The sequence below is a fragment of the Phyllobates terribilis genome, unplaced genomic scaffold (assembly GCF_046119375.1).
Source record: "Phyllobates terribilis strain yellow unplaced genomic scaffold, ASM4611937v1 Scaffold_11__3_contigs__length_659146591, whole genome shotgun sequence".
Lineage (NCBI taxonomy): Eukaryota > Metazoa > Chordata > Amphibia > Anura > Dendrobatidae > Phyllobates > Phyllobates terribilis.
In genome coordinates this window covers 20,485,733-20,774,090 of record NW_027362771.1, presented here as the reverse complement: position 1 = coordinate 20,774,090, position 288,358 = coordinate 20,485,733, and positions in this window count along the sequence as shown.

Sequence of the window (288,358 nt, the reverse complement as noted above, 5' to 3'; positions counted from 1 at the left end):
TATTGAATTTGCAACCTGATGGAGGTCAGTATAGATGGACTAATAGAACAAGTCCCACACTGCTACAAGCTGAAATATTTTTTCAGAGCTAGATGCAGAAAAAAATTATATTGAATTTGCAACCTGATGGAGGTCAGTATAGATGGACTAATAGAACAAGTCCCACACACTGCTAGAAGCCAAAATATTTTTTCAGAGCTGGATGCAGAAAAAATTTATATTGAATTTGCAACCTGATGGACGTCAGTATAGATGGACTAATAAAACAAGTCCCACACACTGCTAGAAGCCGAAATATTTTATCAGAGCTAGATCCAGAAAAAAATTATATTGAATTTGCAACCTGATGGAGGTCAGTATAGATGGACTAAGAGAACAAGTCCCACACACTGCTAGAAGCCGAAATATTTTATCAGAGCTAGATGCAGAAAAAAAATTATATTGAATTTGCAACATGATGGAGGTCAATATAGATGGACTAAGAGAACAAGTCCCACACACTGCTACAAGCTGAAATATTTTTTCAGAGCTAGATGCAGAAAAAAAATATAATGAATTTGCAACCTGATGGAGGTCAGTATAGATGGACTAATAGAACAAGTCCCACACACTGCTAGAAGCCGAAATATTTTTTCAGAGCTAGATGCAGAAAAAAATTATATTGACTTTGCAACCTCATGGAGGTCAGTATAGGTGGACTAATAGAACCAGTCCCACACACTGCAACAAGCTGAAATATTTTTAAAGAGCTAGATACAGAAAAAAATTATAATGAATTTGCAACCTGATGGACGTCAGTATAGATGGACTAATAGAACAAGTCCCACACACTGTTTCAAGCTGAAATATTTTTAAAGAGCTAGATGCAGAAAAAAATTATATTGAATTTGGAACCTGATGGAGGTCAGTATTGATGGACTAACAGAACAAGTCCCACACACTGCTAGAAGCTGAAATATTTTATCAGAGCTAGATGCAGAAAAAAATTATATTGAATTTGCAACCTGATGGAGGTCAGTATAGATGGACTAATAGAACAAGTCCCACACACTGCTGCAAGCTGAAATATTTTTTCAAAGCTAGATGCAGAAAAAAATTATTTTGAATATGCAACCTGATGGAGGTCAGTATAGGTGGAATAATAGAACAAGTCCCACACACTGCAAGAAGCTGAAATATTTTCAAAGAGCTAGATGCAGAAAAAAATTATATTGAATTTGCAACCTGATGGACGTCAGTATAGATGGACTAATAGAACAAGTCCCACACACTGTTACAAGCTGAAATATTTTTTCAGAGCTAGATGCAGAAAAAAATTATATTGAATTTGCAACCTGATGGAGGTCAGTATAGAAGGACTAATAGAGCAACTCCTACGCACAGCTACAAGCTGAAATATTTTTTCAGAGCTAGATGCAGAAAAAAATTATATTGAATTTGCAACCTGATAGAGGTCAGTATAGATGGACTAATTGAACAAGTCTCACACACTGCTGGAAGCCGAAATATTTTTTCAGAGCTAGAGGCAGAAAAAAATTATATTGACTTTGCAACCTGATGGAGGTCAGTATAGATGGACTAATAGAACAAGTCCCACACACTGCTGGAAGCCGAAATATTTTTTCAGAGCTAGATGCAGATAAAAATTATATTGAATTTGCAACCTTATGGAGGTCAGTATAGATGGACTAATAGAACAAGTCCCACACAATGCTAGAAGCCGAAACATATTTTCAGACCTAGATGCATAAAAAAATTATATTGAATTTGCAACCTGATGGAGGTCAGTATAGATGGACTAATAGAACAAGTCCCACACAATTCTAGTAGCCGAAATATTTTTTCAGAGCTAGATGCAGAAAAAAAATATAATGAATTTGCAACCTGATGGAGGTCAGTATAGATGGACTAATAGAACAAGTCCCACACACTGTTGGAAGCCGAAATATTTTTTCAGTGCTAGATGCAGAAAAAAATTATATTGAATTTGCAACCTGATGGAGGTCAGTATAGATGGACTAATAGAACAAGTCCCACACACTGCTAGAAGCCGAAATATTTTTTCAGAGCTAGATGCAGAAAAAAACTATATTGAATTTTCAACCTGATGGAGGTCAGTATAGATGGACTAATAGAACAAGTCCCACGCACTGCTACAAGCTGAAATATTTTTTCAGAGCTAGATGCAGAAAAAAATTATATTGAATTTGCAACCTCATGGAGGTCAGTATAGGTGGACTAATAGAACAAGTCCCACACACTGCAACAAGCTGAAATATTTTTAAAGAGCTAGATGCAGAAAAAAATTATATAGAATTTGCAACCTGATGGAGGTCAGTATAGGTGGACTAATAGAACAAGTCCCACACATTGCAACAAGCTGAAATATTTTTAAAGAGCTAGATGCAGAAAAAAATTATATTGAATTTGCAACCTGATGGACGTCAGTATAGATGGACTAATAGAACAAGTCCGACACACTGCTACAAGCTGAAATATTTTTTCAGAGCTAGATGCAAAAAAAAATTATATTGAATTTGCAACCTGATGGAGGTCAGTATAGATGGACTAATAGATCAAGTCCCACACAATGCTACAAGATGAAATAATTTTTCAGAGTTAGATGCAGAAAAAAAATTATATTGAATTTGCAACATGATGGAGGTCAATATAGATGGACTAAGAGAACAAGTCCCACACACTGCTACAAGCTGAAATATTTTTTCAGAGCTAGATGCAGAAAAAAAATATAATGAATTTGCAACCTGATGGAGGTCAGTATAGATGGACTAATAGAACAAGTCCCACACACTGCTAGAAGCCGAAATATTTTTTCAGAGCTAGATGCAGAAAAAAATTATATTGAATTTGCAACCTGATGGAGGTCAGTATACATGGACTAATAGAACAAGTCCCACAAACTGCTAGAAGCCGAAATATTTTTTCAGAGCTAGATGCAGAAAAAAATACATTGAATTTGCAACCTGATGGAGGTCAGTATAGATGGACTAATAGAACAAGTCCCACACACTGTTGCAAGCTGAAATATTTTTTCAGAGCTAGATGCAGAAAAAAATTATTTTGAATTTGCAACCTGATGGAGGTCAGTATAGGTGGACTAATAGAACAAGTCCCACACACTGCAACAAGCTGAAATATTTTCAAAGAGCTAGATGCAGAAAAAAATTATATTGAATTTGCAACCTGATGGACGTCAGTATAGATGGACTAATAGAACAAGTCCCACACACTGTTACAAGCTGAAATATTTTTTCAGAGCTAGATGCAGAAAAAAATTATATTGAATTTGCAACCTGATGGAGGTCAGTTTTGATGGACTAACAGAACAAGTCCCACACACTGCTTCAAGCTGAAATATTTTTTCAGAGGTAAATGCAGAAAAAAATATATTGAATTTGCAACCTGATGGAGGTCAGTATAGAAGGACTAATAGAGCAACCCCTACGCACTGCTACAAGCTGAAATATTTTTTCAGAGCTAGATGCAGAAAAAAATTATATTGAATTTGCAACCTGATAGAGGTCAGTATAGATGGACTAATTGAACAAGTCTCACACACTGCTAGAAGCCAAAATATTTTTTCAGAGCTAGAGGCAGAAAAAAATTATATTGACTTTGCAACCTGATGGAGGTCAGTATAGATGGACTAATAGAACAAGTCCCACACACTGCTAGAAGCCGAAATATTTTTTCAGAGCTAGATGCAGATAAAAATTATATTGAATTTGCAACCTTATAGAGGTCAGTATAGACGGACTAATAGAACAAGTCCCACACAATGCTACAAGCTGAAATATTTTTTCAGACCTGGATGTATAAAAAAATTATATTGAATTTGCAAACTGATGGAGGTCAGTATAGATGGACTAATAGAACAAGTCCCACACACTGCTAGAAGCCGAAATATGTTTTCAGAGCTAGATGCAGAAAAAAACTTTATTGAATTTTCAACCTGATGGAGGTCAGTATAGATGGACTAATAGAACAAGTACCACACACTGCTAGAAGCCGAAATATTTTTTCAGAGCTAGATGCAGATAAAAATTATATTGAATTTGCAACCTTATGGAGGTCAGTATAGATGGACTAATAGAACAAGTCCCACACAATGCTAGAAGCCGAAATATTTTTTCAGACCTAGATGCATAAAAAAATTATATTGAATTTGCAACCTGATGGAGGTCAGTATAGATGGACTAATAGAACAAGTCCCATACAATTCTAGTAGCCAAAATATTTTTTCAGAGCTAGAGGCAGAAAAAAAATATAATGAATTTGCAACCTGATGGAGGTCAGTATAGATGGACTAATAGAACAAGTCCCACACACTGTTGGAAGCCGAAATATTTTTTCAGTGCTAGATGCAGAAAAAAATTATATTGAATTTGCAACCTGATGGAGGTCAGTATAGATGGACTAATAGAACAAGTCCCACACAATGCTACAAGCTGAAATATTTTTTCAGAGCTGGATGCAGAAAAAAATTATATTGAATTTGCAACCTGATGGAGGTCAGTATAGATGGACTAATAGAACAAGTCCCACACACTGCTAGAAGCCGAAATATGTTTTCAGAGCTAGATGCAGAAAAAAACTATATTGAATTTTCAACCTGATGGAGGTCAATATAGATGGACTAATAGAACAAGTCCCACGCACTGCTACAAGCTGAAATATTTTTTCAGAGCTAGATGCAGAAAAAAATTATATTGAATTTGCAACCTCATGGAGGTCAGTATAGGTGGACTAATAGAACAAGTCCCACACACTGCAACAAGGTGAAATATTTTTAAAGAGCTAGATGCAGAAAAAAATTATATTGAATTTGCAACCTGATGGAGGTCAGTGTAGGTGGACTAATAGAACAAGTACCACACACTGCAACAAGCTGAAATATTTTTAAAGAGCTAGATGCAGAAAAAAATTATATTGAATTTGCAACTTGATGAATGTCAGTATAGATGGACTAATAGAACAAGTCCCACACACTGCTACAAGCTGAAATATTTTTTCAGAGCTAGATGCAAAAAAAAAATTATATTGAATTTGCAACCTGATGGAGGTCAGTATAGATGGACTAATAGAACAAGTCCCACACACAGCTAGAAGCCGAAATATTTTTTCAGAGCTAGATGCAGAAAAAAATTATATTGAATTTGCAACCTGATGGAGGTCAGTATAGATGGACTAATAGAACAAGTCCCACACACTGCTACAAGCTGAAATATTTTTCCAGAGCTAGATGCAAAAAAAAATTATATTGAATTTGCAACCTGATGGAGGTCAGTATAGATGAACTAATAGAACAAGTCCCACACACTGCTACAAGCTGAAATAATTTTTCAGAGTTAGATGCAGAAAAAAATTATATTGAATTTGCAACCTGATGGAGGTCAGTATAGATGGACTAATAGAACAAGTCCCACGCACTGCTACAAGCTGAAATATTTTTTCAGAGCTAGATGCAGAAAAAAATTATATTGAATTTGCAACCTCATGGAGGTCAGTATAGGTGGACTAATAGAAAAAGTCCCACACACTGCAACAAGCTGAAATATTTTTAAAGAGCTAGATGCAGAAAAAAATTATATTGAATTTGCAACCTGATGGAGGTCAGTATAGATGGACTAATAGAACAAGTCCCACACACTGCAACAAGCTGAAATATTTTTAAAGAGCTAGATGCAGAAAAAAATTATATTGAATTTGCAACCTGATGGACGTCAGTATAGATGGACTAATAGAACAAGTCCCACACACTGTTTCAAGCTGAAATATTTTTTCAGAGCTAGATGCAGAAAGAAATTATATTGAATATGCAACCTGATGGAGGTCAGTATTGATGGACTAACAGAAAAAGTCCCACACACTGCTAGAAGCCGAAATATTTTATCAGAGATAGATGCAGAAAAAAATTATATTGAATTTGCAACTTGATGAATGTCAGTATAGATGGACTAATAGAACAAGTCCCAAACACTGCTACAAGCTGAAATATTTTTTCAGAGCTAGATGCAAAAAAAAAATTATATTGAATTTGCAACCTGATGGAGGTCAGTATAGATGGACTAATAGAACAAGTCCCACACACTGCTAGAAGCTGAAATATTTTTTCAGAGCTAGATGCAGAAAAAAATTATATTGAATTTGCAACCTGATGGAGGTCAGTATAGATGGACTAATAGAAAAAGTCCCACACACTGCTACAAGCTGAAATATTTTTCCAGAGCTAGATGCAGAAAAAAATTATATTGAATTTGCAACCTGATGGAGGTCAGTATAGATGGACTAATAGATCAAGTCCCACACACTGCTACAAGTTGAAATAATTTTTCAGAGTTAGATGCAGAAAAAAATTATATTGAATTTGCAACCTGATGGAGGTCAGTATAGATGGACTAATAGAACAAGTCCCACACACTGCTAGAAGCCGAAATATTTTTTCAGAGCTAGATGCAGAAAAAAATTATATTGAATTTGCAACCTGATGGAGGTCAGTATAGATGGACTAATAGAACAAGTCCCACACACTGCTACAAGCTGAAATATTTTTCCAGAGCTAGATGCAAAAAAAAATTATATTGAATTTGCAACCTGATGGAGGTCAGTATAGATGGACTAATAGAACAAGTCCCACACACTGCTAGAAGCCGAAATATTTTTTCAGAGTTAGATGCAGAAAAAAATTATATTGAATTTGCAACTTGATGGAGGTCAGTATAGATGGACTAATAGATCAAGTCCCACACACTGCTACAAGCTGAAATAATTTTTCAGAGTTAGATGCAGAAAAAAATTATATTGAATTTGCAACCTGATGGAGGTCAGTATAGATGGACTAATAGAACAAGTCTCACACACTGCTAGAAGCCGAAATATTTTTTCAGAGCTAGATGCAGAAAAAAATTATATTGAATTTACAACCTGATGGAGGTCAGTATAGAAGGACAAATAGAACAAGTCGCACACACTGCCAAAAGCTGAAATATTTTTTCAGAGCTAGATGCAGAAAAAAATTATATTGAATTTGCAACCTGATGGAGGTCAGTATAGATGGACTAATAGAACAAGTCCCACACAATGCTAGAAGCCGAAATATTTTTTCATAGCTAGATGCAGAAAAAAATTACATTGAATTTGCAATCTGATGGAGGTCAGAATAGATGGGCTAATAGAACAAGTCTCACATACTGCTAGAAGCCGAAATATTTTTTCAGAGCTAGATGCAGAAAAAAATTATATTGAATTTACAACCTGATGGAGGTCAGTATAGATGGACAAATAGAACAAGTCGCACACACTGCCACAAGCTGAAATATTTCTTCCGAGCTAGATGCAGAAAAAAATTATATTGAATTTGCAACCTGATGGAGGTCAGTATAGATAGACTAATAGAACAAGTCCCACACACTGCTAGAAGCCGAAATATGTTTTCAGAGCTAGATGCAGAAAAAAAATATATTGAACTTTCAAACTGATGGAGGTCAGTATAGATGGACTAATAGAACAAGTCCCACGCACTGCTACAAGCTGAAATATTTTTTCAGAGCTAGATGCAGAAAAAAATTATATTGAATTTGCAACCTCATGGAGGTCAGTATAGGTGGACTAATAGAACAAGTCCCACACACTGCAACAAGCTGAAATATTTTTAAAGAGCTAGATGCAGAAAAAAATTATATTGAATTTGCAACCTGATGGAGGTCAGTATAGGTGGACTAATAGAACAAGTCCCACACACTGCAACAAGCTGAAATATTTTTAAAGAGCTAGATGCAGAAAAAAAATATATTGAATTTGCAACCTGATGGACGTCAGTATAGATGGACTAATAGAACCAGTCCCACACACTGTTTCAAGGTGAAATATTTTTTCAGAGCTAGATGCAGAAAAAAATTATATTGAATTTGCAACCTGATGGAGGTCAGTATTGATGGACTAAGAGAACAAGTCCCACACACTGCTAGAAGCCGAAATATTTAATCAGAGCTAGATGCAGAAAAAAATTATATTGAATTTGCAACTTGATGAATGTCAGTATAGATGGACAAATAGAACAAGTCCCACACACAGCTACAAGCTGAAATATTTTTTCAGAGCTAGATACAAAAAAAAATTTATATTGAATTTGCAACCTGATGGAGGTCAGTATAGATGGACTAATAGAACAAGTCCCACACACTGCTAGAAGCCGAAATATTTTTTCAGGGCTAGATGCAGAAAAAAATTATATTGAATTTGCAACCTGATGGAGGTCAGTATAGATGGACTAATAGAACAAGTCCCACACACTGCTACAAGCTGAAATATTTTTTTAGAGCTAGATGCAGAAAAAAATTATATTGAATTTGCAACCTGATGGAGGTCAGTATAGATGGACTAATAGAACAAGTTTCACACACTGCTAGAAGCCGAAATATTTTTTCATAGCTAGATGTAGAAAAAAATTATATTGAATTTGCAACCTGATGGAGGTCAGTATAGATGGACTAATAGAACAAGTTTCACACACTGCTAGAAGCCGAAATATTTTTTCAGAGCTAGATGCAGAAAAAAATTATATTGAATTTACAACCTGATGGAGGTCAGTATAGATGGACAAATAGAACAAGTCGCACACACTGCGACAAGCTGAAATATTTCTTCAGAGCTAGATGCAGAAAAAAATTATATTGAATTTGCATCCTGATGGAGGTCAGTATAGATGGATTAATAGAACAAGTCCCACACACTGCTAGAAGCTGAAATATCTTTTCATAGCTAGATGCAGAAAAAAATTATATTGAATTTGCAACCTGATGGAGGTCAGTATAGATGGACAAATAGAACAAGTCGCACACACTGCCACAAGCTGAAATATTTCTTCAGAGCTAGATGCAGAAAAAAATTATATTGAATTTGCAACCTGATGGAGGTCAGTATAGATGGACTAATAGAACAAGTCCCACACACTGCTAGAAGCCGAAATATTTTTTCATAGCTAGATGTAGAAAAAAATTATATTGAATTTGCAACCTGATGGAGGTCAGTATAGATGGACTAATAGAACAAGTTTCACACACTGCTAGAAGCCGAAATATTTTTTCAGAGCTAGATGCAGAAAAAAATTATATTGAATTTACAACCTGATGGAGGTCAGTATAGATGGACAAATAGAACAAGTCGCACACACTGCGACAAGCTGAAATTTTTCTTCAGAGCTAGATGCAGAAAAAAATTATATTGAATTTGCAACCTGATGGAGGTCAGTATGGATGGACTAATAGAACAAGTCCCACACACTGCTAGAAGCCGAAATATGTTTTCAGAGCTAGATGCAGAAAAAAACTATATTGAATTTTCAAACTGATGGAGGTCAGTATAGATGGACTAATAGAACAAGTCCCACGCACTGCTACAAGCTGAAATATTTTTTCAGAGCTAGATGCAGAAAAAAATTATATTGAATTTGCAACCTCATGGAGGTCAGTATAGGTGGACTAATAGAACAAGTCCCACACACTGCAACAAGCTGAAATATTTTTAAAGAGCTAGATGCAGAAAAAAATTATATTGAATTTGCAACCTGATGGAGGTCAGTATAGGTGGACTAATAGAACAAGTCGCACACACTGCCAAAAGCTGAAATATTTTTTCAGAGCTTGATGCAGAAAAAAATTATATTGAATTTGCAACCTGATGGAGGTCAGTATAGATGGACTAATAGAACAAGTCCCACACACTGCTAGAAGCCGAAATATTTTTTCATAGCTAGATGTAGAAAAAAATTATATTGAATTTGCAACCTGATGGAGGTCAGTATAGATGGACTAATAGAACAAGTTTCACACACTGCTAGAAGCCGAAATATTTTTTCATAGCTAGATGTAGAAAAAAATTATATTGAATTTGCAACCTGATGGAGGTCAGTATAGATGGACTAATAGAACAAGTTTCACACACTGCTAGAAGCCGAAATATTTTTTCAGAGCTAGATGCAGAAAAAAATTATATTGAATTTACAACCTGATGGAGGTCAGTATAGATGGACAAATAGAACAAGTCGCACACACTGCGACAAGCTGAAATATTTCTTCAGAGCTAGATGCAGAAAAAAATTATATTGAATTTGCATCCTGATGGAGGTCAGTATAGATGGACTAATAGAACAAGTCCCACACACTGCTAGAAGCCGAAATATCTTTTCATAGCTAGATGCAGAAAAAAATTATATTGAATTTGCAACCTGATGGAGGTCAGTATAGATGGACTAATAGAACAAGTCTCACACACTGCTAGAAGCCGAAATATTTTTTCAGAGCTAGATGCAGAAAAAAATTATATTGAATTTACAACCTGATGGAGGTCAGTATAGATGGACAAATAGAACAAGTCGCACACACTGCCAAAAGCTGAAATATTTTTTCAGAGCTTGATGCAGAAAAAAATTATATTGAATTTGCAACCTGATGGAGGTCAGTATAGATGGACTAATAGAACAAGTCCCACACACTGCTAGAAGCCGAAATATTTTTTCATAGCTAGATGCAGAAAAAAATTACATTGAATTTGCAACCTGATGGAGGTCAGAATAGATGGGCTAATAGAACAAGTCTCACATACTGCTAGAAGCCGAAATATTTTTTCAGAGCTAGATGCAGAAAAAAATTATATTGAATTTACAACCTGATGGAGGTCAGTATAGATGGACAAATAGAGCAAGTCGCACACACTGCGACAAGCTGAAATATTTCTTCAGAGCTAGATGCAGAAAAAAATTATATTGAATTTGCAACCTGATGGAGGTCAGTATAGATGGACTAATAGAACAAGTTTCACACACTGCTAGAAGCCGAAATATTTTTTCATAGCTAGATGTAGAAAAAAATTAGATTGAATTTGCAACCTGATGGAGGTCAGTATAGATGGACTAATAGAACAAGTTTCACACACTGCTAGAAGCCGAAATATTTTTTCAGAGCTAGATGCAGAAAAAAATTATATTGAATTTACAACCTGATGGAGGTCAGTATAGATGGACAAATAGAACAAGTCGCACACACTGCGACAAGCTGAAATATTTCTTCAGAGCTAGATGCAGAAAAAAATTATATTGAATTTGCATCCTGATGGAGGTCAGTATAGATGGACTAATAGAACAAGTCCCACACACTGCTAGAAGCCGAAATATCTTTTCATAGCTAGATGCAGAAAAAAATTATATTGAATTTGCAACCTGATGGAGGTCAGTATAGATGGACTAATAGAACAAGTCTCACACACTGCTAGAAGCCGAAATATTTTTTCAGAGCTAGATGCAGAAAAAAATTATATTGAATTTACAACCTGATGGAGGTCAGTATAGATGGACAAATAGAACAAGTCGCACACATTGCCAAAAGCTGAAATATTTTTTCAGAGCTTGATGCAGAAAAAAATTATATTGAATTTGCAACCTGATGGAGGTCAGTATAGATGGACTAATAGAACAAGTCCCACACACTGCTAGAAGCCGAAATATTTTTCATAGCTAGATGCAGAAAAAAATTACATTGAATTTGCAACCTGATGGAGGTCAGAATAGATGGGCTAATAGAACAAGTCTCACATACTGCTAGAAGCCGAAATATTTTTTCAGAGCTAGATGCAGAAAAAAATTATATTGAATTTACAACCTGATGGAGGTCAGTATAGATGGAGAAATAGAACAAGTCGCACACACTGCCACAAGCTGAAATATTTCTTCAGAGCTAGATGCAAAAAAAATTATATTGAATTTGCAACCTGATGGAGGTCAGTATAGATGGACTAATAGAACAAGTCCCACACACTGCTAGAAGCCGAAATATTTTTTCAGAGCTAGATGCAGAAAAAAATTATATTGAATTTACAACCTGATGGAGGTCAGTATAGATGGACAAATAGAACAAGTCGCACACACTGCGACAAGCTGAAATATTTCTTCAGAGCTAGATGCAGAAAAAAATTATATTGAATTTGCAACCTGATGGAGGTCAGTATAGATGGACTAATAGAACAAGTCCCACACACTGCTAGAAGCCGAAATATGTTTTCAGAGCTAGATGCAGAAAAAAACTATATTGAATTTTCAAACTGATGGAGGTCAGTATAGATGGACTAATAGAACAAGTCCCACGCACTGCTACAAGCTGAAATATTTTTTCAGAGCTAGATGCAGAAAAAAATTATATTGAATTTGCAACCTGATTGAGGTCAGTATAGGTGGACTAATAGAACAAGTCCCACACACTGCAACAAGCTGAAATATTTTTAAAGAGCTAGATGCGGAAAAAAATTATATTGAATTTGCAACCTGATGGACGTCAGTATAGATGGACTAATAGAACAAGTCCCACACACTGTTTCAAGCTGAAATATTTTTTCAGAGCTAAATGCAGAAAAAAATTATATTGAATTTGCAACCTGATGGAGGTCAGTATTGATGGACTAACAGAACAAGTCCCACACACTGCTAGAAGCCGAAATATTTTATCAGAGCTAGATGCAGAAAAAAATTATATTGAATTTGCAACTTGATGAATGTCAGTATAGATGGACTAATAGAACAAGTCCCACACACTGCTACAAGCTAAAATATTTTTTCAGAGCTAGATGAAAAAAAAAAATTATATTGAATTTGCAACCTGATGGAGGTCAGTATAGGTGGACTAATAGAACAAGTCCCACACACTGCTAGAAGCCGACATATTTTTTCAGAGCTAGATGCAGAAAAAAATTATATTGAATTTGCAATCTGATGGAGGTCATTATAGATAGACTAATAGAACAAGTCCCACACACTGCTACAAGCTGAAATATTTTTTCAGAGCTAGATGTAGAAAAAAATTATATTGAATTTGCAACCTGATGGAGGTCAGTATAGATTGAATAATAGAACAAGTCCCACACACTGCTAGAAGCCGAAATATTTTTTCAGAGCTAGATGCAGAAAAAAATTATATTGAATTTGCAACCTGATGGAGGTCAGTATAGATGGACTAATAGAACAAGTCCCACACACTGCTAGAAGCCGAAATATCTTTTCATAGCTAGATGCAGAAAAAAATTATATTGAATTTGCAACCTGATGGAGGTCAGTATAGATGGACTAATAGAACAAGTCTCACACACTGCTAGAAGCCGAAATATTTTTTCAAAGCTAGATGCAGAAAAAAAATATATTGAATTTACAACCTGATGGAGGTCAGTATAGATGGACAAATAGAACAAGTCGCACACACTGCCAAAAGCTGAAATATTTTTTCAGAGCTTGATGCAGAAAAAAATTATATTGAATTTGCAACCTGATGGAGGTCAGTATAGATGGACTAATAGAACAAGTCCCACACACTGCTAGAAGCCGAAATATTTTTTCATAGCTAGATGTAGAAAAAAATTATATTGAATTTGCAACCTGATGGAGGTCAGTATAGATGGACTAATAGAAAAAGTTTCACACACTGCTAGAAACCGAAATATTTTTTCAGAGCTAGATGCAGAAAAAAATTATATTGAATTTACAACCTGATGGAGGTCAGTATAGATGGACAAATAGAACAAGTCGCACACACTGCCTCAAGCTGAAATATTTTTTCAGAGCTAGATGTAGAAAAAAATTATATTGAATTTGCAACCTGATGGAGGTCAGTATAGATGGACCAATAGAACAAGTCCCACACACTGCTTGAAGCCGAAATATTTTTTCAGAGCTAGATGCAGAAAAAAATTATATTGAATTTGGAACCTGATGGAGGTCAGTATAGATGGACTAATAGAACAAGTCCCACACACTGATAGAAGCCGAAATATTTTTTCAGAGCTAGATGCAGAAAAAAATTATATTGAATTTGCAACCTGATGGAGGTCAGTATAGATGAACTAATAGAACAAGTCCCACACACTGCTAGAAGCTGAAATATTTTTTCAGAGCTAGATGCAGAAAAAAATTATATTGAATTTGCAACCTGATGGAGGTCAGTATAGGTGGATTAATAGAACATGTCCCACACACTGCTAGTAGCCGAAATATTTTTTCAGCGCTAGATGCAGAAAAAAATTATATTGAATTTGCAACCTGATGGAGGTCAGTATAGATGGACTAAAAGAACAAGTCCCACACACTGCTACAAGCTGAAATAATTTTTCAGAGTTAGATGTAGAAAAAAATTATATTAAATTTGCAACCTGATGGAGGTCAGTATAGATGCACTAATAGAACAAGTCCCACACACTGCTCGAAGCCAGAATATTTTTTCAGAGCTAGATGCAGAAAAAAATTATATTGAATTTGCAACCTGATGGAGGTCAGTATAGATGAACTAATAGAACAAGTCCCACACACTGCTAGAAGTTGAAATATTTTTTCAGAGCTAGATGCAGAAAAAAATTATATTGAATTTGCAACCTGATGGAGGTCAGTATAGATGGACTAATAGAACAAGTCCCACACTGCTACAAGCTGAAATATTTTTTCAGAGCTAGATGCAGAAAAAAATTATATTGAATTTGCAAACTGATGGAGGTCAGTATAGATGGACTAATAGAACAAGTCCCACACACTGCTAGAAGCCAAAATATTTTTTCAGAGCTGGATGCAGAAAAAAATTATATTGAATTTGCAACCTGATGGAGGTCAGTATAGATGGGTTAAGAGAACAAGTCCCACACACTGCTAGAAGCCGAAATATTTTATCAGAGCTAGATGCAGAAAAAAATTATATTGAATTTGCAACCTGATGGAGGTCAGTATAGATGGACTAATAGAACAAGTCCCACACACTGCTACAAGCTGAAATATTTTTCCAGAGCTAGATGCAGAAACAAATTATATTGAATTTGCAACCTGATGGAGGTCAGTGTAGATGAACTAATAGAACAAGTCTCTCACACTGCTAGAAGCCGAAATATTTTTTCAGAGCTAGATGCAGAAAAAAATTATATTGAATTTGCAACCTGATGGAGGTCAGTAAAGATGGACTAATAGAACAAGTCCCACACACTGCCAGAAGCTGAAATATTTTTTCAGAGCTAGATGCAGAAAAAAATTATATTGAATTTGCAACCTGATGGAGGTCAGTATAGATGGACTAATAGAACAAGTCCCACACACTGCTAAAAGCCGAAATATTTTTTCAGAGTTAGATGCAGATTAAAATTATATTTTATTTGCAACCTGATGGAGGTCAGTATAGATGGACTAATAGAAGAAGTACCACACACTGCTAGAAGCCGAAATATTTTTTCAGAGCTAGATGCAGAAAAAAATTATATTGAATTTGCAACCTGGTGGTGGTCAGTACAGATGGTTTTATAGAACAAGTCCCACACACAGCTAGAAGCCGAAATATTTTTTCTGAGCTAGATGCAGAAAAAAATTATATTGAATTTGCAACCTGATGGAGGTCAGTATAGATGGACTAATAGAACAAGTCCCACACACTGCTACAAGCTGAAATAATTTTTCAGAGTTAGATGCAGAAAAAAATTATATTAAATTTGCAACCTGATGGAGGTCAGTATAGATGAACTAATAGAACAAGTCCCACACACTGATAAAAGCAGAAATATTTTTTCAGAGCTAGATGCAGAAAAAAATTATATTGAATTTGCAACCTGATGGAGGTCAATATAGATGAACTAATAGAACAAGTCTCACACACTGCTGGAAACAGAAATATTTTTTCAGAGCTAGATGCAGAAAAAAATTGTAATGAATTTGCAACCTGATGGAGGTCAGTATAGATGGACTAATAGAACAGGTCCCACACACTGCTAGAAGCCAAAATATTTTTTCATAGCTAGATGCAGAAAAAAATTATATTGAATATGCAACCTGATGGAGATCAGTATAGATGGACTAATAAAAGAAGTCCCACACACTGCTAGAAGCCGAAATATTTTATCAGAGCTAGATGCAGAAAAAAAATATATTGAATTTGCTACCTGATGGAGGTCAGTATAGATGGAATAATAGAACAAGTCCCACACACTGCTACAAGCTGAAATATATTTCCAGAGCCAGATGCTGAAAAAAATTATATTGAATTTGCAACCTGATGGAGGTCAGTATAGATGGACTAATAGAACAAGTCCCACAAACTTCTAGAAGCCGAATTATTTTTTCAGAGCTAGATGCAGAAAAAAATTATATTGAATTTGTAACCTGATGGAGGTCAGTATAGATGAACTAATAGAACAAGTCTCTCACACTGCTAGAAGCCGAAATATTTTTTCAGAGCTAGATGCAGAAAAAAATTATATTGAATTTGCAACCTGATGGAGGTCAGTATAGATGGAATAATAGAATGATGCTATGCCCAAAAGGTTTCACTTCACTAGGTGCAGTAAAAAAAATTGTATTCTATACACAGGAGGTGTAGCTTGCAACACAGATAGGCTACTCCACTGACTAACACACTCTGCAATAGGCCAAAAAAGATTTGCTTTGCTAGGTTTAGCCAAATGCTGTGAAAAAAAATTGCACAGCACAAGCACAGACCTGCCTGGCAAAAAGTGATAGGAAGTGATGTAATCTATCCCTGAAAAGGACTGCAATTACAATTAGTCTTTACTCCCAACCTATCAATTTAAGAGCACAGACCTGCCTGATAAAAGTCATAGGAAATGATGTAATCTAGTCCTTAAAAGGACTGCAATCACAACTCTTCCCTACTCCCAATCTATCTGTAGATTTGTGCGAAAATTGGCTTGAAATTAACAAAGTATAGCACACACAGCAACAGTGGTGCCGTCTAACATGCAGCTGCAGCAGTGAGAAAATGGTGGCGACGGGGAAAATGGCTGGGTCTTATAGGGCAAGGACACGTGACATACACTGCCAGTGACACATGCCCTTGTTTGTGTGAAAAAAAGCAGTTCGCTCTGTGTGTGCGCTGCTGATAGGCTGACAGACTGCAACGCCCCACTGTAAATGCGGGGAAGAGAAAAAAAATGGAGATCTTCGTTATTTCTGCAGAGATCCATCCCCTGCCCCATACCCCCTCCCTGCTGTACACTCAAACTGCGTATTAACATTAATTTTCAGCATTACTGAGAAAAAATCCAGTTATGATTTTGGTGCTCGAACAGTTATCGAACTTAACCTCAAACAGCCGAATTTTTTTCAAATCGTTCGTGTTCGCCTAACGGCTCGAACACTGCCCAAAACAGCTCAAATTTGAGATTGACGAACAGTCCAAGTAGAAAACCACTCATTTCTACACTTCATACACATTCTATATCTCACAATTGCACTTTCTCAAGCCCAAAATCCATACAAATTTCCATTGGCTCTATAAGTAACTTATTGGTAAGCAAATAAAACATACTCTACTTGGTGTTGAGCTCATGAACACCTGTTCTCAAGTCAGGTTCATTAACCCAGAAAGCCACTGGAATATCAAAGGTTCAATGATATGTCAAGAAGGGCAGTGAACATTGAATCGCTAATAGGTAAGTTAAAAAAGAGATCCATTTGCTTCACTTTGTTATTCTTTATTCCAATCTATACAGCGTATGATGACATTTTGCTCTTTATGAAGACTTAATACAGATTCTATATCTCACAATAGCACTATCTCATGCCCAAAATCAATGCACATTTCCATTGGCTCTATAGGAAGCTTATTAGTAAGTAAATGATAAAAACTCACCTTGGAGTCGAACTCATGAACTCCTATTAACAAGTCTGGTGCATTAATCCTTAAAGCCACTGGAACATCACACGTGCAAACTGATGTCAATTAGGGTGGTGAACATTAAATTGTTAATAGGTAAGTTCAGAAAGAAATCCATTGGTTTTACTATGTTATTCTTAATGCCAATCTATACAGCGTATGATGAATTATTGTTCTTTATGAACACTTAATACAGATTCTATGTCTCACAATTGCACTATATCAAGCCCAAAATCAATGACAATTTCCATTGGCTCTTTTGGAAGCTTATTAGTAAGTAAAAGAGAAAAAGCTCTCTGTGGAGTTGAACTCATAGAACACAGGTTCACAAGTCAGGCACATTAACCCAGTAAACCACTGGAACATCACAAAAGCAAAGTGATGTTAATTAGGGCAGTGAACATTGAATTGTTAATAGGTAAGTTCAAAAAGAAATCCAGTTGTTTTACTGTTATTCTTAATGCCAATCTGTACGGCGTATGATGGCATCTTATTCTTTATGAAGACTTAATACAGATTCTATATCTCACAATAGCACTATCTCATGCCCAAAATCAATGCAAATTTCCATTGGCTCTATAGGAAGCTTATTAGTAAGTAAATGAAAAAAACTCACCGTGGAGTCAAACTCATGAAATCCTGTTCACAAGCCACGCGCATTAACCAGTAAGCCACTGGAACATGACAGGAGCAAAGCACTGTAAATTAGGGCAGTGAACATTGAATCGTTTATAGGTAAACTCAAAAAGAAATCCATTTGTTTTACTATATTTTTCTTAATGCCAATCTATACAGCGTATGATGACATTTTGTTCTTTATGAAGACTTAATACAGATTCTATATCTCACAATAGCACTATCTCAAGCCCAAAATCAATGCAAATTTCCATTGGCTCTATAGGAAGCTTATTAGTAAGTAAATGTAAAAAGCTCTCCGTGTAGTAAAAGTTAAGAACACTAGTTCACAAGTCAGGCACATTAACCCAGTAAACCACTGGAATATCACAAGTGAAATGCTATGTCAATTAGGGCAGTGAACATTGAATAGTTAATAGGTAAGTTCAAAAAGAAATCCAATGGTTTAACTATGTTATTCTTAATGCCAATCTATTCGGCGTATGATGAAATCTTATTCTTTATGAACACTTCATACACATTCTATATCTCACAATTGCACTTTCTCAAGCCCCAAATCCATACAATTTTCCATTGGCTCTATAGGTAACTTATTAGTAGGTAAATAAAAAATTCTCTATTTGGAGTCAAACTCATGAACACCTGACCGTGAGACAAGTGCATTAACCCAGTAAACCACTAGACTATCACAGGTTCTATGTGATGTCAATTAGGGCAGTGAACATTGAATCGCTAATAGGTAAGTTAAAAAAGAAATCCATTGGACTCACCATGTTATTCTTAATGCCAATCTATACAGCTAATGATGACATCTGGTTCTTTATGAACACTTAATACATATTCTATATCTTACAATTGCACTATCTCAAGCCCAAAATCAAAGCAAATTTCCATTGGCTCTATAGGAAGCTTCTTAGTAATTAAATAAAAAATGCTCTCCGTGGAGTAGAATTCATAAACACATGTTCACAAGTCAGGTGCATTAACCCAGAAAGCCACTGGAACAACACACATGTAAAGTGATGTCAATTAGGGCAGTGAACATTGAATCGTTAATAGGTAAGTTCAAAAAGAAATCCAGTGGTTTTACTATGTTATTCTTAATGCCAATCTATACAGCGTATGATGACATCTTGTTATTTATGAACACTTAGTACACATTCTATATTTCACAATTGCACTTTTTTAAGCCCAAAATCCATACAAATTTCCATTGGCTCTATAGGTAACTTATTAGTAAGTAAATAAAAAATACTCTACTTGCAGTTGAATTTATGAACAAATGTTCACAAGTAAGGTGCATTAATGCAGAAAGCCACTGGACCATCACAGGTTCTATGAGATGTTAAGAAGGGCAGTGAACATTGAATCGCTAATAGGTAAGTTAAAATGAAATCCATTGGTTTCACTATGTTATTCTTTATGCGAATCTATACAGCGTATGATGACATTTTGTTCTTTATGAACGCTTAATGCAGATTTTATATCTCACAATAGTACTGTCTGATGCCCAAAATCAATGCAAATTTCCATTGGCTCTATGGGAAGCTTATTAGTAAGTAAATGAAAAAAACTCACTGTGGAGTGGAACTCAATAACTCCTGTTTACATGTCAGGTGCATTAACCCTGAAAGCCACTGGAACATCACAAGTGCAAACCGATGTCAATTAGGGCAGTGAACATTGAATCTTTAATAGGTAAGTTCAAAAAGAAATCCATTGGTTTTACTATGTTATTCTTAAAGCCAATCTATAGAGTGTATGATGACATCTTGTTCTTTATGAACACTTAATACAGATTCTATATCTCACAATTGAACTATCTCAAGCCCAAAATCAATGCAAATTTCCATTGGCTCTATAGGAAGCTTATTAGAAAGTAAATGAAAAAAAGCTCTCTGTGGAGTAAAATTCATAAACACCTGTTAACAAGTTCGGCGCATTAACCAAGTAAGCCAATGGAACATCACAGGAGAAATGCAATGTCAATTAGGGCAGTGAACATTGGATCGTTATCAGGTAAGTTCAAAAAGAAATCCAGTGGTTTTGTTTTGTTATTCTTAATGCTAATCTATACAGCGTATGATGACATCTTGTTCTTTATGAACACTTAATACACATTCTATATCTCACTATTGCAATTTCTCAAGCCCAAAATCCATACAAATTTCCATTGGCTCTATAGGTAACTTAATAGAAAGTAAATAAAAAATACTCCACTTGGAGTCAAACTCATGAACATATATTCACAAGTAAGGTGCATTAACCCAGTATGCCACTGGACCATCACAGGTTCTATGTGGTGTCAAGTAGGGCAGTGAATATTGAATCGCTAATAGGTAAGTTCAAAAAGAAATCCAGTGTTTTTACTATGTAATTCTTAATGTCAATCTATACAGCGTTTGATGACATCTTGTTCTTTATGAACACTTAATACAGATTCTATATCTCACAATTGCACTATCTCAAACCCAAAATCAATGCAAATTTCCATTGGCTCTATTGGAAACTTATTAGTAAGTAAATGAACAAAAGCTCTAAGTGTAGTAACACTCATGAACACCTGTTCACAAGTAAGGCGCATTAACCCAGTAAGCCACTGGAATATCAAAGGTGCAATTCTATGTCAATTAAGGTAGTGAACATTGAATCTTTAAGAGGTAAGTTCAAAAAGAAATCCAGTGGTTTTACTATGTTATTCTTAATGCCAATCTATACAGCGTATGATGACATTTTGTTCTTTATGAACACTTAATACACATTCTATATCTCACAATTGAACTATCTCAAGTCCAAAATCAATGCAAATTTCCATTGGCTCTATATGTAACTTATTAGAAAGTAAATAAAAAATACTCCATTTGGAGTCAAACTCATGAACATATGATCACCAGTAAGGCGCTCTAACAAAGTAAACCACCGGACCATCACAGGTTCTAGATTATGTCAAGAAGTGCAGTGAATATTGAGTCGCTAATAGTTAAGCTAAAAAACAAATCCATTGGTTTCACTATATTATTCTTATTGCCAATCTATACAGCGTATGATGACATTTTTTTCTTTATGAAGACTTAATACAGATACGAAGCTTATTAGTAAGTAAAAGAAAAAAAACTCTCTGGGGAGTAAAGTTCATGAACACCTGCTCACTAGTAAGGAGCTTTGACTCAGTAAGCCACTGGAACATCACAGGTGCATTGTGATGTCAAGAAGGGCAGTGAACATTGAATCGTTAATAGGTAGGTTAAAAAAGAAATCCATTAGACTCACTATGTTATTCTTAATGCCAATCTATACAGCGTATGATGACATCTTGTTCTTTATGAACAATTAATACATATTCCATATCTCACAATTGCACTATCTCAAGCCCAAAATCCATACAAATTTCCATTGGCTCTATAGGTTACTTATTAGTAGGCAACTAAAAAATACTCTCCTTGGAGTTGAACTCATAAACACTGGTTCACAAGTCAGGCGCATTAACCCAGTAAGCCACTGGAACACCAAAAATGCAAAGCGATGTCAATTAGGGCAGTGAACATTGAATCGTTAATAGGTAAGTTCAAAAAGAAATCCAGTGGTTTTACTATGTTATTCTTAATGTCAACTTTATAGCTAATGATGACATGTTGTTCTTTATGAAAACTTACGACAGATTCTATATCTCACAATTGCACTACTTCAAGCCGAAAATCAAGGCAAATTTCCATTGGCTCTATAGAAAGCTTATTAGTAAGTAAACAAAAAAAAGCTCTCTATGGAGTAGAATTCATGAACACCTGTTCACAAATTAGGCACATTAATCCAGTTAACCATTGGAAGATCACAGGTGCAATGCTATGTCAATTAGGGCAGTGAACATTGAATCTTTAATAGGTAAGTTCAAAAAGAAATCCAGTGGTTTTACTATGTTAATTTTAATACCAATCTATATGGCGTATGATGACATCTTGTTCTTTATGAACACTTAATTCAGATTCTATATCTAGCAATTGCACTTTCTCAAGCCCAAAATCCATACAAATTTCCATTGGCTCTATAGGTAACTTAGTAGTAAGTAAATAAAAAATACTCTACTTGGAGTTGAGCTCATGAACACCTGCTCATAAGTCAGGTGCATTATCCCAGTAAACCACTGGAACATCTCAGGTGCAAATTGATGTCAAATAAGGCAGTGAACATTGAGTCGTTAATAGTGTTGAGCCACCCCCGTAGTGTTCGAGTTCGGTTCGGTTCGTCGAACACCCGTGTGTTCGCCGAACTGTTCGTCGAACTGTTCGTCGAACACCTTCGAACACCGTTAAAACCAATGGCAGGCAAACAAAAACACATAGAAACACATAGAAAACACCTTCAAAGGTGTCCAAAAGCTGACAAACTGCTCAGAAGACACAACTAACACATGGAAAAGTGACAAGTACATATAGTCATGCGAAAAGAAAAGAGGTGGAGGAGTAAAAGGAGGGGGAGACACAGATATAGGCATGTCATGCCCTTCTAAAATCCAAAAAGTGAGAAGCCGAGACGGCCAGTCCGCTCCTGCCCGTGCCACCTCCGTGTCGCCGGGTTTGTGCCAGAGCCGCGGTGAACCCTGACGGCCAGCCCCCCTCTCCCAATACTGGTGCCTGTCCGCTGGTGGGTCGAGAGAGCCCCCTGTGGTGGAGGCAGCTCTAAGCTTTTTAATTTAAATTGTCCCTCTAATTTGAATGAATACACTTTAAATCCATTTACAAGGATCTATTGGAGGGCAAGTCTCATGCCAGCAGCCGCGTAATTCCAGCTCCAGTAGCGTCCACTAAAGCTGCTGCAGTTAAAAAGCTTTTATAAGGATCGAGCTCGGCTGTCCACCGCAAGGCATCCTAGTGCCAGTCCCAGCCCCTATGCCTTGGGGTGCCTCCTGATGCTCTTCACTAAGTATCCCGTGGTCCCGAAGCATTTCCTTTGAAAAAATTAAGCGTCCAAACTACAGGTGGTGTAGCTTGCTTAACAGCTGGGATAATCCGCTGACTAGCAGACACTGCTACTAGGCACAAAGTATTTCCTGGGCTAGATGCAGTTAAAAATTTGTAAGTAGATACTCTCGTTGGATGCTGAGAAAGCATTCCATAGAGTCTCCTGGCACGCCATATATGATTCTCTTAAAAAGCTTGGGGTAGGGGTCTAGGGGACCCTTTTATAGCCAAAATCACGGCCCTGTATCACAATACGTCACCTAGGCTGAAGATAAATGGAACTGTAGCATCGAGGGCTCGGTTGCTACAGACGTATTGCACCTCACCCAGAGGTGTGATATCTCACTCTCAGATAAGGATGGAGTGTGGATCAGGACCCGACACCTGCATGCATTACACCACATTGCCGTGGGGCAGGGCGACCAATATGCCCCTGAGATGGGCACGACAGTCCCTGTCCCTGGCTGGAGTGGGGGGAGGGAACACTGAGGAAGGGGAATCCTGCAATGCAGGAGCAGGGAGGAAGCAGTTCCTGGGTGCATTGAGAAGGGAGTATAAAAGGTGGGCACCATCTTAGTTCAGTGCAGAGAAGTCTGAGCAGAAGTGGCAGGGAGCAGGGGCTCTGCATGAGCTCTGCTCCGGAGGCGGGCCTAGTAACAGAGGCCCAGGCCTGCAAGAGGGAGAAGGAAGGAAGAGGAGCGGAGAAGGCTCCAGGAACGAGGAATGAAGGGATCCCAGGGGTGCGGACGGGCGAGTCGCCACCGCATGCCCGAATCCACCTGCGTAGAGGGGTCAGGCCAAAGGGGGAGACCGGTCCCCGAACTAGTGGAGGCAGGAAACGACCCTCAGCTAGAAACCGGAGGCTCTGACATTTTATGTGGCGCAGCCCCTTGCTCCACCCGCTAGGAAGGCACCACATAGGGTCAGGGAAACTGGCGCCAAGTTTACCAAGAGGAGGCCCGAGGCAGCCGGACAGAAGTGTTGGTAAGAAAGGCCAGACAAAGGACACACAAAGGGGGTCCTGTGAAGCGCTCCAAAGTTATCTGGGAGTTGTCTGAGCCCCTCACCTGGTGAGCACAGTACGACGTGGGCAGCCGTTACCTGCAGACGTGGTCTGGATAATAAGAACTGTGAGTAAAGGCCCTGAACTGCATCACTGACTCCGTGTCGTTACTGCTGCTGCCCTGCACCATCACCCCCGTCCTCCGCATACACTGCCCTGAGGCTATACTCCTCCCGTGGGGAGTTATGCTACGCTCTGCTGCACCCACAACATCAGCCTTAGCGGTCTGCCCTGTAGCGGCGGTTCACTCTGACCGCAATCCACGGGTGGCGTAGTCGGACATTTAAACATCAAAACCACATAAATAGTTCCGCCACTGGTTTTACCGCCCTGAGCCACGGAACCGGATCGCCGCCACGAAGACTACAACCACCAGCATCCACCAAAAAGGGTCCGGCTCCGGGTGTCCCAAGGCCCAGGGGGTGCGTCAGAACATTTTCATCACCTTTCACAATCACCAATGGGACAAGGCAGGGATGTCCTCTGTCCCCTCTCTTATACATCCTAGTGACGGAGCACCTGCTCTCATCAATTCGCCATAACCCCAATATTAGGTGGATTGAGGTGGGAGGCACCGAGTACAAGTGCTCTCTATTTGCTGATGATGTCCTAGTATATATCACTCAATCACATATATCCATCCCAGCTGTTATGGCTGAAATAGATCACTTTGTTACATGGTAAAATTTTAAAATCAATGCAGCAAAGTCTGAGGCCCTCGATGTCTCCCTCCCTAAATCCATATAGGATTCCATCCAGTCCAACTTTCCCTTTGCCTGGCCCTCACAGGGTATCAAATACTTAGGAATTCCTATTCATAGAGATCTCTCCCATCTATGTTATCTTAATTTTGGGCCCTTTATTGAACAATTCCATACAGACCACGGTTGGCAAGTTAGAACTGTAAGATTCACTACGTGAACCACTGGTGTTTTGTGGAAAAGCACATGTACACCGCGTTCCAAATTATTATGCAAAAAGTGTTTAGGAGTGATAAGGGAAGAATTTGTTTGTTTGTCAGTTAAACTCATTGATGGTGATGTGTGTCAGGGCTCTTTATATCACTGTAAGCAATTGCAGACACCTGTGCTAATTAGTTTGGCAGGTGTGTCCAATGAAAGGCAAGACTACTTAAGAAGGCTCTCTCACATTATTAAGCAGCCTACATTTTCTGCCAAAATGGGAAAGAAAAAGGATGTGTCGGCTGCTGAGAAGCAACAAATTGTGGAGTGTTTAGGTCAAGGCATGACTACAATCAACATTGTGCGATGATCAGGATGAAGTGTCTTGGCAATCAAGAAGTATGTAGCTGATTCACAGTACACACGTGTGCGTGCTGATAAGGGCAAATTGAGGACTCTTTCCTACAGGCAATTACGTCAGGTTGAAACAGCAGCGGCAAAAAAGCCTTGTCATAGCAGCAGACAAGTTTTTGAAGCTGCTTGTGCCTCCAACGTCCCCCGAACAACAAGATGCAGGGTCCTTCAGAGGTTTGCAGCTGTGCATATGCCATCCTGTCGACCTCCTCTATCCACTTCACACAAGCAGAAACGGCTCCAGTGGGCCAAACATTACATGAAGACTGATTTCAAAACTGTTTTGTTCACGGATGAGTGCCGTGCAGCGCTCGATGGTCCAGATGAATGGAGTGGAGGATGGCTGGTTGATGGACACCCCACGCAAACACGGCTACAGCGCCAACAAGGAGGAGGTGGAGTAATGTTTTGGGCTGGAATCATGGGGAGAGAGATTGTCGGCCCCTTTAGGATCCCTGAAGGCGCTAAAGATGAACTCCATAATGTATGTGGATTTTCTCAAACAGCACTTCCTGCCATGGTTCAAGAAGAAGAACCGTGTATTTCACAGCAAGATCATTTTTCTGCATGATAATGCACCATCTCATGCTGCACATAAAACATCTGCATCTCTGGCTGATATGGGCATAAAAGGGGACAAACTTATGGTGTGACCCCCATGCTCCCCTGACCTCTACCCCATTCAGAACCTTTGGAGCATCATTAAAAGGAGTGTCTATGATGGCGGGAGGCAGTTCACATCTAAGCAACAGCTCTGGGAGGGTATTCTGTCCTCATGCAAAACAATTGAAGCAGAAACCATCCAAAACCTGACAAATTCAATGGACGAGAGAGTTCAGAAGCTCCTTTCGAACAAGGGGTCCTATGTGAAAATGTAACATCACCTAGAATAAAGTTTTGAGTTGAAAACTGTTTGATTTCAGTTTCTAACAACCTGCTAATGCTTATAATTTCAAAAATGACCATTTTTTTGGTCTTTATTAAAATGAAAAGGTTGATCGAAAAGTTTGGGGGATCTAAGAGTGTGGCAACCCAGTAGTCATGATTACTTCGAATTCTGACAATATGAGGGTCATGCTGCAGGTAGTGCAGCAAGAAGGCACTTATGTGTCTTGCGCATCTCGGAGCCCCAAAATTATTTTCCGGGCTAGATGCAGCTAAAAATTATTTTTAATTTTAAATCTGGTGAAGCTTATTATAGATGGCCTAATAGGATCAGTGCTGCACACTGCTACAAAGCCCAAATTATTTTCCAGTCAAGATACAGATAAACATGATTAGTAATTTGAAAGCTTAAAACGGTTGGTAGGGTGATTTTAACCAATCATCAAGCTTTTACTCTCCCCAGGTTGACACAGGGGTAGAAAAGTCATTTCGGATCCATGATTTGTTCATCTTTATGAACGTGAGTCTGTCTACATTATCAGTGGAGAGCCGCGTGCGCTTATCTGTCAGCACACCACCAGCAGCGCTGAACACACGTTCAGACAGAACGCTGGCTGCGGGGCATGACAAGATCTCCAAGGCGTAAGTGGCTAGCTCCGGCCATTTATCCAGATTGGAAGCCCAAAAAGAGCAAGGGTCCAGTGACACAGTCGTGGCTTCAATGTTTACTTGGAGATACTCCTGTACCATCGTCTCTAGGCGTTGACTATGTGTCAGACTTCTTGTCTCCTGTGGCCTTGCAAAGGATGGGCTAAAAAAGTGGTGAAATGATTCCGCAAAATTGATGTTACCAGCAGATACTGTGGTTCTGTTACGGTTTGAGTGCTGAACACTTGACGGTCCCACGGTTGGCAAGTTGGAACTGTGAGATTCACTACGTGCACCACTGGTATTTTGTGGAAAAGCACATGTAAGATTCTGCAACAGTCTCTGCTGATACTCCTGCATGCGTGCATCCCTTTCTATGGCAGGAATAATTTCTGCAAATTTACTTTTGTACCGGGGATCTAACAGTGTGGCAACCCAGTTGTCAGGATTATTTCTAATTCTCACAATTCGAGGGTCATGTTGCAGGTAGTGCAGCAAGAAGGCACTCATGTGTGTTGTGCATCCAGGAGCACCAAGTCCCTGTTGTGTTGGTGGCGAGGTAGCAATCATGCTTCCTTCCTCTGTCCTCTCCCCCCAACCTCGCACAACAGAAATGTGATCAAGGTCTCCCTCATCTGATGAGTCCTCCATCAGTTCGTCCTCCACTTCTTCCTGGGCTCCTGCACCTTCCTCACTAGTTTGGCTGCTACCATGCGCCCTGGTAAAATCATCTTCCCCACCCTCACATGCCTGCCGCCTTGGTGCTGCCGACCGTCTGGACCTTGCAGATGTTAGCCCTTCCGCATACAACTCCTCCTCCTCTACTTCCTCCACCTCCTCTTGTGCCACCACCTGACTCCGAATTCTGTTTAACATGTGCTCCAGCATGTAAATCACCGGAATAGTCATGCTGATAACGGCATCGTCAGCACTAAACATCTTCGTTGCCATTTCAAAACTGTGCAGAAGGGTGCATAGGTCCCTGATCTGAGACCACTCCTCCAGCGTGATTTGCCCCACCTCTGAATCTCGTTGGCCCAGGCTATACGTCAGAACGTATTGCACCAGGGCTTGTCGGTGCTGCCACAGTCGCTGCAACATGTGCAGAGTTGAATTCCACCGGGTAGGCACATCGCATTTTAGCCGGTGAAGTGGCAGGCCCAACGACTTCTGTAGAGATGTAAGTCGCTGAGCTGCGGGATGCGAACGGCGGAAGTGAGCACACAGCGACCGTGCCCTCTGCAGAAGGCCATCTAGTCTGGGATAGTGGGCTAAAAATTGCTGGACAACCAGGTTCAACACGTGAGCCATACAAGGCACGTGTGTGACATTGCCCCGGCGAAGGGCCGCACCCAGGTTTGCAGCATTGTCGCACACGGCCTTCCCTGGTTTCAGGTCCAGTGGAGACAACCATTCATGAAATTGGTTCTCCAGAGCTGACCACAACTCCTCAGCTGTGTGACTCACATTTCCCAGACATTTCAATGTAAAAACCGCCTGATGACGTTGAGCCCTACTGCCAGCATAGTAAGGAGGTGTGCAGGATCCCTTCTGCGCAGTTAGAAAGCTTGTGGCATGACCAGACAGGCTTTGGGTGCAGGTGGAAGACCGAGAGGAGGTTGAGGAGGCAGAAGCAGTGGAGGAAAAATGACATAAAGAGGATTGACGCACAACTCGTGGGGACGGCAAGACTTGGACAGCAGCCCCTTGTCCTGCTGTCACCATAGTTACCCAGTGCCCAGTCAGCGACATGTAACGCCCCTGTCCATGCCTACTCGTCCAAGTGTCTGTGGTGAAATGCACCCTGTCACACACAGAGTTTCTCAAAGAAGCGGTGATGTTGTGTGCGACATGCTGGTGGAGCGCAGGCACACCTTTCTTTGAGAAGTAGTGCCGACTGGGCATCTGGTACTGGGGCACTGCGACGGACATAAGGTCTCGAAAATCCTCTGTGTCCACCAGGCGGAAAGGCAGCATTTCTGTAGCCAAGAGCTTGCAGATGGTGAAATTCAACCTCTTAGCTTTCTCATGGCTAGGAGGAAATGGTCTTTTACTTGTCCACATCTGAGGGACCGAGGGCTGGCTATTGTGCTTAGACGGGGTTGATAAGGGTGTCCCCGGCAAACTGCCGGTCTGTGAGGAAGATGCAGGCGGACATGTTAGGTTGCCTTGATCCAAAGGTGGTGCTATCGATGTCGGACAGCGCTCAAGACCAGCTGGTGTTACCACCTCCAAAGAAAATGATGACCTGCCAATCACGCTGGCTGTTGCGGGTAAAGAGGTGGCAGGTCTGCGCCCCAAAACAGGTGTGACTGCTGTCCCCCCAGTCACAGAGGATGAAGAGGCCGCGGATGCACAAGATATGGCAGATGGTGGTTGGCCCGGCCGGCTAGACCGCATTGTAGCACACTGAGCTTCCCACTGCAACTTATGCTTCATGTCCATGTGCCGGTTCATGCATGAAGTACTCAAACTATGTATTTTTTGGCCTCTACTTAGCTTTTGCTGACAAATGTTACAGATAACACGAGTTGGGTCATCTTTATCGATCTGAAAAAATGCCCAGGCTATGCAAGGCTTAGCACCCATGCGACCTGAAGAGCCACCACGACTTGTGGTGAGAGGCAGAGTTGTGTTTGAGGATGCAGTTGTTGACGTGCTTCCAGTACTACGTCTCTGTCCAGGAAGGCGCAACCTGACCTCGTCGTCACTAGCATCTTCCTCCACCTCCTCTGCTGACCTCATCTCTTGGCTGACTGTGGGTTGAGAGTAAGTGGGATCTCCAACCTCATCATCATCACCCTGTGCGTTATCACACCCGTCGTCCTCAGAGCCAACCTGTTCCTGCCCTGACAAAAAACTAAAGTTGTCGCTCCAATCAGGTATTTGAGTCTTATCATCGTCTTCCTCATTGTCTCCACCAACAGGAGTTACAGTTTGGGAATGAGGGTCTACATTATGGTCAGAACCTTCTGCGTCTGGTCCTGGATCCGACTCATAAAGATTCTGGGCATCAGTGCAGATCATTTCCTCGTCTGGATTCACAGAAGCGCTGGAGTCGACCTCTGATTCCCAGGCTATAGTATGAGTAAACAGCTCTGCAGACTCAACCATCTGTTCTACCTCATACTCAGACGGGCAGCTGGAGATTTGGGAGCTGTGAGGAAGCAAGTGCGATTTGGGTGACACCTTTTAGGACTGGAGTATTTGTGATGTTGAAGTTGATGTGGAGGAGAGCCCACTTAAAGGAGCACTTGATATCCATTGAAGCACCTGCTGTTTTTGTGCCTCATCTGGAATTTGTAGCGATTGGCGTGGCCGTAAGAAAGGGATCTTATCACATTGTCCGCTAAAAGAAGTAGACATCTTAGTTTGGCTGGAAGATGGTCTTTCTTCTGCACCTACCCCACGGACACAACCTTTTTTCCCCTTCCCAACACGCCTATTCCCCTTTCCACCAGCAGCAGGCCTTTTTCCACTCATTTTGGTGGTTAACTAATTCACAACTCTGGAGTTGTTTGCACAAAAAAACAATGGATGGTAACCGAGCAGAGCTGAGTGGCCAAACTGTGGTATTAGGCCAAAACTATTGGCTGGGTTAGATGCAGAAAAAAATTATTTTTAATTTGCAACCTGATGGAGGTCAGTATAGATGGACTAATAGACCAAGTCCCACACACCGCTAGAAGCCCAAATATTTTTTCAGAGCTAGATGCAGAAAATTTTTTTATTCAATTTGCAACCTGATGGAGGTCAGTATAGATGGACTAATAGACCAAGTCCCACACACTGCTAGAAGCCCAAATATTTTTTCAGAGCTAGATGCAGAAAAAAATTATTTTTAATTTGCAACCTGATGGAGGTCAGTATAGATGGACTAATAGACCAAGTCCCACTCACCGCTAGAAGCCCAAATATTTTTTCAGAGCTAGATGCAGAAAAAAATTATTTTTAATTTGCAACCTGATGGAGGTCAGTATAGATGGACTAATAGACCAAGTCCCACACACCGCTAGAAGCCCAAATATTTTTTCAGAGCTAGATGCAGAAAAAAATTATATTCAATTTGCAACCTGCTGGAGGTCAGTATAGAAGGACTAATAGAACAAGTCCCACACACTGCTAGAAGCCCAAATATTTTTTCAGAGCTAAATGAAGAAAAAAATTATTTTTAATTTGCAACCTGATGGAGGTCAGTATAGATGGACTAATAGACCAAGTCCCACACACTGCTAGAAGCCCAAATATTTTTTCAGAGCTAGATGCAGAAAAAAATTATTTTTAATTTGCAACCTGATGGAGGTCAGTATAGATGGACTAATAGACCAAGTCCCACACACTGCTAGAAGCACAAATATTTTTTCAGAGCTAGATGCAGAAAAAAATTATTTTTAATTTGCAACCTGATGGAGGTCAGTATAGATGGACTAATAGACCAAGTCCCACACACCGCTAGAAGCCCAAATATTTTTTCAGAGCTAGATGCAGAAAAAAATTATATTCAATTTGCAACCTGCTGGACGTCAGTATAGAAGGACTAATAGAACAAGTCCCACACACTGCTAGAAGCCCAAATATTTTTTCAGAGCTAGATGCAGAAAAAAATTATTTTTAATTTGCAACCTGATGGAGGTCAGTATAGATGGACTAATAGACCAAGTCCCACACACCGCTAGAAGCCCAAATATTTTTTCAGAGCTAGATGCAGAAAATTTTTTTATTCAATTTGCAACCTGATGGAGGTCAGTATAGACGGACTAATAGACCAAGTCCCACACACTGCTAGAAGCCCAAATATTTTTTCAGAGCTAGATGCAGAAAAAAATTATTTTTAATTTGCAACCTGATGGAGGTCAGTATAGATGGACTAATAGACCAAGTCCCACACACTGCTAGAAGCCCAAATATTTTTTCAGAGCTAGATGCAGAAAAAAATTATTTTTAATTTGCAACCTGATGGAGGTCAGTATAGATGGACTAATAGAACAAGTCCCACACGCTGCTAGAAGCCCAAATATTTTTTCAGAGATAAATGAAGAAAAAAATTATTTTTAATTTGCAACCTGATGGAGGTCAGTATAGATGGACTAATAGACCAAGTCCCACACACTGCTAGAAGCCCAAATATTTTTTCAGAGCTAGATGCAGAAAAAAATTATTTTTAATTTGCAACCTGATGGAGGTCAGTATAAATGGACTAATAGACCACGTCCCACACACCGCTAGAAGCCCAAATATTTTTTCAGAGCTAGATGCAGAAAAAAATTATATTCAATTTGCAACCTGCTGGAGGTCAGTATAGAAGGACTAATAGAACAAGTCCCACACACTGCTAGAAGCCCAAATATTTTTTCAGAGCTAAATGAAGAAAAAAATTATATTCAATTTGCAACCTGCTGGAGGTCAGTATAGAAGGACTAATAGACCAAGTCCCACACACTGCTAGAAGCCCAAATATTTTTTCAGAGCTAGATGCAGAAAAAAATTATATTCAGTTTGCAACCTGATGGAGGTCAGTATAGATGGACTAATAGAATGATGCTATGCCCAAAAGATTTTACTTCACTAGGTGCAGTAAAAAAATTGGTATTCTATACACAGGTGGTATATCTTGCAACACAGATAGGCTACTCCACTGACTAACACACTCTGCAATAGGCCAAAAAGGATTAGCTTTGCTAGATTCAGCCAAATGCTGTGAAAAAAACTTGCACAGCACTGGCACAGACCTGCCTGGCAAAAACTGATAGGAACTGATGTAACCTAGTTCTGAAAAGGACTCCAATTACAATTAGTCTTTACTCCCACAATCTATCTATTTAAGAGCACAGACCTGCCTGATAAAAGTCGTAGGAAATGCTGTAACCTAGTCCTTAAAAGGACTGCAATCACAACTATTCCCTACTCCCAAGCTATCTGTATATTTGTGCGAAAATTGGCTTGAAATTAACAAGGTATAGCGCACACAGCAACAGCGGTGCCGTCTAACACGCAGCTGCAGCAGTGAGAAAATGGTGGCGACGGGGAAAATGGCTTGGTCTTATAGGGCAAGGACATGTGACATACACTGCCAATCACACATGCCCTTGCTTGTGTGAAAAAAAGCACTTCGCTCCGTGTGTGCGCTGCTGATAGGCTGACAGATTGCACCTCCCCACTGCAAATGCGGGAAAGAGAAAAAAAAATGGAGATCTTCATTGTTCCTGCAGAGATCCATCCCCTGCCCCTCCCCCCGCCCCGCTGTACACTCAAACTGCGTATTAACATTAATTTTCATCATTACTGAGAAAAAATCCAGTTATGATTTTGGTGCACGAACAGTTATCGAACATAACCTCGAACAGCCGAATTTTTCTCAAATTGTTCGTGTTCGCCGACCGGCTCGAACACCGCCCAAAACAGCTCGAATTTGAGATTGGCGAACAGTTCGAGTAGAACAACGCTCATCTCTAGTCGTTAATAGGTAAACTCAAAAAGAAATCCATTGGTTTTACTATGTTATTCTTAATGCCAATCTATACAGCGTATGATGAATTCTTGTTCTTTATGAACACAATACAGATTATGTATCTCACAATTGCACCATGTTAAGCCCAAAATCAATGCAAATTTCTATTGGCAATTAGAGATGAGCGTTGTTCTACTCGGACTGTTCGCCAATCTCAAATTCGAGCTGTTTTGGGCGGTGTTCGAGCCGGTCGGCGAACACGAACAATTTGAGAAAAATTCGGCTGTTCGAGGTTATGTTCGATAACTGTTCGTGCACCAAAATCATAACTGGATTTTTTCTCAGTAATGATGAAAATTAATGTTAATACGCAGTTTGAGTGTACAGCGGGGCGGGGGGAGGGGCAGGGGATGGATCTCTGCAGGAACAATGAAGATCTCCATTTTTTTTTCTCTTTCCCGCATTTGCAGTGGGGAGGTGCAATCTGTCAGCCTATCAGCAGCGCACACACGGAGCGAAGTGCTTTTTTTCACACAAGCAAGGGCATGTGTGATTGGCAGTGTATGTCACATGTCCTTGCCCTATAAGACCAAGCCATTTTCCCCGTCGCCACCATTTTCTCACTGCTGCAGCTGCGTGTTAGACGGCACCGCTGTTGCTGTGTGCGCTATACCTTGTTAATTTCAAGCCAATTTTCGCACAAATATACAGATAGCTTGGGAGTAGGGAATAGTTGTGATTGCAGTCCTTTTAAGGACTAGGTTACAGCATTTCCTACGACTTTTATCAGGCAGGTCTGTGCTCTTAAATAGATAGATTGTGGGAGTAAAGACTAATTGTAATTGGAGTCCTTTTCAGGACTAGGTTACATCAGTTCCTATCAGTTTTTGCCAGGCAGGTCTGTGCCAGTGCTGTGCAAGTTTTTTTCACAGCATTTGGCTGAATCTAGCAAAGCTAATCCTTTTTGGCCTATTGCAGAGTGTGTTAGTCAGTGGAGTAGCCTATCTGTGTTGCAAGATATACCACCTGTGTATAGAATACCAATTTTTTTACTGCACCTAGTGAAGTAAAATCTTTTGGGCATAGCATCATTCTATTAGTCCATCTATACTGACCTCCATCAGGTTGCAAACTGAATATAATTTTTTTCTGCATCTAGCTCTGAAAAAATATTTGGGCTTCTAGCAGTGTGTGGGACTTGGTCTATTAGTCCATCTATACTGACCTCCATCAGGTTGCAAATTAAAAATAATTTTTTTCTTCATTTAGCTCTGAAAAAATATTTGGGCTTCTAGCAGTGTGTGGGACTTGTTCTATTAGTCCTTCTATACTGACCTCCAGCAGGTTGCAAATTGAATATAATTTTTTTCTGCATCTAGCTCTGAAAAAATATTTGGGCTTCTAGCGGTGTGTGGGACTTGGTCTATTAGTCCATCTATACTGACCTCCATCAGGTTGCAAATTAAAAATAATTTTTTTCTGCATCTAGCTCTGAAAAAATATTTGGGCTTCTAGCAGTGTGTGGGACTTGGTCTATTAGTCCATCTATACTGACCTCCATCAGGTTGCAAATTAAAAATAATTTTTTTCTGCATCTAGCTCTGGAAAAATATTTGGGCTTCTAGCAGTGTGTGGGACTTGGTCTATTAGTCCATCTATACTGACCTCCATCAGGTTGCAAATTGAATAAAAAAATTTTCTGCATCTAGCTCTGAAAAAATATTTGGGCTTCTAGCGGTGTGTGGGACTTGGTCTATTAGTCCATCTATACTGACCTCCATCAGGTTGCAAATTAAAAATAATTTTTTTCTGCATCTAACCCAGCCAATAGTTTTGGCCTAGTACCACAGTTTGGCCACTCAGCTCTGCTCGGTTACCATCCATTGTTTTTTTGTGCAAACAACTCCAGAGTTGTGAATTAGTTAACCACCAAAATGAGTGGAAAAAGGCCTGCTGCTGTTGGAAAGGGGAATAGGCGTGTTGGGAAGGGGAAAAAAGGTTGTGTCCGTGGGGTAGGTGCAGAAGAAAGACCATCTTCCAGCCAAACTAAAATGTCTACTTCTTTTAGCGGACAATGTGATAAGATCCCTTTCTTACGGCCACGCCAATCGCTACAAATTCCAGATGAGGCACAAAAACAGCAGGTGCTTCAACGGATATCAAGTGCTCCTTTAAGTGGGCTCTCCTCCACATCAACTTCAACATCACAAATACTCCAGTCCTCAAAGGTGTCACCCAAATCGCACTTGCTTCCTCACAGCTCCCAAATCTCCAGCTGCCCGTCTGAGTATGAGGTAGAACAGATGGTTGAGTCTGCAGAGCTGTTTACTCATACTATAGCCTGGGAATCAGAGGTCGACTCCAGCGCTTCTGTGAATCCAGACGAGGAAATGATCTGCACTGATGCCCAGAATCTTTATGAGTCGGATCCAGGACCAGACGCAGAAGGTTCTGACCATAATGTAGACCCTCATTCCCAAACTGTAACTCCTGTTGGTGGAGACAATGAGGAAGACGATGATAAGACTCAAATACCTGATTGGAGCGACAACTTTAGTTTTTTGTCAGGGCAGGAACAGGTTGGCTCTGAGGACGACGGGTGTGATAACGCACAGGGTGATGATGATGAGGTCGGAGATCCCACTTACTGTCAACCCACAGTCAGCCAAGAGATGAGGTCAGCAGAGGAGGTGGAGGAAGATGCTAGTGACGACGAGGTCAGGTTGCGCCTTCCTGGACAGAGACGTATACTGGAAGCACGTCAACAACTGCATCCTCAAACACAACTCTGCCTCTCACCACAAGTCGTGGTGGCTCTTCAGGTCGCATGGGTGCTAAGCCTTGCATAGCCTGGGCATTTTTTCAGATCGATAAAGATGACCCAACTCGTGTTATCTGTAACATTTGTCAGCAAAAGCTAAGTAGAGGCCAAAAAATACATAGTTTGAGTACTTCATGCATGAACCGGCACATGGACATGAAGCATAAGTTGCAGTGGGAAGCTCAGTGTGCTACAATGCGGTCTAGCCGGCCGGGCCAACCACCGTCTGCCATATCTTGTACATCCGCGGCCTCTTCATCCTCTGTGACTGGGGGGACAGCAGTCACACCTGTTTTGGGGCGCAGACCTGCCACCTCTTTACCCGCAACAGCCAGCGTGATTGGCAGGTCATCATTTTCTTTGGAGGTGGTAACACCAGCTGGTCTTGAGCGCTGTCCGACATCGATAGCACCACCTTTGGATCAAGGCAACCTAACATGTCCGCCTGCATCTTCCTCACAGACCGTCAGTTTGCCGGGGACACCCTTATCAACCCCGTCTAAGCACAATAGCCAGCCCTCGGTCCCTCAGATGTGGACAAGTAAAAGACCATTTCCTCCTAGCCATGAGAAAGCTAAGAGGTTGAATTTCACCATCTGCAAGCTCTTGGCTACAGAAATGCTGCCTTTCCGCCTGGTGGACACAGAGGATTTTCGAGACCTTATGTCCGTCGCAGTGCCCCAGTACCAGATGCCCAGTCGGCACTACTTCTCAAAGAAAGGTGTGCCTGCGCTCCACCAGCATGTCGCACACAACATCACCGCTTCTTTGAGAAACTCTGTGTGTGACAGGGTGCATTTCACCACAGACACTTGGACGAGTAGGCATGGACAGGGGCGTTACATGTCGCTGACTGGGCACTGGGTAACTATGGTGACAGCAGGACAAGGGGCTGCTGTCCAAGTCTTGCCGTCCCCACGAGTTGTGCGTCAATCCTCTTTATGTCATTTTTCCTCCACTGCTTCTGCCTCCTCAACCTCCTCTCGGTCTTCCACCTGCACCCAAAGCCTGTCTGGTCATGCCACAAGCTTTCTAACTGCGCAGAAGGGATCCTGCACACCTCCTTACTATGCTGGCAGTAGGGCTCAACGTCATCAGGCGGTTTTTACATTGAAATGTCTGGGAAATGTGAGTCACACAGCTAAGGAGTTGTGGTCAGCTCTGGAGAACCAATTTCATGAATGGTTGTCTCCACTGGACCTGAAACCAGGGAAGGCCGTGTGCGACAATGCTGCAAACCTGGGTGCGGCCCTACGCCGGGGCAATGTCACACACGTGCCTTGTATGGCTCACGTGTTGAACCTGGTTGTCCAGCAATTTTTAGCCCACTATCCCAGACTAGATGGCCTTCTGCAGAGGGCACGGTCGCTGTGTGCTCACTTCCGCCGTTCGCATCCCGCAGCTCAGCGACTTACATCTCTACAGAAGTCGTTGGGCCTGCCACTTCACCGGCTAAAATGCGATGTGCCTACCCGGTGGAATTCAACTCTGCACATGTTGCAGCGACTGTGGCAGCACCGACAAGCCCTGGTGCAATACGTTCTGACGTATAGCCTGGGCCAACGAGATTCAGAGGTGGGGCAAATCACGCTGGAGGAGTGGTCTCAGATCAGGGACCTATGCACCCTTCTGCACAGTTTTGAAATGGCGACGAAGATGTTTAGTGCTGACGATGCCATTATCAGCATGACTATTCCGGTGATTTACATGCTGGAGCACATGTTAAACAGAATTCGGAGTCAGGTGGTGGCACAAGAGGAGGTGGAGGAAGTAGAGGAGGAGGAGTTGTATGCGGAAGGGCTAACATCTGCAAGGTCCAGACGGTCGGCAGCACAAAGGCGGCAGGCATGTGAGGGTGGGGGAGATGATTTTACCAGGGCGCATGGTAGCAGCCAAACTAGTGAGGAAGGTGCAGGAGCCCAGGAAGAAGTGGAGGACGAACTGATGGAAGACTCATCAGATGAGGGAGACCTTGATCACATTTCTGTTGTGCGAGGTTGGGGGGAGAGGACAGAGGAAGGAAGCATGATTGCTACCTCGCCACCAACACAACAGGGACTTGGTGCTCCTGGATGCGCAACACACATGAGTGCCTTCTTGCTGCACTACCTGCAACATGACCCTCGAATTGTGAGAATTAGAAATAATCCTGACTACTGGGTTGCCACACTGTTAGATCCCCGGTACAAAAGTAAATTTGCAGAAATTATTCCTGCCATAGAAAGGGATGCACGCATGCAGGAGTATCAGCAGAGACTGTTGCAGAATCTTACATGTGCTTTTCCACAAAATACCAGTGGTGCACGTAGTGAATCTCACAGTTCCAACTTGCCAACCGTGGGACCGTCAAGTGTTCAGCACTCAAACCGTAACAGAACCACAGTATCTGCTGGTAACATCAATTTTGCGGAATCATTTCACCACTTTTTTAGCCCATCCTTTGCAAGGCCACAGGAGACAAGAAGTCTGACACATAGTCAACGCCTAGAGACGATGGTACAGGAGTATCTCCAAGTAAACATTGAAGCCACGACTGTGTCACTGGACCCTTGCTCTTTTTGGGCTTCCAATCTGGATAAATGGCCGGAGCTAGCCACTTACGCCTTGGAGATCTTGTCATGCCCCGCAGCCAGCGTTCTGTCTGAACGTGTGTTCAGCGCTGCTGGTGGTGTGCTGACAGATAAGCGCACGCGGCTCTCCACTGATAATGTAGACAGACTCACGTTCATAAAGATGAACAAATCATGGATCCGAAACGACTTTTCTACCCCTGTGTCATCCTGGGGAGAGTAAAAGCTTGATGATTGGTTAAAATCACCCTACCAACCGTTTTAAGCTTTCAAATTACTAATCATGTTTATCTGTATCTTGACTGGAAAATAATTTGGGCTTTGTAGCAGTGTGCAGCACTGATCCTATTAGGCCATCTATAATAAGCTTCACCAGATTTAAAATTAAAAATAATTTTTAGCTGCATCTAGCCCGGAAAATAATTTTGGGGCTCCGAGATGCGCAAGACACATAAGTGCCTTCTTGCTGCACTACCTGCAGCATGACCCTCATATTGTCAGAATTCGAAGTAATCATGACTACTGGGTTGCCACACTCTTAGATCCCCCAAACTTTTCGATCAACCTTTTCATTTTAATAAAGACCAAAAAAATGGTCATTTTTGAAATTATAAGCATTAGCAGGTTGTTAGAAACTGAAATCAAACAGTTTTCAACTCAAAACTTTATTCTAGGTGATGTTACATTTTCACATAGGACCCCTTGTTCGAAAGGAGCTTCTGAACTCTCTCGTCCATTGAATTTGTCAGGTTTTGGATGGTTTCTGCTTCAATTGTTTTGCATGAGGACAGAATACCCTCCCAGAGCTGTTGCTTAGATGTGAACTGCCTCCCGCCATCATAGACACTCCTTTTAATGATGCTCCAAAGGTTCTGAATGGGGTAGAGGTCAGGGGAGCATGGGGGTCACACCATAAGTTTGTCCCCTTTTATGCCCATATCAGCCAGAGATGCAGATGTTTTATGTGCAGCATGAGATGGTGCATTATCATGCAGAAAAATGATCTTGCTGTGAAATACACGGTTCTTCTTCTTGAACCATGGCAGGAAGTGCTGTTTGAGAAAATCCACATACATTATGGAGTTCATCTTTAGCGCCTTCAGGGATCCTAAAGGGGCCGACAATCTCTCTCCCCATGATTCCAGCCCAAAACATTACTCCACCTCCTCCTTGTTGGCGCTGTAGCCGTGTTTGCGTGGGGTGTCCATCAACCAGCCATCCTCCACTCCATTCATCTGGACCATCGAGCGCTGCACGGCACTCATCCGTGAACAAAACAGTTTTGAAATCAGTCTTCATGTAATGTTTGGCCCACTGGAGCCGTTTCTGCTTGTGTGAAGTGGATAGAGGAGGTCGACAGGATGGCATATGCACAGCTGCAAACCTCTGAAGGACCCTGCATCTTGTTGTTCGGGGGACGTTGGAGGCACAAGCAGCTTCAAAAACTTGTCTGCTGCTATGACAAGGCTTTTTTGCCGCTGCTGTTTCAACCTGACGTAATTGCCTGTAGGAAAGAGTCCTCAATTTGCCCTTATCAGCACGCACACGTGTGTACTGTGAATCAGCTACATACTTCTTGATTGCCAAGACACTTCATCCTGATCATCGCACAATGTTGATTGTAGTCATGCCTTGACCTAAACACTCCACAATTTGTTGCTTCTCAGCAGCCGACACATCCTTTTTCTTTCCGATTTTGGCAGAAAATGTAGGCTGCTTAATAATGTGAGAGAGCCTTCTTAAGTAGTCTTGCCTTTCATTGGACACACCTGCCAAACTAATTAGCACAGGTGTCTGCAATTGCTTACAGTGATATAAAGAGCCCTGACACACATCACCATCAATGAGTTTAACTGACAAACAAACAAATTCTTCCCTTATCACTCCTAAACACTTTTTGCATAATAATTTGGAACGCGGTGTACATGTGCTTTTCCACAAAACACCAGTGGTTCACGTAGTGAATCTTACAGTTCTAACTTGCCAACCGTGGTCTGTATGGAATTGTTCAATAAAGGGCCCAAAATTAAGATAACATAGATGGGAGAGGTCTCTATGAATAGGAATTCCTAAGTATTTGATACCCTGTGAGGGCCAGGCAAAGGGAAAGTTGGACTGGATGGAATCCTATATGGATTTAGGGAGGGAGACATCGAGGGCCTCAGACATCGCTGCATTGATTTTAAAATTTTACCATGTAACAAAGTGATCTATTTCAGCCATAACAGCAGGGATGGATATATGTGATTGAGTGATATATACTAGGACATCATCAGCAAATAGAGAGCACTTGTACTCGGTGCCTCCCACCTCAATCCACCAAATATTGGGGTTATGGCGAATTGATGAGAGCAGGTGCTCCGTCACTAGGATGTATAAGAGAGGGGACAGAGGACATCCCTGCCTTGTCCCATTGGTGATTGTGAAAGGTGATGAAAATGTTCTGACGCACCCCCTGGGCCTTGGGACACCCGGAGCCGGACCCTTTTTGGTGGATGCTGGTGGTTGTAGTCTTCGTGGCGGCAATCCGGTTCCGTGGCTCAGGGCGGTCAAACCAGTGGCGGAACTATTTATGTGGTTTTGATGTTTAAATGTCCGACTACGCCACCCGTGGATTGCGGTCAGAGTGAACCGCCGCTACAGGGCAGACCGCTAAGGCTGGTGTTGTGGGTGCAGCAGAGCGTAGCATAACTCCCCACGGGAGGAGTATAGCCTCAGGGCAGTGTATGCGGAGGATGGGGGTGATGGTGCAGGGCAGCAGCAGTAACGACACGGAGTCAGTGATGCAGTTCAGGGCCTTTACTCACAGTTCTTATTATCCAGACCACGTCTGCAGGTAACGGCTGCCCACGTCGTACTGTGCTCACCAGGTGAGGGGCTCAGACAACTCCCAGATAACTTTGGAGCGCTTCACAGGACCCCCTTTGTGTGTCCTTTGTCTGGCCTTTCTTACCAACACTTCTGTCCGGCTGCCTCGGGCCTCCTCTTGGTAAACTTGGCGCCAGTTTCCCTGACCCTATGTGGTGCCTTCCTAGCGGGTGGAGCAAGGGGCTGCGCCACATAAAATGTCAGAGCCTCCGGTTTCTAGCTGAGGGTCGTTTCCTGCCTCCACTAGTTCGGGGACCGGTCTCCCCCTTTGGCCTGACCCCTCCACACAGGTGGATTCGGGCGTGCGGTGGCGACTCGCCCGTCCGCACCCCTGGGATCCCTTCATTCCTCGTTCCTGGAGCCTTCTCCGCTCCTCTTCCTTCCTTCTCCCTCTTGCAGGCCTGGGCCTCTGTTACTAGGCCCGCCTCCGGAGCAGAGCTCATGCAGAGCCCCTGCTCCCTGCCACTTCTGCTCAGACTTCTCTGCACTGAACTAAGATGGTGCCCACCTTTTATACTCCCTTCTCAATGCACCCAGGAACTGCTTCCTCCCTGCTCCTGCACTGCAGGGTTCCCCGTCCTCAGTGTTCCCTCCCCCCACTCCAGCCAGGGACAGGGACTGTCGTGCCCATCTCAGGGGCATATTGGTCGCCCTGCCCCACGGCAATGTGGTGTAATGCATGCAGGTGTCGGGTCCTGATCCACACTCCATCCTTATCTGAGAGTGAGATATCACACCTCTGGGTGAGGTGCAATACGTCTGTAGCAACCGAGCCCTCGGTGCTACAGTTCCATTTATCTTCAGCCTAGGTGACGTATTGTGATACAGGGCCGTGATTTTGGCTATAAAAGGGTCCCCTAGACCCCTACCCCAAGCTTTTTAAGAGAATCATATATGGCGTGCCAGGAGACTCTATGGAATGCTTTCTCAGCATCCAACGAGAGTATCTACTTACAAATTTTTAACTGCATCTAGCCCAGGAAATACTTTGTGCCTAGTAGCAGTGTCTGCTAGTCAGCGGATTATCCCGGCTGTTAAGCAAGCTACACCACCTGTAGTTTGGACACTTAATTTTTTCAAAGGAAATGCTTCGGGACCACGGGATACTTAGTGAAGAGCATCAGGAGGCACCCCAAGGCATAGGGGCTGGGACTGGCACTAGGATGCCTTGCGGTGGACAGCCGAGCTCGATCCTTATAAAAGCTTTTTAACTGCAGCAGCTTTAGTGGACGCTACTGGAGCTGGAATTACGCGTCTGCTGGCATGAGACTTGCCCTCCAATAGATCCTTGTAAATGGATTTAAAGTGTATTCATTCAAATTAGAGGGACAATTTAAATTAAAAAGCTTAGAGCTGCCTCCACCACAGGGGGGCTCTCTCGACCCACCAGCGGACAGGCACCAGTATTGGGAGAGGGGGGCTGGCCGTCAGGGTTCACCGCGGCTCTGGCACAAACCCGGCGACACGGAGGTGGCACGGGCAGGAGCGGACTGGCCGTCTCGGCTTCTCACTTTTTGGATTTTAGAAGGGCATGACATGCCTATATCTGTGTCTCCCCCTCCTTTTACTCCTCCACCTCTTTTCTTTTCGCATGACTATATGTACTTGTCACTTTTCCATGTGTTAGTTGTGTCTTCTGAGCAGTTTGTCAGCTTTTGGACACCTTTGAAGGTGTTTTCTATGTGTTTCTATGTGTTTTTGTTTGCCTGCCATTGGTTTTAACGGTGTTCGAAGGTGTTCGACGAACAGTTCGACGAACACACGGGTGTTCGACGAACCGAACCGAACTCGAACACTACGGGGGTGGCTCAACACTATTGGCAATATATGAAGCTTATTAGTAAGTAAATGAAAAAAATCTCCCTGTGGAGTCAAACTCATGTTCACAAGTCAGGTGCATTAACTCAGTAAGCAACTGGAACATCACAAGGGCAATGCTATGTCAATTAGGGCAGTGAACATTGAATCTTTAATAGGTAAGTTCAAAAAGAAATCCAGCGGTTTTGCTATGTTATTCTTAATGCCAATCTATACAGCGCATGATGACATCTTGTTATTTATGAATAGTTAATACACATTCTATATCTCACAATTGCACTTTCTCAAGCCCAAACTCCCTACAAATTTCCATTTGCTCTATAGGAAGCTTATTAATAAGTAAATAAAAAATACTCTACTTGGAGTTGAACTTATGAACACCTATTGACAAGTCAGGTGCATTAACCGAGTAAGCCACTGAACCATCACAGGTTCTGTGTGATGTCAAGAAGGGCAGTGAACATTGAATCGCTAATAGGTAAGTTCAAAAAGATATCCAGTGGTTTTACCATGTTATTCTTAATGCCAATCTATATAGCTAATGATGACATCTTGTTCCTTATGAACACTTAATACAGATACTATATCTCACAATTGCACTATCTGAAGCCGAAAATCAATGCAAATTTACATTGGCTCTATAGTAAACTTATTAGTAAGTAAACAAAAAAAAGCTCTCTGTGGAGTAGAATTCACAAACACCTGTTCACAAATTAGGTGTATTAATCCAGTTAGCCACTGAAACATCACAGGTGCAATACTATGTCAATTAGGGCAGTGAACATTGAAACGTTAACAGGTAAGTTCCAAAAGGAAGCCAGTGGTTTGCTATGTTATTCTTAATGCCAATCTATACAGCGCATGATGACATTTTGTTCTTTATGACCACTTAATACACATTCTATATCTCACAATTGCACTTTCTCAAGCCCGAAATCCATACAAATTTCCATTGGCTTCATAGGTAACTTTTTAGTAAGTAAATAAAAAATACTCTACTTGAAGTCAAACTCATGAACACTTTTTCACAAGTCAGGTGCATTAGCCCAGTAAGCCACTAGGCCATCACAGGTTCTATGTGCTGTCAAGAAGGGCAGTGAACATTGAATCGCTAATAGGTAAGTTAAATAAGAAATCCATTGGTTTCACTTTATTATTCTTAATGCCAATCTATACAGCGTATGGTGACTTTTTTTCTTTATGAAGACTTAATACAGATTCTATATCTCACAATAGCAATATCTCATGCCAAAAATCAATGCAAGTTTCCATTGGCTCTATAGGAAGCTTATTAGTAAGTAAACGAAAAATAAGTTCTCTTTGGAGTCAAACTCATCAACACCTGTTCACAAGTCAGATGAATTATCCCAGTAAGCCACAGTACCTTCAAAGGTGCAAAATGATGTCAAGAAAGGCATTGAACATTGAATAGCTTATAGGTAAGTTAAAAAATAAATCCATTGGTTTCACTATGTTATTCTTAATGCCAATCTATACAGCGTATGATGACATCTTGTTCTTTATGAACACTGAATACAGAATCTATATTTCACAATTGCACTATCTCAAGCCCAAAATCAATGCAAATTTCCATTGGCTCTATAGGAAGATTATTAGAAAGTAAATGAAAAAAAGCTCTTCATGGAGTAAAATTCATGAACACCTGTTCACAAGTCAGGCACATTAACCCAGTAAGCCACTGGAACATCATGGGTGCATTGTAATGTCAAGAAGGGCAGTGATCATTGAATCGCAAACAGGTAAGTTAAAAAAGAAATCCATTGAAATCACTATGTTATTCTTAATGCCAATCTATACAGCGTATGATGACATCTTGTACTTTATGAACACTTAATACATATTCTATATCTTACAATTGCACTATCTCAAGACCAATATCAATGCAAATTTCCATTGGCTCTATAGGAAACTTATTAGTAAGTAAATGAAAAAAAGCTCTCTGTGGAGTAGAATTCATGAACACCTCTTCTCAAGTCAGGTGCATTATCCCAATAAACCACTGGAACATCTCGGGTGCAAATTCATATCAATTAAGGCAGTGAACATTGAATCGTTAATAGGTAAACTCAAAAAGAAATCCATTGGTTTTACTATGTAATTCTTAATTCCAATCTATACAGCGTATGATGACATCTTGTTCTTTATGAACACAATACAGATTATGTATCTCACAATTGCACCATGTGAAGCCCAAAATCAATGCAAATTTACATTGGCAATATAGGAAGCTTATTGGTAAGCAAATGAAAAAAACTCTCTGTTGGGTCGAACTCATGAACTCGTGTTCACAAGTCATGCCCATTAACCCAGTAAGCCACTGGGACATCACAGGTGCATGAGGATTTCAAATAGGGCAGTGAACATTGAATCCCTAACAGGTAAGTGAAAAAAGAAATCCATTGGTTTCACTATGTTATTCTTAATGCCAATATATACAACGTATGATGACATTTTGTTCTTTATGAAGACTTAATACAGATTCTATATTTCACAATAGCACTATTTCATTCCCAAAATCAATGCAAATTTCCATTGGCTCTATAGGAAGCTTATTAGAAGGTAAATAAAAAAAATTCTCTGTGGAGTCAAACTCATGAACTCCTGTTCACAAATAAGGGTCATTAACCCAGTAAGCCACTGGGAGATCACAGGTGCATGGGGATGTCAATTAGGGCAGTGAACATTAAATCGTTAATAGGTAAGTTCAAAAATAAATCCATTGAATTCACTATGTTATTCTTAATGTCAATCTGTACAGCATATGATGGCATCTTGTTCTTTATGAAAACTTAACACAGATTCTATATCTCACAATTGCACTATATGAAGCCCAAAATCAATGCAAATTTCTATTGGTCTCTTTAGGAAGTTTAGTAGTAATTAAATGAAAAAAAGCTCTCGGTGGAGTAGAATTCATGAACAAATATTCACAAGTCAGGCGCTTTAACCCAGTAAGCCCCTTGGACATCACAGGTGCAGTTGCTATGCCATATCAAGAAGGGCATTGAACATTGAATCGCTAATAGGTAAGTTAAAAAAGAAATCCATTGGTTTCACTATGCTATTCTTAATTCCAATCTATACAGCGTATGATGACATCTTGCACTTTATGAACACTTAATACATATTCTATATCTCACAATTGCACTATCTCAAGCCCAAAATCAATGCAAATTTCCATTGGCTCTATAGGAAGCTTATTAGTAAGTAAATGAAAAAAAGCTCTCAGTGGAGTAGAATTCATGAACATCTTTTCACAAGTCAGGCGCTTCAACCCAGTAAGCCACTGGGGCATCACAGGTGCAATATGTTATCTAGAAGGGCAGTGAACATTGAATCGCTAATAGGTAAGTTAAAAAAGAAATCCCTTGGATTCACTATTTTATTCTTAATGCCAATCTATACAGCGTATGATGACATCTTGTTCTTTATGAACACTTAATACATATTCTATATCTCACAATTGCACTATCTCAAGCCCAAAATCAATGCAAATTTCCATTGGCTCTATAAGAAGCTTATTAGTAAGTAAATGAAAAAAGCTCTGTGGAATGATGCTCATGAACTTCTGTTTACAAGATAGGCACATTATCCCTGTAAACCACTGGAACATCACAGGTGCATTGTGATGTCAAGAAGGGCAGTGAGCATTGAATCGCAAATAGGTAAGTTAAAAAAGAAATCCCTTGGATTCACTATGTTATTCTTAATGCCAATATATGGAGCGTATGATGACATCTTGTTCGTTACGAACACTTAATAGAGATTCTATATCTCACAATTGCACTTTCTTAAGCCCAAAATCCATACAAATTTCCATTGGCTCTATAGGAAGCTTCTTAGTAAGTAAATGAAAAAAAGCTCTCCGTGGAGGAGAATTCATGAACACCTGCTCACAAGTCAGGTGCATTAAGCCAGTAAGCAACTGGAACATCACAAGGGCAATGCAAAGTCAATTAGGGCAGTGAACATTGAATCGTTAACAGGTAAGTTCAAAAAGAAATCCAGTGGTTTCGCTATGTTATTCTTAATGCCAATCTATACAGCGCATGATGACATCTTGTTATTTATGAATAGTTAATACACATTCTATATCTCACAATTGCACTTTCTCAAGCCCAAACTCCCTACAAATTTCCATTTGCTCTATAGGAAGCTTATTAATAAGTAAATGAAAAATACTCTACTTAGAGTTGAACTTATGAACACCTATTGACAAGTCAGTTGCATTAACCCAGTAAGCCACTGAACCATCACAGGTTCTGTGTGATGTCAAGAAGGGCAGTAAACATTGAATCGCTAATAGGTAAGTTCAAAAAGAAATCCAGTGGTTTTACCATGTTATTCTTAATGCCAATCTATATAGCTAATGATGACATCTTGTTCCTTATGAACACTTAATACAGATTCTATATCTCACAATTGCACTATCTGAAGCCGAAAATCAATGCAAATTTACCTTGGCTCTATAGTAAACTTATTAGTAAGCAAACAAAAAAAAGCTCTCTGTGGAGTAGAATTCACAAACACCTGTTCACAAATTAGGTGTATTAATCCAGTTAGCCACTGAAACATCACAGGTGCAATACTATGTCAATTAGGGCAGTGAACATTGAAACGTTAACAGGTAAGTTCCAAAAGGAAGCCAGTGGTTTGCTATGTTATTCTTAATGCCAATCTATACAGCGCATGATGACATCTTGTTCTTTATGAACACTTAATACACATTCTATATCTCACAATTGCACTTTCTCAAGCCCAAAATCCATACAAATTTCCATTGGCTTCATAGGTAACTTTTTAGTAAGTAACTAAAAAATACTCTACTTGAAGTCAAACTCATGAACACTTTTTCACAAGTCAGGTGCATTAGCCCAGTAAGCCACTAGGCCATCACAGGTTCTATGTGCTGTCAAGAAGGGCAGTGAACATTGAATCGCTAATAGGTAAGTTAAATAAGAAATCCATTGGTTTCACTTTATTATTCTTAATGCCAATCTATACAGCGTATGGTGACTTTTTTTCTTTATGAAGACTTAATACAGATTCTATATCTCACAATAGCAATATCTCATGCCAAAAATCAATGCAAGTTTCCATTGGCTCTATAGGAAGCTTGTTAGTAAATAAATGATAAAAACTCACTGTGGAGTCAAACTCATGTACTCGTGTTTACAAGACAAGTGCATTAACCCAGAAAGCCACTGAAACATCACAGATGCAAGGTGATGTCAATTAGGGCAGGGAACATTGAATCGTTATTAGGTAAGTTCAAAAATTTCCCGTGGTTTTACTATGTTATTCTCAATGCCAATCTATACAACGTATGATGATATCTTGTTCTTTATGAACACTTAATACAGATTCTATATCTCACAATTGTACTATCTCAAGCCAAAAATCAATGCAAATTTCCATTTTCTCTATAGGAAGCTTATTAGTAAGTAAATTAAAAATACTCTCCTTGGAGTTGAATTCTTAAAACACCTGATCACAAGTCAAGTGCATTAACCCAGTAAGCCACTGGAACATCTCAGTTTCAAAGTGATGTCAATTAGGGCAGTGAACATTGAATCGTGTATAGGTAAACTCAAAAAGAAATCCATTGGTTTTACTTTGTTATTCTTAATGCCAATCTATACAGCTAATGATGACATCTTGTTCTTTATGAACACTTAATACAGATTCTATATCTCACAATTGCACTATCTCAAGCCCAAAATCCATACAAAGTTCCATTGGCTCTATAGGTTACTTATTAGTAAGTAAATAAAAAATACTATCCTTTTAGTCAAACTCATGAACACCTCTTCACAAGTCAGGCACATTAACCCAGTAAGCCACTGGAACATCACAGGTTCTATGTGATGTCAAGAAGGGCAGTGAACATTGAATCGCTATTAGGTAACTGTAAAAAGAAATCCATTAGTTTTACTATGTTATTCTTAATGCCAATCTATACAGCGCATGATGACATCTTGTTCTTTATGAACAATTAATACACATTCTATATCTCACAATTGCACTATCTCAAGCCCAAAATCAATGCAAATTTCCATTTTCTCTATAGGAAGCTTATTAGTAAGTAAACGAAAAATAAGTTCTCTTTGGAGTCAAACTCATCAACACCTGTTCACAAGTCAGGTGAATTATCCCAGTAAGCCACAGTACCTTCAAAGGTGCAAAATGATGTCAAGAAAGGCATTGAACATTGAATAGCTTATAGGTAAGTTAAAAAATAAATCCATTGGTTTCACTATGTTATTCTTAATGCCAATCTATACAGCGTATGATGACATCTTGTTCTTTATGAACACTGAATACAGAATCTATATTTCACAATTGCACTATCTCAAGCCCAAAATCAATGCAAATTTCCATTGGCTCTATAGGAAGCTTATTAGAAAGTAAATGAAAAAAAGCTCTTCATGGAGTAAAATTCATGAACACCTGTTCACAAGTCAGGCACATTAACCCAGTAAGCCACTGGAACATCACGGGTGCATTGTAATGTCAAGAAGGGCAGTGATCATTGAATCGCAAACAGGTAAGTTAAAAAAGAAATCCATTGAAATCACTATGTTATTCTTAATGCCAATCTATACAGCGTATGATGACATCTTGTTCTTTATGAACACTTAATACATATTCTATATCTTACAATTGCACTATCTCAAGACCAATATCAATGCAAATTTCCATTGGCTCTATAGGAAACTTATTAGTAAGTAAATGAAAAAAAGCTCTCTGTGGAGTAGAATTCATGAACACCTCTTCTCAAGTCAGGTGCATTATCCCAATAAACCACTGGAACATCAAATGTTCAATGATATGTCAAGAAGGGCATTGAACATTGAATCGCTAATAGGTAAGTTAAAAAAGAAATCCATTGGTTTCACTATGCTATTCTTAATTCCAATCTATACAGCGTATGATGACATCTTGCACTTTATGAACACTTAATACATATTCTATATCTTACAATTGCACTATCTCAAGCCCAAAATCTATACAAATTTCCGTTGGCTCTATAGGAAGCTTATTAGTAAGTAAATGAAAAAAAGCTCTCAGTGGAGTAGAATTCATGAACATCTTTTCACAAGTCAGGCGCTTCAACCCAGTAAGCCACTGGGGCATCACAGGTGCAATATGTTATCTAGAAGGGCAGTGAACATTGAATCGCTAATAGGTAAGTTAAAAAAGAAATCCCTTGGATTCACTATTTTATTCTTAATGCCAATCTATACAGCGTATGATGACATCTTGTTCTTTATGAACACTTAATACATATTCTATATCTCACAATTGCACTATCTCAAGCCCAAAATCAATGCAAATTTCCATTGGCTCTATAAGAAGCTTATTAGTAAGTAAATGAAAAAAGCTCTGTGGAATGATGCTCATGAACTTCTGTTTACAAGATAGGCACATTATCCCTGTAAACCACTGGAACATCACAGGTGCATTGTGATGTCAAGAAGGGCAGTGAGCATTGAATCGCAAATAGGTAAGTTAAAAAAGAAATCCCTTGGATTCACTATGTTATTCTTAATGCCAATATATGGAGCGTATGATGACATCTTGTTCGTTATGAACACTTAATAGAGATTCTATATCTCACAATTGCACTATCTCAAGCCCAAAATACATACAAATTTCCATTGGCTCTATAGGAAGCTTATTAGTAATTTAATGAAAAATACTCTCCTTGGAGTCAAACTCAAGAACACCTGTTCACAAGTCAGGTGCATTAACCCAGTAAGCCACTGGAACACCACGGGTGTGAAGTGTTGTCAATTAGGGCAGTGAACATAGAATCGTTAATAGGTAAACTCAAAAAGAAATCCATTGGTTTTACTTTGTTATTCTTAATGCCAATCTATACAGCTAATGATGACATCTTGTTCTTTATGAACATTGAACACAGAATTTATATCTCACAATTGCACTATCTCGAGACCAAAATCAATGCAAATTTCCATTGGCTCTATAGGAAGCTTATTAGTAAGTAAATGAAAAAAAGCTCTCCGTGGAGTAGAATTCATGAAGATCTGTTCACAAGTCAGGCACATTAACCCAGTAAGCCACTGGACCATCACAGCTTCAACCTGTTGTCAAGAAGGGCAGTGAACATTGAATCGCTAATAGGTAAGGTAAAAAAGATATCCATTGGTTTCACTATGTTATTCTTAATGCCAATCTATACAGCGTATGTTGACATTTTGTTCTTTATGAACACTTAATACAGATTCTATATCTCACAATAGCACTATCTCAAGCCCAAAATCAATGCAAATTTCCAGGGGCTCTATAGGAAGCTTATTAGTAAGTATATGAAATATACTCTCCTTGGAGTTGAACTCATGAACACCTGTTTACAAGTCAGGCAACATTTATGCGGGGGCATTTATGCATATAGCATTTATGCATACTTTATCGAAGTGCCATAATTTATCAAAGTGCCGTGGCAGTTAGAAGATGGCAGTTGGACAGGGCAGGAGACAGGTAAGATATGCAAGACAATTAAACAAACTTGCTTCCAGGTCATCTTTTTGGCAAACAGTATTCACCACTTGTATGTGTGCCATTTATATTCTGGCTACTACAATCATCCACATTCAACTTTCTCCCACAAATTCGGCACACTTCATCCATATTAACCCCTCTCTCCTCTCTTCTCCTATGTACAGTTGTCATGCTCTCTTCACATTGTTATACCATGCAGATCCATTCATTCCCACCATACAACACAGGAAACGCTCTCACAAATCACTCAACCATCTGCTCACTCACTGTATCTTCCTTCTTTTAGTCACAGGTGATATTTCTCCCAACCCTGGACCCTCCAGTAATAATAACATTAACTCTTTCCCTGTTACATCTCATTAATATTCCCTGCATATCTTCTGTCTCATTCAACTGTGCCCTTTGGAATGCGCGCTCAGCTTATAATAAACTCTCTTACATCCATGGCTTTTTCCTCTCTAATTCCCTCAACCTTCTGGCTCATTGAAACCTGGACCCAGCAGTCGGACACCACCGCCACGGCAGCTCTCTCCTATGGTGGCCTACATTTCTCTCATACCCCGCGACCAGACAACAGATCAGGGGGAGGTGTTGGTCTGCTTCTTTCAACAAAATGTACTTTTCAGGTTATCCCCCCTGTACCCTCCCTTATCTTCCCATTTTTTGAGGCCCACACTGTCAGACTCTACCGGCCCTTTTCCATGCGAGTGCGGTTGTCTATCACCCTCCAGGTCCCACCCGTCAATTCCTGGATCACTTTGCTGCCTGGCTTCCAAATTTTCTTTCCTGCGACATCCCCACGATAATCATGGGAGATTTTAACATCCCAATTGGCTAGTCTCTTTCCCCATCTGCCACGCATCTTTTATCACTAACCTCCTCCTTTTGCCTTTCACAGCTTGCTAATTCTCCTACACATGAAGATGGGAACACATTGGACCTGATATTCTCCCGGCTTTGCTCAGTACATGACTTTACTAACTCTCCTCTTCCACTCTCTGACCATAATCTTCTTTCATTCTCTGTCAAGAACTGTGACTCTACTCAAGACACTCCCACCGTCCACACTTATAGAAATTTACGCGCCATTAACACCTGGAAATTTATAAAAAGGTTGCAAACATCATTGGTCCCAATCTCCTCCCTCTCATGTCCCGACTCTGCATTGAAGCATTATAACAAAATAATGCTATGCGCCCTGGATGAAGCCGCACCTCCTACACAAAGAAAAATTCAGCATCGACGGCGACAACCCTGGCACATGCCTCAAACACGTCTTCTCCCGAGGTACTCCAGGTGCGCTGAACGGCTGTGGAGAAAATCAAATCTGCCCGAAGATTTCCTCCATTATAAATTTATGCTGAATACACATAACTCTGCCCTTCACCTCTCCAAACAAACCTACTTTAACAACCTCATCATCTCACTTTCCAATAATCCTAAACGACTCTTTGAGACGTTTATTTCTCTCCTCAATCAAACAACACAGGCCCCGACCACCGACCTCAGTGCTGAAGATCTGGCCAATTATTTCAAAGAAAAAAATTGACCATATCCGACAGGAAATTTTCTCCCAATCCCCAAATGTTATGCATGCTCTCCCCTGCCACATTGTATCCTGCTCACTTTCTCACTTCGAACCTGTCATGGAAGATGAAGTGATCAAGCGCCTTGCATCTTCTCATCCTACCACCTGCACCAGTGTCCCTATTCCCTCACATCTCCTTCAGACCCTTGCTACAGCTTTCACCACTCACCTAACTAAAATTTTCAACCTTTCCCTCTCATCTGGTATCTTTCCCTCTTCTTTTAAACACGCCAGCATACAACCATTACTTAAAAAACTATCCCTTGACCAGAACTGCACGGCCAACTACAGACTTGTTGCCAACCTTCCCTTTATCTCTAAACTCCTGGAATGCCTGGTCCACTCCCATCTCATCCACTATCTCTCAGACAACTCTCTTCTTGACCCATTACAATCTGGTTTCCGCTCTTTACATTCTACTGAAACTGCCCTCACTAAAGTCTCTAATGATTTACTAACAGCTAAATCTAACGGTCACTACTCCCTGCTGATTCTCCTGGATCTCTCCGCAGCATTCGACACTGTGGATCACCAGCTCCTCCACACTATTGGCCTCAAGGACACTGTTCTCTCCTGGTTCTCCTCCTATCTCTCTGACCGCACCTTCTGTGTGTCTTTTGCTGGCTCCTCCTCCTCCCTACTTCCCCTTACTGTCGGGGTTCCTCAAGGATCAGTCCTAGGCCTTCTTCTTTTCTCCTTATACACCGCTCCTATTGGACAAACAATCAGCAGATTCGGTTTTCAGTACCATCTCTATGCTGATGACACCCAATTATACACCTCTGCTCCGGACATCAGCCCTGCATTACTACAAAAGACCAGTGATTGTCTTTCTGCTGTGTCTAACATTATGTCCTCCCTCTACCTAATACTGAATCTGTCAAAAACTGAACTACTCGTCTTTCCTCCCTCCACTAACCTACCTGTGCCCGATATTGCCATTTCTGTTTGTGGCTCAACCATTACTCCCCAGCAACAAGCCCGCTGTCTTGGGGTCATTTTTGATTCAGATCTTTCTTTCATTCCTCACATCAAATCACTCGCTCGTTCATGTCATCTACACCTCAAAAACATCTCAAGAATCAGGACTTTTCTCACCTTTGACTTGGCAAAAGCTCTTACTGTAGCTCTTATTCATTCTCGTCTTGACTATTGCAACGCTCTACTAATCGGTCTCCATCTTACTAAACTCTCCCCTCTCCAATCCGTCCTTAACGCAGCAGCCAGGATCAGATTCCTCGCCAATCGCTAGCCTGATGCCTCTTCCCTGTGCCAGTCATTGCACTGGTTGCCCATCCAATATAGAGTTCAATTTAAACTTATCACGCTTACCCACAAAGCACTCCATGCTTCAGTACCCCCCTACATCTCCTCTCTTGTCTCAGTCTACCACCCTACACGTGCCCTCCATTCAGCAAACGACTTAAGACTAAAATCCTCCAAAATCCAAACTTCCCACTCCCGTCTCCAAGATTTCTCGCGTGCTGCGCCAATTCTTTGGAATGCACTACCCAGGACAGTTCGATTAATTCCCAATACCCACAGTTTCAAGCGAACCCTAAAAACATATTTCTTTAGACTGGCGTATCGCCTAAACACACTCTGTCCCAGTTTTCCCCCATATTAATATCTTCTTCAACTTCAGGTTCATACCAACCATGCACTTAATAGCCTCTGTCAGGACTGTACACATAATGGCTGGCGACCAGTCCATGTATTATTATTTATCCTATTTAGTATATCAAGGCTGCATTATACAATATATGTACTTTTTACTTTTTGTGTCTCCCCCATTTCCTCATAGACTGTAAGCTTGCAAGCATGGCCCTCACTCCTTTCGATATGAGATATGCTTATTCTGTATTGTCTGTATATGTCCCCCTTAAAATTTGTAAAGTGCTGCGGAATATGTTGGCGCTATAAAAAAATAAAAACCATAAAAAAAAAAAAACTAACCCAGTAAGTCACTGGAACATCACAGGTTCAATGTGATGTCAAGAAGGGCAGTGAACATTGAATCGTTAATGGGTAAGTTAAAAAAGAAATCCATTGGTTTCACTATGTTATTCTTAATTCCAATCTATACAGCGTATGATGACATTTTGTTGTTTATGAACACTTAATACACATTCTATAACTCACAATTGCACTATCTCAAGCCCCAAATCAATGCAAATTTCCATTGGCTCTATAGGAAACTTATTAGTAAGTAAATGGAAAAAAACTCTGTGGAGTTGAATTCATGAACACCTGTTCTCTAGTCAGGTGCAACAACCCAGTAAGCCACTGGACCAGCACAGGTTCAATGTGATGTCAAGAAGGGCAATGAACATTGAATCGTTAATAAGTACAGTAAGATAAAAAAGAAATCTCTTGGTTTCACTATGTTATTATTAATGCCAATCTATACAGCGTATGATGACATTTTCTTCTTTATGAACACTTAATACAGATTTTATATCTCACAATAGCACTATCTCAAGCCCAAAATCAATGCAATTTCCCATTGGCTCTATAGGAAGCTTATTAGTAAGTAAATGAAAAAATCTCTCCGTGGAGTCGAACTCATGAACTTCTTTTCACACGTCAGGCCCATTAACCAAGTAAGTCACTTGAACATCACAGGTGCAAAGTGTTGTCAATTAGGGTAGTGAACATTGAATTGTTAATAGGTAAACTCAAAAATAATCCATTGGTTTTACTATGTTTTTCTTAATGCCAATCTATACAGCGTATGATGACATCTTGTTCTTTATGAACACTGAATACAGATTCAATATCTCACAATTGCACTTTCTCAAGCCCAAAATCAATGCAAATTTCCATTGGCTCTATATTAAGCTTATTAGTAAGTAAATGGAGAAAACTCTTTGCGGAGTTGAATTTATGAACACCTGTTCACAAGTCAGGCGCAACAACCCAGTAAGCCACTGGATCATCACACGTTCAATTTGATGTCAAGAAGGGCAATGAACATTGAATAGTTAATAGGTACAGTAAGATAAAAAAGAAATCTATTGGTTTCACTATGTTATTCTTAATGCCAATCTATACAGCGTATGATGACATCTTGTTCTTTATGAACACTTAATACAGATTTTATATCTCACAATAACACTATGCCAAGCCCAAAATCAATGCAAATTTCCATTGGCTCTATAGGAAGCTTATTAGTAAGTAAATGAAAAAATCTCTCCGTGGAGTCAAACTCGTGAACTCCTGTTCACAAGTCTGGCCCATTAACCCAGTTAGCCACTGGAACATCACAGGTGCAATGCCATGTCAATTAGGGAAGTGAACAATGAATCATCAATAGGTAAGTTCAAAAATAAATCTATTGGTTTCACTGTGTTATTCTTAATGCCAATCTATACAGCGTATGATGACATCTTGTTCTTTATGAACACAATACAGATTCTATATCTCACAATTGCACTCAAGCATAAAATCAATGCACATTTCCATTGGCTCTCTAGGAAGTTTAATAGTAAGTAAATGAATAAAAGCTCTCCGTGGAGTCAAACTCCAGGGCTTTTACTCATGGTGGAGATTACAGTTGAAAGGCTTCTCCCTGCTCCTCACGTATTTCTGCGGTCACGAGAGACAGGGCTCCAACAACCTCCAAGTAAGTCCAGTGTTCAATCAGGACCCCGCACCAGAGTGTTCCTAGACTTCACACCGGGACCTTTCCTGTCTGTGTGTAGATAGGCCGGGTCTCCCTCTGAACTTCTCTCAGAAAAAGTGTACGGGTGGCAGCGCCGCTCCTTCCATTACCCGGTGGGATCCTCAGGGCCTACCGGGCTTCCCTGACCAGGACAAAGAGTAGCAAGGTCAGGTTTCGGGGGCCAGTACCCCTCTTGCAGCCGGAATCCCTCTGAATAGATAAGGTTGGCGAGGACAGGTGGTGTATACCGCTCCGTCTGCATCCTCCCGGGATCCATTTGTAATGGAGCTACACTCTTAAGCTCCGGGCCTTCTTGGTCATGGTCCTTGACTGGGCTGAGACGTACATTATCTGCAACCAGCCCCTCGTCCCAAGGCCAGGGTACGAGGGCCGTGTCTCAAACCTCTGCAGGTCCACACAGGATCCACGCTCAGGGAGGGAGATCATGATCAAAGAACCCAGAACCAAGATGGCAGTGTATTAAATATGAAATTTAAGGTGTCACTAAAATGTGAATCCTCCACCCTCACCCACTAACTGGTTCCCCTAACTCTTGGTTCCCCAGTGTCCCTACTTCCAGTAGGGGCAGCACCTGCTGCCTAATAGCCCCCTCTGGTGGGAGAAGTGTGGTGTTGGATGTGGAGGGAGGGTCCTGACCATCACACTGTTCTTACCTCAAAGGAGGAAAACCACGACAGAGGTGCAGCATCCCTGTGGTGGTCGAACCCTCAGGAGCAACACATATACCCATGTGTGGGTGTGAAGCGGTGCATGGGAATACACCTCCTGAAATAACACAGTCGATTTGACTTTATGTTACTCTGCTGTCATTTGGTGGTGATGAGAAGTCTGACCCAATCCAGCCCTTGTTCATTTTGATAAGGGTCAGCTTGTCAGCATTGTCAGTTGACAGGCGAGTGCGCTTATCAGTTATAATTCCCCCAGTGGCACTAAAAACACGCTCCGATAACAGGCTAGCGGCAGGGCAGGCCACGACCTCCAAGGCGTAAAGAGCAGGTTCATTCCAAGTGTCCAGCTTGGATACCCAAAAATTAAAAGGAACAGAGGAATCACAGAGGACGCTGGTATGGTGGGCAAGGTACTCCGTCATCATCTTTGGAAACTTTTCACTCCTTGAGAGAGTACCCCGCGCCTCAGGGTCTGTAAGCTGGACGGGTCTCAGAAAACTGTCCCAGAAAGTTGACAGTGTTCCCCTGCCTCTGCTGGATTGAAGTTGCGTCTTTCTCGCATGTACGCCTTGGTTGGGCAACGAACTGTGACCTCTGCCGCTAGCGTGTTCAGATGAGAATTTTTTTAACAGTTCTGAAGCAAGGGCCTTCTGGTACTGCCCCATTTTTGTAGACCTCTCCACCTCAGGAATAAGAGAGTGAAAGTTCTCCTTGTAGCGGGGTTCTAAAAGTGTCACCAACCAGTAATGACTGTCACCCAACATTTTGACAACGTGAGGGACACGGATAAGGCAGCGTAACATAAAGTGAACCATGCGTGCCAGACTGGTAATGGGCAAGACTTCCGTGTCCTCACCAAGATGACGAATGACCATCCTCTCCTCCTTCCCCTACTCCCCCCTGTCCTCAGGCCACCCACGCTGAACCGACGGTATGACAGTTGTACAGCTACTACCGTCTACAGCGCATGATACCAGCTCCTGTTCTTCCTCATCCTCCTCCTCCTCCTCTCCCTCATTGTCCCCCAATGCACATTGGGATGAGATGAGGCTAAGGTATGTGTAATCGCCCATTATGGCTTATTGATCCATCTCATCATACTCTGGCTGCAATGCCTCCTCTTTAATTCTCTGCAGAAAGCGTTGCAAAAGACAGACAAGTGGGATGCTGACGCTAATGATGGCGTCATCAGCACTCACCACCTTGGTGGACTCCTCAAAGCTTGTTAGGATGGTACACATGTCAGACATCCAGGTTCACTCCTGAGGTCTTATGTGTGGAGTCTGACCTGAATAACGATGGCCTTGATGCAGCTGGTACTCCACAACTGCTCTCTTCTGCTCACAAATCCTTTGCAACATGTGGAGGGTAGAGTTCCATTGTGTGGGTACATCACAAACCAGTCGGTGTGCCGGAAGCTGCAAAAACTGCTGTAGCACAGCAAGGGCGGCGGAAGCTGTAGCCGACTTCTGAAAATGAGCTGACAGGTGACGTACTTTGACGAGCAGATCTGGCAACTCGGGGTACGATTTAAGAAACTGCTGAACCACGAGGTTAAGCACATGAGCCAGGCATGGTACGTGTGTGATCTCGCCTCGCCTCAGAGCCGCCACCAGGTTACGAGCATTGTCACACACGACCATGCCTGGATGTAGGTTCAGCGGTCTCAGCCACAGATCTGCCTGATCTTTCACAGCTGTCCACAACTCACAAGCAGTGTGAGGTTTCTCACCTAAGCTTATGAGTTTCAGCACAGCCTGTTGCTGCTTGGCGGAGGCAGTGCTTCCAGCTTGTAACTGATGTGATGTTATCTGAGATGGAGCCTGAACATGAGGAGGAGGAGGAGTGTGATGCGCATGAGCTATACACTGTGGGGGCAACTCTGACTGACATAGGGCCCGCAATCCTTGGTGTGGGGAGGATGTGTTCTGTCCCAAGGTGTGAATGGGTCCCGGCTTCCACTATGTTTACCCAGTGTGCCGTCAGGGAGATGTACCATCCCTGGCCACAAGCACTTGTCCACGTGTCCGCTGTCAGGTGGACTCTCCCAGTAACTGCATTGTTGAGTGCACGGCAGATGTTTTGCTTGTGTAGTGCGGGGATGGCACCCCAGGCAAAATAGTGTTGGCTGGGGACCGAGTACCGAGGGATGGCCACCGCCATAATGTTTTGGAAGGATTCCGTCTCCACCAGCCTAAAAGGCAGCATTTCCAACGCAAGCAATCGTGAAATGTGCGAATTTAGGACTGTTGACTGTGGGGTGTTGTCTGTGAATTTGCACTTTCATTCAAAGGTCTGGGATATGCACTATTGAAGGCTGTGGTGAGACGTGGACGTTCATGCTGTTTCTTGAGAAACTGCCATAACAAGTGAAAACTGAGAGATGGGGGCATCTTTGCATGCAGTATGGACAGAGGGATTGCCTTGCACGCACAACAGGGGGTTCTCTTACATGCACAACAGAGGAAGAAGCAGTGGTGACACCCGCTGACACTGGTCATGGACCCTGGGGTTCGCCCCACAAAGTCAGGTGCTTTGCTGACATGTGCCTGATCATTCTGGTGGTGGTCAGGCTGGTAGTTTTGTCACCCCTGCTGATGCTGGCTTGGCAGGTGGTACAAATGACCTTTTTGGGGTTATCAGCAGAGTCTTTTAAAAAATTCCAGACTCTGGAAGACCTACCGGTTGTACTGGCAACGTCCCTCGTGTTGGTGTTATGGGGAACGGTTTCCCACCTTCTGTCTGCTTCCACCACACTCTGCCTCCCTCCTCCTGTGTGCTGCTGTCCTCGCTCTGCGTGTCCTCCTGCCACGTTGGGTCAGTGACTACTGTAGATCATCCACCACCTCCTCCTCTTCCTCTTCCGCACCACGGTCCTTCTCCTCACTTCGTGGCAATTGTGTCTCGTCATCGTCCACCTCTTGTGACAAATTGCCAGTGTCGCCTTCGTGTGGCCGTGACTGTTCAAATATTTGGCCATCGCTACATGGGATCTCCTCTTCCACCACTTCAAGTGGAGCAGGCAAGGGGCCCAAATATGGAAATGGACCAGTGAACAGCTCTTCAGAGTGTCCTACTGTGGGATCAGTTGCTGTCTGACGACACTCGGCATGGTGCGAGGAAGGAGCATCAGGGTGAGGAGGAGTATGCGGTCGAGACTCACAGCAACTAAGACTTGACCGTGTGGAAGACAGACCAGAGGTGGTGGTGCCCAGGTGACTGGAAGTATTATCTGCTATCCAATTAATAACCTGTTCACACTGATCAGATGGCAATAGTGATGCTGTTGTGTGCTTCCCTAGTAATTCGGTCAAGAACTGGAAGCGAGAAGATGTGGCTGTTGGTTGTGGCACATTTTCACCTTGGCCATGGCCCCGTCCTCTGCATGCACCATCACCAGAATGTCCAGTTCCACGTCCCTTGCCACACGCCTTGCCCATTGTAAATGAAGTAAAATGGCTTACACTCGCACTATCAATAGAAAAAGGGTAATAAAAGGGAGATTAGAACCGTGGAAGAGGAAAACCACAGTTCTAGTTCTCTGGCCTACACCAGAATCTTTTAAACAGATATATTTGTGTCTGAACAGTCAGTGAGACACTCACACTGTTTTTTTATGGAAAAAAGGCAAAAAAGTGGATAATACAGAGATTTTAACCGTGGAACTGCAAAACCACAATACTAGTTATCTGGCCAAAACCAGACTCTTTTAAACAGATATATTTGTGTCTGAACACTCACAGACACACTTTTTTTTGGGGGGGGGGGGGATACCAAAAGGTTAATAAGACTGGTATTTGTACAGCCTGACTGAGGAAAAAAAAAAGGAGGATTTAGATGAAAAAAAAGGATTTTTCCTGGCCCCTGAGAGCTGGGGCTAAGTCTAGCAATTTGAGAAGCCGCACACAGAAATGTAATGCAGTGTTTGTTGGTATAACCACTGGGTCTCCTATACAGCCTGCCTGCCTGCCTGCCTGATATCTGGGATGGATATTAGTCCTGATAAGGACTGTTTGTTTGATTTTGCAGGCTTTAGAGACCCTACACTACCTATTTCACAGTATAAATCTCTCCCTAGCTCAGCAGCACTCTCCCTACACCGTCTTATCCGGAGCGACTGTGTCCAAGATGGCGGCGCCTGGTTTTAAATACTCGAGGTGACTCTGTGCGGCCAGCCAATCACTGTAATGCCCACAACCAACATGGCTGCGGAATTACACTGACTGGCTGGCAATCCCTGCATGTTCATTGGTTCTGTAAAGAGCACCAAACATGCAGGGCGGAGACCCGAGCTCACGCCCGAGTAACCCGAAAATGCTCGGTGCTCGCCGAACATCCCGAGTAGTGAGATGCTCGGGTGAGTACCGAGAAGTGTCGAGCATGCTCACTCAACACTAACGCCTACCCATTACCCAGAATTGAGGAATCATTTGCAACAGTGAGATCAGCTAACTACTTCTCTACTTTGGATCTCACCAGTGGGCATTGGCAGGTTCCCGTGGCAGAGGCGGAAGGATAAAAGACTGCGTTTACAACACCAATGGGCCTCAGCGAGTTCAACTGCATGCCATTCAGGCTCTGCAACACTCCAGGAACCTTCCAACGGTTAATGGAGTGTTGCCTGGGACAAAAAAACTTCAAAACCGTCCTGCTGTACCTAGACGATGTAATTGTCTACTCAAAGACATATGAAGACCACCTGGATCACCTGGCCGAGGTGTTCAAAGCACCATCTGGTTTTGGCCTGAAGGTAAAGCTGTCCAAGTGCCACCTGTTGAAGCCCAAGGTGCAGTACCTAGGTCATGTGGTAAGCTCCGAAGGTGTAGCACCAGACCCTGAAAAAGTCACCGTGATCAAGGACTGGCCAAGACCCTCCACTATCAAGGAAGTGCGCCAGTTTCACGGGCTGGTAGGCTACTACAGGAAATTCATCAAGGGTTTCACCAACAGAGCGGCACTCATGCAGGACCACTTAGTAGGCCAGTCCAAGAAGGCCAAGAACCCGAATCCTCCGTTCAAGTGGAGTAAAACAGAAGAAGAATCCTTCACTCGAATGAAAGTGGCTCTTACGGGAGACAAAGTCCTGGCCTACCCCGACTATGGCCAACTCTTTATACTCCATACGGATGCCAGCAACGTGGAATTGGGAGCGGTGAGGTCCCAGGTACAGCAAGGCAGGGAGAGAGAGTGATTGCCTATGCCAGCAGGAAGTTCCATCCTACGTAAAGGAACCCCGACAACTATAGTTTCTTCAAGTTGGAGTTTTTAGCTATAGTCTGGGCTGTAACAGAGCACTTCAAACATTACCTCACCTCCTCCAGATTTACAGTCTTCACTGATAACAACCCACTGACGCACCTGGAAACTGCGAAGCTTGGTGCCCTAGAACAACGATGGATGGCTCGACTGTCCACCTGCAAGTTTACCATCAAGTATCGGGAGGGGCATAAAAACACTAATGCTGATGCGTTGTCCAGGATGCCCAACTTGCCAGATGGGGGAGAAGACCTGGAAGAGTTGGAGGAGATAGAGCTACCCGCTTTCCATCATCACGGGATGACCCAGTGCTCCCACGTTGTGAGGAACAAGTGCTCCACCAACAGAGAGGCCATGTTTAACCCATTGCCCCACCATGGATGGGCAGAGACGCAGGATAGCGACCAAGCTGTCCGCTTGGTAAAGGAGTTGCTGACACAAGCTGACTTGCACCCTGATCCAGATGCTCCACAGGAGACCCAACAGTTGTGGAAGGAGAAGGGCAAACTGTTCATCTACGAGGGAAAGCTGTGTCGAAGAAGCATCAACTCCTGGACACACGAACTGGTCTGGCAGGTGGTAATCCCGAGGCGGGATGGGCCAATGGTCTTAGAAGCGTACCACGATGGAGCAGGACACTTCGGGTGGAAGAAGTTGGAAGCCCTTCTACGTGAGCGATTCTACTGGGCTGGCATGAGGAAAGCAATCGAAAGATGGTGTCGAGAATGTGGTCCATGCAACCTGAGACGGAAAGCCCATGATAGCCCATAATCACCAAACAACCACTTGAACTGGTAGTCTTGGACCACGTGAAGCTAGCTTTAAGCCGGTCAGGCTATGTCTATGCTCTCACCATAGTAGACCACTACTATCGGTTCCTGGTAGTAGTGCCAGTGAAAGATCAGATGGCTCAGACGGCAGCCAAAGCATTTCAACAACACTTTTGTCACCCGCACGGTTACCCTGAACGATTACTGACCGACCAAGGCCCAGCCTTTGAAGCAGAAGTGTTTCAAGAATTCTGTATCTTGTATGGCTGCAATAAATTAAGGACGATGCCGTATCATTCCCAGACCAGCGGGTTGTGTGAGAAAATGAACCAGGTGGTAATAGACCTGTTGAAGACGTTGCCCCTTGAAGAACGTAGCCTTGGCCAGAGAAGTTACCAGATTTGGTGGACCTATATAACCACATCCTGGTGAACTCCACCAACTGTACACCCACCTACCTGATGAGAGCAAGACCTGGCAAGCTACCCATTGACTTAGACATGGGAGTGTTAACACCTGAGACGACATCACCAGATGCAGACTGGGATACGGAGCGGTAACAACAATACCACAAGGTGCAAGAATGTGTGGAGAGAAGTTTGTCCCTGGTGAGACAGAGGCAGGAGAAAACTTACAATCAGCATGCACCTGCAGTTACCTTGTCACCTGGAAAACAGGTACTCTAAAGGAAATGACGAGTCCACAAAATAGATGACCAGTGGGAGGTTGAGTCATACACCGTCTTACCTTCAAATTTCGATAACATCAAGGTGTGCCTCATCAGTAGAGATGGAGGAGAAACTTCAGCGACAGTCTCAAGAGACCACTTGAAGATATGCCCTGATCAGTTGAAACACAAAGAAGAAGACCAAGACAACCCCCAGCACACAGGAAAGGTGGAAGAAACGGTCTAAACATTCCTTGGAGAATTTCCCCGGTCTTGGACGCAGGTGAACCGAGCAATAGTGGTACCTGTCCTGACCTTTCTCCAAGCAGCCTCACTGGAAGCTGCAGAGGCTCCAGAACAGCAGAGAGACCAGTCAGCCCCAGAAATAGATGCTTCATCATCAGTGGAACAAGTAAATCTACCCCCTGCTAGCGGCTAATCTGTCATACCCATGGTGAGTCAAAGAGTTCGTAGAAAACTACCAAGTCTACCAGTGTTACCTCAGACTAACCGTAGGGTATTCCACACTGAGCCCACCACACCAGCGGTAGACACTAGAGACCAGGGTATGTCAGTGATCAACTAGTAGTACTAAAGGTCAGCTTCCTGCCCGCTGGAGGAACTAAAGTGTAAGAAACTTAAAATGTAAAGTATATAGTTGTTAAACTTATGGACAATTGAACCACAGGACTAGGTGTGGTCAGGACAATGTTGAATATAGTTAATAATTGGCCTTGAAAAAAAAATGCAGGCGTGGCCAAAAACCAGGCCTACCAACAGAGTGCCCTGAAGTCACGCCTAGGGACGATACACAAAGTGGGTTGATGTGGTTCCCACCAGCCAACCTTTAGTTATCCGGAAAAAGACAGTTCCTTGATAGTGGCGTAAAGACTAAGTGCCGCAGTGACTGCTACCAATTTTTGTTGGGTTTTTGTTTTTTGCTTTTTGAGATTTTGTGAACTATTTGTAATGCGAATTGTTATTGTTGTTGATTGTTTAATTCTAAAGGTGTCCTCAGTCCGGGAGTACTGAATTTAACTAGGGGGGAATGTGGCACCCCAGGGGTCCGGTTGCCACAGTGGCATTGCCTCCCTCACAAGGGGTGATGCCATGCCTGGAAGCAAGGAGGGGTTCCCTAATCAGGTTTACCAGCATACAACACTTTCCCGGGGTTAGTAAGAGTTAGTTGAGAGGAGTGGAAGACAGCACAGTGACAAGGAAGGACCTGGGGAGTGGAGCTGTAAGCCAGCTCACCCCAGAGGGAAGCACAGAAGAACCGGACATCGGAGTCCGAGCTTGTGGGGCACTGAAGGCCCAGCAGCATCAACCAGAGGGCAGGAGACTGCAGGCCTCCTGGCCCCATCAGATGCCCGGAGGCTCAGCAGCACCATAGGGCCCAGCACCGCCACATGGGAGCGACTCTTCAAGAAGGCCCGAGCTGCCTCCCATACGGGAGAGGAACAGACATTTTACTCAGGGACGAGGGCCGCAGCATAGCTACAAGCAGCAGGGCCAAAGAGATTAGCGCAGATGGAAGGCCTACAATTTTACCTGGCGAAGTGGATCCCCAACTTGCTTCCAGGCCGCCTGGACCTCTACTACCAGCTAGTACCCGTGCCCCGGTCTGCTTAACAACCGCAAGTTAAGATAAGAGGAAACCGCCAATAAGTTATGGACTGGTCATTATCTGCGCCATCACCTGCATTACACCGCACCAACCACCTACCCTATAGTATCACTACATCCTGCCCTGGAGCCAAGCTCTGCCTGTGGAGAGCTGAACCAACTCTGCTGTGTCATCATCAGCTCCAGAGGATCTTCACCGCAGCAGAGGCTCCATATAGCCGCATACCACAGGTGGCGTCACGAACAATATATATAAAAACTTCATGCCCTTTTTCTTTTCCCCTTTTATTGACCACCCTGGGTCACGGACCGGGTCACTGCTACCGTGACACCCCCAGCACCGACCGGCCCGGCTACCGAGTACCCCACGGCCAAGGGGGCACGTCACATGCACTTCTACCTTGACTTTTGACGGTGATCCTAATATCACCCTGACCACATCTGGGACAACTATGTGTTAGGTTTACCAGGCGCCTGGTTCTCTAAGGTTTATATAACTTATCTGTGATGGCCATCATTGCTTATGAATATTGTCATATTATCTTGCATGCACTGTGCTGAGGATGCTGAGAGGCTGTCTATTATATTATACAATTTGTTGGTTTTTTAAGTGTTTTTCAATTTGATTGTCCCTTTGTGCTTAATAAATTTTTGTACTACTTATCGTTATATCAGGTGTGCATATCTTTATGCTGTGCTTTTCTCTGCTTTCTACCGAACTCACAGAAATTGCTTCTGCCACTTACACTGCTGCTGCTAATGTTTTGGTGATGCACACTGTGTGCCTCATTGCTGTCTTGGGGAAAACTTCTGTTAAGGTTGCACAAAACCTTGTTTCGATACTCCAGCATTAACAGGTCCCTTTCCAGGGTGGGAAGCATCTGGCAAAATGTACTCTGATAACGTGGATCTAACAGAGTGGCAGCCCAGTAGTCAGCAATATTTTGAATCATAACTATAAGGGGATCATGTTGCAGATAGTAAATCAAGAAGGCACTCATATGTTGGGCTCTTCCAATAGGTCCAAGGTCATGCTTGCGTAACACTGATGCTTGTTTCCGCCAACCACAAACAACAGAGAGGGGTTGATTAAATAACATAATAATAATCTTTTTATTAATATAGCACCAACATATTCCACAGCTCTTTACAATTCAGACAATTTACAGACATCATCAACACTGTCCCCATTGGGGCTTACAATCAATATTTCCTATCAGTATGTCTTTGGAGTGTGGAAGGAAACCCACACAAACACAGGGAGAACATACAAACTCCTAGCAAATGTTGTCCTTGGTGGGATTTGAACCCAGGACCCCAGTGCTGCAAAGATGCAGTGCTACCCACTGAGCCAACGTGCTGCCTGTGATTACCCTTTTCATCTTATGACTCTTGCTCGCCCCTCACCTCTTTCTCCTCCATTTGTTCCTCGACTCTTGCACCTTCACTAACAGTTTGTCAGGTATCACTAATCCCCATCGATCACAATAATCCACCCTCACTTTGCATCTGCCTGTGTGACGACAGTCTAGAACTTTGAGACATTGCTATTCCTTCCGCATACTTCTCTTCTTCTGGGACCACCACCTCCTGCCGCAGCATGCTCCAGCATGTAGATGACCGGAATGGTGATGCTGATGATGGCATCGTCAGAGCTAACCATTTTAGTAGCCATTTCAAAATTGTGCAGAAGGGTGTAGAGGTCCTTAATCTGTGCCTACTCTGCAAATGTGATGTGCCTCACATCCGTACTGCACTGGCCCAGACTATACAACATGGATACCGCGTCAGGGCTCATTGCACATTTTGCAGAGACTGTGGAAACAGCAGAGTGGAATTCCACCATGTTGGCACATCGCATATCAACCTGTTAACTGGCATGCACAAAGACCTCTGTATCGATGCAAGTCGATGACCTGAGGGGAGTGAATGGCGGAAGTGAGCACACAGCTTCCATGCTTTCTGAAGCAGCTCATCCAAGCCTGGATAGTGGCGGAGAAATCGCTGTACCACCAGGTTGAGGATGTGAGCCATGCAAGGCATGTGTGTGAGCTCTCGTTTGTGTAGGGCAGCCACCATGATCGCACAGTTATCGCACATGGCCTTCCCTGGCTCCAGGTTCAGCGGAGATAGCCGTTGCTCAAACTCAACCTGGAGAGCTATCCACAACTATTCAGCTGTATGACTGTGATCTCCAAGGCATATTAATTTTAACACTGCCTGATTGTGGTGAGCCTTGACTGCACAGTACGGAGGTGGTGTGGATTTTCTTTGTGCTGTTGGAATGCGTGTCTCATTAAGGCAGAGGTTGATTGTGCAGGTGGAGGCCCTAGAGGAGGTGGAGGAGGCAGTAGCACTGGAGGAAGTGTGAAATACAGAGGTTTGTTCTGCAAGCCTTGAGGATTCCAAGATTTGTGGAGCAACCTCTTCCCTGCCTGCCTCCACAGCCACCAGAGTCACTCAGTGCCCAGTCAGCGAGATATAACGCCCTTGATCATGCTTACTCGTCCAGGTGTCTGTGGTGAAATGCATCCTGGCAGACATAGATTTAGTCAAGGAATGGGTGATGTTGTCTGCGACATGCTGGTGTAGTGCAGGCATAGCTTTCTTAGAGAAGTAATTGTGATTGGGCAACTGGTACTGGGGGACTACGATGGCCATCAAATTTCAGAAATGGTCTGTATCTACCAGGCGGAAAGGCAGCTTTTCTATGGCCAACAGATTGGAGTTGGTGAAGTTCAACCTCTTAGCTTTGTCATGTGTAGGATGAAACAATCTTTTACATGACCACAACTGAGGGACCGAGGGCTGGCTGCAGTGCTGAAAGAGGGTGGTGTAAGGTGAACCGGACAAATTGCTGGACCGTGCGTGAGGTGCAGGCGAAGATGTTACAGTGGATTGAGAAACATGTGATGCGCTTTGTGAAACAAACACAGCAGGCATGTCCGCTTCCATTACAGCTGACGGGCTCTCAGTCAGCCTGACTGGAGTGGGTAAAGAACCGGAGGTTCTGCGGTGGGATACATGCATGACAATACTTGGCACGGTAACAGAGGAGGAGGAAGAAGCAGCGGATGTGGTTGATGGGGCAGCTGATGGTTGTTGAGGTCCGCTGGTCCGCATTTTATTGTAGTGAGATTGCCAGCATAACGCATGCTGATTGTGCATGTGAAGGTTCATGCATGTAGTAGTCAAATTATTGCACTTTTACCCTCTACTGAGTTTTTTCTTGCAAAGTTGCCAGATTACCTAAGCTGGCTCATCCTTTGAGGTGTCAAAAAAGGCATAGGCTAGGCAACCTTTGTCATCCCTGCAAGCTGCAGACCTGTGATCACTGCTGGCCACAGTTGTGGCTAAGGATGCAGTACTCCTCGTGCTTGCATCACTATGTGTCTGCACGGTAGGGCGAAATGTAACCTCCTCGTCTTCCTCCTCCACCTCCTCAGATAAGCTACTAGGCTGCATGACTCTGGGTTCACCCCAAGTATGATCTTCAACCTCATCATCATCCAATGTGTTATCCCATTCCTCGCTTTGAGAGTCATCCTTCTCTTCTAGTTGCCCTGACAGCACAGTACAGTCCGCATGAGCCTCAGGTATCTGAGTCTCATCAGGATCACCTCACCCCCGGTAGTTAACGTTTGGTCATGAGGGTCAGGAACCTGCTCAGATCCTACTTCGCCCTACCCCAAATCAAACCGGAAAAAAATTTGGGCATCGGTGCAGATGCTTTCCTCCTCTTGACTTGTGAATGTTTGGAGAACACTTCTAATGCCCATGGTATAGAATGGGTGAACATTTCTACAGACTCACCCATCTGTGCTTCACTATAGTCAGTTGGGCAGTTGGACAGTTATGACACAGGGGGAAGCAAGAGTATTTGGGGTGCCACCTCTGTGGACTGTACTGTGTGTGATGTTGAGGTGAAGGAAGAAGAGAAGAGGCCACTTTAAGCAGCGTTTGCCATCCACTGAAGCACCTGCTCTTTCTGGCCCTTATCAACAAGGCATATTTCTGTGCAACTGCAAAGAAAGGGAGTGGAGTAGCTTGTGCAGTAACAGAAGTTGTCAGTTGTCTTTGGATAGGACTTGACGGTGTTGGTTCACTAGTATTTTCACTAACATTACCACCTACCCCACGTATGTCTTGAACACCAAACCTGTTCCCCCTTCCACCATGAACTATCTTTTTCCCACTCATGTTGCTCAGATAGTGTGGTAGGAGCATGCTATTAGCCAAAAAAAATAGATTTTTTACTTTGCAACAGTTCTGCATACAGCTGAATTTCAGTGGCACTAAATGACAAGGTGAGATATGTGGATGATGCTTGTATAACATAGCAGATATCTTACAAACTATTTGAAACTGAGATGTCCCCTGCTGTATCACGTTAGTAACAGAAGAAAGTATTTTTTTTTACTGTGGCTGATGCTTGAATAACATAGGAGATATGCTACAAACTATTTCAAACTGAGATATCCCATGCTGTATCATGTTAGTAACAGAAGAAAGTATTTTTTTACTGTGGGTGACGCCTGTATAACATAGGAGATATGCTACAAACTATTTCAAACTGAGATATCCCCTGCTGTATAACGTTAGTCACAGAAAAAAATATTGTATTTTTAGGACTATAAGACGCACTTTTTTCCTCCAAAATTTTGGAAGAAAGTGGCGGGGGTGCGTCTTATAGTCCGATATACACAGGTGCATCTCACTAAATTAGAATATCATCAAAAAGTTAATTTATTTCAGTTCTTCAATACAAAAAGTGAAACTCATATTATGTAGAGTCAATACAAACAGAGTGATCTATTTCAAGTGTTTATTTCTGTTAATGTTGATGATTATGGCTTACAGCTAATGAAAACACTAAAGTCATTATCTCAGTAAATTAAAATAATTAACAAAAAAGCAAAAGGCTTCCTATGCGTTTAAAAAGGTCCATTAGTCTATTTCAGTAGGCTCCACAATCATAGGGAAGACTGCTGATTTGACAGATGTACAGAAGGCAGTCATTGACACACTGCACAAGGTCCCAGAGTTCCAATTTTCATTGGAAATCAAGATCCCAGAGTCTGGAGGAAAGGTGGAGAGGCACACAATCCAAGCTGCTGGAGGTCTAATGTGATGTTTCCACAATCAGTGATTGTTTGGGGAACCATGTCATCTGCTGGTGTAGGTTCACAGTCAGTGCAGTCGTCTACCAGGAAATTTTAGAGCACTTCATGCTTCCCTCTGCCGACAAGCTTTTTGGAGATGGAAATTTAATTCTCCATCTGGACTTGGCACCTGTCCACACTGCCAAAAGTATCAATACCTGGTTTAAATACAACAGTATCATTGTGCTTGATTGGCTAACAAACTCGCCTGACCTTAACCCGGCATTGTCAAGAGGAAGATGAGAGACACCAGACCCAATAATGCAGAAGAGCTGAAAGCTGCTATCAAAGCAACCTGGGCTTCCATAACACCTCATCAGTGCCACAGGCTGATTGCCTCCATGCCACGCCACATTGATTCAGTAAATGATGCAAAAGGAGCCCCGACCAAGTATTGAGTGCATTTACTTAACTTAACACTGTACCTGCAGCGTGGCTCCAGGTATGTATGGCACCTTTCATCCCTCATCCTGGTATTTATGGCACCTTTCATCCCTCTTCCTGGTATGTATGGCCCCCTTCATCCTTCTTCCTGGTATGTATGGCCCCTTCATCCCTCTTCCTGGTATGTATGGCCCCCTTCATCCCTCTTTCTGGTATGTATGGCCCCCTTCATCCCTCTTCCTGGTATGCTTGACACACCTCATCCTGGTGTTCTTGGCACCCCCTGATCTCCATCACTCTGCACACCAAAAAATAAACAATTATGCTCCTCTCTCCTCTAGAGATGCTTCCTGTTCTGCTGTCGACAGGGATCTCACTGGGAGCCGCACATGGCGCAACTGCCACACTGTGAAGTGCTGTGCCGGAATAGTCACTGCTCCCCACGCTGGGACTGTGTGGTGGGGAGCAGTGACCAGTCACTCTCCTTAATAGCATGCACACTGTAGCCACAGTGCGGCTCCTGCTGCCACTCTGCGGTTTGTGTGCCCGCTATTAAAGACCATGAATATTCACTACAACCCATGGGAGTGGATTGTAGTGAATATTCATGGTCTTTAATAATGGGCACACAGACCGCAGAGCGGCAGCAGGAGCCGTGCTGCGAGTACAGTGTGCGCGCTGTTAAGGTGAGTGAATGGTCACTGCTCCCCATGCACACAGTCTCTGCATGGGGAGCAGTGACTATTCTGGCACAGCATCTCACAATGTAAGGGCGCATGGAAGTGATGTCATGCATGGCTCACACAGTGAGATCCCTGTTGGCAGCAGAGCAGGACGCAGCGCTGGAGGAGAGAGTAGGTGAGCATAATTGTTTTTTTGTGTGCAGCGTGATGGGGATCAGGGGGTGCGAAGTATGCCAGGATGAGGGGTGCCAAGCATACCTTGAAGAGGGATGAGGAGGGTCATACATACCAGGATGAGGGGTTCCATACATACCAGGAAGAGGGATGAGGGGAGCCATATATACCATGATGAGGGATGAAGGGTGCCATACATACCATGATGAGGGATGAAGGGTGCCAAACATACAATGATGAGGGATGAAGGGTGCAATACATACCAGGAAGAAGGATGGAGAGCGCCATACATACCAGGATGGGGATGAGGGGGGCCAAACATACCAGGATGAGGGGTTCCATACATACCAAGAAGAGGGATGAGGGGAGCCATATATACCATGATGAGGGATGAAGGGTGCCATACATACCATGATGAGGGATGAAGGGTGCCATACATACCATGATGAGGGATGAAGGGTGCAATACATTACAGGAAGAAGGATGGAGAGCGCCATACATACCAGGATGGGGATGAGGGGGGCCAAACATACCAGGATGAGAGATGAAGGGTGTCATAAATACCAGGATGGGGATGAGGGGTTCCATGCATACCAGGATGGGGATGAGGGCCACGTATAACAGGAATGAGGGGGCTATATATACCAGGATGAGGGATATTAACAGAATTGGGGGACATTACCCCTATAACAGTGTCAGCAGCAGACCCCCTCCCCCATAACAGGGCATTATGACCACATTTTTTTTTGCTTAATTTTTTTTCTATTTTATTCCTCTAAAAGCCAAGGTGCGTCTTATGGTCCGCTTTTTCTTATAGTCCAAAAAATATGGTAGACTTTTTTATTATTCTGCTTACAGCTGAATTTGACAGCCACAAAATGACAAGGTGACATATGATGTACTGTATCACATTTGTCACATAAAAAAAAAATTTTTTACACAGTCTACACACAGTTTAATTTCACCACTACGAAATGACTAGGTGGCTAATGGCAGACTGTATCACGTTTGTCACAGAAAAAAAAATTTTTTTTACTCTGGTTAGCAACAGAATTTTTTTTTTTTTTTTAACCGTGCAAACAGCTGAATTTCACCCCCAAAAAATGGAAAAGTGGGCTACTATAGCTTGCAGTATCACATTAGCAAATGAAAAAAATAGATTTTTGTACTCTGCACCCAGGAGCTCTGCATACAGGTGAATTTCAACCCCACAAAATGAAAAGGTTGGTTAGTAGGGCTTGCTTGCTATATCAATTAGCAAGTGAAAAAATACATTTTTTTAAGGGATACTCATGAATAGAGCACAATAGAAACAGTGCAGAACAGAGTTCTATGACATTGGCCCTGCTGTCTTTGTGTGGACCTCAGTGATGGCACATGAAAAAAAAAATCTGCTAGAAAGTCGATTACACAAACACACAGGACACAAGTTATCTAAACTATCTGACTGAGAAACAACCGCCTATCTATGTAGCTAAAATCCCTCAGTATGCAGGAGCAGGGTCCAGTAGCAGCATCTGTGACCAGTTACAAGCATAAAATGGCACTCACACAACATGTCCACTCTTTATATAGAGAGGACATGTGATTTCAGCAGCCAATGGCACAAGTCCTTGTGTCTAGACTGTGTGGATGCTTCCTGCACCCTGATTGGCTAGCCGCGATTTGTACACATAAAGTTAGAGAAAAAAAAAAAAAGATTACAAGCACGTTAGCACAGCGTTGCTCTCAGCTCCTGTCAGTTCTCCCCAGCCCCTACTCTCATCAAACATGTCCTCATGCTCATTATACCCAAGAAGTATGCTAGCCAAACTGTTAAAAACACTTTAGCTGGACCGCAATAATTTTCCCGCATTTTTTCACCGAATGTTACTGATTTTTGCCGACTTTAAGAAAAAATGCTTGTGTTTCCAATCATGAATCCGAATGTGCCATATTTATGTTGAAGTTAATATTTGCGATTGGATTTTGAACATATTCACTCATCATTAATGGGGACTGACACCCTTTTCACTAGAGGAAACACACCAGATAGAGACCCAACCAGGAGTCGCAACTAGTGTTGAGCCACCCCCGTAGTGTTCGGGTTCGGTTCGGTTCGTCGAACACCGGGATGTTCGAGGAACTGTTCGTCGAACTGTTCGTCGAACACCTTAGAACACCGTCGAACACCGTTAAAACCAATGGCAGGCAAACAAAAACACATAGGAACACATAGAAAACACCTTCAAAGGTGTCCAAAAGCTGACAAACTGCTCAGAAGACGCTTTCTTTAAAAAAGCCGGCCGGCAATTCAGCAGCGGCATACACCGGTACCCGACAATTTAGACATGAAGGAATAGAGCATCACACATAGATTAGATAGATAGAAACATGTCAGTCACATATATATGGAGTACAGTGACAGTGTTGCTTACTGTACTTGTCATTTAGTGTAAAGGATTTATTAAAAAATATAATAGTGTTTTCGTGCACCGTCTCTTTAAAAAAGCCAGCCGGCAATTCAGCAGCGGTACCCGACAATTTATAACAGACAGAATAGAGCTTCACACATAATTAGATAGATAGAAACATGTCAGTCATATATATATGAAGTACTGTGACAGTGTTGCTTACTGTACTTGTCATTTACTGCAAAGAATTTATTTAAAAAAATAATACTGTTTTCATGCACCGTCTCTTTAAAAAAGCCGGCTGGCAATTCAGCATCTGTACCCGACAATTTAGAATAGAAGGAATAGAGAATCACACATAGATTAGATAGATAGAAACATGTCAGCCACATATATACGAAGTACAGTGACAGTGTTGCTTACTGTACTTGTCATTTAGTGTAAAGGATTTATTAAAAAATATAATAGTGTTTTCTTGCACCGTCTCTTTAAAAAAGCCGGCCGGCAATTCAGCAGCGGTACCCGACAATTTATAACAGACAGAATAGAGCTTCACACATAGATTAGATAGATAGAAATATGTCAGTCACATATATATGAAGTACTGTGACAGTGTTGCTTACTGTACTTGTCATTTACTGCAAAGGATTTATTAAAAAAAATAATAGTGTTTTCATGCACCGTCTCTTTAAAAAAGCCGGCCGGCAATTCAGCATCTGTACCCGACAATTTATAACAGACAGAATAGAGCTTCACACATAGATTAGATAGATAGAAACATGTCAGTCACATATATAATAAGTACAGCGACAGTGTTGGTTACTGTACTTGTCATTTAGTATTAAAATAAAGGATTTATTATTAAAAAAAATTGGCGTGGGGTTCCCCGTAATTTTAGTCTCTAGCGGAGGTTAAGCAGACAGCTGGGGCAGATGTTTGAAGCCTGGGAAGGGGGTAATACCCACGGAGCTTCCCAGGCTACTAATATCAGGCCCCAGCTGAATACCTAGCCTTTACTAGCTATTAAAATGGAGGACCCCCCCAAAAAAATGACGTGGGGTCCCCCCTAATTTAATAGCTAGCAAAGGCTAGGCAGACAGCTGGGGGCTGATATTAATAGCCCAGGAAGGGAGCCATGAATATTGGCCCCCTCCCAGGCTAGAAACACCAGCCCTCAGCCGCCCCAGAAATGGCGCATCCATAGGATGCGCCAATTCTGGCACTTAGCCTCGCTCTTCCACGCTGCCCTGGTGTGGTGGCAGGGGGTAATAGGGTTGGGGTTGATGTCAGCTTATAATGCCAGCTGACATCAAGCCCAGGTTAGTAATGGAGAGGCGTCTATAAGACACCCCCATTACTAACCCCATAGTCAAAGTTAAAAAAAAAACACAAACACCCAGAATAAAGTCCTTTAATTGAAATAAAGACACAATTCTTTATTGTTCTAAATTAAACCATACTTACCATCACGCCCATTCCAGCTGAAGCCAACGATCTCCTGCAATAAAAGAAAAATAATAAAGCAACCTCATCCTTACCTTTCCATGGTTCCCAGGACAGCTCCAGCTCTGCTACATCGAGATGACAGGCTGGACCGCAGCAGAACGCTGCCATCCAGCTTGCCATGCCGCACACACTGAGAAGCGCAGGCATGCTTGCGCTCCTCAGTGTCTGACTGTGACGGCATCCAGATGAGCCGACAATGAACTCAGCTCACCTCATGTACGTCACTGACAGCGTGGGAAAATTCTCCTGCACTCAGCGCTTCAGCGTGAGAATTTTCCCACGCTGTCAGTGACGTGCATGAGGTGAGCCGAGTTCATTGGACATGACCTCGGCTCATCTGGATGCCGTCACAGCCAGACACTGAGTAGCGCAAGCATGCCTGCGCTTCTCAGTGTCTGCGGGATGACAGGCTGGATGGCAGCGTTCTGCTGCGGTCCAGCCTGTCATCTCGATGTAGCAGAGCTGAAGCTGTCGTGGGAGCCATGGAAAGGTAAGGATGATGTTGCTTTATTATTTTACTTTTATTGCAGGAGATCATTGGCTTCAGCTGGAATGGGCGTGGCGGTAAGTATGGTTTAATTTAGAACAATAAAGAATTGTGTGTTTATTTCAATTAAAGGACTTTTTTCTGGGTGTTTGTGTTTTTTTTAAATACTTTACTAGAAATTCATGGTGGTCATGTCTAATATTGGCGTGACCCCATGAATTTCGGGCTTAGGGCCAGCTGATAATGCCAAGCTGGCCTTAACCCCTTTATTACCCAGTGAGCCACCGCACCAGGGCCCTGGATGAGTTGGGTACAGCGCCAGAAGATGGCGCTTCTATGAACGCGTGTTATGCACACTCCCGGGCTGAGCGGCGTGTGCGTGTGATTGTAGTGATTCCACTGGACCATGAACCGGAGAGTGCCTGGAGGGGCGTGACTAAGTATCTGGCCGATCCGACCAAGATGGCACGACGGCATACGACGCCAGTGCACCAGGGAGAAACCGGGCAGAGGGACCAGGTGCTACTCCAGGTCAAACTCCGGACACGGGGGTTGACCCACACAGGGATTACTGGATCAGGCTGGTTAGGCTGGCGCACAGACTGGAGGGTATAGGCAGGCACGACTGGTATGCAGGCAGGCGGGTAAAGGCAAGCGCAGCTAGAGTGCAGACAGGGAGGCACTAGCAGGTAGGAACACAGGCGGGATAGGACCCAGCACACACTGGGACTCAGGAACAATACAGGTAGAGGGGTACAGGCAAGCACAGCTAGAGTGCAGACAGGGAGGCACTAGCAGGTAGGAACACAGGCGGGATAGGACCCAGTACACACTGGGACTCAGGAACAGGCAGGTTAGGCTGGCACAGACTGGTGGATATAAGCAAACACGGCAGGTATGCAGATGGGTGGATACAGGCGAGTATGCAGGCAGGGAGGTACTGGCCGAAAGGACGGGCTGGAGCACAGAAAGGTTAAGGCCCAGTACAGACTGGGTCACAGAACCGCAGATGCGGTAGACAACCACAGCAGAGAGGGAACGCCCGAAGCGGTGGGCAAGAACAGAGCAGGACAGGGCTGCAGGAGCAGCGAGCACAAGCAGGGCAGGACAGGACTGCCGGAGCAGCGGGCAGAAGCAGGGCAGGACAGGACTGCCGGAGCAGCGGGCAGAAGCAGGGCAGGACAGGACTGCCGGAGCAGCGGGCAGAAGCAGGGCAGGACAGGACTGCCGGAGCAGCGGGCAGAAGCAGGGCAGGACAGGACTGCCGGAGCAGCGGGCAGAAGCAGGGCAGGCTAGAACCGCCGGAGCGGTAAGCAAAGGAGTCAGAGCAGACTAGAACCGCCGGAGCGGTGAGCAAAGGAGTCAGAGCAGGCTAGAACCGCCGGAGCGGTGAGCAAAGGAGTCAGAGCAGGCTAGAACCGCCGGAGCGGTGAGCAAAGGAGTCAGAGCAGGCTAGGCTGAGTAGGGGGGACAGGGCTCTGTTCACACGGAACAGACAGGAAGGGAAAGGCAGAGCCAGACACCCACAGGGTACTTGCAGTGAAGTAGCGAGTGGACCACAAACTCACAAACGGGAGTACAGAGACAACAAGCAGGAGTTAGGTACGAGTTCAGACTCTGCAGAAAAAGGAAGGGAACGGACATAGAGGCAAAACAGGTAAAGGATAGGAGAGAGTTCAGACTGGAACTGAGTGTACGGAGGAGACCGACACTGCAGCGGGATACAGGAGCGGGTCTGGGAATACGGCCCCCAGAGAGGCAGGACGAACAGGCAAGGAGCGTGTTCAGACAGGACAGACAAGATACAGGAGCGGGTCTAGGTAATCAGCCCCTAGAAGGCGAGAGGAACAGGCTAGGAGCGTGTTCAGACAGGTCAGACAAGATACAGGAACAGGTCTAGGTAATCGGCCCCTAGAAGGCAGGAGGAACAGGCTAGGAGCGTGTTCAGACAGGTCAGACAAGATACAGGAACAGGTCTAGGTAATCGGCCCCTAGAAGGCAGGAGGAACAGGCTAGGAGCGTGTTCAGACAGGCCTGGAAATACAGCCTCCAGGATAGGCAGACAAGAGAACACAGAACGGGACCTGGCACCCTCAGAGTGCAAGCACACACTGAAAGAAAACACTATGCTCAGGCAGGGATAGATGGGCGCAGCTGAGCTATATACCAGGTGACAGACAGCAATAGGCTGAGGACGCACAAGAGGTGTGACCCACAGCAGGTACAAAAAGCAGGAAGTGATCGGGCGCCGCCCTTAAGCAGCAGAAACAGACACAAACAGACAGCATGGAGGGAAGCCAGAGAGACATTCTGGACAGGAGATCAAGTGCGCGCTCTTGCACAGTGGGAGATGGACCACTATGCAAGGACGCCGCCAGGTATGTTACAACGCGCCATTTTCCGGGGCGGCTGCGGACTGCAATTTGCAGCGGGTGGGGCCCAGAAAGCTTGGGCCTCCCTGCGCTGCAGATTCCAGCCCCCAGCTGCCTAGTTGTACCTGGCTGGACACAAAAATATGGCGAAGCTCCACGTATTTTTTTTTTAAATTCATGAAATTCATGGAATAATTAAGAAAAAAAGGGCTTCCCTATATTGTTGTGTCCGGCTAGGTACAAATAGGCAGCTGGTGGTTGGGAGCAGCCCGTTCCTGCCTGCTGTACCTGACTGGACACAAATATAGGGCGAAGCCCCACATCAATTTTTTTTTCATTATTTCATGAATTTCCTGAAATAATTTAAAAAAAATTGACGTGGGGCTTCGCCCTATATTTGTGTCCAGTCAGGTACAGCAGGCAGGAACGGGCTGCCCCCAACCACCAGCTGCCTATTTGTACCTGGCCAGACACAACAATATAGGGAAGCCCTTTTTTAAAAAAATTATTTCATGAAATAATTAAAAAAAAATTGACGTGGGGCTTCGCACTATATTTGTGTCCAGCCAGGTACAGCAGGCAGGGACGGGCTGCCCCCAACCACCAGCTGCCTATTTGTACCTGGTTGGACACAACAATATAGGGAAGCCCTTTTTTTCTTAATTATTCCATGAATTTCATGAAATAATTAAAAAAAAAAATGCGTGGGGCTTCGCCCTATTTTTGTGCCCAGCCAGGTACAACTAGGCAGCTGGGGGCTGGAATCTGCAGCGCAGGGAGGCCCAAGCTTTCTGGACCCCACCCGCTGCATATTGCAGTCCGCAGCCGCCCCGGAAAATGGCGCGTTCATAGAAGCGCCATCTTCTGGCGCTGTACCCAACTCATCCAGGGCCCTGGTGCGGTGGCTCACTGGGTAATAAAGGGGTTAAGGCCAGCTTGGCATTATCAGCTGGCCCTAAGCCCGAAATTCATGGGGTCACGCCAATATTAGACATGACCACCATGAATTTCTAGTAAAGTATTTAAAAAAACACAACACCCAGAATAAAGTCCTTTAATTGAAATAAACACATAATTCTTTATTGTTCTAAATTAAACCATACTTACCGTCACGCCCATTCCAGCTGAAGCCAATGTCTTCTGCAATAAAAGTAAAATAATAAAGCAACCTCATCCTTACCTTTCCATGGTTCCCACGACAGCTTCAGCTCTGCTACATCGAGATGACAGGCTGGACCGCAGCAGAACGCTGCCATCCAGACTGTCATCCCGCGGACACTCAGAAGCGCAGGCATGCTTGCGCTCCTCAGTGTCTCGCTGTGACGGCATAAAGATGAGACAAGCTCATGTCCAATGAACTCGGCGCACCTCATGCACGTCACTGACAGCGTGGGAAAATTCTCCTGCACTCAGCACTTCAGCGTGAAAATTCTCCCACGCTGTCAGTGACGTACATGAGGTCAGCTGAGTTCATTGGACATGAATGAGCTCACCTCATGCACGTCACTGACAGCGTGGGAAAATTCTCACGCTGAAGCGCTGAGTGCAGGAGAATTTTCCCACGCTGTCAGTGACGTGCATGAGGTGAGCTCATTCATGTCCAATGATCTCAGCTCACCTCATGCACGTCACTGACAGCGTGGGAAAATTCTCCTGCACTCAGCGCTACAGCGTGAGAATTCTCCCACGCTGTCAGTGACGTGCATGAGTTGAGCTCATTCATGTCCAATGAACTCAGCTGACCTCATGCACGTCACTGACAGCGTGGGAGAATTCTCACGCTGAAGTGCTGAGTGCAGGAGAATTCTCCCACGCTGTCAGTGACGTGCATGAGGTGTGCCGAGTTCATTGGACATGAACTCGTCTCATCTTTATGCCGTCACAGCCAGACACTGCAGAGCGCAAGCATGCCTGCGCTTCTCAGTGTCTGCGGGATGACAGGCTGGATGGCAGCGTTCTGCTGCTGTCCAGCCTGTTATCTCGATGTAGCAGAGCTGAAGCTGTCGTGGGAACCATGGAAAGGTAAGGATGAGGTTGCTTTATTATTTTTCTTTTATTGCAGGAGATCGTTGGCTTCAGCTGGAATGGGCGTGACGGTAAGTATGGTTTAATTTAGAACAATAAAGGAATGTGTCTTTATTTCAATTAAAGGACTTTATTCTGGGTGTTTGTGTTTTCTTTTAACTTTGACTATGGGGTTAGTAATGGGGGTGTCTTATAGACGCCTCTCCATTACTAACCTGGGCTTGATGTCAGCTGGCATTATAAGCTGACATCAACCCCAACCCTATTACCCCCTGCCACCGCACCAGGGCAGCGTGGAAGAGTGAGGCTAAGTGCCAGAATTGGCGCATCCTATGGATGCGCCATTTCTGGGGCGGCTGACGGCTGGTGTTTCTAGCCTGGGAGGGGGCCAATATTCATGGTTCCCTTCCTGGGCTATTAATATCAGCCCCCAGCTGTCTGCCTAGCCTTTGCTAGCTATTAAATTAGGGGGGACCCCACGTCATTTTTTTGGGGGGTCCCCCATTTTAATAGCTAGTAAAGGCTAGGTATTCAGCTGGGGGCTGATATTAGTAGTCTGGGAAGCTCCGTGGGTATTACCCCCTTCCCAGGCTTCAAACATCTGCCCCAGCTGTCTGCTTAACCTCCGCTAGAGACTAAAATTACGGGGAACCCCACGCCAATTTTTTTTAATAATAAATCCTTTATTTTAATACTGAATGACAAGTACAGTAACCAACACTGTCACTGTACTTATTATATATGTGACTGACATGTTTCTATCTATCTAATCTATGTGTGAAGCTCTATTCTGTCTGTTATAAATTGTCGGGTACCGCTGCTGAATTGCCGGCCGGCTTTTTTAAAGAGACGGTGCACGAAAACACTATTATATTTTTTAATAAATCCTTTACACTAAATGACAAGTACAGTAAGCAACACTGTCACTGTACTTCGTATATATGTGGCTGACATGTTTCTATCTATCTAATCTATGTGTGATTCTCTATTCCTTCTATTCTAAATTGTCGGGTACAGATGCTGAATTGCCGGCCGGCTTTTTTAAAGAGACGGTGCATGAAAACACTATCATTTTTTTTGATAAATCCTTTACACTAAATGACAAGTACAGTAAGCAACACTGTCACTGTGCTTCTTATATGTGTGACTGACATGTTTCTATCTATCTAATCTATGTGTGATTCTCTATTTTTTCTGTTCTAAATTGTCGGGTACCGGTGTATGCCGCTGCTGAATTGCCGGCTTTTCATGTTTCACTGTTGGCACTGTTCCCATCGATTTGGGCAATCACTGTAATGCCACAACCACCATGGCTGTGGCATTACAGTGAGTGGCAGACAATCCCTGCATGATTGGTGCTCTAAATAGCGCCAGACATGCAGGACACGCTTTTGGTGCACGAACAGTTATCGAACATAACCTCGAACAGCCGAATTTTTTGCAAATCGTTCGGGTTCGTCGAACAACTCGAACACCGCCCAAAACAGCTCGAATTTGAGATTGGCGAACAGTTCTAGTCGAACACCGCTCATCTCTAGTCGCAACATTTCAAAAAATGAGGGGCAGACACCACCAAAGCGGCATCAATTTCACCAAAGTAGAAAAAGTATAATGGGGACTGAAACCCCTTCCACTAGAGGAAACTCACGAGATGGAGACCCAACCAGGAATCTCCACATTTCAAAAACATTAGGGGCAGACATCACCAAAGTGGCATTAATTTCACCAGAGTAGAAATAATATAATGGGGACTATCAACGTCCTCACGTGTGGTCTGAGGCATGGCAGGCACAATCCAGTAATGTCATCACTAGAGATGAGCGTTGTTCTACTCGAACTGTTCGCCAATCTCAAATTCGAGCTGTTTTGGGCGGTGTTCGAGCCGTTCGGCGAACACGAACAATTTGAGAAAAATTCGGCTGTTCGAGGTTATGTTCGATAACTGTTCGTGCACCAAAATCATAACTGGATTTTTTCTCAGTAATGATGAAAATTAATGTTAATACGCAGTTTGAGTGTACAGCGGGGTGGGGGGAGGGGCAGGGGATGGATCTCTGCAGGAACAATGAAGATCTCCATTTTTTTTTCTCTTTCCTGCATTTACAGTGGGGAGGTGCAATCTGTCAGCCTATCAGCAGCGCACACACGGAGCGAAGTGCTTTTTTTCACACAAGCAAGGGCATGTGTCATTGGCAGTGTATGTCACATGTCCTTGCCCTATAAGACCAAGCCATTTTCCCCGTCGCCACCATTTTCTCACTGCTGCAGCTGCGTGTTAGACGGCACCGCTGTTGTTGTGTGCGCTATACCTTGTTAATTTCAAGCCAATTTTCGCACAAATATACAGATAGCTTGGGAGTAGGGAATAGTTGTGATTGCAGTCCTTTTAAGGACTAGGTTACAGCATTTCCTACGACTTTTATCAGGGAGGTCTGTGCTCTTAAATAGATAGGTTGTGGGAGTAAAGACTAATTGTAATTGGAGTCCTTTTCAGGACTAGGTTACATGAGTTCCTATCAGTTTTTGCCAGGCAGGTCTGTGCCAGTGCTGTGCAAGTTTTTTTCACAGCATTTGGCTGAATCTAGCAAAGCTAATCCTTTTTGGCCTATTGCAGAGTGTGTTAGTCAGTGGAGTAGCCTATCTGTGTTGCAAGATATACCACCTGTGTATAGAATACCAATTTTTTTACTGCACCTAGTGAAGTAAAATCTTTTGGGCATAGCATCATTCTATTAGTCCATCTATACTGACCTCCATCAGGTTGCAAATTAAAACTAATTTTTATCTGCATCTACAGTACCTCTGAAAAAATATTTGGGCTTCTAGCAGTGTGTGGGACTTGTTCTATTAGTCCATCTATACTGACCTCCATCAGGTTGCAAACTGAATATATTTTTTTCTGCATCTACCTCTGAAAAAATATTGGGCTTCTAGCTGTGTGTGGGTCTTGTTCTATTAATCCATCTATACTGACCTCCATCAGGTTGCAAACTGAATATAATTTTTTTCTGCATCTAGCTCTGAAAAAATATTTGGCCTTCTAGTAGTGTGTCGGACTTTCTCTATTAGTCCATCTATACTGACCTCCATCAGGTTGCAAATTAAAACTAATTTTTATCTGCATCTACAGTACCACTGAAAAAATATTTGGGCTTCTAGCTGTGTGTGGGACTTGTTGTATTAGTCCATCTATACTGACCTCCATCAGGTTGCAAACTGAATATATTTTTTTCTGCATCTACCTCTGAAAAAATATTTGGCCTTCTAGTAGTGTGTCGGACTTTCTCTATTAGTCCATCTATACTGACCTCCATCAGGTTGCAAATTAAAAATAATTTTTATCTGCATCTACAGTACCTCTGAAAAAATATTTGGGCTTCTAGCTGTGTGCGGGACTTGTTGTATTAGTCCATCTATACTGACCTCCATCAGGTTGCAAACTGAATATATTTTTTTCTGCATCTACCTCTGAAAAAATATTTGGCCTTCTAGTAGTGTGTCGGACTTTCTCTATTAGTCCATCTATACTGACCTCCATCAGGTTGCAAATTAAAACTAATTTTTATCTGCATCTACAGTACCTCTGAAAAAATATTTGGGCTTCTAGCAGTGTGTGGGACTTGTTCTATTAGTCCATCTATACTGACCTCCATCAGGTTGCAAACTGAATATATTTTTTTCTGCATCTACCTCTGAAAAAATATTTGGCCTTCTAGTAGTGTGTCGGACTTTCTCTATTAGTCCATCTATACTGACCTCCATCAGGTTGCAAATTAAAACTAATTTTTATCTGCATCTACAGTACCTCTGAAAAAATATTTGGGCTTCTAGCAGTGTGTGGGACTTGTTCTATTAGTCCATCTATACTGACCTCCATCAGGTTGCAAACTGAATATATTTTTTTCTGCATCTACCTCTGAAAAAATATTGGGCTTCTAGCTGTGTGTGGGTCTTGTTCTATTAATCCATCTATACTGACCTCCATCAGGTTGCAAACTGAATATATTTTTTTCTGCATCTACCTCTGAAAAAATATTTGGCCTTCTAGTAGTGTGTCGGACTTTCTCTATTAGTCCATCTATACTGACCTCCATCAGGTTGCAAATTAAAACTAATTTTTATCTGCATCTACAGTACCTCTGAAAAAATATTTGGGCTTCTAGCAGTGTGTGGGACTTGTTCTATTAGTCCATCTATACTGACCTCCATCAGGTTGCAAACTGAATATATTTTTTTCTGCATCTACCTCTGAAAAAATATTGGGCTTCTAGCTGTGTGTGGGTCTTGTTCTATTAATCCATCTATACTGACCTCCATCAGGTTGCAAACTGAATATATTTTTTTCTGCATCTACCTCTGAAAAAATATTTGGCCTTCTAGTAGTGTGTCGGACTTTCTCTATTAGTCCATCTATACTGACCTCCATCAGGTTGCAAATTAAAACTAATTTTTATCTGCATCTACAGTACCTCTGAAAAAATATTTGGGCTTCTAGCAGTGTGTGGGACTTGTTCTATTAGTCCATCTATACTGACCTCCATCAGGTTGCAAACTGAATATATTTTTTTCTGCATCTACCTCTGAAAAAATATTTGGCCTTCTAGTAGTGTGTCGGACTTTCTCTATTAGTCCATCTATACTGACCTCCATCAGGTTGCAAATTAAAACTAATTTTTATCTGCATCTACAGTACCTCTGAAAAAATATTTGGGCTTCTAGCAGTGTGTGGGACTTGTTCTATTAGTCCATCTATACTGACCTCCATCAGGTTGCAAACTGAATATATTTTTTTCTGCATCTACCTCTGAAAAAATATTGGGCTTCTAGCTGTGTGTGGGTCTTGTTCTATTAATCCATCTATACTGACCTCCATCAGGTTGCAAACTGAATATATTTTTTTCTGCATCTACCTCTGAAAAAATATTTGGCCTTAAAGTAGTGTGTCGGACTTTCTCTATTAGTCCATCTATACTGACCTCCATCAGGTTGCAAATTAAAACTAATTTTTATCTGCATCTACAGTACCTCTGAAAAAATATTTGGGCTTCTAGCAGTGTGTGGGACTTGTTCTATTAGTCCATCTATACTGACCTCCATCAGGTTGCAAACTGAATATATTTTTTTCTGCATCTACCTCTGAAAAAATTTTGGGCTTCTAGCTGTGTGTGGGTCTTGTTCTATTAATCCATCTATACTGACCTCCATCAGGTTGCAAACTGAATATAATTTTTTTCTGCATCTAGCTCTGAAAAAATATTTGGCCTTCTAGTAGTGTGTCGGACTTTCTCTATTAGTCCATCTATACTGACCTCCATCAGGTTGCAAATTAAAACTAATTTTTATCTGCATCTACAGTACCTCTGAAAAAATATTTGGGCTTCTAGCTGTGTGTGGGACTTGTTGTATTAGTCCATCTATACTGACCTCCATCAGGTTGCAAACTGAATATATTTTTTTCTGCATCTACCTCTGAAAAAATATTTGGCCTTCTAGTAGTGTGTCGGACTTTCTCTATTAGTCCATCTATACTGACCTCCATCAGGTTGCAGATTAAAAATAATTTTTATCTGCATCTACAGTACCTCTGAAAAAATATTTGGGCTTCTAGCTGTGTGCGGGACTTGTTGTATTAGTCCATCTATACTGACCTCCATCAGGTTGCAAACTGAATATATTTTTTTCTGCATCTACCTCTGAAAAAATATTTGGCCTTCTAGTAGTGTGTCGGACTTTCTCTATTAATCCATCTATACTGACCTCCATCAGGTTGCAAATTCAAAATAATTTTTTTCTGCATCTAACCCAGCCAATAGTTTTGGCCTAATACCACAGTTTGGCCACTCAGCTCTGCTCGGTTACCATCCATTGTTTTTTTGTGCAAACAACTCCAGAGTTGTGAATTAGTTAACCACCAAAATGAGTGGAAAAAGGCCTGCTGCTGGTGGAAAGGGGAATAGGCGTGTTGGGAAGGGGAAAAAAGGTTGTGTCCGTGGGGTAGGTGTTAAAGCAACAGTAACATCTGCAGAAGAAAGACCATCTTCCAGCCAAACTAAAATGTCTACTTATTTTAGCGGACAATGTGATAAGATCCCTTTCTTACGGCCACGCCAATCGCTACAAATTCCAGATGAGGCACAAAAACAGCAGGTGCTTCAACGGATATCAAGTGCTCCTTTAAGTGGGCTCTCCTCCACATCAACTTCAACATCACAAATACTCCAGTCCTCAAAGGTGTCACCCAAATCGCACTTGCTTCCTCACAGCTCCCAAATCTCCAGCTGCCCGTCTGAGTATGAGGTAGAACAGATGGTTGAGTCTGTAGAGCTGTTTACTCATACTATAGCCTGGGAATCAGAGGTCGACTCCAGCGCTTCTGTGAATCCAGACGAGGAAATGATCTGCACTGATGCCCAGAATCTTTATGAGTCGGATCCAGGACCAGACGCAGGAGGTTCTGACCATAATGTAGACCCTCATTCCCAAACTGTAACTCCTGTTGGTGGAGACAATGAGGAAGAAGATGATAAGACTCAAATACCTGATTGGAGCGACAACTTTAGTTTTTTGTCAGGGCAGGAACAGGTTGGCTCTGAGGACGACGGGTGTGATAACGCACAGGGTGATGATGATGAGGTCGGAGATCCCACTTACTGTCAACCCACAGTCAGCCAAGAGATGAGGTCAGCAGAGGAGGTGGAGGAAGATGCTAGTGACGACGAGGTCAGGTTGCGCCTTCCTGGACAGAGACGTAGTACTGGAAGCACGTCAACAACTGCATCCTCAAACACAACTCTGCCTCTCACCACAAGTCTTGGTGGCTCTTCAGGTCGCATGGGTGCTAAGCCTTGCATAGCCTGGGCATTTTTTCAGATCGATAAAGATGACCCAACTCGTGTTATCTGTAACATTTGTCAGCAAAAGCTAAGTAGAGGCCAAAAAATACATAGTTTGAGTACTTCATGCATGAACCGGCACATGGACATGAAGCATAAGTTGCAGTGGGAAGCTCAGTGTGCTACAATGCGGCCTAACCGGCCGGGCCAACCACCGTCTGCCATATCTTGTGCATCCGCGGCCTCTTCATCCTCTGTGACTGGGGGGACAGCAGTCACACCTGTTTTGGGGCGCAGACCTGCCACCTCTTTACCCGCAACAGCCAGCGTGATTGGCAGGTCATCATTTTCTTTGGAGGTGGTAACACCAGCTGGTGTTGAGCGCTGTCCGACATCGATAGCACCACCTTTGGATGAAGGCAACCTAACATGTCCGCCTGCATCTTCCTCACAGACCGTCAGTTTGCCGGGGACACCCTTATCAACCCCGTCTAAGCACAATAGCCAGCCCTCGGTCCCTCAGATGTGGACAAGTAAAAGACCATTTCCTCCTAGCCATGAGAAAGCTAAGAGGTTGAATTTCACCATCTGCAAGCTCTTGGCTACAGAAATGCTGCCTTTCCGCCTGGTGGACACAGAGGATTTTCGAGACCTTATGTCCGTCGCAGTGCCCCAGTACCAGATGCCCAGTCGGCACTACTTCTCAAAGAAAGGTGTGCCTGCGCTCCACCAGCATGTCGCACACAACATCACCGCTTCTTTGAGAAACTCTGTGTGTGACAGGGTGCATTTCACCACAGACACTTGGACGAGTAGGCATGGACAGGGGCGTTACATGTCGCTGACTGGGCACTGGGTAACTATGGTGACAGCAGGACAAGGGGCTGCTGTCCAAGTCTTGCCGTCCCCACGAGTTGTGCGTCAATCCTCTTTATGTCAAAGTTCCTCCACTGCTTCTGCCTCCTCAACCTCCTCTCGGTCTTCCACCTGCACCCAAAGCCTGTCTGGTCATGCCACAAGCTTTCTAACTGCGCAGAAGGGATCCTGCACACCTCCTTACTATGCTGGCAGTAGGGCTCAACGTCATCAGGCGGTTTTTACATTGAAATGTCTGGGAAATGTGAGTCACACAGCTGAGGAGTTGTGGTCAGCTCTGGAGAACCAATTTCATGAATGGTTGTCTCCACTGGACCTGAAACCAGGGAAGGCCATGTGCGACAATGCTGCAAACCTGGGTGCGGCCCTTCGCCGGGGCAATGTCACACACGTGCCTTGTATGGCTCACGTGTTGAACCTGGTTGTCCAGCAATTTTTAGCCCACTATCCCAGACTAGATGGCCTTCTGCAGAGGGCACGGTCGCTGTGTGCTCACTTCCGCCGTTCGCATCCCGCAGCTCAGCGACTTACATCTCTACAGAAGTCGTTGGGCCTGCCACTTCACCGGCTAAAATGCGATGTGCCTACCCGGTGGAATTCAACTCTGCACATGTTGCAGCGACTGTGGCAGCACCGACAAGCCCTGGTGCAATACGTTCTGATGTATAGCCTGGGCCAACGAGATTCAGAGGTGGGGCAAATCACGCTGGAGGAGTGGTCTCAGATCAGGGACCTATGCACCCTTCTGCACAGTTTTGAAATGGCGACGAAGATGTTTAGTGCTGACGATGCCATTATCAGCATGACTATTCCGGTGATTTACATGCTGGAGCACATGTTAAACAGAATTCGGAGTCAGGTGGTGGCACAAGAGGAGGTGGAGGAAGTAGAGGAGGAGGAGTTGTATGCGGAAGGGCTAACATCTGCAAGGTCCAGAAGGTTGGCAGCACCAAGGCGGCAGGCATGTGAGGGTGGGGGAGATGGTTTTACCAGGGCGCATGGTAGCAGCCAAACTAGTGAGGAAGGTGCAGGAGTCCAGGAAGAAGTGGAGGACGAACTGATGGAAGACTCATCAGATGAGGGAGACCTTGATCACATTTCTGTTGTGCGAGGTTGGGGGGAGAGGACAGAGGAAGGAAGCATGATTGTTACCTCGCCACCAACACAACAGGGACTTGGTGCTCCTGGATGCGCAACACACATGAGTGCCTTCTTGCTGCACTACCTGCAACATGACCCTCGAATTGTGAGAATTAGAAATAATCCTGACTACTGGGTTGCCACACTGTTAGATCCCCGGTACAAAAGTAAATTTGCAGAAATTATTCCTGCCATAGAAAGGGATGCACGCATGCAGGAGTATCAGCAGAGACTGTTGTAGAATCTTACATGTGCTTTTCCACAAAATACCAGTGGTGCACGTAGTGAATCTCACAGTTCCAACTTGCCAACCGTGGGACCTTCAAGTGTTCAGCACTCCAACCGTAACAGAACCACAGTATCTGCTGGTAACATCAATTTTGCGGAATCATTTCACCACTTTTTTAGCCCATCCTTTGCAAGGCCACAGGAGACAAGAAGTCTGACACATAGTCAACGCCTAGAGACGATGGTACAGGAGTATCTCCAAGTAAACATTGAAGCCACGACTGTGTCACTGGACCCTTGCTCTTTTTGGGCTTCCAATCTGGATAAATGGCCGGAGCTAGCCACTTACGCCTTGGAGATCTTGTCATGCCCCGCAGCCAGCGTTCTGTCTGAACGTGTGTTCAGCGCTGCTGGTGGTGTGCTGACAGATAAGCGCACGCGGCTCTCCACTGATAATGTAGACAGACTCACGTTCATAAAGATGAACAAATCATGGATCCGAAACGACTTTTCTACCCCTGTGTCATCCTGGAGAGAGTAAAAGCTTGATGATTGGTTAAAATCACCCTACCAACCGTTTTAAGCTTTCAAATTACTAATCATGTTTATCTGTATCTTGACTGGAAAATAATTTGGGCTTTGTAGCAGTGTGCAGCACTGATCCTATTAGGCCATGTATAATAAGCTTCACCAGATTTAAAATTAAAAATAATTTTTAGCTGCATCTAGCCCGGAAAATAATTTTGGGGCTCCGAGATGCGCAAGACACATAAGTGCCTTCTTGCTGCACTACCTGCAGCATGACCCTCATATTGTCAGAATTCGAAGTAATCATGACTACTGGGTTGCCACACTCTTAGATCCCCCAAACTTTTCGATCAACCTTTTCATTTTAATAAAGACCAAAAAAATGGTCATTTTTGAAATTATAAGCATTAGCAGGTTGTTAGAAACTGAAATCAAACAGTTTTCAACTCAAAACTTTATTCTAGGTGATGTTACATTTTCACATAGGACCCCTTGTTCGAAAGGAGCTTCTGAACTCTCTCGTCCATTGAATTTGTCAGGTTTTGGATGGTTTCTGCTTCAATTGTTTTGCATGAGGACAGAATACCCTCCCAGAGCTGTTGCTTAGATGTGAACTGCCTCCCGCCATCATAGACACTCCTTTTAATGATGCTCCAAAGGTTCTGAATGGGGTAGAGGTCAGGGGAGCATGGGGGTCACACCATAAGTTTGTCCCCTTTTATGCCCATATCAGCCAGAGATGCAGATGTTTTATGTGCAGCATGAGATGGTGCATTATCATGCAGAAAAATGATCTTGCTGTGAAATACACGGTTCTTCTTCTTGAACCATGGCAGGAAGTGCTGTTTGAGAAAATCCACATACATTATGGAGTTCATCTTTAGCGCCTTCAGGGATCCTAAAGGGGCCGACAATCTCTCTCCCCATGATTCCAGCCCAAAACATTACTCCACCTCCTCCTTGTTGGCTCTGTAGCCGTGTTTGCGTGGGGTGTCCATCAACCAGCCATCCTCCACTCCATTCATCTGGACCATCGAGCGCTGCACGGCACTCATCCGTGAACAAAACAGTTTTGAAATCAGTCTTCATGTAATGTTTGGCCCACTGGAGCCGTTTCTGCTTGTGTGAAGTGGATAGAGGAGGTCGACAGGATGGCATATGCACAGCTGCAAACCTCTGAAGGACCCTGCATCTTGTTGTTCGGGGGACGTTGGAGGCACAAGCAGCTTCAAAAACTTGTCTGCTGCTATGACAAGGCTTTTTTGCCGCTGCTGTTTCAACCTGACGTAATTGCCTGTAGGAAAGAGTCCTCAATTTGCCCTTATCAGCACGCACACGTGTGTACTGTGAATCAGCTACATACTTCTTGATTGCCAAGACACTTCATCCTGATCATCGCACAATGTTGATTGTAGTCATGCCTTGACCTAAACACTCCACAATTTGTTGCTTCTCAGCAGCCGACACATCCTTTTTCTTTCCCATTTTGGCAGAAAATGTAGGCTGCTTAATAATGTGAGAGAGCCTTCTTAAGTAGTCTTGCCTTTCATTGGACACACCTGCCAAACTAATTAGCACAGGTGTCTGCAATTGCTTACAGTGATATAAAGAGCCCTGACACACATCACCATCAATGAGTTTAACTGACAAACAAACAAATTCTTCCCTTATCACTCCTAAACACTTTTTGCATAATAATTTGGAACGCGGTGTACATGTGCTTTTCCACAAAACACCAGTGGTTCACGTAGTGAATCTTACAGTTCTAACTTGCCAACCGTGGTCTGTATGGAATTGTTCAATAAAGGGCCCAAAATTAAGATAACATAGATGGGAGAGGTCTCTATGAATAGGAATTCCTAAGTATTTGATACCCTGTGAGGGCCAGGCAAAGGGAAAGTTGGACTGGATGGAATCCTATATGGATTTAGGGAGGGAGACATCGAGGGCCTCAGACTTCGCTGCATTGATTTTAAAATTTTACCATGTAACAAAGTGATCTATTTCAGCCATAACAGCAGGGATGGATATATGTGATTGAGTGATATATACTAGGACATCATCAGCAAATAGAGAGCACTTGTACTCGGTGCCTCCCACCTCAATCCACCTAATATTGGGGTTATGGCGAATTGATGAGAGCAGGTGCTCCGTCACTAGGATGTATAAGAGAGGGGACAGAGGACATCCCTGCCTTGTCCCATTGGTGATTGTGAAAGGTGATGAAAATGTTCTGACGCACCCCCTGGGCCTTGGGACACCCGGAGCCGGACCCTTTTTGGTGGATGCTGGTGGTTGTAGTCTTCGTGGCGGCGATCCGGTTCCGTGGCTCAGGGCGGTCAAACCAGTGGCGGAACTATTTATGTGGTTTTGATGTTTAAATGTCCGACTACGCCACCCGTGGATTGCGGTCAGAGTGAACCGCCGCTACAGGGCAGACCGCTAAGGCTGGTGTTGTGGGTGCAGCAGAGCGTAGCATAACTCCCCACGGGAGGAGTATAGCCTCAGGGCAGTGTATGCGGAGGATGAGGGTGATGGTGCAGGGCAGCAGCAGTAACGACACGGAGTCAGTGATGCAGTTCAGGGCCTTTACTCACAGTTCTTATTATCCAGACCACGTCTGCAGGTAACGGCTGCCCACGTCGTACTGTGCTCACCAGGTGAGGGGCTCAGACAACTCCCAGATAACTTTGGAGCGCTTCACAGGACCCCCTTTGTGTGTCCTTTGTCTGGCCTTTCTTACCAACACTTCTGTCCGGCTGCCTCGGGCCTCCTCTTGGTAAACTTGGCGCCAGTTTCCCTGACCCTATGTGGTGCCTTCCTAGCGGGTGGAGCAAGGGGCTGCGCCACATAAAATGTCAGAGCCTCCGGTTTCTAGCTGAGGGTCGTTTCCTGCCTCCACTAGTTCGGGGACCGGTCTCCCCCTTTGGCCTGACCCCTCCACGCAGGTGGATTCGGGCGTGCGGTGGCGACTCGCCCGTCCGCACCCCTGGGATCCCTTCATTCCTCGTTCCTGGAGCCTTCTCCGCTCCTCTTCCTTCCTTCTCCCTCTTGCAGGCCTGGGCCTCTGTTACTAGGCCCGCCTCCGGAGCAGAGCTCATGCAGAGCCCCTGCTCCCTGCCACTTCTGCTCAGACTTCTCTGCACTGAACTAAGATGGTGCCCACCTTTTATACTCCCTTCTCAATGCACCCAGGAACTGCTTCCTCTCTGCTCCTGCACTGCAGGGTTCCCCTTCCTCAGTGTTCCCTCCCCCCACTCCAGCCAGGGACAGGGACTGTCGTGCCCATCTCAGAGGCATATTGGTCGCCCTGCCCCACGGCAATGTGGTGTAATGCATGCAGGTGTCGGGTCCTGATCCACACTCCATCCTTATCTGAGAGTGAGATATCACACCTCTGGGTGAGGTGCAATACGTCTGTAGCAACCGAGCCCTCGGTGCTACAGTTCCATTTATCTTCAGCCTAGGTGACGTATTGCGATACAGGGCCGTGATTTTGGCTATAAAAGGGTCCCCTAGACCCCTACCCCAAGCTTTTTAAGAGAATCATATATGGCGTGCCAGGAGACTCTATGGAATGCTTTCTCAGCATCCAACGAGAGAATCTACTTACAAATTTTTAACTGCATCTAGCCCAGGAAATACTTTGTGCCTAGTAGCAGTGTCTGCTAGTCAGCAGATTATCCCGGCTGTTAAGCAAGCTACACCACCTGTAGTTTGGACACTTAATTTTTTCAAAGGAAATGCTTCGGGACCACGGGATACTTAGTGAAGAGCATCAGGAGGCACCCCAAGGCATAGGGGCTGGGACTGGCACTAGGATGCCTTGCGGTGGACAGCCGAGCTCGATCCTTATAAAAGCTTTTTAACTGCAGCAGCTTTAGTGGACGCTACTGGAGCTGGAATTACGCGGCTGCTGGCATGAGACTGGCCCTCCAATAGATCCTTGTAAATGGATTTAAAGTGTATTCATTCAAATTAGAGGGACAATTTAAATTAAAAAGCTTAGAGCTGCCTCCACCACAGGGGGGCTCTCTCGACCCACCAGCGGACAGGCACCAGTATTGGGAGAGGGGGGCTGGCCGTCAGGGTTCACCGCGGCTCTGGCACAAACCCGGCGACACGGAGGTGGCACGGGCAGGAGCGGACTGGCCGTCTCGGCTTCTCACTTTTTGGATTTTAGAAGGGCATGACATGCCTATATCTGTGTCTCCCCCTCCTTTTACTCCTCCACCTCTTTTCTTTTCGCATGACTATATGTACTTGTCACTTTTCCATGTGTTAGTTGTGTCTTCTGAGCAGTTTGTCAGCTTTTGGACACCTTTGAAGGTGTTTTCTATGTGTTTCTATGTGTTTTTGTTTGCCTGCCATTGGTTTTAACGGTGTTCGAAGGTGTTCGACGAACAGTTCGACGAACAGTTCGGCGAACACACGGGTGTTCGACGAACCGAACCGAACTCGAACACTACGGGGGTGGCTCAACACTACTGACAAACAAACAAATTCTTCCCTTATCACTCCTAAACACTTTTTGCATAATAATTTGGAACGCGGTGTACATGTGCTTTTCCACAAAACACCAGCGGTTCACGTAGTGAATCTTACAGTTCTAACTTGCCAACCGTGGTCTGTATGGAATTGTTCAATAAAGGGCCCAAAATTAAGATAACATAGATGGGAGAGGTCTCTATGAATAGGAATTCCTAAGTATTTGATACCCTGTGAGGGCCAGGCAAAGGGAAAGTTGGACTGGATGGAATCCTATATGGATTTGGGGAGGGAGACATCGAGGGCCTCAGACTTCGCTGCATTGATTTTAAAATTTTACCATGTAACAAAGTGATCTATTTCAGCCATAACAGCATGGATGGATATATGTGATTGAGTGATATATACTAGGACATCATCAGCAAATAGAGAGCACTTGTACTCGGTGCCTCCCACCTCAATCCACCTAATATTGGGGTTATGGCGAATTGATGAGAGCAGGTGCTCCGTCACTAGGATGTATAAGAGAGGGGACAGAGGACATCCCTGCCTTGTCCCATTGGTGATTGTGAAAGGTGATGAAAATGTTCTGACGCACCCCCTGGGCCTTGGGACACCCGGAGCCGGACCCTTTTTGGTGGATGCTGCTGGTTGTAGTCTTCGTGGCGGCGACCCGGTTCCGTGGCTCAGGGCGGTCAAACCAGTGGCGTAACTATTTATGTGGTTTTGATGTTTAAATGTCCGACTACGCCACCCGTGGATTGCGGTCAGAGTGAACCGCCGCTACAGGGCAGACCGCTGAGGCTGGTGTTGTGGGTGCAGCAGAGCGTAGCATAACTCCCCACGGGAGGAGTATAGCCTCAGGGCAGTGTATGCGGAGGATGGGGGTGATGGTGCAGGGCAGCAGCAGTAACGACACGGAGTCAGTGATGCAGTCCAGGGCCTTTACTCACAGTTCTTATTATCCAGACCACGTCTGCAGGTAACGGCTGCCCACGTCGTACTGTGCTCACCAGGTGAGGGGCTCAGACAACTCCCAGATAACTTTGGAGCACTTCACAGGACCCCCTTTGTGTGTCCTTTGTCTGGCCTTTCTTACCAACACTTCTGTCCGGCTGCCTCGGGCCTCCTCTTGGTAAACTTGGCGCCAGTTTCCCTGACCCTATGTGGTGCCTTCCTAGCGGGTGTAGCGAGGGGCTGCGCCACATAAAATGTCAGAGCCTCCGGTTTCTAGCTGAGGGTCGTTTCCTGCCTCCACTAGTTCGGGGACCGGTCTCCCCCTTTGGCCTGACCCCTCCACGCAGGTGGATTCGGGCGTGCGGTGGCGACTCGCCCGTCCGCACCCCTGGGATCCCTTCATTCCTCGTTCCTGGAGCCTTCTCCACTCCTCTTCCTTCCTTCTCCCTCTTCTAGGCCTGGGCCTCTGTTACTAGGCCCGCCTCCGGAGCAGAGCTCATGCAGAGCCCCTGCTCCCTGCCACTTCTGCTCAGACTTCTCTGCACTGAACTAAGATGGTGCCCACCTTTTATACTCCCTTCTCAATGCACCCAGGAACTGCTTCCTCCCTGCTCCTGCACTACAGGGTTCCCCTTCCTCAGTGTTCCCTCCCCCCACTCCAGCCAGGGACAGGGACTGTCGTGCCCATCTCAGGGGCATATTGGTCGCCCTGCCCCACGGCAATGTGGTGTAATGCATGCAGGTGTCGGGTCCTGATCCACACTCCATCCTTACCTGAGAGTGAGATATCACACCTCTGGGTGAGGTTCAATACGTCTGTAGCAACCAAGCCCTCAGGGTGCTACAGTTCCATTTATCTTCAGCCTAGGTGACGTATTGCGATACAGGGCCGTGATTTTGGCTATAAAAGGGTCCCCTAGACCCCTACCCCAAGCTTTTTAAGAGAATCATATATGGCGTGCCAGGAGACTCTATGGAATGCTTTCTCAGCATCCAACGAGAGTATCTAATTACAAATTTTTAACTGCATCTAGCCCAGGAAATACTTTGTGCCTAGTAGCAGTGTCTGCTAGTCAGCGGATTATCCCGGCTGTTAAGCAAGCTACACCACCTGTAGTTTAGACACTTAATTTTTTCAAAGGAAATGCTTCGGGACCATGGGATACTCAGTGAAGAACATCAGGAAGCACCCCAAAGCATAGGGGCTGGGACTGGCAGTAGGATGCCTTGCGGTGGACAGCCGAGCTCGATCCTTATAAAAGCTTTTTAACTGCAGCAGCTTTAGTGGACGCTACTGGAGCTGGAATTACGCGGCTGCTGGCATGAGACTTGCCCTCCAATAGATCCTTGTAAATGGATTTAAAGTGTATTCATTCAAATTAGAGAGACAATTTTAATTAAAAAGCTTAGAGCTGCCTCCACCACAGGGGGGCTCGCTCGACCCACCAGCGGACAGGCACCAGTATTGGGAGAGGGGGGCTGGCCATCAGGGTTCACCGCGGCTCTGGCACAAACCCGGCGACACGGAGGTGGCACGGGCAGGAGCGGACTGGCCGTGTCGGCTTCTCACTTTTTGGATTTTAGAAGGGCATGACATGCCTATATCTGTGTCTCCCCCTCCTTTTACTCCTCCACCTCTTTTATTTTCGCATGACTATATGTACTTGTCACTTTTCCATGTGTTAGTTATGTCTTCTGAGCAGTTTGTCAGCTTTTGGACACCTTTGAAGGTGTTTTCTATGTGTTTCTATGTGTTTTTGTTTGCCTGCCATTGGTTTTAACGGTGTTCGAAGGTGTTCGACGAACAGCCCCCACAAGCATGCATTATCCCCAACAGAGCCACCAGAAGCGTGCATTATCCAACAGAGCCCCCACAAGCGTGCATTATCCAACAGAGCCCCCAAAAGCGTGAATTAACCCCCAGAGAGCCCCCACCACATAGGCATGCATTATCCCCCAACAGAGACCCCACAAGCATGCATTATCCCAAAACAGAGCCCCCACAAGCGTGCATTATCCCCCAAAAGAGCCCCCAGAAGCGAGCATTATCCCCAACAGAGCCCCCACAAGCATGCATTATCCCCCAACAGAGCCCTCACAAGCATGCATTATCCCTCAACACAGCCCCCACAAGCGTGCATTATCCCCCAACAGAGCCCCCAAAAGTGTGCATTATTCCCCAACAGAGCCCCCACAAGCGTGCATTAACCCCCAGAGAGCCCTCACCCCACAGGCATGCATTATCCCCAACAGAGCCCCCACAAGCATGCATTATCCCCCAACAGAGCCTTCACAAGCATGCATTATCCCCCAAAAGGGCCCCTACAAGCATGCATTATCCCCCAAAAGAACCCCCAGAAGAGTGCATTATCCCCAACAGAGCCCCCACAAGCATGTATTATCCCCAATAGAGCCCTCACAAGCGTGCATTATCCCTCAACACAGCCCCCACAAGTGTGCATTATCCCCCAACAGAGCCCCCACAAACATGCATTATCCCAAAGAGAGCCCCCACAAGCATGCATTAACCCCCAACAAACTCCCCACAAGCATGCATTATCCCCCAACAGAGACCCCACAAGCATGCATTATCCCCACAGAGCATCCAGAAGCTTGCATAATCCTTCAACAGAGCCCCCAGAAGCGTGCATTATCCTCCCACAAAGCCCCCACAAGAGTGGATTATTCCACAGAGCCCCCCTCAGATCCCCACAAACATTAATTAACCCCAGCAGACGACTCTCTAGCATTAACCCCCCAAATCCCACACCCCCAAAAACATCAAGAAGAGAAGACATCAGACCAGCAATTAATAAACCAAACAAACTACTGTTTCTCGCTTAGGACACTGACCTACTCTTGCAGCTTCACCGGCAGCTGGGTGTCTCTGCATGAAACTATGGCATCTGGTGCTAAACTAGAACATGGTCATAATGCAGTCAGATCACGCCCCAGAAATGACATCATACCTTGGAGCAGCTCATACATTCTAGCGTTTACCCTTCATACAGACGCCGTTTTAACCTGGCAGGTCTCCACTATTGGCCCTTGTATTTTTGGCGCCAAAATGATGATTGGACATTTACTGACTAACCTGACCTGGAAGATCTTGACTATTGGTGCTAATGTGGAACTGACAAAAGGATTGGACAGGTGAGTTATCCTCCCACAACTACTTGGAACCTATTAGATTATGTTCAGTGATTGACGTATTTGTCCACCAATGCTACTAGATTCTGCCATTTAAGATTTTTTTTTCTATTGGACCTGTATGACATCACAAACCTACCTTTTATAAACTCTAGGGTACCACCCATTTACCATTGTAGCCTCAATCCCCTGATGGTGCAAGTGATGGTGAAACATTTTTGGGGAGGCAGCTGGTTAATTTTACTAGCAATGTTTGATAGCTGGTCCATAGTAATGGATAAGGTGCTGACCCTCGGCCACACCATATACTGAAATTGACTTGTAATACCATGATTCAATCACAACAAGCTCTGTGAAACAGCAGGGGATATTAGATCAGTTAGTTGGCAACAGGTTAGTTAGCTATATACCTTACCAGTGATACACTGGTTGAATGACTATATAAGACAAAATATAGCAATACCAGTTAGTAAGATTTGAATAGAGGTTACTCTGAGTGACAGTTTGAATTATTGAAAGGGATGAAGAGCAAATCCCTGTGAGGCAATATTCATTAGTAGTTATCCTTCATAAATAAAACACATTGAGTTGTCTGGTGCGAGACTCCCCACACTTCACTGCTGTGACTGTCCAAAAGTCCTATTCCAGTATTTGGAAAATTCCTCAATGACCAACACAAACTTGTGTTTTTAATTTAGCATATTAGTCATTTAAGAGTTAATAAAGGTTATATTTTACTTGTTATAGAATCTTTAGTTAGGGTTTATTTGCCTTACGGCAATTTGTAAATGAAGAATTGAATACACTACGCTGGTTCTTATGAATAGTGATGAGCGAATATGTTCGAAAAAACGATCTCCAAATTTCAAATTCAGCAGGAATATGGCACATTCAGATTCATGATCAGAAATACGAGCATTTTTTCTTATAATCTGCAAAAATCTGTAAAATTTGGAAAATGTGCAGGAAATTATTGCGCTGCAGCTAAAGTTTTTTTAGTGGTTAGGATAGTGGTGGTGTATGATGAGCAGGGGGACGTGTTTGATGAGGGAAGGGGCTTGGGAAAGCTCAGAGGAGCTCAGAGCAGCGGCGTTCTTGTAATTTTTTTTTCCTAACTTTGCGTGTGCAAATTGCGGCTAGCCAATCAGGGAGCAGTAACCGTCCACAATGTCCAGACACAAGGGCTTTTGCCATTGGCTACTGAAATCACGTCTCTCTCTATATAAAGAGTGGACATATTGTGTTAGTGCCATTTTTTGATTGTAACAGATCACTGAGGCAACTGCTGACCATGCTCCTGCATGTTGAGAGATTATAGCTAGTTAGATAGGCGGGTGCTTCTAAGTCAGATAGTTTAGGTAGCTAGCCTACAGTCCTGTGTGGCTGTGAAATAGACCATCCAGCAGATTTTTTTTTTCTTGTGCCATTACTGAGGTCCACACAAAGACAGCAGGGCACATTTCATAGAAGTACACTGCTTATATTGTGCTCCATGCACGAGTACACTTTTAAAAATCTATCTTTTTCAGTTGCTAATGTGATACACCATGCCATACCTCACCTTGTCATTTTGTGGGAATGAAATTCAGCTGTATGCAGAGCTCCAAAGAGTACAACATTTTTTTTCTGTGACAAAACGTGATACAGTACACCATATGTCACTTTGTCATTTTGCGTCGTTGAAATTCAGCTGTGTGCAGAGTAAAATAATCTATTTTTTTCGGTGATTAATACTTTGTTCTCTTACTAATGTGATACAGTAGGGGATATCTCATGGTGACAAGACTGGTGGATTACTGTGATCGACGAGGGCTGGTGATACTGTAGCGCCCCGAGGGTTCGGCCGCTACAGGGGTATTGCACCTCTGCCAGAGGTGTGGTATTCCACTCCCGGGTAAGGATGGAGTATGGACCAGGGCTCAGTTAGCTGCATACAGCACACACACCCCTTTTCCGAGGGACAGCTCAACGGTGCTCCCACTAGACAGAAGTGCAGGCACGACCGACTATGTCCCTGACTGGAGTGGGGAGGGGGGATGGAACACCCAGTGCTGTAGGGGCAGATAGGGGTGGGTTCCTGAGCATAGGTAGGAGCCCATTGGTTGCTGGTCACCTGGGCTCATGGCTAGAGGGAAGTATAAAAGGGAGGAGCCATCTTAGATCTGGGTTCAGTCTGTGAGGAGAAGTTGAGAGGAGAGCTGACAGGGAGCAGCAGCTCAGGCTGAGTGCTGCTCCAGAGGCAGGCCTAGAGAAGAGGCCGGAGCCTGAGAGGAGAAGGAGAAGTGGGCCTAGAGAAGAGGCCGAGGAAGGAGGAGAAGTGGGAACAGGAGGAGAAGGAACAAGAAAGGAAGAGAGAGAGGAACAGAGGGGCTCAGGAACAAGAAGGTGGAAGGAACCCTAAGAACCCACGAGAATACAGGGTGAAGGGTCAGGCAGATTAAGGGTACCGGATCCCAAGTTGGCGGAGGAGAAACAACCCTCAGCCAAAGACCGGAGGTCGTGATCATTTATTGGTGCGACACCTCATCAAACCTGCTAGGAAGGCACCATAAAGGACAGCGGGGAAAGGGGCCCACATTTACCTGCGCAGGTCCGCGGCAGCTGGACAAAAGTGGGTCACTGGTGAGGCAGGCCAGAGAAAGGAAAGAAGGGGGTCCTGTGCCATATTCCTGAACTGCCTGGGAGTTGACCGAGCCCCACACCTGGTGGACGCAGCACGGCTCGGGCAGTCATCGCCAGCTGAAGTGACTTGGATATTAACCGTGAGTAAAGACCCTGGACTGCAGTATGTTGTCTGTGTGCTTTCTCGCTCCTCCGGCACTACCGATACTGGGACTCTCACCACCATCACTCCCACCATCCACTACACTGCCCTGGGCCGCACTCTTCCCGTTGGGAGTCACACTACCCCAGCTGCACACCTCATCAGCCCCAGCGGTCTGCATGCAGCGGCGGTTCCTAATAACCGCAATCCACGGGTGGCGTAGTCGGACATTATCTAAAGTACAGTAGCAGACTACCATTGGTCTGACCACCCTGAGCCGCGGGACCGGGCCGCCACTACTACTTCCAGCGTCTCCCTATTGCCCGGTTCCGCATGCCCCACGGCCCAGGGGGCGAGTCAGCTTTGGCGTAATCGGCAGGATTACGTGCCCGCTAAAAACGGGTACTGCGCGCCTGAAGAGAAAGAGACTGTTTTATTGAAAATTTACTGTGCTGAAAATGGCGCCCGCCCCAGAAGAATGAGCGCCATAATGTGCGCGCCAAAAGACCACAGGAGGCCGCCTCCTATCGTGGGCCAGGTCCCAGAATGGCACCAAAAAAGGAGCCCACCCCCAACAGCCATGAGAGCGGCTGTGGAGATGTCCGTCAATGTGGGGGGGCTGCCCCTGAGAGTGATTGTCAGCAGAATGCCCCAGGACCACCCCCTCTGGGGGCGGAAAGAGAAGAAAACTGTGGGGCAGGGCGCGGTCTGGATCAGTCTGGCCAGGCCGCACCCAAAGATAGAGACAGGAACCAGCTCCAGTGCCCTGGCGCGTGGCGTGCTGCAGGCCGAATCCCAATGCAGCTTCACGGAGCTGCTAGCACACCTCCCCAAGGAAGACCCCGAGTATGTGCGGGCTGCGCTGGAGGAGCTGGACCGGAGGATGGGTCCGGGCGCGGCGGGACATGATTGCCGGGTGGAAAGAAGAAATGGCCAGGCTGGCCGTGATCCTGCAGCAGGAGGCACCTTCGACATCCAGCGGCACACCAGCCACTGAGGGCAGTGAAAGCAGAGCAGAGGCCGAGGACGATGCCGCGGAGGAGGCCGCGACAGCAGAGGCATGTAACGGAGATGCCCCTACCCCGAACTCTGGGGCCGCCGACTTGCCCCTGCACCCTGTTGCGGAGCCCAACGTACCTGAACCCGCCATCGACACCGTGCCTCCACCGCTACCAACTGGTTCCCAGGCCATCGACACCACCAGCGAGCCCCGCCCCACGCCGTGCCCTCTGACCCCGGGCGTGATCAGCAGATGACAATCGCAGGCCCGGTTGCAAGGCCTAGCGCCCCTGGACGTAGCCCGTCGACGGGAGTACTGCCGCCAACAGCTGGAGGTGTTCGAGAGGGAGCAGCGGGAGCGGCGCATGAAACAGGAGAAGTTGCAGGCCCAAAGTGCGGAGCAGAAGATGAAGGCCCGGCGAGATCCCCGAACTGCCCGCAGTCCCCGAGTCTCCGGGACTGTCGTAAAATTTCACATGGAACATGGCTGGGGTTTCATTAAAGATCCTGAGACCATCAGCAATGTGTTCATGACTAGGAGGGATGTAGAGAGCCACCTGCCAGAAGGTCATCGAGGGCGGGATCTATATCCAGGAGATGTGGTGTCCTACACCCGACACCAAGGCGTGAAGGGATGGTACGCCCTCCATGTCCACAGAGTGGTAGAAGAGGAGGAGCAGTACCACTCGGACTCTGAGTACCAAGAGGGCCCGAACGGGCCTGAAGATCATGAGGAGCAAGGAGCAGCTGGAGGGTATCGCTACCAGTGAACAGTGGCATACCAGTGTAAATAGTTACCCGTCGGGGTACAAAGGACTTTCGTGAAACTGTTTCCCGTGTGAACGTTATCCCCTATATAACCTACCAGGCTGAGGACTGTGAGCAGCCATTCCCCTTCCCAAAACTGGCCGAGGACTGAGAGCGGCCGCCCCTGTAAATAGTTGCGCTTCTTAAAGCGCCCCCTAATGGTTTTATAAAAAGACTACCACGTCTACCTCGGGACAGAGAGTCCCTCGCGTTTAAAAGTTTACTGAAGATTTTGCACTTAAAAGAAGAATGAATACCTGTTGCCAGTTGCATCGCGGCCAAGATCCAAGAATATGTTTGCTTAAATGTGTTTTATATGAAGAAGTTTATTATGCTGCTAGAAAATGTTTTACATAATCTTGAAACCGTTTTATATGACAAATGACAAAAGAGTTCCAGTAGTGTTGAAAATATTTTATAATGCCTAGTGAAAGAAAAGTGTGTCCCATAAAGGGAATTGAACTGTGTCGTCCGTTTCTGATGTAAAAGGTTATTGAAAAAGTTTGCATGTCCTGTAATTAACTGTTTTTGCTCTTTTCCAGCCCGAGGACGTGCTGTGGCTTACCAGGGGGGAATGTAGCGCCCCGAGGGTTCAGCCGCTACAGGGGTATTGCACCTCTGCCAGAGGTGTGATATTCCACTCCCGGGTAAGGATGGAGTATGGACCAGGGCTCAGTTAGCTGCATACAGCACACACACCCCTTTTCCGAGGGACAGCTCAACGGTGCTCCCACTAGACAGAAGTGCAGGCACGACCGACTATGTCCCTGACTGGAGTGGGGAGGGGGGATGGAACACCCAGTGCTGTAGGGGCAGACAGGGGTGGGTTCCTGAGCGTAGGTAGGAGCCCATTGGTTGCTGGTCACCTGGGCTCATGGCTAGAGGGAAGTATAAAAGGGAGGAGCCATCTTAGATCTGGGTTCAGTCTGTGAGGAGAAGTTGAGAGGAGAGCTGACAGGGAGCAGCAGCTCAGGCTGAGTGCTGCTCCAGAGGCAGGCCTAGAGAAGAGGCCGGAGCCTGAGAGGAGAAGGAGAAGTGGGCCTAGAGAAGAGGCCGAGGAAGGAGGAGAAGTGGGAACAGGAGGAGAAGGAACAAGAAAGGAAGAGAGAGAGGAACAGAGGGGCTCAGGAACAAGAAGGTGGAAGGGACCCTAAGAACCCACGAGAATACAGGGTGAAGGGTCAGGCAGATTAAGGGTACCGGATCCCAAGTTGGTGGAGGAGAAACAACCCTCAGCCAAAGACCGGAGGTCGTGATCATTTATTGGTGCGACACCTCATCAAACCTGCTAGGAAGGCACCATAAAGGACAGCGGGGAACGGGGCAGCTGGACAAAAGTGGGTCACTGGTGAGGCAGGCCAGAGAAAGGAAAGAAGGGGGTCCTGTGCCATATTCCTGAACTGCCTGGGAGTTCACCAAGCCCCACACCTGGTGGACGCAGCACGGCTCGGGCAGTCATCGCCAGCTGAAGTGACTTGGATATTAACCGTGAGTAAAGACCCTGGACTGCAGTATGTTGTCTGTGTGCTTTCTCGCTCCTCCGGCACTACCGGTACTGGGACTCTCACCACCATCACTCCCACCATCCACTACACTGCCCTGGGGCCGCACTCTTCCCGTGGGGAGTCACACTACCCCAGCTGCACACCTCATCAGCCCCAGCGGTCTGCATGCAGCGGCGGTTCCTAATAACCGCAATCCACGGGTGGCGTAGTCGGCGTAGTCGGACATTATCTAAAGTACAGTAGCAGACTACCATTGGTCTGACCACCCTGAGCCGCGGGACCGGGCCGCCACTACTACTTCCAGCGTCTCCCTATTGCCCGGTTCCGCGTGCCCCACGGCCCAGGGGGCGAGTCAATACAAAAAAAACTGTTAGTGAAGTTGCAAGAGCCGAGGAACAAATGCAGGAGGAAGAGGTGATGGGCGAGCAACTGTCAGGAGATGAAGAGGATAATCATCCCCTCACTGTTGTTCGTGGTTGGTGGAGGGAATGGAGGAAACAAGCACCAGAGTTACCCAGCCACCAACACAGCATAGGCTTGGACCTCATGGATGAGCCTGACATATGAGTGCCTTCTTGCTGCACTATCTGCAACATGATCCCCGTATAGTTATGATTCAAAATAGTGTTGCCACTCTGTTAGATCCACGTTATAAGAGTAAATTTTGCCAGATGCTTCCCATCCTGGAAAGGGACCAGTGAATGCTGGAGTATCGAAACATACTTTTACACAACCTTAAGACAGGTTTTCCCAAAGACAACAGTGAGGCACACAGTGTGCATTGCTACTCTACACTTCGAACTTCTGGCATGTCAAATCGTCAATGACAAAATATTATCAGCAGCAGCAGTGTAAGTGGCAGAAGCAATCACTGTGAGTCCTTTCACACATTTTTTAGACCAACTCATGCACCAGCACAGCAGAGTATAAGTCTGACACATGGGAGAGGATGGTGCAGGAGTATCTAGAGCTCAATATCAGCACCATCAGGGAGGGTTTGGACCGTTTGACATTTTGGTATTCAAAAATGAATGAGTGGCGTGAGCTCGCCTGCCATGCTTTGGAGGTTTTATCATACCTGGCAGCCGACGTTCTTTCGGAACATGTCTTCAGCGCTGCTGGTGGTTTCCTGATGGATAAGCGCACCTGGCTGTCCCCTGAAAGTATAGACTGCCTAACTTTCATCAATATTTACAAGTCATGGATCTCCAAGAACTTTTGCACCCGAATAGCACACTGTACAGGCTAGGCGATGCTGTAGTTTTTAGTGTGCTGCACTGATATTGCGTAATTGCAGTCTATGATACCTTTAGTGTGGCTTCTGTTCATGTTGTTGTTGCTGCTGCAGATGTTAACACTAATTTTTGGAAATGAGAACACTCCAAGTGGGGCCACATCTGCTAGGTTGGCTGTAGTGGAAGAGATGTCGGTCCCCATTATAATAGTTATACTCTAGTGAAATTATTTCTTTAGTGAAGATATTGTCCTCCACACAGGGGTACACATGACCAAATCAAAATTGGCTTTTTTACAACTATAGTATATAAAGCAGGCTACATCTCAGCTTTAAATTCTTTGCTGCAGTGTCACGGGTGTGTCAGAAGTGACAGACAGTCGCCCTGCAGTTGGTTGCAGGAGATCTCTATGTTTGGCATTACAGATATCTCTAGGCTGTCTCTAGGACCTAGTGGCTACCTTCCTCTGGCTAATTAACACCCATCCTGGGTGTATAAATACCTGCTGGTTTCAGAGGGATGTGCCAGCGATATTCACTTCTACTTGTGAAAGCTTTAGCAAGAGCAGTACTTCGTCCTCTCTGGAGCTTGAGGACATGAGTGCATTTCTCTGGATTCATCTAAAGCTAAGCAATCACCCCCTGTTTGTCTACCCTTGTTGTCTATAGTGATTAGTGGAGATGGACTAGTGCTCATCTCCTCCCTTCCCCAGCCTTAGCCATATGCCAGGGAAAGACAGGGTGAGGCAATCGTGTGGTGATTGGTGAAGAGCCAATACAGAGACACTAGGGGAGACAGGGTGACGCTAGATCTACCTAGGAGGTCTCCACTTCCCCCCCTTTCCCTAGAGTCTGGGCTCCCTTTCCCTCATCCCTTTGTGTTGCACTAAGTCTTTCCCACACCATGCGCGACATGCAGATATTGTTCTCTACACAATGGTACACATGATAAAAATCAAAATTGGTTTTCTTACTACCGTGGCATATATATCAGGCTACATTTCATCTTTTAATTCTTTGGTGCTAATATTGTTCTCCATACAGGGGTACATATGATCAAATCAAAATTGGTTTTCTTACTACCGTGGTATATAAAGCAGGCTATATTTCACCTTTTAATTCTTTGGTGCAAATATTGTTCTCCATACAGGGGAAAATAATACTTTCTTCTTTTAATAACATGATACAGTAGGGGAGATCTCAGTTTGAAATTGTTTGGAGCTATCTCCTATGTTATACAGGCCTCATCCACACTAAAATACTTTCTTCTGTTAATTGAGCCATACAGCCGACCAGCTGACAGTTTCAAATTTTTGGGTGCTGATATTGTTCTCTGCACAGGGGAATACATGATAACATCGAAATTTGTTTTCATACTACTGTGGTATATAATGCAGGCTACAGTTCATCTTTTAATTCTTTGGTGCAAATATTGTTCTCCACACAGGAGTACACATGATGAAATCAAAATTGGTTTTCATACTACTGTGGTATATAAAGCTGGCTATATTTCATTTTTACATTCTTTGGTGCAAATATTGTTCTCCATACAGGGGAAAAATATTTTCTTCTGTTGCTAATGTGATACAGCAAGCCATATCTCACCTTGTCATTTAGTGCCACTAAAATTCAGCAGTGTGAAGAGCTGGTGCACAGTAAAAAATCGAATTTGTTTGTTGCAAAAACCATGCTCCTACCACACTATCTGATAAACATGAGTGGGAAAAAAGAGGTCATGATGGAAGGGGGAATAGGCTTGGTATTCCCTGTATACATGGGGTAGGTGGTAATGTTATTGAAATCACTAGTAGTGAACCAACCCTGTCATGTCCTATCCAAAGTCAACTGACAACTTCTGTTACTGGACAGGCTACTCCACTCCCTTTCTTTGGCAGCCACACAGCGGTACTCCTTGTTGATTAGGACCAGAAAGAGCAAGTGCTCCAGTGGATGCCAAGCGCTGTTTCAAGTGGCCTCCCCTCCTCTTCCTCCACCTCAACATCACGCACAGTACAGTCCACAGAGGTGGCAACCCAATTACCCTTGCTTCCCCCCGTGTCACAACTGTCCAACCGCCCAACTGACTGTAGGGAACCACAGATGGGTGAGTCTGCAGAACTGTTCACATATTCTATGCCATGGGTATCAGAAGTGAACTCCAAAGATTTACAGAGTTAAGAGGAGGAAAGCATCTGCACCGATGATCAAATTTTTTTTCGGTTGGATTCGGGGCAGGACGAAGTAGGGTCAGAGCAGATTCCTTACTCTCGTCGCCAGACATTAACCCTGGTGGGGGAGGTGATCCTGATGAGACTCAGATACCTGAGGCTCACACAGACTGTACTGTGGAGGAGGAAGACGAGGAGGTTACGTTGCGTCCCACAGCACAGACACGTAGTGATGCAACTGCGACGAGCACTGCATCCTTAGCCATAACTGTGAAAGTGACCATCACAGGTCGTGGATCTGCAGCTCACAGGGGCAGCAAGGGTTGCCCAGCCTGGGCCTTTTTTGACACAGCAAAGGATGAGCCAACTCATGTTATCTGGCAACTTTGCAAGAAAAAACTCAGTAGAGGGTAAAAGTGCAATAATTTGACTACTAAATGCATAAACCTTCACATGCGAAATCAACATGCATTACTCAGGCAATATCACTGCGATAAAATGCGGACCAGCGGACCTCAACAACCATCAGCCGCCCCATCAACCGCATCTACTGCGCTTCTTCCTCCACCTCTCTTATAGTGCCAAGTATTGTGACACAGGTTTCCGACCGCAAAACCTCCAGTTCTTTACCCGCTCCAGTCAGACTGAGTGAGAGCCCGTCAGCTGTAACGGAAGTGGACAGGCATGCTTTTTTTGACTGATCTCAGAGAATGAGCACATCACAACTTTATCAATCCATCGTAACATCTCTGCCTGCATCTCACTCACGGTCCAGCAGTTTGTCCGATTCACCATACTCCACCCTCTCTCAGCACTGCAGCTAGCTCTCGGTCCCGCAGTTTTGGTCACGTAAAAGATTGTTTACTCTTACACATGACAAAGCTAAGAGGTTTAACTCCACCATCTCCAATCTGTTGGCCACGGAAATGGTGGTGTCTTCCCCTAATTTTTTTAAATTTGAAGACTCCTGATTGGGTTTCCATCTGCTGGGTTGGTTGTAGTGTAAGAATTGTTGGTCTTCATTGTACTAGCTCTACTCTAGTGAAATTGATGCCATTTAGGTTGTGTCAGGTCCTAACTTATTTAAATGTGAACATTCCTGATTGTGTCTCCATTTGCTTAGTTGGCTGTAGTGGAAGAGGTGTCAGTCCCCATTATAATAGTTATACTTTAGTGAAATTAATTCTTTGGTGCAGATATTGTTGTCACAGGGGTACACATGATATTATCCAAATTGGTTTTCTTACTACCGTGGTAAGTAAAGCAGTCTACATCTCAGTTTTAAATTCTTTGTTGCAGATATTGTGCACCACACAGGGCTACACATGATAAAATCTAAATTGTTTTTCTTACTACTGTGGTATATAAAGCATGCTATATTTCATCTTTTAATTCTTTGGTGCTGATATTGTTCTCCATACAGGGGTACACATTAGTGATGATCAAGCAGTAAATGTACTCAACTTAGTGGTTCAACAGTTTCTCAAAACCTACCCAGATCTTCCAGAGCTGGTGAGCGGTGATGATGCCCTAATTAGCATCACCATGCCACTCCTCTGTCTACTGAAATGCTCGCTGCTTGCAATTAAAGAGGAGGCATTGCAGGCGGAGCACGGAACTATACATGGTGATGCTACACAGCCCAGCCTCATCTCATGTTAACGCAGATTAGGTGATTATGAGGAGGAGGATGAGGATAAGAACATGGACAGTCATCCTCTTGGTAAGGACAGGGAACTCTTGGCTGTCTTGGAAGTCTTGATATCCATCTTTCAGTCTGTGGGAAAGCTGCGTGAGTTTCGCTTAATCATGACCTTCAGTGTCCTGAACCGTGGCTTTGCTTATGCACATTATTTCTCAAAATGCATTGCAGATCAGGCCATTGCCCAGCTCAAGGCATGAATAAAGATCTTTGTGTGTTGAAGCACCACTGAGAAGTGTGAGCTGATGTTGGACGGGTTGCCATTGCTTATGGAACAAGCTGCACTAGAGGACTTCCTGGGGGAAATGACACCTGAAATAGATGCGGTTTCCCTCTGTGCCAGTCCTTTCACTGACCTAAAGAATATGGGTGAGATGAAATACAACTCTCACCGATAAGCAGTGGCAGACTGAAGAACATTGGGCCCACCAGACGATTTGATTCTGAGGGCCCATCTTTCTCCCCTACTCAAAATCCCCATAGCAGTTGTAAGGTTTGCACTATGAACTCTCCTGAATGAGAAGCCAGGGCCCACCGGAGGATTCTCCAGTTCTCTGGTGGGCCCGTCCAACCCTGCCGGGAAGCAGCCCTGGCTAAGGAAAGAATGTGTGAAGATTCCTGGACACTCTATGACTGTTCTTTTTACTGTGGACTGGCTCCAGCAATCTATAAAAACTTAAGATCTGCAATCTAGCACTTTGGCAAAGCCAAATTCTGTTCTCCCGCTGATATCTAGCAAACAGTTCATGCTGGAGAAACTTGCACCTACTGCCACTCAGTGTCTTCAGTTCCTTTGTGAGAAACTAATGTTTGGGCAGCCAGTCTACCAAATAAAATTCCTGAGATGGAAATTGTGGATGGCTTCACTTCTGGTACTTGGTGTTAATACCAAACAATGGCGTGCCATAATTTACTGGAAATATTCCTGGCTGGTTGGAGATAAGATCATTCCCACATTAAAATACCAGTGTCACAGAATGACAAGAGGATGTCCGGCGGATGTCACAAAACATGGATGCAATGGGAGATAGAGGTGGAAGGAGGGCCCTTGCTGTAGGGAACAAGGGAAGGGACACCTCTTTTCTAGTGTTGAGTCAGCACTAAAATGCTCGGGTGCTGGAGCTTGCCGTGATACTCCGGTGCTCGACCCGCGCAACGAGCCCAATGTTAGTCTATTGGAGACCCGAGCACTCTTTTAAAAGCCTAACAAGTGCCCAAAACGATAGTGACAGTGCTCAAATGACATGGGGACAGCATGGGGATCGCCCCAGGAAGCATTTCTGACCTCCAGGTCACTGCTGTCAACAACGTGGTCAGAGGTATTAAGCCACTTTTAAGGTCTCACAATAAAACGTTCAAAAATTAAACTGAAACTGCTTTCCTGTGAAAAATGTTAAGGAAGTTCCTTTCCAGGATAAAGACTTGGTATAAGGTAAAATAAATAACCAAAAAAAATACTCCTCCACACCTTGGGCTATGTTCACAAGTAGCATTTTTTATGTGTTTTTGCACTTTTGTATTGCTTTCAACCGTGACAAATGCATTCATCGGAAAACGTCATTTTAACATTGTACAACCTTATCTGGCCATGTGTTGTGTGACACATGCATACAGTGCTGAAAAGACATAGGAACAGCATGGGGAAGACCCCTGGAAGCATCTCTGACACCCAGGTCACTGCCTAAAAGTGTGCCCATCAGAAGTGATCCTTGCCGCATCAGAAGATGCAGACTTGCAACTATCCCCGTGCAAGTCCTTGTCCCAGGGCAGTGTTCAATTGTACCTCCCCCATTCCTAGCAATGCAAGCGCAAATATGCAGCTAATCATCCACCCACCCGCAGGCTGCAATACTATACTGCTAGCTTGCACTTGAAATGGTGCCTTTTAATTTGGAGGAGGCCGAAGCTGGCCACTACCTCATGGCTGTGTCGGCAGCGATGTCTCCATACTCAGTCACCAGCTGCCACTATTTGTCCCAGGAACCTTCCCCACAATTTTCTTAGCCTGGTCTGCTTTAGGGCAGCATTGGATGAGCCCAACAGACAACCAAAGACTCCTCCGGTGGGCCCTGGCTTCTCCATCAGAGGAGTTAAGAGTGCCAAGGTGAGGGGCATGATGATGATGATAGAAGTTAGCATCTACTTTGTTTTCTAGGAATGCAAGCGTAAGTGTGCAGCCTGCCACCCACCCACCCCCAGGCTGCAATGCCATACTGCTAGCTTGCACTTGAAATGGGGCCTTTTAGTTTGGAGGAGGTCGAAGCTGGCCACTACCTCATGGCTGCTTTGGCAGCGAGGTATCCATACTCAGTCCCCAGCCGCCCGACGGCCGGGTGTCCACGTTCTGTCCCCAGTGGCCAGGGGGCGGCCGAGTGTCCATACTCGGTCCCCAGCCGCCCCGCAGCCGGGTGTCCACACACAGTCCCCAGCCACCTGGGGGCAGCCGGGTGTCCATAAACGGTCCCCAACCACCCCTATTTCTCCTGTCACCTTCCCCACATTTTACTTAGCTTGGCCTGCTTTAGGGCAGCATTGGATGAGCCCACCAGACAACCAGAGACTCCTCCGGTGGGCCCTGGCTTCTCCATCAGAGGAGTTGAGAGTGCCAAGGTGAGGAGCATGATGATGATGATAGAAGTTAGCATCTGCTTTGTTTTCTTGGAATGCAAGCGTAAGTGTGCCGCCTGCCACCCACCCACCCCCAGGCTGCAATGTCATACTGCTAGCTTGCACTTGAAATGGGGCCTTTTAGTTTGGAGGAGGTCGAAGCTGGCCACTACCTCATGGCTGCTTCGGCAGCGAGGTATCCATACTCGGTCCCCAGTCACCCCTGTTCGTCCCGGTGCGCCTTATACATAAGATTAATGTAACGGGTCTGGGAGGCGGAACCTCTGAGCTACTATACAAGGGGGCGGTCCTTGTAAGGGAGCGGGTGGCGACCAGGCAGGCAGTCACAGCAGGTGACCGGGACAGTCTCTAGAAGAACGGGCAGGAGGTCACGGCAAGTGACCGGGGCAGTCTCTGGATGAACGGGCAGATGGTCACGGCAAGTGACCGGGGCAGTCTCTGGGTGAACGGGCAGATGGTCACGGCAAGTGACCGGGGCAGTTTCTGGGTGAACGGGCAGATGGTCACGGCAAGTGACCGGGGCAGTCTCTGGGTGAACCGGCAGATGGTCACGGCAAGTGACCGGGGCAGTCTCTGGGTAAAGGATTGGTACGACCTGTGGCGGCTGATGGTAAACGTGAGCTCCCAGGTGAGCAGGCGAGAGTCTCTGGATAAACGGGTGGTCACAGCATGTGACGGCGGAGCCTCCAGGAAGACCAACAGACAGGCGGCAGATGAGCGCTCCCAGGTGAGCGGGCAGAAGTCTCTGGACAGGCGGGTGGTCACAGCACGTGACGGCAGAGCCTCCAGGTAGGCTAGCAGACAGGCAGCAGATGAGCGCTCCCAGGTGAGCGGGCAGGAGTCACTGGACAGGCAGGTGGTCACAGCACGTGACGGCAGAGCCTCCAGGTAGGCTAGCAGGCAGGTAGCAGATGTGCGCTCCCAGGTGAGCGGGCAAGCTGGTCCATAGACAGACTGACAAGAGTTGGAAGGCAGACCGTCGGACCTCAGGCTAGCAGGCAGGTAGCAGGATATCAGGCAGGAATTAGACAGCAGACTGGCAGGAAACTGGCAGGTATCTGGCAGGTAACTGGCAACGGGACCTGAGGGCTGAAGCAGAGTAGTGAACAGTGCTACAACATTGCTCGGGCACCTCCATTTTGGAGGAGGTGCCTTTTATATGGGAGGTCCTCCGGCAATTGGCCGGGGACTCCTTAGGACGGCGCGTGCGGTCCCTTTAAGAGAGGGGGAGCGCGCGCGCGCCCTAAGCACACTGCCGGGGAAGGAGCGCATGCCGGAAGCAGCGGGGAGAGCAGCGCTGGAGGACGCCGCGCCAGGAGCGGGGAGGTGAGAGGGACGGCGTCTCTGCCTAGAACGGGGCAGAGACGCCGATGCTACAGTACCCCCCCCTTTAGGCCCTCTTTTTTTGGTCAGAAAGAAATCTCTCAAGGAGAAGCGGGGCGTTGATGTTCTCCCTGGGTTCCCAAGTTCTCTCCTCAGGACCAAACCCCTTCCAATCTACCAGAAAAAAGGTTTTTCCTCTTACCCTCTTGGAGGCCAGAATACTCTCTACCTCAAAGATGTCATCAGCGGAAACTAGAGCAGGAGGGGCACCTGGATTTTTGGAAAAAAAATTAAAGACAACGGGTTTGAGGAGAGATACGTGGAAGGAGTTGGGGATCCGTAGGGTGGCCGGGAGTTTTAATTTGTAGGCCACAGGGTTAATTTGCCTGAGGACTTCGAAGGGACCGATGAATCGAGGACCCAACTTGTAGGAGGGTACTTTGAGCCGCACATGTTTGGATGAGAGCCAAACCTTGTCTCCCGGACGGAATTGGGGCGGATCCAGACGTCTCTTATCAGCAAATCTCTTCATCCGCTCAGAGGAGAGAAGAAGAGCGGACCTGGTGCTCTCCCAAATAGTAGAAAATTCGCTGACAAGACACTCCGCAGCAGGGTTGTCCACAGAAACGGAGACAGGAAGTGGAATCCGGGGATGTTGGCCACCGACTATAAAGAACGGGGATTTGGAAGAGGACTCGCTCTCATGGTTGTTATAAGAGAACTCGGCCCATGGTAGGAGATCCACCCAGTCCGAGTGGTGAGCATCAACAAAGTGCCGGAGGTAGCTGGACAAGATCTGATTGATCCGCTCCACTTGACCATTGGACTGAGGGTGGTAAGCGGAGGAGAAATCCAGGGTAATGTCCAGCAGCTTACATGTGGCTCTCCAGAAGCGAGAGGTGAACTGAACCCCACGATCCGACACGATGTGGAGGGGCAGACCATGGAGACGGAAGATGTGGCGGATAAAGTCTTTAGCCAGCTCGGGTGCAGACGGAAGACCAGGCAGGGGAATGAAGTGGGCCATCTTAGAAAAACGGTCAGCGACAACCCAAATGACAGTGCAACCGGCAGAAACTGGAAGGTCGGTGATAAAGTCCATAGCGATGTGCTGCCAAGGAGCAGCAGGTACGGGAAGGGGCAGGAGATGGCCGGCAGGTAGATGTCGGGGAACTTTGTTACGGGCACAGGATGAACAGGCCGCGACGAAGTCTACCACGTCCTTACGCTGGGTAGGCCACCAGTAATGCCGGGTAATAAGTTGGAAGGTCTTCTTTTGGCCAGCATGGCCAGCTAGTTTAGAAGAATGTCCCCAGCGAAGAACCCTCTCCCGATCTGGCACAGCTACGAACGTCTTACCGGGTGGAAGACGAGTCAGATCCAAGGGGGCCACATTCATCACCTTGGAGGAGTCGATGATGTGCGTAGGTTCCTCCTCTTGATCGGAGGACAGGAAGGACCGGGACAAGGCATCAGCTTTGACGTTCTTGTCCGCCGGACGGAAATGAAGAATGAAGTCGAAGCGGGCAAAAAACAACGACCACCGGGCCTGGCGAGGATTGAGTCTCTGGGCATTTTGGAGATATGCCAGGTTTTTGTGATCCGTGTAGATAATTACCGGGTAGAGAGCCCCTTCAAGCAGATAGCGCCACTCTCCCAGTGCCAATTTGATGGCTAGCAATTCCCGGTCTCCAATGGAGTAGTTGCGCTCCGACGAGGAGAAGATTTTGGAGAAGAAGCCGCACGTTACCATTCTCCCAGTAGAAGACTTCTGGGTGAGCACCGCTCCGGCTCCGGAAGAGGAGGCATCAACCTCCAGGTAGAATTGTTTATTACAGTCCGGACGGTGCAGGATGGGAGCAGAGGCGAAGGCTTTCTTTAGGGAAGGGAAGGCCTCCTCGGCTTCAGGCGACCATGTTCTGGGCTTAGCCCCCTTACGGGTAAGTGCAGATATGGGAGCAGTCCGAGACGAGAAGTGTGGGATGAAAAGACGATAATAATTAGTGAAGCCCAGGAATCGCTGTATCGCCTTCAAACCTTCAGGACGAGGCCATTTTAGAACGGAAGAGAGCTTCTCGGGATCCATTTGCAGACCTGTTTGGGAGATGACATAGCCCAAGAACGGAAGGGAGGTCTGATCGAAGAGGCACTTCTCGTATTTGGCGTAAAGGTGGTTCTGCCGAAGCCTAAGCAGGACCTGACGAACATCCCTCCGGTGTGTGGGGAGATCCGGAGAGAAGACCAAGATATCGTCCAGGTATACCACTACGCAGGAGTACAGGAGGTCACGGAAGATGTCGTTGACTAGTTCCTGAAAGACCGCGGGAGCATTACAGAGACCGAAGGGCATCACAAGGTACTCGTAGTGACCGTCCCGGGTATTGAATGCCGTCTTCCACTCGTCTCCTTGACGGATACGGACCAGATTATACGCTCCTCGTAGATCCAGCTTGAAGAAGATCCTGGCGCCCTTGAGACGGTCAAACAATTCGGAGATGAGTGGCAGGGGATATTTGTTTTTTACCGTGATGAGATTGAGTCCTCTGTAGTCAATACAGGGACGTAGCGAGCCGTCTTTCTTTTTGACAAAGAAGAATCCGGCTCCAGCCGGGGAGGTAGATTTTCGGATAAATCCCCTAGCCAGATTCTCTTCAATGTACTCAGACATGGCTCGGGTCTCGGCTGCAGACAACGGGTAGATACGCCCACGGGGAGGAGTGGTGCCAGGTACCAGGTCGATCGGGCAATCGTATGGCCTATGGGGTGGCAACGTCTCAGCTTCCTTCTTACCGAAGACGTCCGCATAGGGCCAGTAGGGAGCCGGGAGGCCAGGTAAGTTAGCTGGAGTAGGCTGAGGGCGAAGTGGACGGACCGGGACCAGGCAGGTCCTATGGCAGTCAGGACCCCATCGGAGTACTTCACCGGACCGCCAGTTCAATACGGGTTCATGTGTCTGGAGCCAAGGTAGACCTAGCAACAGGGAGTGAGAAAGTCCGGACAGCACATGGAATGAGATCTCCTCAGAGTGCAGCATTCCCACCTGCAGGGTTATGGGTTCGGTGACGAGCAGGATGGTCTCCGAGAGAAGTCTTCCATCCACGGAGGCGACTGACAATGGTTCAGCCAGGGACTTGGTGGGAATATGGTATCTCTCTACCAGAGACTGGGAGATGAGGTTTCCAGCAGCTCCAGAATCCAGATGGGCGAGTTCAAAGAGACGGTTTTCTCCCCAAGCAATAGAGACCGGTAAGTCAGAGACGGAGAGGGCTTACTTTTGTCTAGGACGACCTCTCCGAGTGGTCCTAGACACTGGCGTTTCCCGGCTTTTCCGAGCAGGAACGGATGAAGTGCTTCATACTGCCACAATAGAAACAGCTTCCCTCGGCTCGGCGAGATTCTTGGCGAGAACCGACCATCTTGGTCTGGTCGACCTGCATAGGCTCAGGAGAGAGTAGCTGAGGAGAGACGGAGGGAGTGACGGGTTTCTGAAAAATAGGAGCCAGACGTGGAAACCTCCTCTCACGGGTGACCTCTTTGGCACGCTCCTGGAACCGCAGGTCAATCTGGGTGGCAAGAGTTATTAGGTCATCGAGAGTGGTAGGAATATCCCGACCGGCAAGTTCATCTTTTATATGGCCGGACAGACCCTCCCAGAAGACGAAAACCAGAGCGTCATTATCCCAGGCCAGCTCCGAGGCAAGGGTACGGAACCGTATGGCATATTGGCCCACGGTGAGACTTCCCTGACGGAGGCGTAGCAGAGATGATGCGGATGAGGTCTTCCGTCCGGGTTCGTCGAAGACTTTCCGGAAAGCCGTGAGAAAGGCAGGCAAGTCGGACACCAGGGGGTCTCCTCTCTCCCATAGAGGATTTAGCCAGGGCCTCTCCGGTGAGATGGGACATGATGAAGGCAATTTTAGCCCTGTCGGAGTTAAACTGGTGAGACAGGAGTTCAAAGTGCAGGGTGCACTGATTTATGAAGCCCCGAGCCTGGGCGGAGTCGCCTCCGAAACGAGGAGGTGCAGAAAGCCGGGGTCCGAGGTAGGATACCATGTTATTAGTGGGCAGTGGAGCTGCCGGATTGCGAGTCATGGCACTGGCGGTGGTTGCAGGCAGAGCAGTCAGAGTGTCCAGGCGAGAATTGACATTCCGCAGGTGACCCAGGATGGACTCCTGTTGGGACCTCTGACGGGACAGTTCATGACACAGGTCCGAGAGCGAGGGAGCTTGGGAGCCACCGGGTTCCATGGCCCGAGCAAACTGTAACGGGTCTGGGAGGCGGAACCTCTGAGCTACTATACAAGGGGGCGGTCCTTGTAAGGGAGCGGGTGGCGACCAGGCAGGCAGTCACAGCAGGTGACCGGGACAGTCTCTAGAAGAACGGGCAGGAGGTCACGGCAAGTGACCGGGGCAGTCTCTGGATGAACGGGCAGATGGTCACGGCAAGTGACCGGGGCAGTCTCTGGGTGAACGGGCAGATGGTCACGGCAAGTGACCGGGGCAGTCTCTGGGTGAACGGGCAGATGGTCACGGCAAGTGACCGGGGCAGTCTCTGGGTGAACCGGCAGATGGTCACGGCAAGTGACCGGGGCAGTCTCTGGGTAAAGGATTGGTACGACCTGTGGCGGCTGATGGTAAACGTGAGCTCCCAGGTGAGCAGGCGAGAGTCTCTGGATAAACGGGTGGTCACAGCATGTGACGGCGGAGCCTCCAGGAAGACCAACAGACAGGCGGCAGATGAGCGCTCCCAGGTGAGCGGGCAGAAGTCTCTGGACAGGCGGGTGGTCACAGCACGTGACGGCAGAGCCTCCAGGTAGGCTAGCAGACAGGCAGCAGATGAGCGCTCCCAGGTGAGCGGGCAGGAGTCACTGGACAGGCAGGTGGTCACAGCACGTGACGGCAGAGCCTCCAGGTAGGCTAGCAGGCAGGTAGCAGATGTGCGCTCCCAGGTGAGCGGGCAAGCTGGTCCATAGACAGACTGACAAGAGTTGGAAGGCAGACCGTCGGACCTCAGGCTAGCAGGCAGGTAGCAGGATATCAGGCAGTAATTAGACAGCAGACTGGCAGGAAACTGGCAGGTATCTGGCAGGTAACTGGCAACGGGACCTGAGGGCTGAAGCAGAGTAGTGAACAGTGCTACAACATTGCTCGGGCACCTCCATTTTGGAGGAGGTGCCTTTTATATGGGAGGTCCTCCGGCAATTGGCCGGGGACTCCTTAGGACGGCGCGCGTGGTCCCTTTAAGAGAGGGGGAGCGCGCGCGCACGCGCCCTAAGCACACTGCCGGGGAAGGAGCGCGTGCCGGAAGCAGCGGGGAGAGCAGCGCTGGAGGACGCCGCGCCAGGAGCGGGGAGGTGAGAGGGACGGCGTCTCTGCCTAGAACGGGGCAGAGACGCCGATGCTACAATTAAGCGTGCATTCCAAAACATTACCTGTGCCCTCTCCAGTGCATTTAGTTGGAAGGACAGCCTATTCCACTGTAGTGTATGCATGTCAAACCCCTGTTCATGGTACATGCGAAGATGCCTCCCACCCTGCACCTGTCGTTGCAGACTTGTAACTATCCCCGTTCAAGTCCTTGTCCCAGGGCAGTGTTCAATTGTACCTCTCCAATTCCTTGCAATGCAACTGCAAGTATACAGCCTGCCACTCATTCACCCCAGGCTGCAATACCATACTGCTTGCTTGCACTTTAAATTGGGCCTTTTAGGAATGTGGAGGCGGAATCTGGCCACCATGTCAAGGCTGCGTTGGTGGCCTGGTATCCATAGTCAGTCCACAGCCGCCCGGCGGTCAGGGGTCCACACTCGGTCCCCATCCGCCAGGGGGCGGCCCGGTGTCCATACTCGGTCCCCAGCCGCCCCACGGCCGGGTGTCCATACACGGTCCCCGGCTGCCTGGGGGCAGCCGGGTGTCAATGAACGGTCCCCAGTTGCCCCTATTTCTCCTGTCACCTTCCCACACACTTTTCTTAGCCTGGCCTTCTTTAGGGCAGAATTGGATGAACCCACCAGAGAACCAGACTCCTCCAGTGGGCCCTGGCTTCTCCATCAGGGTAGTTGAGAGTGCCAAGATGAGGAGCATGATGATGTTGATAGAAGTTAGCATCTGCTTTGTTTTCTTGGAATGCAAGCGCATGTATGTAGTAGCGGCTACGCCTGAGGTGGTCAGCGTTTTGGCACATATCCTACCTCCTCCAAGGATTGCTGGATGTTTTCAAGCTACTATCCCAGGTCTATGACTCCCTTTAAAACAAGATTCACGTGATAAATGATGGATGAGGTGGTGGCAAAGGAGAAAGAGCAGGAGGAACAGGGACCATTCACATCAATATCAGGCCAGTCAACCACATATGTCTTGCAGGATATGTTTCTGTACCAAAAGGAGCGGTTTGGCTACACAGTAATAGGGCATACAGTGAGTGCGATGCCTACCAAAAATTTCGAGGCACTCCAACGCGCCTTGGAAATGACATGGAGGTCAGAGGACCTTAACTAAACAGTTTTTAACATTTATAGCAACTGGGTCTTCTGTACACTGTTGGCCTAGGCAGTGAATGGAAGGCTTTCCAAAAATTATGAGGAACAGCAATGCCCCTTGAAACAGACGCGTATTACAGCGTACTAAAAACCTTCTACCCATTATTGGGGAGTGGGTCACCCTTAGTTTTCGCCTTTGCATTGAAAAGCAAAAGCTGACTAAAATTAGGAGGAAATGCAATGCCCGTTGGAAGAGTCGTGGAGTTCAGAGTGGTTTAAGAAGATGCTTTTAATGCCCCTTTGAAGAGACGTGGAGGTCACAGTAGCTTAACAAGATGGTTTTAATGCCCCTTGGAAAAGTGGTGGAGGTCGCAGTAGCTTAACAAGTTGGTTTTAATTCCCCTTAGAAAAGTGGTGGAGGTCACAGTAGCTTAACAAGACAGTTTTAATGCCCCTTGGAAAAGTGGTGGAGGTCACAAATGCTTAACAAGACGGTTTTAATGCCCCTTGGAAAAGTGGTGGAGGTCACAGAAGCTTAACAAGACAGTTTTAATGCCCCTTGAAAGAGACGTGGAGGTCACAGTAGCTTAACAAGATGTTTTAATGCCCCTCGAAAGAGACGTGGAGGTCACAGTCGCTTAACAAGACGGTTTTAATGCCCCTCATAAGAGACGTGGAGGTCACAGTAGCTTAACAAGATGGTTTTATTGCCGCTCCGAAGAGGTGTGGAGGTCACAGTAGCTTAACAAGACGGTTTTAATGCCCCTCGCAAGAGACGTGGAGGTCCCAGTAGCTTAACAAGACTGTTTTAATGCCCCTTGGAAAATTGGTGGAGGTTGCAGTAGCTTATCAAGACAGTTTTAATTCCCCTTGGAAAAGTGGTAGAGGTCACAGTAGCTTAACAAGACGGTTTTAATGCCCATTGGAAAAGTGGTGGAGGTCGCAGTAGCTTAACAAGACTGTTTTACTGCCCCTCAAAAGAGACGTGGAGGTCACAGTAGCTTGACAAGACGGTTTTAATGCCCCTCAGAAGAGACGTCGAGGTCCCAGTAGCTTAACAAGACGGTTTTAATGCCCCTTGGAAAAGTGGTGGAGGTTGCAGTAGCTTAACAAGACGGTTTTAATGCCCCTTACAAGAGCCATACAGTACAGCATCTTAAAAATATTATTCCCATTATTGGGGAGTGGGTCTCCCATAGTCTTTGCTTATGCCTTCCAAGCAAAAGCTGACAAAAATAAGGACAGAGGAACTTTCAGTAATGGCAATACGGACCACGGTCACCCTGGTGGTATAGTGGTGGTGGAGGCTGAGGATAAGGAGAAGAACATAAAACACCCAAAATGAGGAAGCGTATACCCATGTGTGGTTGTGAAGCGGTGCATATGAATACACCTCCCAAAATAACACAGTGGATTTGCTTTATGTTACTCTGCTGTCATTTGGTGGTGATGAAAAGTCTGGCCCAATCCAGCCCTTGTTCATTTTGATAAGGGTCAGCTTGTCAGCATTGTCAGTTGACAGGTGAGTGCACTTATCAGTTATAATTCCCCCAGCGGCACTAAAAACACGCTTCGATATCACGCTAGCGGCAGGGCAGGCCAGGACCTCCAAGGCGTACAGAGCGAGTTAATTTCAAGTGTCTAGCTTGGATACCCAATAATTAAAAGGCACAGAGGAATCACGGAGGACTCTGGTACCGTCGGCAAGGTACTCCCTCACCATCTTTTGAAACTTTCCACTCCTTGTGAGAGTACCCAGCGCTTCAGGGTCTGTCCGAAGGGAGGGTCTGAGAAAACTTTCCAAGAATGTTGACAGTGTTCCTCTGACTCTGGTGGATTGAAGTTGCGTCTTTCTCGCATGTATGCGTTGGTTGGGCAACGAACTGTGACCTCTTCGGCTAGCGTGTTCAGATGGGAATTTTTTAACAGTTCTGCAGCAAGGGCCTTCTGGTACTGCCCCATTTTTGTAGACCTCTCCACCTCAGGAATAAGAAAGTGAAAGTTCTCCTTGTAGCGGGGGTCTAAAAGTGTCACCAACCAGAAATGACTGTCACCCAACATTTTGACAATGTGAGGGTCATGGTTAAGGCAGCGTAACATAAAGTCAGCCATGCGTGCCAGACTGGTAATGGGCAAGACTTCCGTGTCCTCACCAACATGACGACTGACCATGATCTCCTCCTCCTCCTGCCCCCTGTCCTCAGGCCACCCACGCTGAACCGACGGTATGACAGTTGTACAGGTACTACCGTCTACAGCGCATGATACAAGCTCCTGTTCTTCCTCCTCCTCCTCCTCTCCCTCATTGTCCCCCAATGCACATTGGGATGAGATGAGGCTGGGCTGTGTGTAATAGATCTCTACGGCTTCTTGATTCATCTCATCATACTCTGGCTGCAATGCCTCCTCTTTAATTCTCTGCAGAAAGCGTTGCAAATGACAGACCAGTGGAATGCTGATGCTAATGATGGCGTCATCGCCACTCACCATCTTGGTGGACTCCTCAAAGCTTGTTAGGATGGTACACATGTCAGACATCCAGGTTCACTCCTGAGGTCTTATGTGTGGAGTCTGACCTGAATATCGATGGCCTTGATGCAGCTGGTACTCCACAACTGCTCTCTTCTGTTCACAAATCCTTTGCAACATGTGGAGGGTTCCAACGTGTGGGGACATCACACACCAGTTGGTGTGATGGAAGCTGCAAATGCTGCTGCAACACCGCAAGGGCGGCGGAAGCTATAGCAGACTTCCGAAAATGAGCTGACAGGTGGCGTACTTTGACGAGCAGATCTGGCAACTCAGGGTACTATTTAAGAAACCGCTGAACCACAAGGTTAAGCACTTGAGCCAGGCATGGTACGTGTGTGATCTCGCCTCAGAGCCGCCCCCAGGTTACGGCCATTGTCACACACGACCATGCCTGGATGTAGGTTCAGCGGTCTCAGCCACAGATCTGCCTGCTATTTCACAGCTGTTCATAACTCACAAGCAGTGTGAGGTTTCTCACCTAAGCTTATGAGTTTCAGCACAGCCTGTTGCCGCTTGGCGGAGGCAGTGCTTCCAGCTTGTAACTGATGTGGTGATATCTGAGATGGAGGCTGAACATGAGGAGGAGGATGATGCGCAGGAGCTGTACACTGTGGGGGCAACTCTGACTGACATAGGGCCCGCAATCCTTGGTGTGGGGAGCATGTGTTCCGTCCCAAGGTCCGACTGGGTCCCGGCTTCCACTATGTTTACCCAGTGTGCTGTCAGGGAGATGTATCATCTCTGGCCACAAGCACTTGTCCACGTGTCCGTTGTCAGGTGGACTCTCCCAGTAACTGCGTTGCTGAGGGCACGGCAGATGCTTTGGGACACGTGCTTTTGTAGTGCGGGGATGGCACACCAGGAAAAATAGTGTCGGCTGGGGACCGAGTACCGAGGGACGGCCATAGCCATAAGATTGCGGAAGGATTCTGTCTCCACCAGCCTAAAAGGCAGCATTTCCAACGCAAGCAGTCGTGAAATGTGCGAATTTAGGACTGTGGCCTGTGGGATGTTAGCTTCGAATTTCTGCTTTCATTCAAAGGTCTGCAATATGGAAAATTGAACGCTGCAGTGGGACGTGGACTTTGATGCTGTTTCTTGAGAAACTGCCATAACAAGTGAAGACTGAGAGGAGGGGGCATCTTTGCATGCAGTATAGACAGGGGATTGCCTTGCACACACAACAGGGGGTTCTATTGCACACAAAGTCGGGTGCTTTGCTGCCATGTGCCTGATCATGCTGGTGGTGGTCAGGCAGGTAGTTTTGTCACCCCTGCTGATGCTGGCATGGCAGGTGGTACAAATGGCCTTTTTGTGGTTATCAGCAGAGTCTTTAAAAAAATTTCAGACTCTGGAAGACCTACAGGTTGTACTGGCAACGTCCCTCTTGTTGGTGTTACGGGGAACTGTTGCCTGCCTTTTGTGTGCGGCCACCACACTGCTTCTTCCGGCCTGTTGGGGTACTCTGCCTCCCTCACCCTGTGTGCTGCTTTCCTCGCTCTGCATGTCCTCCTGCCACGTTGGGTCATTTACTATATCATCCACCACCTCCTCCTCTTCCACTTGCGCACCACGATCCTCCTCCGCACTTCCTAGCAATTGTGTCTCGTCGTTGTCCACCACTTGTGACAAATTGCCAGCGTCGACTTCCTGTGGCCGTGGCTGTTCAAATATTTGGGCATCGCTACATGGGATCTCCTCTTCCACCACTTCAAGTGGAGCAGGCGAAGGGGACAAATCTGGAAATAGACCAGTGAAGAGCTCTTCAGAGTGCCCAAGTATGGGATCAGTTGCTGTCTGACGACACTCGGCATGGTGGGAGGAAGGAGCATAAGGGTGAGGAGGAGTATGCGGTCGAGACTCACGACTACTAAGATTTGACCATGTGGAAGACAGACCGGAGGTGGTGGTGCCCAGGTAACTGGAAGTATTATCTGCAATCCAATTAATAACCTGTTCACACTAATCAGTTCGAAATACTGGTGTTGTTCTGTGCTTCCCTAGTAATTCGGTCAAGAAGTGGCAGCGAGAAGATGTGGCTGTTGGTTGTGGCACATTTTCACCTTGGCCACGGCCCCGTCCTCTGCACGCACCATCACCAGAACATCCAGTTCCACGTCCCTTGCCACGCGCCTTGCCCTTTGTAAAGGAAGTAAAATAGCTTACACTTGCACTATCAATGGAAAAAGGGTAATAAAAAGTAGATTAGAACCGTGGAAGAGGAAAACCACAGTTCTATTTCTCTGGCCTACACCCGACTCTTTTAAACAATCTGAACAATCAGGGAGAAACTATTACTGCTTTTCTTTACGGAAAAAATAACAAAAGCTGGATAATAGAGATTTTTTACCGTGGAACAGCAAAACCACAGTTATAATTTACTGGGGTATACCAGACTTTTTTAAATATATATATTTGCGGCTGAACAGTGAGCGACACACTCAAACTGTTTTTTTTTTAGATACAAATGGCTCAAAAGTGGATAATGCAGAGGTTTGAACCGTGGAACTTCAAAACTACACTTCTGTTTCTCTGGCCTACACCAGACTATTTTTAACAGATATATTTTTGTCTGAACGGTCACAGACACACTTTTTTTTTTTTTTTGGGGGGGGGGGGGGGGGACACCAAAAGGTTAATAAGACGGGTATTTGTACAGTGTGAAGGAGGAAAAAAAAAAGAGGATTTAGATAAAAAAAAAAGGATTTTCCTGGCCCCTGAGACCTGGAGCTAAGTCCAGCAATTTCAGCAACAGAAGCACACAGGACTGTAATGCAGCGTTTGCTGGTATAACCACTGCGTCTCCTATACTGCCTGCCTGCCTGATATCTGGGATGGATATTAGTCCTGAGAAGGACTGTTTATTTCATCTGGCAGCCTTTACAGACCCTACACTAACTATTTTGTGTAACATACCTGGTGGCGTCCTTGCATAGTGGTCCATCTCCCACTGTGCAGGAGCGCGCACTTGATTTCCAGTCCAGGCAGTCATTCTGGCTTCCCTCCATGCTATCTGCTTGCCTCTGTTTCTGCTGCTTAAGGGCGGCACCCGATCACTTCCTGTTTCTTGTACCTGCTGCAGACACACCCCTGATGCGTCCTCAGCCTATTGCTGTCTGTCACCTGGTATTTAACTCAGCTCCTCCCAGGAAACCCTGCCTGAGCATTGTGTTCTGTCAGTTGGCTTTTGTCGCTAACATGCCAGGTCCTGTCTGTTTTCTGCTTACGGTATCACTTCCCATGTATGAACTGTGTCCTGTCTGTGAACTCTAGCCAGCTGTCTCTCTGCCTTCCTGGAGGCTGTATTTCCAGGCCTGTCTGAACACGCTCCTAGCCTGTTTGTCTCGCCCTCTGGGGGCCGCATACCCAGACTCGCTCCTGTATTTGTTGCAGTACAGTTCCTGTCTGTTTTATCCTTATGTCCGTTTGTTCCTTTTCTGCAGTGTCTGAACCAGCGCTTGGCTTTACCTAGGCTCGTTCCTGCATTTTGTTGTAGTAACTGTTCTTGTCTGAACTGTCTCCTAGTTTCTTACCTGTTTTGTCTTTATGTCTGATTGTGCCCTTTTTCTGCAGTGTCTGAACCAGCACTTGGCTTTACCTAGGCTCGTTCCTGCATTTTGTTGCAGTAACTGTTCTTGTCTGAACTATCTGCTAGTTTCTTACCTGTTTTGTCTTTATGTCTGTTTGCTCCCTTTTTCTGTAGAGTCTGAACCTGCACCTAAATTCTACTCTTTGTCATTATACTTCCGTTTGTGAGTTGGAGTCCTTTTGCTACTTCTTTGCAAGTACCTTGTGTGTATCTGGTTCTGCTTTTCTTTTCCAGTCTGTTCCGTGTGCACAGAGCCCTATCCCTTTTGCTTTGTCTTTGTTTACCTCTTTGGCGATTTATCTCAGCCTTGTCCACCGCGTCTGCGGTTTCGCTCTGCTCAGCCCTGTCCACCGCGTCTGCGGTTTCGCTTTGCTCAGCCCTGTCCACCACGTCTGTGGTTTTGCTTTGCTCAGCTTTGTCCACCGCGTCTGCGATTTCGCTCTGCTCAGCCTTGTCTACCGCATCTGCGGTTTCGCTCTGCTCAGCCTTGTCTACCGCGTCTGTGGTTTCGCTTTGCTCAGCCTTGTCTACCGCGTCTGCGGTTTCGCTTTGCTCAGCCTTGTCTACCGCGTCTACGGTTTCGCTTTGCTCAGCCTTGTCTACCGCGTCTGCGGTTTCGCTTTGGTCAGCCTTGTCTACCGCGTCTGCGGTTTCGCTTTGCTCAGCCTTGTCTACCGCGTCTGCGGTTTCGCTTTGCTCAGCCTTGTCTACCGCGTCTGCGGTTTCGCTTTGCTCAGCCTTGTCTCCCGCGTCTGCGGTTCTGCTCTGCTCAGCTTTGTCCACTGCATCTGCGGTTTCGCTTTACTCTGTTTGTTTACCGCATCTGCGGCTCTGAACTCGTCTCCCAGTCTGTGCTGGACCCTACCCAGCCTGCGCTCTAGCCGGCCTGCTCCTGTATTCCCCGGTGTAGGTCAACTGCCGTGTCCAGAGTCTGACCTGGAGTAGACCCTGGTCCCTCTGCTCGGTTCCTCCCTGGTGCACTGGCGTCGTATGCCGTCGTGCGACCTTTGGTCGGATCGAGCAGATACTTAATTACGCCCCTCCAGGCACTCTCCGGTTCATGGCACAGTGGAACCACTAAACACGCACACGCCAGTCAGTCCGGGCGTGTGCATTACATTTTGCAGTATATATCTCTCCCTAAATCAGCAGCGCTGTCCCTACATTGTCTGATCCTAGCCGTCTGTTTCCAAGATGTCGGCGACCGGTTTTTTATACTCGATGTGATGTTTTGTGGCCAGCCAATCAATGTAATGCCCACAACCAACATGGCTGCGGCATTACAATGACTGGCTGGCAATCCCTGCATGTTCATTGGCTCTGTAAAGAGCGCCAAACATGCAGGGTGGAGACCCGAGCTACCGCCCGAGTAACCCGGAAATGCTCAGTGCTCGCCGAACATCCCGAGTAGTATGATGCTCGGGTGAGTACCAAGCAGTGTCGAGCATGTTCGCTCAACACTACTCTTTACACCAACCTGTGTCTGTTCCTAAGCTCCCCTATCGTCCCTAGACAAGTCTTTCCCCCCGTGCGTGATCACGTGCCGAAGCTCTCTCTGGCCCTGAACTTAACCTGGCTAGTGCGCAGGCCAGCGAGACACTAGTCTCACCACTACAATAGGACAACACAAGGAAGGGAAGACAAACAATGGGAAAATAACAACATAAAATACACTTATCTCTCCAACAGAAAACTTCACAGCTGCAATAGCAACGAACACCACAGCTTCTTCAGAGACTGGCTCCTTCAAAAAGGTCAACATAGAATGAACTATAACCAGCGGTCAGCAGATGGATCATGTGGATATTTCAAGGGAGGTGGGAGTGGCATCAACCAACATCAGCTGACCATTAACAAAAGGTTGCCAACAAGAGACTAACCTTAAACCTTGCTGGACCAAAAGGAAAAGTCATAAGTTACTTACCGGTAACGGGATTTTTCGGAGACCATGACAGCACCACGAGAGAGGAGATCTGCCAACCAAGGACAGGAAACCTACAGGCTTAAAAGGGGACGGCCCTCCCTCTCGCCTCAGTTTGGATTACAGAGCATTGAGAGGACTGCCAGGTTAGTAGACATAGCAAAACAATCATAAAAATAACATTTTTATACAACACCACTAAGTGAGAAAAGGTTGTAATTAATAGATGAGGAGTGCTCCCATAAGGTGAAGGGAGGGAATATAAGGGTGCTGTCATGGTCTCCGAAAAATTCCTTTACCGGTAAGTAACTTATACTTTATCGGTCGACCATGACAGCAACACGAGAGAATTGCAGAGATGAAAAATTCTAGGGCGAGACCACAGCCTAGAGCACCCTTCCGTTAGAACCCTCCTGTTAGTTTTTTCTATTTTGCTGGTCACATGTCTTTTTGCCTATATAATCCAGCTCCGCCCTCCTGGCCTTGCTGGACTTCAGTGTTACATGTACTCTTAAGCTAGCCAGGTGCTTTGTACCTTACTCTGTAGTTTGCTTGGTCTTTGACCACTTGTACTTTTGTTTGTTTGTTTGTCTTTGCTCTGCTACAATTTCTGCTAGGAGGTGTCCAACTATATCCCAGTCCTTAGTTCTTGTAGGGACCCCTCCCTTATATCTATAGGTCTGCGTTCAGACTAGCCGAGGACTTGGCGGGTCTGTTCACAAGGAACAGGTCCCCCGCTGCATCGTAGGGAATCAGCTTAGTCCTATTGTAGGGACAGTTTTCCTATCTTTCCTTAGTATTTGCAGCAGTTCATAACAGTAAGTCCAGCCCAAAAATAAAACACTCTAAGGAAAGAAATCCTGATTTCTGCATGGTGTCGGTTCAGGAGTTGGCTCAACGCCTGCAGGGACTGTCTTTGGAGGTGGCCGAGCTCCAGCAACACGTGAGTAGCTGTCCTGGAGCGCATTTTGTCGAACCGAAGGTAGGACTGCCAGATGTTTTTTATGGTAAACGGCAAGATTTTTTTTCCTTTAAAAACGCTTGTTTATTATATTTTCGTTTAAGACCCAGATCCTCGGGGAATGAATCACAGCGCATTGGGTTTATAATGTCACTTGTGCGCAAAGAACCACAGGGATGGGCCTTTTCTCTACAACCTAATGATCCGTGTTTTAGATCTGTGAAAGATTTTTTTCTGCTATGGGGTTGTTGTATGATGATCCTGATCGAGTCTCATCTGCTGAAACTGAATTAAGACGTTTGAAGCAGGGATCAGGTGATGTGGAAAATTATTGTACATACTTCAGAAGATGGTCGGCTGAAGTGGAATGAAATGACTTAGCATTAAAATGTTTGTTTCTTGCTGGTCTAGGTGAAAGGGTTAAGGATCTGCTGATTGCCTTCCCAAAACCTGCAACCTTGCAGGAAGCAATGCAATTAGCCATACGTGTGGACAGGAGACTGCGTGCTAGGAGTAATGAAGAGAAATCTACTGCTATGGCAGCTCCTAGTTTTCAGAGAGTCTGCTCGGAGGGTGGAGAACCGATGGAGATTGGGGTGATGTCACCCCACTCTCAGGAAAAAGACCGCAGGTTTGCTAAAGGATTGTGTTTTATTGCAATAAATCTGACCACTTTATTAAGAACTGTGTGCTTCGTTTGAACAAAGAAAAAAAGAGGTCAGTTACGCCCGCATAGCTTAGAATCATAGAATCATAGAATCATAGAATGGTAGAGTTGGAAGGGACCTCCTGGGTCATCTGGTCCAACCCCCTGCTCAAAGCAGGATTCACTAGATCATCTCAGACAGATGTCTGTCCAGCCTCTGTTTGAAGACGTCCATTGAAGGGGAACTCACCACCTCTCGTGGCAGCCTGTTCCACTCATTAATCACCCTAACTGTCAAAAAGTTTTTTCTAATATCTAATTTGTGTCTCCTCCCATTTAGTTTCATCCCATTGCTTCTAGTCTTTCCTTGTGCAAATGAGAATAAAGATGATCCTTCTACAATGTGACAGCCCTTGACATATTTGTAGACAGCTATTAAGTCTCCTCTCAGTCTTCTTTTTTGCAAGCTAAACATTCCCAAATCCTGCAACCGTTCCTCATAGGACATGGTTTGCAGACCAGTCACCATTCTGGTCGCTCTTCTCTGAACTTGCTCCAGTTTGTCTATGTCTTTTTTAAAATGTGGTGCCCAAAACTGTACACAGTATTCCAGATGAGGTCTGACCAAAGAGGAGTAAAGACCGATAATGACTTCACGTGATCTAGACTGTATGCTTCTGTTAATACATCCCAGAATTGTATTTGCCTTTTTTGCTGCTGCATCACACTGTTGACTCACGTTCAGTCTATGATCTATTAGTATACCTAAGTCTTTTTCACATGTACTGTTGCTTAGCTCTATTCCTCCCATTCTGTATATGCTTTTTTCATTTTTATTGCCCAGATGTAGTACTTTGCATTTTTCCCTGTTAAAAACCATTCTGTTGGTTGCTGCCCACTGCTCCAGTTTATTTAGGTCTTTTTGAATCCTCTCTTTCTCTTCTCTAGCTTGTTTAAACTCAAAAGGAGTATTTCTTTCTGGAAGCACCTCATTCCAGGAGGAGTTGATTGAATTTTGGGTATTTGTGGATTGTGGTTCTACACTCAATGTGATTGATGAGGGTTTTTTGGAAAAATTTAAATTAGAATCCAACTTTTGTCATCTCCTATTTCTGTGGTTGCTGTTGATGGCTCTCTCTTGAAAGGTATTACTCACAAGGTTTTTGAATTTCCCCTCACCATTAATGGTATCCACCAAGAGAATTTGGATTTGGTGGTATTAAATAATTTGCCTGCTCCAGTGGTTTTGGGGTTACCTTGGTTAAAATTGCACAATCCTGTACTGGACTGGTCTACCAATGAAAGTAAGTCTTGGAGTCATAAGTGTTATGATAGATGTTGTAATGGTCACATTGCTGCTGTGGAAAGAGGGGAATTACCTGTACCTATTAAGGATTTTTGGAAGGTTTTTTCTGAGGAGGAGTCGCAAGTTTTGCCTCCTCATAGGGACTATGATTGTACTATTGAGTTTGTCCCTGGAGCAACTCTTCCCAAGAGTTGCTTATTTAATCTTACTATCCCTGAGAGAAAGGCCTTGGAGGAATACATACAGACAAGCTTGGCCGCCGGTCACATTAGACCTTCTAAGTCACCTGTGGCTGTTGGATTTTTTTTTGTAAAAAAAAAGGACGGCGGTTTACATCCATGTCTGGACTTTCGCGAAATTAATAAAATTACAGTACGCAATTCCTACCCACTGCCATTAATTCCTGACTTGCTCAACCAGTTAGTGGGGGCCAAGTGATTCTCTAAGATTGATCTCCGGGGGGCATACAATTTGCTACGTATGAAGGAAGGTGATGAGTGGAAAACTGCTTTTAACACTCCAGTGGGTCATTTTGAGAATCTGGTTATGCCCTTTGGTCTTACCAACGCACCAGCGTTTTTTCAGAACCTTATTAATGACATCCTAAGACCGTTGATCGGTAAGAATGTGGTGGTGTATTTGGATGACATTTTGATTTTTGCGCCGGATCTGGAGTCTCATTGGTAGAGATGAGCGGTGTTCGACTAGAACTGTTCGCCAATCTCAAATTCGAGCTGTTTTGGGCGGTGTTCGAGTTGTTCGACGAACCCGAACGATTTGCAAAAAATTCGGCTGTTCGAGGTTATGTTCGATAACTGTTCGAGCACCAAAAGCGTGTCCTGCATGTCTGGCGCTATTTAGAGCACCAATCATGCAGGGATTGCCTGCCACTCACTGTAATGCCACAGCCATGGTGGTTGTGGCATTACAGTGATTGCCCAAATCGATGGGAACAGTGCCAACAGTGAAACATGAAAAGCCGGCAATTCATCAGCGGCATACACCGGTACCCGACAATTTAGAACCGAAAGAATAGAGCTTCACACATAGATTAGATAGATAGAAACATGTCAGTCACACATATAAGAAGCACAGTGACAGTGTTGCTTACTGTACTTGTCATTTAGTGTAAAGGATTTATCAAAAAAAATATTAGTGTTTTCGTGCACCGTCTCTTTAAAAAAGCCAGCCGGCAATTCAGCAGCGGTACCCGACAATTTGTAACAGACAGAATAGAGCTTCACACATAGATTAGATAGATAGAAACATGTCAGTCACATATATATGAAGTACAGTGACAGTGTTGATTACTGTACTTGTCATTTAGTGTAAAGGATTTATTAAAAAAAATAATAGTGTTTTCGTGCACCGTCTCTTTAAAAAAGCCGGCCGGCAATTCAGCATCTGTACCCGACAATTTAGAATAGAAGGAATAGAGAATCACACATAGATTAGATAGATAGAAACATGTCAGTCACATATATATGAAGTACAGTGACAGTGTTGCTTACTGTACTTGTCATTTAGTATAAAGGATTTATTAAAAAAAATAATAGTGTTTTCATGCACTGTCTCTTTAAAAAAGCCGGCCGGCAATTCAACATCTGTACACGACAATTTAGAATAGAAGGAATAGAGAATCACACATAGATTAGATAGATAGAAACATGTCAGTCACATATATATGAAGTACAGTGACAGTGTTGGTTACTGTACTTGTCATTTAGTGTAAAGGATTTATTAAAAAAAAATAATAGTGTTTTCATGCACCGTCTCTTTAAAAAAGCCGGCCGGCAATTCAGCATCTGTACCCGACAATTTAGAATAGAAGGAATAGAGCATCACACATAGATTAGATAGATAGAAACATGTCAGCCACATATATATGAAGTACAGTGACAGTGTTGATTACTGTACTTGTTATTTAGTGTTAAAATAAAGGATTTATTTAAAAAAAAATTGGCGTGGGGATCCCCATAATTTTAGGCTCTAGCGGAGGTTAACCAGACGGCTGGGGCAGATGTTTGAAGCCTGGGAAGGGGGTAATACCCACGGAGCTTCCCAGGCTACTAATATCAGCCCCCAGCGGAATACCTAGCCTTTACTAGCTATTAAAATGGGGGACCCCCCCAAAAAATGACGTGGGGTCCCCCCTATTTTAATAGCTAGCAAAGGCTAGGCAGACAGCTGGGGGCTGATATTACTAGCCCAGGAAGGGTTCCATGAATATTGGCCCCCTCCCAGGCTAGAAACACCAGCCGTCAGCCGCCCCAGAAATGGCGCATCCTTAGGATGCGCCAATTCTGGCACTTAGCCTCGCTCTTCCACGCTGCCCTGGTGCGGTGGCAGGGGGTAATAGGGTTTGGGTTGATGTCAGCTTATAATGCCAGCTGACATCAAGCCCAGGTTAGTAATGGAGAGGCGTCTATAAGACACCCCCATTACTAACCCCATAGTCAAAGTTAAAAGAAAACACAAACACCCAGAATAAAGTCCTTTAATTGAAATAAAGACACATTCCTTTATTGTTCTAAATTAAACCATACTTACCATCACGCCCATTCCAGCTGAAGCCAACGATCTCCTGCAATAAAAGAAAAATAATAAAGCAACCTCATCCTTACCTTTCCATGGTTCCCAGGACAGCTTCAGCTCTGCTACATCGAGATGACAGGCTGGACCGCAGGAGAAAGCTGCCATCCAGCCTGTCATCCCGCAGACACTGAGAAGCGCAGGCATGCTTGCGCTCCTCAGTGTCTCTCTGTGACGGCATCCAGATGAGCCGACAATGAACTCGGCTCACCTCATGCACGTCACTGACAGCATGGGAGAATTCTCCTGCACTCAGCGCTTCAGCGTGAGAATTTTCCCACGCTGTCAGTGACGTGCATGAGGTGAGGTCATGTCCAATGAACTCGGCTCACCTCTTGCACGTCACTGACAGCGTGGGAGAATTCTCACGCTGAAGCGCTGAGTGCAGGAGAATTTTCCCACGCTGTCAGTGACGTGCATGAGGTGAGCTGAGATCATTGGACATGAATGAGCTCACCTCATGCACGTCACTGACAGCGTGGGAAAATTCTCCTGCACTCAGCGCTTCAGCGTGAGAATTTTCCCACGCTGTCAGTGACGTGCATGAGGTGAGCTCATTCATGTCCAATGAACTCAGCTGACCTCATGTACGTCACTGACAGCGTGGGAGAATTTTCACGCTGAAGTGCTGAGTGCAGGAGAATTCTCCCACGCTGTCAGTGACGCGCATGAGGTGCGCCGAGTTCATTGGACATGAACTTGTCTCATCTTTATGCCGTCACAGCGAGACACTGAGGAGCGCAAGCATGCCTGCGCTTCTCAGTGTCCGCGGGATGACAGGCTGGATGGCAGCTTTCTGCTGCGGTCCAGCCTGTCATCTCGATGTAGCAGAGCTGAAGCTGTCGTGGGAACCATGGAAAGGTAAGGATGAGGTTGCTTAATTATTTTACTTTTATTGCAGAAGACATTGGCTTCAGCTGGAATGGGCGTGACGGTAAGTATGGTTTAATTTAGAACAATAAAGAATTGTGTGTTTATTTCAATTAAAGGACTTTATTCTGGGTGTTGTGTTTTTTTAAATACTTTACTAGAAATTCATGGTGGTCATGTCTAATATTGGCGTGACCCCATGAATTTCGGGCTTAGGGCCAGCTGATAATGCCAAGCTGGCCTTAACCCCTTTATTACCCAGTGAGCCACCGCACCAGGGCCCTGGATGAGTTGGGTACAGCGCCAGAAGATGGCGCTTCTATGAACGTGCCATTTTCTGGGGCGGCTGCGGACTGCAATTTGCAGCGGGTGGGGCCCAGAAAGCTTGGGCCTCCCTGCGCTGCGGATTCCAGCTCCCAGCTGCCTAGTTGTACCTGGCTGGGCACAAAAATAGGGCGAAGCCCCACGCATTTTTTTTTTTAATTATTTCATGAAATTCATGGAATAATTAAGAAAAAAAGGGCTTCCCTATATTGTTGTGTCCAACCAGGTACAAATAGGCAGCTGGTGGTTGGGGGCAGCCCGTCCCTGCCTGCTGTACCTGGCTGGACACAAATATAGTGCGAAGCCCCACGTCAATTTTTTTTTAATTATTTCATGAAATAATTTTTTTAAAAAAGGGCTTCCCTATATTGTTGTGTCTGGCCAGGTACAAATAGGCAGCTGGTGGTTGGGGGCAGCCCGTTCCTGCCTGCTGTACCTGACTGGACACAAATATAGGGCGAAGCCCCACGTCAATTTTTTTTTAATTATTTCAGGAAATTCATGAAATAATGAAAAAAAGTCAGACACTGAGGAGCGCAAGCATGCCTGCGCTTCTCAGTGTCTGCGGGATGACAGGCTGGATGGCAGCGTTCTGCTGCGGTCCAGTCTGTCATCTCGATGTAGCAGAGCTGAAGCTGTCCTGGGAACCATGGAAAGGTAAGGATGAGGTTGCTTTATTATTTTACTTTTATTGCAGGAGATCATTGGCTTCAGCTGGAATGGGCGTGATGGTAAGTATGGTTTAATTTAGAACAATAAAGAATTGTGTCTTTATTTCAATTAAAGGACTTTATTCTGGGTGTTTGTGTTTTTTTTTTAACTTTGACTATGGGGTTAGTAATGGGGGTGTCTTATAGACGCCTCTCCATTACTAACCTGGGCTTGATGTCAGCTGGCATTATAAGCTGACATCAACCCCAACCCTATTACCCCCTGCCACCGCACCAGGGCAGCGTGGAAGAGCGAGGCTAAGTGCCAGAATTGGCGCATCCTATGGATGCGCCATTTCTGGGGCGGCTGACGGCTGGTGTTTCTAGCCTGGGAGGGGGCCAATATTCATGGCTCCCTTCCTGGGCTATTAATATCAGCCCCCAGCTGTCTGCCTAGCCTTTGCTAGCTATTAAATTAGGGGGGACCCCACGTCATTTTTTTGGGGGGGGGTCCTCCATTTTAATAGCTAGTAAAGGCTATGTATTCAGCTGGGGGCTGATATTAGTAGCCTGGGAAGCTCCGTGGGTATTACCCCCTTCCCAGGCTTCAAACATCTGCCCCAGCCGTCTGCTTAACCTCCGCTAGAGACTAAAATTACGGGGAACCCCACGCCAATTTTTTTTAATAATAAATCCTTTATTTTAATACTAAATGACAAGTACAGTAACCAACACTATCACTGTACTTATTATATATGTGACTGACATGTTTCTATCTATCTAATCTATGTGTGAAGATCTATTCTGTCTGTTATAAATTGTCGGGTACAGATGCTGAATTGCCGGCCGGCTTTTTTAAAGAGACGGTGCATGAAAACACTATTATTTTTTTTTGATAAATCCTTTACACTAAATGACAATTACAGTAAGCAACACTGTCACTGTACTTCATATATATGTGGCTGACATGTTTCTATCTATCTAATCTATGTGTGATTCTCTATTCCTTCTATTCTAAATTGTCGGGTACAGATGCTGAATTGCCGGCCGGCTTTTTTAAAGAGACGGTGCATGAAAACACTATTTTTTTTTTTAATAAATCCTTTGCAGTAAATGACAAGTACAGTAAGCAACACTGTCACAGTACTTTATATATATGTGACTGACATGTTTCTATCTATCTAATCTATGTGTGAAGCTCTATTCTGTCTGTTATAAATTGTCGGGTACCACTGCTGAATTGCCGGCCGGCTTTTTTAAAGAGACGGTGCACGAAAACACTATTATATTTTTTAATAAATCCTTTACACTAAATGACAAGTACAGTAAGCAACACTGTCACTGTACTTCAATAATATGTGACTGACATGTTTCTATCTATCTAATCTATGTGTGATGCTCTATTCCTTCTTGTCTAAATTGTCGGGTACCGGTGTATGCCGCTGCTGAATTGCCGGCCGGCTTTTTTAAAGAAAGCGTCTTCTGAGCAGTTTGTGAGCTTTTGGACACCTTTGAAGGTGTTTTCTGTGTGTTCCTATGTGTTTTTGTTTGCCTGCCATTGGTTTTAACGGTGTTCGACGGTGTTCTAAGGTGTTCGACGAACAGTTCGACGAACAGTTCCTCGAACATCCCGGTGTTCCACGAACCGAACCGAACCCGAACACTACGGGGGTGGCTCAACACTACTCATTGGCAGAGCGTACGTGAGGTATTGCAGTTGTTAAGCGAGAATTCACTTTTTGCTAAGCTGGAGAAATGTGAGTTCGCTGTGCAGAGAATTAGTTTTTTGGGCTACATTATCTCCAGCGAGGGCTTTGAGATGGACCTGGTGAAGGTTCAGGCGGTGCAGGAATGGCCTAGGCCTATTGGTTTGAAACCAATACAGAGATTTTTGGGTTTCGCCAATTATTACAGAAAATTCATTAAGAATTTTTCTAGAATTGTTAAGCCGCTGATCGATCTCACCAGGAAGGGTGCGAATACGGTCCAGTGGACTACTGAGGCCATTGAAGCTTTTGTGTATCTCAAGGAGAGGTGCAGTTCTGCCCCCATCCTTATGCAGGCTGATGAGACCCAGCTTTTTTTGGTCGAGGTTGATGGGGGTCGGTGCTGCTTTGTCTCAGGAAAACAAGGATGGAGTACATCCCTGTGCTTTTTTTTCAAAAAAATTTTCTGAGACCGAACTTAATTATGATGTTGGTAATCGGGAATTGCTGGCGAATAAACTCGCATTTGAACATTGGCGTCATCTCTTGGAAGGTGCTAAATTTCCCATTCAGGTTTTTACTGATCATAAGAATCTGATCTATCTTGATGCTGCCAAGCGCTTGAATGCCTGTCAAGCTAGGTGGGCACTTTTTTTTTGCGGTTTAATTTTTCTGTTACTTACATCCCGGGTACCAAGAATGTAAAAGCTGATGCTTTATCTCACAGTTTTTCTCCCATGGTTGGTACCGAGGAGGAGGAGAGCATTTTACAGGAAGGTGTTGTGATAGCTGCATTGGACTCCGTTTTGGAAGATGGGATTCTGAAAGCCCAGGAGGATGCCCCATCTAACACTCTCCATGGGAGGTTGTTTGTGCCTAGGAACTTTATGAGAGATTTGTTTGTGGAGTGTCTTGAGTCTCGGTTGGCCAGTCATCCAGGAATTTCAGAGACTAAGAGACTTGTAGGTCGCAGTTTTTGGTGGCCTTGGTGGCAGAAGGAAGTCATTAAGTGGGTGCGTCAATGAACTGTGTGTGCTAGATCTAAGTTTTCACATGCTCCTGCTGCGGGGTTGCTTTGCCCTCTGGAGGTTCCTAGTGCTCCTTGGACGCATCTTGCTATGGATTTTATTACTGACCTTCCTGCCTCTGAGGGTTTCACTGTTATCTGAGTGGTCATGGACCGTTTTAGCAAGATGTGTCACTTGGTTCCCTTCATCAAACTGCCCTGCGCCAAGACACTCGCTAAGGCTTTTGTTAAAGAAATTGTCAGGCTCCATGGCGTTCCTACCGACATTGCTTCCGATAGGGGACCTCAGTTCATGGCTCGTTTTTGGCGTTCCTTTTGTGACAGGTTGGGAGTCCATTTGTCATTTTCATCTGGTTATCATCCTGAGTCTAATGGACAGACAGAAAGAAAGAACCAGGATGTTGAACAGTTTTTGCGTTGTTTTGTGGCTGACAATCAAGAGGGGTGGTCTGAGTTTCTGCCACTGGCTGAATTTGCACTTAACAACCATACATCCTCTTCTGCTGGGTGTTCTCCTTTTTTTTGTTGTACTGGGAGACATCCGTCGTTTGGGTCATTCTCCAAATTGGTATCGACTGTGCCGGAGGAGGATAATTTTTCCGGTGATTTGGAGAGAGTTTGGACTGATGTACGTCGTAACCTTCAAGAGGCTAACAAAAAATCCAAGAGGTACTTTGACAGGAAACGTCAAGAGGTTTTGTTTACTGTTGGTGACATGGTTTGGTTGTCCTCTAGGAATCTGCGGTTGAGGATTCCTTCTAAAAAATTGGGTCCGAAGTTTGTAGGTCCGTTTAAGGTGCTTCAGGTAGTTAACCAATCTGCTGTTAGGTTGGAGGTTCCTACCTCCTGGAAGATTAATCCGGTGTTTCATGTTTCCTTATTGAAAAAAGCTGCTGCTTCTGATAGGGACGCCACTGTCTCTTTTCCTCCGGTGGAGGAAGACGGTGAATATGAAATTTCTTGCATTCTTAATTCTAGATGGCATAGAGGGAGAATGCAGTATCTCGTCGCTTGGAAAGGTTTCGGTCCCGAGGATGACTCCTTGGTAAGGGCGGATGATGTCTCTGCTCCTAGACTTGTCGGAGCGTATCACAGGAGGTTTCCTGATAGACCTGGGCCTGGAGGATCCGGAAGATCCTCATAGAAGAGGGGGTACTGTTAGAACCCTCCTGTTAGTTTTTTCTATTTTGCCGGTCACCTGACTTTTTGCCTATATAATCCAGCTCCGCCCTCCTGGCCTTGCTGGACTTCAGTGTTACATTTACTCTTAAGCTAGCCAGGTGCTTTGTACCTTACTCTGTAGTTTGCTTGGTCTTTGACCACTTGTACTTTTGTTTGTTTGTTTGTCTTTGCTCTGCTACAATTTCTGCTAGGAGGTGTCCAACTATATCCCAGTCCTTATTTCTTGCAGGGACCCCTTCCTTATATCTATAGGTCTGCGTTCAGACTAGCCGAGGACTTGGCGGGTCTGTTCACAAGGAACAGGTCCCCCGCTGCATCGTAGGGAATCAGCTTAGTCCTATTGTAGGGACAGTTTTCCTATCTTTCCTTAGTGTTTGTAGCAGTTCATAACACCTTCTCCCAAATGTGACGTTGGATGAAACACGCAGATCCAGTCTATAGTGCCTATAGAAGGTAGATGGAGAAGACCAGGTAGCAGCCTTACATATGTCTTCCATCGAGACACCAGTCTTCTCCGCCCATGAGGTTGCCACCGCCCGGGTAGAGTGAGCGTTCAACCCCTGTGGCGATTCCTCACCGCTGGAGACATAGGCTAGAGTAATAGCCTCCCTGATCCACCTAGCTATGGTGGATTTAGTAACCTTAAGCCCCTTCCTCACCCATTGGAAGGATATAAATAAGGAACTATCTTTCCTGAAGGCCTGGGTGACCGACAGGTACTTAACCACACATCTTCTAACATCTAAGGTATGGAACTCTGCTTCTTTTTGGTTACTTGGATTAGGACAGAACGAGGGAAGTACTATTTCCTGGAGTCTACGGAAACGGGAAACTACTTTAGGGAGATATGTCGGGTCCGTTCTAAGAATTATCCTATCGTCCAGGATTTGAGTGAAAGGTGGGGATGAAGACAGAGCCTGGATATCACTAACCCTTCTAGCTGATGTTAGAGCTATTAGAAGCGCTGTTTTAAGGGAGATGGACTTAAGAGATGCCGACTCTATTGGTTCAAAAGGTGAACCGGTTAATGCTTTTAGAACTAAATATAGATCCCAGGGTACCAAATTGCTTTTGATTACCGGTCTGGATCTAAACACAGCTCTGATAAAGCGAGAAATCCAGTAATTCCCTGCCAAGTCACAGTTATATAGAGCACCTAAGGCAGAGACTTGGACTTTAAGGGTGCTTGTCGCCAACCCCATCTCGAGGCCTTTCTGTAAAAATTCTAAAATTTTACTATATGGAGCTCCCGTAAAAACTGTAGAACGAGAGAAAGATTAAAATTTTTTTTCCAAGTTCTAGTGTAAATCCTGGTCGTGACAGGTTTATTACTATGCATTAGTGTAGTCACTAGATCTCGGGAGAATCCTTTGCGTTCTAACAGGGACCTCTCAAGTTCCACACCGTCAAGTGGAGGTCAGGAGCTTGAGGATGGAGTATCGGACTCGGGCTGAGGAGATCCGGGATTTTTGGTAGGACCCAAGGATCGGAGATGGACATGTTCCTCAGGCATGAGAACCAGGGCCTCCTGGGCCAAAAAGGGGCGACCAGAAGGACCCTCGCCTTGTCCTCTCTGATCTTTCTTAGAAGCATAGGAAGGAGATTGAATGGGGGGAAGGCGTAGGCCAGACTGAAATCCCAAGCTATCTGGAGAGAGTCTACTGCCAGGGGTTTTCTCTGGGATTTAGAGAGCAAAAGGGCTTTGTCATTTGATTTAGCCTTGTGGCAAAGGGATCTACCACCGGAAGACCCTATTTCCGGACTATTTGGAAAAAAAAATATCCTGCTTTAGTTCCCATTCGCCCTGTCTCAGAGAAAAACGGCTTAAGTAGTTTGCTCTTACATTTTCTTTTTCTTTGATGTAGAGGGCCATTAAGGAAAGGAGAATGCATTCAAAAATCCAGGTGGCTCAAAAGGCTGGTACCGATTTGGAGGAAGGACCCTTCTCAGCCGGGGGATCATCCCTGGAGGCTGCAGATTCGTCCATCCTGCTGAAGCCGTGATGACTGGACTTAGATGCCGAACCTCGTTTTTCTGAGGACCGGGCATTACCAGAAACACGCGGGCGATGCACCTTTTGGGGCTCCCCAAACCGCCGCTGAGATGGTGGAGAAGGCGGCTGCTCATCTTGCTGCTGCAGTAGCTGCTGCTGCTGTTGCTGTTCACTATCAAACTCCATGATAGGGAGAATGAAGCTGGGAAGCCCTGAACAGTGGTGCCTGGCCAGTTAAATAGGCCTTGATCCACCCCTCTGCCACCAGATTTCAATCAAATTCCTCTTTTTTTTTTTCAGGGACGCATGCATCGAGGTTAATACCACACTAACAAACAGATGCCGGTAACCCAACTTCCGGGTTCCGGTCACATGATGTCCTCGAGGCGCGGTGACGTCATCAGGCCGCGACTTACAGGAGGACAAAAGTGCGCGCCCGCACAAGCCTCGCACCAGGATGCCTCATACACCGCTGGCGCTCCCAGGTAGGCCCTGCCCATAGCGATGGCCTGCTACCTCTAAATGGGGCGCCGCTCTCCCACGGCCCGCTCCTGATTCGGGCGGAGGTTCGCAGATGGCCTCAGACCCGGCGTGCCGACCTCCGCCGCGTATCGATGGGGACAACACCCCATGCAACTCGCATCTCCAGGGCGATGGTGGGCTTGCCACCCCAGATATGGGCGCAGTCCCACTGCAATCCGGATCCCAACCAGGGCAGACTCCTCTACAGAAAGTGCAATCTGGCTGAAGCAGATAAAAGGGCTGCCACCCCAGATAGGGGCGCAGCTCCCCTGCATATCTGGCGCAAAAAATGCTGTGCCTCTCCCAGATAGGGGTGCACTCGCAGAACGCTGGAGCTGCAGATCCCAGATAGGGGCGCTGCTCGGCAGCCGTCGCCATCTTCAGATCTTCCACGAGCCTGCAATAGGTTCCCTCCATCAAGGACAGGAAACCAAACTGAGGCGAGAGGGAGGGCCGCCCCCTTTTAAGCCTGTAGGTTTCCCTGTCCTTAGTGGGCGGATCCCCTCTCTCGTGGTGCTGTCATGGTCGACCAATAAAAACTACATTTAAATTACAGCATAACCAGAGCTGCCACGAATCTCCAAATTATCCGTGACAACCAGCAGGCTAAGGAGAGGAGCTTGATTGACCCAGGGCCTGCAATCCTATGTATCAGGAGCACGTGTTCTGTCCCAGGGTCTGACTGCGTCCCGGCTTCTACAATATTAATCCAGTGTGCCGTCAGTGAGATATACAATCCTTGGCCACAAGCACTTGTCCATGTGTCTTTGGATAGATTGTCTTTCCCAGTAACTGCATTGGTGGGGGTACGGGTAATGTTCTGGGACCCAGGCTTGGATAAGGCGGGGAAGGCACACCGAGAGAAATATTGGTAGCTGAGGACCGAGTACCGAGTGACAGCTGCCGCCATGAGGTTGCAGAAAGCTTCCGCCTCCCCAAGCCTAAAAGGCAAAATTTCTAGTGCAAGAAGTCGAGAAATGTGGCAGTTTAGTTTTGTGGCCTGTGGGTTGATGCATATTTGCGCTTGCATTCCAAGGACTGGGGTAGGGACAACTGAAAGCTGAGGGACAACTGAGGAATATGCCAACTCCAAGAAAAAAAAAATCTCTCAAATCCGCACATTCCTCAAAGAAGAATCTGCAAAAACAATTGTGCATGACCTCATCATCTCCTGCCTCAACTACTGCAAGCTCCTGCTCTGTGACCTTCCTTCTACCACTCACGTACCCATTCAATCTATCCTAAACTCTGCTGGCCGACTAATTCACCTGTCACCCTGCTATTCCCCAGCTTCTCCCCTCTGTCAATCCAGTTGCCCAGAGACTCCAATTGAAAAGCCTAACTTTGGCATACCAAGCCATCCGAAACCTGTCTCCTTCATACATGTGTGAACTAGTCTCCCTGTACTTACCTGCGTGCAACCTCACATCCTTACAAGATCTCCTTCTCTACTTCCCTCCTATCTCATCTTGCTTCAATCTCCCCTACTGTGGAGCTCTGTACCCCAACACATCAGACTATCGCCTACCGTGGAAACTTTCAAAAGGAAGCTGAAGACCTACTTCTTCTGACGAGTGTAAAATCTGCAGTAACCCAGCATACTGCTGCACGACTAGCTGTACCCTCACCTACTGTATCCTCCATCCCTTCTAAATGGTGCCATAATAATTAATAATAATAATTATAGTGTATGCCCCTAATCTGATGTGTTTTGGCAGCTTTTGAGCCCGTTTGAAGGTGTTGTGTAAGCGTATTGTTTTTTCCCCCCATTGAATACTATGGTGTTCGGATATGTTCGCCGGATATTTGACTAAAAGAAAATCGGCGAAATTTAGCGATCGTAATATTGAAATATTCGCTCATCTTTACTTATGAATAATGATGAGCGAGCATGCTCGCTGCTGCTCGGTGCTCGCCCGAGCATCTCACTGCTCGAGATGCTTGACGCTCGGCGAGTATTTTTGGGTTGTTCGGGCAGGAACTTGGGTCCCCTCACTGCATGTTTGGCGCTCTTTAGAGAGCTAATGAACATGCAGGGATTGCCTGCCATGCACTGTAATGTCGTAGCCATGTTGGTTGTGGGCATTTCAGTGATTGGCTGGCCACACAGCTTCACCAGATCTGTATCAGACCTGGCACCGCCATGCTCGTCACAGTCACTCCGGATCAGACACTGTAGGGAGAGCTGCTGCTGTGTCAGGGAGAGATTTGACTGGGTATTTGGTAGTGTAGGGAGAAAAACCATACATTACACATATCCATCTTAACAAACAGTCCTTCTGAGGACTAATCCATCTGCAGAGATATCAGGCAGGCAGGGTGTATAGGCAGGCAGTGTATATAGCAGACAGCAGTGCATATAGCACAAGAGGCTCTATTCCAATTCTGCTTTCTGCTGCTGTTAGATATTTCTATACAAAGGCCCAGGTCTCAGGGGCCAGGAATACTTTTCTTTGGATCTTAATCCTCATTATTTGCTTAAAAATCAATCCAGAGAACACCATTTTTTCTGCGCCATTTGCTTGTTGGCACTGCAGAATACAGCCAGGTCCTTTCCATATTACAGCGCTAGAAATCCAGCTATTTAAAACTGTGTTTTCTCCGTCAAACGGATCACATATAAGTATGCTCCAAACTCAGTCATTTGTAGTGAGAGTGGAAGATACTGTCCTCCATTTAAAATGGGCAAGGCACGTGGCAAGGGACGGGGAACTGGACATGATGGTAATGGTGCATGCAGAGGCCGAGGACAAGGCTGTGGGCAAGCAGAAATTGTGCCACAACAAACACACACATCTTCTCGCCTGACCTTCCTGTCCCAATTTCTAGGGGACCGCAGAACACCACTATTGAACCCAGAGCAGTGTCAAAAGGTTGTTGGTTGGATAGCGGATAGTGCTTACAGTCACTTAGACACCACCACCCAGTCTTCCACATGGTCAAGTTTCAGTAGCCGTGAGTCTGGACCGCATATTCCTCACTCTGATCCTCCTTCCTCCCACCATGCAGAGTACCCAGAGACAACTGATCCCACACTTGGACACCCTGAAGAGCTGTTCACTTTTCCAATTATAGATTCGGGCCTCTCGCCCGGTTCACTTGAAGCAGGGCAAGAGGAGATCGCGTGTAGCAATGCCCAAATATATGAGCAGCCACGGTAACACAAAGGTGATGGTGGGAAAGTGTCACAAGAGGTGGACGATGATGAGACACAATTGCCAGAAAGTCAGGAGGAGGACCAGGGTGTGGAAGTGGAAGACGAGGTGGTGGATGATATTGTAATTGACCCAACCTGGCTGGAGGCATGCAGAGCGAGGACAGCAGTACACAGGAGGAGGGAGGCAGAGCACCCCAAAAGGCAGAAAGCAGCAGTGTGGGGGCCGCAAACAGAAGGCAAGCAACCGCTCCCTGTAACACCAACACGGAGGAAGTTGCCAGTACAACTGTTATGTCTTCCCGAGTCGGGTTGTTTTTTAAAGACTCTGCTGATAACCCCAAAAAGGCCATTTGCACCACCTGCCAGTCTAGCATCAGAAGGGGTGGCAAAACGACCAGCCTGACCACCACCAGCATTATCAGGCACATGGCAGCAAAGCACCCGACTTTGTGGGCCGAATCCCAGGGTCCAGGAACGGTGTCTGCAGGTGGCACCATTGCTTCTTCTGCTGTTGTGCATGCAAGCCAATCCCCTGTCCATGGTGCATGCGAAGACGCCTCCTGCCCTGCACTTGTCATTGCACACTGTCAAGTAGCAGAATCAGGAAGCACGTCCATGTCCTGCATTCAGTTGTCCATACCCCAGTCCTTGGAAACAAGGGCAAATATGCAGCCAACGCCCCACAGGCCACACTACTAAATTCTCACATTTCACGACCGCTTGCACTCGAAATGTTGCCTTTTAGGCTCGTGGCTTATGGCAGCGGCCGTCCCTCGGTACTCGGTCCCCAGCCTCCACTATTTCTGCGGGTGTGCCATCCCTGCATTGCACAAGCACGTGTCCCAAAACATTAGCCGTGCTCTCAACAACGCAGTTACCGGTAAAGTCCACCTAACCACGGACACGTGGACAAGTGCTTGTGGCAGGGATGATACATCTAACTGACGGCACACTGGGTTAACATAGTGGAAGCTGGGACCCAGTCGGACCTTGGGACGGAACACGTCCTCCCGACGCCAAGGATTGCGGGCCCTAGATCAATCAGGGTTGCCTCCACGGTCTACAGCTCATGCACCTCATCCTCCTCAGCCTCCTCTTCAGCCTCCATCTCCAAAATGACTACATCAGTCACAAGCTGGAAGCACTGCAGCACTGCCTCAGCCAAGCGGCAACAGGTTGTGCTGAAGCTAATATGCTTAGCTGAAAAACCGCACAATGCTGAAGAGTTGTGGACATCTCTGAAAGAGCAGGCAGATCTGTGGCTCACACCGCAGAACCTACAGCTAGGCAAGGTCATGTATGACAATGTCCGGAACCTGGTGGCAGCTCTGAGGTGGGGCGAGCTCACACACGTACCATGCCTGGCCCATGTGCTTAACTTTTTGGTTCAGCGGTTTCTCAAATCCTACCCAGAACTGCCGGTTCTGCTTGTTAAAGTACACCGCCTGTGTGCCCATTTTAGAAAGTCAGCTACAGCTTTCGCCGCCCTTGCCGTGCTTCAGCAGCGTTTGCAGCTTCCGACTGACAGACTGGTGTGTGATGTCCCCAAGCGTTGGAACTCTACACTGCAGATGTTGGGGAGGATGTGTGAGCAGAAGAGGGCAGTTGTTGAGTACCAGCATCAACAAGTCCGTCGGTATTCAGTTCAGACTCCACACATAAGACCTCAGGAGTGAACATGGATGTCAGACATATGTACCATCTTCCAAAACTTTGAGGACTCCACCAAGATGGTGAGTGGTGATGATGCCATAATTAGCATCACCATCCCGCTGCTCTGTCTTCTGAAAGGCTCTCTGCTCACAATTAAAGAGGATGCATTGCAGGCGGAGCACGATGAGATGGAGCAAGGAACCATACAGGTTGATTACACACAGCTAAGCCTCATCTCATCCCAAAGTGGATTGGGTGACAATGAGGAAGAGGTGGAGGAGGAGGAAGGACAGGAGCTAGTTTCATGCACTATAGACGGTACTACCTGCACAGCTATCATACCGTATGCTCAGCGTGGATGGCCAGAGAACAGAGAGGAGGAGGAGGAGGAGTGCATGGTCAGTCATCATCTTGTTAGTAGTCTGGCACTCATGACTGGGCTTATGTTACGCTGCCTTTCCAATGACCCTCGCGTTCTCAAAATTTTGGGTGACAGTCATTACTGGTTGGTGACATTTCTAGACCCACGCTACAAGGAGAACTTTATATCTCTTATTCCTGAGGCGGACAGGTCTACAAAAATGGGGCTGTACCAGAAGGCCCTTGTTGCCATCTATTAAAGAAATTCCCATCTGAAAACGCTGGCGACAGAGGGCACACTTCGTTGGACAACCAAGGAGTACAGGCGAGAGAGACACAACTTCAATCCATCAGAGGCAGGGGAACACTGTCAAAGTTCTGGGAGAGTTTTCTCAGACCCTCCCATCGCACAGGCCCTGAAGCGCGGGGTACTCTCACAAGGAGTGCAAAGTTTGGGAAGATTCTGAGGGCGTACCTTGCTAACTGTACCAACATCCTCCGTGATTCCGCTATGCCTTATAATTATTGGGTATCCAAGCTAGATGCATGGAATGAACTGGCTCTCTATTCCTTGGAGGTCCTGGCCTGCCCTGCCGCCAGCGTTTTATCAGAGTGGGTATTTAGTGCCGCTGGTTGAATTACAACTGATAAGCGCCTCCGCCTGTCAACTGAAAATGCTGACAGGCTGACTCTTATAAAAATGAACAAGGGCTGGATTGGGCCAGACTTCTCAACATCACCGAATGATAGCAGGGTAACATAAACTCCAATCCAGTGTCTTTTCTTGGGAGGTGTATTCCCATGCACCTTTTCACACCCACACATGGGTATACGCTTCCTGATTTTGGCTATTTGCTCTTGTCCTCCTCCTTCTCCTCATCCTCCACCACCATATCACCAGGGTGACCGTGGTCCGTGATGCAACACCCACATAATTTTTTTAAAGGGTGTTTATGATGCCCGTAAAAAATATTTTTTTATACAGTATGTTCATGTATACCCCCCAGGGGTAAATGTTTGTCAGCCCATACACTTAGTGCATGGGAATTACAAGTATAGGAGGCCCGCTCCTTTCTAATGGGAACATTTTTTTATGAGGCCCTCCTCCACGTCTCTTCCAAAGGTCATTGAAGTGCCTCCAAATTTTTGGCACTGCATAGGCCAACAATATGGGAGACTCTCTCCTTTTTAATGGGAATTTGTCTTTACTGTGGCCCTGCTCTATGTGTCTTTAAATTGTTAGTGGGGTTTTCCCTAAAATTGTTCAGCCATTGGACTCACTGCATACCCTATAACTTTATAGCAGACTCACTCCTTTCTAAAGGGAACATGTCGTACCTTGTTACTGTTGCCCTGCTCTATGTGTCTTTAAATTCTTAGTGGGGTTTTTCCTAAAATTGGTCAGCCATTGGACTCACTGCATACCCTATAACTGTATAGCAGACTCTCTCCTTTCTATTGGAACATGTCGTACTGGTTACTGTGGCCCTGCTCTATGTGTCTTTAAATTCTTAGTGGGGTTTTTCACAAATGTTGGCAGCCCTTGCAGTCACAGCAAGGGCATTACCACTATAAAATACCTGCTCCTTTATAATGGGAAAATTTTTTTAAACTGAGGCCCTCCTCTATGTCTCTTCAAAGGGATATTGGGTTGCGTCCAAATTTTTTGGCAGCATTTGCAGTCACTGGATACGCAATTACAGTATAGGAGACCCACTTGTTAATAATGGGAATAACAAAGCATAGCCAGCTCGTGGCTGTCTAACAATAGCTAGGGACGACTGCTGGCCTATTAAGAATAGTAAGGGCCATCTGATGTCCCAATAAAAATAGACTTTATGACTTTCAGTGTCCCTCCATCATGAATAAAACAGGATGTGTCTGATGATGTCACACACCACATTGAAAGATTAAGTTGTAAAATGTTAAAATGACATTTCCCGGTGAATGCATTTGTCATAAAAAATAACGTAAAAAAACAAAACAATAGGATATTTCTTTAGTATTAAAAACAGTGTCACCAATTTAACCTCAATGTAATCACATTGTTCAGCTCATGCACCTCCTCCTCCATCGCCAAAATAACCAAATCAGTCACAAGCTGACAGCACTGCAGCACCGCAGAACTGCCTTGGCCAAGCGGCAACAGGCTGTGCTGAAGATAACATGCTTAATGCTTAATTGACAAGCCGCCCAGTGATGCAGAGTTGTTGAAAGCTGTAACACAGCAGCCTGATCTGTGGCTCTCACCGCTGAACATGCAGCCAGGCATGGTCGTGTGTGACAATGGGCGGAACCAGGTGACGGAGAAATGACAGCCGGGGTAGATACGGTTTCCCTCTATGCCAATCCTTTCACCGAGCTAAAGAATATGACTGTGGTGAAATACAACCCCAACTGAGAAGCTGTTTCAGATTGAAAAACGTTGTGCTCACCAGAGGATTTGATTCTAAGGGCTAACCTTTCTCACCTGCTCAAGAGCCCCATAGCAGCTGCAAAGTAAGCGCTATCATGAACTCTCCTGAGGTAGAAGCCAAGGCATACCAGAGGATTAATTGGTGGGACCGTCTAACCCTGCCAAGAAGCAGTCCTGGCTAAGAAAAGTGTGTGGGAAGGGTCCTGGACACTCTATGGCTGCTTTTTACTGAGGAGGAAACTCATGCAAACACGGGGAGAACATACAAAGTCCTTGCAGATGTTGTCCTTGCTGGACAACCCAGGATCCCAGCACTGCAAGGCTTCAGTGCTAACCACTGATCCAATGTGCTGCCGTTCACCCTTTAATATCTAACAGGCTTGAGAAACTTGCACCTACTGCCACTCTATCTTCAGCTCCTTTGTGAGAAAATGTATTTGGACAGCCAATCAGTCTACCAAATCAAATTCCTGAGAAGGAAATTGGGGATGGCTTCGCTACTGGTACTGGGGGCAGTGCTAATACCATGGCGCCGTACCATAGTTTGCTGGAAATATTCCAGGCTGGTAGGAGGCAAGTAAATTCCCACAGAAAAGTACCAGCAGTAATGTTCAGGCCACATTTCAAGTGCAAGCAGCTTTAGAGGACTTCCTGGGAGAAATGACACACAGGGTAGATACGGTTTCCCTCTATGCCAGTCATTTCACCGAGCTAAATACAACTGTCAGCAAGAAACGTTGTGGACTGGCTCCGTACCGTCCCTGGCCACATTCACCTGTCCACGTGTTTATGGTTAGGCGGTCCTTCCCAGTAAGTGCACTGGTGAGGGCATGGGTAATGTTGTGGGACCCGTGCTTGTGGAAGGCGGAGGCGATATCGGGAAATATAGAGGCGGCTGGGGACCGAATATCGACACCCGGCTGCCGCCGGCATGAGGTTGTGAAAAGCTTCCGCCTCCACGAGCTTAAAAGGCCATATTTCAAGTGCAAAGAGCTGCCCAGAAATCTGGCAGTTTAGTTTTGCATCCTGTGGGTGGGTGGCTGCCTGCATACTTGTGCTTGCATTCCAAGGAATGGGGTAGGGACAACTGAACTCTGCAGTGGGACAAGGACGTGGACGGTGATTGTTGCAAGTCTGCAATGACAGGTGCATGGCGGGAGGCATCTTCGCATGCGCCAAGGATCACTTATGATGGGCACACTTTTAGGCAGTGACCTGGGAGTCAGAGATGCTTCAAGAGGTCTTCCCCATGCTGTTTCCAATTTCTATTCAGCACTGTATGCATATGTCTGATGATGTGTCACACACCACATGGCCAGATAAGGTTGCAAAATGTTAAAATTACATTTCCTGGTGAATGCATTTGTCTTGGTTGAAAGCAGTTCAAAAGTGCAAAAACGCATAAAAAACGCTACGTGTGAACATAGCCCAAGTTGTGGAGGAGTATTTTTGTTTTTGGTTATTTATTTTGCCTTATATACAAGTCATTACCCTGGAAAGGATGTTTTCCCAGGAAAATCCATTTTGGTTTTGTTTTAGTATGTTTTATTGTGAGTCCGTAAAAGTGGCGTAATACTCTGACCACGTTGCTGACAGCAGTGATCTGGTCAGAGATGCATCCAGGTGGTCATCCCCATGCTGTTCCCATGTTATTTGAGCACTGTTCCCATTGATTTGGGAAATTTTTAGGCCCTCTGCAGACCGCAGGGGGGAGCCACCTGAAAAATGCTCGAGTTTCCCATAGACTTACATTGGGCTCGTTGCTCGGGTCGAGCACCCGAGTATTCCAATTTGCTCGACCCGAGCAACGAGTACCCGAGCATTTTAGTACTCGCTCATCACTATTTATGAACACTTAAGGATCAATGGACTTGATCTTAGCCCCTCACAAAAAGTACGCCGCAGCTTACCTTGACAACATTGTGATATTCAGCCTGGATTGGGGAAGTCATCTGCAGAAAGTCCAGGCCGTGCTGAATGCGCTGAGGAAAGTGGAGTTTTCCATAAACCCAAAGAAGTCATTGGGAAAAAGAAGGGAAAATTCCTGGGCTACATCGTTGGAAGAAACAAAGTAAAGCTTCAAGTGAATAAGGTGGAGGCAGTCCAAAATTGGCCAAAACCAATCTCCAAGGAACAGGTTCGGGCATTTCTGGGAATAGTGGAAAACTATCAGCGTTTCACCATGATAGCCGCACCCCTGATCGATCTTCTTAAGGGCACAAAGACGGTGATGGCCAAGTGGTCTCTTGAAGCAGAGATGGCATTCCAAGAGTTGAAACTCAGGGCTACAGGACTTCAACTTTGATGTGAAACACTGGCCAGAGAAGCTGCATGGTAATGCAGATGCCCTGTTTAGACTTCCCTGTTTGGTGACTGAAGATGCCAAAACCTATAGCTTTGGGCAGAAGGGGGAATATGTGACAAAGTCACTGGCAAAGTACTGGAGGGAAGATGTGTAGCACTAAGATTCATCCCCGGTAATATAAACATAGAAAAAGTGTTCCACACACGAAGTATAGAAAGGGGTTAATCAGCCATCTTTACTGCTAGAGTGATTTAACACCTGTAGAAAGGGAGAAGTTCAAAGGAAAAAATCCCAGCCTTTTAGAGCATTTGGTTTGGGGGTGGGCCTGGAGTTCCTGAAATGGGTGGTTTCCCGTAGCAACAAGGACTGTGCCATACGTTATGTTTTGTTTTTCGTCTTAGACCGGGAAGGACATGTTTGTTTCGCTAACGTTGCTGTGGTTTATGCAGTGCTCTTAATAAACCACAGAAGAATTAAAGAGACAGTATTCCTGTTTTTATCTCTATGCGCAACCAAGGGAGCCGATCTACCACACACAGTAGAACCAGAAACATGTAGATTTTCTAACATGGAGCCCTGGATAGAGTAGAATCTCAGCAAAAAACAATCACAATCCCAGATGTGGCCTTGTATATTTAACACGGTAGTACCAGAAAAATTTAGATTTTCTATTCTGGAGCCATGGATAAAGCAGAATCTCAGAGCAAATAATTACAAGATCAGATGCGGTCTTGTTTATGTAGCACGGTAGTACCAGAAAAATTTAGATGTTCTAATGTGGAGTCCTGGATAGAGCAGAATCTCAGCACAAAACAATTAAGAGCTCAGATGTGGCCTGGTTTATGTAGCACGGTAGTGCCAGAAAAAAATTTGAGTTTCAAAGGTGTACTCCGGCATGGAGCACAATATCAGCACAACAGAGTTTTATGCTGAAATGTGGCCTGGTGTCTCTGTCTGGACCACACTATTTGCAAAAACCATTGATCTGCTGGAAGTTTGATTTCACAGCCCCAGAGAATCCTATCTATCTAAACTATCTGACTTACAAGCAACTGCTTAGCTAACTATCTCACTCTCTCACTGTCAGCAGCTGGAGCAGCCTCTCTGCACTGTTACATTGACAAAATGGCATCAAAACAACATGTCCGCTTCTTATATGCAGAAGAACATGTCACTTCGGCAGCAAATGACGCAAGCCTTTGTGTCTGGACATTGTGGGTGGTTTCTGCGCCCTGATTGGCTGCTGGAATCGCCACACTTTAAATAAAGAAAAATAAATAAAAATTAAGAATAACAGTCCACCGCTCCTTTGTCCTCTCCCCATCTCCTCCCCTCACAAAACACATTTCCCCGCTCATCATAAAGCACCATTATCCTAGCCAAAATCCAAAAAAATACAAAATGGAAACATGATCAATTAAAGCACTTTGGCCGAATTTTGCCGATTTTGAGTAAAAAAAACTCGGGGGTCCGATCACTAATTCGAATATGCAATGTTCGTTCCGAATATAAAACTGGTGAACGTTTTCCGGACATGTTCGATCATCTTTAATCAAAATGTGTTTCCATGCTAAATTAATTTAAAGGGTGCCAATAACAGTGACACAGCAAGATTTAGGTTTTTCTATTTTTCCCTCCCATTTTTGTTTTAAATTATTGTTCATTTGATCTTTTGTATTTAACATGAGGAGTGCTCTATACAAAAAACTGTTTCAATGGATTCATTTTTTTCAGGAGATATTCCACATTATGAACTTAAACTTCACGGGTGCCAATAACGAGACCAGGACTGTACATGCTGTCTGATAGACCTCTAAGTGATTTGTACTTACAGAGAGTGAGTTGCGGTTCTTATAGTCAAAATTTTTTTAAATGAAGATGTATGATTGGAATTTCAAAGTAGTCATTTACAAGAGTTGAATTAATTTACAATTAGTGTAATTGTCCACATGATCATACTATGGTAAAGCCTCATTCAGATGTCAATGATTTTTCTCAGCGTTTTCAATCATATTTTTATCACCTTTTTTCCATTAGAATTTTATCAGTTTTTCTTGTATGAGAAAAAAACTGATGGAGGTTTTTTCAAGCTTCATTTTAACAGTCAGCGAATAACAGACTTCACACAGATGGTACTAGAGAAAAATAGTGTGTTTTTGAGGGATGTAAAATTGGAAACGGATGTGTGAATCTAGAGTTACGCTGGGTTTATTCAGTTGTACAAAAACGTAGAAAAATTGCAAAAGTGACCGGCCTTGTGAACATCTCTGTTTGCTCATGTGCATAGAGGACAAACACAGGAGCTGACAGCTATTCACATGCTAATCTGGATTGTAAAACATGATCCTTGTGAAAAATTGCTGGTGGTCACAGGTAGGCATGAGTGAACATTTCAATGTTCGGTTCGGAAAAGTTCACCGAACAAATTGATATTCGTCGAACATTTCCGAATCCCATAGGAGTCAATGGGGGGACCAAAAAAATGCATATACAACACCTAGAAACGGGACCAAAAGTTACCAAAACACAACAAATTAGGTGTAGACACCAGGGAAGTGCCATCAATTGACCCAGAGTGCAAGTACTATAATTATTATTACTGTGACAGCGACATTTATTCAGTTGCACTTTACATGTCAAAAGGGGTCACCGACTGGTACAACAGGAGAGAGGACCCTACCTGCGAGGGTGCACTGTCACGGACGTGGTTTGTGGAACCACTGTGCCATGGACCTCGGAGAGCCTGGAGGGGCATGACTAAGCGAGCACCGGACTTTTCACTAGAGCCTTTGATGGTGAGGTTAGACTTCGCTCCCGATGAACACTAGGTGCCACTCCAGGACAGACCAACAGACGCTCAGCAGCTGGACCAAGTAGGACAAACTAGATGGCACAACAGGCAGAGTCTGCATCAGGAGTGCAGCAGGCAGAGTCTGTAGCAGAAGCGCAGCAGGCAGAGTCTGTATCAAGCAGAGTCTGTATCAGGAGCGCAGCAGGCAGAGTCTGTATCAGGAACGCAGCAGGCAGAGTCTGTATCAGGAGCGCAGCAGGCAGAGTCTGTATCAGGAGCGCCGCAGGCAGAGTCTGTATCAGGAGGGCAGCAGGCAGAGTCTGTATCAGGAGCGCAGCAACGACTGGTATGCAACATTACACAACTTAGACTGCAGAACAGGAAGGTTCCACTACAGCCAATCCAATAGATGGAGACCCAATGAGGGTTCTCCACATTAAAAAAAAAATTGTGGCAGACGCCAGCAAAGTGGCATCAATTTCACTACTGTTCAAATAGTGTAAGTAAGACCCACACCTCTTCCAGTTCAGCCAACCCAGGAGATGGAGACCTAACCAGGAGTGTTCACATTGCCCTAAATGAGGGCCTAACACCATCAAAGTAGCATCAATTTCACTGGAGTATAAGTATTGCAAAGGGGGCCTAAACCAGTTCCACTACAGCCAACCCAATGGATGGAGACATAATCAGAATTCTCCACATTTCCCAAAATTAAGGCCTAAATTCTGCTTCAGCATTAAGAGCAGGCACAGAAGCCATATCACAGACTGCAATTTCAAGAGATCAATGCAGCACACTCAAAAATGACAACATCGCCTACTCTGTACAGTCTGCAATTGTGGTGCAAAAGTCCTTGGAGATCCATGACTTGTTCATCTTGATGAAAGTTAGGCGGTATTCACTTTCAGGGTACAGCCGTGTGTGCTTTTTCATCAAGACACTACCAGCAGCGCAGAAGACACTTTCAGAGAGAAAGCTGGCTGCCGGGCATGATAAAACCTCCAAGGAGTGAGAGGCGAGCTCAGGCCATTCATCTGTTTTTGAAGACCAAAATGTAAAAGGGTCCAAACCCCCCCTGATGATATTGATATTGAACTCTAGATACTCCTGCACCATCCACTCCAGTAGTTCACCACGTGTCAGACTTGTACTCTGTTGTGCTGGTGCAAAAAATGTGTGAAAAGACTCTCAGAAATTGCTTCTGCCACTTACTCTGCTGCTGCTGCTAATGTTTTGGCGTTGAAGAACTGATGTGCCGGAGGTTGAAAAACTACATCTGTGATTCACACTGTGTGGTTCACTGTTATCTTGGGGAAAACCTCTGTTATGGTTGCTTAAAAGCTTGCTTCAATACTCCAGCATAAGCTGGTCTCTTTCCAGGGCGGTAAGCATCTGGCAAAATTGACTCTTATAACGTGGATTTAACAGAGTGGCAACCCAGTAAGCATTATTTCAAATCCTAACTATACATGGATCATGTTGCAGATAGTGCATCAAGAAGGCACTCATATGTTGGGCTCTTCCTGGAGGTCCAAAGCCAGGCTTTATTGTGGGCTGCTTAACACTGATGATTGTTTCCTCCGTCTCCTCCTGCCAACCACATTCAAACGAGAGAGGATGATTATTCTCTTCATCCTCTGACAGCTGCTCGCCCATCACCCCTTCTTCCTCCATTAGTTCCTCGGCTCTAGCACTTTCACTAACAGGTTGCCTGGTATCACCAAACCCCCTCGATCGCTGTAATCCACCGTCACTTGGAATCCGCCTGTGTGATGACAATCTGGACATTTGAGACATTGGTATCCCTTCCGCATCCAACTCTTTTTCTGGGGCCACCACCTCCTGCCACAGGTTACTCAAAGTTTGCTTCAGCATGTAAATGACCCGAGCAGTGATGCCGATGATGGCATCGTTAGTGCTAACCAGTTTAGTAGCCATTGCAAAACCGAGCACAAGAGTGCAGAGGTCCTTAATCTGTTCCACAAACGTGATATGCCCCAAGTCCGTATCGCGTTGCCCCAAGGTATACGTCATGACATACTGCGTCGGATCAACCTGTTAACTGCCACGGACAAAGACCTCTATATTGATGCAAGTCGATGACATGAGGGGTGCGAACGGCAGAAGTGAGCACACAGCTTCTGTATTTTGTAAAGCAGCTCATCCAGGCCAGGATGGTGGTGGAGAAATCGCTGTACCACCAGGTTGAGGACGTGAGCCATGCAAGTTACGTGTGCGAGCTTGCCTCGGCCTAGGGCCGCTAACAGGTTCGCCCCATTACAGCACACGGCCTTCCGTGGCTCTAGGTTCAGAGGAGACAGCCATTGCTCAAACTGAGCCTGGAGAGCTGCCCACAACTCTTCACCTGTATGACTTCGATCTCCAAGGCATATAAATTTGAAGACTGCCTGATTACGGTGAGCCCTGACTGCGCAGTACGGAGATGGTGTGTATTCACTCCGTACCCTTGGAATGCGTGTCTCGTTAAGGAAGAGGTTGAGTGCGCAGGTGGAGGCCCTAGAGGTGATGGAGTACGTAGAAGCAGCAGAGGTAGTGAGAAATACAGAGGTTTCTTCTGCAAATCTTGGGGATTCCAAGATTTGTGGAGAAGCCCCTTCCCTGCCTGCCCCCACAGCAACCAGAGTCAGCCAGTGCCCAGTCAGCGAGATGCAACGCCCTTGGCCATGCTTACTCGTCCAGGTGTCTGTGGTGAAATGCATCCTGGCACACATAGCTTTTGACAAGGAATGGGTGATGTTGTCTGCGACATGCTGGTGTAGAAAGGCACAGCTTTCTTAGAGAAGTAATGACGACTGGGCAACTGGTACTGAGAGACTGCAACGGCCATCAGTTTTCGCAATCCGTCTGTATCTACCAGGCGGAAAGGCAGCATTTCCGTGGCCAACAGATTGGAGATGGTGGAGTTCAATCTCTTAGCTTTGTCATGCTTAGGAGGAAACAATCTTTTACGCGAACACAACTGCGGGACCGAGGGCTGGCTAAGATGCTGAGAGAGGGTGGAGTATGGTGAACTGGAAAAACTGGTGGAGCATGAGAGAGGTGCAAATTTTACGATGGATTGAGAAACATGCGGTGTGCTCGATGAAACAAACAGCAGGCGTGTTTGCTTCCATTACAGCTGACGGGCTGTAATTCAACCTGACTGGAGTGGGTAAAGAACTGGAGTTTCTGCGATGCGAGACCTGAGTGACAATACTTGGCATGGTAACAGAGAAGGAGGAAGAAGCAGCGGATGCGTTTGAGGGGGCAGCTGATGGTTGTTGATGTGTGCTGGTTCGCATTTCAGTGCGGTAAGATTCTCAGCATATAGAATGTTGTTTGAGCATGTGAATGTTCATGCATGTAGTAGTCAAATTATTGCAGTTTTTCCTTCTACTGAGTTTTTCATCGCAAAGTTTGCAGATAAAGTGAGTTGGCTCATCCTTTGCAGTGACAAAAAGGCCCATGCTAGGCAACACTTGCTGCCCCTGCAAGCTGCAAACCCGTGACCACTGCTGGCCACAGAAGTGGCTAAGGATGCAGTGCTCCTTGTGCTTGCATCACCCCGTGTCTGTGCCATAGGGCAAAGTGTAACCTCCTCGTCTTCCTCCTTCACCTCCTCAGATGAGCTACTCGGCTGCGTGACTCTGGGTTCACACCAAGTAGGATCTTCAACCTCGTCATCATCCAATGTGTTATCCCATTCCTCGCTCTCAGAGTGACCCCTCTCCTCTTGTTGCTCTGACAGCACAGTACAGTCCGCATGAGCCTTAGGTATCTGAGTCTCATCAGGATCACCTCCCTCCCCTGCGGTTAACGTCTGGTGACGAGGGTAAGGAACCTGCTCAGACCCTACTTCATCCTACCAGGAATCCAAGTTAAAAAAATTTTGGGCATCGGTGCAGATACTTTCTTCCCCTTGACTCTAACTGTTTGGAGTACACTTCTGATTCCCATGGTGTAGAATGGGTGAAGTGTTCTACAGAATCGCCCATCTGTGGTTCGCTACAGTCAGTTGGGCAGTTGGCCAGTTGTGACGTGGGGGGGGAAGCACGGGTAATTGGGGTGCCACCTCTGTGGACTGTGCTGCGTGTCATGTTGAGGTGGATGAAGAAGGGGAGAGGGCACTGGAAGCAGAGCTTGCCATCCACTGGAGCACTTGCTCTTTCTGGTCCTCATCAACAAGGCATATCGCTGTGCGGCTGCCAAAGGAAGGGAGTAGGCCATTCACTAACAAAAGTTGTCAGTTGTCTTTGGATAGGACCTGTTTGTGTTGGTTCACTAGTGCTTCCACTAACATTACCATGTACCCCACATACACCTTGAACACCAAGCCTATTCCCCCTTCCACCACGCCCTCTCTTTTTCCCACTCATGTTGGTCAGATACAGTGGTAGGAGCACGCAATTAGCTAAAGAAAAAAAAAAATTCCTGTGCAATAGCTCAGCACACACCTGAATTTCAGCAACACTAAATGACAAGATAAGATATGGCCTGCCGTAACTAGTGTTGAGCCACCCCCGTAGTGTTCGGGTTTGGTTCGGTTCGTCGAACACCGGGATGTTCGTGGTACTGTTCGTCGAACACCTTAGAACACCATCGAACACCGTTAAAACCAATGGCAGGCAAACAAAAACACATAGAAACACATAGAAAATAAATAGAAAACACCTTCAAAAGGTGTCCAAAAGCTTACAAACTGCTCAGAAGACACTCTCTTTAAAAAAGCCGGCCAGCAATTCAGCAGCGGCATACACCGGTACCCGTCAATTTAAAACAGAAAGAATAGAGCATCACACATAGATTAGATAGATTGAAACATGTCAGTCACATATATAAGAAGTACAGTGACAGTGTTGCTTACTGTACTTGTCATTTAGTGTTAAAGGATTTATTAAAAAAAATAATAGTGTTTTCATGCACCATCTCTTTAAAAAAGCCAGCCAGCAATTCAGCATCGGTACCCGACAATTAAGGATAGAAAGAATAGAGTATCACACGTAGATTAGATACATAGAAATATGTCAGTCACATATATAAGAAGTACAGTGATAGTGTTGAATACTGTACTTGTCATTTAGTGTTAAAATAAAGGATTTATTAAAAAAAAAATTGGCGTGGGGTTCCCCGTAATTTTAGTCTCTAGCGGAGGTTAAGCAGACATATGGGGCAGATGTTTGAAGCCTGGGTAGGGGGTAATACCCACGGAGCTTCCCAGGCTACTAATATCAGCCCCCAGCTGAATACCTAGCCTTTACTAGGTATTAAATGGGGGACCCCAAAAAAAATTACGTGGGGTCCCCCCTATTTTAATAGCTAGCAAAGGCTAGGCAGACAGCTGGGGGCTGATATTAATAGCCCAGGAAGTGTGCCATGAAAATTGGCCCCCTCCCAGGCTAGAAACACCAGCCGTCAGCCGCCCCAGAAATGGCGCATCCATAGGATGCGCCAATTCTGGCACTTAGCCTCGCTCTTCCCACTGCCCTGTAGCGGTGGCAGTGGGGTAATAGGGCTAGGGTTGATGTCAGCTTATAAAGCCAATGTCTTCTGCAATAAAAGTAAAATACTAAACCCACATCATCCTTACCTTTCCATGGTCCCCACGATGGCTCCAGTTCTTCTACATTCACATGAAAGGTTGGATCGCAGCCGAAGGCTGCCATCCAGCTTGCCATGCCGCAGACACTGAGAAGCGCAGGCATGCTTGCGCTCATCAGTGTCTGGCCGTGACGGCATAAAGATGAGCCGAGGTCATGTCCAATAAACTCGGCTCACCTCATGTACGTCACTGACAGCGTGGGAAAATTCTCCTGCGCTTGTAGTGAGCGTGAGAGAATTCTGCTGAAGCGCTGAGCGCAGGAGAATTTTCCCACACTGTCAGTGACATGCATGAGGTGAGCTGAGTTCATTGGACATGACCTTGGCTCATCTGGATGCCATCACAGCCGGATACTACAGAGTGCAAGCATGCCTGCACTTCTCAGTGTCTGCGGCAGGCAGCTTTCGGCTGCAATCCAGCCTGTCATGTGAATGTGGCAGAGCTGGAGCCGTCGTGGGAACCATGGAAAGGTAAGGATGATGTTGGTTTATTATTTTACTTTTATTGCAGGAGATCGTTGGCTTCAGTTGGAATGGGCGTGATGGTGAGTATGGTTTAATTTAGAACAATAAAGAATTGTGTGTTTATTTCAATTAAAGGACTCTATTCTGGGTGTTGTGTTTTTTTAAATAGTTTACTAGAAATTCATGGCGGTCATGTCCAATATTGGCGTGACCCCATGAATTTCGGGCTTAGGGCCAGCTGATAATGCTAAGCTGGCCCTAACCCCTTTATTACCCTGTGAACCAATGCACCAGGGCTCTGGATGAGTTGGGTACAGCGCCAGAAGATGGCACTTTTATGAATGTCCCATTTTCTGGGGTGGCTGCGGACTGCAATTTGCAGCGGGGGGGGGGGGGGGCAGAAAGCTTGGGCCTCCCTGAGCTGCGGATTCCAGCCCCCAGCTGCCTAGATGTACCTGGCTGGACACAAAAATAGGTCGAAGCCCCACGTATTTTTTTTTTTAAATTATTTCATGAAATTCATGAAATAATTAAAAAAAAGGGCTTCCCTATATTGTTGTGTCCGGCCAGGTACAAATCGGCAGCTGGTGGTTGAGGGCAGACCATTTCTGCCTGCTGTACCTGGCTGGACACAAAAATATGGCGAAGGCCACGTCAAATTTTTGTTGAAAAATTCAATAAAAATGAAAAAAAAAACACATTTAGGGACTGCATCTTTATTAACCCCTCCACAAGAGGGGTTAATAAAGATGCAGTCCCTAAATTATTATTATTTTTTAATTGATTTTTCCCAAAAATTCTGATGTGGGATTCGCCATATTTTTAGATGCCAGCCAGGTACAGCATCCAGGAACGGGCTGCCCTCAACCACCAGTTGCCTATTTGTACCTGGCCGGACACAACAATATAGGTAACCCTTTTTTTTTATTATTTCATGAATTTCATGAAATAATTAAAAAAAAAAATACGTGGGGCTTCACCTATTTTTGTGTCCAGCTGGGTACAGCAGGCAGGAACGGGCGGCCCTCAACCGCCAGCTGCCTATTTGTACCTGGCCGGACACAACAATATAGGGAAGCCCTTTTTTTAAATTATTTCATGAATTTCATGAAAGAATTAAAAAAAAAAATACGTGGGTCTTTGACCTATTTTTGTGTCCAGCCAGGTACAACTAGGCAGCTAGGGGCTGGAATCCTCAGTGCAGGGAGGCCCAAGCTTTCTGGGCTCTCCCCGCTGCAAATTGCAGTCCGCAGACACCCCAGAAAATGGCGCGTTCATAGAAGCGCCATCTTCTGGCGCTGTACCCAACTCTTCCAGGGCCCTGGTGCGGTGGCTCACTGGGTAATAAAGAGGTTAGGGCCAGCATGGCATTATCAGCTGGCCCTGAGCCTGAAATTTATGGGGTGACGCCAATATTAGACATGACTGCCATGAATTTCTAGTAAAGTATTAAAAAAACACAACACCCAGAATAAAGTCTTTTAATTGAAATAAACACACAATTTTTTTAATGTTCTAAATTACAATGTGTTCCAAATTATTATGAAAAAAGTGTTTAGAAGTAGAGATGAGCGTTGTTCTACTCGAACTGTTCGCCAATCTCAAATTCGAGCTGTTTTGGGCGGTGTTCGAGCCGGTCGGCGAACACGAACAATTTGAGAAAAATTCGGCTGTTCGAGGTTATGTTCGATAACTGTTCGTGCACCAAAATCATAACTGGATTTTTTCTCAGTAATGATGAAAATTAATGTTAATACGCAGTTTGAGTGTACAGCGGGGCGGGGGGAGGGGCAGGGGATGGATCTCTGCAGGAACAATGAAGATCTCCATTTTTTTTTCTCTTTCCCGCATTTGCAGTGGGGAGGTGCAATCTGTCAGCCTATCAGCAGCGCACACACGGAGCGAAGTGCTTTTTTTCACACAAGCAAGGGCATGTGTGATTGGCAGTGTATGTCACATGTCCTTGCCCTACAAGACCAAGCCATTTTCCCCGTCGCCACCATTTTCTCACTGCTGCAGCTGCATGTTAGACGGCACCGCTGTTGCTGTGTGCGCTATACCTTGTTAATTTCAAGCCAATTTTCGCACAAATATACAGATAGCTTGGGAGAAGGGAATAGTTGTGATTGCAGTCCTTTTAAGGACTAGGTTACAGCATTTCCTACGACTTTTATCAGGCAGGTCTGTGCTCTTAAATAGATAGATTGTGGGAGTAAAGACTAATTGTAATTGGAGTCCTTTTCAGGACTAGGTTACATCAGTTCCTATCAGTTTTTGCCAGGCAGGTCTGTGCCACTGCTGTGCAAGTTTTTTTCACAGCATTTGGCTGAATCTAGCAAAGCTAATCCTTTTTGGCCTATTGCAGAGTGTGTTAGTCAGTGGAGTAGCCTATCTGTGTTGCAAGATATACCACCTGTGTATAGAATACCAATTTTTTTACTGCACCTAGTGAAGTAAAATCTTTTGGGCATAGCATCATTCTATTAGTCCATCTATACTGACCTCCATCAGGATGCAAACTGAATATAATTTTTTTCTGCATCTAGCTCTGAAAAAATATTTGAGCTTCTAGCAGTGTGTGGGACTTGGTCTATTAGTCCATCTATACTGACCTCCATCAGGTTGCAAATTAAAAATAATTTTTTTCTTCATTTAGCTCTGAAAAAATATTTGGGCTTCTAGCAGTGTGTGGGACTTGTTCTATTAGTCCTTCTATACTGACCTCCAGCAGGTTGCAAATTGAATATAATTTTTTTCTGCATCTAGCTCTGAAAAAATATTTGGGCTTCTAGCGGTGTGTGGGACTTGGTCTATTAGTCCATCTATACTGACCTCCATCAGGTTGCAAATTAAAAATAATTTTTTTCTGCATCTAGCTCTGAAAAAATATTTGGGCTTCTAGCAGTGTGTGGGACTTGGTCTATTAGTCCATCTATACTGACCTCCATCAGGTTGCAAATTAAAAATAATTTTTTTCTTCATTTAGCTCTGAAAAAATATTTGGGCTTCTAGCAGCGTGTGGGACTTGTTCTATTAGTCCATCTATACTGACCTCCATCAGGTTGCAAATTAAAAATATTTTTTTTCTGCATCTAGCTCTGAAAAAATATTTGGGCTTCTAGCAGTGTGTGGGACTTGGTCTATTAGTCCATCTATACTGACCTCCATCAGGTTGCAAATTAAAAATAATTTTTTTCTGCATCTAGCTCTGAAAAAATATTTGGGCTTCTAGCAGTGTGTGGGACTTGGTCTATTAGTCCATCTATACTGACCTCCATCAGGTTGCAAATTGAATAAAAAAATTTTCTGCATCTAGCTCTGAAAAAATATTTGGGCTTCTAGCGGTGTGTGGGACTTGGTCTATTAGTCCATCTATACTGACCTCCATCAGGTTGCAAATTAAAAATAATTTTTTTCTGCATCTAGCTCTGAAAAAATATTTGGGCTTCTAGCAGTGTGTGGGACTTGGTCTATTAGTCCATCTATACTGACCTCCATCAGGTTGCAAATTAAAAATAATTTTTTTCTTCATTTAGCTCTGAAAAAATATTTGGGCTTCTAGCAGTGTGTGGGACTTGTTCTATTAGTCCTTCTATACTGACGTCCAGCAGGTTGCAAATTGAATATAATTTTTTTCTGCATCTAGCTCTGAAAAAATATTTGGGCTTCTAGCGGTGTGTGGGACTTGGTCTATTAGTCCATCTATACTGACCTCCATCAGGTTGCAAATTAAAAATAATTTTTTTCTGCATCTAGCTCTGAAAAAATATTTGGGCTTCTAGCAGTGTGTGGGACTTGGTCTATTAGTCCATCTATACTGACCTCCATCAGGTTGCAAATTAAAAATAATTTTTTTCTGCATCTAGCTCTGAAAAAATATTTGGGCTTCTAGCAGTGTGTGGGACTTGGTCTATTAGTCCATCTATACTGACCTCCATCAGGTTGCAAATTGAATAAAAAAAATTTCTGCATCTAGCTCTGAAAAAATATTTGGGCTTCTAGCGGTGTGTGGGACTTGGTCTATTAGTCCATCTATACTGACCTCCATCAGGTTGCAAATTAAAAATAATTTTTTTCTGCATCTAGCTCTGAAAAAATATTTGGGCTTCTAGCAGTGTGTGGGACTTGGTCTATTAGTCCATCTATACTGACCTCCATCAGGTTGCAAATTGAATAAAAAAAATTTCTGCATCTAGCTCTGAAAAAATATTTGGGCTTCTAGCGGTGTGTGGGACTTGGTCTATTAGTCCATCTATACTGACCTCCATCAGGTTGCAAATTAAAAATAATTTTTTTCTGCATCTAACCCAGCCAATAGTTTTGGCCTAATACCACAGTTTGGCCACTCAGCTCTGCTCGGTTACCATCCATTGTTTTTTTGTGCAAACAACTCCAGAGTTGTGAATTAGTTAACCACCAAAATGAGTGGAAAAAGGCCTGCTGCTGGTGGAAAGGGGAATAGGCGTGTTGGGAAGGGGAAACAAGGTTGTGTCCGTGGGGTAGGTGCAGAAGAAAAACCATCTTCCAGCCAAACTAAAATGTCTACTTCTTTTAGCGGACAATGTGATAAGATCCCTTTCTTACAGCCACGCCAATCGCTACAAATTCCAGATGAGGCACAAAAACAGCAGGTGCTTCAACGGATATCAAGTGCTCCTTTAAGTGGGCTCTCCTGCACATCAACTTCAACATCACAAATACTCCAGTCCTCAAAGGTGTCACCCAAATCGCACTTGCTTCCTCACAGCTCCCAAATCTCCAGCTGCCCGTCTGAGTATGAGGTAGAACAGATGGTTGAGTCTGCAGAGCTGTTTACTCATACTATAGCCTGGGAATCAGAGGTCGACTCCAGCGCTTCTGTGAATCCAGACGAGGAAATGATCTGCACTGATGCCCAGAATCTTTATGAGTCGGATCCAGGACCAGACGCAGAAGGTTCTGACCATAATGTAGACCCTCATTCCCAAACTGTAACTCCTGTTGGTGGAGACAATGAGGAAGACGATGATAAGACTCAAATACCTGATTGGAGCGACAACTTTAGTTTTTTGTCAGGGCAGGAACAGGTTGGCTCTGAGGACGACGGGTGTGATAACGCACAGGGTGATGATGATGAGGTCGGAGATCCCACTTACTGTCAACCCACAGTCAGCCAAGAGATGAGGTCAGCAGAGGAGGTGGAGGAAGATGCTAGTGACGACGAGGTCAGGTTGCGCCTTCCTGGACAGAGACGTAGTACTGGAAGCACGTCAACAACTGCATCCTCAAACACAACTCTGCCTCTCACCACAAGTCGTGGTGGCTCTTCAGGTCGCATGGGTGCTAAGCCTTGCATAGCCTGGGCATTTTTTCAGATCGATAAAGATGACCCAACTCGTGTTATCTGTAACATTTGTCAGCAAAAGCTAAGTAGAGGCCAAAAAATACATAGTTTGAGTACTTCATGCATGAACCGGCACATGGACATGAAGCATAAGTTGCAGTGGGAAGCTCAGTGTGCTACAATGCGGTCTAGCCGGCCGGGCCAACCACCGTCTGCCATATCTTGTGCATCCGCGGCCTCTTCATCCTCTGTGACTGGGGGGACAGCAGTCACACCTGTTTTGGGGCGCAGACCTGCCACCTCTTTACCCGCAACAGCCAGCGTGATTGGCAGGTCATCATTTTCTTTGGAGGTGGTAACACCAGCTGGTCTTGAGCGCTGTCCGACATCGAGAGCACCACCTTTGGATCAAGGCAACCTAACATGTCCGCCTGCATCTTCCTCACAGACCGGCAGTTTGCCGGGGACACCCTTATCAACCCCGTCTAAGCACAATAGCCAGCCCTCAGTCCCTCAGATGTGGACAAGTAAAAGACCATTTCCTCCTAGCCATGAGAAAGCTAAGAGGTTGAATTTCACCATCTGCAAGCTCTTGGCTACAGAAATGCTGCCTTTCCGCCTGGTGGACACAGAGGATTTTCGAGACCTTATGTCCGTCGCAGTGCCCCAGTACCAGATGCCCAGTTGGCACTACTTCTCAAAGAAAGGTGTGCCTGCGCTCCACCAGCATGTCGCACACAACATCACCGCTTCTTTGAGAAACTCTGTGTGTGACAGGGTGCATTTCACCACAGACACTTGGACGAGTAGGCATGGACAGGGGCGTTACATGTCGCTGACTGGGCACTGGGTAACTATGGTGACAGCAGGACAAGGGGCTGCTGTCCAAGTCTTGCCGTCCCCACGAGTTGTGCGTCAATCCTCTTTATGTCATTTTTCCTCCACTGCTTCTGCCTCCTCAACCTCCTCTCGGTCTTCCACCTGCACCCAAAGCCTGTCTGGTCATGCCACAAGCTTTCTAACTGCGCAGAAGGGATCCTGCACACCTCCTTACTAGGCTGGCAGTAGGGCTCAACGTCATCAGGCGGTTTTTACATTGAAATGTCTGGGAAATGTGAGTCACACAGCTGAGGAGTTGTGGTCAGCTCTGGAGAACCAATTTCATGAATGGTTGTCTCCACTGGACCTGAAACCAGGGAAGGCCGTGTGCGACAATGCTGCAAACTTGGTTGCGGCCCTTCGCCGGGGCAATGTCATACACGTGCCTTATATGGCTCACGTGTTGAACCTGGTTGTCCAGCAATTTTTAGCCCACTATCCCAGACTAGATGGCCTTCTGCAGAGGGCACGGTCGCTGTGTGCTCACTTCCGCCGTTCGCATCCCGCAGCTCAGCGACTTACATCTCTACAGAAGTCGTTGGGCCTGCCACTTCACCGGCTAAAATGCGATGTGCCTACTCGGTGGAATTCAACTCTGCACATGTTGCAGCGACTGTGGCAGCACCGACAAGCCCTGGTGCAATACGTTCTGACGTATAGCCTGGGCCAACGAGATTCAGAGGTGGGGCAAATCACGCTGGAGGAGTGGTCTCAGATCAGGGACCTATGCACCCTTCTGCACAGTTTTGAAATGGCGACGAAGATGTTTAGTGCTGACGATGCCATTATCAGCATGACTATTCCGGTGATTTACATGCTGGAGCACATGTTAAACAGAATTCGGAGTCAGGTGGTGGCACAAGAGGAGGTGGAGGAAGTAGAGGAGGAGGAGTTGTATGCGGAAGGGCTAACATCTGCAAGGTCCAGACGGTCGGCAGCACCAAGGCGGCAGGCATGTGAGGGTGGGGGAGATGATTTTACCAGGGCGCATGGTAGCAGCCAAACTAGTGAGGAAGGTGCAGGAGCCCAGGAAGAAGTGGAGGACGAACTGATGGAAGACTCATCAGATGAGGGAGACCTTGATCACATTTCTGTTGTGCGAGGTTGGGGGGAGAGGACAGAGGAAGGAAGCATGATTGCTACCTCGCCACCAACACAACAGGGACTTGGTGCTCCTGGATGCGCAACACACATGAGTGCCTTCTTGCTGCACTACCTGCAACATGACCCTCGAATTGTGAGAATTAGAAATAATCCTGACTACTGGGTTGCCACACTGTTAGATCCCCGGTACAAAAGTAAATTTGCAGAAATTATTCCTGCCATAGAAAGGGATGCACGCATGCAGGAGTATCAGCAGAGACTGTTGCAGAATCTTACATGTGCTTTTCCACAAAATACCAGTGGTGCACGTAGTGAATCTCACAGTTCCAACTTGCCAACCGTGGGACCGTCAAGTGTTCAGCACTCAAACCGTAACAGAACCACAGTATCTGCTGGTAACATCAATTTTGCGGAATCATTTCACCACTTTTTTAGCCCATCCTTTGCAAGGCCACAGGAGACAAGAAGTCTGACACATAGTCAACGCCTAGAGACGATGGTACAGGAGTATCTCCAAGTAAACATTGAAGCCACGACTGTGTCACTGGACCCTTGCTCATTTTGGGCTTCCAATCTGGATAAATGGCCGGAGCTAGCCACTTACGCCTTGGAGATCTTGTCATGCCCCGCAGCCAGCGTTCTGTCTGAACGTGTGTTCAGCGCTGCTGGTGGTGTGCTGACAGATAAGCGCACGCGGCTCTCCACTGATAATGTAGACAGACTCACGTTCATAAAGATGAACAAATCATGGATCCGAAACGACTTTTCTACCCCTGTGTCATCCTGGGGAGAGTAAAAGCTTGATGATTGGTTAAAATCACCCTACCAACCGTTTTAAGCTTTCAAATTACTAATCATGTTTATCTGTATCTTGACTGGAAAATAATTTGGGCTTTGTAGCAGTGTGCAGCACTGATCCTATTAGGCCATCTATAATAAGCTTCACCAGATTTAAAATTAAAAATAATTTTTAGCTGCATCTAGCCCAGAAAATAATTTTGGGGCTCCGAGATGCGCAAGACACATAAGTGCCTTCTTGCTGCACTACCTGCAGCATGACCCTCATATTGTCAGAATTCGAAGTAATCATGACTACTGGGTTGCCACACTCTTAGATCCCCCAAACTTTTCGATCAACCTTTTCATTTTAATAAAGACCAAAAAAATGGTCATTTTTGAAATTATAAGCATTAGCAGGTTGTTAGAAACTGAAATCAAACAGTTTTCAACTCAAAACTTTATTCTAGGTGATGTTACATTTTCACATAGGACCCCTTGTTCGAAAGGAGCTTCTGAACTCTCTCGTCCATTGAATTTGTCAGGTTTTGGATGGTTTCTGCTTCAATTGTTTTGCATGAGGACAGAATACCCTCCCAGAGCTGTTGCTTAGATGTGAACTGCCTCCCGCCATCATAGACACTCCTTTTAATGATGCTCCAAAGGTTCTGAATGGGGTAGAGGTCAGGGGAGCATGGGGGTCACACCATAAGTTTGTCCCCTTTTATGCCCATATCAGCCAGAGATGCAGATGTTTTATGTGCAGCATGAGATGGTGCATTATCATGCAGAAAAATGATCTTGCTGTGAAATACACGGTTCTTCTTCTTGAAACATGGCAGGAAGTGCTGTTTGAGAAAATCCACATACATTATGGAGTTCATCTTTAGCGCCTTCAGGGATCCTAAAGGGGCCGACAATCTCTCTCCCCATGATTCCAGCCCAAAACATTACTCCACCTCCTCCTTGTTGGCGCTGTAGCCGTGTTTGCGTGGGGTGTCCATCAACCAGCCATCCTCCACTCCATTCATCTGGACCATCGAGCGCTGCACGGCACTCATCCGTGAACAAAACAGTTTTGAAATCAGTCTTCATGTAATGTTTGGCCCACTGGAGCCGTTTCTGCTTGTGTGAAGTGGATAGAGGAGGTCGACAGGATGGCATATGCACAGCTGCAAACCTCTGAAGGACCCTGCATCTTGTTGTTCGGGGGACGTTGGAGGCACAAGCAGCTTCAAAAACTTGTCTGCTGCTATGACAAGGCTTTTTTGCCGCTGCTGTTTCAACCTGACGTAATTGCCTGTAGGAAAGAGTCCTCAATTTGCCCTTATCAGCACGCACACGTGTGTACTGTGAATCAGCTACATACTTCTTGATTGCCAAGACACTTCATCCTGATCATCGCACAATGTTGATTGTAGTCATGCCTTGACCTAAACACTCCACAATTTGTTGCTTCTCAGCAGCCGACACATCCTTTTTCTTTCCCATTTTGGCAGAAAATGTAGGCTGCTTAATAATGTGAGAGAGCCTTCTTAAGTAGTCTTGCCTTTCATTGGACACACCTGCCAAACTAATTAGCACAGGTGTCTGCAATTGCTTACAGTGATATAAAGAGCCCTGACACACATCACCATCAATGAGTTTAACTGACAAACAAACAAATTCTTCCCTTATCACTCCTAAACACTTTTTGCATAATAATTTGGAACGCGGTGTACATGTGCTTTTCCACAAAACACCAGTGGTTCACGTAGTGAATCTTACAGTTCTAACTTGCCAACCGTGGTCTGTATGGAATTGTTCAATAAAGGGCCCAAAATTAAGATAACATAGATGGGAGAGGTCTCTATGAATAGGAATTCCTAAGTATTTGATACCCTGTGAGGGCCAGGCAAAGGGAAAGTTGGACTGGATGGAATCCTATATGGATTTAGGGAGGGAGACATCGAGGGCCTCAGACTTCGCTGCATTGATTTTAAAATTTTACCATGTAACAAAGTGATCTATTTCAGCCATAACAGCAGGGATGGATATATGTGATTGAGTGATATATACTAGGACATCATCAGCAAATAGAGAGCACTTGTACTCGGTGCCTCCCACCTCAATCCACCTAATATTGGGGTTAAGGCGAATTGATGAAAGCAGGTGCTCCGTCACTAGGATGTATAAGAGAGGGGACAGAGGACATCCCTGCCTTGTCCCATTGGTGATTGTGAAAGGTGATGAAAATGTTCTGACGCACCCCCTGGGCCTTGGGACACCCGGAGCCGGACCCTTTTTGGTGGATGCTGGTGGTTGTAGTCTTCGTGGCGGCGATCCGGTTCCGTGGCTCAGGGCGGTAAAACCAGTGGCGGAACTATTTATGTGGTTTTGATGTTTAAATGTCCGACTACGCCACCCGTGGATTGCGGTCAGAGTGAACCGCCGCTACAGGGCAGACCGCTAAGGCTGGTGTTGTGGGTGCAGCAGAGCGTAGCATAACTCCCCACGGGAGGAGTATAGCCTCAGGGCAGTGTATGCGGAGGATGGGGGTGATGGTGCAGGGCAGCAGCAGTAACGACACGGAGTCAGTGATGCAGTTCAGGGCCTTTACTCACAGTTCTTATTATCCAGACCACGTCTGCAGGTAACGGCTGCCCACGTCGTACTGTGCTCACCAGGTGAGGGGCTCAGACAACTCCCAGATAACTTTGGAGCGCTTCACAGGACCCCCTTTGTGTGTCCTTTGTCTGGCCTTTCTTACCAACACTTCTGTCCGGCTGCCTCGGGCCTCCTCTTGGTAAACTTGGCGCCAGTTTCCCTGACCCTATGTGGTGCCTTCCTAGCGGGTGGAGCAAGGGGCTGCGCCACATAAAATGTCAGAGCCTCCGGTTTCTAGCTGAGGGTCGTTTCCTGCCTCCACTAGTTCGGGGACCGGTCTCCCCCTTTGGCCTGACCCCTCCACGCAGGTGGATTCGGGCGTGCGGTGGCGACTCGCCCGTCCGCACCCCTGGGATCCCTTCATTCCTCGTTCCTGGAGCCTTCTCCGCTCCTCTTCCTTCCTTCTCCCTCTTGCAGGCCTGGGCCTCTGTTACTAGGCCCGCCTCCGGAGCAGAGCTCATGCAGAGCCCCTGCTCCCTGCCACTTCTGCTCAGACTTCTCTGCACTGAACTAAGATGGTGCCCACCTTTTATACTCCCTTCTCAATGCACCCAGGAACTGCTTCCTCCCTGCTCCTGCACTGCAGGGTTCCCCTTCCTCAGTGTTCCCTCCCCCCACTCCATCCAGGGACAGGGACTGTCGTGCCCATCTCAGGGGCATATTGGTCGCCCTGCCCCACGGCAATGTGGTGTAATGCATGCAGGTGTCGGGTCCTGATCCACACTCCATCCTTATCTGAGAGTGAGATATCACACCTCTGGGTGAGGTGCAATACGTCTGTAGCAACCGAGCCCTCGGTGCTACAGTTCCATTTATCTTCAGCCTAGGTGACGTATTGTGATACAGGGCCGTGATTTTGGCTATAAAAGGGTCCCCTAGACCCCTACCCCAAGCTTTTTAAGAGAATCATATATGGCGTGCCAGGAGACTCTATGGAATGCTTTCTCAGCATCCAACGAGAGTATCTACTTACAAATTTTTAACTGCATCTAGCCCAGGAAATACTTTGTGCCTAGTAGCAGTGTCTGCTAGTCAGCGGATTATCCCGGCTGTTAAGCAAGCTACACCACCTGTAGTTTGGACACTTAATTTTTTCAAAGGAAATGCTTCGGGACCACGGGATACTTAGTGAAGAGCATCAGGAGGCACCCCAAGGCATAGGGGCTGGGACTGGCACTAGGATGCCTTGCGGTGGACAGCCGAGCTCGATCCTTATAAAAGCTTTTTAACTGCAGCAGCTTTAGTGGACGCTACTGGAGCTGGAATTACGCGGCTGCTGGCATGAGACTTGCCCTCCAATAGATCCTTGTAAATGGATTTAAAGTGTATTCATTCAAATTAGAGGGACAATTTAAATTAAAAAGCTTAGAGCTGCCTCCACCACAGGGCGGCTCTCTCGACCCACCAGCGGACAGGCACCAGTATTGGGAGAGGGGGGCTGGCCGTCAGGGTTCACAAACCCAGCGACACGGAGGTGGCACGGGCAGGAGCGGACTGGCCGTGTCGGCTTCTCACTTTTTGGATTTTAGAAGGGCATGACATGCCTATATCTGTGTCTCCCCCTCCTTTTACTCCTCCACCTCTTTTATTTTCGCATGACTATATGTACTTGTCACTTTTCCATGTGTTAGTTATGTCTTCTGAGCAGTTTGTCAGCTTTTGGACACCTTTGAAGGTGTTTTCTATGTGTTTCTATGTGTTTTTGTTTGCCTGCCATTGGTTTTAACGGTGTTCGAAGGTGTTCGACGAACAGTTCGACGAACAGTTCGGCGAACACACGGGTGTTCGACGAACCGAACCGAACTCGAACACTACGGGGGTAGCTCAACACTATTTAGAAGTGATAAGGTAAGAATTTTTTTGTTTGTCAGTTAAACTCATTGATGGTAAGCAATTGCAGACAGGCTACTTAAGAAGGCTGTCCCACATTATTAAGCAGCCTACATTTTCTGCCAAAATGGGAAAGAAAAAGGATGTGTCGGCTGCTGAGAAGCAACATATTGTGGAGTGTTTAAGTCAAGGAATGACTACAATCAACATTGCCAAGACACTTCATCGTGATCTTCGCACAATCAAGAAGTATGTAGCTGATTCACATTACACACGTGTGCGTGCTGATATGGGAAAATTGAGGACTCTTTCCTCCAGGCAGTTACGTCAGGTTAAAAGAGCAGCGGCAAAAATGCCTTGTCATAGCAGCAGACAAGTTTTTGAAGCTGCTGGTGCCTCCAACGTCCCCCGAACAACAAGATGCAGGGTCCTTCAGAGGTTCGCAGCTGTGCATAAGCCATCCTGTCAGCCTCCTCTATCCACTTCACACAAGCAGAAATTTCTCCAGTGGTCCAAACAATACATGAAGACTGACTTCAAAACTGTTTTGTTCACCGATGAGTGCCGTGCAACGCTCGATGGTTCAGATGGATGGAGTGGAGGATGGCTGGTTGATGGACACCCCATGCAAACATGGCTACGGCACCAACAAGGAGGAGGTGGAGTAATGTTTTGGGCTAGAATCATGGGGAGAGAGATTGTCGGCCCCTTTGGATCCCTGAAGGGGTAAAGATGAACTCCATAATATATGTTGAGTTTCTCAAACAGCACTTCCTGCCATGGTTCAAGAAGAAGAACCGTGCATTCCGCAGCATGACCATTTTCATGCATGATAATGCACCGTCTCATGCTGCACATAACACATCTGCATCTCTGGCTGCTATGGGCATAAAAGGGGACAATCTTATGGTGTGGACCCCATGCTCCCCTGACCTCAACCCCATTGAGAACCTCTGGAGCATCATCAAAAGGAGTGTCTATGATGGCGGGAGGCAGTTCACATCTAAGCAACAGCTCTGGGAGGGTATTCTGTCCTCATACAAAACAATTGAAGCAGAAACCATCCAAAACCTGACAAATGGACGAGAAAGTTCAGAAGCTCCTTTCGAACAAGAGGTCCTATGTGCAAATGTAACATCACCTAGAATAAAGTTTTGAGTTGAAATCTGTTTGATTTCAGTTTGTAATAACCTGCTAATGCTTATAATTTCAAAAATGACCATTTTTTGGTTGTTTATTAAAATATAAAGGTTGAAAACTCTGCTGTGCATAATAATTTGGAACATGCATTTTGAGTGCAGTTTGAGTGTTTTATTTTTTAAAAAATATACTGTTATCATAAGGCAGTTTGTACAAAAACCTTTCAATTGTACTCTAATAGTTATTTGACTGGAAAATTACAATGACTGCAATTCATATAGGTAATTTGGGAAAATCTGAGAAAATATTATTTGCATAGTAATTTGGAACACAGTGTAAACCATACTTACCATAACGCCCATTCCAGCTGAAGCCAATGTCTTCTGCAATTAAAGTAAAATAAAAAAGCAACCTCATCCTTACCTTTCCATGGTTCCCAGGACGTCTCCAGCTCTGCTACATTCACATGACAGGCTGGATCGCAGCCGAAAGCTGCCGTCCAGCTTGCCATGCGGCAGACACAGAGAAGCGCAGGCATGCTTGCGCTCTGCAGTCTCCGGCTGTGACGGCATCCAAATGAGCCGAGGTCATGTCCAATGAACTCAGCTCACCTCATGCACGTCACTGACAGCGTGGGAGAATTCTCCTGAACTCAGCGCTTCAGCAGGAGAATTCTCCCATGCTGGGATGGCATTGACATGACAGGCTGGATCGCAGCTGAGTGCTGCCATCCTGCATGCCATCCTTCATAGACACTGCAGAGCGCAGGCATGCTGAGCTGAGTTCATTGGACATGACCTCGGCTCATCTTTACGCCGTCACAGCCAGACACTGAGTAGCACAAGCATGCCTGCGCTTCTCAGTATCTGTGGCATGGCAATCTGGATGGCAGCTTTCGACTGCGATCCAGCCTGTCATGTGAATGAAGCAGAGCTGGAGCCGTCGTGGGAACCATGGAAAGGTAAGGATGATGTTTGTTCATTATTTTACTTTTATTGCAGAAGACATTGGCTTTAGCTGGAATGGGCGTGATGGTAAGTATGGTTTAATTTAGAACAATAAAGAATTGTGTGTTTATTTCAATTAAAGGACTTTATTATGAGTGTTTGTGGTTTTTTTTTAACTTTGACTATGGGGTTAGTAATGAGGGTGTCTTATAGACGCCTCTCCATTACTAACCTGGGCTTTATGTCAGCTGGCATTATAAGCTGACATCAACCCTAGCCCTATTACCCCATTGCCACCGCTACAGGGCAGTGGGAAGAGCGAGGCTAAGTGCCAGAATTGGCGCATCCTATGGATGCGCCATTTCTGGGGCGGCTGACGGCTGGTGTTTCTAGCCTGGGAGGGGGCCAATATTCATGGCACACTTCCTGGGCTATTAATATCAGCCCCCAGCTGTCTGCCTAGCCTTTGCTAGCTATTAAAATAGGGGGAACCCAATGTCATCTTTTTTTTGGGTCCCCCATTTTAATAGCTAGTAAAGGCTAGGTATTCAGCTGGGGGCTGATATTTGTAGCCTGAGAAGCTCCGTGGGTATTACCCCCTTCCTAGGCTTCAAACATCTGCCCCAGCTGTCTGCTTAATCTCCGCTAGAGACTAAAATTACGGGGAACCCCACGCCAATTTTTTTTCTAATAAATCCTTTATTTTAACACTAAATGACCAGTACAGTAATCAACATTGTCACTGTACTTATTATATATGTGACTGACATGTTTCTATCTATCTAATCTATGTGTGATGCTCTATTCTTTCTATTGTTAATTGTCGGGTACAGATGCTGAATTGCCGGCCGGCTTTTTTAAAGAGACAGGTGCATGAAAACACTATTATTTTCTTTTATAAATCCTGTAACACTAAATGACAAGTACAGTAACCAACACTGTCACTGTTCTTCTTATATATGTGACTGACATGTTTCTATCTATCTAATCTATGTTTGATGCTCTATTCTTTCTGTTCTAAATTGTCGGGTACTGGTCTATGCCGCTGATGAATTGCCGGCTTTTCGTGTTTCACTGTGAGCACTGTTCCCATCGATTTGGGCAATCACTGTAATGCCACAACCACCATGGCTGTGGCATTACAGTGAGTGGCAGACAATCCCTGCATGATTGGTGCTCTAAATTGCACCAGATATGCAGTACACGCTTTTGGTGCACGAACAGTTATCGAACATAACCTCTAACAGCCGAATTTTTTGCAAATCATTCACATTCGTCAACCGACTCGAACACCGCCCAAAACAGCTTGAATTTGAGATTGGCGAACAGTTCTAGACGAACACTGCTCATCTCTAGCTGTAACGTTACTAACAAAAAAATAAATTTGTTAGTGTGCATGAGGCCAATAAAACTATGAGATATTCTTCAAACAATTTCAAACTGAGATGTCCCCTGCTGTATTACTTTAGTAACAGAAGAAATTTTTTTTTTGAATGTGGATGAGGCCAGTATGACATAGAATATATGCTCCAAAATATTTCAAACTCAGATCTGTATCACTTTACGCAGAGCAAAAAATATTTTTGGGTTACTCTGCATAAGCTCTGCGTCCAGCTGACTTTGACTGCCACTGATGTAGTAGCTGGCTTATAGTACTCTTAGACGTTTGGCACAGGAAAAAATATTTTTTGGACTGTTGTTTTTACTGTGAAACCAAGACAAGTTTAACGCCACTAAAATAGGATCTGCGTTTTAGTAGACTGGAATAAACTTTGCCACAGTAAAAAATCTTTGGTGGACTCTGCCTGCGAACCAAAAATATATATAGGTTTGACTGTGCGTACAAGCTGACTTTGACCGCCACTGATGTAGTAGCTGACTTATAGCACTGTATGACTTTTGGCACAGGAAAAAAATTTTTTTGGACTGGGCGTAGCAGGAGAAAAAATTTATTTTTTTACTCTGAAACCACCTGAAGTTCAGCTCCACTAAAATAGTATCTGACACAAAAAAAACTTTAGTGCACACAGCTCTCAATATCACAATAGCAACAGAAAAAAAAACTGATTTTGTGCTCTGCAATAAAAAGCTCTGCAGACTGTGCAGAGCACAATTTCAGCGCCATTAAATAAAAAGGTGCACTGCGCTTGCTTGATCACATTAGCAAGTGCAAAAAAAGATTCAAGGTATATTGAGACATGGAGCTCTATACCAGCGGTGCACAGCACTATTGTATGGCATGGGCCCTCTGTTTCTGTCAGAATCTCAGAACTTGCACAAGAACACCAAAAGGAATTATCTACACTATCTGACTACCACACAAGCGCCCATCTATCTAGCTAATATCTCTCATTACACAGGAGAACACTAAGCTGCATCTGTCTCCAGCAGTGACATGGATATAATGACGCTGAGGGAACGTGGCCACTTTTTATATTGAGAGGACATGTGATTTCTGCAGCCAATTTCAGAAGCCCTTATGTCTGGACAGTGTAGATGCTTCCTGCGCTATGATTAGCTGGCCACTGTGGTGTTGTTATGCAGACGAAAGGAACTCCAGAAGGCCACACAGAGATGCTGGATGGTAGGTTTAAACAGCCATACTTTTATTCTCCTGCTTCCGTTCCCTTCTCCTGCCTTGTCCCCTCCTCCCCATTACATCATCGTTACTAGGCAGAAACTGAAACAAGGATAACAGCCAACCAATCACAGATGTAGTAACAACATCACATCTCTCCTCTTCTCACAAAACAAAACAACAATAGAACTGGATAACGGTTCAAAAATTCACATTAGTACAAAGGGTTTTTTTTTTTCTTTTTTTTCTTTTTACTGCAGAACATAGTCCAAGAGGTGGGCTGGCAGTCTTCGATTTGCCCTCGCTGGATAGCGGTGAGACATCTCAGTCCCAGATGAACTTTCCGAGTCCTCTGAGATATCCTCCCTTGGAACTGCTGAGCTCTGGGGACCCGGCAGGACGTCATCGCCATCTGCCTCGTCTGTTTCTGGGATATAGTCACAAAGTTTTTTAAAATGTGACACGTTCCTTGTGACCTGGCGACCGTGATCTTGAGCAGTGACCATGGTGCCTTTGACTTGTGTGACCTGAAAGGGTTCAGGATAGTATCGTGATGCAAACTTGTCACTAGGTCTTAGTCTTTTAACAAGGACCCAATCTCCCACCAAAACTTCTGGCGGCTTGCAACGATGACTGCTCTTATCTGCATACCTCTTCATCTTCTGTTTGGATATGACATCCTTAGTAGCAATTGGTGTTTGAACAGGACTCAGCGGAACGCTTGGGAGTTTGACACGCATAGGCCTGTTGAACAGCGCAGTGGCGGGTGGTACCCCGGTAGTAGAATGGGGTGTAGCTCTGTACTGTCTAAGAAATATGTGTAGCTCTTGCTGTAAATCCTTGTGCTCCATGGTAGCGATCCTCAAAGTTTTGTTGATTGCATGAACCGTTCCACTTCACCATTGGCCTGAGGCCAGTAAGGAGTTATTTTCCTGTGAGTGAAACCCAGATAGGTTGCGAATGATGGAAAGTCTGCGCTATTAAAAGGTGGTCCATTGTCGGATTTCACTGTTTCCGGTATGCCATATGCCGAGAAGATCTTGTCTAATTTTGGTATAACAGCCCTGGCAGAGGTTGTCGAAACATGTTCAATGACTGGGAACCTCGAATAGTCATCCATGACAACCAGCAGATAGGAGTGATCCGGTAAAACACAGAAGTCAACACTAACAGCAGTCCACGGGCCCTCTGGCAGGGGTGTCATTTGTAAGGGTGCATGTCTATGGTCAATTGTAGTTGCTTGGCAAGGTATGCAAGTTTCAATAAGTGCCTCTACTTTTTTGTCTAGTCCTGGAAACCAGACTTTCTCTCTCAGTAATTGCTTTGTTTTCACCACCCCTTGATGAGCCTCGTGGGCCAGATCCAGTACTCTGCTTTGAAGCTTCTGGGGTATCACCAGCCGATTGTTACGCAACAGTAGATTTGAATCAGACACGGAGAGAGCATGTCGTGCATTAAAGAAAGCTGTCAAGTAGGTTGTTTGATCTGGTGTTTGGAGGCGGGCTTCAGCAAGAAAATTGCTCCAATTTTTAGATCGAACAGTATCTATAACTAACTGAAGTTGGTGATCTGAATCCACCGTTTGTTGTATTTCCTCCATAGTCATGGCTTTTGGCACAGAATGTGCAATAATAAAATTGATATGTTCCTCTGCAAGGATAGTTGCTGGGATGTCGTCCTTGGTAGTTTGTGGTGTTGGGTGTCTCGAGAAGTAGTCTGCCGGATTACCAGCTCCTGCCTCATATCTCAACCGAAACTGGTAGTTCTGTAGGCGGAGCAACCAGCGTTCAAGTCGTGGGGGAGGCTTTGAAGAATGTTTGTTGAAAAGCGGAATGAGCGGTTTGTGGTCACTTATCACTGTGAATTTATGTCCCATAAGGTACAGATGAAAATGAAGGCATCCCCATACAACCGCAAGAGCTTCCCTTTCAGTTTGTGAATAGAGTTGTTCTGTCTCTGCTAAGGCTTTGCTTGCATAGGAAATGGTAGACACGTTGCCTGCTTTGGACACTTGTGTGAGAATTGCACCCAGGCCCACCGGACTTGCGTCCACGATCAGCTCGGTGGACTTTAGAGAGTCAAAATAGGCCATGACGGTGTCGCCAGTTAGACTGGACTTCATGGAGTCGAATGCTGCTTGGTGTTCAGTAGTCCATGTCCAAGGAGTGTCTTTTTTCGTGAGTAGTCGCAGGGGTTCGGAGACCATGGCCAGATCAGGTATAAATCGTCCACAGTACGTGACTAGTCCTAGAAAACTGCGAACCTCTGACACATTTTGAGGTTGGCTAGCTGACTTTATGGCAGAAATTTTCTGAGGATCTACTGAAACTCCTTGCTCAGAAAAGATATATCCAAAGAAGCTTAATGACTTTTGGTTAAACTCACATTTTGACGGATTGACAGTTAGATTGCAGGCTTGCAGTCTCTGAAACACTTGCTCTAAGTGACTGTCATGCTCCTCTTGGGTTGTACCATATATAAGAATGTCATTACTGACGTTTAGGACTCCTGCTATTCCAGATAGAACCTGACTGATAACGTTCTGAAATATTTCTGCCGCAGATGAGATACCAAAGTTCAACCTCTTGAATCGTCGTAAACCCACGTGAGTACTAAAATTTGTAATGTATCTGGAATCTCGATGCAACTCAAGTTGATGATAACCTGATTTTAAATCAATTTTAGAGAATACTTTTGCACCATTCAGGTCTGCGAGAATGTCATCAATAGTGGGCGTGATGTGCCTTTCTCTTTGAATAGCCAGATTGGCATGCCGCATATCCACACATAGCCGGATTTTACCAGGCTGCTTTGGTTTTGGTGCAACAACAATGGGCGATACCCAAGGGGTCTGGCCTTCAACTCGTTCAACAACATCAGACGCTTCCAGATCTTGCAGTTCTTGCTCCACAAGTTTGCGGACATGAAATGGGATGCGCCTGTGAGGTTGAACAGACAGCTGTATTGACTGGTCAATATGCAATTTTATCTGAACGTCTTTTAGCTTACCGAGACCTTTAAAGAGATTGGGGTACCTCTGCATGATGTGTTGGGCCGAAGGACCCGTGACGCTATTGACCAGGTTGACCAGACCCAGAGATATAGCAGTACTGCAGCTGAGAAGCGTGTCTGCGGAGCACTCTACTACATATACAGTGTCGGTGATGGACTTCCCGTCAGCTGCAAGTTCTGACTGAAATTTGCCGCACAGGGGTAGTGCCGATGCTGAACCATAAGGAAAAATCTTTAGGCTAGTGCTTTGTAGAGCAGGTCTGTTCGGGAGTCGGCTATAGACTGCACGGCTGATGACGTTTACTGACGCCCCCGTGTCTACTAGGGCTTCCACCGGACTGCCATTTATCAGGATAAGTCGCCTTGGACTGGTAAGTGCGTGCAGTGTTTGAGATCCCTCTGCAGTTACTGAGAATAGATAAGTACTGTGAGGCTCGTCAGTAAGCTGCAGCGTTTGGAGTTTTTGTGACCTGGGTTGTACTGTGGGATGAGGGGATTGTGGTTTGGATCTACACACTTTTGCAAAATGGTTTTGTTTTCCACAATTATGGCAGGTCCCCCCTTTTGCTGGGCAGATATTCTGGTGAGGATACGACCCTCCGCAGTTGTAGCAAGTTGCCCCCTGCATACGAGGCACAGGCGGTCTCTGTGTTAGCTTTGCTATACAAGATGGTGCTTCCGCCTCGCACTCAATGTTCTCTATGAGTTTAGCTTGTTTTTCGGCGGTATCATTTACACGTGCTGTTTCAAGCAATTTTGCTAAAGTCATGGTGGGATCTCTGAGTGCTTGTCTCCGTAATTTAGAGGAGATGCAGCCTTGTAAAATCTGCATTTGGATCTCTTTGTCGACATCTGCAAATTCACAGTAAGCTGCAAGGTGCCGTAGTCGGACATGATATTCATCAATATTTTCTGTTGCTGACTGCTTTAATTGTCTAAACTTGAAGATTTCAAATTCCGCATTTCTGTGTGGGGAGAAGTATTTGCTTAATGCTGCCTTGCTGAGCTCATAGTCTTTGTCTTCTCTAGTATTAGGCAGAGTAGTAAAGATATCATAGACTTGTTCCCCTGCATAATGTAATAGCATGGCTTTCTTCCTGGTATCATCTGATATGTTCATGGCTTGTAGGAATATATCAAAATGCTTCAGCCATTTCTCTCAACATGCTGCTAGGTTAGCTGGGGACTGATGTACATCAAAAGCAGGGAAGGCAGGTAAACAGGCCATTGTTGTAGAGCTGAAATACCTTTAGTTGATGATGAACGCTTCCTCGTCGCCAGTTGTGGTGGTGTTATGCAGACGAAAGGAACTCCAGAAGGCCACACAGAGATGCTGGATGGTAGGTTTAAACAGCCATACTTTTATTCTCCTGCTTCCGTTCCCTTCTCCTGCCTTGTCCCCTCCTCCACATTACATCATCGTTACTAGGCAGAAACTGAAACAAGGATAACAGCCAACCAATCACAGATGTAGTAACAACATCACAGCCACGTTTTCCTCAGTTAGAGTTACCGCCCACAGGAAAAAAAAAACAAAAAAACAGTGCGCCGCTGATCTGACCTCTTCTAAGCTCTCCACAGCCCCCACATTCACCTGGCACATGTCACCGCTCATCATACACTTGCACTATGCTAACAAAACTGTTTAAAATGCCCTAGTTGCCCTGTACTTGTGGTCCTATGCAAATTCATCAAACTTTTCCGATTTTAAGAAAATTTAGTCCCTTTGCAATCACTAATCCAAATTTGCCATATTTGTGCTGAATTTGAAACTTTCAAACATTCGAACAAATTCGCTCAACACTAGTCACAGGCACACTAGTTATTATTGGATCAGTGTATTGTACGATTAACATACAGACAGTACACTAATCGACAATATAGTTGTTTATTCCCGACCTTAATTTGTTCACAAATATCAACACAATCAGGACTCGTGCACATGTAGTAATAGACACCTACAATACGTGCTGTCAGTGTTGTCTTATAATGATAGCTATATGTAAATGGGGGTGCACCAGCGAAAATCATAGGGCAAAAAATGACCAGGTGCAAAATACCTACATTGATAAGATAATCTGAAGCAAAAAAAAAGAAGAAAGACAATGTAATATGGAAATGCACACCTATGAGTCAATAGGGTTAAATCAAAAAATTCCAAAATGTATTAATGTACACTGGCACAAAAATGCTGAAACCAATTAAAAACAGAAACCATACAAAAGATCATGTCCACAAGTAATAAATAACCTGAAAGTACAGATAATGACATAGATCAATTACTAGGTACACTCTCCCATAAGAACATGTTACAAATAACCACCATACATCAAATACTGCAGTTTGGTTAAAAAAAATGGCAGGTATAGAGGATCATATAGGCAGAAACACATAGATATATAGTATAATAAAGATATAGAACTCAAAACCTGGCGTCCCTGGAGAGAATATTTTACCTCAGTATAGCACCTATATAATGACTCATATCTAACAGTGCAGAGTATTATCAGACAGGAAGATAAGGACTGGTAGGAATTGTGTCACAGGGATCAACTCCATCATCAAACCCTCCGCCCCCCTCCATCTCCATGCAGGATAAAGAATGATGTGTACTATTGTGTACTTGTGAGGGAAAAAGCCTGTGGTTGTGTATACATAGAAGTTAGTGTTGAGCGAGCATGCTCGACACTGCTCGGTACTCGCCAGAGCATCTCACTACTCGGGATGTTCGGCGAGCACCGAGCATTTCCGGGTTACTCGGGCGGGAGCTTCAGTCTCCGCCCTGCACGTTTGGAGATCTTTACAGAGCCAATGAACATGCAGGGATTGCCAGCCAGTCACTGTAATGCCGCAGCCATGTTGTTTGTGGGCATTACAGTGATTGGCTGGCCGCACAGCGTCGCCTCGAGTATTTAAAACCGGGCGCCGCCATCTTGGACACAGTCGCTCCGGATCAGACAGGGTAGCAAGAGTGCTGCTGAGCTAGGGAGAGATTTATACTGCAAAATAGTTAGTGTATGGTCTCTAAAGCCTGCCAAATCAAACAAACAGTCCTTCTCAGGACTAATATCCATCCCAGATATCAGGCAAGCAGGCAGGCTGTATAGGAGACGCAGTGGTTATACCAACAAACACTGCATTACAGTCCTGTGTGCTCCTGCTGATCAAATTGCTAGACTTATCCCCAGGTCTAAGGGGTGAGGAAAAATAATTTTTTTTTCATCTAAATCCTGTTTTTTGTTTATTTTTCCTCAGTCAGACTGTACAAATACGTGTCTTATTAACCTTTTGGCATCCCCCCCCCCCCAAAAAAAAAAAAAAATTGAGTGTGTCTGTGAGTGTTCAGACACATACAGTGCCTACAAGTAGTATTCAACCCCCTGCAGATTTAGCTGGTTTGATAAGATGCAAATAAGTTAGAGCCTTCAAACTGCAAACGAGAGTAGGTTTTATGAACAGAACCATAAATCTTACAAACCAAAAAGTTATGCTGCTCAGTTGAATTTTATTACATTTTAAACATAAAAGTGTGGGTCAATTATTATTCAACCCCTATGTTTAATATTTTGTGGAATAACCCTTGTTTGCAATTACAGCTAATAATCGTCTTTTATAAGACCTGATCAGGCCGGCACAGGTCTGTGGAGTTATCTTGGCCCACTCCTCCATGCAGATCTTCTCCAAGTTATCTAGGTTCTTTGGGTGTCTCATGTGGACTTTATTCTTGAGCTCCTTCCACAAGTTTTCAATTGGGTTAAGGTCAGGAGACTGACTAGGCCACTCCAACACCTTGACTTTTTCCCTCTTGAACAAGGCCTTGGTTTTCTTGGCTGTGTGCTTTGGGTCGTTGTCTTGTTGGAAGATGAAATTACGACCCATCTTAAGATCCTTGATGGAGGAGCGGAGGTTCTTGGCCAAAATCTCCAGGTAGGCCGTGCTATCCATCTTCCCATGGATGCGGACCAGATGGCCATACCCCTTGGCAGAGAAACAGCCCCACAGCATGATGCTGCCACCACCATGCTTGACTGTAGGGATGGTATTCTTGGGGTCGTATGCAGTGCCATCCAGTCTCCAAACGTCACGTGTGTGGTTGGCACCAAAGATCTCGATCTTGGTCTCATCAGACCATAGAACCTTGAACCAGTCTGTCTCAGAGTCCTCCAAGTGATCATGAGCAAACTGTAGACGAGCCTTGACATGACGCTTTGAAAGTAAAGGTACCTTACGGGCTCGTCTGGAACGGAGACCATTGCGGTGGAGTACGTTACTTATGGTATTGACTGAAACCAATGTCCCCACTGCCATGAGATCTTCCCGGAGCTCCTTCCTTGTTGTCCTTGGGTTAGCCTTGACTCTTCGGACAAGCCTGGCCTTGGCACGGGAGGACACTTTCAAAGGCTGTCCTGGCCGTGGAAGGCTAACAGTAGTTCCATAAGCCTTCCACTTACGGATGATGCTCCCAACAGTGGAGACAGGTAGGCCCAACTCCTTGGAAAGGGTTTTGTACCCCTTGCCAGCCTTGTGACCCTCCACGATCTTGTCTCTGATGGCCTTGGAATGCTCCTTTGTCTTTCCCATGTTGACCATGTCTGAGTGCTGTTCACAAGTTTGGGGAGGGTCTTAAATAGTCAGAAAAGGCTGGCAAAAGAGATCTTTAATCCACACATGTGAAGCTCATTATTCTTGGTGCCTGAACTACTTCTTAATACTTTAGGGGGACCAAACAGAATTCTTGTGGTTTGAGGGGTTGAATAATAAATGACACTCTGAATTAACTTTTAACGTTTTAAAAAAAAAAAAAAAAAAAAAGCAAAAACAAAATTTGCTGCAGTGCATTTCCCACTTCCAGGCTGATCTACAGTACAAATGTCACAATGCCAAGTTAATTCCGCATGTGTCAACCAGCTAAATCTGCAGGGGGTTGAATACTACTTGTAGGCACTGTATATATCTGTTTAAAAGAGTCTGGTATAGGCCAGATAACTAGAACTGTTCCTCTTCCACGGTTAAAATGTGGATGTTATCAACCTGCTTGCCTTTTTTCCATAAAAAAAACAGTTTGAGTGTGTCGCTGACTGTTCAGACACAAATATATCTATTTTAACAAGTCTGGTATACACCAGGAAATTATAACTATGATTTTGCAGTTCCACAGTTCAAATCTCTGTATTATCCACTTTTTTGTCTTTTTTCCATAAAAAAAAACATTTTCAGTGTCTCGCTGACTGTTCAGACATCAATATATTTGTTTAAAAGGTTCTGGTGTAGGTCAGAGAACTAGAACTGTGGTTTTCCTCTTCCACGGTTCTAATCTCCTTTTTATTACCTCTTTGCCATTGATAGTGCGAGTGTAAGCTATTTTACTTCATTTACAATGGACAAGTGCGTGGCAAGGAATGTGGAACTGGACGTTCTGGTGATGGTGCGTGCAGAGGACGGGGCCGTGGCCACGGTGAAAATGTGTCACAACCAACAGCCACATCTCCTCACTCCCAGTTCTTGACCGAATTACTAGGGAAGCACACAACAGCATGACTATTGCGAACTGATCAGTGTGAACAGGTAATTAATTGGATAGCAGATAATACTTCCAGTCATCTTGGCACCACCACCTCCGGTCTGTCTTCCACACGGTCAAGTGTTAGTAGCCATGAGTCTCGGCTGCATACTCCTCCTCACCCTGATGCTCCTTCCTCCCACCATGCGGAGTGTCATCAGACAGCAACTGATCCCACAGTAGGACACTCTGAAGAGATGTTCACTGGTCCATTTTAATATTTGGGCCCCTTGCCTGATCCGCTTGTAGTGGTGGAAGAGGAGATCCCATATAGCTATGGCCAAATATTTGAACAGTCACGGCCACAGGAAGGCGACGCTGGCAATTTGTCACAAGAGGTGGACGATGACGAGACACAATTGCCACGAAGTGAGGAAGAGGACCGTGGTGCGGAATTGGAAGAGGAGGAGGTGGTGGATGTTCTAGTAACTGACCCAACATGGCAGGAGGACAGGCAGAGCGAGGCCACCAGCACACAGGGGGAGGGAGGCAGAGTACCCCAACAGGCAGGAAGAAGCAGTGTGGTGGCTGCAGACAGAAGGCGGGCAACCATTCCCCGTAACACCAACACGAGGGACGTTGCCAATACAACCGGTAGGTCTTCCAGAGTCTGGAATTTTTTTAAAGACTCTGCTGATAACCCCAAAAAGGCCATTTGTACCACCTGCCAGGCCAGCATCAGCAGGGGTGACAAAACTACCAGCCTGACCACCACCAGCATGATCAGTCACATGTCAGCAAAGCACCCGAGTTTGAGTGGCGAACCCCAGAGTCCACGACCAGTGTCAGCGGGTGTCACCACTGCTTCTTCCGCTGTTGTGCATGTAAAAGAACCCCCTGTTGTGCGTTCAAGGCAATCCCCTGTCCCAGTCTTCACTTGTTATGGCAGTTTCTCAAGAAACAGCATCAACATCCACGTCCACAGCAGCGTTCAATTGTCCATATTCCAGAGCTTTGAACGAAAGTGCAAATTCGCAGCCAACGCTCCACAGGCCACAGTCCTAAATTCGCACATTTCACGACTGCTTGCATTGTAAATGCTGCCTTTTAGGCTGGTGGAGATGGAATCCTTCCGGAACCTAGCTGACACTATTATGCCCGGTGTGCCGTTCCCGCACTACACAAGCACGTGTCCCAAAACATCTGCCGTACCCTCAACAACGCAGTTACTGGGAGAGTCCACCTGACAACGGACACGTGGACAAGTGCTTGTGGCCAGGGACAGTACATCTCCCTGATGGCACACTGGGTAAACAAAGTGGAAGCTGGGACCCAGTCGGACCTTGGGACGGAACACATCCTCCCCACACCGAGGATTGCGGGCCCTATGTCAGTCAGAGTTGCCCCCACAGTGTACAGCTCCTGCGCATCATCCTCCTCCTCCTCATATTCAGCCTCCATCTAAGATATCACCACATCAGTTACAAGCTGGAAGCACTGCAGTACTGCCTCAGCCAAACGGCAACAGGCTGTGCTGAAAGTCATGAGCTTAGGTGATATACCTCACACTGCTTGTGAGTTGTGGACAGCTGTGAAAGATCAGGCAGATCTGTGGCTGAGACCGCTGAACCTACATCCAGGCATGGTCGTGTGTGACAATGGCCATAACCTGTTGGTGGCTCTGAGGCGAGGCAAGATCACACACGTACCATGCCTGGCTCATGTGCTTAACCTTGTGGTTCAGCAGTTTCTTAAATCATACCCCGAGTTGCCAGATCTGCTCGTCAAAGTACGCCGCCTGTCAGCTCATTTTCGAAAGTCGGCTACAGCTTCCGCTGCCCATGCTGTGCTGCTGCAGCATTTGCAGCTTCTGGCACACCGACTGGTGTGTGATGTCCCCACACGTTGGAACTCTACCCTCCACATGTTGCAAAGGATTTGTGAGCAGAAGAGAGCAGTTGTGGAGTACCAGCTGCAACAAGGCCGTCGATATTCAGGTCAGACTCCACACATAAGACCTCAGGAGTGGACGTGGATGTCTGATATATGTACCATCCTGACAAACTTTGAGGAGTCCACCAAGATAGTGAGTGGCTGTGACGCCATCATTAGCGTCAGCATCCCACTTGTCTGTCTTTTGCAATGCTCTCTGCAGAGAATTAAAGAGGAGGCATTGTAGCCAGAGTATGATGAGATGGATCAAGAAGCCGTAGCGGGTGATTACACACAACCCAGCCTCATCTCATCCCAACGTGCATTGGGGGACAATGAGGGAGAGGAGGAGGAGAAGGAGGAGGAAGAACAGAAGCTGGTATCATGCGCTGTAGACGGTAGTACCTTTACAACTGTCATATCGTCGGTTCAGCGTGGTTGGCCTGAGGACAGGGGGGAGGAGGAAGAGGAGGAGGAGAGCATAGCCAGTCGCCATCTTGATGAGGACACGGAAGTCTTGCCCGTTACCATTCTGGAATGCATGGCTGACTTTATGTTACGCTGCCTTAACCGTGACCGTCGTGTACAAAAATGGGGCAGTAACAGAAGGCCCTTGCTGCAGAACAGTTAAAAAAATTCCCATCTGAAAACTTTAGCGGCAGAGGTCACAGTTTGTTGCCCAACCAAGGCGTACAGGCGAGAGAGACCCAACTCCAATCCAGCAAAGGCAGGTGAACACTGTCAACGTTCTGGGAAAGTTTCCTGAGACCTGCCCAGCTTACAGGCCCTGAGGCGCTGGGTACTTTCACAATGAGTGAAAAGTTACAAAAGATGGTGAGGGAGTACCTTGCCGACCATACCAGCGTCCTCCGTGATTCCTCTGTGCCTTTTAATTATTGGGTATCCAAGCTGGACACTTGGAATGAACTCGCTCTGTACGCCTTGGAGATCCTGGCCTGCCCTGCCGCTAGTGTGCTATCGGAGCATGTTTTTAGTGCCGCTGGGGGAATTATAACTGATAAGCACACTCGCCTGTCAACTGGCAATGCTGACAAGCTGACCCTTATCAAAATGAACAAGGGCTGGATTGGGCCAGACTTCCTATAACCACCAAATGACAGCAGAGTAACATAAAGTCAAATCCACTGTGTTATTTTGGGAGCTGTATTCCCATGCACCGCTTCACACCCACCCATAGTTATACGCTTCCTCATTTCGGCTGTTTTTTGCTCTTCTCCTTATCCTCAGCCTCCACCACCACAATACCACCATGGTGACCGTGGTCGGTGTTCCCAGCATTGCAAGTTCCTCTGTCCTAATTTTTGGCAGCTTTTGCTTGGAAGGCATAGGCAAAGACTATGGGAGATCCACTCCCCAATAATGTAAATTATGTTTTTAATGTGCTGTACTGCATGGCTCTTGTAAGGGGCATTAAAATCATCTTGTTAAGCTACTGTGACCTCCACATCTCTTCGACGGGGCATTGATATTGTCTTTTTATTCCACTGCGACCTCCACCACTTTTCAAGGGGCATTGATATTGTCTTTTTATTCCACTGCGACCTCCATCACTCTTCCAAGAGGCATTGATATTGGCTTTTTATTCCACTGCGACCTCCACCACTCTTCCAAGGGACATTAAAACCAACTTGTTAAGCTACTGTGACCTCCACGTCACTTCCACGGGGCATTGATATTGTCTTTTTATACCACTGCAACCTCCACCACTCTTCCAAGGCGCATTAAAACCATCTTGTTAAGCTACTGTGACCTCCACATCTCTTCCACGGGGCATTGATGTTGTCTTTTTATTCCACAACGACCTCCACCACTCTTCCAAGGGGCATTGTTATTGTCTTTATATTCCACTGCGACCTCCACAACTCTTCCAAGGGGCATTAAAACCGTCTTGTTAAGCTACTGTGACCTCCACATCTCTTCCACGGGGCATTGATATTGTCTTTTTATTCCACTGCGACCTCCACCACTCTTCCAAGGGGCATATATATTGTCTTTTTATTCCACTACGACCTCCACCACTCTTCCAAGGGGCATTAAAACCATCTTGTTAAGCTACTGTTGTAAATGACATATTAATACTCATGCTAGAGCAACTCCATTTTGTCTGCTTGCTTTAAAATCATGTTATTATCACTCTCTGCATAACATACATTCTTTCTTTCTCTTCCCATGCAACTTTCCCACACTAACCTTTTCTGTCAAGAACATTTTGTCAGACACTCTGCTCCTGTTATCTGACTAGTCTAGGCCAGGAATGACCTTATAAATTTACAGCGTGCTTCGAACTAACGATAATATGACCATATATGTGTTTCCGTAATAATTGCACTACCGTTGGCTCAAGCCTGTAGTACTGTAGTACGGCACTAGATGATTGGACATTAATAAACTCAAAACAATATAAAATGCTAAGCAAAATAAACGGGATCAGAGATTCTTTGAATCCTCCCATACAGAGCATTGCCTCCGTCTGGTTCCCTGTTGGATTGCACAATCAGCATAATAATTTGACACTCACTTGGTCAACCGTGAAGGGTTATTGCCCTCCCTCAACAGCTGGTGCCGTGACTCGGAGCCCTAACCAGGGACACCCCACCACCTCTGGACATCCACAAAGAGAGACTTGCCTTCAGCCTCCCCCACAGGAATTGGGACTGATCATCCCCCACAAAAAGCCACGGTAAGTGCACAAGTTCTATACTAGTGTTACTGACCATTTGGCGTGGTTTCCACGTGGTGTGTGGTTGTTTGCAGTATCTCCGGACGTCTTGGTTGGATATAGTCAAAGGTGAGACTATAAGGGGTGCAGTCCCATTAGGGGTCTGATATTGTTTTCTTTAAAACAATATCACCTCATATTGACAAGTGAATATTGTGTGAATCTTTCTCAACTTCTGACAAAGATCCTTAGGAGACTGAACATTGTTAGTTTCAGTGGCAGCAGGTGATCGAAGATTGGGTAGGGCACGCACTTAGATATACATGTATCGAGTGTCCGGAGGGTTGAAAAAGTGCTCTCTCCTCCTTTCATCAGCCGTGAAAGACTTCCCCGATGGGAGGGGTGAATTAAAAAAGTCAATGGAACAGCTGGGAGGTCCGGCCGGTCTCTGCTGTGCACAAAAATTAAGGATCTTTGTTGGTTGAGATTGGGAGGCGGCAGTAGTGATTAATCAATGTTTCCGTGGAGCAGAAAGAATTAGTCTCCCCTGTGAGAGACAGGAGGGGAAAAAGAGAGAGACAGGAAGAGAGAGAGAGAGACAGGAGGTGAGAGAGAGAGACAGGAGGTGAGAGAGAGAGAGAGAGAGAGGAGGTAAGAGAAAGACAGGAGGGAAAGAGTTAGGAGGGAAGAGAGAGTGAGACAAGAGGGAAGAGAGAGAGACAGGAGGAAGAGGATGTGATGAATATCCTGGTCAGTCGAGAGGGGAAAAGATCATTTAAGAATGCACAAAAAGTGTTTAAGGTGTTAAATTTTCCTATGGGAGGGAGAACTCAGCCTTCCATCCGCCGTCTCGCTCGCAGAGAAGGAGACGAAGCCTGGTTGTTTTAATTATTTTTATGTAAAGAAGGGAGAATTATCTAGCACTGTAACAGCAGTGTCTGACTGTTTTGTGCTACAAAATGCATCTGATGTGAAAAAAGGCTGCGCTGGGTTAATTGAAAGAAGGAAAAAGTTATGTACAGAAACTTAAATAGTTAACTAAAACATGCAAGCTACCAGATAAGGGCCAGTTAGTTATGAAGAAGAAAAAGGGCAAGTTAGAAGGTAAAGGATTGTTACAAATAGCTTTGGCTTGGTACGGAACAGCAGAGAATTTAGAAAATGCAGACAATAAGGGAAAGATACTATGTTATGTGTATTACAAAGATACTGCTCTCCGATAATGGCGGCGTAATGGATTGTTGGGAATGTTCTAATTGTGGCCAGCAGAATCCATTGTCAGTTGATTATTGTGTTGTATGTTACGCACCCCATCCAGGAGGCCCACCCCTCGCTACTATCCAAGCCACTCCTAGTGCCCCATCCTCATCTGTTATACCTATGTCCGCCCAAAGTTCCAACCCTTCCTGCAGCGGCCATGTTGTTACACCCATTGCATCACCTCATGCCTCTGACCAGATGTCCCTTTGGTGGCAGCCATCTTGGCGCACCCCTCCTGTAGTGTGCTTCCTTCTGGTGGCGGCCATCTTGGCACACCCGGAATACAGGCAGCATTACACACTACACCCGGAATGTGTATGAGGAAGATCATCATGATCAGTGTGTGACAGAGCATTAGACGCCAATATGTATGAGAGTGGGGTTGACTTCTGTCAAGCCCTTAAAATATGGGCTCAGGATAAGTTGGCTGATCAATCCACTACCCTCAACAGCACATATTTATGTCCACTTTGACATTAGGGCTAAAATATGGTGATGTAAACTAATTCTGTAGATGGTCATATATCCTTAAGTTTCTAATAGATGCACATACACGTTGTCTGGTTTACAGTAATTGATTTAGCAAACTTTTTTTTAGCATTCCACTACACAAAGACTGTCAGTTTCTGTTTGCATTTACATATCAGGGCAGGAAATTGACTTGGACGGTGTTACCGCAGGGTGCGCAGAATAGCCCTAATTAGTTTACAAAGAACATGTCTAGCTGTCTGCTGCCGTGGCAGCTGGACAACTCTGAGGTAGTACTTTTACAATACGTGGATGATCTACTTTTGTGTGCCCCCACGGAGCAAATGTCCATCAGGGCCAGTTTTAGCCTCCTCAAGCATCTTGCAAAACTGAATTATTAAGTCTCAGCCTTGAAACTTCAGTTTTGCCTCGGTCAAGTGGTCTTCTTAGGCCACTGCCTTACTCAGGGTGCCAGACATCTCACAGTAGAATGGAAGATGGCCATCTACCTGCTACCATTCCCAAAAGATACCATAGAGCTGCAACGGTTCCTCGGACTATGTACATATTGCAGTCAATGGATCCCAGACTCTTCACGTCTGATGCAGCCCCTATATGATGCATTAAAAGAAGACACTCTGGCTGATGTAAACAACAAGGACCACCAAGAACTGTTGCAACAAGTCTTTGAGCAACTAAAGTCAAGGATAATGACAGCCCCTGCCCTTGGAAATCCGGACTATGCTCAACCTTTCCATTTGTATGTCTCTGAGACGGGAGGGCATGCAGCCGGGGTATTACGCAGAGACACTGTACAAAGCAGCTCCCGGTCGGTTATTACTCAGCGCATCTGGACCCAGTAGCCAGGGCCTCCCCCAGCTGTCTACGAGCGGTTCACGCCACACAGCAACCTAAACATCTGTCTACACAGAGACACCTGTGGCTGCAGTGTTCGTTGATTTTGCCAGAAAATGTGAAATTACACCGGTGCACCACCATCAACCCAGCCACCCTGCTACCAGCACCTGAAAGAGAGGGGAAAGAGGCTCCACCGCATGATTGTCCGTAACAAATTACTGCAGAGTCAACTCCTCTTGTTCTAGTGGGTGGAGTACCCTTGGATGACCCAGAACTTACATTATATACAGATGAATCAAGATATGCTGACACCTCTGGCAGGTTTCATACTGGATATGCTGTTACAACTGAAGATACATTGGTAGAGGCTGCAGCCTTACCCCCCAGTATGTCAGCACAGGAAGCAGAGCTCAAAGCCCTGACTGCTGCTTGTAAACAGGCCAAAGGAAAACGTGTGAATATATTTACTGACTCGAGATACACCTTCGGGATTGCACATGATTTTGGGGAGATCTGGGCAAGGAGAGGCTTTGTCACGACTGCAGGTTCTCCTGTGAGTCTACCGCCAAGAAGTTGGTCTCTAAAGTTTTTTGCCGGTATGGAGTCCCTGAAGTTATCAAAAGTGATCAAGGACCAGCCTTTTCCTCATGTGTATATCAAGAAATACTTACCATGATCGGATCAACAGTGACGTTACATACTCCTTACCATCCACAGTCAAGTGGCAAGGTAGAGAGATTGAATGGCACACTGAAAAGGCAATTAACCAAAATGATGCAGGAGACTATGGCCCAGTGGCCTGAGCTCCTTCCCATTGCACTATATCACATACGCACCACCCCCATAGGGAAACACAAACTGTCACCCTATGAGATAATTTGGGTCACAACCAGGTATAACTAGATTTACCCCACAACAGTTGTCAGAAGAAACAGATCATGTTGTGCAATATGTGATTCAGCTTGCCAAAGCCTTAACTAACACCCATGAGTTAGTATCATCTTCTATTCCAGATCCAGCTGATGCAGAAGGTTGTCATACCCTCAAGCCTGGAGATTATATGTATGTGAAGATGCATGTTCGGAAACACGGACTAGAACCTTTGTTTGACGGACCATACCAAGTGCTCCTGACAACCCCAACAGCAGTAAAACATGAATTTTCTGAATATAAGTCTATTGATCCAACATGTGGCAATCCGGATGTTGGATATTGTAGCCCCCTGGGACAAATGCCTTCATGGTGTATGCTATCAAATAACATTGTTTTTATCGATTTGGTACATAAATTAGTATTAAAGCACTCTGTTTTATGGGACCTGCCATTAGCCACATATTGGGTCTATGGGAATAATGCATATAAATGGCTCCCAGTCGGAGTAGGGGGGACTTGTACGTTGGCCCGGCTAACTCCAGCCACTTATCTTATTCCCCATAGTAAAGTAGATATGAGAGCCATCCCTCTTCATACCATCTATAAACGTGCCCATCAGGAAGACCTCATTTAGTACAAATGAGTATACCCAATAAGATAGCCAGTACTGTCTTCCTCTACCCTATGGTAACACAAATGTGGGACAAATTAGTGGAAGTCACTGATTACTTAGATGACCAGATTTGGAGTGTATTGGAAGTAATTAATACTACTGTTGCAGTGCAGAATCAACTTATTATAGTGGCTAATCAAAATACCTTAGTGCTGGAATATTTGACAGCAGCTCAAGGAGGGATGAGTCAGGTTATATGCCCAGCCTGTTGTCACTATATTGACCCCGACTCTACCATACGGTTAAAGACTAAAATGGAAGACATTAGGAAACTCAGGGAAGAATATAACAAACATAATGAATTGACCAAAGACAGTTGGTGATCTGATACATTTTCCTTTTTAAATCCTGCTAATTGGTTTAAAGGGATTGGTGGATGGATTGCTGGAATATTACAAGGAGTGTTGCATATTGCTGCTTGCGTCTTAATATATGTTTTACTAAAACTAGTCTTTTATTGTATCCCATTTTGCATGAGGAAAACCTGCCAGTCATCAGAGAGCAAGGAGGACACTGTTAACCAACATCCAGTGCTACTGAACACAGACCTCCCAAATGTAACCAGCATTGAAGACCTGGATAACAAGGGAATGATGACCTTTACCCGCTTGCCCCAACCAACCTCACGTCTGAAGATCTGAGATGTCAACAAACAAGGGGTGATGGACATGCTGCGACAGCCTCAATTGGTAACAAGGGCACTGATTGGGTGAAGACCAATGTCCCTCAGGCTCAAAACATGACCCTGGGAAAGCACCTCTATTGTTGATAATAACATAATTTTTAGGAGGGAATGTAAAGGACATATTAATACTCATGCTAGAGCAACTCCATTTTGTCTGCTTGCTTTAAAATCATGTTATTATCACTCCTTGCATAACATACATTCATTCTTTCTCTTCCCATGCAACTTTCCCACACTAACCTTTTCTGTCAAAAACATTTTGTCAGACACTCTGCTCCTGTTTTCTGACTAGTCAAGGCCAGGATTGACTTTGTAAATTTCCAGCGTGCTTCGGATAGCTTGGTCAACCGTGAAGGGTTATTGCCCTCCCTCAACACTGTGACCTCCACGTCTCTTCCACGGGGCATTAATATTGTCTTTTTATTCCACTGCAACCTCCACAACTCTTCCAAGGGGCATTGATATTGTCTTTTTATTCCACTGCGACCTCAACCACTCTTCCAAGGGGCATTAAAACCGTCTTGTTAAGCTACTGTGACCTCCACGTCTCTTCCACGGGGCATTGATATTGTCTTTTTATTAAAATTGCGACCTCCACCACTCTTCCAAGGGGCATTGATATTATCTTTTTAATCAACTGCGACCTCCACCACTTTTCCAAGGGGCATTAAAACCGTCTTGTCAAGCTACTGTGACCTCCAAGTCTCTTCCAAGGGGCATTGATATTGTCTTTTTATTCCACTGCGACTTAGACCACTGTTCAAGGGGAATTGATATTGTTTTTTTATTCCACTGCGACATCCACCACTCTTCCAAAGGGCATTGATATTGTCTTTTTATTCCACTGCGAGCTCCACCACTCTTCCAAGGGGCATTAATATTGTCTTTTTTTCCAATGCGACCTCCACCACTCTACCAAGGGGCATTAAAACCATTTTGTTATGCTACTGTGACCTCCACGTCTCTTCCACGGGGCATTGATATTGTCTTTTTATTCCACTGCAACCACCACCACTCTTCATAGAGGCATTAAAACCGGATTGTTAAGCTACTGTGAACTCTACGTCTCTTCCACAGGGCATTAATATTGTCTTTTTATTTCACTATTAGCTCCACCACTCTTCCAAGGGGCATTGATATTGTCTTTTTATTCCACTGCGACCTCCATCACTCTTTCAAGGGGCATTAAAACCGTTTTGTTAAGGTACTCTGACCTCCACGTCTCTTACACGGGGCATTGATATTGTCTTTTTATTCCACTGCGACCTCCACCACTCTTCCAAGGGGCATTGATATTGTCTTTTTTTTCCAATGCGACCACCACCACTCTTCCAAGCGGCATTGATATTGTCATTTTATTCCACTGGACCTCCACCACTCTTCCAAGAGGAATTGATATTGTCTTTTTATTCCACTACGACCTCCACCACTCTTCCAAGCGGCATTAAAACCATCTTGTTAAGCAACTGTGACCTCCATGTCTCTTCCACGGGCCATTGATATTGTCTTTTTATTCCACTGTGAAGTCCACCACTCTTAAAAGGGGCACTGATATTGTCTTTTTATTCAACTGCGACCTTCACCACTCTTCCAAAGGGCATTAAAACCGTCTTGTTAAGCAACTGTCACCTCCACGTCTCTTCCACGGGGCATTGATATTGTCTTTTTATTCCACTGTGACATCCACCACTCTTCCAAGGGGCATTAAAACTGTCTTGTTAAGCTACTGTGACCTCCACATCTCCTGCAGGGGGCATTGATATTGTCATTTTGTTCCACTGCGAACTCCACCACTCTTCCAAGGGGCATTGATATGGTCTTTTTATTCCACTGGGACCTCCACCACTCTTCCAAGGGGCATTAAAACCGTCTTGTTAAGCTACTGTGACCTCCACGTCTCTTCCACGGGGCATTGATAATGTCATTTTATTCCACTGCGACCTCCACCGCTCTTCCAAGGGGCATTGATATTGTCTTTTTATTCCAATGCGACCTCCACCACTCTTCCCGGGGGGCATTAAAATTGTCTTTTTAATCCACTGTGATCTCCACCACTCTTCCAAGGGGCATTGATATTGTCGTTTTATTCCACTGCGACCTCCACCATTCTTCCAAGGGGCATTAAAACCGTCTTGTTAAGCTACTGTGACCTCCACGTCTCTTACACGGGGCATTGATATTGTCTTTTTATTCCACTGCGACCTCCACCACTCTTCGAAGGGGCTTTGATATTGTCTTTTTATTCCACTGTGACCTCCACCACTCTTCCAAGGGGCATTAAAACCGTCTTGTTAAGCTACTGTGACCTCCACGTCTCTTCCACGGCGAATTGAAATTGTCTTTTTATTCCACTGCGACCTCCACCACTCTTCCAAGGACCATAGATATTGTCTTTTTATTCCACTGCAACCTCCACCACTCTTCCAAGGCACAGCAAAACCGTATTGTTAAGCTACTGTGACCTCCACGTCTCTTCCAAAGGGCATTAAAATCGTCTTCTTAAGCTACTGTGACCTCCATGTCTCTTCCACGGGGCATTGATATTGTTTTTTTATTACACTGCGACCTTGACCACTCTTCCAAGGGGCATTGATATTGTCTTTTTATTCCACTGATACCTCCAAAACTCTTCCAAGGGGCATTGATATTGTCTTTTTATTCAACTGCGACCTTCAACACTCTTCCAAGGGACATTAAAACCGTCTTGTTAAGCTACTGTGAACTCTACCACTCTTCCAAGCGGCATTAAAACCTTCTTGTTAAGCTACTGTGACCTCCACAACTCTTCCAAGGGGCATTGATATTGTCTTTTATTCCACTTCGACCTCCACCACTCTTCCAAGGGGCATTGATATTGTTATTTTATTTAACTGCGACCTCCACAACTTTTCCAAGGGGCATTGAAAACATCTTGTTAAGCTACTGTGTCCTCCACTTCTCTTCCAAGGGGCATTGATATTGTCCTTTTATTCCACTGCTTACTCCACCACTCTTCCAAGGGGCATTAAAACGATCTTGTTAAGCTCCAGTGACCTCCACGTCTCTTCCACGTGGCATTGATATTGTCTTTTTATTCCACTGCGACTTCCACCACTCTTCCCGGGGGGCATTAATATTGTCTTTTTATTCCACTGCGACCTCCACCACTCTTCCAAGGGGCATTAAAACCGTCTAGTTAAGCTACTCTGACCGCCACGTTTTTTCCACAGGGCATGGATATTGTCCTTTTATTCCACTGCGACATCCACCACTCTTCCAAGGGGCATTGATATTGTCTTTTTATGCTACTGCGACCTCCCCCACTCTTCCAATGGGCAATGATATTGTCTTTTTTTCCCAATGTGACCTCCACCACTCCTCCAAGGGGCATTAAAACTGTCTTTCTAAGCTACTGTGACCTCCACGTCTCTTCCACGGGGCATTGATATTGTCTTTTTATTCCACTGCGACCTCCACCACTCTTCCTAGTGGCATTGATATTGTCTTTTTATTCCACTGTGACCTCCACCACTCTTCCAAGGGGCATTTAAACCGTCTTGTTAAGCTACTGTGACCTCCACGTCTATTCCACGGGGCATTGATATTGTCTTTTTATTCCACTGCGACCTCCACCACTCTTCCAAGGGTCAATGAAATTGTCTTTTTAAACCACTGCGACCTCCACGTCTCTTCCAGGGGGCATTAAAATTGTCTTTTTAATCCACTGCGACCTCCACCACTCTTCCATGGGGCATTGATATTGTCTTTTTGTTCCACTTCGACCTCCACCACTCTTCCAAGGAGCATTAAAACCATCTTGTTAAGCTACTGTGACCTCCACGTTTCTTCCACGGGGCAATGATATTGTCTTTTTATTCCACTGTGACCTCCACCACGCTTCCAAGGGGCATTGAAATTGTCTTTTTATTCCACTGCGACCTCCACCACTCTTCCAAGCGGCATTAAAACCGACTTCTTAAGCTACTGTGACGTCTACCTCTCTTCCAAGGGACATTTATATTGTCTTTTTATTCCACTGCGACCTCCACCACTCTTCCAAGGGGCATTGATATTGTCTTTTTATTCCACTGCGACATCCACCAATTTTCCAAGGAACATTGAAACCGTCTTTTTAAGCTACTGTGACCTCCACGTCTCTTCCACGGGGCATTGATATTATCTTTTTATTCCACTGCGACCTCCTCCACTCTACTAAGGGGCATTAATATTGTTTTTTTATTCCACTGCGACCTCCACCACTGTACCAAGGGGCATTGATATTGTCTTTTTATTCAACTGCGACCTCCACCACTCTTTCAAGGGACATTAAAACCGTCTTGTTAAGCTACTGTGACTTCCACGTATCTTCCACGGGGCATTGATATTGCCTTTTTAACCACTGTTACCTCAACCACTCTTCCAAGGGGCATTGATATTGTCTTTTTATTCCACTGCGACCTCCACCACTCTTCCAAGGGGCATTAAAACCGTTTGTTAAGCTGCCGTGACCTCCACGTCTCTTCCACGGGGCATTGATATTGTCTTTTTATTCCACTGCGAACTCCACCACTCTTCCAAGGGGCATTGTTATTGTCTTTTTAGTCCACTGCGACCTCCACCACTGTTCCAAGCGGCATTAAAACCGCCTTCTTAAGCTACTGTGACGTTTACCTCTCTTCCAAGGGGCATTTATATTGTCTTTTTATTCCACTGCGACCTCCTCCACTCTTCCAAGGGGCATTGATATTGTCTTTTTATTCCACTGCAACCTCCACAACTCTTCCAAGCGGCATTGATATTGTCATTTTATTCCACTGGACCTCCACCACTCTTCCAAGAGGCATTGATATTGTCTTTTTATTCCACTACGACCTCCACCACTCTTCCAAGCGGCATTAAAACCATCTTGTTAAGCAACTGTGACCTCCATGTCTCTTCCACGGGGCATTGATATTGTCTTTTTATTCCACTGTGACCTCCACCACTCTTAAAAGGGGCACTGATATTGTCTTTTTATTCCACTGCGACCTTCACCACTCTTCCAAGGGGCATTAAAACCGTCTTGTTAAGCAACTGTCACCTCCACGTCTCTTCCACGGGGCATTGATATTGTCTTTTTATTCCACTGCGACATCCAACACGCTTCCAAGGGGCATTGATATTGTCTTTTTATTAAACTGCAACCTCCACCACTCTTCCAATGGGCATTGATATTGTCTTTTTTTTCCACTGAGACCTCCACCACTGTTCCAAGGGGCATTAAAACCGTCTTGTTAAGCTACTGTGACCTCCACATCTCCTCTACGGGGCATTGATATTGTCTTTTTATTCCACTGCGAACTCCACCACTCTTCCAAGGGGCATTGATATGGTCTTTTTATTCCACTGGGACCTCCACCACTCTTCCAAGGGGCATTAAAACCGTCTTGTTAAGCTACTGTGACCTCCACGTCTCTTCCACGGGGCATTGATAATGTCTTTTTATTCCACTGCGACCTCCACCGCTCTTCCAAGTGGCATTAATATTGTCTTTTTATTCCACTGCGACTTCCACCACTCTTCCCGGGGGGCATTAAAATTGTCTTTTTAATCCACTGCGATCTCCACCACTCTTCCAAGGGGCATTGATATTGTCGTTTTATTCCACTGCGACCTCCACCATTCTTTCAAGGGGCATTAAAACCGTCTTGTTAAGCTACTGTGACCTCCACGTCTCTTCCACGGGGCATTGATATTGTCTTTTTATTCCACTTCGACCTCCACCACTCTTCGAAGGGGCTTTGATATTGTCTTTTTATTCCACTGTGACCTCCACCACTCTTCCAAGGGGCATTAAAACCGTCTTGTTAAGCTACTGTGACCTCCACGTCTCTTCCACGGCGAATTGAAATTGTCTTTTTATTCCACTGCGACCTCCACCACTCTTCCAAGGACCATTGATATCGTCTTTGTATTCCACTGCAACCTCCACCACTTTTCCAAGGCACAGCTAAACCGTATTGTTAAGTTACTGTGACCTCCACGTCTCTTCCAAAGGGCATTAAAATCGTCTTCTTAAGCTACTGTGACCTCCATGTCTCTTCCACGGGGCATTGATATTGTCTTTTTATTACACTGCGACCTCGACCACTCATCCAAGGGGCATTGATATTGTCTTTTTATTCCACTGATACCTCCACCACTCTTCCAAGGGGCATTGATATTGTCTTTTTATTCAACTGCGACCTTCAACACTCTTCCAAGGGACATTAAAACTGCCTTGTTAAGCTACTGTGACCTCTAACACTCTTCCAAGCGGCATTAAAACCTTCTTGTTAAGCTACTGTGCCCTCCACAACTCTTCCAAGGGGCATTGATATTTTCTTTTATTCCACTTCGACCTCCACCACTCTTCCAAGTGGCATTGATATTGTTATTTTATTTAACTACGACCTCCACAACTTTTCCAAGGGGCTTTGAAAACATCTTGTTAAGCTACTGTGTCCTCCACGTCTCTTCCACGGGGCATTGATATTGTCTTTTTATTCCACTGCTACCTCCACCACTCTTCCAAGGGGCATTAAAACGATCTTGTTAAGCTCCTGTGACATCCACGTCTCTTCCACGTGGCATTGATATTGTCTTTTTATTCCACTGCGACCTCCACCACTCTTCCGGGGGGCATTAATATTGTCATTTTATTCCACTGCGACCTCCACCACTCTTCCAAGGGGCATTAAGACCGTCTAGTTAAGCTACTCTGAACGCCACGTTTTTTCCACAGGGCATGGATATTGTCCTTTTATTCCACTGCGATATCCACTACTCTTCCAAGGGGCATTGATATTGTCTTTTTATGCCACTGCGACCTCCCCTACTCTTCCAATGGGCAATGATATTGTCTTTTTTTCCCACTGTGACCTCCACCACTCCTCCAAGGGGCATTAAAACTGTCTTTCTAAGCTACTGTGACCTCCACGTCTCTTCCACGGGGCATGGATATTGTCTTTTTATTCCACTGCGACCTCCACCACTCTTCCTAGTGGCATTGATATTGTCTTGTAATTCCACTGTGACCTCCACCACTCTTCCAAGGGGCATTTAAACCGTCTTGTTAAGCTACTGTGACCTCCACGTCTATTCCACGGGGCATTGATATTGTCTTTTTATTCCACTGCGACCTCCACCACTCTTCCAAGGGGCAATGAAATTGTCTATTTAAACCACTGCGACCTCCACGTCTCTTCCAGGGGGCATTAAAATTGTCTTTTTATTCCACTGCGACCTCCACCACTCTTCCATGGGGCATTGATATTGTCTATTTATTTCACTTCGACCCCCACCACTCTTCCAAGGGGCATTAAAACCGTCTTGTTAAGCTACTGTGAACTCCACGTTTCTTCCACGGGGCATTGCTATTGTCTTTTTATTCCACTGCGACCTCCACCACTCTTCCAAGGGGCATAGAAATTGTCTTTTTATTCCACTGCGACCTCCACAACTCTTCCAAGGGGCATTAAAACTGTCTTATTAAGCTTCTGTGACCTCCACGTCTCTTCCACGGGGCATTTATATTGTCTTTTTATTCCACTGCAACCTCCACCACTCTTCCAAGGGGCGTTGATATTATCATTTTATTCCACTGCGGACTCCACGACTCTTCCAAGTGGCATTGGAATTGTCTTTTTATTCCACTGCGACCTCCACCACTCTTCCAAGGGGCATTGATATTGTCTTTTTATTCCACTGCGACCTCCACCAATTTTCCAAGGAACATTGAAACCGTCTTTTTAAGCTACTGTGCCCTCCACGTCTCTTCCACGGGGCATTGATATTGTCTTTTTATGCCACTGCGACCTCCTCCACTCTTCCAAGGGGCATTAATATTGTTTTTTTATTTGACTGCGACCTCCACCACTCTTCCAAGGGGCATTAAAACCATCTTGTTAAGCTTCTCTGACCTCCAAATTTCTTCCACGGTGTATTGATATTGTCTTTTTATTCCACTGCGACCTACACCACTCTTCCAAGGGGAATTGATATTGTCTTTTTATTCCACTGCGACCTCCACCACTCTTCTAAAGGGCATTGATATTGTCTTTTTTCTCCACTGCGACCTCCATCACTCTTCCAAGGGCCATTAAGAGCGTCTTGTTAAGCTACTGTGACCTCCACTTTTCTACCAAGGGGCATTGATATTGTCTTTTTATTCCACTGCGACCTCCTCTACTCTTCCAAGGGCATTGATAATGTCTTTTTATTCCACTGCGACCTCCACCACTCTTCCAAGGGGCATTGATATTGTCTTTTTATTCCACTGCGACCTCCACCAATTTTCCAAGGAACATTGAAACCGTCTTTTTAAGCTACTGTGACCTCCACGTCTCTTCCATGGGGCATTGATATTGTCCTTTTATTCCACTGCGACCTCCACCACTCTTCCAAGGGGCATTAAAACGGTTTTGTTAAGCTACTGTGACCTCCACCACTCTTCCAAGGGGCATTAAAACATTCTTGTTAAGCTACTGTGACCTCCACGTCTCTTCCACGTGGCATTGATATTGTCTTTTTATTCCTCTGCGACCTCCACCACTCTTCTAAGGGCATTAATATTTTCTATTTATTCCACTGCGACCTCCACCACTCTTCCAAGGGGCATTAAAACTGTCTAGATAAGCTCCTCTGACCTCCACATTTTTCCACGGGGCATTGATGTTGTCCTTTTTTTCCACTGCGACATCCACCACTCTTCCAAGGGGCATTGATATTGTCTTTTTATGCCACTGCAACCTCCACCACTCTTCCAATGGGCATTGATATTGTCTTTTTATTCCACTGCGACCTCCACCACTCTTCCTAAGGGCATTGATATTGTCTTTTTATTGCACTATGACCTCCACTAGTCTTCAAAGGGGCAATTAAACCGTCTTCTTAAGCTACTGTGACCTCCACGTCTGTTCCACGGGGCATTGATATTGTCTTTTTACTCCACTGCGACCTCCACCACTTTTCCAAGGGGCATTGATATTGCCTTTTTATTCCACTGCGACCTCCACGTCTATTGCAGAGGGCATTAAAATTGTCTTTTTAATCCACTGCGACCTCCACCACTCTTCCATGGGGCATTGATATTGTCTTTTTATTCCACTGCGACCTCCATCACTCTTCCAAGGGGCATTAAAACCGTCTTGTTAAGCTACTGTGACCTCCACGTTTCTTCCACGGGGCATTGGTCTTTTCTTTTTATTCCACTGCGACCTCCACCACTCTTCCAAGGGGCATTGAAATTTTCTTTTTATTCCACTGCGACCTCCACAACTCTTCCAAGTAGCATTAAAACTGTCTTGTTAAGCTACTGTGACCTCCACATCTCTTCCACGGGGCTTTGATATTGTCTTTTTATTCCACTGCGACCTTCACCACACTTCCAAGAGGCATTGGTATTGTCTTTTTATTCCACTGCGACCTCCACTACTGTTCCAAGGGGCATTGATATTGTGTTTTTATTCCACTGCGACCTCCACCACTCTTCCAAGGGGCATTAAAACCTTCTTGTTAAGCTGCTGTGACCTCCACGTATCTTCCACGGGGCATTGATAATGTTTTTTTATTCCACTGCAAACTCCACCAGTCTTCCAAGGGGCACTGTTATTGTCTTTTTATTCCACTGCGACCTCCACCACTCTTCCAAGCGGCATTAAAACCGCCTTCTTAAGCTACTGTGACGTCTACCTCTCTTCCAAGGGGCATTGATATTGTCTTTTTATTCCACTGCGACCTCCACCACTCTTCCAAGGAGCATTGATATTATCATTTTATTCCACTGCGAACTCCACGACTCTTCCAAGTGGCATTGGTATTGTCTTTTTATTCCACTGCAACCTCCACCACTCTTCCAAGGGGCATTGATATTGTCTTTTTATTCCACTGCGACCTCCACGTCTATTCCAGGGGGCATTAAAATTGTCTTTTTAATCCACTGCGACCTCCACCATTCTTCCAATGGGCATTGATATTGTCTTTTTTTTCCACTGTGACCTCCACCACTCTTCCAAGGGTCATTAAAACCGTCTTGTTGAGCTATTGTGACCTCCACGTCTCTACTACAGAGCACGGATATTGTCTTTTTATTCCACTGCGACCTCCACCACTCTTCCAAGGGGCATTAAAACTGTCTTTTTAGGCTTCTGTGACCTCCACGTCTCTTCCATGGGGCATTGATATTGTCCTTTTATTCCACTGCGACCTTCACCACACTTCCATGGGGCATTGATACTGTCTTTTTACTCCACTGCGACCTCCACCACTGTTCCAAGCAGCATTGATATTGTCTTTTTTATCAACTGCGACCTCCACCACTCTTCCAAGGGACATTAAATTCGTCTTGTTAAGCTACTGTGACTTCCACGTCTCTTCCACGGGGCATTGATATTGTCTTTTTAACCACTGTTACCTCAACCACTCTTCCGAGGGGCATTGATATTGTCTTTTTATTCCACTGCGACCTCCACCACTCTTCCAAGGGGCATTAAAACCGTCTTGTTAAGCTGCTGTTACCTCCATGTCTCTTCCACGGGGCATTGATATTGTCTTTTTATTCCGCTGCGAACTCCACCACTCTTCCAAGGGGCATTGTTATTGTCTTATTATTCCACTGCGACCTCCACCACTCCTCCAAGCGACATTAAAACCGCCTTCTTAAGCCACTGTGACGTCTATCTCTCTTCCAAGGGGCATTGATACTGTCTTTTTATTCCACTGCGACCTCCACCACTCTTCCAAGGGGCATTGATATTATCATTTTATTCCACTGCGAACTCCACGACTCTTCCAAGTGGCATTGGTATTGTCTTTTTATTCCACTGCGACCTACACGTCTCTTCAACAGGGCATTCATATTGTCTTTTTATTCCACTGCGACCTCCACCACTCTTCCAATGGGCATTGATATTGTCTGTTTATTCCACTGCGACCTCAACCACTCCTCCAAGTGGCATTAAAACCATCTTGTTAAGCTACTGTGACCTCCACGTCTCTTCCATGGGGCATTGATATTGTCTTTTTATTATAACTGCGACCTCCACCACTCTTCCAAGGGGCATTGATATTATCTTTTTATTCTAGTGCGACCTCCACCACTCTTCCAAGGGGCATTAAAACCGTCTTGTCAAGCTACTGTGACCTCCAAGTCTCTTCCAAGGGGCATTGATATTGTCTTTTTATTCCACTGCGACTTAGACCACTGTTCCAAGGGGCATTGATATTGTTTTTTTATTCCACTGCGACATCCACCACTCTTCCAAAGGGCATTGATATTGTCTTTTTATTCCACTGCGAGCTCCACCACTCTTCCAAGGGGCATTGATATTGTCTTTTTATTCCACTGCGACCTGCACCACTCTTCCAATTGGCATTGATATTGTCTTTTTTTCCACTGCGACCTCCAACACTCTACCAAGGGGCATTAAAACCATCTTGTTATGCTACTGTGACCTCCACGTCTCTTCCACGGGGCATTGATATTGTCTTTTTATTCCACTGCGACCTCCACCACTCTTCCAATGGGCATTGATATTGTCTTTTTATTCCACTGCAACCACCACCACTCTTCATAGTGGCATTAAAACCGGATTGTTAAGCTACTGTGACCGCCACGTCTCTTCCACGGGGCATTAATATTGTCTTTTTATTCCACTGTGACCTCCACCACTCTTCCAAGGGGCATTAAAACCGTCTTGTTAAGCGACTCTGACCTCCACGTCTCTTACACGGGGCATTTATATTGTCTTTTTATTCCATTGCGACCTCCACCACTCTTCCAAGGGGCATTGATATTGTCTTTTTATTCCAATGCGACCTCCACCACTCTTCCAATGCGTATTAAAATCATATTGTTAAGCTTCTGTGACCTCAAAGTCTCTTCCATGGGGCATTGATATTGTCTTTTTATTCCACTTCGACCTCCACCACTCCTCCAAGGGGCATTAAAACCGTCTTGTTAAGCTACTGTGACCTCCACGTTTCTTCCACGGGGCATTGGTATTGTCTTTTTATTCCACTGCGACCTCCACCACTCTTCCAAGGGGCATTGAAATTGTCTTTTTATTCCACTGCGACAACCACAACTCTTCCAATGGGCATTAAAACTGTCTTGTTAAGCTACTGTGACCTCCACATCTCTTCCACGGGGCATTGATATTGTCTTTTTATTCCACTGCGACCTTCACCACACTTCCAAGAGGCATTGGTATTGTCTTTTTATTCCACTGCGACCTCCACTACTGTTCCAAGGGGCATTAATATTGTCTTTTTATTCAACTGTGATAGACAGACCGTTATATCTTATATTGAAGGACTCTATTGAGACTGGGTCTGTGCCACTTGATTGGCGACAGGCGAATGTAGTGCCAATATTCAAAAAGGGAGCAAAAAGTAACACCGGAAACTATCGGCCGGTGAGTCTGACGTCCGTTGTGGGCAAAATTTTTGAAGGCTTTATTAATGAGGCAATTACGGAGCATCTTGATGCTAATAATCTATTAACCCCGAACCAACATGGATTCATGAGGAATCGCTCCTGCCAAACAAACCTGATTGACTTCTACGAGGAGGTTAGCTCTCGAGTAGATCAGGGGGAACCAGTGGATGTCGTGTATCTCGACTTCTCAAAAGCGTTCGATAGCGTGCCACATAATAGGTTGGTATACAAAATGAGAATGATGGGGCTGGGGGAAAATGTCTGCAAGTGGGTAGCTAACTGGCTAAAGGATAGAAGACAGAGGGTGGTTATAAATGGAATATACTCAGATTGGGTAAGCGTCACTAGTGGGGTACCACAGGGGTCTGTACTAGGCCCAATGTTATTTAATATCTTTATTAACGACATAGTCAACGGGATAAATAGTAAAATATCAATATTTGCAGATGACACAAAGTTATGTAAAACAATTAATACAAAAGAGGATAGTGAAGACCTACAGAGGGATTTGGATAAGCTGGGTAGGTGGAGCATTAAATGGCAAATGAGGTTTAACGAGGAGAAATGTAAGGTCATACATATGGGAAGGAAAAATGGAAGTCACCAGTACTCACTGAATGGGAAACCATTGGGGAATTCAGAGATGGAGAAGGACTTGGGCATCTTGATTGATAGCAAACTAAATTGGAGTGCCCAAAGTCAGGCGGCTGCTGTAAGGGCAAACAGGGTAATGGGATGTATCAGAAGAGGTATAGCTGCAAAGGATGAGAACATTGTTCTTCCACTGTACAAAGCTCTGGTCAGACCACACTTGGAATACTGTGCTCAGTCATGGGCCCCAATATATAGAAAGGATATAAATGAGCTTGAAAAGGTAAAAAGGAGGGCAACAAAATTAATAAGGGGAATGGAGGGACTGCAATACCCAGAGAGGTTGGCAAAACTAGGACTATTCAGCCTGGAAAAGAGAAGGTTGAGGGGGGACATAATAAATGTGTACAAATATGTTAGGGGACAGTATAGAGACCTTGCCCGGGATTTGTTCAAAAGGAGGGATATTACGGTAACAAGAGGGCATTCACTAAGACTGGAAGAGAAAAGGTTTCAGCACCAGCATAGGAAGGGGTTCTTTATGGTAAGAGCAGTGAGAATATGGAATTCACTGAGTGAGGAGACGGTAATGTCGGATTCACTAAACCAGTTCAAGCGGGGACTGGATGCTTTTCTAGATACCAGGCAGATTTCAGCATATACTTAAAAATAGAATAAAATAGAAGGTTGATACAGGGATTTATTCTGACTGCTGGTTTCAGAGTCGGGAGGGAATTTTTCCTCAGGTGAAGATTGGCTAAATCATTTGGGGTTTTTGCCCTCCTCTGGATCAACTTTAGCAATTACAGAACTAACAGGTCGAACTTGATGGACGCAAGTCTTTATTCGGCTTTACTAACTATGTAACTATGTAACTATGTAACTGCGACCTCCACCACTCTTCCAAGGGACATTAAAACCGTCTTGTTAAGCTACTGTGACTTCCACGTCTCTTCCATGGGGCATTGATATTGTCTTTTTAACCACTGTTACCTCAACCAGTCTTCCAAGGGGCATTGATATTGTCTTTTTATTCCACTGGGACCTCCACCACTCTTCCAAGGGGCATTAAAACCGTCTTGTCAAGCTACTGTGACCTCCAAGTCTCTTCCAAGGGGCATTGATATTGTCTTTTTATTCCACTGCGACTTAGACCACTGTTCCAAGGGGCATTGATATTGTTTTTTTATTCCACTGCGACATCCACCACTCTTCCAAAGGGCATTGATATTGTCTTTTTATTCCACTGCGAGCTCCACCACTCTTCCAAGGGGCATTGATATTGTCTTTTTATTCCACTGCGACCTGCACCACTCTTCCAATTGGCATTGATATTGTCTTTTTTTCCACTGCGACCTCCAACACTCTACCAAGGGGCATTAAAACCATCTTGTTATGCTACTGTGACCTCCACGTCTCTTCCACGGGGCATTGATATTGTCTTTTTATTCCACTGCGACCTCCACCACTCTTCCAATGGGCATTGATATTGTCTTTTTATTCCACTGCAACCACCACCACTCTTCATAGTGGCATTAAAACCGGATTGTTAAGCTACTGTGACCGCCACGTCTCTTCCACGGGGCATTAATATTGTCTTTTTATTCCACTGTGACCTCCACCACTCTTCCAAGGGGCATTAAAACCGTCTTGTTAAGCGACTCTGACCTCCACGTCTCTTACACGGGGCATTTATATTGTCTTTTTATTCCATTGCGACCTCCACCACTCTTCCAAGGGGCATTGATATTGTCTTTTTATTCCAATGCGACCTCCACCACTCTTCCAATGCGTATTAAAATCATATTGTTAAGCTTCTGTGACCTCAAAGTCTCTTCCATGGGGCATTGATATTGTCTTTTTATTCCACTTCGACCTCCACCACTCCTCCAAGGGGCATTAAAACCGTCTTGTTAAGCTACTGTGACCTCCACGTTTCTTCCACGGGGCATTGGTATTGTCTTTTTATTCCACTGCGACCTCCACCACTCTTCCAAGGGGCATTGAAATTGTCTTTTTATTCCACTGCGACAACCACAACTCTTCCAATGGGCATTAAAACTGTCTTGTTAAGCTACTGTGACCTCCACATCTCTTCCACGGGGCATTGATATTGTCTTTTTATTCCACTGCGACCTTCACCACACTTCCAAGAGGCATTGGTATTGTCTTTTTATTCCACTGCGACCTCCACTACTGTTCCAAGGGGCATTAATATTGTCTTTTTATTCAACTGTGATAGACAGACCGTTATATCTTATATTGAAGGACTCTATTGAGACTGGGTCTGTGCCACTTGATTGGCGACAGGCGAATGTAGTGCCAATATTCAAAAAGGGAGCAAAAAGTAACACCGGAAACTATCGGCCGGTGAGTCTGACGTCCGTTGTGGGCAAAATTTTTGAAGGCTTTATTAATGAGGCAATTACGGAGCATCTTGATGCTAATAATCTATTAACCCCGAACCAACATGGATTCATGAGGAATCGCTCCTGCCAAACAAACCTGATTGACTTCTACGAGGAGGTTAGCTCTCGAGTAGATCAGGGGGAACCAGTGGATGTCGTGTATCTCGACTTCTCAAAAGCGTTCGATAGCGTGCCACATAATAGGTTGGTATACAAAATGAGAATGATGGGGCTGGGGGAAAATGTCTGCAAGTGGGTAGCTAACTGGCTAAAGGATAGAAGGCAGAGGGTGGTTATAAATGGAATATACTCAGATTGGGTAAGCGTCACTAGTGGGGTACCACAGGGGTCTGTACTAGGCCCAATGTTATTTAATATCTTTATTAACGACATAGTCAACGGGATAAATAGTAAAATATCAATATTTGCAGATGACACAAAGTTATGTAAAACAATTAATACAAAAGAGGATAGTGAAGACCTACAGAGGGATTTGGATAAGCTGGGTAGGTGGAGCATTAAATGGCAAATGAGGTTTAATGAGGAGAAATGTAAGGTCATACATATGGGAAGGAAAAATGGAAGTCACCAGTACTCACTGAATGGGAAACCATTGGGGAATTCAGAGATGGAGAAGGACTTGGGCATCTTGATTGATAGCAAACTAAATTGGAGTGCCCAAAGTCAGGCGGCTGCTGTAAGGGCAAACAGGGTATTGGGACGTATCAGAATAGGTATAGCTGCAAAGGATGAGAACATTGTTCTTCCACTGTACAAAGCTCTGGTCAGACCACACTTGGAATACTGTGCTCAGTTATGGGCCCCAATATATAGAAAGGATATAAATGAGCTTGAAAAGGTACAAAGGAGGGCAACAAAATTAATAAGGGGAATGGAGGGACTGCAATACCCAGAGAGGTTGGCAAAACTAGGACTATTCAGCCTGGAAAAGAGAAGGTTGAGGGGGGACATAATAAATGTGTACAAATATGTTAGGGGACAGTATAGAGACCTTGCCCGGGATTTGTTCAAAAGGAGGGATATTACGGTAACAAGAGGGCATTCACTAAGACTGGAAGAGAAAAGGTTTCAGCACCAGCATAGGAAGGGGTTCTTTATGGTAAGAGCAGTGAGAATATGGAATTCACTGAGTGAGGAGACGGTAATGTCGGATTCACTAAACCAGTTCAAGCGGGGACTGGATGCTTTTCTAGATACCAGGCAGATTTCAGCATATATTTAAAAATAGAATAAAATAGAAGGTTGATACAGGGATTTATTCTGACTGCTGGTTTCAGAGTCGGGAGGGAATTTTTCCTCAGGTGAAGATTGGCTAAATCATTTGGGGTTTTTGCCCTCCTCTGGATCAACTTTAGCAATTACAGAACTAACAGGTCGAACTTGATGGACGCAAGTCTTTATTCGGCTTTACTAACTATGTAACTATGTAACTATGTAACTGCGACCTCCACCACTCTTCCAAGGGACATTAAAACCGTCTTGTTAAGCTACTGTGACTTCCACGTCTCTTCCATGGGGCATTGATATTGTCTTTTTAACCACTGTTACCTCAACCAGTCTTCCAAGGGGCATTGATATTGTCTTTTTATTCCACTGGGACCTCCACCACTCTTCCAAGGGGCATTAAAACCGTCTTGTTAAGCTGCTGTGACCTCCACGTATCTTCCAAGGGGCATTGTTATTGTCTTTTTATTCCACTGCGACCTCCACCACTCTTCCAAGCGGCATTACAACCGCCTTCTTAAGCTACTGTGACATCTACCTCTCTTCCAAGGGGCATTGATATTGTCTTTTTATTCCACTGCGACCTACACCACTCTTCCAAGGGGCATTGATATTATAATTTTATTCCACTTCGAACTCCACCACTCTTCCAAGTGGCATTGGTATTGTCTTTTTATTCCACTGCGTCCTCCACCACTCTTCCCAGGAGCATTGATATTGTCTTTTTATTCCACTGCGACCTACACGTCTATTCCAGGCGGCATTAAAATTGTCTTTTTAATCCACTGCGACCTCCATCACTCTTCCAATGGGCATTGATATTGTCTTTTTTTTCCACTGTGACCTGCACCACTCTTCCAAGGGTCATTAAAACCATCTTGTTAAGCTATTGTGACCTCCACGTCTCTTCTACAGAGCACGGATATTGTCTTTTTATTCCACTGTGACCTCCACCACTCTTCCAAGGGGCATTAAAACTGTCTTGTTAGGCTACTGTGACCTCCACGTCTCTTCCATGGGGCATTGATATTGTCTTTTTATTCCACTGCGACCTTCACCACACTTCCAAGGGGCATTGATATTGTCTTTTTACTCCACTGCGACCTCCACCACTGTTCCAAGGGGCATTGATATTGTCTTTTTATTTAACTGCGACCTCCACCACTCTTCCAAGGGACATTAAAACCGTCTTGTTAAGCTACTGTGACTTCCACGTCTCTTCCACGAGGCATTGATATTGTCTTTTTAACCACTGTTACCTCAACCACTCTTCCAAGGGGCATTGATATTGTCTTTTTATTCCACTGCGACCTCCACCACTGTTCCAATGGGCATTAAAACCGTCTTGTTAAGCTGCTGTTACCTCCACGTCTCTTCCACGGGGCATTGATATTGTCTTTTTATTCCGCTGCGAACTCCACCACTCTTCCAAGGGGCATTGTTATTGTCTTTTTATTCCACTGCGACGTCCACCATTTTTCCAAGTGGCATTAAAACTGCCTTCTTAAGCCACTGTGACGTCTACCTCTCTTTCAAGGGGCATTGATATTGTCTTTTTATTCCACTGCGACCTCCACCACTCTTCCAAGGGGCATTGATATTATCATTTTATTCCACTGCGAACTCCACGACTCTTCCAAGTGGCATTGGTATTGTCTTTTTATTCCACTGCGACCTCCACGTCTCTTCCACAGGGAATTCATATTGTCTTTTTATTCCACTGCGACCTACACCACTCTTCCAATGGGCATTGATATTGTCTGTTTATTCCACTGCGACCTCAACCACTCCTCCAAGGGGCATTAAAACCATCTTGTTAAGCTGCTGTGACCTCCACGTCTCTTCCACGGTGCATTGATATTGTCTTTTTATTATAACTGCGACCTCCACCACTCTTCCAAGGGGCATTGATATTATCTTTTTATTCTAGTGCGACCTCCACCACTCTTCCAAGGGGCATTAAAACCGTCTTGTCAAGCTACTGTGACCTCCAAGTCTCTTCCAAGGGGCATTGATATTGTCTTTTTATTCCACTGCGACTTAGACCACTGTTCCAAGGGGCATTGATATTGTTTTTGTATTCCACTGCGACATCCACCACTCTTCCAAAGATCATTGATATTGTCTTTTTATTCCACTGCGAGCTCCGCAACTCTTCCAAGGGGCATTGATATTGTCTTTTTATTACACTGCGACCTCCACCACTCTTCCAATTGGCATTGATATTGTCTTTTTTTTCCACTGCGACCTCCAACACTCTACCAAGGGGCATTAAAACCATATTGTTATGCTACTGTGACCTCCACGTCTCTTCCACGGGGCATTGATATTGTCTTTTTATTCCACTGCGACCTCCACCACTCTTCCAAGGGGCATTCATATTGTCTTTTTATTCCACTGCAACCACCACCACTCTTCATAGGGGCATTAAAACCGGATTGTTAAGCTACTGTGACCTCCACGTCTCTTCCACAGGGCATTAATATTGTCTTTTTATTCCACTGTGACCTCCACCCCTCTTCCAAGGGGCATTAAAACCGTCTTGTTAAGCTACTCTGACCTCCACGTCTCTTACACGGGGCATTTATATTGTCTTTTTATTCCACTGCGACCTCCACCACTCTTCCAAGGGGCATTAAAACCATCTTGTTAAGCTTCTCTGACCTCCACATTTCTTCCACGGTGCATTGATATTGTCTTTTTATTCCACTGCGACCTCCACCACTCTTCCAAGGGGTATTGATATTGTCTTTTTATTCCACTGCGACCTCCACCACTCTTCCAATGGGCATTGATATTGTTTTATTTCACCACTGCGACCTCCACCACTCTTCCAAGGGGCATTAAGAGCGTCTTGCTAAGCTACTGTGACCTCCACTTCTCTATCAAGGGGCATTGATATTGTCTTTTTATTCCACTGCGACCTCCTCTACTCTTCCAAGGACATTGATAATGTCTTTTTATTCCACTGCGACCTCCACCACTCTTCCAAGGGGCATTGATATTGTCTTTTTATTCCACTGCAAAATCCACCACTCTTCCAAGCGGCATTAAAACCGTCTTGTTAAGCTATTGTGACCTCCATGTCTCTTTCACGGGGCATTGATATTGTCTTTTTATTCCACTGCGACCTCCACCACTCTTCCAAGGGGCATTAAAACGGTTTTGTTAAGCTACTGTGACCTCCACCACTCTTCCAAGGGGCATTAAAACCGTCTTGTTAAGCTACTCTGACCTCCACGTCTCTTACACGGGGCATTTATATTGTCTTTTTATTCCACTGCGACCTCCACCACTCTTCCAAGGGGCATTGATATTGTCTTTTTATTCCACTGCAACCACCACCACTCTTCATAGGGGCATTAAAACCGGATTGTTAAGCTACTGTGACCTCCACGTCTCTTCCACAGGGCATTAATATTGTCTTTTTATTCCACTGTGACCTCCACCACTCTTCCAAGGGGCATTAAAACCGTCTTGTTAAGCTACTCTGACCTCCACGTCTCTTACACGGGGCATTTATATTGTCTTTTTATTCCACTGCGACCTCCACCACTCTTCCAAGGGGCATTGATATTGTCTTTTTATTCCAATGCGAACTCCACCACTCTTCCAAGGCGTATTAAAATCATATTGTTAAGCTTCTGTGACCTCAAAGTCTCTTCCATGGGGCATTGATATTGTCTTATAATTCCACTGCGAGCTCCACCACTCTTCCAAGAGGCAATGATATTGTCTTTTCATTCCACTGCGACCTCCACCACTCTTCCAATTGGCATTGATATTGTCTTTTTATTCCACTGTGACCTCCTCCACTCTTCCAAGGGGCATTAATATTGTTTTTTTATTCCACTGCGACCTCCACCACTCTTCCAAGGGGCATTAAAACCATCTTGTTAAGCTTCTCTGACCTCCACATTTCTTCCACGGTGCATTGATATTGTCTTTTTATTCCACTGCGACCTCCACCACTCTTCCAAGGGGTATTGATATTGTCTTTTTATTCCACTGCGACCTCCACCACTCTTCCAATGGGCATTGATATTGTTTTATTTCACCACTGCGACCTCCACCACTCTTCCAAGGGGCATTAAGAGCGTCTTGCTAAGCTACTGTGACCTCCACTTCTCTATCAAGGGGCATTGATATTGTCTTTTTATTCCACTGCGACCTCCTCTACTCTTCCAAGGACATTGATAATGTCTTTTTATTCCACTGCGACCTCCACCACTCTTCCAAGGGGCATTGATATTGTCTTTTTATTCCACTGCAAAATCCACCACTCTTCCAAGCGGCATTAAAACCGTCTTGTTAAGCTACTGTGACCTCCATGTCTCTTTCACGGGGCATTGATATTGTCTTTTTATTCCACTGCGACCTCCACCACTCTTCCAAGGGGCATTAAAACGGCTTTGTTAAGCTACTGTGACCTCCACCACTCTTCCAAGGGGCATTAAAACCGTCTTGTTAAGCAACTGTGACCTCCACGTCTCTTCCACGTGTTATTGATATTGTCTTTTTATTCCACTTCGACCTCCACCACTCTTCCAAGGGCATTAATATTGTCTTTTTATTCCACTGCGACCTCCACCACTCTTCCAAGAGGCATTAAAACTGTCTAGATAAGCTCCTCTGACCTCCACGTTTTTTCCACGGGGCATTGATATTGTCCTTTTATTCCACTGCGACATCCACCACTCTTCCAAGGGGCATTGATATTGTCTTTTCATGCCACTGCGACCTCCACTACTCTTCCAATGGGCATTGATATTGTCTTTTTTTTACACTGTGACCTCCACCACTCTTCCAAGGGTCATTTTAACCGTCTTGTTAAGCTATTGTGACCTCCACGTCTCTTCCACAGGGCATGGATATTGTCTTTTTATTCCACTGCGACCTTCACCACTCTTCCTAGGGGCATTGATATTGTCTTTTTATTCCACTGTGACCTCCACCAGTCTTCCAAGGGGCATTTAAACCGTCTTGTTAAGCTACTGTGACCTCCACGTCTGTTCCACGGGGCATTGATATTGTCTTTTTACTCCACTGCGACCTCCCCCACTTTTCCAAGGGCATTGATATTGTCTTTTTATTCCACTGCGACCTCCACGTCTATTCCAGGGGGCATTAAAATTGTCTTTTTATTCCACTGCGACCTCCACCACTCTTCCATGGGGCATTGATATTGTCTTTTTATTTCAATGCGACCTCCATCACTCTTCCAAGGGGCATTAAAACTGTCTTGTTAAGCTACTGTGACCTCCACATCTCTTCCACGGGGCATTGATATTGTCTTTTTATTCCACTGTGACCTCCACCACTCTTCCAAGGGGCATTGATAAAACTGTCTTGTTAACATAGTAATGTAGCACCCTGAGGATTCGGCTGCTACAGGGGTATTGCACCTCAACCCAGAGGTGTGATATTCCACTCCCGGGTAAGGAAGGAGTGTGGAACTGAGCTCAGATAGACTGCATGCACTACATACATCCCATTCCAGAGGAGCAGGCCGACGGCACTCCCACTTAGAAATGTGCAGGTGCGACCGAGCCTGTTCCTGGCTGGAGTGGGAGGGGGGAGGAACATCCCATGTAGTGTAGGGGCAGATAGGGGGAGCAGTCTGGGTAGTGGTAGGAGCTCATTGGGTGCTGGTCACCTGAGCTCACACATAGAGGGATATATAAGGAGGGCACCAACTTAGAATCAGGGTCAGTCAGCTGCAGAGGACAAGTCAGATGCAGAGAGCAGGAAACAGCAGCCCTGGAGAGAGAGAGAGTGGAGTGAAGAAAGACCCAGAGGGGGACAAAGAAGGGACCCAAGAACCCAAATAAGAACACCGGGTGAGGAGTCAGCAAGAGGGTACCGGAACCCAAGCTGGTGGGGGCAAAGACATTCCCCAGCCAGAGACCGGAGACCGTGGGCAGTGTCTGTCACGGTCACCCACTACATTCACCCTGAAGGCACACCACAGGAAGGGTCAGGGAACCTTAGGCCAAAGGTTGCCCAACAGAAGGCCCGAGGGAGCTGGACTTAGGTGAATCACTGGTGGGGACGGCTGAAGAAAGGACAGAGGGAGAGCTCAGGGCCACGCTCCGGACTTGTTTGGGGGTTGACCGGATCCAGGACCTGGTGGACGCAGCACGGCTCGGGAGGTCACTTGGAGCTAGAGTGACCAGGAACATCTGCAGTAAGTAAAGACCCTTAACTGCACAACCCGAGTCTGTCATCATTACCGGCTGCACCGCACCACCACAACCCCCATCCTCTGCGCCTGTCCCCTCTGAGGCTATACCCCTCCCGTTGGGGGTTATCCCACCAAGCTGCGCATCCACCATCAGCCTCAGCGGACCCTGCTGCAGCGGCGGCCACAGTGACCGCATCACAACGGGTGGCGTAGTCGACACAACGAACTTTAATAACATCAGTAAAGACTGCCACATAACACTGAGCTTGACGCCCTGGGCACGGGACCGGGTCACAGCCGCTCGGAGACTACAACCCCCCCATCTGATCCGGTGCCGGGTATTCCCCTCAGAAAGGAATATGTCCCAGGGGGCGCGTCAACTTTGGCGTAGTCGGCAGGATTACGTGCCCGCAACACCCGGGTACTGCGTGCCTGAAGAAAAGTGCAAGTTTACCTCAGAAAGAAGTCTCCCGCCGGTTCCGGAGGGTCCACGCCATCGGACTCCATCACCAGTCGTTTCCCGCCGATTGTCCGCCATTTCCAGCTTGTTCCCGCCATCTGCAGAGTTTCCCGCCACTGGGCGACGCTTCCCGCCAAAACCGCAGATTTCCCGCCTTGGAAGAGCAGCGGACGCCATTATGGGCGTGCCAAAGGAGGGCAAGAGGCCACCTCCCATCGTGGGCCAGGACAGAAAATGGCGCCAAAAATGGAAACCGCCCCCACCAACGGAGACTGTGATGCTGGAGGTGTCTGTCAGCGTGAAAGAACTCCCCCTGGAGCTGACAGTCACCGAGTTGCCCCGGGACCGCCCTCGAAGTGGGAGGAGACGAAAGAAAAGAGCAAAGATGGGTGTCGCTTGGAGCAGTCTAGAACGAGCGCACCCGGAGGCAAGGTGTCCAGAGCGAGAGCACCCGGAGTCGAGAAGAGGAAGAGTAGACCCGGGAATGGAGCGGCAGCAGAGCAGCACCGGCCCGCTGGCCAGGAGCCTGCAGAAGGAAGAAGGAGGAGAGCAGAGCAGCACCGGCCCGCTGGCCAGGAGCCTGCCGGAAGCAGAGCAGAGCAGCACCGACCCGATGGTCAGGAGCCTGCTGGAGTCAACAACCCCGCTAGGCTTAGCGGAGATCCTGGCGCAGCTTCCCCGAGATCGGGAGTGCGCGCGGAGTGCCCTGGAGGGCCTCGCGGGAAGGATGGCCCGAGTGCAGAGGGAGATCCTGGCGGAGTGGGGCCGGGAGATGGCCCAGCAAGCTGGAACCCGTCCACGGAACCCGCTCCCCTGGAAGAAGACACCGACTACCTCTGCGGATGACGCGGGAGGACCCAAGGCCGGAGACGGCGCAGAAGAGGGAGCGAGACGTATGGCAGCAGGTAAGGGGGACGCCTATACCCCATACCGGAAGACCACCCACCTGCCCCAGCTCCCCGTCGCAGAGCCCGAAAGTCCCCCGGCCGTACCCGAGACCGCCATGACACCGCCACCGACTAGGCCCCGACCGGAAGCCGCCGTCGCGACCCCAGTGACGTCACGCGTCGTGACCCGGAGCGTGGCGAAGGAAGGGAAGCCTCCGGCCTGGTCGCAAGGCCTAGCGTTTCCGGGCGCCGCATCCCCAGCAGAGCCATCTACCTCCGCGGAGCCTCCGGCCTGGCCGCAAGGCCAGGTGGCCCAGGGTGCCGCCGTGTTAACAGTTCCATTTACCTTCCAGATGCCCCAGGCCTGGCCGCAAGGCCTGGGCAACCTGGGCGCCCCCACCATCGCGCCCGCACCCGCAACATCAAGGGTGCCAAATCTGGGAGAGGACCCCTTCAGCCAGCCAGTGTGGCCGGACGGGCGGCCTTTCATCTGGCCCAAAGAATTCTTGGAACTGGAGCGACAAAAGAAGTTAGGTCCCCTGTGTGAGCCCCTGATCCCGGCTCCAAAGCCCGTGACTCGGGTCTCGCCTCCACTCGAGGAAGCCCAGTTCGTGTGGGACCCCACGGGAGAAGATTTGATGGGGTTCACCGGAGAGACTCGGGCAGCTGCAGCAGAGCGTACCGAGTGTTGCCGTCAACAGCTGGCAGAGTTCAAGAGAGAGCGGGAGGAGAGGCGGGCCAGAGAGCAATGGGCCCGGACCCGCAGCGCGGAGCAAAAGAGTCGGACCAGAAGGGACCCCTATGCAGCAGATCGTCCCCGTACCATCGGGACGGTAATAAAGTTTAATGCGCAGCATAGGTGGGGCTTCATAAAGGACCGGAACACCATGGGTGACGTCTTCGTTACCCGACGGGATGTCGAGTCTCACCTGCCAGAGGGTCACAAAGGCCGTGACCTCTACGTCGGTGACGAGGTAACGTTCACCCGGCACAAGTGTGCCAAGGGACCTTACGCCCTCCACGTGCATCGCCTGACAGAGGAGGAGTTGCGGTGTAGGGAGGAGGAGCCAGAAGACCCGGACGGGTTCAAGGCTAGAAGGTACTATGACTGAAATAGTACAAAGGAGATGTAAATAGTTACCCGTCGGGGTACCCAAGTAACCGTGGCTGCTTTAAAGTTTAGTCCCCGTTGGGACCAGTGAACAGTTTAACCCGTGTGTCCCCTACCCAAACCAGGCTGAGGACTGTGAGCAGCCACCCCATTCCCTTTACTTGGCCGGGGACTGAGAACGGCCAAAACTTCCCTGTACATAGTTGCGCTTCCTAAGGCGCCCCCTACTGGTTTTATGAGAAACTGCTTATCAAAAGACTGTCGCACTTTACCTGGTCACGAGTTGCACGGTGACCAGAGGAGGAAGAAAGAAAGAGACGACGAGAATGTTATAATGATGTCTATATGAAAAAGTTTATATATATATAATATTTTATATGTTTTATATGTTTGTAAAAATTTGTATGTTTTGGTGTTTTTGTCTTTGCAGCCCGAGGACGTGCTGTGATTTACCAGGGGGGAATGTAGCACCCTGAGGATTCGGCTGCTACAGGGGTATTGCACCTCAACCCAGAGGTGTGATATTCCACTCCCGGGTAAGGAAGGAGTGTGGAACTGAGCTCAGATAGACTGCATGCACTACATACATCCCATTCCAGAGGAGCAGGCCGACGGCACTCCCACTTAGAAATGTGCAGGTGCGACCGAGCCTGTTCCTGGCTGGAGTGGGAGGGGGGAGGAACATCCCATGTAGTGTAGGGGCAGATAGGGGGAGCAGTCTGGGTAGTGGTAGGAGCTCATTGGGTGCTGGTCACCTGAGCTCACACATAGAGGGATATATAAGGAGGGCACCAACTTAGAATCAGGGTCAGTCAGCTGCAGAGGACAAGTCAGATGCAGAGAGCAGGAAACAGCAGCCCTGGAGAGAGAGAGAGTGGAGTGAAGAAAGACCCAGAGGGGGACAAAGAAGGGACCCAAGAACCCAAATAAGAACACCGGGTGAGGAGTCAGCAAGAGGGTACCGGAACCCAAGCTGGTGGGGGCAAAGACATTCCCCAGCCAGAGACCGGAGACCGTGGGCAGTGTCTGTCACGGTCACCCACTACATTCACCCTGAAGGCACACCACAGGAAGGGTCAGGGAACCTTAGGCCAAAGGTTGCCCAACAGAAGGCCCGAGGGAGCTGGACTTAGGTGAATCACTGGTGGGGACGGCTGAAGAAAGGACAGAGGGAGAGCTCAGGGCCACGCTCCGGACTTGTTTGGGGGTTGACCGGATCCAGGACCTGGTGGACGCAGCACGGCTCGGGAGGTCACTTGGAGCTAGAGTGACCAGGAACATCTGCAGTAAGTAAAGACCCTTAACTGCACAACCCGAGTCTGTCATCATTACCGGCTGCACCGCACCACCACAACCCCCATCCTCTGCGCCTGTCCCCTCTGAGGCTATACCCCTCCCGTTGGGGGTTATCCCACCAAGCTGCGCATCCACCATCAGCCTCAGCGGACCCTGCTGCAGCGGCGGCCACAGTGACCGCATCACAACGGGTGGCGTAGTCGACACAACGAACTTTAATAACATCAGTAAAGACTGCCACATAACACTGAGCTTGACGCCCTGGGCACGGGACCGGGTCACAGCCGCTCGGAGACTACAACCCCCCCATCTGATCCGGTGCCGGGTATTCCCCTCAGAAAGGAATATGTCCCAGGGGGCGCGTCAGTAACATATTAACATAGTTTGTAAAGCCGAATAAAGACTTGCGTCCATCAAGTTCGACCTGTTAGTTCTGTAATTGCTAAAGTTGATCCAGAGGAGGGCAAAAACCCCAATTGATTTGGCCAATCTTCATCTGAGGAAAAATTCCCTCCCGACTCTGAAACCAGCAGTCAGAATAAATACCTGTATCAACCTACTATTTTCTTTTATTTTTAAGTATATGCTGAAATCTGCCTGGTATCTAGAAATGCATCCAGTCCCCGCTTGAACTGGTGTAGTGAATCCGACATTACCGTCTCCTCACTCAATGAATTCCATATTCTCACTGCTCTTACCGTAAAGAAGCCCTTCCTATGCTGGTGCTGAAACCTTTTCTCTTCCAGTCTTAGCGAGTGCCCTCTTATTACCATAATATCCCTCCTTTTGAACAAATCCCGGGCAAGATCTCTATACTGTCCCCTAACATATTTGTACACATTTTTTATGTCCCCCCTCAACCTTCTCTTTTCCAGGCTGAATAGTCCTAGTTTTGCCAACCTCTCTGAGTATTGCAGTCCCTCCATTCCCTTTATTAATTTTGTTGCCCTCCTTTGTACCTTTTCAAGCTCATTTATATCCTTTCTATATATTGGGGCCCATAACTGAGCACAGTATTCCAAGTGTGGTCTGACCAGTGCTTTGTACAGTGGAAGAACAATGTTCTCATCCTTTGCAGCTATACCTATTCTGATACATCCCATTACCCTGTTTGCCCTTACAGCAGCGGCCTGACTTTGGGCACTCCAATTTAGTTTGCTATCAATCAAGATGCCCAAGTCCTTCTCCATCTCTGAATTCCCCAATGATTTCCCATTCAGTGAGTACTGGTGACTTCCATTTTTCCTTCCCATATGTATGACCTTACATTTCTCCTCGTTAAACCTCATTTGCCATTTAATGCTCCACCTACCCAGCTTACCCAAATCCCTCTGTAGGTCTGCACTGTCCTCTTTTGTATTAATTGTTTTACATAACTTTGTGTCATCTGCAAATATTGATATTTTACTATTTATCCCGTTGACTATGTCGTTAATAAAGAAATTAAATAACATTGGGCCTAGTACAGACCCCTGTGGTACCCCACTAGTGACGCTTACCCAATCTGATTATATTCCATTTATAACCACCCTCTGCCTTCTATCCTTTATCCAGTTAGCTACCCCCTTGCAGACATTTTCCCCCAGCCCCATCATTCTCATTTTGTATACCAACCTATTATGTGGCACGCTATCGAACGCTTTTGAGAAGTCGAGATATACGACATCCACTGGTTCCCCCTGATCTACTCGAGAGCTAACCTCCTCGTAGAAGTCTATCAGGTTTGTTTGGCAGGAGCGATTCCTCATGAATCCATGTTGGTTTGGGATTAAAAGATTATTAGCATCAAGATGCTCCGTAATTGCCTCTTTAATGAAGCTTTCAAAAATTTTGCCCACAACGGACGTCAGACTCACCGGCCCATAGTTTCCGGCGTCACTTTTCGCTCCCTTTTTGAATATTGGCACTACATTCACCTGTCGCCAATCAAGTGGCACAGACCCAGTCTCAACAGAGTCCTTAAATATAAGATATAACGGTCTGTCTATCACATTACTTAGTTCCTTTAGTACCCGTGGGTGTATGCCATCAGGTCCTGGTGATTTGTTTATTTTAATGTTACTGAGGCGTTTCTGTACCCCAGCTTGGGTTAGATTTGTCATACTTAGTGGAGGATTAAATTTGTCACTTCTCATTTCTCCTGTTAGTTCGATTTCCTTTGTGAAAGTTGTCTAAAAAAAATTATTTAATAGATTAGCTTTATCCTTATCTTTCTCTATGATTTTGCCTTCCTCACTTTTTATCGGTCCAATATTATCCGATTTAATCCTTTTACTATTTATATACGTAAAGAACAGTTTGGGATTTGATCTACTTTCCCTAGCAATACGTCTCTCTGTTTCCTCCTTCGCTATTTTTATTTGTTTTTTACAGGTTTTCGTTTTTTCCTTGTAACACATTAGTGCCTCCTTACTGTTTTCCTGTTTTAATCTCTTGAATGCCTCTTTTTTGCTATTTAACGCCCCTTTTACGTTCTTGTTCAACCATATTGGTTTCCTCTTATTTCTGGCCCTTTTATTCCAATACGGTATATACCTCTCGCACTGAGTATTCAGAATTCTTTTGAAGGTTTCCCATTTACTATTCGTATTCCTTTGATTAAGAACTTTGTCCCAGTCAATAAGTTGAAGGCTTTCTTTCAGCTGATCAAACTTCGCCCTCCTAAAGTTTAATGTTTTTGTTGTTCCCTTATTGATAACCCTACTGAAGGGCATTTTGAAGTCGATAATATTATGGTCGCTATTACCTATGTGCCCCCCTATCTGTACCTCAGTTATTCTATCAGGCCTAATAGTCAATATTAAGTCCAACACGGCCTTCCCTCTCGTTGGTTCCTGCACTAGTTGGGAGAGATAATTATCCTTAATATTTGTCAAGAACCTTTTTCCTTTCTGAGATCTACAGGTTTCTGTTTCCCAGTCAATATCCTGGTAGTTGAAATCCCCCATTACAATCACTTCATTATATTTTGCTACTTTGTCTATTTGTCCTAAGAGCAGATTCTCATTCTCCTCTGTTATATTTGGTGGCATATAGCAGACCCCAGTAATATTTTATTATTATTTTTAGTTCCCTCTATCTCTACCCACATGGACTCGACCCCCTCTTCTCCCTCTCCTATATCTTCCCTTAGTCTGGGTTTTAGACATGACTTTACATATAAGCAGACTCCTCCGCCTTTCCCCTGTTTCCGGTCCCTTCTAAATAAACTATAATCTAATAAATTTACCGCCCAGTCGTAGCTATCGTCTAGCCAAGTCTCTGTTATACCTACGATGTCATACCTCTCCTCTGATATAAGCGCCTGCAGCTCATCCGCCTTATTGGTCAGGCTTCTTGCGTTGGTGAGCATGCAAGATAAAACTTTGGGGTTATTTAGCATCCTATTCTTCTCTAACGATCTAACTGTACTATCCCCACCCCCCTCTCCACCCTCATTATATTCACTTCTCCCCTTCCCCCTTGCTTGCCTCACATCCCACCTATTTCCTTGGTTTCCCCCCCCGTCTCTAGTTTAAAAACTCCTCCAACCTATTAGCCATCTTCTTCCCCAGCACCGCTGCACCCTCCCCATTGAGGTGCAGCCCGTCCCTACGGTAGAGCCTGTAGCCGACCGCGAAGTCGGCCCAGTTCTCCATGAACCCAAACCCTTCTGCCTTGCACCAACTCTTTAGCCACTTATTCACCTCCCTAACTTCCCGTTGGCGCTCCTGTATGGCTCGCGGGATTGGTAGTATTTCTGAGAAAACTACCTTGGAGCTCCTTGCCCTAAGCTTCCTACCTAGGTCCCTGAAATCATTTTTAAGGACCCTCCATCTACCACTCACTTTGTCTTTGGTGCCGATGTGGACCATGACCGCTGGGTCTTCGCTAGCCCCACCCAGTAACCTGTCAACCCGATCCGCGATGTGCCTCACTCGAGCGCCAGGGAGGCAGCACACCGTTCGGCGATCCCGGTCTTTGTGACAGATTGCCCTGTCTGTCCCCCTAATAATAGAGTCACCCACTACCAGAACCTGTCTTGCCTGCCCTACACTTCCCCCTCCCCCTCATTACTGGAGCATACACTCCCCTGGCGGTCAGAGGATCTGTCGTGCTCCAATAATGCCGGTTCTGAACCAGCCTTCCTATACTTCTTCCCTCTATCCCTCCTAACTGTTATCCAGCTCCCTGCCTGTTCAGCCTGCACTTCCCCTCTATGCTCCACCCCCAGTATTGACCCATTGAGTGTCTGCTCGGTGAGCAGCAAACTCCGTTCCATGTTGTCGATGCTCCTCAGTACCGCTATCTGACACTTAGATCCAGAATTTGGGCTTCCAAGTGCACGATATGCTCCCATCTCTCGCAGCAGTATGGATCCTCGAGCGGTTGCTCACGGAATGCATACATTGCGCAAGATGTACACTGCACGGCTCCGGCCAAAATGGACGTCATTCTAAATATGGGGATACAGTCAGTATATATATACAAGTACAAAACACAATTATTTATATATAGGTGTATGGACGGGGATCAATTAGGGATGTGCAAGTGTATCAATTAGATATCGGCGGGGGATCAGTTAAGTATCAAGTATGGACGGGGGAATCAGATAAGTAGGTCAGGTGGATTAATTAAGCAAAAAGTAATGTAAAGAAAGAATGAAATGCAGTCAGCAATTCAGTCCTAAGTCCTCCCTTCCAAACTCCCTGAATCCAAAGTCACTGAAAAACAAGTCACACACTTACTTTCGTTCGCACTTACGCTCCGGACACACGCAGCTCGTTCACACTCGCAAACTAAGAGATTTAAAGAGTTTTTTTTTTTTTTTTTCCTTTTCCAGCAATGTACCCTTCACCTCAATGCACTTCCAAAGGACTTGATGTCCAACCAGCTGCCCCTTATAAACCCTTAATTATGACCCCTTCCCCTTAATTAACCCCTTGTGAGTAAATCTACACCTCAGGATTTTAGTGCAATGTAGTTAACCCTTAAATTCACAGGTAGTAAACTAAGAAACTAAAACTGTAGTGAGAAAATAGGTTTTAAAAAGCCCAATAAATCTAAACAGGTAGAAAAGCACTCAACAGGTCACAATGCAGCACTCACCGCAATTCACATAGGTATTTTCTGCAGGATTCCCAAATACCTCTTCACTGAAAAACAAGTCACACACTTACTTTCGTTCGCACTTACGCTCCGGACACACGCAGCTCGTTCACACTCGCAAACTAAGAGATTTAAAGAGTTTTTTTTTTTTTTTCTTCCTTTTCCAGCAATGTACCCTTCACCTCAATGCACTTGTGACCTCCACGTCTCTTCCACGGGGCATTGATATTGTCTTTTTATTCCACTGCACCTCCACCACTCTTCCAAGGGGCATTGATATTGTCTTTTTATTCCACTGCGACCTCCACCACTCTTCCAAGCGGCATTAAAACCGCCTTGTTAAGATACTGTGACCTCTACGTCTCTTCCAAGGGGCATTGATATGGTCTTTTTATTCCACTGCGACCTCCACCACTCTTCCAAGGGGCATTAACACGGTTTTGTTAAGCTACTGTGACCTCCACGTCTCTTCCAAGGGGCATTAAAATCGTCTTGTTATACGACTCTGAATTCCACAGCTCTTCCAAGGGGCAATGAAATATTTTTTTTAATTACCTATAATTTCCACTACTCTTCCAATGGGCATTGCATTTCCTCCTAATTTTAGTTAGCTTTTGCTTTTCAGTGCATAGGCGAACACTAAGGGAGACCCACTCCCCAATAATGGGTAGAAGGTTTTTAGCACGCTGTAATCCACGTCTGTTTCAAGAGGCATTGCAGTTCCTCATAATTTTTGGAAAGCCTTCCGTTCACTGCTTACGCCAACAATATAGCCAAAGCCCTCCTTTTACTACAGAAACATATCCTACAAGACATGTGTGGTTGAGTGGCCTGATATTGATGTTAATGGTCCCTGTTCCTCCTGCTCTTTCTCCTTTGCCACCACCTCATCCATCATTCATCACCTGAAGCTTTGTTTTAATGGGAGCCATAGAACTGGTTTAGTAGCTTGAAAACATCCAGCAATCCTCGGAGGAGGTAGGATATGCGCCAAAACGCTGACCACCTCAGACCTAGCCGCTACTACATACATGCGCTTGCATTCCAAGGAACAGAAAGCTAAGGAGATGGATGGCCTCATGATCATGAATAATTTACTCGTTGTGCAGGAGGCTGACCACTGGTGCTGTATACCTTCTGAACTTTGTGTTGAAGCCTGATTGACCCAGGACCCGCAATCCTCTATGTCTGGAGGACGTGTTGCATCCCAGTGTCCAACTGTATCCTGGCTACCACAATATTAACCCAGTGTGAAGGCGTCAGTGAGATGGGCCATCCCTGGCCACATTCACTTGTCCACATGTTTGTGGTTAGGCTGTCCTTCTCACTAAATGCACTGGGGAGGGCACAGGTAATGTTTTGGTATGCGCGCTTGTGTATAAGGCGCCCTGGGACAAATTGGGGTGGCTGGGGACCGAGTATGGACACCAGGCCGCCGACGCAGCTATGACATGGTGGCCAGCGTCTGCCTCCACATGCCTAAAAGGCCTCATTTCAAGTGCAAGTAGTATGATATTGCAGCCTGGGGGTGGGTGGGTGGCAGGCTGCACACTTATGCTTGCATTCCAAAAAAACAAAGCAGATGCTAACTTCTATCAATCTTACAGCAAAGAAAGTGAAAAACCTGCACCACCTGCAAGCAGCTGCAATAGTCAGGGCAAAGCTGAACATGTACAATGCAGACACCTAAATAGGACTTTGGAACATTTCAGGTGCAAAAGCTCATAAAAAAGTTTAAACAGCCCAAAATAACCATAAGAAAGAAAAATGAGCTGCACTCACCAGTCCTTAAAAGCAGTATCTTTATTCCATAAGGATAAAAAGTCCGGCAAGCAGGGAGAGCGGGGAAGAAAAAAGCAGACAACAGCTGTTTCGTGTGAAGACGCTTCTACAGGTCTGTGTTACATACAAAACATGACATCACATCCTTTATATGCAAATTAAACAAGAACATATGATCACAAAGTAAAAAAACACAAATCAGAACAGAATCATAAAAACAGAAAAATCCAGACGATCATTTAAGCCTAATGGACCATTAGCATTCAGGGAGTGCTCCCTTTTGGAGCCTCTCTCTGGATATATAGATTGGCTTTTAAAACTGTTTCTACAAAAAATACCTTCATTCATAAAGGACACTGATAGCTTTCTGGTTGCTCTAAAGGAGGTGAACTGGCAGCCTGATTTTTCTCTATGTTCTATAGATGTTACCAGTTTATACACTCGCATCCCCAAAGCACTAGGGTTGGAGGCAGTAAAAAAATTCCTGATGCAGTCTAATAAAAGTGAGGAATTTTCCTCCTTTATTTTAGAAAGCCTTGATTTTGTGCTCTCAAATAACTGTTTTCAGTTCCAGAACCAATCGTACCGCCAGAATATTGGGACTGCGATGGGCACACCCGCAGCGTGTGTCTATGGAAATATTTTATCTTTTTTTGAAGCGCAATTCATCATTTCTTGCAAAAATCCGTTTGTTAAGTATATTAGATATTTTTTAAGATATATTGATGATATTTTCATCGTTTGGTCGGGTACCGCAGAAGATTTTATGGCTTTTGTTCAGTTTTTGAACACCACAAATACAGCTGATATGAATTTTACTGCGAATTTTGGAGGACTTTTTCTTGATTTTCTGGACGTTTCCATTTCAATTGAAAATAATACCATTCACACAAAATTGTTTAAAAAACCTTCAGCTGGTAACACTTTGTTACATTATAATAGTGCTCATCCAGTGCATACTAAATCTGGGGTTCCATACAGCCAGTTTCTCCGTCTGCGCAAATTGAATACTTCTGACCAAACCTTTCTTGATCAAGCTTCAGAGTTGAAAAACAACTTTCTTGCTCTTCGTTATCCTAGACATGAACTTAATACCGCATTTGAGAAAGCACAAAAATTTACATGAGATAGTCTTTTATCAAAACGCTATAAGTCATCCTCCCATCATGCACAAACTGCTACTAAAAGGTTTGTTTTTCATTTCAAACATAGTCCCATTAATGACACGATTAAAAAAGCCATTTTGAACAATTGGCATCTTTTGGAGTCTGATCCAGATTTATTATCAGTGGCCAAAAACAAACCTATAGTATCCTCCATGCGTAGTCAGAATATAGGAGACTAGTTCTTTTTGCAATCTGCACCTCATGACTAATCCCTTGCATATTGGCCCGATTCCACATTTTGTTAAGGATTTCATTACCTGTAGGTCCAAAAATATTGTTTATGTAATTTTTTGTCCTTGTAATTTTTTTTACATAGGGAAGACTATACGTTCTTTATTTATTTGGATCAGGGAGCATTTACATTCCCTAGAAACCCAAAAGGGCTATAAAAGATTTATTAAGCATGTTACTGAATTTCATAATGCTAACCCTAAATCATTGAGATTTGCTGGCTTAGAACAGCTTCATTTTCCCAGTAGAGGCGGCAATCTGAATAAGCTGCTGCTTCAAATCGAAACTAAATGGATCATTCGCCTGAATGCTAATGGTCCATTGGACTTAAATGATCGTCTGGATTTTTCTATGTTTTTATGATTCTGTTCTGATTTGTGTTTTTTTATTTTGTGATCATGTGTTCTTGCTTAATTTGCATATAAAGGATGTGATGTCATGTTTTGTGTGTAACACAGACCTGTAGAAGCGTCTTCACGTGAAACAGCTGTTGTCTGCTTTTTTCTTCCCTGCACTTCCTGCTTGCCGGACTTTTTATCCTTATGGAATAAAGATACTGCTTTTAAGGACTGGTGAGTGCAGCTCATTTCTCTTTCTTATGGCTAACTTCTATCATCATCATCATGCTCCTCATCTTGGCACTCTCAACTCCCCTGATGGAGAAGCCAGGGCCCACCGGAGGAGTCTGGTTGTCTGGTGGGCTCGGCCATTGCTGCCCTAAAGCAGGCCAGGCTAAGAAAAGTGTTGGGAAGGTTACCTGGACAAGTAGAGGCAGTTGGGGACCGAGTATGGACACCCGGCCACCAGGCGGCTGGGGACTGAGTATGGATACCAGGCCGCCGACGCAGTCATGACGTGGTGGCCAGATTCCGCCTCCACATGCCTAAAAGGCCCAATTTCAAGTGCAAGCAAGCAAGCAGTATGGTATTGCAGCCTGGGGGTGGGTAGGTGGCAGGCTGCATACTTGTGCTTGCATTGCAAGGAATGGGGGAGGTACAATTGAACACTGCCCTGGGACAAGGACTAGCACGGGGATAGTTGCAAGTCTGCATCTTCTGATGTGGCAAGGATCACTTCTGATGGGCACACTATTAGGCAGTGATCTGGGTGTCAGAGATGCTTCAAGTGGTCTTCCCCATGCTGTTCCCATGTCTTTTCAGCACTGTATGCATGTGTCACACAGCCCATGGCCAGATAAGGTTGTAAAATGTTAAAATGACATTTCACGGTGAATGCATTTGTCACGGTTGAAAGCAATACAAAAGTGCAAAAACGCATAAAAAATGCTACTTGTGAACATAGCCCAAGGTGTGGAGGAGTATTTTTGTTTTTGGTTATTTATTTTACCTTATACACAAGTCTTTACCCTGGAAAGAATGTTCCTTAACATAATTCACAGGAAAGCAGTTTCAGTTTCGTTTTTGAACGTTTTATTGTGAGCCTGTAAAAGTGGCTTAATACCTCTGACCACGTTGTTGACAGCAGTAACCTGGGGGTCATAAATGCTTCCTGGGGCGATCCCCATGCTGTCCCCATGTCATTTGAGCACTGTCATTATCGTTTTGGGCACTTTTTAGGCTTTCTACAGACTGCCGGGGTTGCCGCCGCAAAAATGCTCGGGTCTCCCATAGACTAACATTGGGCTCGTTGCTCGGGTCGAGCACCCAAGTATCACGGTGAGCTTGGCCCGAGCTTCGAGCACCAGAACATTTTAGTTCTCACTCAACACTAATAGAAGTGTGCTGCTAAGAGATGTAATCTATGCTGAATTATGCTACTGAAGAGACTGTAATAGTGTGCCATGTGAAGAAACTCCTGTATTGTTACTGGAGCTGATTGCTCAAGAAACTCAGACTGTGCTGTATTGAAGATTGTTGCTGTAATATCGCTGAATTGCACTGGCCGTGCTTCAGATTAAATTCCACTGTTAAACTGTTGAAAAAGACTCTTGTCAAATGTGTCTGGTCAGCAATTGAATCTATCGTGTGCCTGAGAGAAGCTGCAGCCTATGGTCACCCTGAGTAATGGTTCCCCCAGGATTCCAAAGGAATCATTAAACCCGTCTCGCCCTATCTGAACCTAGCGGCGTGCGTGTAACATTGGTGGCACTTATGGGGAGTCCTGAGTGGGAATTAGCGTGTAGAGGGAGAAGAGGAAAAGTGTCTGGAAAAGCACAGCAGCACAGCACCTCTATTCAACTCTGCTACACCAGTTAAAGGGAACCAGCACTAAAGAAACCTCAGTAGCAGCAATGGATGTGGAAATACAAAAGGACAGAATTATTGAGCTGCTTCTTCAGTTAACCTGTGAAGAATTGAGAACAGTAGCAGAACATATAAAGATGTCAGAAGAACAGATTTCTAAATCACAAAACGGCAGGCAACTGTTAGCTGCCATTAATGCAAAATTGGATGAGCTGGAGGAGAAAGAAGCTAAAGAAGTCATGGGGATGCTCCTCCAGGAGCTAACACAGTTTCTAACCAGGTTGAAGTTGGAGGTTGGAGGGGCAGCATCGATTACCAAAAGCGGGAATCTCCATCCGCAGACAGAACTACAGGAATTGAAAGAGCAATTCAAAGCCCTAGAAACAGCGCTGCAGGAATCGACCAAGACCTCTGAATGGGTCACAGACTCAGACAGAACCTTTAACTTGCTTGGGTTAGATAAATCTGGAAGACAGTCCTCTCTAACACCACAAATCACCATAAGGAAAGAATTCAAGATCCTGGGACAGATTGGAGAGTGTGAACAGAAAGAGAAACTGTCTTATATGAACTTGTTGCACCAGATCAATGCAGGCTTATATAAAGGCTACCAGCCAGATGAGATCATTGAGGGGGTGGTGAAAGCAATCAGCCCAGGACTGAACCTCCGTAGTATGTTTGAAATGAAGAGTCAATTGACCTTGCAACAGCCGAAGATGAATGAGGCAGCTAGTTTGGAGTCAGAGAGCGAACAGAAGTTAAAGAAAGTCTCTGCTCCTAAAATCACCAAAATGAGTCAGCTGAAGTTGAAGACCCCCGGTGGCCAGTCTGAAGATTATCATGGAGACCCTCCAGTGCCACCTCCGAGAGGGAACCTTAAATCACCAACAAAAGAGAGGACCGCCAGTGATGACTGGGAGGAAGTAATAGGAGAACTGCGAGCCTAGTTGATTGAGGTGAAAAAGTTGATTCGTTCCAGGCCAGAACCTGAATCCATCAGAACCAGGAATGAGTTCCAAAACAGAAGATACCCGGATTGTGAAGCGTGCCGTTCATCAAATCAGAGTACGGTGTATGTCCACTGTCTAAGATGTGGTGAGGAAGGATATTATGTCAAGAAATGCCAATGGTCATGGTCGTTTGGGTTAAAAGACAGGAGGTTGCTGGTAAGGAGCGACTGGTAACCGCGACACTGAGGAGGCCCCAGAAGCAAACCCAAATCTTAGCAACCCCCAGAACGGCGCATGAGGTAAAACGGCTGCATCAGTACTATCCCCAAGTATGTTCCCGTGTACAACAGCTGCAAGAGAGACAGGGGCATCAGTTACTTAATGCCCAGAGCGGAGGTCCAACGATGTACTCCTGGGAGGAGGATTCCTCGGTCAGTAAAGATAGCCTCATCAGCGTAATTGGTGAAAGGTGCTTTATACAGTGCCAGCTAGATGGACTTCTGGTAAAAGCACTGTGGGACACAGGAGCCCAAGCGAGCCTTTTAAATTAAGAATGGAGAAGGCGCTACCTGCCACATACCTGCCTCCATGGAACTCCATGACAAAGCTGTCAACCTGATCCAAATCCCTTTCATAGTGTAGCGCCGGCGTCCCTGCCCTCTGCTAGGCAGGGACGCTGTTCCCCTCACCTCTCTGCTCCGTGCCCGGCGTCCTCCTCCCGCTCTGCTGGCAGCGCGCGCTCCTTCCCGGCCACTGTGCTTAGGGCGCGCGCGCTCTCCCTCCCTCTTAAAGGGGCCGCGAGCGCCGTCTTAAGGAGTCCCCGGCCAATGGCCGGAGGACTTCACCATATATAAGGCACCTCCTCCAAAATGGAGGTGCCCGAGCAATGTTGTTGCACTGTTCACTACTCTGCTTCAGCCCTCAGGTCCCGTTGCCAGTTACCTGCCAGATACCTGCCAGATTCCTGCCAGATTGCTGTCTTATTCCTGCCTGATATTCTGCTACCTGCCTGCTAGCCTGAGGTCCGACGGTCTGCCTTACTACTCCTGTCAGTCTGTCTAAGGACCAGCTTGCCCGCTCACCTGGGAGCGCACATCAACTACCTGCCTGCTTGCCTGAGGTCCGACGGTCTGCCTTCCAACTCTTGTCAGTCTGTCTATGGACCAGCTTGCCCGCTCACCTAGGAGCGCACATCTGCTACCTGCCTGCTAGCCAACCTGGAGGCTCTGCCGTCACATGCTGTGACCATCTACCTGTCCAGTGACTCCTGCCCGCTCACCTGGGAGCGCTCATCTGCTGCCTGTCTGCTAGCCTACCTGGAGGCTCTGCCGTCACGTGCTGTGACCACCCGCCTGTCCAGAGACTTCTGCCCGCTCACCTGGGAGCGCTCATCTGCTGCCTGTCTGTTGGACTTCCTGGAGGCTCCGCCGTCACATGCTGTGACCACCCGTTTATCCAGAGACTCTCGCCTGCTCACCTGGGAGCTCACGTCTACCATCAGCCGCCACAGGTCGTACCAACCCTTTACCCAGAGACTGCCCCGGTCACTTGCCGTGACCATCTGCCCGTTCACCCAGAGACTGCCCCGGTCACTTGCCGTGACCATCTGCCTGTTCACCCAGAGACTGCCCCGGTCACTTGCCGTGACCATCTGCCCGTTCACCCAGAGACTGCCCCGGTCACTTGCCGTGACCATCTGCCCGTTCATCCAGAGACTGCCCCGGTCACTTGCCGTGACCATCTGCCCGTTCATCCAGAGACTGCCCCGGTCACTTGCCGTGACCTCCTGCCCGTTCTTCTAGAGACTGTCCCGGTCACCTGCTGTGACTGCCTGCCTGGTCGCCACCCGCTCCCTTACAAGGACCACCCCCTTGTATAGTAGCTCAGAGGTTCCGCCTCCCAGACCCGTTACAGTTTGCTCGGGCCATGGAACCCGGTGGCACCCAAGCTTCCTCGCTCTCGGACCTGTGTCATGAACTGTCCCGTCAGAGGTCCCAACAGGAGTCCATCCTGGGTCACCTGCGGAATGTCAATTCTCGCCTCGACACTCTGACTGCTCCGCCAGCAACCTCCGCCAGTGCCATGACTCGCAATCCGGCAGCTCCGCTGTCCACTAATACCATGGTATCCTACCCCGGACCCCGGCTTTCTGCACCTCCTCGCTTCGGAGGCGACTCCGCCCAGGCTCGGGGCTTCATAAATCAGTGCACCCTGCACTTTGAACTCCTGTCCCACCAGTTTAACTCCGACCGGGCCAAAATTGCCTTCATCATGTCCCATCTCACCGGGGAGGCCCTGGCCTGGCTAAATCCTCTATGGTAGAGAGGAGACCCCCTGGTGTCCGACTTGCCTGCCTTTCTCATGGCTTTCCGGAAAGTCTTCGACGAACCCGGACGGAGGACCTCATCCGCATCATCACTGCTACGCCTCCATCAGGGAAGTCTCACCGTGGGCCAATATGCCATACGGTTCCGTACCCTTGCCTCGGAGCTGGCCTGGGATAACGACGCTCTGGTATCCATCTTCTGGGAGGGTCTGTCCGGCCGCATTAAAGATGAACTTGCCGGTCGGGACATTCCTACCACTCTCGATGACCTAATAACTCTTGCCACCCGGATTGACCTACGGTTCCAGGAGCGTGCCAAAGAGGTCACCCGTGAGAGGAGGTTTCCACGTCTAGCTCCTACTTTTCAGAAATCCGTCTCTCCCCAGGTACACTCTCCTGAGCCTATGCAGGTCGACCAGACCAAGATGGTCAAAACCCGTCAGGACTTACGCCGTGCCGAGGGGAGCTGCTTCTACTGTGGCAGTAAGGAGCACCAGATCCGTGCCTGCCCGGAGAGGTCGGGAAACGCCTGTGTCTAGGTTCGCTCAGAGAGGTTGACCTAGACAAGAATAAATCCTCTCCATCTCTGCTGCTGTCAGTCTCAATTGTCTGCGGGGAGAACCGTTATTTCGAACTAGCCCAACTTGACTCTGGAGCAGCCGGGAATCTTATTTCACAGTCCCTGGTAGAGAAATACCGCATCCCCACCAAACCTCTGGCTGTACCCTTGTCTGTTGCTGCCGTGGATGAGGGTCTCTTACCACGCCTCATCCAACTCATCACCGAATCCATTACTCTGCAGGTGGGAATGCTGCATTAAGAGAGTATCTCCTTTCATGTTCTGCCTGGACTCTCTCACGCCCTCTTGCTAGGTCTACCTTGGCTCCAGAGACATGCACCCGTGCTTAACTGGCAGACCGGAGAAGTCCTTCGCTGGGGACAGGACTGCCATAAGACCTGTCTGGTTCCCGTCCATCCCGTCCGTCCTTCTCCTACCCCAGCTAATCTACCTGGACTTCCGATTCCTTATTGGTCTTATGCTGATGTCTTTAATAAAAAGGAGGCAGAGACACTACCCCCTCATAGACCATACGACTGCCCTATCGACCTGTTACCTGGTACTACTCCTCCCCGTGGGCGTATTTATCCATTATCCGCTGCTGAGACCCGGTCGATGTCCGAATATATTGAGGAGAATCTGGCCAGGGGATTCATCCGGAAATCTACCTCCCCGGCGGGAGCAGGCTTCTTTTTCGTCAAAAAGAAGGACGGCTCTCTCCGTCCCTGTATAGACTATAGAGGCCTTAACCAGATCACGGTGAAGAATAAGTACCCCCTTCCGCTCATTCCGGAGTTATTTGATCGTCTGAGGGGGGATAGAATCTTCACCAAACTGGACCTCCGTGGGGCGTACAACCTGGTTCGTATCCGTCAGGGGGATGAATGGAAGACGGCATTCAACACCCGGGATGGCCACTATGAATATCTGGTAATGCCCTTTGGTCTCTGTAACGCTCCTGCCGTCTTTCAAGAGTTGGTCAATGACATCTTCCGGGACCTTCTCTACTCCTGCGTAGTGGTGTACCTGGACGACATCTTGGTCTTCTCTCCGGATCTCCAGACTCACCGGAGGGACGTTCGTCAGGTCCTGCTCAGGCTCAGGCAGAATCACCTCTTCGCTAAATACGAGAAGTGCCTCTTTGAGCAGACCTCGCTTCCGTTTTTGGGCTACATTATTTCTCAGACCGGCCTACGAATGGATCCAGAGAAACTGTCTGCCATCGAGAAATAGCCTCGACCGGAGGGGTTGAAGGCCATTCAGCGGTTCCTGGGCTTCGCCAACTACTACCGCCTCTTCATACCCCACTTCTCTTCCCGGACTGCCCCAATTTCCACGCTCACCCGTAAGGGTACTAATCCCAAAGAGTGGCCGCCCGAAGCAGAGGAGGCCTTTCTTTCCTTAAAACAGGCCTTCTCTTCCGCCCCGGTGCTGCATCGCCCGGACGGCAACAAGCAGTTCTTCCTGGAAGTTGACGCCTCCTCCTCTGGAGCCGAAGCGGTACTTACTCAAAAATCATCTTCCGGGAGGATGGTAACTTGCGGCTTCTTCTCTAAACTCTTCTCCTCCTCAGAGCGCAATTATTCCATAGGAGACCGAGAGTTATTGGCCATCAAATTGGCATTGGAGGAGTGGCGTTACCTGCTCGAGGGGGCTCTTCACCCGGTAATAATTTACACTGACCACAAGAACTTGGCTTACCTCCAGCATGCCCAGAGACTTAACCCGCGCCAAGCCCGGTGGTCCTTGTTTTTTGCTCGCTTTGATTTTGTTCTTCATTTTCGCCCGGCTGACAAAAACGTCAAGGCGGACGCCTTGTCTCGATCCTTTCTGGTGTCTGATCTCGAGGAAGATCCGAAACACATCATCGATCCCGCCAGAGTAATGCAGGTGGCTCCCGTGAGTCTAAATCGTCTCCCTCCCGGAAAGACGTTCGTATCAGTACCTGATCGGGAGAAGATCCTTCACTGGGGTCACTCGTCTAAACTGGCTGGCCACGCCGGTCAGAAAAAGACCCTCCAGCTTATTACCCGGCAATACTGGTGGCCTACCCTGCACAAGGACGTAATAGACTTTGTTTCTGCCTGTGTGTCCTGCGCCCGCAACAAGGTTCCGAGACATCTGCCAGCCGGTCGCCTCCTTCCGCTTTCTGTACCTGCTGCCCCCTGGCAGCATATAGCAATGGACTTTATAACTGACCTCCCAGTCTCTGCCGGTTGTACGGTCATTTGGGTGGTCGCTGACCGCTTCTCCAAGATGGCTCATTTCGTTCCCCTGCCAGGCCTCCCGTCTGCACCCGAGCTAGCGAAAGACTTTATTCGTCACATCTTTCGCCTTCATGGCCTGCCCCTCCACATCGTGTCGGATCGTGGGGTACAGTTCACCTCACGCTTCTGGAGAGCCACTTGTAAACTGCTAGACGTCACCCTGGACTTCTCTTCCGCTTACCACCCACAGTCCAATGGTCAAGTGGAGCGGATCAATCAGAACCTGACCAGTTACCTCCGGCACTTCGTTAATGCCCATCATTCAGACTGGGTGGATCTCCTACCATGGGCCGAGTTCTCTTATAACAATCACGAGAGCGAATCCTCCTCCAAATCCCCGTTTTTTGTAGTCTTCGGTCAGCATCCTCGGATTCCTTTTCCTGTCTCCACCTCTGTGGACAACCCGGCTGCGGAATCTCTCGTTAGGAAATTTTCCTCCATTTGGGAGAGTACCCGATCCGCACTCCTTCAGTCGTCCGAACGGATGAAAAGACACGCTGACAAAAAACGCCTGGATCCTCCACAATTTCGTCCTGGAGATAAAGTCTGGCTCTCATCTAAATATGTCCGACTCAAGATACCTTCTTACAAGTTATGGCCTCGGTTCATCGGTCCTCTGGAGGTCATCAGTCAGATCAACCCGGTGGCCTATAAATTGAAACTCCCGGCCAACTTACGGATCCCTAACTCCTTCCATGTATCTCTCCTCAAACCTGTGGTACTTAACTCTTTTTCCAAGTCTACAGGTACGCCTCCTGCTCCGGTTTCTGCTGAGGACGAGTTTGAGGTAGAGAACATTCTTGCCACCAAAAGGGTAAGAGGAAAGACCTTTTTTCTAGTAGATTGGAAGGGGTTTGGTCCTGAGGAGAGAACGTGGGAGCCCCGGGAGAACATCCATGCCCCGCTCATCCTTGCTAAATTTCTGTCTGGCCTAAAAAAGGGGGGGCCTAAAGGGGGGGTACTGTAGCGCCGGCGTCCCTGCCCTCTGCTAGGCAGGGACGCTGTTCCCCTCACCTCTCTGCTCCGTGCCCGGCGTCCTCCTTCCGCTCTGCTGGCAGCGCGCGCTCCTTCCCGGCCACTGTGCTTAGGGCACGCGCGCTCTCCCTCCCTCTTAAAGGGGCCGCGCGCGCCGTCCTAAGGAGTCCCCGGCCAATGGCCGGAGGACTTCACCATATATAAGGCACCTCCTCCAAAATGGAGGTGCCCGAGCAATGTTGTTGCACTGTTCACTACTCTGCTTCAGCCCTCAGGTCCCGTTGCCAGTTACCTGCCAGATACCTGCCAGATTCCTGCCAGCTTGCTGACTTACTCCTGCCTGATATTCTGCTACCTGCCTGCTAGCCTGAGGTCCGACGGTCTGCCTTACTACTCCTGTCAGTCTGTCTAAGGACCAGCTTGCCCGCTCACCTGGGAGCGCACATCAACTACCTGCCTGCTTGCCTGAGGTCCGACGGTCTGCCTTCCAACTCTTGTCAGTCTGTCTATGGACCAGCTTGCCCGCTCACCTGGGAGCGCACATCTGCTACCTGCCTGCTAGCCTACCTGGAGGATCTGCCGTCACGTGCTGTGACCATCTGCCTGTCCAGTGACTCCTGCCCGCTCACCTGGGAGCGCTCATCTGCTGCCTGTCTGCTAGCCTACCTGGAGGCTCTGCCGTCACGTGCTGTGACCACCTGCCTGTCCAGAGACTTCTGCCCGCTCACCTGGGAGTGCTCATCTGCTGCCTGTCTGTTGGTCTTCCTGGAGGCTCCGCCGTCACATGCTGTGACCACCCGTTTATCCAGAGAGTCTCGCCTGCTCACCTGGGAGCTCACGTCTACCATCAGCCGCCACAGGTCGTACCAACCCTTTACCCAGAGACTGCCCCGGTCACTTGCCGTGACCATCTGCCCGTTCACCCAGAGACTGCCCCGGTCACTTGCCGTGACCATCTGCCCGTTCACCCAGAGACTGCCCCGGTCACTTGCCGTGACCATCTGCCCGTTCATCCAGAGACTGCCCCGGTCACTTGCCGTGACCATCTGCACGTTCATCCAGAGACTGCCCCGGTCACTTGCCGTGACCTCCTGCTCGTTCTTCTAGAGACTGTCCCGGTCACCTGCTGTGACTGCCTGCCTGGTCGCCACCCGCTCCCTTACAAGGACCGCCCCCTTGTATAGTAGCTCAGAGGTTCCGCCTCCCAGACCCGTTACACATAGGCTGGGTGGAAGTGACTTTCTAACTGAGGGCCACGAAGAACAGCAACACCATTGAGCTTTTTGTACCTTTTCTCATGACCAGTGATCAGAACATGGCAGAGGATCCTATCCTGGGTTATAATGTAATCAGTGAGGTCATCACGAAACACAAGTCAGGGAAGCTGGTGGTGGATGCAATTGCCACATCGCTTCCCATACCCAACGCCGTGGCTGAAAATGTGATTCATAAAGTAAAAAAAGCACAGAATACAATGGACCGAAAAGAAGTCAAGGTAGGCTACCTCCCAACCATCATCCCTGCAAACCAAATGGTGGGGGTGAGGTGTGGAGTCTGGGTAGAGCCGGGAAGAAAAGTTCAGAAAAGACTGTTCGTGCCAAAAGATTCCTCAGAACTTCCGGAAGGCCTAGTTCAAGGTGAGACTGTGCTTACAATTTCTATTGGAGGGTTTGCTCAAGTGACAGTACCAGTGATGAATACTGCGAAACACAAAATTAGACTGGATCGAAAGACTGTGTTAGGTCACATAAAAACCATTAAAACGGTATATCCAGCCATTGTGAGACCCGTCCAGGCGTCTACCGTGAATTCAGTCTCCCCACCAAGGAACAACAGGTGCCCAGGAGAGGAAATTGCATGGCCCCCCTTCGGGGTCCTGGGATCCCCCAGTACTCCTGGAACACTTGTGTGCTGAAGATCGAGTGGTAGCAAAGCAGATGCTGAGAGAAGAGTGTCATGCATTCTCCAAAGATGACTCTGATATAGGCTCTATCCCGTCGTTGCAGTTGAAAATCAATTTGAAAGACACAACCCCAATAACCAGAAGTTACATGTCTGTGCTGAAACCATTACAGCGTGAAGTGAAAGAGTATTTACAAGACGTTATCAACAGAGGTTGGGTCCAAAAGTCGAAATTGTCTTATTCCTCTCCTATTGTTTGTGTTAGGAAGAAGGACGGTACGTTGAGATTACCGGGAACTAAACCAAAAGTCAGAACCTGATCGGCACCCGATACTAAATATTCAAGATATGCTGGATTGTCTATCAGGAAGTACCTGGTTCTCTGTCCTCGATCAGGGTAAAGCATACCATCAAGGGTTTGTTAAAGAGTCCAGTAGACGTTTGACAGCATTCACCACACTGTGGGGGTTGTATCAGTGGATCCGCATATAGTTTGGGCTCAGTTCAGCTCCAGCAGAATTCCAGAGGAGCATGGAGATATATTTTGAAGGATTGAGGGATGATATCTGCCAGCCGCACTTGGATGACAATGTGGTACACAGCAAAACCTTCCGTGAGCATGTTGAACACATGAGGACCATATTACATCAGTATCAACAACACAGAGTTAAGTTGTCCCCAAAATAGTGTGAACTGTTCAAAAGTAGTGTTGAGCGAGCATGGTCGACACTGCTTGGTACTCGCCCAAGCATCTCGCTACTAGGGATGTGACGCGCCCCCTGGGCCAGTGTTGTTGGGGATACCCGGAGCCGGATCAGATGGGGGTTGTAGTCTCCGAGTGGCTGTGACCCGGTCCATGCCCAGGGTGTCAAGCTCAGTGTGTGGCAGTCCTTATGATGTTACTAGATGTTCTTTTGTGTCGACTACGCCACCCGTTGAATTGCGGTCAGTACGGCCGCCGCTGCAGCAGGGTCCGCTGAGGCTGGTGATGTATGGGCAGCTCAGGTAGTATAACCCCCAACGGGAGGGGTATAGCCTCAGGGGGTCAGTTGCAGAGGATGGGGGTTGTGGTGGTGCAGCGGGGATGGAAATGAGACTCAGAGTCGGGCTGTGCAGTTCAGGGTTTGTTTACTTACTGCAGTTGTTCTGGTCACTCCGGCCTTAAGTGACCACCCGAGCCGTGCTGCGTCCACCAGGTCCTGGACTCGGCCAACCCCCAGGTGATTCTGGAGCGTGGTCCTGAGCTCCCTTTCTGTCCTGTCCTCTTCTCTGGCCTTCCCCACCAGGGATCCACCTATGTCCGGCTCCCTCGGGCCTCTTGGTGGTAAACCCTTGTCTCTGGGTTCCCTGACCCTATTCCTGGTCTGCCTTCCGGGTGGATTTAGTGGGTGATCGTGGCAGATCCTGCCCACGACCTCCGGTTCCTGGCTAAGGTGTGCTGTAGCCTCTGCCAGCTTGGGATCCGGTACCCTGTTGCCAACTCTTCACCCTCTGGTCTAATTTGGGCTCTTGGAGTTCCTTCTTTCTCCCCCTCTGGGTCTTTCTTTCTCCTCTCTCTCTCTCTTGGCCTTGGAGCTGCTCTTCTCCTCTGCTCTCTTCCTCTGCTCTGCTCTGACAAAAGACTGACAGACTGACCCTGATCTAAGATGGTTCCCACCTTATATACTCCCTCTATGTATGAGCTCAGGTGACCAGCACCCAATGAGCTCCTAGCACTACCCAGACTGCTCCCCCTATCTGCCCCTACACTACTGGGATGTTCCACCCCCCTCCCACTCCAGCCAGGAACAGACTCTGTCGTACCTGCACATTTCTCTAGTGGGAGTACCATCGGTCTGTTCCCCGGAAATGGGATGTGTGTAGTGCATGCAGCTAACTGAGCTCAGTTCCACACTCCATCCTTACCCGGGAGTGGAATATCACACCTCTGGCTTGAGGTGCAATACCCCTGTAGCAGCCAAATCCTCAGGGTGCTACAGATGTTTGGCAAGCACCGAGCATTTTCGGGTTACTCGGGCGGGAGCTCGGGTCTCCGCCCTGAACGTTTGGCACTCTTTACAGAGCCAAGGAACATGCAAGGATTTCCAGCCAGTCACTTTAATGCCGCAGCCATGTTGTTTGTGGGCATTACAGTGGTTGGCTGGCCGCACAGTGTCACCTCGAGTATTTAAAACCGGGTGCCGCCATCTTGGACTCAGTCGCTCCAGATCAGACAGTGCAGGGAGAGTGCTGCGTGCTAGGGAGAGATTTATACTGCAAAATAGTAAGTGTAGGGTCTCTAAAGCCTGCCAAATCAAACAAACAGTTCTTCTCAGGACTAATATCCATCCCAGATATCAGGCAGACAGGCAGGCTGTATAGGAGACGCAGTGGTTATACCAACAAACACTGCATTACAGCCCTGTGTGCTCCTGCTGGTCAAATTGCTAGACTTATCCCCCGATCTCTAGGGCCAGGAAAATTCCTTTTTTTTCATCTAAATCCTGAATTTTTTTTCCCTCAGTCAGACTGTACAAATACCCATCTTATAAACCTTTGGTATCCCCCCCCCCCTCAAAAAAAAAAATTGAGTGTGTCAGTGACTGTTCAGACACCAATACAATGTGTTCCAAATTATTATGCAAATAATATTTTCTCAGATTTTCCCAAATTTCCTATATGAATTGCAGTCATTGTAATTTTCCAGTCAAATAACTATTAGAGTACAATTGAAAGGTTTTTGTACAAACTGCCTATGATAACAGTATATTTAAAAAAAAATAAAACACTCAAACTGCACTCAAAATGCATGTTCCAAATTATTATGCACAGCAGAGTTTTCAATCTTTTCATTTTTATAAAGAACAAAAAAATGGTCATTTTTGAAATTATAAGCATTAGCAGGTTATTACAAACTGAAATCAAACAGTTTTCAACTCAAAACTTTATTCTAGGTGATGTTACATTTGCACATAGGACCCCTTGCTCGAAAGGAGCTTCTGAACTCTCTCGTCCATTGAATTTGTCAGGTTTTGGATGGTTTCTGCTTTAATTGTTTTGCATGAGGACAGAATACCCTCCCAGAGCTGTTGCTTAGATGTGAACTGCCTCCCGCCATCATAGACACTCCTTTTGATGATGCTCCAGAGGTTCTCAATGGGGTTGAGGTCAGGGGAGCATGGGTGCCACACCATAAGTTTGTCCCCTTTTATGCCCATAGCAGCCAGAGATGCAGATGTGTTATGTGCAGCATGAGACGGTGCTAATCCACCTTTTTACATAAAAAAACAGTAATAGTGTCTCCCTGACTGTTCAGACACAAATATATCTGTTTAAAAGATTCTGGTGTTGTCCAAATAACTAAAAGTTTGGTTTTGAAGTTCCACAGTTCAAATCTCTGTATTTTGCTGCTTTTGGCTTTTTTTACATAAAAAAATAGTAATAGTGTCTACCTGACTGTTCAGACACAAATATATCTGTTTAAAATATTCTGGTGTAGGCCAAATAACTAAAAGTTTGGTTTTGCAGTTCCACGGTTCAAATCTCTGTATTATGCAGCTTTTGGCCTTTTTTACTTAAGAAAAAAACAGTAATAGTGTCTCCCTGACAGTACAGACACAAATATATCTGTTTAAAAGATTCTGGTGTAGGCCAGATAACTAGAAGTTTGGTTTTGCAGTTTCACGGTTCAAATCTCTGTATTATGCAGCTTTTGGCGTTTTTCACATTAAAAAAAACAGTAATAGTGTCTCCCTGACTGTTCAGACACAAATATATCTTTTAAAATATTCTGGTGTAGGCCAGATAACTAGAACTGTGGTTTTCCTCTTCCATGATTAAAATCTGGTTGTAATCCACCTTTTTGCGTAAAAAAAACAGTAATAGTGTCTCCCTGACTGTTCAGACACAAATATATCTGTTTAAAAGATTCTGGTGTAGGTCAGAGAAACTGTGGTTTTCCTCTTTATGGTTCTAATCTCCTTTTTATTACCCTTTTTCCATTGATAGTGCGAGTGTAAGCTATTTTACTTCATTTACAATGGGCAAGGCACGTGGCAAGGGACGTGGAACTGGACGTTCTGGTGATGGTGCGTGTAGAGGTTGAGGCCGTGGCCAAGGTGAAAATGTGCCACAAACAACAGCCACATCTTCTCGCTCCCACTTCTTGACCTAATTAATAGGGAAGCATACTACAACACCAGTATTGCGAACTGATCAGTGTGAACAGGTTATTTATTGGATAGCAGATAATACTTCCAGTTACCTGGGCACCACCACCTAGAGTCTGTCTTCTACACGATCAACTTTTAGTAGCCGTGAGTCTCGACCGCATATTCATCCTCACCCTGATGCTCCTTCCTCGCACCATGCCGATTGTCGTCAGACAGCATCTGATCCCACAGTTGGACACTCTGAAGAGCTGTTCACTGCTGATAACCCGAAAAAAGCAATTTGTACCACCTGCCATGCCAGCATCAGCAGGGGTGACAAAACTACCAGCCTGACCACCACCAGCATGAACAGGCACATGTCAGCAAAGCACCCGACTTTGTGGGGCGAACCCCAGGGTCCACAACCAGTGACAGCAGATGTCACCACTGCTTCTTCCGCTGTTGTGCTTGTAAGAGAACCCCCTGTTGTGGGTGCAAGGCAATCCCTTTGTCTATACTGCTTGCAAAGATGCCCCCTCCTCTCAGTCTTCACTTGTTATGGCAGTTTCTCAAGAAACAGCATCAAAGTCCACGTCCACGTCCCAGAGCACTGTTCACTTGTCCATATCCCAGAGCTTTGAACGAAAGAGCAAATTCGCAGCCAACGCCCCACAGGCCACAGTCCTAAATTCGCACATTTCATGACTGCTTGCATTGGAAATGCTGCCTATTAGGCTGGTGGAGACGGAATCCTTCTGCAATCTTATGGCAGTGGCCGTCCCTCGTTACTCGGTCCCCAGCCGACACTATTTTGCCCGGTGTGCCATCCCCGCAATACACAAGCATGTGTCCCAAAACATCTGCCGTGCCCTCAACAACGCAGTTATTGGTAGAGTCCACCTGACAACGGACACGTGGACAAGTGCTTGTGGCCAGGGATGGTACATCTCCCTGAGGGCACACTGGGTATACATAGTGGAAGCCGGGACCCAGTCGGACCTTGGGACGGAACACATGCTCCCCACACCGAGGATTGCTGGCATTATGTCAGTCAGAGTTGCCCCCACAGTGTACAGCTCCTGCACATCATCCTCCTCCTCCTCCTCGTCATGTTTAGCCTCCATCTCAGATATCACCACATCAGTTATAAGCTGGAAGCACTGCAGTACTGCCTCAGCCAAACGACAACAGGCTGTGCTGAAACTCATAAGCTTAGGTGATAAACCTCACATTGCATGTGAGTTGGGAACAGCTGTGAAAGAGCAGGCAGATCTGTGGCTGAGACCGCTGAAACTACATCCAGGCATGGTCATGTGTGACAATGGCCATGACTAGAGATGAGCGTTGTTCGACTCGAACTGTTCGCCAATCTCAAATTCGAGCTGTTTTGGGCGGTGTTCGAGCCGTTCGGCGAACACGAACGATTTGAAAAAAATTCAGCTGTTCGAGGTTATGTTCGATAACTGTTCGTGCACCAAAATCATAACTGGATTTTTTCTCAGTAATTATGAAAATTAATGTTAATACGCAGTTTGAGTGAACAGTTGGGCGGGGGGAGGGGCAGGGGATGGATCTCTGGAGGAATAATGAAGATCTCCATTTTTTTTTCTCTTTCCCGCATTTACAGTGGGGAGGTGCAATCTGTCAGCCTATCAGCAGAGCACACACGGAGCGAACTGCTTTTTTTCACACAAGCAAGGGCATGTGTCATTGGCAGTGTATGTCACATGTCCTTGCCCTATAAGACCCAGCCATTTTCCCAGTCGCCACCATTTTCTCACTGCTGCAGCTGCGTGTTAGACGGCACCGCTGTTGCTGTGTGTGCTATACCTTGTTAATTTAAAGCCAATTTTCGCACAAATCTACAGATAGTTTGGGAGTAGGGAATAGTTGTGATTACAGTCCTTTTAAGGACTAGGTTACAGCATTTCCTACGACTTTTATCAGGCAGGTCTGTGCTCTTAAATAGATAGGTTGGGAGTAAAGAATAATTGTAATTGCAGTCCTTTTCAGGACTAAGTTACATCAGTTCCTATCAGTTTTTGCCAGGCAGGTCTGTGCCAGTGCTGTGCAAGTATTTTTCGCAGCATTTGGCTAAATCTAGCAAAGCTAATCCTTTTTGGCCTATTGCAGAGTGTGTTAGTCAGTGGAGTAGCCTATCTGTGTTGCAAGCTACACCACCTGTGTATAGAATACCATTTTTTTTACTGCACCTAGTGAAGAAAAACCTTTTGGGCATACCATCATTCGATTAGTCCATCTATACTGACCTCCATCAGGTTGCAAATTGAATATAATTGTTTTCTGCATCTAGCTCTGAAAAAATATTTGGGCTTCTAGCAGTGTGTGGGACTTGTTCTATTAGTCCATCTATACTGACCGCCATCAGGTTGCAAACTGAATATAATTTTTTTCTGCATCTAGCTCTGAAAAAATATTTGGCCTTCTAGCAGTGTGTGGGACTTGTTCTATTAGTCCATCTATACTGACCTCCATCAGGTTGCAAACTGAATATAATTTTTTTCTGCATCTACCTCTCAAAAAATATTTGGGCTTCTAGCAGTGTGTGGGACTTGTTCTATTAGTCCATCAATACTGACCTCCATCAGGTTGCATATTGAATATAATTTTTTTCTGCATCAAGCTCTGAAAAAATATTTGGCCTTCTAGCAGTGTGTGGGACTTGTTCTATTAGTCCATCTACACTGACCTCCAACAGGTTGCAAACTGAATATAATTTTTTTCTGCATCTAGCTCTGAAAAAATATTTGGCCTTCTAGCTGTGTGTGGGACTCATTGTATTAGGCCATCTATACCAAGCTCCACCAGCTTTTAAATTAATAATAATTTTTAGCTGCATTTAGCCCTGAAAATAATTTTTCTTCCCAATAGTGGTAGCAATAGAAATATGGGGCGCTCGCCTGGCTTACAAAAATATATGCATCATAACAAAAAACACCATCCTAACGCACTGCATTAATAAGATGGCATCATCGTCTCTCCCAGTGCTAGGCCTACTACCCAGGCTAGAATTCCTGTGCCTAAAACACAATGTATGGGTCCACGCTAGCCACTATGCTGAGGGGTCTAAAGCTGCTGCTAACGCTTTATAACAATTCAATTGGCAGATTTTCACAGAGCTCTTCCACAACGCCCACCCATCGGGCAACAGTTGCCCACCTTCCCTATGGGATCTAGTGGCGAATAGTTGATGCCATTAATCATAGTGTCAGTTGCCCCGTCGACGTGGCAAGCATACGGTAAGGCATGGGGAGAGTGGACACGACTAGTAGCAGGCAGATGGGTTGACCAATGTGAACAAGCCAGATCACAAGTCACCATAGAATTTCTCCACCAGCTAATGATGAGGGGCATATCAGGGGCGTCATCGCAGCGGTGTCTGACCGGAGTAGCATTTCACTTCCAACTACTGAATTGGGGAGATGTGACAAAGATTCATCATCAAACAATCCATAAAAGGGTGGAAAAGGGGTCAGCCAAGTCAGGAGTGCAGACGTCCCGTCCCGTGTCACTAAAACTGATTTCTCACATCATATCCCTAACACCATTAACATGACACAATTTGAAGCAACACTACTGTCTACTGCATTTGTGATCGCCTTCTTCGGGGCGCTATGCATAAGCGAATTAGTCCCTCAATCCAAAATTACCACCAGTGGATGCTTATTACACCAGGATGTAGTCATAGCCAATAATGCAATACGTCTACGCATACACAAATCGAAAACGGTTCCAGCGGGCAGGGGCACTTGGGTACTTCTACAACCCACAAATGGTACACTGAGTCGGGTAACAATAGTAAAAACATATCTAACCATCAGATCACAAAGTAATTTCTTCCTATCACACATTGATGGAACGCCATTATCAAGATACCAGTTCCAAGCTATATTTAATAAATGCATAACATCGGCAGGGAACCACCCCAAAGATTACGGGACACACTCATTCCGCATAGGCGTGGCCACGGAAGCAGCAAGAGCAGGACTGTCGAAACGGAAGTTCAGAGGATAGGGAGATGGCGATCCAAGTGTTTGAAATGATACATAAGACCGGACTTGTTATCCTAACGTGGTTTGCTTCTTTTACAGGTGACGCTAAGCCAACAGTATGGGTGATAGGCCACCCGTATATATATTGGGCAGAAAAAAGGGCGAAAGTCCACCCAGGCGGGAGGAAATTAGAGTTTCATAACACATATTTCAACTGGAGAGGTATTAGAGGCCTGCTAAGGCCACAGGTACTAATGGAGATATCAAGGTAGGGAGAGAGGCAAGATGTCCGGTTATCTTAGTTATACAGGCCGGGGGAAACAACCTAGGTCATCACAAGAGCGCATAACTAATGGCAATAATGAAACTAGACACTGAGCGCTTCAGAGAATTTTTCACAAAACTAGCTATAGTATGATCAGAGATTGTGCCGATAGCAGTATGGCAAGGTGCGCGAGACATCACGGCCATCGAACGGACAAGGCGGGTAATAAATATTCGGATGGCAAAATTTAGAAGAGACAGAGGCGGTGTAGTGGTACGACACCGACAACTGGAAGGAGATAAAGCAGGCCTCATACGTCCCGATGGTGTTCACTTAATGGATATTGTACTGGACATATTCCTGTCAGGACTCCAGGACGGAGTGGAACAAGCGTTAAGAGTGATGGGTGGGGGTCAGAGTCCTGCATACGAGTACGCAGGATCCTCCGTGGCCTGGAAATAGAAAGGACATGTTGGAGAGTTGCACTTGTTGGCCAACTTGCCGGAGTGGAGACCCAGGGCATGCTGCAACAAGCTGAATTATTTTAGAAATAAAATGCCTTTCTAATGGAATGAGTATAAAGAGTTAATAAAGCTGTGACCGATCCTCACCCATCCAGTTGTAAGAGTTACATTATTGTATTGTCAAGAAAAGGGGGGTGGTAGGGGGCTGAGCGTCTTGGTTTGGTTGGGGGTCCCCACAGTCTGCCTAGGCTAGATGCATTTAAAAATTCTTATTAGATACACAGGCGGTGCAGCTTGCTTCGCAGCTGGGCTACTACGCCCAAAGTATTGCCTAGGCTAGATGCAGTTAAAAATTCTACGCTGACTAGCAGACACTGAAGATTTGGAGCAGACCTCTGAGTAAATAGCTCTTCAGACTCAACCATCTGTGTTACCCCAAGCCATAGAGTATGTAGTTTCTTACAGTTAAAGGGGGGGGGGGCGACCCAACCCACCTGGAATTGACGATGCAAACGTCACGTAAGACACAGCAAGGGGACTCCAAAAAGAGTCTCCATTTTTTCCCAAAATTGTGGCACAGACACCACTTAACCCTAGAACGCATACCTGGGGCCTCGCAGGCCCGCCCTGTTAATTGTTTTCTATTTTCTGCAAGATTACTTTAGTTAGAATTTTGAAACTCTAGCTATTCTTCATGTATATAGTTGTTAGTCATTTGAGTTTGAGTTATTACATATTATTTGCACATTGGCCTAAAAGGCCCCAGGTATATGAAAGTGTAGATTTTTATGGTCATGCGTTCTAGGGTTAAGTGGCATCAATTGCCCCACAGTTGCTTAAAATGGTTGGTGAGGTGATTTTACAAAATCCTCAAGCTGTTAGTCTCCCAAGGATAGCACAGGGGTAGAAAAGTCCTTGCGAATCCATGATTTGTTCATCTTTATGAACGTGAGTCTGTCTACATTCTCAGTGGACAGACGCATGCGCTTATCTGTCAGCACAACACCAGCAGCGCTGAACACACGTTCAGAGAGAACACAGGCTGCAGGGCATGACAAGATCTCCAAGGCGTGAGTGGCGAGCTCCGGCCATTTTTCCAGATTGGAATACCAAAATGAGCAAGGGTCCAGTGACACAGTCATGGCTTCGATGTTCACTTGGAGATACTCCTGCACCATCCTCTCTAGGCATTGACTACGTGTCAGACTTCTTGTCTCCTGTGGCCTTGCAAAGGATGGTCTAAAAAAGTGGTGAAACGATTCCACAAAATTGCTGTTACCAGCAGATACTGTGTTACTGTTACGGTTTGAGTGATGAAGACTCGACGGTCCCACGGTTGGCAAGTTAGAACTGTCAGATTCACTACGTGCACCACTGGTGTTTTGTGGAAAAGCACATGTAAGATTCTGCAACAGCGTCTGCAGATACTCCTGCATGCGTCAATCCCTTTTTATGGCAGGAATTATTTCGGCAAATTTACTTTTGTACCGGGGATCTAAGAGTGTGGCAACCCAGTAGTCGGGATTACTTCGAATTCTGACAATCTGAGGGTCATGTTGCAGGTAGTTGCAGCAAGAAGGCACTCATGTGTCTTGCGCATCCAGGAGGACCAAGTCCTTGTTGTGTTGGTAGCGAGGTAAGAATCATGCTTCCTTCCTCTGCCCTCTCCCCCCAACCTCGCACAACAAAAATGTGATCAAGGTCTCCCTCATCTGATGAGTCTTCCATGCCCATCGCCAGTTCGTCCTCCACTTCTTCCTCGGCAGCAGCACCTTCGTCAACAGTTTGACTGCTACCATGCGCCCTGGTTAACCCCTCCCCCTCACCCTCCCATGCCTGCCGCCTTGGTGCTGCCAACCGTCTGGACCTTGGAGATGTTATTCCTTCCGCATACGACTCCTCCTCTACTTCCTCCACCTCCTCTTGTCCCACCACCTGACTCTGAATTCTGTTTAATGTGTGCTCCAGCAAGTAAATCACCGGAATAGTCATGCTGATAATGGCATCGTCGTCAGCACTAAACATCTTCGTCGCCATTTCAAAACTGTGCAGTAGGGTGTGTGGCGCCCCTGAGGGTTCAGTCGCCACAGAGTTACTGCATCTCACCCAGAGGTGTGGTATCTCACCCTCAGGTAAGGAAGGCGTATGGCTCGGGACCCTAACACCTGCATCCAACACATACCCGCAGTGGGGGTAGGGCGAGTTTGCTCCTAAGGGAGAGCACAGTCCCTGGTCCCTAGCAGGTGGGAGGGTCCTATGTAGTGGGTGCTTAGGGGAGCAGATTAGGGGAGCACATGACAGGGAGAGTATAAATAGGAAGCCATCTTAGAAAGAGCAAGCCAGTCAGAGGAGGAAAAGTGACAGGAGCAGAGGCTCGGCAAGAGCTCTGCTCCGGAGGCGGGCCTAGCCTGGGAGGCCCAGGACTGAAGGAGAGAAGAGAGGAGTGGGAGCAGGAAGGCTCCAGGAACCGAAGGGACAGTAGGGCTACGGGCCGTGTAGAAGGCCACCGGTACTCCTGCTGCTACCAGGAGGTAGATGTTATGTTCTGCTACCAGAGCTAAGGAAAGAGAGGAGATCTGTCCCTACGATAGAACTCAGCTTAATCCCTACGATGTAACAGGGGACCTGATCCTGCGATCAGACCTGCTAAAGTCCTAAGCTAGTCTGTACGGAGACCTATAGATGTGGGGAAGGAATCCCTACAAGTACTAAGGACTGGGAGGAATATGGGACACCTCCTAAAAGAAATAGTAGCAGACAGACGTACAAACAAAATATATAGAACATAGAGGTCAGTAGACCAAGCAAACTAACAGAGCAAGACACAGAGCACAGGCTAGCTAGAAAGTAGATATACAATGAAGTCCAGCAAAGCCAGAAGGGCGGAGCAGGATTAAATAGGCCAACAAGGTCATGTGACCAGCAAAGGAAAAAAAAACTAAGAGCAAGGTTCTAACAGTACCCCCCCTTCTAAGAGGATCCTCCGGATCCCCTAGGACCAGGCTTATCAGGAAATCTCCTGTGAAACGCTCTGATAAGTCTGGACGCGGAAACATCATCCGACCTCACCCAAGAGTTATCCTCGGGACCGAAACCTTTCCAGGCCACAAGATACTGCAAACTACCTCTATACCGTCTAGAGTTAAGGATGCGAGAAATTTCATATTCCCCGTCCTCCACCACCGGAGGAACAGAGGCAGAGGCGTCACAATCCGATACAACAGCTTTTTTCAACAGAGAGACATGAAATACCGGATTAATTTTCCAGGAGGTAGGAACCTCCAACCTAACAGCAGATTGGTTGACAACCTGAAGCACCTTAAAGGGCCCTACAAACTTGGGACCCAATTTCTTAGAAGGAATCCTCAACCGCAGATTCCTAGAGGACAACCAAACCTTGTCACCAACAGCGAACAAAACCTCCTGTCGTTTCCTATCAAAGTAGTCTTTAGATTTTCTGTTGGCCTCCTGAAGATTACCACGCACATCCGTCCAAACTCTCTCCAAATCACCGGAAAAATTCTCCTCCTCAGGCACGGCAGATCCCAACTTGGAGAACGACCCAAATGACGGATGTCTCCCAGAACAACAAAAAAAAGGCGAACAACCAGCAGAAGAAGATGTATGATTGTTCAGAGCAAATTCAGCAAGTGGCAGAAACTCAGACCACCCCTCTTGATTGTCTGCCACAAAACAACGCAAGAACTGCTCAACATCCTGGTTTTTCCTTTCTGTCTGGCCATTAGATTCAGGATGATATCCGGACGAGAACGACAAATGAACTCCCAACCTATCACAAAAGGCACGCCAAAAACGAGCCACGAACTGAGGACCCCTATCAGAAGCAATGTCAGTAGGAACGCCATGAAGTCTGACAATTTCCTTGACAAAGGCCTTAGCGAGAGTTTTAGCGCAGGGCAGTTTGACGAAAGGAACCAAGTGACACATCTTGCTAAAACGGTCCACAACCACCCAGATGACAGTAAAACCCTCAGAGGGGGGAAGGTCAGTTATAAAGTCCATAGCCAAATGTGTCCAAGGAGCACTGGGATCCTCCAAAGGACAAAGCAACCCCGCAGCAGGAGTATGTGAGGACTTAGATCTAGCACATATAGTACATTGACGCATCCACTTAATGACTTCCTTCTGCCATCCAGGCCACCAAAAACTGCGACCCACCAGTCTCTTGGTCTCAGAGATTCCGGGATGACCTGCCAACCGAGATTCGTGACACTCAACAAACAAATCTCTCCTAAAGGTCCCAGGCACAAACAACCTCGCATGAGGAGTGTTAGAAGGGGCATTCTCCTGTGCTTTAAGAATCTCATTTTCCAAAATGGAGTCCAAAGCAGCTATCACAACACCTTCTTGTAAAATGTTCTCCTCTTTCTCAGCACCGACTATGGGAGAAAAACTGCGAGACAAGGCATCCGCCTTAACATTCTTAGTACCAGGGATGTAAGTAACGGAGAAATTAAACCGCGAGAAAAACAGTGCCCACCTAGCCTGACGGGCATTCAGGCGCTTGGCAGCATCAAGATATATCAGATTTTTATGATCCGTAAGAACCTGAACGGGAAATTCCGCACCTTCCAAGAAGTGGCGCCAGTGTTCAAATGCGAGTTTAATAGCCAATAATTCCCGATTACCAATATCGTAATTCAGTTCAGTCTCCGAAAATTTTTTTGAAAAAAAAGCACAGGGATGTAATCCATCCCCGTTATCCTGAGACAATACTGCGCCAACCCCCACAGAGGAAGCATCAACCTCAACCAAAAACGGCCTAGTAACATCAGGCTGCATAAGGATGGGAGCAGAGGTGAACCTCTCCTTGAGATACACAAAAGCTTCAATGGCCTCAGAAGACCACTGAACCGCATCAGCACCTTTCCTGGTGAGATCAGTCAGAGGTTTGACAATACTAGAAATTTTTTTTATGAATTTTCTGTAGTAATTGGCGAAACCCAAAAACCTCTGTATCGATTTCAAACCAATAGGCCTAGGCCATTCCTGCTCAGCCTGAACCTTAACCGGATCCATCTCAAAACCTTTGCTGGAGATAATGTAGCCCAAAAAACTAATTCTCTGTACAGCGAACTCACATTTCTCCAGCTTAGCAAAAAGCGAATTGTCCATTAATAACTGTAATACCTCATGCAAGCTCCGCCAATGAGACTCCAGATCCGTCGAATAAATCAAAATGTCATCCAAATACACAACCACATTTTTGCCGATCAAAGGTCTAAGGATGTCATTAATCAGATTCTGAAAAAATGCAGGAGCATTAGTAAGACCAAAAGGCATAACCAGATTCTCAAAATGACCCACAGGAGTGTTAAAAGCAGTCTTCCATTCGTCACCCTCCTTCATGCGCAACAGATTGTATGCCCCCTTAAGGTCAATTTTAGAGAACCACTTGGCCCCCATTAACTGGTTAAACAGATCAGGAATCAATGGCAGTGGGTAAGGATTGCGTACAGTAATTTTGTTAATCTCACGAAAATCCAGACAAGGACGTAAACCGCCGTCCTTTTTTTTTACAAAAAAAAAATCCAACCGCCACAGGAGACTTAGAGGGCCTAATGTGACCGGCGGCCAAACTTGTCTGTATGTATTCCTCCAAAGCCTTCCTCTCAGGAATAGTAAGGTTAAATAAACGACTTTTAGGAAGAGTCGCTCCAGGGACAAATTCAATAGAACAATCATAGTCTCTATGGGGAGGCAAAACCTGCGATTCCTTCTCAGAAAAAACTCTCCAAAAATCCTGAATAGGAACAGGCAATTCTCCCCTATCCAAAGCTGCAATACGCCCGTTACAACACTTGTCATAACATTTATGGCTCCAGGATTTAATTTCACTGGTAGACCAATCCAGTACAGGATTGTGAAATTTTAACCAGGGCAATCCCAATATTACTGGAGAAGGCAAGTTATTCAACACTACCAAATCCAATTTCTCATGGTGAACACCATTAATAGTGAGAGGAAATTCACAGACCTTGAGAGTAATATTCTTCAAAGGGGAACCATCCACAGAAACCACAGCAATGGGGGATGATAAAGGTTCAGGTTTTAAATTGAGTCTTTCCACGAATCCCCCATCAATTACATTCAGAGTAGACCCGCAATCAACAAACACCCGAAATTCCATTAATTTTTTCTGAGCAATCGTGGAAGCAGCTAAAAATATACCCTTGGAATTTAAACAGGCAATACGGGCGTGACTGACCATTTTTTTTTCTTTCTTCATACGAAGCTCACAGCCTTTAATCAAATGACTAGATTTTCCGCAATAGAAACACAAGCCTTCAGAAAATCGACGGTCTTTTTCTTGAGAGCGAGGTGCCACCGATCCAATCTCCATCGGTTCACCACTGTTAGTACACACATTCTCATAACCAGAAACTGACATAGCAGAGGATTTGCTCTCATTAACCCTTGCACGCAGTCTTCTATCCACCCGTATAGCTAATTGCATAGCCTGTTGCAAATCTTCAGGTGTAGGATAAGCAATTAGCAGGTCTTTAACCCTTTCGCTGAGCGCAGCAAGAAATAGACTTTTCAGAGCAGAATCGTTCCACCCTGTTTGAGTAGACCAACGACGGAAATGAGTACAATATTTTTCCACATTACCTGATCCCTGTTTTAAATGTCTCAACTCAGTCTCAGCTGATGCGACACGGTCAGGATCATCATATAATAGTCCCAAAGCAGAAAAAAAACTATCCACTGATCTGAAGCATGTATCACTAGGTTGCAAAGAAAAGGCCCACTCCTGAGGCTCTTTGCGCAAAAGTGACATTATGAACCCTACGCGCTGGGATTCATCCCCAGAGGACTTAGGTCTCAAACGAAAATACAATAAGCAAGCATTTTTAAATGAAAAAAATTCTCGGTGTTCCCCAAAAAATAAATCCGGCAAACATACCTTAGGCTCCAAGAAATGTGCTCCAGGACAGTTACTCACGTGCTGACGGAGCTCGGCCACCTCCAGAGAGAGTCCCTGCAGGCGATGAACCAAATCCTGAACCGACACCATGATGGAACAGAAAAATCTTTCCTTAGAGAATTTGCTGGCTGGACTTACTGTTATGTTCTGCTACCAGAGCTAAGGAAAGAGAGGAGATCTGTCCCTACGATAGAACTCAGCTTAATCCCTATGATGTAACAGGGGACCTGATCCTGCGATCAGACCTGCTAAAGTCCTAAGCTAGTCTGTACGGAGACCTATAGATGTGGGGAAGGAATCCCTACAAGTACTAAGGACTGGGAGGAATATGGGACACCTCCTAACAGAAATAGTAGCAGACAGACGAACAAACAAAATATATAGAACATAGAGGTCAGTAGACCAAGCAAACTAACAGAGCAAGACACAGAGCACAGGCTAGCTAGAAAGTAGATATACAATGAAGTCCAGCAAAGCCAGAAGGGCGGAGCAGGATTAAATAGGCCAACAAGGTCATGTGACCAGCAAAGGAAAAAAAACCTAAGAGCAAGGTTCTAACAGTAGAGGGGTCAGGCCAGATAAGTGGAACTGGTCCCTCAACTAGCGGAGAAACAGCAAGGCTCAACTAGAAACTGGAGGCTGCAGCATTTCATGTCCACACCAGTCTCACTAAGAAGGTAGCCACATAGGACCCAGGGGACGGAACACACGTCGCCCGCCAAGGCCCGAGGATACTGGATAGAAATGTCACTGGGTGTGAGGTGCAGGGAGAAGGCCAGAGAAAGTACACACAGAAGAGGGTCCTGCTAAGTACTCCGGAGTTATCTGGGGGTGGACTGAGCCCCTCACTCAGTACGCACAGCACAACGGGTGAGATTGCTCTGGTACCTGTAATCTGGACTGCAACAACTGTGAGTAAAGATCTTGGGACTGCATCACACGGACACTGTGTTCATTACTGACTCCCTGCACTACAACCACCATCATCCACCCACACTGCCCTGAAGCTACACTCTCCCTGTGGTGAGTAATAATACCATTGCTGCAAAACCACCAGCTTCAGAGGACTGTCTGCAGCCGCGGCCCCTTTGGCCGCACTCCACAGGTGGCGTAGTCGGACACTATTAAATCCATATATACAAATTACCCTTGGATTGACCACCCTGGGTCACGGACCGGGTCACCGCCACAGTGACTACAACCCCCAGCGTCTACCGGCCCGGCTCAGGGTACCCCACGGCCCAGGGGGCGCGTCAACTTCATAGGTCCCTGATCTGAGACCACTCCTGCAGCGTGATTTGCCCCACCTCTGGATCTCGTTGGCCCAGGCTATATGTCAGAACGTATTGCACCAGGGCTTGTCGGTGCTGCCACAGTCGCTGCAACATGTGCAGAGTTGAATTCCACTGTGTCGGCACATTGCATTACAGCCGGTGAACTGGCAGGCCCAACGTCTGTAGAGATTAGTGTTGAGCCACCCCCGTAGTGTTCGAGTTCGGTTCGGTTCGTCGAACACCCGTGTGTTCGCCGAACTGTTCGTCGAACACCTTCGAACACCGTTAAAACCAATGGCAGGCAAACAAAAACACATAGAAACACATAGAAAACACCTTCAAAGGTGTCCAAAAGCTGACAAACTGCTCAGAAGACACAACTAACACATGGAAAAGTGACAAGTCATGCGAAAATAAAAGAGGTGGAGGAGTAAAAGGAGGGGGAGACACAGATATAGGCATGTCATGCCCTTCTAAAATCCAAAAAGTGAGAAGCCGAGACGGCCAGTCCGCTCCTGCCCGTGCCACCTCCGTGTCGCCGGGTTTGTGCCAGAGCCGCGGTGAACCCTGACGGCCAGCCCCCCTCTCCCAATACTGGTGCCTGTCCGCTGGTGGGTCGAGAGAGCCCCCCTGTGGTGGAGGCAGCTCTAAGCTTTTTAATTTAAATTGTCTCTCTAATTTGAATGAATACACTTTAAATCCATTTACAAGGATCTATTGGAGGGCAAGTCTCATGCCAGCAGCCGCGTAATTCCAGCTCCAGTAGCGTCCACTAAAGCTGCTGCAGTTAAAAAGCTTTTATAAGGATCGAGCTCGGCTGTCCACCGCAAGGCATCCTAGTGCCAGTCCCAGCCCCTATGCCTTGGGGTGCCTCCTGATGCTCTTCACTAAGTATCCCGTGGTCCCGAAGCATTTCCTTTGAAAAAATTAAGTGTCCAAACTAGAGGTGGTGTAGCTTGCTTAACAGCCGGGATAATCTGCTGACTAGCAGACACTGCTACTAGGCACAAAGTATTTCCTGGGCTAGATGCAGTTAAAAATTTGTAAGTAGATACTCTCGTTGGATGCTGAGAAAGCATTCCATAGAGTCTCCTGGCACGCCATATATGATTCTCTTAAAAAGCTTGGGGTAGGGGTCTAGGGGACCCTTTTATAGCCAAAATCACGGCCCTGTATCACAATACGTCACCTAGGCTGAAGATAAATGGAACTGTAGCACCGAGGGCTCGGTTGCTACAGACGTATTGCACCTCACCCAGAGGTGTGATATCTCACTCTCAGATAAGGATGGAGTGTGGATCAGGACCCGACACCTGCATGCATTACACCACATTGCCGTGGGGCAGGGCGACCAATATGCCCCTGAGATGGGCACGACAGTCCCTGTCCCTGGCTGGAGTGGGGGGAGGGAACACTGAGGAAGGGAAACCCTGCAGTGCAGGAGCAGGGAGGAAGCAGTTCCTGGGTGCATTGAGAAGGGAGTATAAAAGGTGGGCACCATCTTAGTTCAGTGCAGAGAAGTCTGAGCAGAAGTGGCAGGGAGCAGGGGCTCTGCATGAGCTCTGCTCCGGAGGCGGGCCTAGTAACAGAGGCCCAGGCCTGCAAGAGGGAGAAGGAAGGAAGAGGAGCGGAGAAGGCTCCAGGAACGAGGAATGAAGGGATCCCAGGGGTGCGGATGGGCGAGTCGCCACCGCACGCCCGAATCCACCTGCGTGGAGGGGTCAGGCCAAAGGGGGAGACCGGTCCCCGAACTAGTGGAGGCAGGAAACGACCCTCAGCTAGAAACCGGAGGCTCTGACATTTTATGTGGCGCAGCCCCTTGCTCCACCCGCTAGGAAGGCACCACATAGGGTCAGGGAAACTGGCGCCAAGTTTACCAAGAGGAGGCCCGAGGCAGCCGGACAGAAGTGTTGGTAAGAAAGGCCAGACAAAGGACACACAAAGGGGGTCCTGTGAAGCGCTCCAAAGTTATCTGGGAGTTGTCTGAGCCCCTCACCTGGTGAGCACAGTACGACGTGGGCAGCCGTTACCTGCAGACGTGGTCTGGATAATAAGAACTGTGAGTAAAGGCCCTGAACTGCATCACTGACTCCGTGTCGTTACTGCTGCTGCCCTGCACCATCACCCCCATCCTCCGCATACACTGCCCTGAGGCTATACTCCTCCCGTGGGGAGTTATGCTACGCTCTGCTGCACCCACAACACCAGCCTTAGCGGTCTGCCCTGTAGCGGCGGTTCACTCTGACCGCAATCCACGGGTGGCGTAGTCGGACATTTAAACATCAAAACCACATAAATAGTTCCGCCACTGGTTTGACCGCCCTGAGCCACGGAACCGGATCGCCGCCACGAAGACTACAACCACCAGCATCCACCAAAAAGGGTCCGGCTCCGGGTGTCCCAAGGCCCAGGGGGTGCGTCAGAACATTTTCATCACCTTTCACAATCACCAATGGGACAAGGCAGGGATGTCCTCTGTCCCCTCTCTTATACATCCTAGTGACGGAGCACCTGCTCTCATCAATTCGCCATAACCCCAATATTAGGTGGATTGAGGTGGGAGGCACCGAGTACAAGTGCTCTCTATTTGCTGATGATGTCCTAGTATATATCACTCAATCACATATATCCATCCCTGCTGTTATGGCTGAAATAGATCACTTTGTTACATGGTAAAATTTTAAAATCAATGCAGCGAAGTCTGAGGCCCTCGATGTCTCCCTCCCTAAATCCATATAGGATTCCATCCAGTCCAACTTTCCCTTTGCCTGGCCCTCACAGGGTATCAAATACTTAGGAATTCCTATTCATAGAGACCTCTCCCATCTATGTTATCTTAATTTTGGGCCCTTTATTGAACAATTCCATACAGACCACGGTTGGCAAGTTAGAACTGTAAGATTCACTACGTGAACCACTGGTGTTTTGTGGAAAAGCACATGTACACCGCGTTCCAAATTATTATGCAAAAAGTGTTTAGGAGTGATAAGGGAAGAATTTGTTTGTTTGTCAGTTAAACTCATTGATGGTGATGTGTGTCAGGGCTCTTTATATCACTGTAAGCAATTGCAGACACCTGTGCTAATTAGTTTGGCAGGTGTGTCCAATGAAAGGCAAGACTACTTAAGAAGGCTCTCTCACATTATTAAGCAGCCTACATTTTCTGCCAAAATGGGAAAGAAAAAGGATGTGTCGGCTGCTGAGAAGCAACAAATTGTGGAGTGTTTAGGTCAAGGCATGACTACAATCAACATTGTGCGATGATCAGGATGAAGTGTCTTGGCAATCAAGAAGTATGTAGCTGATTCACAGTACACACGTGTGCGTGCTGATAAGGGCAAATTGAGGACTCTTTCCTACAGGCAATTACGTCAGGTTGAAACAGCAGCGGCAAAAAAGCCTTGTCATAGCAGCAGACAAGTTTTTGAAGCTGCTTGTGCCTCCAACGTCCCCCGAACAACAAGATGCAGGGTCCTTCAGAGGTTTGCAGCTGTGCATATGCCATCCTGTCGACCTCCTCTATCCACTTCACACAAGCAGAAACGGCTCCAGTGGGCCAAACATTACATGAAGACTGATTTCAAAACTGTTTTGTTCACGGATGAGTGCCGTGCAGCGCTCGATGGTCCAGATGAATGGAGTGGAGGATGGCTGGTTGATGGACACCCCACGCAAACACGGCTACAGCGCCAACAAGGAGGAGGTGGAGTAATGTTTTGGGCTGGAATCATGGGGAGAGAGATTGTCGGCCCCTTTAGGATCCCTGAAGGCGCTAAAGATGAACTCCATAATGTATGTGGATTTTCTCAAACAGCACTTCCTGCCATGGTTCAAGAAGAAGAACCGTGTATTTCACAGCAAGATCATTTTTCTGCATGATAATGCACCATCTCATGCTGCACATAAAACATCTGCATCTCTGGCTGATATGGGCATAAAAGGGGACAAACTTATGGTGTGACCCCCATGCTCCCCTGACCTCTACCCCATTCAGAACCTTTGGAGCATCATTAAAAGAAGTGTCTATGATGGCGGGAGGCAGTTCACATCTAAGCAACAGCTCTGGGAGGGTATTCTGTCCTCATGCAAAACAATTGAAGCAGAAACCATCCAAAACCTGACAAATTCAATGGACGAGAGAGTTCAGAAGCTCCTTTCGAACAAGGGGTCCTATGTGAAAATGTAACATCACCTAGAATAAAGTTTTGAGTTGAAAACTGTTTGATTTCAGTTTCTAACAACCTGCTAATGCTTATAATTTCAAAAATGACCATTTTTTTGGTCTTTATTAAAATGAAAAGGTTGATCGAAAAGTTTGGGGGATCTAAGAGTGTGGCAACCCAGTAGTCATGATTACTTCGAATTCTGACAATATGAGGGTCATGCTGCAGGTAGTGCAGCAAGAAGGCACTTATGTGTCTTGCGCATCTCGGAGCCCCAAAATTATTTTCCGGGCTAGATGCAGCTAAAAATTATTTTTAATTTTAAATCTGGTGAAGCTTATTATAGATGGCCTAATAGGATCAGTGCTGCACACTGCTACAAAGCCCAAATTATTTTCCAGTCAAGATACAGATAAACATGATTAGTAATTTGAAAGCTTAAAACGGTTGGTAGGGTGATTTTAACCAATCATCAAGCTTTTACTCTCCCCAGGATGACACAGGGGTAGAAAAGTCGTTTCGGATCCATGATTTGTTCATCTTTATGAACGTGAGTCTGTCTACATTATCAGTGGAGAGCCACGTGCGCTTATCTGTCAGCACACCACCAGCAGCGCTGAACACACGTTCAGACAGAACGCTGGCTGCGGGGCATGACAAGATCTCCAAGGCGTAAGTGGCTAGCTCCGGCCATTTATCCAGATTGGAAGCCCAAAAAGAGCAAGGGTCCAGTGACACAGTCGTGGCTTCAATGTTTACTTGGAGATACTCCTGTACCATCGTCTCTAGGCGTTGACTATGTGTCAGACTTCTTGTCTCCTGTGGCCTTGCAAAGGATGGGCTAAAAAAGTGGTGAAATGATTCCGCAAAATTGATGTTACCAGCAGATACTGTGGTTCTGTTACGGTTTGAGTGCTGAACACTTGACGGTCCCACGGTTGGCAAGTTGGAACTGTGAGATTCACTACGTGCACCACTGGTATTTTGTGGAAAAGCACATGTAAGATTCTGCAACAGTCTCTGCTGATACTCCTGCATGCGTGCATCCCTTTCTATGGCAGGAATAATTTCTGCAAATTTACTTTTGTACCGGGGATCTAACAGTGTGGCAACCCAGTAGTCAGGATTATTTCTAATTCTCACAATTCGAGGGTCATGTTGCAGGTAGTGCAGCAAGAAGGCACTCATGTGTGTTGCGCATCCAGGAGCACCAAGTCCCTGTTGTGTTGGTGGCGAGGTAGCAATCATGCTTCCTTCCTCTGTCCTCTCCCCCCAACCTCGCACAACAGAAATGTGATCAAGGTCTCCCTCATCTGATGAGTCTTCCATCAGTTCGTCCTCCACTTCTTCCTGGGCTCCTGCACCTTCCTCACTAGTTTGGCTGCTACCATGCGCCCTGGTAAAATCATCTCCCCCACCGTCACATGCCTGCCGCCTTGGTGCTGCCGACCGTCTGGACCTTGCAGATGTTAGCCCTTCCGCATACAACTCCTCCTCCTCTACTTCCTCCACCTCCTCTTGTGCCACCACCTGACTCCGAATTCTGTTTAACATGTGCTCCAGCATGTAAATCACCGGAATAGTCATGCTGATAATGGCATCGTCAGCACTAAACATCTTCGTCGCCATTTCAAAACTGTGCAGAAGGGTGCATAGGTCCCTGATCTGAGACCACTCCTCCAGCGTGATTTGCCCCACCTCTGAATCTCGTTGGCCCAGGCTATACGTCAGAACGTATTGCACCAGGGCTTGTCGGTGCTGCCACAGTCGCTGCAACATGTGCAGAGTTGAATTCCACCGGGTAGGCACATCGCATTTTAGCCGGTGAAGTGGCAGGCCCAACGACTTCTGTAGAGATGTAAGTCGCTGAGCTGCGGGATGCGAACGGCGGAAGTGAGCACACAGCGACCGTGCCCTCTGCAGAAGGCCATCTAGTCTGGGATAGTGGGCTAAAAATTGCTGGACAACCAGGTTCAACACGTGAGCCATACAAGGCACGTGTGTGACATTGCCCCGGCGAAGGGCCGCACCCAGGTTTGCAGCATTGTCGCACACTGCCTTCCCTGGTTTCAGGTCCAGTGGAGACAACCATTCATGAAATTGGTTCTCCAGAGCTGACCACAACTCCTCAGCTGTGTGACTCACATTTCCCAGACATTTCAATGTAAAAACCGCCTGATGACGTTGAGCCCTACTGCCAGCATAGTAAGGAGGTGTGCAGGATCCCTTCTGCGCAGTTAGAAAGCTTGTGGCATGACCAGACAGGCTTTGGGTGCAGGTGGAAGACCGAGAGGAGGTTGAGGAGGCAGAAGCAGTGGAGGAAAAATGACATAAAGAGGATTGACGCACAACTCGTGGGGACGGCAAGACTTGGACAGCAGCCCCTTGTCCTGCTGTCACCATAGTTACCCAGTGCCCAGTCAGCGACATGTAACGCCCCTGTCCATGCCTACTCGTCCAAGTGTCTGTGGTGAAATGCACCCTGTCACACACAGAGTTTCTCAAAGAAGCGGTGATGTTGTGTGCGACATGCTGGTGGAGCGCAGGCACACCTTTCTTTGAGAAGTAGTGCCGACTGGGCATCTGGTACTGGGGCACTGCGACGGACATAAGGTCTCGAAAATCCTCTGTGTCCACCAGGCGGAAAGGCAGCATTTCTGTAGCCAAGAGCTTGCAGATGGTGAAATTCAACCTCTTAGCTTTCTCATGGCTAGGAGGAAATGGTCTTTTACTTGTCCACATCTGAGGGACTGAGGGCTGGCTATTGTGCTTAGACGGGGTTGATAAGGGTGTCCCCGGCAAACTGCCGGTCTGTGAGGAAGATGCAGGCGGACATGTTAGGTTGCCTTGATCCAAAGGTGGTGCTCTCGATGTCGGACAGCGCTCAAGACCAGCTGGTGTTACCACCTCCAAAGAAAATGATGACCTGCCAATCACGCTGGCTGTTGCGGGTAAAGAGGTGGCAGGTCTGCGCCCCAAAACAGGTGTGACTGCTGTCCCCCCAGTCACAGAGGATGAAGAGGCCGCGGATGCACAAGATATGGCAGACGGTGGTTGGCCCGGCCGGCTAGACCGCATTGTAGCACACTGAGCTTCCCACTGCAACTTATGCTTCATGTCCATGTGCCGGTTCATGCATGAAGTACTCAAACTATGTATTTTTTGGCCTCTACTTAGCTTTTGCTGACAAATTTTACAGATAACACGAGTTGGGTCATCTTTATCGATCTGAAAAAATGCCCAGGCTATGCAAGGCTTAGCACCCATGCGACCTGAAGAGCCACCACGACTTGTGGTGAGAGGCAGAGTTGTGTTTGAGGATGCAGTTGTTGACGTGCTTCCAGTACTACGTCTCTGTCCAGGAAGGCGCAACCTGACCTCGTCGTCACTAGCATCTTCCTCCACCTCCTCTGCTGACCTCATCTCTTGGCTGACTGTGGGTTGACAGTAAGTGGGATCTCCGACCTCATCATCATCACCCTGTGCGTTATCACACCCGTCGTCCTCAGAGCCAACCTGTTCCTGCCCTGACAAAAAACTAAAGTTGTCGCTCCAATCAGGTATTTGAGTCTTATCATCGTCTTCCTCATTGTCTCCACCAACAGGAGTTACAGTTTGGGAATGAGGGTCTACATTATGGTCAGAACCTTCTGCGTCTGGTCCTGGATCCGACTCATAAAGATTCTGGGCATCAGTGCAGATCATTTCCTCGTCTGGATTCACAGAAGCGCTGGAGTCGACCTCTGATTCCCAGGCTATAGTATGAGTAAACAGCTCTGCAGACTCAACCATCTGTTCTACCTCATACTCAGACGGGCAGCTGGAGATTTGGGAGCTGTGAGGAAGCAAGTGCGATTTGGGTGACACCTTTGAGGACTGGAGTATTTGTGATGTTGAAGTTGATGTGGAGGAGAGCCCACTTAAAGGAGCACTTGATATCCGTTGAAGCACCTGCTGTTTTTGTGCCTCATCTGGAATTTGTAGCGATTGGCGTGGCCGTAAGAAAGGGATCTTATCACATTGTCCGCTAAAAGAAGTAGACATTTTAGTTTGGCTGGAAGATGGTCTTTCTTCTGCACCTACCCCACGGACACAACCTTTTTTCCCCTTCCCAACACGCCTATTCCCCTTTCCACCAGCAGCAGGCCTTTTTCCACTCATTTTGGTGGTTAACTAATTCACAACTCTGGAGTTGTTTGCACAAAAAAACAATGGATGGTAACCGAGCAGAGCTGAGTGGCCAAACTGTGGTATTAGGCCAAAACTATTGGCTGGGTTAGATGCAGAAAAAAAATATTTTTAATTTGCAACCTGATGGAGGTCAGTATAGATGGACTAATAGACCAAGTCCCACACACCGCTAGAAGCCCAAATATTTTTTCAGAGCTAGATGCAGAAATTTTTTTTATTCAATTTGCAACCTGATGGAGGTCAGTATAGATGGACTAATAGACCAAGTCCCACACACTGCTAGAAGCCCAAATATTTTTTCAGAGCTAGATGCAGAAAAAAATTATATTCAATTTGCAACCTGCTGGACGTCAGTATAGAAGGACTAATAGAACAAGTCCCACACACTGCTAGAAGCCCAAATATTTTTTCAGAGCTAAATGAAGAAAAAAATTATTTTTAATTTGCAACCTGATGGAGGTCAGTATAGATGGACTAATAGACCAAGTCCCACACACCGCTAGAAGCCCAAATATTTTTTCAGAGCTAGGTGCAGAAAAAAATTATATTCAATTTGCAACCTGCTGGAGGTCAGTATAGAAGGACTAATAGAACAAGTCCCACACACTGCTAGAAGCCCAAATATTTTTTCAGAGCTAAATGAAGAAAAAAATTATTTTTAATTTGCAACCTGATGGAGGTCAGTATAGATGGACTAATAGACCAAGTCCCACACACTGCTAGAAGCCCAAATATTTTTTCAGAGCTAGATGCAGAAAAAAATTATATTCAATTTGCAACCTGCTGGACGTCAGTATAGAAGGACTAATAGAACAAGTCCCACACACTGCTAGAAGCCCAAATATTTTTTCAGAGCTAAATGAAGAAAAAAATTATTTTTAATTTGCAACCTGATGGAGGTCAGTATAGATGGACTAATAGACCAAGTCCCACACACCGCTAGAAGCCCAAATATTTTTTCAGAGCTAGATGCAGAAAAAAATTATATTCAATTTGCAACCTGCTGGAGGTCAGTATAGAAGGACTAATAGAACAAGTCCCACACACTGCTAGAAGCCCAAATATTTTTTCAGAGCTAAATGAAGAAAAAAATTATTTTTCATTTGCAACCTGATGGTGGTCAGTATAGATGGACTAATAGACCAAGTCCCACACACTGCTAGAAGCCCAAATATTTTTTCAGAGCTAGATGCAGAAAAAAATTATTTTTAATTTGCAACCTGATGGAGGTCAGTATAGATGGACTAATAGACCAAGTCCCACACACTGCTAGAAGCCCAAATATTTTTTCAGAGCTAGATGCAGAAAAAAATTATTTTTAATTTGCAACCTGATGGAGGTCAGTATAGATGGACTAATAGACCAAGTCCCACACACCGCTAGAAGCCCAAATATTTTTTCAGAGCTAGATGCAGAAAAAAATTTTATTCAATTTGCAACCTGCTGGACGTCAGTATAGAAGGACTAATAGAACAAGTCCCACACACTGCTAGAAGCCCAAATATTTTTTCAGAGCTAGATGCAGAAAAAAATTATTTTTAATTTGCAACCTGATGGAGGTCAGTATAGATGGACTAATAGACCAAGTCCCACACACCGCTAGAAGCCCAAATATTTTTTCAGAGCTAGATGCAGAAATTTTTTTTATTCAATTTGCAACCTGATGGAGGTCAGTATAGATGGACTAATAGACCAAGTCCCACACACTGCTAGAAGCTCAAATATTTTTTCAGAGCTAGATGCAGAAAAAAATTATTTTTAATTTGCAACCTGATGGAGGTCAGTATAGATGGACTAATAGACCAAGTCCCACACACTGCTAGAAGCCCAAATATTTTTTCAGAGCTAGATGCAGAAAAAAATTATTTTTAATTTGCAACTTGATGGAGGTCAGTATAGATGGACTAATAGAACAAGTCCCACACGCTGCTAGAAGCCCAAATATTTTTTCAGAGATAAATGAAGAAAAAAATTATTTTTAATTTGCAACCTGATGGAGGTCAGTATAGATGGACTAATAGACCAAGTCCCACACACTGCTAGAAGCCCAAATATTTTTTCAGAGCTAGATGCAGAAAAAAATTATTTTTAATTTGCAACCTGATGGAGGTCAGTATAGATGGACTAATAGACCAAGTCCCACACACCGCTAGAAGCCCAAATATTTTTTCAGAGCTAGATGCAGAAAAAAATTATATTCAGTTTGCAACCTGATGGAGGTCAGAATAGATGGACTAATAGAATGATGCTATGCCCAAAAGATTTTACTTCACTAGGAGAAGTAAAAAAATTGGTATTCTATACACAGGTGGTATATCTTGCAACACAGATAGGCTACTCCACTGACTAACACACTCTGCAATAGGCCAAAAAGGATTAGCTTTGCTAGATTCAGCCAAATGCTGTGAAAAAAACTTGCACAGCACTGGCACAGACCTGCCTGGCAAAAACTGATAGGAACTGATGTAACCTAGTCCTGAAAAGGACTCCAATTACAATTAGTCTTTACTTCCACAATCTATCTATTTAAGAGCACAGACCTGCCTGATAAAAGTCGTAGGAAATGCTGTAACCTAGTCCTTAAAAGGACTGCAATCACAACTATTCCCTACTCCCAAGCTATCTGTATATTTGTGCGAAAATTGGCTTGAAATTAACAAGGTATAGCGCACACAGCAACAGCGGTGCCGTCTAACACGCAGCTGTAGCAGTGAGAAAATGGTGGCGACGGGGAAAATGGCTTGGTCTTATAGGGCAAGGACATGTGACATACACTGCCAATCACACATGCCCTTGCTTGTGTGAAAAAAAGCACTTCGCTCCGTGTGTGCGCTGCTGATAGGCTGACAGATTGCACCTCCCCACTGCAAATGCGGGAAAGAGAAAAAAAAATGGAGATCTTCATTGTTCCTGCAGAGATCCATCCCCTGCCCCTCCCCCCGCCCCGCTGTACACTCAAACTGCGTATTAACATTAATTTTCATCATTACTGAGAAAAAATCCAGTTATGATTTTGGTGCACGAACAGTTATCGAACATAACCTCGAACAGCCGAATTTTTCTCAAATTGTTCGTGTTCGCCGACCGGCTCGAACACCGCCCAAAACAGCTCGAATTTGAGATTGGCGAACAGTTCGAGTAGAACAACGCTCATCTCTAGTAGAGATGTAAGTCGTTGAGCTGCGGGATGCGAATGGCGGAAGTGAGCACACAGCGACCGTGCCCTCTGCAGAAGGCCATCTAGTCCGGGATAGTGGGCTAAAAATTTATGGACAACCAGGTTCAACACGTGAGCCATACAAGGCACGTGTGTGACATTGCCCTGGCGAAGGGCCGCACCCAGGTTTGCAGCATTGTCGCACACGGCCTTCCCTGGTTGCAGGTCCAGTGGAGACAACCATTCATGAAACTGGGTCTCCAGAGCTGACCACAACTCCTCAGCTGTGTGACTCACATTTCCCAGACATTTCAAAGTAAACACTGATGCCGTTGAGCCCTGCTGCCAGCATAGTAAGGAGGTGTGCAGGATTCCTTCTGCTCAGTTAGAAAGCAGGGGGCATGACCAGACAGCCTTTGGGTGCAGGTGGAGGACCGAGAGGAGGTTGAGGAGGCAGAAGCAGTGGAGGAACTTCGAGATAAAGAGGATTGACGCAGAACTCGTGGGGACGGTAAGACTTGGACAGCAGCCCCTTGTCCTGCTGTCACCATAGTTACCCATTGCCCAGTCAGCGACATGTAACTCCCCTGTCCATGCCTACTCGTCCAAGTGTCTGTGGTGAAATGCACCCTGTCACACACAAAGCTTCCTAAAGAAGTGGTGATGTTGTGTGCGACATGCTGGTGGAGCGCAGGCACACCTTTCTTTGAGAAGTAGTGCCGACTGGGCTTCTGGTACTGGGGCACTGCGACGGACATAAGGTCTCGAAAATCCACTGTGTCCTCCAGGCGGAAAGGCAGCATTTCTGTAACCAACAGTTTGCAGATGGTAAAATTCAACCTCTTAGCTTTCTCATGGCTAGGAGGAAATGGTCTTTTACTTTTCCACATCTGAGGGACCGAGGGCTGGCTGTTGTGCTTAGACGGGGTTGAGTATGGTGTCCCCAGCAAACTGCCGGTCTGTGAGGAAGATGCAGGCGGACATGTTAGGTTGCCTTGATCCAAAGGTGGTGCTCTCGATGTCAGAGAGCGCTCAACACCAGCAGGTGTTTCCACTTCCCAATGAACTGACGACCTGCCAATCACACTGGCTGTTGCAGGTAAAGAGGTGGCAGGTCTGCGTCCAAAAACATGTGTGACTGCTGTTACCGCAGTCACAGAGGATGAAGAGGCCGCGGATGCACAAGATGGGGCAGACGGTGGTTGGCCCAGCTTGCTAGGCCGCATTGTAGCACAGTGAGCTTCCCACTGCAACTTATGCTTCATATCCATGGGACGGTACATGCATGAAGTACTCAATCTATGGATTTTTTGGCCTCTACTTAGCTTTTGGTGACAAATATTAGAGATAACACGAGTTGGGTCATCCTTATCGATCTGAAAAAATGCCCAGGCTATGCAAGGCTTAGAGCCCATGCGACCTGAAGAGCCACTACGACTTGTGGTCATAGGCAGAGTTGTGATTGAGGATGCAGTTGTTGACATGCTTCCAGTACTCCGTCTCTGTCCAGGAAGGCGCAACCTAACCTCGTCGTAAATAGCATCTGTGACGCCCCGCTTCACTTGGTATCACAGCTCCTAGAAGAGTGTATTGATTGAATCCTCCACAAAGGGCCCCCATAAACATTCACACATCTCCACCTTCCACCTCAGACCAGCAGAGTGAGCGCGTTAGGGATATAAATAGGGAAGGTGGAGCTAGGCAGTTCAGTTCCTCTGAAGAGTTCCTGCAGTAGAGAAGCCAAAGAGAGGTCAGTCTGCAGTGGAACTCAGTCTAGTCTAGATAACTCAGTTAATAGTTCAGCAGTGGAGCACGAGGCTCCTGCTAGCTAGATTCAGGGAGCCCAGATAGAGCTTAAGGTGTGCCGACGCCATAAGATCGGTGAAGCGCGGCAAGATGCCGTTAGTGTGTATAGCCTAGTGAGGGCCCGAGTAGGCCGAAGGCGAGTGGCGAGTTAGTACATAAGGGGCAGAGGAGCTTAACCAGCTCACCCGAAGCATTTACCGGACACCGGATCCGAGCTTACCGGGATCTCTATGACCCAGTAAGGCATAACCAGAATCCCTGGAGAACTAAAAGTCCCAGGATCGCTAAGGTGCTGATACGTAACAGAGCCAGGAGACGCTTAGGCCCCGCATACTGGGAGCGTGAACTCCAAGAGAAGGCCCTACCACAAGGTCAGCCAGCGCAGGACAGAGACAAAGTTAGGCCTAGCTCCAGGCAGGTCAGAAATTTACTACGCAGAGGCAAGAAACAGGAGGCCCTACACGTGCTCATTGGGGAGGATCCTGATATGCACCCTTCACCCTACAGTGCTCCGGGATGTGCCTGAATTTCCTCCAGTAAGAGGCACTGAAGTGACTACCGTGTCCGTTCCCGTTCTTGCTCTGACCCAGCCGGGTCTCGCCTGTCCTGCATTCCCTCTGCATAGGCTGCCCTGAGACCTAGCTCCACCTGTGGGGAGCTATACCATCGAGTTGACTTATCACGGGTCTCAGTGGACTGCTGCAGCACTGGTGCTTCTCACCAGATACCACAGGTGGCGTCACGAACTCTTAGAAAGTTAACAATTATCCACCCTTTTAAAGAGTGACCCCAGGGTACGGGCAAGGGAGCCGACCACCGCAACATCCCCAAGGCCAGGCAAAGGTCCGGGTACCGAGTCATCCCCCTCCCCTGTGCTAGTCACATCCTCCTCCAACTCCTCCGCTGACCTCATCAACTGGCTGACTGTGGGTTGACAGTAAGTGGGATCTCCAACCTCGTCATCATCACCCTGTGTGTTATCACACCCGTCGTCCTCAAAGCCAACCTCTTCCTGCCCTGACCAAAAAGTCAAGTTGCCGCTCCAATCAGGTATTTGATTCTCATCATCGTCTTCATCATTGTCTCCACCAACAGGAGTTACAGTTTGGGAACGAGGGTCTACATTATGCTCAGAACTTTCTTCATCTGGTCCTGGATCCGACTTATAAAGATTCTGGGCATCAGTGCAGATCATTTCCTCATCTGGATTAACAGAAGCTCTGGAGCAGACCTCCGTTTCCCAGGCTATAGTATGAGTAAACAGCTCTGCAGACTCAACCATCTGTGTTACCCCATACTCAGACGGGCAGCTGGAGACTTGGGAGCTGTGAGGAAGCAAGTGCGATTGGGGTGACACCTCTGAGGACTGGAGTATTTGTGATGTTGAAATTGAGGTGGAGGAGAGCCCACTTGAAGGAGCACTTGATATCCGCTGAAGCACCTGCTGTTTTTGTGCCTCATCTGGAATTTGTAGCGATGGGCGTGTCCGTAAGAAAGGGATCGTATCACATTGTCCACGAAAAGAAGTCGACATCTTAGTTTGGCTGGAAGATGGTCTTTCTTCTGCAGATGTTACCCCCCCCCAGCGGACAGGCACCAGTATTGGGAGAGGGGGGCTGGCCGTCAGGGTCCACCGCGGCTCTGGCACAAACCCGGCGACACGGAGGTGGCACGGGCAGGAACGGACTGGCCGTGTCGGCTTCTCACTTTTTGGATTTTAGAAGGGCATGACCTGCCTATATCTGTGTCTCCCCCTCCTTTTACTCCTCCACCTCTTTTCTTTTCGCATGACTATATGTACTTGTCACTTTTCCATGTGTTAGTTATGTCTTCTGAGGAGTTTGTCAGCTTGTGGACACTTTTGAAGGTGTTTTCTATGTGTTTCTATGTGTTTTTGTTTGCCTGCCATTGGTTTTAATGGTGTTCGAAGGTGTTCGATGAACAGTTCGAAGAACAGTTCGGCGAAAACACGGGTGATCGACGAACCGGACTGAACTCGAACACTACGGGGGTGGCTCAACACTAGCCATGACTTGATGGCGGCTCTGAGGCGAGGCGAGATCACACACATACCAAGCCTGGCTCATGTGCTTAACCTCGTGGTTCAGCGGATTCTTAAATCATACCCCGAGTTGCCAGATCTGCTCGTCAAAGTACGCCGCCTGTCAGCTCATTTTCTGAAGTCGGCTACAGCTTCTGCCACCCTTGCTGTGTTGCAGCAGCATTTGCAGCTTCCGGCACACCGACTGGTGTGTGATGTCCCCACATGTTGGAACTCTACCCTCCACATGTTGCAAAGGATTTGTGAGCAGAAGAGAGTACCAGCTGCAACAAGGCCATCGATATTCAGGTCAGACTTCACACATAAGACCTCAGGAGTGGACCTGGATGTCTGACATATGAACCATCCTAACAAACTACCAGAAGGCCCTTGCTGCAGAACTGTTAAAAAAATTCCTATCTGAACACGCTATAAGCAGAGGTCACAGTTCGTTGACCAACCAAGGCATACAGGCGAGAGAGATGCAACTCCAATCCAGCAGAGGCAGGGGAACACTGTCAACATTCTGGGACAGTTTTCTGAGACCCGCCCAGCTTACAGGCCCTGAGGCGCGGGGTACTCTCACAAGGAGTGGAAAGTTTCAAAAGATGGTGAGGGAGTACCTTGCCGACCATACCAGCATCCTCCGTGATTCCTCTGTGCCTTTTAATTATTGGGTATCCAAGCTGGACACTTGGAATGAACTTGCTCTGTACGCCTTGAAGGTCCTGGCCTGCCCTGCCACTAGCGTGTTATTGGAGCGTGTTTTTAGTGCCGCTGGGGGAATTAAAACTGATAAGCGCACTCGCCTGTCAACTGACAATGCTGACAAGCTGACCCTTATCAAAATGAACAAGGGCTGGATTGGGCCAGACTTCTCATCACCACCAAATGACAGCAGAGTAACATAAAGTCAAATCCATTGTGTTATTTCGGGACGTTTATTCCCATGCACCACTTCACACCCACACAAGGGTATACACTTCCTCTTTTCGGCTGTATTTTGCTCTTCTCCTTATCCTCCACCTCCACCACCACAATACCACCAGGGTGACCATGGTCCATATTGCCAGCATTGCAAGTTCCTCCATCCTAATTTTTGACAGCTTTTGCTTGGAAGGCTAAGGCAAAGACTCTTGGAGAGCCACTCCCCAATAATGGGAATAATGTTTTGAATATGCTGTACTGTATGGCTCTTGTAAGCGGCATGAAAATCATCTTGTTAAGCTACTCTGAACTCCACGTCTCTTCCAAGGGGCATTAAAACCGTCTTGTTAATCTACTGCATCCTCCACCGCTCTTCCAAGGGGCATTAAAACCATCTTGTGAAGCTAATACGACCTCCACCACTCTTCCAAGGGGCATTAAAACCATCTTGTTAAGCTACTGCGACTGCCACCACTTTTACAAGGGGCATTAAAACCATCTGGTTAAGCTACGGCGACCTCCTCGTTTCTTCCAAGTGACATTAATACTGACTTGTTAATCTACCGTGTCCTCCACCACTTTTCCAATTGATATTAAAACAATCTTGTTAAGCTACTGCGACCTCCACGTCTCTTCCAAGGGGCATTAAAACCATCTTGTTAAGCTACTGCGACCTCCACCACTCTTCCAAGGGGCATTAAAACCATCTTGTTAAGCTACTGCGACCTCCACGTCTCTTCCAAGTGGCATTAAATCCATCTTGTTAAGCTACTGCGACCTCCACCGCTCTTCCAAGGGGCATTAAAACTGTCTTGTTAAGCTACTGTGACTTCCACCACTTTAACAAGGGGCATTGATATTGTCTTTTTATTCCACTGTGACCTCCACGTCTCTTCCAAGAGGCATTGATATTTTCTTTTTATTCCACTGTGACCTCCACCACTACACCAAGGGGCATTGATATTGTCTTTTTATTCCACTGCGACGTCCACGTTTCTTCCAAGGGGCATTAAAACCGTCTTGTTAAGCTACTGTGACCTCCACCACTTTTTCAAGGGGCATTAAAACTGTCTTGTTAAGCTACTGTGACTTCAACCACTTTTCCAAGGGGCATTAAAACTATCTTATTAAGCTACTGCGACCTCCACCATTTTTCCAAGGGGAATTAAAACCATCTTGTTAAGCTCCTGCGACCTCCACCACTTTTCCAAGGGGCATTAAAACTGTCTTGTTAAGCTACTGCGTCCTTCAACACTTTTCCAAGGGGCATTAAAACCGTCTTGTTAAGCAACTGCGACCTCCACCGCTATTCCCAGGGGCATGAAAACCATCTTGTTCAGCTACTGTGAACTCCACGTCTCTTCCAAGGGGCATAAAAACCGTCTTGTTAAGCTACTGCTACCTCCATCACTCCTCCAAGGGGCATTAAAACCATCTTGTTAAGTTACTGCGACCTCCACTACTTTTCCAAGGGGCATTAAAACCATCTTGTTAAGCTACTGCGACCTCCACGTCTCTTCCAAGGGGCATTAAAACTGTCTTGTTAAGCAACTGCGACCTCCACCACTTTTCCAAGGGGCATTAAATCCATCTTGTTAAGCTACTGTGACCTCCACCACTTTTCCAAGGGGCATTAAAACCATCTTGTTAAGCTACTGCGACCTCCACCACTTTTCCAAGGGGCATTAAAACCGTCTTGTTAAGCTACTGCGACCTCCACCACTTTTCCAAGGGGTATTAAAACCATCTTGTTAAGCTACTGCGACCTCCACCACTTTTCCAAGGGGCATTAAAACTGTCTTGTTAACCTACTGTGACCTCCACGTCTCTTCCAAGAGGCATGAAAACCGTCTTGTTAAACTGCTCTGATCTCCACGTCTCTTCCAAGGGGCATTAAAACCGTCTTTTTAAGCTGCTGCGACCTCCACCACTTTTCCAAGGGGCATTAAAACTGTCTTGTTAAGCTACTGCGACCTCCACCACTCTTACAAGGGGCATTAAAACCATCTTATTAATCTACTGCGACCTCCACCGCTCTTCCAAAGGGCCTTAAAACCGTCTTGTTAAACCACTCTGAACTCCACAGCTCTTCCAACGTCCATTGAAATATTGTTTTTAATTAAGTCTAACCTCCACGACTCTTCCAACGGGCATTGCATTTCCTCCTAATTTAAGTCAGCTTTTGCTTTTCAATGCATAGGCGAACACTAAGGGAGACACACGCCCCAGTAATGGGTAGAAGGTTTTAAGTACGCTGTAATTCACGTGTGTTTAAAGGGGCATTGCAGTTCCTCATAATTTTTGGAAAGACTTCCATTCACTGCTTAGGTCAACAGTTTATAGGTGACCATTTGCTATAAATGGAAAAAACGGTTTAGTTAAGGCCCTCTGACCTCCATGTCACTTCCAAGGGGCATTGGAGTGCCTCCAAATTTTTGGTAGGCATTGCACTCACTGTATGGCCTATAACTGTGTAGCTGAACCGCTCCTTTTGGTACAGAAACATATCCTACAAGACATGTATGGTTGACTGGCCTGATATTGATGTGAATGGTCCCTGTTCCTCCTGCTCTTTCTCCTTTGCCACCACCTCATCCATTATTCATCACCTGAAGCTTTGTTTTAACGGGAGTCATAGAACTGGGATGGTAGCAGGAAAACATCCAGCAATCCTCGGAGGAGGTAGGATATGCGTCAAAACTCTGACCACCTCAGACCTAGCCGCTACTGCATATATGCGCTTGCATTCCAAGGAACAGAAAGCTAAGGAGATGGATGGCCTCATGATCGTGAATAATTTACTCATTGTGTAGGAGGCTGACCACTGCTGCTGTCTACCTTCTGAACTTTTTGTTGAAGCCTGATTGACCCAGGACCCGCAATCCTCTATGTCTGGTGGACGTGTTGCATCCCAGGGTCCAACTGTTTCCTGGCTTCCACAATAATAACCCAGTGTGAAGGCGTCAGTGAGATGGACCTTCCCTGGCCACATTCACTTGTCCACGTGTTTGTGGTTAGGCTGTCCTTCAAATAGGGGCGGCTGGGGACCGTCTATGGACACCGGGCCGCCCCCTGGCGTCTGGGGACGAAGCGTGGACACCCAGCCACCGGGCGGATGGGGACTGAGTATGGATACCAGGCCGCCGACGCAACCATGACGTGGTGGCCATATTCTGCCTCCACATGCCTAAAAGGCCCAATTTCAGTTGCAAGCAAGCTAGCAGTATGTTATTGCAGCCTGGGGGTGGGTGGGTGGCAGACTGCACACTTACGCTTGCATTCCAAGAAAACAAAGCAGATGCTAACTTCTATAATGATCATCATGCTACTCACCTTGGCACTCTCAACTCCCCTGATGGAGAAACCAGGGCCCAACGGAGGAGTCTGGTTGTCTGGTGGGCTCGGACAAAGCTTCCCTAAAGCAGACCAAGCTAAGAAAAGTGTGGGGAAGGTTACCGGGACAAATAGGGGCGGCTGGGGACCGAGTATGGACACCCAGCCGCCCTCTGGCGGCTGGGGACCGAGTGTGGACACTCGGCCGTGGGGCATCTGGGGACCGTTTAAGGACACCCCGCCGCCCCCTGGTGGCTGGGGACCAAGAGTGGACACCTGACCACCGGGCGGCTGGGGACTGAGTATGAATACCAGGCCGTCGATGCAGCCATGACGTGTTGGCCGGTGTCTGCCTCCACAAGCCTAAAAGGCCTCATTTCAAGTGCAAGCAATCTAGCAGTATGGTATTGCAGCCTGGGGGTGGGTGGGTGGCAGGCTGCACACTTACGCTTGCATTCCAAGAAAACAAAGCAGATGCTAATTTCTATCATCACCATGCTCCTCACCTTGGCACTCTCAACTCCCCTGATGGAGAAGCCAGGGCCCACCGGAGGAGTCTGGTTGTCTGCTGGGCTCGGCCAATGCTGCCCTAAAGCAGACCAAGCTAAGAAAAGTGTGGGGAAGGTTACCGGGACAAATAGGGGTGGCTGTGGACCATTTATGGACACCCAGCCGCACGCTGGCGGCTGTGGACCAAGCGTGGATATGCAGCCGCCGGGTGGCTGCGGACTGAATATGGATACAAGGCTGCCAATGCAGCCAATAAGTGGTGGCCAGATTCTGCCTCCACATGCCTAAAAGGCCCAATTTCAAGTGCAAGCAAGCTAGCAGTATGTTATTGCAGCCTGGGGGTGGGTTGGTGGCAGGCTGCACACTTACGCTTGCATTCCAAGAAAACAAATGAGATGCTAACTTCTATCATTACCATGCTCCTCACCTTGGCACTCTCAACTCCCCTGATGGAGAAGCCAGGGCCCAACGGAGGAGTCTGGTTTTCTGGTAGGCTCGGCCAATGCTGCCCTAAAGCAGGCCAAGCTAAGAAAAGTGTGGGGAAGGTTACCGGAACAAATAGGGGCGGCTGGGGACTGTTTATGGACACCGGGCCGCCCGCTGGCGGCTGGGGACCAAGCGTGGACACCCTTCCGCCGGGTGGCTAGGCACTGAGTATGGATACCAGGCCGCCGACGCAGCCATGACGTCGTGGCCAGATTCCGCCTCCACATGCCTAAAAGGCCCAATTTCAATTGCAAGCAAGCTAGCAGTATGTGATTGCAGCCTGGGGGTGGGTAGGTGGCAGGCTGCACACTTACGCTTGCATTCCAAGAAAACAAAACAGATGCTAACTTCTTTCATGAACTTCATGCTCCTCATCTTGGCACTCTCAACTGCCCTGATGGAGAAACCAGGGCCCAACGGATGAGTCTGGTTGTCTGGTGGGCTCGGACAAAGCTGCCCTAAAGCTGACCAAGCAAAGAAAAGTGTGGGGAAGGTTACCGGGACAAATAGGGGTGGCTCGGGACCGAGTATGGACACCCGGCCGCCCTCTAGTGGCTGGGAACTGAGTGTGGACACTCGGCCGCGGGGCATCTGGGGACCGAGTATGGACACCCCGCCGCCCCCTGGTGGCTGAGGACCAAGCGTGGACACCCGGCCACCGTGCGGCTGGGGACTGAGTATGAATACCAGGCCGCCGACGCAGCCATGACGTGTTGGCCGGTGTCTGCCTCCACAAGCCTAAAAGGCCTCATTTCAAGTGCAAGCAATCTAGCAGTATGGTATTGCAGCCTGGGGGTGGGTGGGTGGCAGGCTGCACACTTACGCTTGCATTCCAAGAAAACAAAGCAGATGCTAATTTCTATCATCACCATGCTCCTCACCTTGGCACTCTCAACTCCCCTGATGGAGAAGCCAGGGCCCACCGGAGGAGTCTGGTTGTCTGCTTGGCTCGGACAATGCTGCCCTAAAGCAGACCAAGCTAAGAAAAGTGTGGGGAAGGTTACCGGGACAAATAGGGGCGGCTGGGGACCGTTTATGGACACCCGGCCGCACGCTGGCGGCTGGGGAACAAGCGTGGACACCCAGCCGTCGTGCGGCTGGTGACTGAGTATGGATACAAGGCTGCCAATGCAGCCATGATGTGGTGGCCAGGTTCTGCCTCCACATGCCTAAAAGGCCCAATTTCAAGTGCAAGCAAGCTAGCAGTATGGCATTGCAGCCTGGGGGTGGGTGAGTGGCAGGCTGCACACTTACGCTTGCATTCCAAGAAAACAAAGCAGAAGCTAACTTCTATCATTATCATGCTCCTCACCTTGGCACTCTCAACTCCCCTGATGGAGAAGCCAGGGCCCACCGGTGGAGTCTGGTTTTCTGGTAGGCTCGGCCAATGCTGCCCTAAAGCAGGCAAAGCTAAGAAAAGTGTGGGGAAGGTTACCGGGACAAATAGGGGTGGCTTGGGACTGTTTATGGACACCGGGCCGCCCCCTGGCGGCTGGGGACCAAGCGTGGACACCTTTCCGCCGGGTGGCTGGGCACTGAGAATGGATACCAGGCCGCCGACGCAGCCATGACGTGGTGGCCAGATTCCGCCTCCACATGCCTAAAAGGCCCAATTTCAATTGCAAGCAAGCTAGCAGTATGTTATTGCAGCCTGGGGGTGGGTGGGTGGTAGGCTGCACACTTACGCTTGCATTCCAAGAAAACAAAACAGATGCTAACTTCTATCATGATCATCATGCTCCTCATCGTGGCAATTTCAACTCCCCTGATGGAGAAACCAGGGCCCAACGGAGGAGTCTGGTTGTCTGGTGGGCTCGGCCAAAGCTGCCCTAAAGCAGACCAAGCTAAGAAAAGTGTGGGGAAGGTTACCGGGACAAATAGGGGCGGCTGGGGACCGAGTATGGACACCCGGCCGCCCTCTACCGGCTGGGGACAGAGTGTGGACACTCGGCCGCGGGGCATCTGGGGACCGAGTATGGACACCCCGCCGCCCCCTGGCGGCTGGGGACCAAGCGTGTACACCCGGCCACCGGGCGGCTGGGGACTGAGTATGAATACCAGGCCGCCGACGCAGCCATGACGTGTTGGCCGGTGTCTGCCTCCACAAGCCCAAAAGGCCTCATTTCACGTTCAAACAATCTAGCAGTATGGTATTGCAGCCTGGGGGAGGATGGGTGGAAGGCTGCATACTTGCACTTGCATTGCATGGAATGGGGAAGGTACAATTGAACACTGCCCTGGGACAAGGACTTGCACGGGGATAGTTGCATGTCTGCATCTTCTGATGCGGCAAGGATCACTTCTGATGGGCACACTTTTAGGCAGTGTCCTAGGTGTCAGAGATGCTTCCAGGGGTCTTCCCCATGCTGTTCCCATGTCTTTTCAGCACTGTATGCATGTGTCACACAGCACATGGTCAGATAAGGTTGTAAAATGTTAAAATGACATTTCCCGGTGAATGTATTTGTCACAGTTGAAAGCAATAGAAAAGTGCAAAAACGCATAAAAGATGCTACTTGTGAACATAGCCCAAGGTGTGGAGGAGTATTTTTGTTTTTGGTTATTTATTTTACCTTATACACAAGTCTTTACCCAGGAAAGGATGTTCCTTAACATATTTCACAGGAAAGCAGTTTCAGTTTCGTTTTTGAACGTTTTATTGTGAGCACGTAAAAGTGGCTTAATACCTCTGACAACGTTGTTGACAGTAGTGACCTGGGGATCAGAAATGGTTCCTGGGGCGATCCCCATGCTGTCCCCATGTCATTTGAGCACTGTCACTATTGTATTGGGCACTTTTTGGCTTTCTACAGACTGCCAGGGGTGCCACCGCAAAAATGCTCGGGTCTCCCATAGACTAACATTGGGCTTGTTGCTCGGGTCGAGCACCCGAGTATCACGGTGAACTTGGTCCAAACTTCGAGCACCCGAGCATTTTTGTGCTCGCTCAACACTATTCAAAAGGCATGTCCAATTTCTAGGGAAAATTGTGTCCGGAGAATGATATACCATGGACCCAGCAGATTTCGCTCCAGTACTGCCCTTAAAAGACAAGCGACCCTCTACTGTCGGAGAGTTGAGGCAGATATTAGAATTCCTCTTCTACTATCGTACTTACGTTCGGATCTTCTCCAGGATTGCCACCCCACTATACCTCCTCTTGGGGGGGGGGGACAGAGTCAACAACACCAACAGAGAAAAAGAAGAACGCGAGTACTACTGGGCTTAAAATAATCAACGCTGTTTTGTCCCAACAGCCCATTCTCTGGACAGAAGACCACCAGGAGGTATTGGAAGAACTAGTAGACTACCTGGTAAAACCACCCATCTTGGGATATCCTGATTTCAACTTACCGTTTGTTCTTCAATGTGATACTTCTCAAGTTGGACTGGGAGCTGCCCTGTGTCAGCATCAAGATGGAAAATTGAGAGTCATCGATTACAGTTCTAGAATGTTGACAGACGTTGAGAAGAATTACCGTCTACATTCCGGAAAATTGGAGCTCCTGGCATTGAAATTGCCTATCTGTGAATGATTTAGAGACTATCTCTACTACAGCAAAGAGTTTGAGGTATACACTGACAACAACCCTTTGACCTATGTCCTCACTGCAGCCAAACTGAATGCAAAGGGTCAGAGATGGGTCTCTGAACTAGCTGACTTCAATTTTAGCATCAAGTACAGGCCAGGAAAATGCAATGCGGATGCTGACGGATTGTCGAGAATGCTACTAGAACCTGAGGAGTTCATGCAAGAATACTAGGAGGAAGTCAGTCTGGAAGCAATTGAGAGCACTACTCAAGCAGTGCAAGCTTATCAAGAGGAAGACACACCATTGTGGTGTCCGTTGACAGTGGAAACCACCATAAAAGTGAGAGAACAAGATCATCCCCTGTCCATTCAAAAACTACCAAAAGGAAAAATCCATAGAGCACAACGGGAAGATCAGATAATTGGTAGAATACTACTTTATGTGAACCAAAATCGCTTTCCAAGTAAACGGGAGAGAGATAATGAGTCACCAGCAGTTTCTGTTTTAGTTAAAGAATGGATGAAGCTCTACCTCAGTGAAGACGGTATCCTGTATCATAAAGGAGGACAAAACTGGCAGTTGGTACTACCCAGAGTATTCCGTAGGTTGGTCTTCAAAGAACTCCATGAAAACATGGGACACCTGGGAGTGAAAAAGACAATCATCTTGATCCGTGAACGTTTCTTCTGGCCATACATGCAGAGAGATATTGAGAGTTACGTGACCAGGGAGTGTGGGTGTCTGAAAGATAAACGTCCGAACACATCAACCCGGGCACCTATGAGCAGCATCCAAACTACGTATCCGTTTGAGATGTTCTCAATAGACTTTCTACATCTTGAGACGTGCAAGGGTGGTTAGGAATCCATCTTGGTGATGATGGACCATTTTAATCAATTTTCTCAAGCATATGCCACCACTAGAGATGAGCGTTGTTCTACTCGAACTGTTCGCCAATCTCAAATTCGAGCTGTTTTGGGCGGTGTTCGAGCCGTTCGGCGAACACGAACAATTTGAGAAAAATTCGGCTGTTCGAGGTTATGTTCGATAACTGTTCGTGCACCAAAATCATAACTGGATTTTTTCTCAGTAATGATGAAAATTAATGTTAATACGCAGTTTGAGTGTACAGCGAGGTGGGGGGAGGGGCAGGGGATGGATCTCTGCAGGAACAATGAAGATCTCCATTTTTTTTTTCTCTTTCCCGCATTTACAGTGGGGAGGTGCAATCTGTCAGCCTATCAGCAGCGCACACACGGAGCGAAGTGCTTTTTTTCACACAAGCAAGGGCATGTGTCATTGGCAGTGTATGTCACATGTCCTTGCCCTATAAGACCAAGCCATTTTCCCCGTCGCCACCATTTTCTCACTGCTGCAGCTGCGTGTTAGACGGCACCGCTGTTGCTGTGTGCGCTATACCTTGTTAATTTCAAGCCAATTTTCGCACAAATCTACAGATAGCTTGGGAGTAGGGAACAGTTGTGATTGCAGTCCTTTTAAGGACTAGGTTACAGCATTTCCTACGACTTTTATCAGGCAGGTCTGTGCTCTTAAATAGATAGATTGTGGGAGTAAAGACTAATTGTAATTGGAGTCCTTTTCAGGACTAGGTTACATCAGTTCCTATCAGTTTTTGCCAGGCAGGTCTGTGCCAGTGCTGTGCAAGTTTTTTTCACAGCATTTGGCTGAATCTAGCAAAGCTAATCCTTTTTGGCCTATTGCAGAGTGTGTTAGTCAGTGGAGTAGCCTATCTGTGTTGCAAGATATACCACCTGTGTATAGAATACCAATTTTTTTACTGCACCTAGTGAAGTAAAATCTTTTGGGCATAGCATCATTCTATTAGTCCATCTATACTGACCTCCATCAGGTTGCAAATTGAATATAATTTTTTTCTGCATCTAGCTCTGAAAAAATATTGGGCTTCTAGCTGTGTGTGGGACTTGTTGTATTAGTCCATCTATACTGACCTCCAGCAGGTTGCAAACTGCATATATTTTTTTCTTCATCTACCTCTGAAAAAATATTGGGCTTCTAGCTGTGTGTGGGACTTGTTCTATTAATCCATCTATACAGACCTCCATCAGGTTGCAAACTGAATATATTTTTTTCTGCATCTACCTCTGAAAAAATATTGGGCTTCTAGCTGTGTGTGGGACTTGTTGTATTAGTCCATCTATACTGACCTCCATCAGGTTGCAAACTGAATATATTTTTTTCTGCATCTACCTCTGAAAAAATATTGGGCTTCTAGCTGTGTGTGGGACTTGTTGTATTAGTCCATCTATACAGACCTCCATCAGGTTGCAAACTGAATATATTTTTTTCTGCATCTACCTCTGAAAAAATATTGGGCTTCTAGCTGTGTGTGGGACTTGTTGTATTAGTCCATCTATTCTGACCTCCATCAGGTTGCAAACTGAATATATTTTTTTCTGCATCTACCTCTGAAAAAATATTGGGCTTCTAGCTGTGTGTGGGACTTGTTCTATTAATCCATCTATACAGACCTCCATCAGGTTGCAAACTGAATATATTTTTTTCTGCATCTACCTCTGAAAAAATATTGGGCTTCTAGCTGTGTGTGGGACTTGTTCTATTAATCCATCTATACAGACCTCCATCAGGTTGCAAACTGAATATATTTTTTTCTGCATCTACCTCTGAAAAAATATTGGGCTTCTAGCTGTGTGTGGGACTTGTTGTATTAGTCCATCTATACTGACCTCCATCAGGTTGCAAACTGAATATATTTTTTTCTGCACCTACCTCTGAAAAAATATTGGGCTTCTAGCTGTGTGTGGGACTTGTTCTATTAATCCATCTATACAGACCTCCATCAGGTTGCAAACTGAATATATTTTTTTCTGCATCTAGCTCTGAAAAAATATTTGGCTTTCTAGCAGTGTGTGGGACTTTCTCTATTAGTCCATCTATACTGACCTCCATCAGGTTGCAAATTGAATATAATTTTTTTCTGCATCTAACCCAGCCAATAGTTTTGGCCTAATACCACAGTTTGGCCACTCAGCTCTGCTCGGTTCCCATCCATTGTTTTTATGTGCAAACAACTCCAGAGTTGTTAATTAGTTAACCACCAAAATGAGTGGAAAAAGGCCTGCTGCTGGTGGAAAGGGGAATAGGCGTGTTGGGAAGGGGAAAAAAGGTTGTGTCCGTGGGGTAGGTGTTAAAGCAACAGTAACATCTGCAGAAGAAAGACCATCTTCCAGCCAAACTAAAATGTCTACTTCTTTTAGCGGACAATGTGATAAGATCCCTTTCTTACGGCCACGCCAATCGCTACAAATTCAAGATGAGGCACAAAAACAGCAGGTGCTTCAACGGATATCAAGTGCTCCTTTAAGTGGGCTCTCCTCCACATCAACTTCAACATCACAAATACTCCAGTCCTCAAAGGTGTCACCCCAATCGCACTTGCTTCCTCACAGCTCCCAAATCTCCAGCTGCTCGTCTGAGTATGAGGTAGAACAGATGGTTGAGTCTGCAGAGCTGTTTACTCATACTATAGCCTGGGAATCAGAGGTCGACTCCAGCGCTTCTGTGAATCCAGACGAGGAAATGATCTGCACTGATGCCCAGAATCTTTATGAGTCGGATCCAGGACCAGACGCAGAAGGTTCTGACCATAATGTAACTCCTGTTGGTGGAGACAATGAGGAAGACGATGATAAGACTCAAATACCTGATTGGAGCGACAACTTTAGTTTTTTGTCTGGGCAGGAGCAGGTTGGCTCTGAGGACGACGGGTGTGATAACGCACAGGGTGATGA